Below are 250,103 nucleotides of genomic sequence, written 5' to 3' on the forward strand. Positions count from 1 at the left end.
ATTTATTATTAATCATATCATCTAAGTAGAGTTTGTCTGTGCAAACACACTTGTTCAGATCCTTGCTTATTTCAGTATGCGTTAAGTTTATTTTATTCTGCTTGGACATGCTATTCACAGATCATATAATTACTTACCTTCAGAGCTGCCACCTCTATCATGTATATTATATTGTGTGGCAGGGCTGTTTAGTGGAGTGAATACCTTGGATATGAACTTAAACTAACCCAAAAACAACAAAACCCAGGGCTTTGACTTGTTGATTAAACTTGATCCTGTAAATTAGACCCACTTACTATGATTGTCAGTTTGATTCTAACCAGAATCAGCCTATTGATAAGGAACCAACCATTTTAGTTCAGAAGATATGATAGATGCAAAAGATCATTAGGTGCAGGTCTTGGCGCAAGTGAAACTTTTTCTTCTTTCTTCTCTGATCGATATCTCCACCAGAGTCCCAGATCCAATTAAACCAGACTCAGTGCAGTCCAAAAAGTTAGATAATAATAAAAGCCGGCTTGATCTAAGCTGGTTCAAATTTCATTGTGTTTGGAAAAAAAATCTAGATATTCTTTCCATATGAGTGAGTTAAGGATCATGCTTGATGCCCTCCTGTGCCAACCTGCTTTCAACCCTCCTCATTAGCCATGCAGAAATGGGTTCATACCGTAGATCTTTCCACAAATAGGCACTTTTATGAAAATGGATGGTGCTGAACACTGTTCAATGAACAGTTTGATCTCTTAGTTTCCAACAATCCATTCCATCATCCTCAGTTATACGATAACTGGTTTTCAATTATACTGGACAGCAAGACAGCCTTAGGAGGGTTCTGCAGTCCCTGTAAAATACCTTGTGTATGGATCTCCCATCTCTAGGATTAGTTAGGTGCTTACTTTAGACCATCTTTTTGATTATACCATACATGAACCACCCACACAGGTAACATTACCGTCCATAAATCGGATCACTTTGTACAGCCTGCAAAATTAAAGCTAAATCCAAGAAATGTTCATCAATCAAATAACTACATAGATCCAATCAGTGCAACTGGATGGAGTTCAGGACCAGGGTAGGGTACCATCAGGGGACCATGAACCCTGACTACAAACAATTTTGGAGTGGTCTAGACCTGTACTCTAATTAGAATGATTCGTAGTTATGGAATCATATCATGATCTACTGAACAAAAATTATGCATTTAAAAAACCATCAAGTTAATTTTTAAACGAAAATTGTGTATAAAGAACTCAACAAATTGATGGCTAAACAATAACAGCCTGTAGTCTCTAATTGTAGACAAAAACTAATGATATGTCACGGGATCATGATTCCTGACCAGATTTCCGTATCAGACTCATCATCAATTATCTGATAATTAGAATCGTCAGTATTGGACACCATGCACCTAATATATAGAAGCCAATCTGCTAGAAAACCGCTATGCTGAAATTTAGGCCTTGGTTTCATCTACAGGGAATCCAATTTGCATAAAATGAACCTGCAATAAAATATATTTGTGTATTAGATAAATAACTGTTGTACTGATCTATTCCCTCTAATAGAATACCCATTGATAACTCTTTGCGAGGTACATACTATTATTATTTGATTATGCAGTGAGAATGCATGCTTAAGTTGGACTTCCATTTGATGACTGTTCAGAAAAACATCTCCTCTCTTCCTATGCTTGTTAATTTGTGCTACTAATGAGAAAAATAGATGGATAATATCAAACTGCAAAAGGGTCCATGTTGGGTAATAAAGACAGCTTCCTTTTTTAAAGAGTAGCTAATATGCAATATGCAACCTACAAAGCTACACATCAAGAATGGGAAAGGTCTTAAAATTGTTAAAAGTTTATATGAAGAAATTAGTATTCTGATGGATAAATGAGGCCTTTGGTTGAAGGCAGGGAACTGAAATATTTGACTTGCTTGGTAACAACTGAATGACGCCAAAATGGTAAATATCTTGTAAGGAATGAACAATGACAGATAGCTAGAGGTTTAAACCGAATAGAATGTTAAATACCATAAATTAGAATATAGTTTTAAATCACCCAATGGAAGGCTATATTAATTGGGAGAAGTGACATTCACATAAATTGAATGAATGTGTCTCTGCTTAGTTAATTTTGATGATTGGTATACATTGTTGTGGGCATGTTGATCTGTTGTAGGTCCACCTCCTATCTACATGATAATTTGATAGCAAGCATAAGGATTTAATGAGGACTTTTTCGTTTACTGAAAATAGTTCCTGTGATTGTGAATAGATGTTTGCCAGGTTTGATTGACAAAGTTATATTACCGCTGATCAAACACCCTCAACTATTTATGACGTAGTTATTCCAAAATAATATTTCTAAGGAAAGAAAACAATAAAAACTACGACCTTTTGAAATTGAGGACGTTAGCATGTAAGTTATTAATTTGAGACGTGCTATTTGGTAGATGTTAGTCTTGATCAAACTTCTATGTGCCAAAGTGAAGAACAAGTTAAACATGGAGGAACTATTTGAACTTAATTGTGTTTATTGTTTTTAAATGTCAAGTGGAATTTGCTTAATTAATTAATCATTCTAATAGACTTGCGCTAACCCCTTTTAGGGAATAAGGTCATTGCTAGTGGCAGTTGGGCCTATAAAGAGACAGTAGTTGCTGGCCCAATAATTACAATATTCAGTAGCTTACAGACATTATATAGCATATAAGTATTCCTAGGCATAACATCAACTGCTATATCAATTAGAGAAACAATTGATTGATACATACTGAAGATAAAGAATTCCTCTGGAGTTAGGCATAATGGTTAGGAAAACCCAGCACCAAGGGAAGTTGTTTATTGAGAAATGTACTCAGCTTTGTATGCTACTGGCTTTTATCTTGTTTTTTTTAAAAATGTTTTTATCATAGCAGGAGGTTGGATACTCCAATCCAAGAATTTCACTACAAAATACTTAAACCCCTTTATTATGCCATTAAGGTAGAATATGAGATATTGTGGAATGGCTTATGTTCATATTCGGCAAGTTTTTTTTTCATATCTAGTTTATTTATTCAGTTGTGGGGTTCATGCTTGTCAATTCTGTGTTATTCTACTTTAAGGATTGATGTTTGTCTTTTCTTTTTTGATGTTGTTATATGCCCTCTCAAAAATAATTAGGAAACATGAATTTGCAGAACAAGAGGTTAGATGAGGAGTTGAAACGCTACTATTCTTCAATTTAGCTGAACAAGATAATTAGATAACTTTCCATTACTGTGATGATCTAATTCTTAATTTCTTATTCCCATCTTTTCTATTGTTATGATTGTAATTATTTCACTATGATTCTCTTTCCACATATTTTTCCTATTAATTGCCATTAATGACATCAGGATGGATTAGTAACTAGGATCCAACCCATGACATGGACAGTGCCAGACTCAGGTCATAACCACTAGGCTGTGATGGTTCAACCCCTCAAGAAAGACTGCACTAACATCTTAGCCTGTTGTTTTCGTTGAAATGGTAAAGATATGATGAAATTAGCATTAGATTTGCAAGGCCCCACATTTAATATAATACTGATTAACAGTTGTAGGACTTAATAGTCTAGAAAGGGCTAGTTGGTTTCAAATAATGACTCAAATACGACTCACGTGCACGGATGCTATACACTTTTGCAGGTATTGATTCCCTTCCTTAAATACTGGTCTCTGTGTTTTATATCCAAAATTTCAACTTTGCGCTAGTTTAAATATGCTAATCCATTACAACCTTATGCAAAAGACAAAACCTTCCACTTATCTAAGATTTTAACTGATTATTTTAAGCATTTCATTTTGGAATATGATGTCTTACTCAAGTGTACTCTCTTGTTATTTTATGAAGAGTATGCAAGAAAGAAATTGTAGATACAGGGAAACATCTTATTGGTTAGCCTTTTTCATACTCTTTTTTTTTTTTTTGATTTGGTACACAGCAGTTTATCACGAATTCTTACTGGTTGTAGCATGAGATGCAATTTAATTGACCAGTTACTGTTTATGTTTGGAAATGGAGAGACATGGTTAGAAACCAAGTCTACAAGGAAATCAATTGTTTAGTTCAGCCTTTATAAATAATTTTTCTATCATTAGATGGGTGACATAAGAGATCTACAATGAACGATCTACACCCTCATTTATATAACATTTCCTCGTGCGAGGGTGGTCCATCCGACAAGGAACCTTAATCGAGGAAGCAACCTTCCAAAATATCAAATACCCTAGCTTTGGTGGAGTGAGTGATTAGGTTTTCCTCCAATATTGGGTTTAGCTTATTGCTTAGCTTGTCGCCGACACCAAATGATGCAAGTGTAAGAGCAAAAAATATATGCATGCAAAAGAAAGCAAAGAGGAAAAATGAAAAGTAGAAAACCCTTTTCCTTTTGCTGTCCTCATGCATTGACTCTTAGTGGCAAGGGATGCCACCATCCTCTTAGGCTCTGTTTATAAGTTGGCGTTTAAAGTTTTTCTGTTGAAACAAACTGTAGTGTTGAGTAATTTTGAAGAAAACCATTGTCATCCAGATGAGACTTGGAACTTTGAGGATATATTTAGAATACTTGTCTACCTTCAAGCAACCAATTGATAAAACAACCAACTTCCAAGTCTTCCCCACTGTTGTAGGACTGTGGAGGAAATGCAGAGGAAGAAGAGAGATCAAAAGCAAGGCAGGTCTCTACAAGAAAGGATTGCCACAGTTTCTGGATACAATTCAACCCAGAATAAATATTGTGGCGAATATTTTTTGAAAGTGCTGATGGTTGTTTGAGCTTGTGGATAGGGATAAAGTGCATCAGCAATGAAGAATGTCCTAATTGAGGGGATTGATCAAGGTGGTGGAGGAGATTTTGGTTGTTGGCTGCACCAACTCCGTTGCTAACCCTGCCACATTGTCAAAAAGGGTGTCACCATCTGCTTGTTTCAATCTCATGAACATTATTGCAATTACTGCTGATGGTATGCATTTGATTCGAGATGACTAAACTGATTCTGCAGCCTAAGCTGTATATAGCTCATCAAAGACTATTCCTATTTTTGAGGATTAATTATTCTTTTGGTTCGTTGGTGACAATTTGACTCTAGTCACACATCATCATCACATTGTTGTCACTATTACCTGATTCAGATCTTAAGATTTGTTGGCAATAGCATGAAGTTCTGAAATAGATTCCAACCCCAATCAGTTCATGATTGTAGCAGAGAGTCCAAAAACACTTACGCTTTTAAAAAGGGATTTGGTTCAGCACTTGTTTTTTTTCTTACATATTTGTTACTGTATCATATCATTCCCTTCTTTTCTCATTTACCCGTGTGAAACCAGTCGTTCTCATATCCAACTACTCTCATCTATGTGTGTCTATGATGTCTAACCCCCCTAGCCCCGTTATAAACTTATATTTCTCACATCCTCTTGTTACCAAGTGCCCTTGGGAACTTTCCATCCTTCCCATTTCTTTGAACAAAGTGATCTCATATAACTGTAGCTGTTGTCCCTGCTAACAAAAACTCCTTGTACTCCTTATTTCGAGGGAAGGAGACATTATTACCAAAAGGAAAAATTAGGGAATATGGCATTTGGGAATGACAAATTATGGAGAGGATATCATTAAGATTTGAGGAATATTAGCATATCCCCCATCAAAACCTTTGGAGGCCAACTGGCTGTGAATTAGGAACTACCATTGTAAACTCCTGTTCAGCCCAAAGAAAACAAGTTGCTCAAAATTATACGTATAATTTCGAGCCTATGAGAGGAGTGGTTGGTTGGAGTGGGAAAACTGTCACGTCCCTGTGGAACAATGACCGCCGCCGGGACCCATCCTCCTAAGAAGTGGATAAGCTGCTGGAGAGCAACAGCAAATTCAGAACAATGGGCAGCCAATGAGTCAGTATCACCCATGAGTTCTTTTCAGATCTCTCTGGGTCCCATTTCAGTTTGATGTTAAATGTACATGTGTGAGCTGCTGATTAGTGGTGCATGGTGCTGTCTGTTGAACATAACAGTGCTCGATTTTGCTGTAACAATTTCCTTGCAAGCTGCATTTTGTTTGGGCAATGTGGGGTCATCAAAGCAGTTCTCGTTCTTTTAAATTTAGATGTCTGTAAGCCCAAAGTGGTGCAGCCCCTACCATTTTGGCTCCTTTGAAATCAGTTCTTTGCCTGCTCTTTGTAATCCTAAGAGTGCTGGGAGGGTCTATATACAAACATTATTATATGGTCGATGACGGTATTCATTCACCTAATTGTTCGATACTCTATACATGGCTTCTGAGATGATAATATCAAGGAGCTAGCACATGAAACTTCTTGCCAACCAATCTGTTTATCCCCATGATCATAATACCTAGTAAGAAAATATATAACCTAATACGATTCTTGACAAATTTTTTTGACATGTCAAGCCTAGAAATGAGCTCTTAATAGTGGACCTAAGTTTATCCATTTATTGTATAATTGAGCATATAAAGTTGCTACATTGTTAGGCATGACATGGAAATCTCAAATTTTGATCTATTTTTGTTGTTTGCAGCTCCAAAGTCAATCATCACGGCCTGACCATTTATTATATACTCAGATATACTTATATGATTAGTAAAGATTGATGGTGTAATAAGATGACTGTCTGAGATCTATTCTCACAGTAGTATGAATGGTGGATCGGTCTGCAACGGTGCACTGTCTCTCCTATGATATCTTGTGTTGTAACATATCCCTGAGTACATGGAGGGTAGTTTAGAAATCCCTAGAAAAGATGATTCAATAGTCTCAATTTCAAAGCTTTATAGTGGGTTGTTTTCTACGTACCTATCTTCTTGGTCTGTGTCTTAGAGTCAATACATGTTTCTATCAAACAATGTACGGTCGTTTCTACCTAGAAAACTAAGGTTCGATTAATCTTAATATAGTGCTTGACATCGATCATAAGAAAGAGTTGCCAGCCGTCAGATTATAGTTGGAAGACCATCTTTGATTTCCCAAGTGGATTTTTACGTGGGCTTTGGGTTGAGACAAGGAAAGCGTGTCTACGTGAGAAGTTATGTACGCATGCAAAGCAGAATAAGTCTAACGTGTGGACGTCGTGCGGCTTTGAAACTTGATAGAGAAGGTTTTGTGTATTAATAGGGGGATGGTTGGGGGTGGTGACGAGGGTTATTTGCTTTTCTTATGTTGCGTGCATGGGGAGGGTTTCTGATCTCACGTCCCAAGACACGTGGACTTCTCCCATTTACGTTCGCTGTCTCCGAATGGAGCTGATGACGGCCTAGGAGTGTTCGTGATAGGACATTGCAATCGGCGATGCTTTTCCTTGGAAATTCCAGTTGTCTCCCTTTAATGTGCTAACCCTTGTAGCCTTTGATGAGGCTGCATCTTATGTGCTCTCTTATAACCTTTTTGGCTACAAATTATAGGTAACAAACTTACAATTATATTTGAGAAAGAAAGTAGGCATGAACCTTGTTAGTTGTAATGCATGAAAGCAGAATTAATTTTCTACAATTCTAAGTGTATTTCTTATTTAATACACTAGACAGGTCTTAGTCCGGCATCCGTGAAGAGCTGTTGAAGTTCCGTCGATTAAATGATTGGTTGCAAATATTGTTCATGTTGGTTTATAAATGATGCATATATATGTGCTGCTAGAACCAGATTGCAGATGATTATTGTGATTCATGTTATGTAATTGAGAGCATGCCGAGAAATGCTAGTTTGGATTTTAATTTTTGAATGTTTCTTTTGACTACTTTTTATTTTTCAAGTTATAACCATTTTCTTTTGTAAATTTTGTTCATTTCTCATGGTCGGTATTCTAGTTTCTGAAATTTGCTCTAGGAGGTACGTACCTTGCTTGAGTTAACAAGTGGTCAAACAACTTATGCAGTTCTAACTCAATTTTTTTGATCTAAACCCCTTCCTCTTCTCCGTATTTGGAGATTTCGTTTTTTCTTTTAATTTACATATAATATGCTCGTAAAGGACTCACATTTAGGAATATAATCTTAAAAGAAAAAACCTCTAAAGGGTGAGAACTATATATGCATAAGATATCTCAGAAAAATACGTAGCATGAAATGCTCCTTGCGTCCAGATGCATGATATTAGCCATGCATTGAAATATATAACACTTTACTACCTCTTTTGAATTATTACATAATTAGCAGGATCACAGCTGTCCGTAATGTGCCCGTCCTCGCACTGCACGTGTGCAGGGCACGTGCGGATGTACAAGCAATGTTCCACTCAGAACTTAAAACAGAAAGCGTTAAATGTTAATAATTAAGAGGGCTAATTAGTCTTTTTCCATAAGCTATAATAACCAAGGAAACAAAGCCCAAGAAGTGTATAAATGAAGAAGCATAGTTCTGGTGGGTGGCGAGGTAAGGGTAACGCAGAGAAGGCTGTCATATATAAGCCTCCACCAATACCCAAACCCCACCACTCCCAGAAGGATACCTATGGGAAGATCCCCCAGCTCTGTTGAGAATGGCCTCAAGAAGGGCCCCTGGACCCCTGAAGAAGACCAGAAACTAGTCCAATACATCCAGGAGAATGGCCATGGCAGCTGGAGAGCTCTCCCCAAGCATGCTGGTCTCTCTCTCTCTCTCTCTCTCTCTCTCTCTCGCTCGCTCGCTCGCTCTCTTGCAGCTATCTAAATATTGGTTATCTTTCCTCTTGAAGGACTCAATAGATGTGGCAAGAGCTGCAGGCTAAGATGGACCAACTACTTGAGGCCAGACATCAAGAGAGGCAAATTCTCCCAAGAAGAAGAGCAAACTATCCTCCATCTCCACTCTATTCTCGGCAACAAGTATGTTTCCACATTCCCTGCATGCGACTATGCTCACTCTATAATCTCCAATGAGCCATCTTTGATCTTAATGGAAGCCAAACTTTTTGGTTCGTGTAGGTGGTCGGCGATTGCGACGAACCTCCCGGGCCGAACCGACAATGAGATCAAGAACTTCTGGAACACTCACCTCAAGAAGAAGCTGATCCAGATGGGGTTTGATCCGATGACCCACCGCCCGAGGACCGACTTCTTCGCCACCCTCCCCCAGCTTATTGCCCTTGCCAACCTCCGTGAGCTCGTCGATGGCCACCCCTGGGATGATCATGCCGCCGCGCGCCTTCAGGCTGAGGCTGTCCGGGCTGCAAGGCTTCAATACTTCCAGTACCTCCTCCAGTCAGCTGCAGCCATGGCTAGTAACTCCAACACCAATAGCCTTAGCACCATCACCACCAGTGACATGGATCCTACCGGCCTTTTGAGCCCCCTACAGGTGCTTTCCTTTGCTTCAGACGTCCCTACCACAAGTCCTATTGAAAGTATTGGTGGCCAGAGCCAAATCAGCCAATTGCCAGATCTCCACATCCCATGCTCTTCTTTTGACGTCCAACCTATTATGAGCAGTGACACCATCCAAGGATCCAACTTCGGTTTTTTAAGCCAGGGAGATCCGAGTGGCACCCCAAGAACACCATTAATATCACCTCATTCGTCTCTTCCTCCACTCACCGATTTGTCGGCCGGCAACCCAGGGGACGCTTGCAGCACCTCTAGCTGCGGCGGGACTGGGAGTCCTCTTTCCTTCTGGCCAGAGCTCTTGCTTGATGATCCATTTATGACCGAGTTTGCTTGATTATTTTTATCTTTTTCAATACGTCCATATCATTATATCGTTTATCCATTTCTTTTCTTTTCTTTCATATTTCTGGGGAGTTTGAGATCAGTGTTAATAGTGCTTGCATGCATTGTTGATCGACATTAATGCAGTGCATATCTTATGCAGATACTATCACACTTGTATGTGTACACACGCAAATGCTTATATATACTTGGCTTGGGTTTTGGTGCTGCTATTCTTCCTCTCTCTTACTTTTTCCATGGGTTTTTTTCATTTGCTTCTTTTCAATTCTAGATTCTAGCCTAATTTTATCCATTCTAGATCCTCTATCTATGCGCCTTTGTTGATAAAAATAACAGCGTCATATGACAACATATATATAACCATAATGATCATGGTAATTGATATATAATAACAATAGCAATGTCTGTTAGGAATTTTAAATTCATGTCCATGTACGGATGGCAATATTTTTCTACATTAGATATGTGTAATGCATAATTATTTGCTAAAGAAAACACAAAGAATCATAGCTAAGTCATCTTGCATGCAAGTTGTCTAAACATTATGTAGAATTCTTTTTGATATGGTAGTGTTAATTAAAAGATTATTATTTTTCTCATGGTCAAGTAGGATTCCTTTAGTTTTTTTATTTTTTGATTCAGCCGCAATGTTACCTCCATCTGATTTCTTGCAACATATGCCTTCAATTAGTTATGCAGAGATCATTTTCAATGGATTGCCTACCAAAACCATGGTGCTTGGTACCACCACCTTTCCAATAATATATACCCTGGAGGAGAATGAGAAATGGAAATATTTTTGCTAAAAGATTTCGGTTTAAATTATACATTTTTCAGAAATTTTTTTTTGGAGAAGGTGGAAAAATATGGTTTCTAAAAGCTGATGTATTGGCCATATCAGTTATGACTGACACTGAGATGAACTGAGATTAGTTTATACTGGCCAAGGTGGAAGATTGGAGAATCTGAAGGGGCCAAGATATTGCAATATCAACCAATATAGTAAAACCTAGTTCAGTTGTCTTTCTAGACCTTGATTTTATATTTACAAATCAAAAATTCATTTGAGATAACAATAACAAGATTAAATATTCCGAACCAATATGTTGATTGAACTTGCTAATATCTTGAAAATTATTGGTTTAATTTTATCGGATAATAAAAGATGCAATTTTAAATGTCACATTAATGGGTGCCCAATTCATATACGAACCAATATCTCAACCAGCATGAACACCTTAGCAAAGTTTTCTTTCCCTTGGTTCTTTTCTATCAAGGAAATAAAGAAGGGTACTCTAAGAGGAGTTCTATACAGAGAAGATAAGGATGATAGGGGAGTAGAGAAGAAGCAAAGGAGATTCAACTTGAGAAGACATATGTTCATATCACAAAGAAGACATAGGATAAAGGTCCATCTATCATCCCTGAGCTGAGAAATCCAACTTGAGAAAAGGAACCATAAGAAACATCGAAGTTCCCCAAAAGATACCTGCTCATAAAATTTCTCTCATTTCTTTCCCTGAACTTGTACCTTCTCCATTTTCAGAAGAAAGATATGTCTGCAAACCAAGATTATTTCTTCTCAGGTATATTAAGGAGGCTTGGAATTAACCCATACTTCTAGATAACTTTAACAACTATGATAGAGAAAAAGTAGAGAGGAAAACATGCCTTCTCAGGCAGTTAGAGAGTTGACAGAGGGTGTCATGTCCAGAAAAGAGACAGAGAACAAAAAGTATAGCAATGATGGGAAGGACCCAAAATAGTTGAAGGCTTGCCATTTCCCAATAACAATGATATCAATCACAATCCCACTCGAGCAACATGAGGGCAAGTTTTATAAACATATGTCACAGTCTCTTTGTTAAGAGTAGACCTCTTAGTAATCATACTCTTGCTTTCAAAGAACCATGTCCCATTTTCTTAGTGAGCAGGTGGAGTAGATGCCTTTTCCTACAAGGGATTGACTGCTAAGACCAAAATTAACAGGCCCCATTGAGCCCCACCCCATTGGTAAAGTTGAATTGCATGTCACCATGTATCGCACACACCTTTGTTTTCTTTTGGTGATTCAATGTTTTGGGTAAAGCCTTCACCTGTGTTCTTGTGTAGAAAGGTCGATTAAAAGTGGGGGTTGGTCTTGGTTACCAAGTAAGTGTGGAAGCATTTAACAATGAAAGGGAAACTCCATTACCTAATCCTCTACCCCATTAATTTGGTTGCATACTAGATGAAGTTTCCTACGTCATTGATAATGTTCAACATTAAAGGATGCCCTGTGATTTGGTGCCCAAATTTACAACGTTGGTGACTGAGGGATGGAAATGATGGCTCTGAGTAGCAACACCAGAAAGGGACCTTCTCTGTCTCTATAATAGATTAATCCATCACCAGTTGGCAGTAGGATGGCCGAACGACTTTAGTGATTCTATACTAGTGTATCTGAATAGAATCTGTGTGTATTCCTTATTTGTATTCTATACTAGTGATTCTATACCTGTATGTTGTTGCTACTGAAGTGTTGCTCCTTACCATTAACCTCCATCATATTGTATTTCATTATTATATGTTAAGTGATTTTTGAATAGTTTTACAGTCATTAACTTATGAAAAGCTCCAAAATGAAGTGAATGGGGATATATGATATTTATTGATATTTTAATATCCTCCCACTTACTCTTCCCTTACAAATATATCATTCGAGTCCCCAAAATGATTGAGAATAAAACTTCTTATACGTAGGTCTCTTTCAAAACAAATATATAGCATATTTACCATACTTCATTAGTTTGCTATCATAACACGAACCCATAAAACCATTGCCATCCATGAGGTATTCTTTCTGCACCCGCTCGAGTGCGTCGCATGCTGTACTCATCACTGCGATATTGTGAAACGTGTATAGATTTTCTTAGGGATTTGATCCGGTAAAAGTAGAAGATGGAAGAGAAAAATGATGACAACCAGTTACCACTGTGAAAAAGAGAGAGGTTATTTTCTATTATCGCTCTCTTTGTTTCTTGTTGGCCAGTTTCCTTCTCAGTTTTCTCTTCCATTTCTCTTCGCTTCAATTCCTGAGCTTTGATAGGCTTCACCACCCATCACCGGAATCATCTTCTACCATCAACCAGCTTTGGAAAAGGTTGCTTCTTGCTTGTAAAAAGCTTTATGGCTTTTTAGATGGTATTGGAATCTCTGCAGCTGCCATAGAATAAGGATTCCTGTAAATCTTTGCTTGGTCCTGAAAAATTCAATCAAGATGCATTTTTGAGATAAATGATGGAGATAGTTAAGCAGGAAAAAAAAATCATATAGAGAAAATTTGCTCAAATACAAAAAAGTATAAAGTGCTATATGATGACTTATAAACTTTGGGACACGATCTTCAGCTATTATTTAAATTCTATATTTTTGTTTATCCAAAAGAACAAGTTTTTAAAGAGGCCTTCCATCTTTTCTGGCGATGACTTTTTTTTTTTTTTTTTTTGGAAGATCAGGAAATCCATATCTTTTGATGCTCATATTTTTAATTATCCAGTTGATGCGCTTGAATATAGGTTGGGAATAACAGACATGGCCTTCTCATTGGTAATTTAACACTTGTATTTTCATTTCTCCAATCCTCCTACAAGAGCATGATTTAGGAAAACCGAAGCTATACATCAGGAAAAAAAAAGTTTTTATCTTGTAATCACCTTGTACCCTTGTGTTCTAATGGTTATCCTGTATATACAAGCCGGTGATGAATAGTGATGGGAGGCTGGGGAAGATGAACTCTGGTGATGAGAGTAAGAGATCAATGTCTAAGAAGAAGGTAATTTAATGAAGAGATATGTGATGCCAACATTTGGATGATAGTCGGAGGTAGCTACTGCAATGACGGTGGACATTGGAGAGTCTTCTAAGTTTGGTGGGAAGAATGCAGAAGATGAGGGAGGAATTAGAAAGGCAAAGAAGAGAAGATAAGAGTCCTAGCAGAACAGAAATAATAATATAAAAAAACAATAATTTAACATACGGTCCCTCCATGGACCCATGTGTAAGGAAAGGCCTTGTTGAGTGGTACTTTAATTTCCAGCCCCTCTCCCATCTGTCGCCAAACCATGGCCTCTGTGCTTCAGAGGGACTGGCTATTAAAAAAACTTTTCTAGGTGGACCTGATGTTAGTCAAGAAGACCTTTTTGTTAGAATCTGGTCCATATAAGGATCCGTCATTAAGTTCCTCCAAAAAAACAATATTTTGTTAATATACTTTAGTTATCGATTGCTATTTATCTCTCTCTTGACTTAATCTTGACCAAGTGCAAAGCAGTATGTTTTGCCTCCACATAAAAAGTACATTATCATTATTCGTATTATATTTTATTTTAATAATTTTATTTTTTTCATGGGTTGGTATAATTTTTTATTTTATTTACTTTTGAATGTGGATTTATGTGTTATATTTGCTTGTGCTAGTCTTATTATCAAATATTTTAATACAATGAGTTTATTATAACATATATATACTCATACATGTATATGGATATATATACACCTACCTTCGTACATTATAAAGGTATGGACTATACTTCTCTTTAAAAGATAAGGAATCTACTCAAATTTAGCCATCAATAATGGGACATTTAAGATGAAGATCTACATATTAGTCTTTATTACCCTACAAAAAATCTCTCAAAACCAAAATCATACATTTTGGTAGCCTTTGAACTATGCATCATGTGGACAAAAATATGAACAATTTTACTATGTTAATATCCTATACTATATGATAAGGCATTTAAATTTAGAATTGTCTTTCCAGACAACTTTCTTTCAATTAAATAGCTAATCCATATACTCATGAAACTTAGGTCAACTTTGTTAGGGTCAAACTGGTTAGTCAATAAGGCTTAACTATAACAAACCAGCCTAGATTTGACTCAAACTTTGATTAGTTCTCCTTCTACATATTTATTCCAAGTGTTCATAATTTTCACTTGATCAGCATCCTAACCCTCTTTTTTCAAAGTTCAAAAGTAGAATAGATTCAAAAACTTTAGTCAATTTTTTACTTAATTTAAGGATAAATAAAAATAATCGACTTAAGCCTTAAGCCACTTATCTCTTTAAGCTAAAATTAGCTTTTAGGTTTCTCTCTTTCACATAGATTAATCCTAGTCTTTCACAACTCAAATTTATGCAAGTATCCTAATGTCAATCATAGCTTCACTCTTGGACTAATCGTAGTGATCGCAATAGGAAACATACACAACAGGATTGATCGTAACCTTTTACAATCATCCAATGTCAATTATAGATACCCTTCTCTCTAGCTAGCTAGGGGAGGATTTTTTTAGACAAGAACACCCCTTGGAGCTTGAAAAGCTCTCTTTCTAACATTACCCTTTTCAAAACCTTAGTATGCAGTCAAGAATTTTTCAATTCATCAAGATCTAATTAAGCAAGAAAACAAGAAAAAAGCCCAAGGGAAGTCTTTAGCAACAAGACCCATAGGATGCACCCAAGATAGGAGCACTTTGGCACCCATCTATCAATCAAGATTTTATCTACTAGTTTGATTGCATTCACCCCCGTCGGGTGTGGGCCGCCCTTGTACCAAAAAAAAAAAAAGGTTTTATCTACTTTCTCATCCTTCATGCACTACTTTACATCTTGCAAAGTACTACTTTATCCATGTTAACCATCACTCCATGCTTATAAACAACTTTGTTTTAGAATTGCATTGCTTCTTAGTGTGGTTATTCACTTCTTTTATTTCTTTACTTTTTTTGCATCTTTTTTTATTTTTTCTTGAATTTTTTGAAATTTCTTTTTCTAATCAAGATTGATTTACTTTTACCTTCTGAAAAATCCTACCACCTTTGAACCTTAAATAACAAGCTGAAGGTTTTGACCTAAAGTCATGGAATAAAGTCTGAATGCATGCATAATACACATCCATCCTTAGGATCTGCTCCTTCCAGTAGTGAGTTTCGTTAAAGGATCATAAGATTGTTTCGATGGTTCGCTGAGGGTACCCTTGGTCCTATACAATCTTTAATCAATTCCATAAGACTTATCTTTATCTATTCATCTTAGATTTTTCTAGTTTTACTTATGCAATAATTAAGTAATAGCTTCATAACCTGTAACCCCTCATTTGCCCCAATCCTCACGTAAAGGGTGAGGGTACTATAGTAAAATATTTAAATTGATAATTTACCTTATTGATCATGATCTATATATATTTAAACAAGTATAAATTATAGGAGAGCTTTTTCCACCATTTCTATAAAAAAGAACATGTATAAATTAAAAACTATAGATATTTGTTGATTAGGTCATAGAAAAACATAGTATTCTAGTATTTTAACTGTTCATCTTTGCAACCACATAATGCATAGTTTAGAGACAAATATAATATGTTATTTTTTATTTCTAGGTATTTTTAGTAGTATAGATAATAATCAATAGTATGAACCTTCAATTTGGATGCCCTAATATTAATTTTGGAGTCGAGAAAAGTAAATGTCCTCTCTTCCCATGAGAAATATAGTCCATCTAGTCTCTCTCAGTATATGTATGCATGGATGCATGCATGTGTATATATGTATATATATATATAGTATATATGTATATATGTATATATATGTGTGTGTGTGTATATGTATGTATATATATATATGCGCGCGCGCGTATGTTTACCTATAGATCTATAATATGTTACTATTTATATTATGTGCCTTACTTCACCAAATCATATACTTAATTTTGTACCTTGATCCTTTAAACTTTTTGTAATAGTTTTATTATATTAATTATTTATAAAATATATATAGTATATATATTATATTAAATAATATATATTATAATATTATATAAAATATATATAATATATATCTTAACAAGCATTATTCCACATTATTGTATTTTATTAATTTAATATAATTAAATTAATAATATTATATTATATAATTCTATTATTATATAAAAAATACTTTTATTATAAAATTATTGAAAGGAATTGTTAGGATAAAAATAGTCATAAAATTAAATATTATAAATAATAATAATTTTTTAATATATGTAATTAAATATCCTATTGCGTTTTTTTTATAATCATGGCATCGTCATAAGAATTTCATTCATGATATGATTTAATGTTGTCTTGACTTGAATTTTTGGACATATATTTTACTTTTATGAGTGAAAGAAATAGAATTCAAGAATAATAATAAGTTAATAAATAAGCTATCAAATAAATTAATAACCAAAAAAGGTCTCTCATACTATCATACTAAGTTATTTTATATTCATAAAAGAACTATGTTAGTAGTAAAAAATTCAAAACATTTGATAATAATATCTTTAGAATATTATATTACATTTTGTATCTATGTACAAGATACTACTCTTCATTTTAAATATTTATTATTTTATTTCATTATTATAATTATTATATATTATTAGGATATCTAAAAAATGTTAATAAATATAGTATTTTTAATTCATAAATAATGTTATTTTTACTTAAAATCTACTCCAAAATAATAGCCTCCAACAATTATTGTGTGCCATAATATTATAAAAGACATATTTAAGAATATATAAATATAATAAATACTATAAATTTAGAAAAAGTGTAAATAAAGAACTATTAAAAAAGAACTTCAATACTTGATTGTATAGTACTATTGAAAGAATTAGAAATGAATGAAAAGAATACAAAAGGTTTGATAATGGATAGAGTGAAAGAGGGTTCTATTTATATCTTAAATAAAATTTTATAAATTTGTATAAATATTATAAATTAGAGATAATTATTAATTAAAAATATTAGAGAAGACCTTCTTCACTTATTCTCTTTGATAATATTGAATAATCCGAACTAATAAGATGGAATATCTAAAAGGGTGGTGGATATTTAATATGGATACAATGAAAAGAGTAGTTTATTATAGAAAATTGGTATCTTGGTCAAACATTTCATACATTTTAATTTGCTTGAAATATTACAAAACTATTGTAGGATAAAATTTCTTTAAAATACCTACTCCAACCTAGACCCTAGGTCAAACTCTAGATCAGAAGCCCATCTTAATATTATCTTTAACCTAGATTATTCCATCTAAAACAAGTATCTTTCAAAATGGATAAGTAACCAACCAATCCTCATGAGAAGTTATCTTATTAGGTTAGCTTTATGAAAAAATATTTGGCCAAACTAGTTTCGATTTAGATTGGAGTTGACTAGTCATTCTCGTACATATCTATTCTGAGCCTACAAAATTTTGACTCAATTCTAGAATCCTAACCTACTTTTTTGGGTTAGGATTTTAATTATTAACCAATTTCTGCACCTAATTTTGGGATCATCAAAAATAACTCAAGCAAGTCTTAAACAGCCTTGCCATTTTAATCTAAGATTGGTCTTTTAGATTAGCTTATGTCATAGAAGGACTGATCCTAGCTTTTCATGACTTTAGTCCATGTGAGTAGCCTGGAGCTAATTTTTGCATGAGACTCAGACAATTCTAAAGATATAATAGAAACTTGCATGGTAGGACTAATTCTAGCTCCTCACCAACACCTATCTTCAACTATAAATAAAGGGAGGATATTTGTAATATACAAAACACCTCTTCTGAAATTTTCTCTCAAATTCTAGCAACCCTAGTTTTCCCCATTTTAAGATTCAACTCTATAATCAAAAAACTAAAATCAACAAGATTTATTCAAGCAAGCTTAAAAGAAGGAGTTTAATAGAAATCGTTGGCAAAATAGGGCCCCTCTATGGGATCCTCCTAAGAGAGGAGCACTCCGATATCTTTAAAGAATCAAAAAGTATTTTCTTCCCTTTCTTCAATTTACTTTCACATGTTCTTACATTCTTGCATGACGATCTATGATAAGATAATGCAAACTCCTTTTTCAACAAGCAATTATATTTTAATTGCAATCATTCTTAGTGTAGCCTTGTTTGCCTTATTTTTTCTTGCTTTACTTTCTTACACCGTCCCTTTAATTTCCTTGAAATTTAGTTTAGCTTTCTAGTTTGATCACTTTGTAGCTTAGATTCTCGAATCTTTTCATCCCAATACTTAGAATACCTCCCAAGCCGTAGGACAAGGTCTAGACACTTATTAGGTTGTAGTTCACCCTCGAGATCTTATTATAGATAGCATGTATGGGCTTTACAAAAAGATCCAGGGTTGTTCCAAGGGTGGTCTCCTTCATTAGCAATACCCTTGGCAATGTCCAAGCTCCACTTAATTTAACTAGCCTGAGGTTTTCTTAGTTTTTACTAAAAGTAGATTAGATAGCAGTTCCAAAACTTCCAACCTCTCTCATGCCCAATTTTACTCTTATAATATTTTGGATGTCAGTGACTCTTTTAAGTCAAGCTAATTGTAGGAAGACATTTATAGGAAAAACAAGACATGTATGTCACAGTGGTCAACATTTAAGCTCTACCATGAAGTTCTGTCTACCATGTATTCTTCTTTTTTTTTTTTTGAAGGTGTATGTATTCAAACTTTATGAATGGGCTGTAGGTTACCTAGCCCACTTGGGGCATCAAGTGAAAAGAACAACTTGACTTTAAAAAGGCTCAATGTATTTCATTAACTTGGGCAACTGCTAAAACTAGCCCTATTGGGCCAAGGGATCCGAACCCCAGCAAGTCCACTGCAGGATGAGCTTGGGCTTAGTTCTTTTCTTGGGACCTTGTTTGTGCAAAGATGAATGCTGTCCTCATTAGTTTGAGAAAAGGAAGCTTGCTGCTGCTATAAATTTTGACAAGAGTGAATATGGATCTAACATCTTATTAACTGAATCTTACGAAGCTCTTTCGATATGGAAGGTGGTGAAATTTCCGACATGCCTGGTCTAGGTACTTGGCAGTCACAACGATCTACTCGATGGAAACACTTTAATTTGATTACGGCATAGTTAACTAGTCTATGTTCATAATTTCTGTTGAATATTGTTATAAGATTGCATAATTTTTTGACTACACTACAGGAAAAAGTAGCTATCCCGGCGCTTTGTTGGACCTTTAGCGACGCTTTTTAGCGTCGGCTAAAGTACCACCGACGCAATGCCCCTCGTCGCCAAAGCGTCGGACATACCAGAGTGGAAATAGTTTTTGCCGACGCAGGGAGAAAGTGTCGGCAAAAACTAGGATTTACCGACGCGTATTAGCGTCGGTGATAGCCCGTCGAAAAAGTTCCCTACGGGTTAGCCCCTGGTTTTTCCCGACGCTTTATAGCGTCGCCGGTTTGCAACGCTTTAAAGCGTCGGCATTTGCCGACGCTAACATAATTGTTTGAAGCGTCGGCATAAGCTTGCGGGTGCGGGCGCTGTGTCCTTTGCCGACGCTTAAAAGCGTCGGGAATTGCTTTTTTTGAAAAAAAACAAAAAACCAATTCATATTATAAAACACAAATTACAAAACATACATTATAACAATATGAACCTGTATTACATTGATACATACATTATAACAATATGAACCTGTAATGCATTGATACATTAATACAAACACTCAGATCATTCGAATTGTGAATATTGTAATATCTGATTAAAAATTTGCTTAATAAGTTTCAAATTACAATGTACTCTGAAAAATAAGAAACATATACATATCAAACTCATAAAAGATAATCTAGAATGCATCAGGGACAGGATTCAGCTCCACCATCATCTCTACAAGCGTTTGAAGTATCAGGAATCTACAAAAAAAAAAAACCCGTAGAAGTTAGGAATAATGTGATACATTAACTCATATATCATAATTGATAATATGTAAAGTATTCAAATATATATAGTTATTTACCTGAGAAGGGATAAATCGTTGTAACATGGATGAAATATTCGTAAGCTGAGACTGCAAATTTGCTTGGTTTTGCTTCAGCTCTTCAATAGTTGCTTGAAGATGACGAACTTCTGCAGTATTACTAGATTCTCTGGCATTTCTTGTATATGTGCCCACTGAAGATAACTGAGTGGGGGTAACTCCAACGCCGTAACCCCTCACTCGACCATAACGCTCTGGGCCCATCAATTCAGCGAGCACTTGAGCTTCAATATTATGGGTCGCGTCGGATGATGATGACCCCCCGACGCGCTCCGAAATAAGATTTGTTGCCCTATCCTATATCTCTCAAAAAAAAAATTCAAATTAATGTATGCCAATAATAAAACCAAAAAATATACAGCACAAGCCAAAGATGAATACATACAACTATATCTCTTGACTCCTCCCGGACAAAGCTGCCATCTCGGTGGGTGTGAGTCATCTTATAAAACTCCACCCTACCAGGCTCCCTCCCATTATCATCCATCTACAACAAAAAGTATATTTCAAGAGTATACATGCTATAAGATAGAATAATTTAAGATAAATTTAAATTATTTCAAGAAAGCTTACGAATTCAGCTCTACGCCTCGCATAACTCATGGAGCCTGAAGTGTGAGGAACAGTCTGTGATGCTCGAGCAGCTCTACCAATATTGGAATATGTCTTCTCCGAAAAACAATAAACAATGTATTAATAAAATGTATAAATTTCTAATCTATAATAATAGTAAATATAATCTAAGGTATTTAAAAAATATACACAACCTGAGCTCTCTCGGAAAACCAGTAGTGGACAAGCTCCCTCCACTGATGAGAGATTACATCTGGAGGGCAAACATGGGCCACCTCCTCTTCAGTCATGCCCTCGTGCTTCCAATCCGCCTTTAGCTTCGCTTTATATTCTTTCTATTTGCGGTTGACGGACTTCAGCACCCAATCATGGCTATTTGCAGGAAGGACAAACTTTGTCTACATCAAAGTCAAAAATGTTATATCAATGTTAAATCAAAAAATAATTGAAGATAGTAAGCAAATTCAATTCTTTACCTCAACAACTCTAAGAAGCTCAACCTTATACGAAGGAAGCATTTCGTTCCATTTCGTATAGTTGAGCGGACACAATTGTCCCTTCCGCGCAACCGATCCTAAAAAAGTGGATAAAATGCTTGCTGCATTCTTGATGGGCTGCCCCAGTTCGTTGTAATGGACGACAATCTTCTCATCCTCAGATAGGGTCCATACGTCTCATGCTCGAGTGGGCCCTCGTGTTCTCCTCACTCTCCCTAGTCCATCTATAAAATAAGAAGTCCATTAGGATTGAGATTGTGATTGATAAGGATTTCCCCAAGAAACACAGACTCAGAAGAAACATTTGCAACAACTTCAAACAACACAATAACCAACTTTAGACAGCTCAGAGGGGCAAACAAAAAAAACCTTCATCAACTAACATTGACCATGGAACTGTACTAAAGATCTCCAGGTGATCTGAAATTTTGACTGCAAACATTTAAGACTGGAAACAGTTTTAACTAAAATGACCTGCACTGTAAGTTCTCACAGACACATGGAAACTTCATCTGCTGATGAAAATTAGTGGCGTTAACCAAGGAACAGGACAAGGAATTACTCATTCAGGTTAAAGCAATTCATATCAACTATATGATGCGAAATATTTGAAATTCAAGACAAAATGACATCTTGAAAGTAGAAACAGCACTCTTCTGAGTACTAACAGTTAGGCTGCTAGGAAACGCTCCTATCATTAACAATATCATCCACCCCTCTTCCTCCCTTAAGCTTGTGTGCATTCATAAACGCACACATCTGCCCCTCCTCCTCGGTGGCCACTCACCAAAGATTCTTACAAAGAATCTTCATAATTATAGAATTTTTAATTTATTCAAAACCTATTTTAGTGTGACATGATATGTTTACTGTTATGCAACAATGGTAATTAATCTTAAAAGAAACATGTTGAATACTTCAAATGAACTGATGCAACAAGAGGTTCAACCATATAATGACTAATGAATCCAAAATCGAGTATAAGCAACTAATCAAGTATTAGTGAATTTGGTTGGCTGTAGCTAAGAAAGATAGAGTACCATAAAAAACATATCTAACCCACTCAACTAACAGGCCTAATATATTGACAACTCCATGATATTGTGTATACTAGTTCCCCTTGCCATCGAGGTTCTTGCAAGGGGGTCGGTCAACATATAAGATCTGCCAAAGTGTTTTGGTACTGAGTGGAAGGCCAGGTGACCACCTAAGGTCGGGTTGCTGCCTCCACAGCCTAGGTGGCTACTTTTCAAAATAATGAAAGGAAAAGTGATCAAGTACTGGACTATCTATGATTACATTGAAGCAGATGCCCATGAAGAAATATATGAAGTCCTGATCATTTTCCTCCCAGTTTGAAATCCGTGTTTTGATTTAGAAATACATAACTGATATCAAAAGTACCATCATCAATATCTATGATTACCTTTTTCCCATCAAATAAGGTCGGCACCAGAGATAACATTGAGAAGGCTCCATTAAAGAACTAAACAAAGTTTTATGACTGGTATCATATCAAAAGGATATAAAACACTGACATGTATCAGACTACGGTCTTAGATATTTAGCAACAGAAATTAGAAATACCCAGGACATCCACGTCATCCGTGTCTGGACAATCTGCAGGTGGCGCGTGCGCAAACTGGGACCCGGACTGAGTATGAGGCTCATCGGGCTGCTGGGAACGATCAGAAGTAGATCCCACGGATGTGTGCTGAAACTCAATATCTCTAAAACGTTTTCCTCGCGGCATGTTGTAATCTAGTATGCATAAAAAAGAATCAATATTAGTTAATTAAAAGTATAGAAATAATTTATAAAAGTAATTTAATGCAAAGTAATTTATAAAAGTATCAATATTCCGATCGTAGAATGTGATTAGTATTGCAGACTTTGACTCAAGTATCTTTTCCTTCTGGAGGCTGTCAAGCAAATGTGCCTAATGAATACACAACCATAACATAATCTCATGTCTAAACATAATTCTGAAAATTTATATTGCATTAGCATATGTCAGATATCCTACAACAATTTAAGAAGTAACAACTAAACAGGACAATAAATGTTAGAAGAGAGAGAAGCTCTATAATGAGAATTCAAATCCAACATACAAGTTGTGTGCATCTGTCCGGTCAAATAAATGAAAAGAAGCAGCATCCATAAATTTCTGATGGCACGTATATGCTAAGCAAGTTGAGAAAAGGTTACTTTGAGAATTAAACGAGTATCAGCATACAAAGATTCCACATAATACGTTTATGAGCATGGAGCAACCATTCCAGTTCTACTGCTATAAATCAATTGCCATAACTTTTTGCAACAACTTCCCCTCGCTTCTCCATCTCAAGTTCAATTCTTCTTTTTTCTGCCCATGCTGCTCCCACACATTTAGGATTCAATTTTCGTGACTTCCCTAACTTCTTATCCATGTGTAACCCTTTGTATGTGAGACTTTTTTCATGTTCTCCACTTGTTTCAAACCAGGGAGGTGGAGCACCAGTTTGCACATTTGCTTGACAGCCTCTAGAAGGAAAAGATACTTGAGTCAAAGTCTGCAGTACTAATTACAGGAAAAAATATTCTTAACACCATTGTTAATACATGCCTATAGTTACAAAAATTTCATCTACTTTACCTTTTGGGGGGCGTTTGGAATTCTTGACAATAAGTGTTATTCTCCATCATTATCCCAAGTTTCAAAAATCTGCCACCACTGCTAGAATTGGAAGGCATGTAGAGGCACATGCAATGATGCATTCCAAGATCCACAACCATTACACCAACTCCTTCTTAATCATTAAAAATCCAGCACCATCAATTATCCCCTGGTCCTCTCAATCCCTCCTATCAGGGGCGGCCCAATACATTTGGGGGCCTAAGGCAAATCCAATGAATGAGGCCTCTTTTTTTTAATAATAATTTTTTTTAATAAATATAAAATATTTAAAAAAATGATATAGAAATAGATAGCTATCAAGTATACTATTTCAATAAAGATATATAAATTTAATAAAAATAGGTAAAAAAATTTTTTAATTTAATATAATTTTTAAATAAAAGTAAATAAAAGTAATTGCTCGAAAAGAAGGGCCATGAAACTGATTAATTAACTAAGATAATGCTTGACAATAGTGTTTACGATGTCAAGCAAAAGCCGAATAGGAAATGGCTATCTCATGCCACTTCATTGTCAAGGTAATAAAAAAATTGCACCTCTCTATAAGAGAAAGTAGGGGCATTATGGGAAATTCACTCCATCCAATAAATAAAAGTCCCATCCCACCGTCTCCCCTTCAAGTGAGTACCCAAGCAGCAACTGCAACATCACAGCACAGCAGCCATTCAACTCCCTCTAGCTCCTTTTCTCTCTCTACCACCCAAGAGGGGAGAAGAAACCGAGAGGAGAAAATTAAAAGAATCTCCACCCTCCAAGAAGTCCATCTCCGATCCCCCTATCTTTCTTCCCGATGGCCCAGCTGGATCAGGAGTAATGTGAGGGAAGGAAAACCAAGACCAAAACCAAAAAAGAGAAGGGATGAAAGATAAGAGTGGAAGACGAAGGGGGAAGACGAGAATGGAAGGAATGAGTGTTTGTATAGCTGCAGCATCTTCTGGTGGGGGCCTTCCCTGGGCCGGGGGCCTTAGGCGACCGCCTCAGTCGCCTAAGGCTCGAGCCGGCACTGCCTCCTATAGAAATCCATGCAATGGAGCTTTTTCAGCTATACACACAGTCATAGGCCCCTTCAAACCAGTTCTCACACACAAAAAAAAGAGACAATTTCAGGAACTAGTTGGAGATCAATACTTCCACCTCCTAACTTTTAAAGACAGAGCTACACCATTGGTATATTATTAACTTCAAATATTTTCTAAAGCCCAGCAGTGCTCCGAAGACAGACAGCACGCAACGAAAAAGAAACTATGCATAAAAAGAAAAGAAGCAAAGGAAAAGAAGAAGAAGAAGATAGACATGACCTAATCTTAAGATCTAGACAAATTCTTTAAAACCAAAAATTAGACAGAGTCTGCCATCAGATTTGTGGCATGTCAAATGGACTCATGAACAAGAAGAAGAATCATCTTGCACATGACATAAAAAAGCAACCCTTAAAAGGAAAAGAAGAAACAACCAGAAATTTAAATAAGAAGAAACCGGATCTTTCTTGTTCATACCAATACGAAATTAGGCTATCATAAAGTTGTGAGACGTATAAAAATGAATTAGAAATGAAATAATGCAGGAAAGCTTTGCGGAGGCCTGTTACTGGCTGCAGACACCAAATGTACAAAAATGAATGGGTTATTGCAGGTTGGTAATTTCTAATTTGTTGAAAGAAAATGTTGTCGAGTGTCATTAATTTTTGAAGGAAAAGGATCACTTACCTCAGACGACGGCGAGGTCGACGGCGGCGGAGTAGCTAGGTCTCGGGATGGAGGTCAAATGTTGGCACGCAGCTAGGGCATCGACCGAGAGAGGATGAGGAGAGGGGGCCGGGCGAGCGTTAAAAACAAGAAGAAAACAAAGAGGAGGAGGAGGAGGAGGAGGAGAAAGAGAAGGAGAAGGGGAGGCTTACCTCAGACGGCGGCAAGGTCGACGGCGGCGGAGAAGCGAATCTTCGATCGATCGCCGATCGGGGCTAGGGATGGGGCTCAACCGAGAGAGTATGAGGAGAGGGGGCCGAGCGAGCGTTAAAAACAAAGAGGAGGAGGAGGAGGAGGTCGACGGTGCGTAGCTAGGGCATCGACTGATAGAAAATGAGGAGAGGGGGCCTGGCGACGGTTGGGGTTTTATGTTTTATAACGACGCTTAAAAGCGTCGTTGTTTCTCAAAGTTGTAACGACGCTCTAAAGCGTCGTTGTTGTTGCAGATTTACCGACGCTAGATCAAAGCTTCGGCAAAGGTTGGCGCTGAGCCAAACTTTTCCGACGCTTTCTCCTAGCGTCGGAAAAACATAGTCGGCAAAACTCACATTTCCTGTAGTGCTAATTATTTTAGGAATGGACTTCAGCATTGAGCCAACATTTTAAGCGTGTTGTTTAGAAATCGATTAAAAAATAGAGTTTAGGCATGAAGCACGGCCTGGCCGCGATCAGCTCTAGTTTAGATCCGCCACGATTTTTATCAGAAAAAGGTGCAATGTACAAGAAGCTTCAAAATTTGTGTTTAGCATGCGATTATTTTTCCATTTGGAAGAATTCTTCGTTGATAATTCACTCTCATTTGGCTGTCATTTGGACTATCTCTTCTTCGGGCCAACTTTGTAGAGTATTTATTTGAACACCTTTTTAGTTGTTTTGGGGCTTTCGATTTATTGCACGCACAAAAAAAGAAAAAATAAAGAATGCACAATATTGAAATGGATTGATATCCCAGATAAAATGAAGATTATAACATGGATAGGATAGATTTCTCTTTAATATTTATAGTTTTGAAAAAGAAATAGAGGTTTTGAGAGTAATCCCTATTGCCATTATTATTATCATCTTGTTATATAGGCTCATAAAGTAAGATCGATAAAATAACAGAAGAAAATATAATGATCATTATAGCGAGATATATATATATATATATATATATATATATATTTTTAGCTTGTTGCTGCTCCTATTATTATTATTTTAATATAGATTCAGAGAATGTGGTTGTGAAGTAATTGAAGAAGAGATAATGATACATTATTATAACACATTATTTGGTATTATAATTGCCGTATTATAATGATCCATCTGATGTGAATAATGGGCATTTTTTTCATCTTAATCTTTCTCTATATAAAATACTATTTTTCAAAATTCAATTTTTCTTATCAAATTTAACTTAAAAAATGATAGTACGTCCCAAAAAGTAATGTTAGGTTCTTCCAAGGTTTAAACCATGAGTACAAGTACAGGCAAAATCTCAGCACAGAAGGACCACACGCCAGGCAGAAGCTGATTGAATACAAACCACTGACATCATATTCTTGTCAGAATTACATCATGAAAAGGACATACGAGATCTACGGAAAATGTTCTGTGGAGCAACATCGGAGACCCAAGCAACCATTAATATACAGTGAAATAAAAATTAATATATGGGTCGTATAACGCCTGTGTGGAATATTTGAATTAGGTCATACTCAAATTAGCTTCAAACGTTAAATAGGATGTCGTGCACCGTGACCATAATATAGCAGGAAGTCTTTAACCATCCATTTCTAGAAAATGTCAGTTGATTATTATAAAAATGTGCTATTTTCAAAAAAAATTTAAACTTGCTATGTACTTGTTCCTCCATCGCTGTGAAGTATTTTGGCTCTTGACTCTATAAATAATGCTCACACGAGATTAGAAAAAAACCATAGTCACGTACTTAGGTGCTGTGCCTGGATCCCATATTGGCTAGCTTTGTCATTTTAATGCAAGCATAAGCTATGGTTGTAGGTCATTCCAAGAGAAAAATGTTGCAAGCCCAACCTTGGTTTCGAATTTTGTCTGGTGTTGAGGCAAAGTACATGGTGATTTGTATGGCAACTCCACGACGGTCCCACGTAATGCATCCAATTAATTCTCCCGTGCTACGTGATATGATGACATGTCAAGAGACTTATTAAGTACCGTGGTTGGCCCGCCAGAGTTACTTCATCATAAATGTGCTAAAGACTTTATGTTCCTAGGTTGCTCCTTTGAAAGTGGTGCCCCAAGAGGGAAGTAAGGAGCATTGATACCGCGGTCCAATGAATTTTCCTTTGGGCTCCTAGGCCTCTCTTTCTCAAGCACCCCTTACATTTTCCCTTCTATTTTACCTCTTCTTCTCCAAGGGCCGTTTATTGTCTTTACTTGTTAAAGTTTCTTATAAAATTAATGTTTGATTATCAAGAAGTGAATGATACTCATGGTCTAAGAAGCAATTGCGATGCTGCAGTTATCTTGGTAACAGTTCTAAATTCTCGACAATTTTTTTTTTACTTGAAAAAAAGTAAGAAGAGTTCAAAGTGTACATAATTAGATAAACAATGTTTTTTATTTAGCTAAAATTTTATTATGGTCGATTCTAACTTGCTTGGATTTGCACAAGTAGATTGAGTTAATACAGAGTTAAATATTTTAAACATAATAATGTAATTGATATGGAAATATATAAAATAGAAACATAGTATCAAATAAATATAAAATAATTCATAAAAATATACATAAAAAGCTTTGATGATTTTGTATTATATGTAGTATAGAAGTAAAGCATTTTATGGCCAATTCTCAAAATTAGTTGAGTTGGATCTCCTTTTTTTTTTTTCTTTTTCTTTTTGGAGATAGCATAAAGTAGTTTCTGGTCTGAATCTAAGTTTTTGAGATAATAAATTTAAAAGTATTGAAATGTCTAAATTCTAACAACTTTGCCAACTTTGCTGGATCACCAAGTTAAATTCACTTAGAATAAAGTGTTCTAGCAACCACTGTTATTAGAAATCAATTTTCCAATCTGATTTTTGAGTTGGCTAATTTCGATTAAGGTCCTATAGTGCTTTTCAAAGTTGTTTATCATTTTCTAGAAATCACTTAGAGTAGAGTATATTATTTTTATCGATATCATTAATAATGGTCATCATTTTTATTGTAATTGTAAATAGGGATTTTTGAAAGGGTTTTGTTGATGCAGCTCTAACTTTACTGAAGTTAATTTTTTTACATTCCTTATTTTCCTCAAATAAATTACAATCCTTCTCTCCTCTTTGTCATCTTGGCATGCCCTTGAGATAACCATCACGTTCACATCAAGAGAGAGTAGGGCCGCCTCGAGCCCTAGGCGACCGAGGCGGTCGCCTAAGGCCCCGAGCCAACGAAAGGCCCCCGGGAGGCTGACCAAAAGGAAGCAAAGGCCCCATGTAAAACGGGAACAGAAGCTGGCTACGAGTCTTCCCCCTTAATGGAAGGGAGGTGGAGAGTTTCCTGGCCTGTAGAGGGGCAATTTGGGAAGTTGGGGATAGTAGTTTTGTTTTGGGTGGAGAGAAAGAGAGAGGAGGGATTTGGTTGGCTTCATACACGTCAGAAGCCACTCTTATCTTTCATCCCTTCTCTTTTTTGGTTTTGGCCTTGGTCTTGGTTTTCCTTCCCTCACATTACTCCTGATCCAGCTGGGCCATCAGCAAGAAAGATAGGGGGATTGGAGATGGACTTCTTGGAGGGTAGAGAAAGAAAAGGAGGGAGGGGGGGTTGAATGGCTGCTGTGCCGTGATGTTGCAGTGGCTGCTTGGGTACTCACTTGAAGGGGAGATGGTGGGATGGGACTTTTATTAATTAGATAGAGTGAATTTCCCATAATGCCCCTACTTTCTTCTATAGAGAGGTTCCATTTTGGACAAATTCTTTCCTTCACCTTGACCATGAAGTGCCATGGGATAACCTTTTCCTACTCTGCTCTTGCTTGACATGGTAAACAGTACCATCAAGCATTATCTCAGTTATTTAATAAATTTTATGGGCTCTTCCTTAAGCATAATTACTTTTCTATGCTTCCATTCAAAAATTATATTAAGTTAAAATAATTTATAAATCTATTTTTGTTGCATACATGCATTTTTGTTGGAATGAGTACTTGATGGCTATCTATTTTCATACCTTTTTTTAATATTTTATACTTATTAAATTTTTATTATTTAAAAAAAAGGCTTCATTCACTGAATCCGTCTTAGGCCTCCAAATATATTGGGCCGCCCTGAGAGAGAGTGTGTGTGGCTTTCATGGGGCTGTTCAGAATGTAAGCGTGCTCCCGAATGCACAAAGTTTCAGATCATCTCCTTGTCAAATGGCAACATCATGCAAGAATATTAGTTTTTGGTCAGTCAAAATATTTAAGACATCAAACTTCGACTATTTTTTTGGGCCAATAAGGTATCATTGCGTCTAAGAAAACGAAGGTGCCAAACCCGAACTTGCTTCTTTGCCTCCAAAAGGCACCTAAACATAGTAATTTTACATGACATAGCACTTTATAAAGTAGGCTTTTGCCCAACTTTAATTAGGTGGTTAAGCGTTGACCAACCCACTTTGAGATTCACATCAAAAGCACTGAATCCAAAGATGCGTGTGATCTCAAAGCAGCTTGCTCGACTTCCAGTGCCAGTAAAAATTATATATGACTGTCTTTTGTTAATGTTCAGCAGTTCAAGACAGGGTGTTTTAGGAACCAATCAGATCACTATTTCATCTTTGTAATAAATCAGCATGTCATAAGTTATCTCTTGGTGGCTTGGAAACTGGACAACCTAACAAGATGTGTTGGAATAGAGCATATGATCATTATTTATACCACACCCCAAAAAAAGGACAGTATTGAGATCTTTTGAGTCTGTCAAATTTCTGGATGGAATGTTGTTTGATTTCCAAAAAGAACGCTGGATAACAGGACATCATTAGCATGGGTAATTTTGCAAAATAGAAATTTGACATATCTTCTCTCTTGCATTCAAATCCATATTTGATAAAAGTTTTTTAACAACCCAAATTTTTACTTATCTCTATCTTAACAAACCTCAGTCTAACAAACTTATTTTACTGCTCTCTTCGTCTCTTTGTAACAACCTTATTGCCTTAACCTTTATTTCTCATTTAATCCCAATCTTTAATATCTAATCATCCTCTCCAATTTCTGTTTTAGAAACTTTGAAAGTTCGAGGCCTACTCCTCTCCATGCTGTGTGTATTATTTATTAAAATCTGAGTACAACGAAGCTAGTTCAATGCCTAGTCCCCTATGGCTCTTTTAGATTAGTATATTTAATACTAAATAAGGTTCAAGTCCAAGTGACGCCTTATCTATTGTACAATATAAGTTGCCCATAAGAGATGATATTTACCAATCTTATAGCTTTTAATGCTCAAACTTTTATGGACTTTTATACTCACGAGCCCATCCATCTGCTACCTTAAGCTTTTGGATTAGACTTTAATATGGTACTAGAGCCTACAATCTCTTATGCTCACCAATTCTCCAATACTCGATCTCATGTTCGATCCACATGCTGCAGTTCTTTACGTTATGTCTCTCGAACCCTACACAGGAGAAGGGGTGAGTGATGACAATCCCAAATCGGATAGGGAAGGAACCATGTTGTGGTTTATATACTCATGGAGCCAACTACCTACTAGCTTATGATTTTGGTTTGGACTTTGATAAAATATAGTTGGATTCTTTACATATTCCATCTTTCTTATATTATAATGGTCTAGACATGATAATGAGCTGTAGAACATGTATGATTTCTATTTTTGTGATCTTACACACGATTAGCAATGTTCGTGATAAAGAAACAATACACATGGCACAGTTTTGCATGACCCTGGAATCATATGTTGAACAAAAATCATATGGGGTGGGCACTAGAGAAAAAAATATGGCTTAAACGTTCTATTTTACCACTTTTTTTGCAGTGCATATCTTAAAGAAGAAATCCAAAACTTATAGATTTCTTCTATTAATGGAGTCGTTAGTTCGATGATTAAAAAAAATAAAAAAATTTGCAATACATACTACATGGCCAACTAATACATGCCAAACAAATTAGTTATTTAGCAAGTCAATCAACAAATTTAGGTAAATTAATACCCAATTTCTAGAATATGGTGATCACCAGTACACAATACGGGTCAGATAATATACACTTAACAAATTAGTTATCTAGCAACTTAATACACACTTTTAAGTAAATTAATATACAATTTTCAGAATATCATAGTCACCCATACACACTCCATGGCTGGTGATATACACTCATTGATTTTCTGATATAGACTGCAAGCTTAACTGATATACATCTAATAGTGATCCAATACATATTTTCAAGTAAACCGATATACAATTTTCAGAACATACTTTTTATCAGTACACATTATATGACCAGCTGATATACACGAAGCAATGAATCATCTCGCATTTATCTTTTAAAGTTATGAGATTGATGAACTCCGTTAGTAGTAGGAGCCTTATTCTCATTTGACTTTTGAGTTTTTTCTTCAAGTTGAGTGCTAGAAAAAATGTAGCAAAATAGGAGTCCCGCCCTATAAGATATTCTATAGTGCCTGTCCCATATGATTTTTGTTCCACTATGCTGGCATCTCACCGAGGTAAGTATGTCAAATCTCATAATTTATTGATTTTTTTTTTTCGTTCAACCGACACTAAACGAATGCAATCAATTTAGAGTTATAAGACTAATAGCTTCAACTAAATTGAAAGGTCTGAAATTGCACTTCTAAACTACATATGAGGATATCATACAGATAAAGCACTTTGGCATGCAAGGATCTTCTCAATATGTATATCGCATCTATACATGTATGTGGTACGAAATATCAAAGATGGCTTTAGCGGCAACAGTGCTAAGCAAGTCATGATTTTTGGAACGTGATACCATGGTTTGATAGCATAATATTCCTGCACTTGTTGGGTTATCCAAACATCAAAGGATACCTTGAGCAGCTATCCAGTAGATAGGATGGCGATGTAATTAAAGCACAAGATTTTGCCAAGAATCCAGGACCGAGAGAGATGTGCACTTGTCTCTTTCTTGTTATCTTTTGAATCCATTTGTTGAAGCTTTATAGGAGTAATGGTCCCCAATGTCATGCCCCCGACTTGAAAACAAGAGTTGAAAATCGCTGCATACTTGTTGATAACTCTTTCCACAGGTATGTAAAGTATTTCAACATGACATCAAATATATGGCAGCAGAGATAATTAAAATAACTAAAATCTAATATTTAATTAATTAACAAATCTAACAGATAAATAAAAATTAAAAGGCTTACATCAATTAAACCTTAATTAATAATCCTATAAAACGATAATAATAAATCTAAATCTAAACTATGTTGGTATTGTCTCACTCCTAAGGCTGTACCGCATTGGCAACTAAGAAACTAAATCTAGAAAGAAAGAAGAGATAATGAGCTTAACAGCTTAGTAAATAACGAATATCTTAATTAGATAATTCATATAATAGCATAATATACAATAGTCACATATAAATTACCCCGAAGTAGTGTAAAGACCTAATCATTTTTTTTTTCAAAATACAAATTTAGTAAAACCAGTATCTTTCGGATATTCATATATATAATTATAAATTTAATTTGGAATAAATCACATTTAGCTCAATAGTCTTTAACTATGACCACACTTATGGCTAGGCCAAAAACAGAAACTAAACCACATTTATACCTAACGAAGTGGACTGGATGACAAACTTGTACTCTATAGTGTAGGCTAGAATGCTATATTTAGATCTTGTGGCAAGGCCAAAAACAGAAACAATGAGCTCAATAATAATCAGTGTACTAATGTATAACCTCTAATTGGCAAGGTCTATAACATAGTGATGCTAAAATTTTAAATCTGATACATATCAAAGCTCTTTTTATGAAATAATATATATACCATAATCTAATCAAAGTATGCATATTCCATATTAAATGAATAAATAATAATACCCTAAAAATCTCAAAATTGTAAGTTTACTTTTCGCCTGACCAACCGGTCCCCAGTACAGTAAGAGACTTCTTAGGCGACCCCCTCCTCGGGGTTACCACGCTTCCGTCAGCTCGCTCGCCATTTTTGAGTTGGGAGGGCTAAATCAAAAATGTTGAATTGTGTTCTCAAACAGTGAAGCCTTGTGTTCTCAAACGGCGAAGCCTTACACCGGTCGTGCTGGGGCAAGCAAGTCAAGGGCGACATTCTATTCTTAAAAGTAGCCAAAAAGATGGAGTTGGCAAATCCACACCTGCAGCCAACTGTATGTTTGCCTCTTGGTATTTATATAAAAAAATGTATAAAATGTTTTAGAAACACAATTTTACAAAACTCATAAATCACATATAAATCAATAACTAATTTATCTAATTTTAAAAAATAAAATTATTTAAACGAAATATCTAGAAAGATGGACCATTGATTATCTTGCACGAACAACAAGCAAAGAAATCTTTCAGAACCTAATATTCAACGTTATATTTCTATCAAAGTTAACCATGGAAAATTTTGAAATAAAAACCCCAAGTCCTAGCCCCTTTATAGAAGATCAAGCTCAATAATTAGAGAATATTATAGTAAAAATCAAAGCAAGGATAGAAGATGGATAAGGTTGGCTAAGCGGTAGTGTCGATGTCTTGAATTGGTTTGACTAAAGTAATCTTTTTTGATCAAGGTTAGATTAGGATATAGATGGCTCAATAGAGATTAAGGATGACAAAACTTAACGATGTTCAACAAGAAATAGGGTGGTGACCAATATACTCCCCAACAGCTAAGGGTCAGGATCTCTTATGTGATCAACCTATGCTTGATGGGATCCACTGCAGGTCCACAAGTCAAAAGGATTAAAAAAAGAGAGAAAAAGAAAGAAAAGAGAGAGAATATATATTTTCTTCGCTATATTATATATATATAATATTAGCTTTAGATTTTTGGGCCAATTTGGGTCAAGTTTTTTAGGCTGGTCACTACAAGAGGCCGGGCATTACACCGACAATTGAGCAAGTAGAGTAAATTGGATGGGTTTCATTGATGCAAGATCTTGTTTCTTTGTACTCTGTCCTGTTTAAGATAAGATGTAATATGCGGTGATGTACTATGCCTTCTATATTCTTGCCACGTAGGACACCGCAATCTTAAGCTTTGAAACATACGGCAGCCTTTTCTAGAAATTCATAAGCATCACAGATCTTTAGTAGCTTGTAGTAGAAATCTATAACAGTTTTGACTAAATCTAGGCCACGGCAGACATTTACCTGAAAGGAGTGTTCATAACATGACATGGATCTACTAATTAAAATTTAAATAATTACTTTTCTAGAAAAAGTTTAAATAAAAGTTCTGTTTAAAAAATTAAATAAAATTTTATATAATGTGTCCGAACTTATTTATAATTTTATTTAAATATTAAGAGTGCAAAAATAACATACAACCATCGCAAACCATCCTGAATTGGAAAAAAAAAAAAGTTCCTAAGCCTGCAAATCCTCATTTCTCTTGGTTTCTTTGTAAAGATTATTTGTTTTTCATTATTATTCTTTTTATTTATTATTGCTTATTTAAGATTTTATGTTTATTTACTTATTGCTTAGCATTTAATTTTGTACAGACTAGTCATGTTCCTATGATATTTAGGTGCTTGTAGCCCTCCAAGTTGAGAGTGTACTGCATTATGATTTTCTACAGCCATTATAACTGAATCACATTTTAATTCAGGACATTATTTTATAGATTAAATGTCTTATTTTAACATTGAGATGGTTTCCTGGCTAAAAAAATAGTTCAAATTATATTAATTTACACTAGACCCCATGAAGATTAGCTCCAAGGGTTAAGTCTAACACCTTAGTCTTGGACTCCACGGCTCCAAGGGTTAATTTGTCTCCCAAAGTGACACTTAAAGCCAAGTCAGGATGGACGCAGGCCCTCCTAGACTTGCTTGCCTCCGTAGCCAAAATGCATGAAGAATTTTGTAAGGGCATAGTTATCCGCTGAATGAACCAAGAGAATGCGTGCGCCCTCTACCAAGAGTACTCTCTAAATTTTTCTAATATAAATAAAATTAAAAGTTCTGATACAATTTTCAAAGAAAGATAGCTGTCTTTTTTTTATACAAAGAAAAAGAAATTCTAGATTAATGCTGAAACCATATTCCCTGACTCTTATTGAATTTAGGTTAATACTTGGACTCCACAGTGCAACAACTAGGGTAAAGCAATATATATGGGATGCATCTAGAATCCTACATGCACGGCCATGCTGGTGCACGTCGCCAATCGCTAAAACATGCTAGAATGAGTTTCATTCATCCCGTCTATGTTTGAGTAATTGGCCCGTAGCAATACACTATGGTGATTGGTGGCATGTGCTAGCATGGTGGTGGACACAATGCAGGCAATAATTTTTCCTCTCATGCACATATGCAAATTATGTTAGCCCATAAATTGATTTGGCAACTTCATGATCATTTGGTCACCTGTATAGTAACAAATATTCGAGCTACACCACTAGCCTCTTGCCACATATGAAGAGAATTTTTGTGTGTACATATGCAGCATTATTCATTTTTAACTAGATGATGGTTCAAAGCTCTAACATTTCTTTCTTTTTCTTTTGCAATTTTTGAGCGTATCCAAGGTAACGTTCTAGCATTTAGAGAGGAAAAAAGGTCAAAGAGGTGCAATATTAACCATTTGTTGGATAATTAGATCCTAGAGACATCTAAATGCTAATCTTTTAGGTGATCAAAGGGACTTCACTAGAAAAAAAGAGTCACCCTAGAAAAATACAACACAAAAATATCACAATATGCTTCCATCAACCTCCAAATTAATCCCTAGCAATCAAACTAATAAGAAAATACCACCCTCACCTTTGTGTGTATATGTTTGAGAGAGATAGTGAAAGCATGTTGCGTAACACACACACACACACACACACACACACACACACACACACACACACAGAGAGAGAGAGAGAGAGAGAGAGAGAGAGAGAGAGAGAGAGAGAGAGAGAGAGAGAGAACCAGACTAACAACTTCTACGGGTGTATTTGTTTTCAAGAAATAAGTGTGTTTTTATGACAAAACTGATAAAGGTGTTGACAATTTGTTGTGTAGAATCCACTAAGGAAAAAAGGAGTACCAAATGAGTGGTAGGAGGAGAATTCCCATTAGATTGTGGTCCTCACAGTACTCCGAGAGCCAAGGGCATATGGAAAGAAGAATAATCGGGAATGGGGGACAGAAGAGGGAACATAACAACCAAACCCCATGCTAGAATTTGTTCTCTTCTCTGCCTCCCTAACATGTTAATCTTATGCATCACTTGTTAAATGTAAAGGAGAGCAACAGATTGTGTTTGCTTGGAGAATTTAATTTGCTTCTGCTAAACTATTTGTTCTATTCTTTTTTGGTGTTTCTTTTCATATTGGCGAGTTCCAATCGCACGTAATGCATGTGTGAACAGACATGGATGGCTGTAATTTTATAACTGGCTATGCATGCAGGAAACTAGAAGTCTGAGGGGACTCACCAATACGTATAGATTGGACTTCAATCGAGAGTCTCGTGCTTTAGGATAGACTATAGTCTCTTTTTCTCAGATCACATGAGATACCATTCAACAAACAATAGACATCTTGAAAGCTTGCTTAACCTAAAGTTGGCAGTCATCACCCATGCTTGAAAGCTGGATCAATATTGGAGGTTATTTTAATGCAATATATTATTCATAATCTAGAGGCTCGCATGCAGAGTTCTCATCATGAATTGGTCCATGCCCATGCCCCCATCAATTGTAGGCAAAATAAAAAATAAAAGATCTGTTTAGTTTTTCAACAATCTCTTGACGTCTGTGAGATCTTGTTAGAAAATAAAAATCAAAGGAGCTCGAATAGTATATTTATATTACAGTCATATATATACTACTAAAGTAAACCCCTATAGGGTTGCATCTTTTTGTGCAAGGTTACTATGATATAATGCTAAAGATAATTCTAACCTTGATTTTTTTTTTTTTTTTGCATCTATGATCTTTCTAATTTCTCTTTTGAGAATAAAATCACAAAATAACATTCACTAAATTGCTTGTAAAGCTTTTTGCCTGGGTTGACCATGAAAATGATGGTGCATGGAGGAACACCACTATTGTCCCTTTCTTGGTGGTATCATGCCCGGGAGGGTGTTATCAACAACGGCCATGGACATTATGTCTAGCTTTTAAGGTAAGCTCAATTATCATGGACAAACAAAAGAAAAAGATATTTAAACATGCATATATAAATAAACGAAAAATGTTTCAGGGGATCTGTTATTTGTGCACAAAATTTTTAAGGCACGCATATGCTGATTTGGCAATTTCATAATTGCCTAATCCTCCATGTGTGGCACCATAACTCAACTAAAATTCTTATGTTATGACAAGAGAACTACCATACGAGGAACGCTGATAACATTGCTCATAAATAAAAAATATTGAATCTCGAGGTTTATTTGTTGCACCCATTTCTCCAGAAGATCATTTCTACTTTAGTGAACCATCAAATCATGAATAATATGTTTATAGGCTTCACAGAAAAAAGAGAGAGTCATGAATTAAACTTAGAACAGTTCATACTCAATTATCCACGGGAATACAAGAAAAGGAGAAAACAAAGAGAAGACTAAATTTCCATCTCAACCATTTAATCACCTAAAAGGAATGGGTAAAATCTAGTAAAAATTTATGCATCAAAAAGACAATAATTAGAACACAAAATAAGCAAATAAACAATTCAATAGGTAAATTGTAGATGAAGAGCTTGCAGAAGATCTTATTATTCATCACATCTCATTATCCAGAAAAAAAAAATCATGAAGGAGAGAAAAAGATAATTGTTTGTTATCTTACAATTTATTTACATAGCTAGAGTTGCAAGAGTAGGCCAGGTGGTAACATGTCCAAGATTTGTTCCAATTGACTGCTATAAAATATTTATGCGTTGTTTGAATTCAAGTTGACAAATAAAACATATATAGCCTTATTATGACACTTCTAAATTATTCCTGTGCCATTGGATGGGCATGGATAAGACTGGAATTATTTCTAGAAGCATCACAATGCTGCCCACTGTATTCCGCAGAACTCCAAGCGAGAGTGTGTGGATTACGTTATCCTCACGTGCAGAGGTTGAGAATAATATCACCACCTCCCAACTTTAAGGGGGATTTCTGTAAAATTTGATAGACAGGGGGGACAAAATCTTTGAGCATGGTAAGAAGAGATATACTAAAAAAAAGATAATTGGCAAGAAAGCAACCTGATGATGGAAGCAAAACCACTCATACAATCCAACCATTACCAAAAATCGGGAAAAAAAAAAAGTAGAAAAGAAAAATCAAAACCAATCATCCCAGTCCTCACATCCGTTTGGCTCAAGCCCTGTCCCCCACCAAAAAAAGAAAGGGAATAAAAAGAAGGGAAAAAAATGGAGAAAAGCTCTGATAGCCTTGCAGCCATTGGCTGCCTGCGGCCCCCCAGCATGGAGAAAGTTGCAGCATGAATACATGATCTGATCTTCTCCTATCCCCATTTTCCTGGGAGGAGGAAGAAAGAAGGAATACAGAGACACCATAGAGTGATGACTGGTGGTGTCAGCAGCAGCAACAGTAGTACTAGGAGCATAGTATGGTTCCAGAGGGATCTGAGGGTGGAGGACAACCCAGCACTAGCAGCTGGGGTGAGGTCAGGGGAGGTGGTGGCTGTGTTCATCTGGTCCCCTGAGGAGGATGGGCCCTTCTACCCTGGGAGGGTCTCCAGGTGGTGGCTCAGCCAGAGCCTCCTCCACCTGGACTCCTCCCTCAGGAGCCTTGGCACATCCCTCATCACCAAGAGGTCCTTTGACACTGCCTCCACCCTCCTGGAAATTGTTCACTCTACTGGTGCCACCAATCTCTTCTTCAATCACCTCTATGGTCAGTCTCTCTCTCTCTCTGCCCTATCTCTTTTTCTTTGGTCATGGTATGGATAAGGCTGTCTACTTGATTATTTATTTGGTATTGATTTTTGGATGAACTGGTGGTGTTCTTGTGTTTGGTTTGTGTGGGCTTAATTATTTCTTTGTAAAAAAATATATGTTTTTTTTATCTTTTTTATTTTTTTTCTCTCTTTCTTTTTTGCAAATACTTTATTCTTGTGTTTTGATTGGCCTTTATTCTTTATTCAATTAATTTAGGGTGATCTGAAGTCATTTTATTCTCTTTTTCAATGGGTCCTCGGGTTTCTAGCATGTTATTTGTCACTTGGTTCCATATGATGTTTCTGATAGATTTGATATCTGGAGGTTTTAATATAAGATTTGTTCTTATACCTGTTCATTTGGGTACCTCTTATGCTATTTTTTGGGTAGAAACCTGTTCTTATTTGAGTTATTAAACGCTGCCTTTCTAATCTCAATAAGAAAATTGCACATCTTGCTTATGATTCTCTTCTCTTCTTTATTCTTAATCCAGGATTTCCTTGTTTGGGCCTTTTCTTCTTTATCATCCATCTTTGAACCTAATGAAAGTTGGAACAGGTTTTCTCCTTGGTGTATTATCATCTTGCTGTTTTGAGTTCGAGTCGAAAGCATATTAGATTCAAAAAATAGGAGCTGGTTATTTGGCACATGGTTCCTTTCCCCAAGCAGTTTCAGGATTTGATTTACTTTTCCCTTTGTTAATTTTCCTCTTCTTCTTATCAGCACAGAACATTTGGGGCAATTATTCTTTCTTGTCTGTTGTTCTTGTGAGTTTCGAATTGACCGTAGTATTTCAAGATGAAAACCATTGCTTATCTTCTGATTGGTTGGGCACCATTTTGGTTATATTTATTATATGTCTTGGCTTGTACAAGAGGATATTGATGATCAGGCAGTTCGAACGAAGCATTCTTATAAATTATAGGCATATAATTTGCTACTCATCTCTGGGTGCATCTGAATTGTGTTGTTCACTACTAAATGATAAAAAATGGACTGGCTTCAGGTAAAGAGATGTTGATTGTGTAATTGTGGGATCTGACTATCCTTTTTTAATTTTCTCCAGATCCTCTGTCTCTTGTTAGGGGCCATCGTTTGAAAGAACTTCTGACTGCTCAAGGCATAACAGTCCGCTCGTTCAACGCGGATTTGCTCTATGAACCGTGGGAAGTTAACGATGAAAATGGCAGCCCATTTACAACTTTTGCGCCTTTCTGGAATAAATGCCTTAGCATGCCGTATGATCCAGCAGCACCATTGCTTCCACCCAAAAGAATAACATCAGGTATGACCTGCTTTTATGAGATTGCACCTTTTGCTCTTCCATTGTTGATTGATCTACTGTGACCTAGGTCAGCCTTAAATTCAATATGGAACATTTTATAGTGTTAATTGCTGTTGCTACGTTGGCAATGTTCTGTATATGATACCATAGTGCAAAATTGGAACATTTTGCTAATCGAATTACTTTTTATAATTTCTCAGCTTTTCAAGCATTAATTACTCTTTTATAAAGAAACACGCAGAGATGTGATGCTAACTTTGGCCTTTCAGGCTTGAAAACTTTCTTGATCAGAATTATGAGCTTAATTATGATTGCAGTTTGTCTGATATGATCAGGTTTGCATTGAGTATAAGGGTATTTTTGAAGTAACAATTACATGCATAATAATGAACATGCTGATTATTTATCATGAACTTGTATGAACTTCTTTTAATTTCACCTTGTTACTCATCCTACTAGTTGTAAGCTGAAATATAACCTGCAACTTTGAGGGCCTTGGTACTCCTTATCCAATATGTTGCATATGTATGCTTTTAGCTATTTCTTTGAATTGTCATTCTAGATTATTTATTGTTTTGACATTAAACTTAGAAAATGTCAAGGAGATATTTATTTTTTTTTCATTAAAAGCACCCTTTCTCAAGTGCTCTCGCTCTATTCTGTCAGGTGATGTATCAATGTGCCCCTCGGATACTCTGGTCTTTGAGGATGAGTCTGAGAAAGGAAGCAATGCACTTCTTGCTCGAGCATGGTCACCAGGATGGCGCAATGCTGATAAGTCTCTGACTGCCTTTATTAATGGACCACTGATTGAGTATTCAGTAAATCGTAAAAAAGCAGATGGTGCAACTACATCTCTTCTTTCCCCTCATCTACACTTTGGGGAGCTTAGTGTCCGCAAAGTCTTTCACCTTGTTCGAATGAAACAACTTGTGTGGATTAATGAAGGAAACAAAGCAGGTGAAGAGAGTTGCAACTTGTTTCTGAGATCTATTGGTCTTCGGGAGTACTCTAGATACTTGAGTTTCAACCATCCCTGCAGTCATGAGAGGCCTCTTTTAGCGCACCTTAGGTTCTTTTCTTGGGTGACCAATGAGGGTTATTTTAAAGCTTGGAGACAAGGTAGAACTGGATATCCTCTCGTAGATGCTGGTATGAGAGAGCTTTGGGCAACTGGCTGGCTACATGACAGGATACGTGTGGTTGTTTCCAGTTTCTTTGTGAAGGTCCTGCAACTTCCTTGGAGGTGGGGGATGAAGTACTTCTGGGATACTCTATTAGATGCTGATCTTGAAAGTGATGCCCTTGGCTGGCAGTATATATCTGGGACTCTTCCTGATGGTCGTGAATTGGATCGCATTGATAACCCTGAGGTATGATTTATGTGCAGTAGCTCTTGCCAAGCCTAGCCACCTCCCTCTCTCTCTCTCTCTCTCTCTCTCTCTCTCTCTCTCTCGTGCACGCATGCACGCGCACACCCATTCATACTCTGGAGTAACAAATTCTATTAATGTGATATTTAATGTGGTTATTTTATAAGTTCTATGTCACGTAATCAATTATCATGTTATATACATTTTTCCTGTAAAGACCTTGCACATGTCAATCCCCTAAAAGTTTTCCTTCATTTCGTTTCCACTGTTTGAAACTGCAGTTTGAAGGGTACAAATTTGACCCAAATGGAGAATATGTACGTCGTTGGCTTCCTGAGCTGGCCAGGTTGCCCACTGAATGGATACACCACCCATGGGATGCACCTGAATCTGTACTACAAGCCGCAGGAATTGAACTAGGTTCCAACTACCCTCTTCCCATTGTAGAAATAGATGCAGCTAAAGCCAGACTGCAAGAAGCTCTTGCAGCAATGTGGCAACTTGAAGCTGCAACAAGAGCTGCTATAGAAAATGGAACAGAAGAAGGCCTTGGTGACTCTTCGGAGCTACCACCAATTGATTTTCCTGAAGAAGTACATATGGAAGTGGACCATGAACCATTCAGAAATAATACTAATTCACCAGCTGTAGACAGGAGACATGAGGATCAGATGGTTCCTAGCATGACTCATTCAATAGTTAGAGCTGATGAAGAGGAGGTTTCTGCAGATTTGGGGAACACTGCTGGAGATAGCAGAGCAGAAGTACCATCAAACATTAATTTTGATGCAGAAGTTCGTGGAGAAGAAATTGACAGAGGCAGCGTTCAAACAGTGAGGAATAATGTTGTTCCACATTTCGGTCCAGCCAGGCTGCAAAGTCCTGCAGAGCCCACAGTTGACTCATCAAGCAGCCGGACAGAAAGAGATGGTGGCGTGGTTCCAGTTTGGTCCCCTTCCGCAAGCTCTAGCCGTTCAGAGCATTTTGTGGCTGATGACACTGGCATTGCAAGCAGTGGCTATTTACAGAGGCATCCCCAGTCTCGCCAACTAATAAATTGGAGGCAGCTTTCACAGACAGTGTGAGTGTAATATATTTTTTTTGGTGTAAAATAAGTGTAATAATTTTGTAGCATATCACTGTACAACTTATATTATTGCAGAAAGATCTTCACAAATTTCTTTTTCATGATTGAAAAGGGCTAAAAGTCTTGTTCTTTCAACACTTAATTTTCTGGCTTTAATGTAACAAACGTAAAATGGCTCAGGTAGCCTAAATTGGCAGAACTTTTCACATGATGCTCGCTGTATGGTCATCATTGACTTCATCTCTGATATGAAGATTCTTGTTTTTTCTTGTTAAGGAAAAATGTGTTTTTCTTTTCTATCTTTGAGTTACACTTCATCAGATTCCTCTAGATCCCTAAATGTTAGTTATTTTTCTTTGCTCTTAATTTCTTCTGACAATGAAAAAATTTGCATGACAGGACAAGAAGTTGGGAGGTGGAGAATGCGGTGCAGCCGAATGCTTTTGGGTAAACTCCAAAATAGAAGATAACTTATGTAAATAATTTAGCCTTCTTTTTTGTAGCCTGATCTGCATATAAGCTTCCCACTTTCTGAATGATAAATTGAGCAGACAATCATACTCTGCATCTGCTGTATTGTTCATCAGATTGTTTGAATTTTCTAATAAATGCATGTGCACATCTCTCTTATTCCTGAATTACACTCCATTACGTTGAGTGTATTTCTCTGTTATCTAAGAATTTGATGTTGTTCTCAAGCATGGTGGATTCATTTTTGACATCGATCATAACGTGAAGATGCCATGACATCCAATTTATAGGATAGTGTAGTATATGACGGAATTTGAGAATGTTGATGTTCTCATTTGTAATATTATATGTTACATTTATAAATATGTCTAGGTAATGAGAATTCTCACGCAATGTTTGAACTTTTGCTTGGTTCGATAGCATAAAGGTAACCATCAAGCCTTTTTCCAGGTATTCATGTTCAGCATTATTTTTTTACTACCAAAAGCCATGGCTTTTATCACTGCCACCGAAATCCATATTCAGTCTCCAACAGTGTCACCTTGTGTTTCTTTCCTTTTTCTTTTCCCTTTAAGACAAATTAGCTACTCTCTGGACAAGGGACCCACTATGTTATCGGATGCAAAAGTTCTTGTGTTTGTAGCCCAATTTATTTTCAACAATCTCCACTTTGATGTTCGCACATCTGCTAGATAAGTATGGCTTTGATCCAATTTATAATCCATTTTTTTATGAATTTAACATCTCAGACCTTATTTTTGGTTCATATAGTTTCCTGCATAAGTCTCAAGAGCATGCAACAGTTGAACATAATCTAAAGAACACCTCTCTACTTGATCCACCCTACTGAAATTCTATTAAATATGCCTCTCTCTCTCTCTCTCATTTACTTTAGTATCCTATAATAATTGACTGGCTTTCTTTTGTATAATTTTATGTTTGTTGGGACCAATAATTCTTTTTTTTTTTTTGTTTCAACCATTATTGAAAATATATACTATGTTTTTAGTTGTAGTATGTTTAAAATAATCCTCTAAAGCTTAGTTCCCGAATTCAATTTTGCATTTACTTTCTTTTCTCATTAATCATAAGTATTCTGCATATTGCCTACACCGCCCTTCACAAACATCAGCTGTAAGTACATTTGTAACAAGTATAAAGAGATACAGGTTGAAGCCAACTCTTGGTGTATGTCCATCATGACAGGGAATCTATAGTGTCATGCCACAACTACTTCTAAAGCCTGTGTTTGATTCGCATGCATTTATTGACAGTTTTAAAATATCCTTTATGTAGTATCATCTCTACTAATGTCTAGCAAAATACTGCTCATAAAACCACCTGATATGCTATCTACCTGTCAGCAAACTATGTAATGTGTATTCTCTCTTAGAATTTTTCCATTAATCCCTAAGCAAGGTAATAGATGTTATAAAGCTGGATGGTGATATAAGCAAAATGACTAGTCAATATTGATTGAGCTTCTAGATATTAATACAAAATGGTCATCAGAGATTGTTCTCATTTTTTTCATAATCTTCAATCCATTATCCTCTCAAATAACTAAAGCTTGTTGTAAAAAATCCATTCTGTCAAAATTAGTGCAATCCTGTATGCTGTCTTCATCTAATTAATTGGTTCCCAATCATTTCAATTTCCTTATTTTGAAGATCTTACATATAATGTAGCTAACCTATCGACCAATTTCTTCATCATTATCAAAGTACAGTTAATATTTCAGCTGTCCTTTATTTTCCTATCCTTTTGCTTTATATGCAAAGTTTTCAATGTCAATTATCTGAGTTGGTCAACTGTAACCATGCATTCTTTTTAACTATGCCTCGTTTATTTGTTTTCTTGTATTAGTTTGCTCACTCAAAAACTTTTCCTCCATCTTTTACCAACCCAATTTAACATTTAGGTCCTAGAAGCAAAATCCTTGCATACTAGATCTTTTTTGTCTTTTTTTCCTAATTAACTTTCTGTATAAACACCATTTTTCATATAAATGCCTTTTTTAATATAAATGTCTTTTTAATGTAAATTCATTTCATAGCCTTCAAAGTCTTGTATGTCCTTTTCTTTCTTTTTTTTCTACCATTTCATAAAATATTGCCTTTGAGACCTCAACATTCTGTGAGGAGACCCTTTTCGAAGTATATTTGGCTTGCATTTAGAGGTTTTAAGAAAATCTCTGGTCATTCAGCTAATATATTTGGCCCGTTTCAACCATTTGCTGCAGTTTTCCACCAATTGTTTTGTACGGAGGTTTGGTTCAGTTTTTCCCTTTCAGGGTTCCACCACCTAATTTTTGGTACGCCATGGTTTCATCTTTTTCATTATTCCTTATTTTACTTTTTTTTCCAAGCTTCCAGAACCATGAATATTGGGCTCATGCTCTGTTATCCGACTAATATCTCCTTGTATCATCATATATTGTTGATTTTCTTCTCGTATTGGAAGGTTATACAAGTTGAAGTAAATACCGTGAATCAACTACATATCATCGACATACCTTAGAAAACAAAGTTAAGTTTTTTACCCTTCCCTCTCTTTTGAACTCTGTTGTTTCCAAGGATCTGAGTGTTAAAGATTCTTGCTCATAATCTGATATAGCAGGATCTAACCACTCTATGAGTTAGTTATTCTGTTGGTCTCTTGAAATAAGGATCTGGAATATATTGCAGAAGTTTGAAAAATTGCAGGATGATGAATTTCTTTCAGAATATTGCAGTAATAGATAACTAATTTTGTGAAATTAAGGATTCTTTGAGTTGGCTGAACCTTAGGACTGGCTGCAATGGACCTGAACATTCAATTTGGCATTTTAATTTCTGCAACCTATGAAACACCTCTGATTCATTCAAAGTTGCTGTCAGTAGTGTATTTTATGTTTCATAATCCTTCATTGTCTTCTAACTTGCTCTAGCACAATTTTTTTCTTCGTTTCTTTGAGAGGAAACGAGATGAGGCCCAAAGGGTTCATTAAGAGAATGAAAGTACATCCCCTCAAAAGAGAGAAACAAAGGAAAAAGAGAAAATAAAAGAAGAGGGGAAGGAACACAAAAGGAGTAAGAAGAAAAACAAAGTCAAACTAGCTCCAGTTTATAGAAAATAGGAAATAGTGGGTCTCTCATCTACTGTGACACCTGCATGATCCATTCTTTCATAAGGTAGAACTTTGGGCACCAACAAGTCTTGATCTTCCTCCTTATCTGAGAAACTTGTTGAGTTGCTCTCTGGCCACAGCACTATTTAAGCACCATAACAAGTACAACCCACCCTTGCATTGGGTTCTCGGCAAGATGACTAATTTGGTAGAAGACACCTAATTTAGATGCAAACACCTGCCACAGGCAAGAAACAAAAGAACATCTAATAAAAATATGATCTTGAGATTAGATTCGTCGTCTCGGTACCGAATTCTATACAAGTGCCACATTAGTATTGTGTTGGTATGGTACGGTACAGAATTTTTTTTGACATACCTAAGTGTTGGTATGCCATTCGAACTGAATATCTGTACCGAACCGTACAATACGGTATGCTCCATGCCGTCCGGTTCGAGCCAGTACGGCATATCATGTAGCAAATAGTAGGGCCAATCCATCTTTTTCTTTTGAGATTCTTGCCTGTAAGAATCTTATAGTGGATCGCCAACCAAGCAAAGATCAAAGTCTGGGAGGTAATTGGGCATTTCCAAAGGGACTCGAGCAAAGATCCCACAACCCCATAATTAAGAATGGGATGGATGCGTTTTAGTAGTATACTCTCACTTCAAAGTTCATTTCCATCTAACAGAATCTTGTTCTGTTCCCAGAGAGCTGTTGCAAAAGGTTATCAAGTTGCTATTACGATGCAATTTAAAATATTCTTGCTGCAAAGCAACAAACAGCTACCTTAGTACTCCAAACACTTTCATCTGATATTCTTGCATTCAACTTTCGTCCATTTCCATCTAACAGAATCTTGTTCTGTTCCCAGAGAGCTGTCGCAAAAGGTTATCAAGTTGCTATTACAATGCAATTTAAAATATTCTTGCTGCAAAGCAACAAACAGCTACCTTAGTACTCCAAATACTTTCATCTGAAATTCTCGCATTGAACTTTCCCTTTCGCATGAAGCTCATGATATTTCTCATTCATACTTGTTAGTCAGGTTGTTTCTAGCAGGTGTATATAATAAAATGCATTTTATCATGCCTGGAAATATTTTGCCTGCTACTGGCTAGTATTAATCTATCACAATATTAAAAGTCTTCGCACCTCAAAGGATCAGAAACTCAAATGTTCAAATTAAGAAAAATTAGCACCTTAAGTCTATGATTTGCTCATGTTTTGCAGGAGATTCGAGTTCAGGTGTCACAAGGATTTTTGGAAATGTGACAGACAAGAAAATTTGTTTGCATAATTCCTTTATTTCACAAGTTTAATAATCAGGAACCTTGCTGCCCATGGAATAATTCAGATTCTTGAGTAGTCCTTGCAAACAGAAAACATTTCAACCGAGAAAGATGTTCGATATTGAAGTAATTCTACGGTAAGGAATTAAAGATAACCATAGAATAGGCAGTAAGAACAAGCAGCTAGAAACTGCAGCATCATCTTCTCTATATAATGGGAAAGTCACACAGAGTTTGTTAGACTCCAAGGCTTATGCTTTCCCTGTACTCATCATGATGGGAGTTCCAGCCCGAAAGTTAAATTTCCAGGCCAAACCTCAGCATGTAGAGCTAAAACCTGAGGTAATCTGATCTTTTCTGGGTCGGGAATTCAGCTTATTCAGGCCTGCCGGCCTGGCACATTGAGAGTCCTAATTGGGGCTTGTGGGTCTCTCTCCCTCTCTCTCTCACACACACAAAAAAAATACAGTTCCAGAAAGATTGTTAGAAAAATAGAAAATATTCTGATAGATGGAAAAAGATGTGGGCTATTGATATAGTTTTGTAAGGAATCAAAGATAACCATAGAAGAGGCAACAACAGCAAGCACCTGAAAGCTGCAAATATCATTACACTTTCACTCAAAAGAAGCTGCGAATAACCCCTGAACTCTTTGCATCCTTGAAGTAAATGCAATTACTCAACCAGCAAAAAAAGTTGCAGTTTGGGAGGCTTCTTTGATAATTCAAAGAAAATAATGTCTTTAGCATTGCCAGGTTGAGAGACGCAACCACCTCATTCTCTATTGCAGAATTAGTTGCCGCTAATGTATGAGAGACTGCTAAAAGCAAGTATTCACTTGCTCTGCTTTAACTCATACTTTCTTCTCTTCTATATCTTCAGCAAAAAGCATCTTTGTGAATAGAGATGATACTGTGCAATGTGAATCAGATGGAAAATGCCAAGCAGCGATGCTCTGAATTCATGGAAGCTCCATAGATTTTCCTGTCAAAACATGGCATATTAGTTATGAGACAGAAGAGAGGATTAGCATCTAAGAGTGAAAGCAGTGAAGCAATGTTGTATTAAATGAATTTAATCATTTAACCGCGGAGCTGAAAGAAGTTGTGGGACAAGGCAGAATACATCATGGCTTTAAGGTTCACGTGTTATTACAAACCTGAGTATGTGGGCTCGAACTGGCTGTCGATCTTGTCAAAATTACTTGTGACGATCTTTATCGTAGGGTTTTCAGGCAAGCGTAGGAGATTGTACACAGTAGATCCTGCAACTGCCCCAATCACTGGTGCTACTATGTATAGCAAGAGCTTGTGAAAGTTTTTTGTTGCAAAGGCTGGTCCTAAGCTCCTTGCAGGGTTCATGGAAGCCCCAGTTACTTTCCTGCCAAATATGAAGGGTCATTTTATATGATGGAAAAGAGAATCAATTGATGATAATAACAATAGAAAAGGAGCTATATTGTGAGGCCCAATAGTTTCACATCGGAAAGAGTCGTTCCAGAGTCTGGGCATATGAGGCGGGTGTCTCCAAATTCTGTAGACGTGTTTTAGAAAGAAAATAAAATCGGAAAGGAGTGAAGGACGCTTGCGTGAAGCTCCGGAACTGGACAATATCTGGCAGGAGAGCCCCGTATTCCCCCCTCATGTGGCCCCTATGTGGGCGCTGGGTGCCTCACGTGCCTCGTGCAAGCGGGGGCGTGACATATATGGTTGCACATTTATCGTAAAACCAGCCATCACAACTCTAAACAATGGATTGTATGAATAAAGTTACTGGGAGTCATGGCTTAGATACCCATGCAGGTAGTTTGAGCTAGTTGCTCCAGATGTTGGTTGACATGAAAAAAAAAAAAGTTAATCTAATTGAGTAGATGTTAGTTTAGATCATTCCTCAGATTGGGGGGAAGAAGTAGAAGAATCTGGTAGCTATTTTTACAGAATTAGATGAAATCAACCAGCCAACAAGACCAAACTAGTTGAAGAGTTCCTTGGGTGGTCGTTAGATTCCTATTAAATGGAGATGATGATAAGATTAGTCACCTTACCCAGCTATGAGGACGTTAAAGAAGATGGTCACACCTATTGCAACTCCAGAGAGCTCCTTTATCTGTCATTTATCATTAGAACAGAGTAGTTAGTTTAAATATATTTACAAATGCTAATCGGGTTGATGTACAAGCATCATGACCCCTGAGAGTGCAGACTGTTGATACTAGTTACAATTTCTGCAATGACCCAAGACCTCACCCCAAAAGGCTAGCCAAGCAAAGGTTCGTTAGATATCTTGGCCCTATATATAAAGTTCTACTCAGTGCATGGCTGATGTGGGACTAAACGCATGCCCGTAAGAGTCCTCATCTTCTTGGCTAGCCTTTTTGAGTAAGATTCTACGTCATTGCAATTTCTGAATAGAAGATCAAATCAAATTAATTATTCTTTAGGGAGCTCCTCTTGTAAGTTTTGATGGTGCTTCAACTATGATCATCTAAGCTAACACAAGCATGGTTTTAAAACCAAGATTTGCCGTCTCGGTACCGGACCTTGTGCCAGTACCATACTAGCACAATGTCAGTATGGTACAGTATGGATTTTTTGGACGTACCAACATCCGTACCGGATACCGGTACCGAACTGCATACCTTGCTTAAAAAATAGCAGGTCATCTGATTCAGAAGAGAAAAAAGCTGCAAGTTTCTTAAAAACTAAGAAAAGGAATAAAAACTGGTAATTGTGGTCCATGGCCATCCCTATGCGCTGATGATCAGGACACCTAAAGTAGTCCCCAATCCTTGAAACCTAAAGTGTATAAAAAGGGAGGATTAGATCTCGAGTGTCCATTAAGGACCAAAGGACTGCAAGCAAGCTAGCTGTGTATCATCTTGGCAGGATTGATGTTATTATGGCTGCTTGATATAAGTTCAAGATCACAAAATAATTGCTGAAAAAGAGAAATGAGGGGAGAATGGTATCATCAAACCTTAGAATTAAGAAATTAGCATACAATATGTTTTCACTCTTGCCCAGCTGCTTCTCTTGGAGAACAGATTAAAGTCAGGGTGGTGCCCTATATTGGCTCTACAAAAGCAGAGGAAACACCTAGGTAGGTGTACATACTGATCTTGCATAAACATAGAGAGATATGGAAGGAATTGATTGCTATACCCCTCTGTCATCAGTGGCAGCACCAGATATAACAAACATCAAGATGAACGTGATGATAATCTCCCATGCAACAACGTTGAGATCATTCGTCGACTTATCAGGAAGTGTTAGCATCACAACTGCAGGATTGCCGTCGAACAGCCATCTTAGAGTGATGCTTGCAAGGATAGAACCCAGCATTTGAGCTACCACATACAGAGGGACCTGAAAGAAATAAAATGCCTGAGATCAGAAAAAATATATATATTTGATGAGGCTCACCAATTTGAATCATTTGATAACCACTACCTGTTTCCAAGGGAATCGGCCGGCTGTGGCGAAGGCAATGGTGACTGCTGGATTGACATGGGCTCCTGATATGTGCCCAAGTGTGTATACTAGAGCCATTACTGCGAAACACCATGCTAATGCTACACCAACCAGTGTAATATTGTATTTTTGGTCTATAAATGACGATCCACAGCCAATGAATATAAGTATGTATGTCCCAACTACCTCAGCAGCTACCTGCGCATTAACAAGCAGAATACTTAGAGATACCTTCTTATTACTTGCCTTCTTGTATATGAATTACATTTTTGTTACAATGGACTAAGCTGGCACTGAAAAAATTGCTTATTTGGTTGCCATTTGTTAGATTAGCTTTTAGAAATTGGAGGGTGCACAAAGGAAGGAGTGGGAGATTTTGGAAAGGATAAGAATCAAAGCAAGTTGAGACACAACCAATTTTAATGATTTTTTTTTTCCTCACAGGAAAGAAGAGTTATGAGCATAATGTTCGAGAAAAAGGAGAAGCAACTCATTGTAAGTGTAGCAGAGTGATCTGAGAAGGTGAACAACAGTCAGAACCTCCTCCATATAAAGGAGGTCCTGGGTTTGAAACTCGGAAGGTGTTTCCTTGTAGTTATGGGACCTGCATAATTTTAGCAAATGGAAAGAATGATTCGAGAGCATGTATATTAATTTTGACATTATGGTATTCGACCAATCTTTGATATCAGAAATGAGAGAAGAGTCTTGCCTTGTGCATGTTGCTTGGGGTGATCTCAGGTTCCTCTTGGTAAGAGTCCTTGATTTTTTCTACATTAGAGTACTTCACTTCCTCTACATTGGATGGCTGAGATGCTGAGGGAGGTCTTGTAGAGATCTCAGGAGAGTGAGGAATTATCTCTGTCATTCTCTAACACTTGACAAAAACCATGCATACCATGGCAAGGACCCGACCATCTTTATACTCACACAAGTGTTCGATAGCATATAAAATGATATGGAATTTCTGCCCAAGCTCAACTCATTTTATAATCCAGAACTCTTGGTGCACCATTTCCAAAGCCAACCAGTTGATTGATAGCTGATTCAACAAAGCAATCCATAAGCATTTACATTTCATGGTTAACCAATCAATTCAGTGATATAATCCAGGAAGAGTTTCAGTTCGATAATTTTGTAGTCCTCAGAACATACTATATATTTCCTCGATAATTTTCTAGAGATAAACTTAGGTATCCACGAGAACTGTTCCAGTTTTGAGTTCATGCAGGAGAAACGGACAAACGCAGACGTTTTCCGATAGTAATATACCAATTCTGATCCTGTGGATGCTTTGTATTTTTTGCTTGATAACCAAATGATCTTGGTTGTGGTCCTTGGTTGTCCTCATAGGTCAATTAAAAAGAATAAGCTATATGTAATCATTTCCTTAGTCTAAGAAATCCAAATGGAATTAATTGATTGAGTGAAGGATAAGAAAACTGCAAAACTAGGAGCCTTTTTACATATAATCTTCACATCGGTATTGTCTTATGCCAATAGGACGGCGGAATCTTTAGAGCTGCTTAAGTTTCTTGGCGTTAGCCTATCTAAGAAGGCCAGCCTTTCTTTGGGCTGCAAGTCTGGAAGACACTGGAAACTCTTAGACTCCCTTGTTGTCACCACCACTTTGAAGTTCTGATTGTATTGGATGCTCCCTGTCCTCGTCAAGAACACACAAAGGGGGAAAACATGAGGATGTAGAAAGCACGAACTAAATTTTTTTAGATTCACGAGTCTGAATGCTTGAGCATGTCAAAGTCCTTAGCTTGAACTTAATGTCTTTCCTGTTTGGCAGAATTTTTGGTGGCCAGAAAGCACTTTCTGACCCTCCAAAAATATTTTTGGATGGAATAGAAATATTTAGTAAAAGAATTGAGAACTTTTCCAAAAAAAGTACTTTTAGCATATGTCGGAAAGCTGTTTTGATTTATATTTTTTTTGGACAAAAATAACTATAATAAAATATTATAATTACAGAAAATGTTCATTTATATTACAGAAATCTGCGAAAGTTCCAACAAAGAAAACAAAAAATCCTAAATGTCCTTTAATATATAATAATAATAATATTTCTAATATTTTATATCTTTATTATTATATTATACTAGAAATATAATATTATATTATATTATATCATAATATATTGATATGTTATGTACATAATATCAAATTATGTTATATTATTATATTATAGTATATAATATTATATTATAACAATACGATATTACATTACAATAATATTATACTATATTATATATTTATGTTTTAATACATATTATATTTTATTATGCTCTCTTGTATAATACTATGCAATATTCTTTATGATCATTTTGTCATACTCATAGTAATTTCTCAGTTTGTTTACCAAATATATATTAAAATTCCACAACACTTTAAAAATGTAGTTGTCAAACAGCAAATAGCTTTTTATAAAAGCTCTACTTCAAAAGACTTTATTTCAAAAAGCTCTACTTTCGAAAGCTCTACTGCCAACAGTTCTGCCAAATAAGTAGTTATGGTGGAAGAAGCGAGCCTACAATATATCTACTATATGTACGTATTTATGTGTGCGAACACATATACATATATACATACATATATAGAGATTCAAAGCTCTTCTATTAACCATGAACTACTGTCGTTTCCAAAAAAAATAAAAAAATTGAACAATTAATGCGAGATGCTTTAGTGAGATGAGAAAGAGAGTAATTCATGCGGTTAACAAATAAAAGTATATTATATTCTATATTCAGTAAAAATTATTAATAATGCGATGTTTAGACGTCGCATGATCTAAAAGTAAATTTGATTGATGCAATCTATCAGCATATTTCTTTTTTAATTTAATACTATAAGAATAATATAGGATCAAAAGCTGACAAATCCCCTTGCACAAGGGATATGGTCACAAATAATTCATTTCCAATGCATTGCACAACAAACTATATCAAGGAAGGTCCTTGTTCATCATTCTCGTCATATATGAGACCAGCACTTCGGTAACCAGGAAATTCCTACAAAGTGGCCCACGAGAAAACAGTAGCCTAAATCGCGTTAGACTCATAATTAATTGTGGTCCGTGCCTGCCAGAAAAAAATTAGATAAGAAATCCTTATGTCGTAATGATATCTGTGTTCCAAAATTACAACTCCAAGAGAGATTGGTCTATGCCCACCTATAAAATCCCATGCCCATCTAGCTTTTATTCGGCTTCGTTGTTTAGAGGAAGCCCATCTATATATATAGCTTTTTATTTCCATCTTAAAGACTTTTATCATGGCCTTCCTCAATCTGCGTCAAGTGATTACAAGCATGGAATCTTCTTTTTTCATCTCAAATTGCTGCTGCTCGGCTTTGCCACCCTAGTTGAGTTCAAGAGTGCTTGTGCTATCACTGGCCAGCCTGATCTTTTTATAAGAGAAGTATTCTTCCAGTGGGATTAGTGAGAACGAGGTACTCGAAGCCATCCGCCGGGCCTGTGTCCTCGTGGTAGGCGAAGGCTTCCACCATGCCTCAAGCCCCTTTGAGAGTTCTTTAGTTGCTTCTTTGAGGCTAGGTTCTTCTGATTTCCTTTTTGTGTCCTTCCCGATCCATGTAATTGTTAGTTTTTCCAGGCGTTTTGGCTTTGAGTTAATATGTCTATGGGTGGTTATGACTGCCTGAGAGAATTTGCTCTTCTGCTTTCTTTCTTCCTCTTGTAGTTGTCTCTACAATAATAGTTTTCACCCTCCTCTATGATCAGAGAGGAAAAGCAAAAAAAAAAAAAAAAAAGCCAACAAAGAAACTATGGGTAGTTAAATACCTTTTTTTGCTATGTTGTGATAATTGAAGATTTATTACAATAATAGTTCTTCATCATTGGTTTCTTTTAATTAATTGCTTAGAAGTTGTTAAATGGCTAATATTTTCATCCTTAGCTTTTTGAAATAACTCCATGCAAGAATATACAGATGTGTGTGCGTAAATATATGTATGTAAACACACACACACACACACACACAGAGACATGCACGCAGATATACATGTATGTATGTATGTATGTATATGTATATGTATATACATATATATGTAGGCACGCGCGCGCATAAATTACTTAGGGCAGAAGAAATAGACTGCCAGAAGATGAGAAAGCAAGATGATACAAAGCCTGTACACTTTGCAGAAAAGAATAGCACTGTTAACATTGTTAACTTAACAAAGCAATGATCAAGATAACTAATTGCATGAAAATGCTTTCCATTAATTGGCTCCAGAATGAATCTAGTGTTAAGATTTTTCTTATAGATGAAAATTGCTCCGGTGAATGCATTAGAACCTGCCATATAAGGACAATATCCACAAATGCTATGAAGCAAAGAACAAAGGTTCAGGTCTTCATCACAAACAATAATAAGCAAAAGTACATTGGTAAAAGCAGTCGTTTACCCTTAAACAACTTTGAACTGGAAAGCAATACACTTTTCCTAAAGAAAAATGGAATCGGGATACTTTTTCCACATAATATAGATTTGCAATTAAGGGATTACATATAAAGAAAAAAGAGCCTATCCTAATACAATCTTACAGAAAAGACTAAGGAACCAGCAAGTTTATAATTTTTTTTCTAATTTTTAACACGTACAACAAAGAAAACTTGCAGAGAGCAAGAAAAATGAGCATATAATCATACATGAAATTGATTTATGTTGACTTCTCTGCCTCTGCTGCTTTCTGCTCCTCCTGCTTCTTCCTCAGAGATGGAGGTGGTCTGACAACAATGCTTTTCTTCCATTTCTTATCAAGTTTCCTTGACAGTCTCTTGTTGATCCCCTCTTCGATCTCCCTCTCTCTTTTAACAGTCAGCATGCGAGCAATCTGAATGTAGATTAAAAGTGAAACAGGAATTAGGATATAATTCTAAATGAACAATAACTTTTCCAATTAACTCCGATTCTCTAGTCTGGCTGGAAAGGAGTTAATAAGGATCAGTCGAGTTGTACTTGAATGAGCCTTTTCTTTTTCCATTCTTCATTGTTTTCTTTTCTAAGAGAAGGTAGAGGATCCATAGATGCATCACAACTTTTGATAGAACTGGACCTACTGTTACCGCTAATACAATATTGACAAACAATAAGCATAACTATCGTTCAGGGTTCTCTTAAAGTCCGTTCATTCAGTTGGATGTAGATCTTGATTAGTTATAACAATTAATGAAATCATGCTTACTCAAGAAAATGTATCTCAAGACTGTTCTGATATCCATAATGTGCATCCACAATTTTTTTTCGCTACTAGTTTTTCTTTAGACTATTGCATGCTAGAAAATAAATCTCTGCTAGTAGTTCTCAGGGCATAAGTGGGGGAACATATAGGCATTTGATTAAGTGGTACACAAGGTTCAGTTTTGGGGTGCATCATTCACATGTTCTGGCCAAACACATTTGCAAGGAAATAAGACGAAATTGTTATCATTTTGCAGATAACTCTGTATGTAATATCAATATTGTCCCAACTTACCTAAGTTTCAGTTGTGATATGTGATGTATATGTGCCAAATGGAGAGGCATACAGGGGAGAAAAATTTTGGGAATATTAAGAATAGTTTAGTTAGGAGATCAAAGGAAGGATTTTTTTTTAAGATTCGGATAAATAGCACTTTAGATTGAATCATATTCTCTTGTAAAATAGATTTCACAAATCACATTATATCAAATTGTTCCCTCAATTAATGTGTGAGAAAATCAAATGATCGACATAGCCCTTATCTAACAGATAATGAGAAACATCCAAATTGTTGTGGTATTATTTTATTTGCTACCTGGGACAAGCCCAAATTGCCACCGGGCTTGCTTGTGAAGGCAATGCCCTTCTCCTTATTTGGAACAAAAAAGAGGGGATGGATTTTCTGTTTTCCAAGACCACACCGAGACCCCCTCCACCACCTCATCCTCTTCTCCATTCATTTGTCTTGCCGGACCATGCCCGCCAGCCTTCACCACCGGCCGTACCTCACCCAAGCCCCCTGCCACTCTTTCACCTATCACACACCTTTGACTGCCATTCTTTCACCTATCACAACCTTTGACACCCACCACCTCCCATTATTCCAATCCAGAATGCAATTCAGAGCTTATTTTATCTTATATAATTTTCTATGAATCTCGCTAATATCTCAACAACACTAACGTATTTATAGTCTACCTGTAAGGATAATTATTGATCTATGTCTCTTATCAACATGCTAATCCTGATATATGGAACATAATTTTCCTAAAGATATATTGAAATATTTATTGTACTCCATACTGAAGATGAGAATAGTTTGGATTCGAGGACTGCAAATTAAAGCAATAGGCATGTTAGAAGAAGGGCATCAATCGATAGGTTTATCGGTCAGAACATTCATCAGATAGTAGGGATGACATAACAATTAGGTTGAAAACCACTGTTTTCCAAATTCACTTGAGTGGGCTTTGTAATGCAACATACAAGTTAGCAAGAAGGAATCTTGTTGATGAATATGCATAAGAATATCATAGGTTGAATGTGTAATTATGTGTACGAGGTGAGGCAGAAGTTGCATGGTTAATCATGATTTTACAAAGAAAATTAACCTTCGGTATGCAATTGGGATAGGGCAAAGCAGCCTGATGTCATGGTAGAGCAATACAGAAATCCTTGAGGTCCATCCTGCATGCTAGAGTAATTTACTCTAGCATACAGAAATCTAGGTTAATTTACTCCTACTCCTCTTTGCTTCAGAATAAATTACTCCATCCTGCATGCTAGAGTAATTTATTTCTAGGTTAAATGGGATTATGGGATAAATGGGTTGGGAAGGAAAAAAGTCAGGTACCAATTTTTTAAAAATACCCATTTTGCCCTTCTGAAAAATTGATTTGATTCAAATGCTCCAATGAGTGTTTGGCTGAAAAAGGGTGGAAAAGTGGGTTAAATGACTATTATTTCTTATTCCTCTCCCAAATACAACCTTAGTGACAAATGAATATTCTATGGTGCGAGAGTAAAAATGAAAAAAAAAAGAAGCAAACGCCACGATATTTCTTATCCTTAATCCATTTATATCCTTGAAAAGTTTTACAATTGTTAACTAACCTATGCTTCTTTTTTTTACCTTAATTTGGTCATTTTCAATTCTTATTTCTTTCATTCTGCTTTGTAAATGAATGCTTGCTACTAGCATCTCCTCAACAACACTAACTATGATGCAGAAAGTATCAAACTCCCAACGTCATCCAACAACATTTTTAACATCAGCTCCATCTAGCACATCATATAAGATCATTTTTCAATCGATTCGTAAATCCGTTATACTGATTAACAACTCGCAACAAGATTAAATAAACGGCATTTCAAGTTTCATTCCCTTGAAAATAAATTATCCAAATTGCAAACCTATTTATGATTCATGAATCAACATCAACTTATACTTCTTTGCTTATACGATGGCATTACCTATCTTCAGATACCCATCCAAAGACCCTAACTTCCAGGCAGCTCTTTCCTCCATTCTATTAACTATTGCACCACTACCCACTAGTTCACGACTAACACTATTTATCAATCGTTTATCACATGGCAAAGAACTAAAACCAGACGGGGCCAAAAATCACTATTTTCGTGATGTTTTTGATCAGAAATTCAAATCAATAACCCTACAAAAGATTAAAAAATCACATTTTGAACAGCAGAAAAGCAAGAATTCAGATTAAAGAGATTGTGATTTTTCCACCTTTCAAGAAAAAAAAAATCGGGATAAAAGTATACCCTTTTGCGCATGCGGTGGAATTCGCTTGATTTGAACTCATTCCGGGCGGACTTCTGAAGGCGGAGCATGAAGAGCTCCCCCTTGAGGTCGATGACCTCCTCGTTGAGCTCCTCCGTCGTCTTCTCCCTAATCTCCTTCATCTCCTCCCTCCTCTTCGCCATCCTCACCACCATCCGTCCGCCGCCGCCGCCGCAGCCGCCGCGCGACGGCAACGGCGTCAGAGCTCGGACGTCGTTCCCAATCCGGATTCCACGGAAGGATGACTTCAGAGAAGGAAAGGGAGACAAAATTCTAAGCGAAGAAGATGGAGGAGAGGCAAAGGAAGCGAGCCCAAATGACGAGGAGGAGGAGGGTGGTGACGAGACCCCGAGAGCTATCATCTTCTATCTTGGCTCTGTTTTCGCTTCGTATTCTCTCTTCGGTGATGGAGATAACGCTGCTCTGCCTCTTCATCGTTTTCCCCTTCGATGGATTTTGAGTTTCAGAAACCCCCGGTACGTGTACCTCCAAGGTTGAAAAGCCCTGTTATCCTGTTATAACAGAATCCTTGACTCCAGTCACTCCACTGTTTATGTTGTAACGGAAGTAATGGACGTTAGGTTCCACGTTAAACATGGGACTAAATTTTATTAGGATAACAGAAGAGCAATAATGCTTCGGTCGCTCAAATAAGTCACCAAAAAAGGCTCACTCCGCTGGTGAGGTGAATTGTTATTTGAATTGGCATCTTGAAGTATGCCATTGAGTATATTGGTCATTGGTGCAAGGCACCTGAGATACTTTTCCGAGTTACCATGGCATTGCTCACAACAAAATAATGGGTGATAAATGTTTTGCGAATGTCTTTGATCACATCTAATAGAATGATTGCCTAATATATGCAAGTTATTACTAGTTGTAACGATTCTTTTTCATATAGGAGTGCGTAAAAATTAACTAGTTGTAAAGGTCGATTACAATAGTGTTCCATGTAGAAATTTTTATAAATTAAAACATACACGCATACACACATGAAGCAAATGTCACTCTTCTCATCTTTCAAAACTCTTATATTGATATAGACCTTTTTACTAGCCATAGACATAAAATAATTTAGTATTGGCATCACCATCCGAGATCCATAAGGCTCTCAAACTCTACCTAGCTTGGATTTCTTCACATTTGGCTAGGTAAGCATGACTGATTTTCAAAATTTTCTCTTAGCCCACAAGATTACTGTTTGCCGAGGATCTTGAATCTTCACCAATTTCTCTCTGCTCTCTCTTATTTATCCTTGATGTTTCCAAATTTCTTGTACATATAGTGTTACATAGCAAAAGAGGGACTACACGCATGCACATATGTCCAAGTTTTAATCGCCTGTATCGAAGCGGTTTAGAGATAGTTAATCACCGATATAGGATTACCATCGTCCAATCATGATCTGATTAGATTTGAGTAGAGATACACTCGAGAATATCCTAGTCTCTCCCGATCGTTTGATCGATATTATATGCATAGATACATACATACGTATACACACATATACTATATATATTTATGTGGAAGAAGGACGAGGTTGGGTTGCGGGTTGCAAGTCCTTAAAAAATCTGAAATAGTTCTCAAGCGAAACGTGACATATAAACCAGTGCCATCTTTCTGGCTCCAAGCATGCAAACTAGATATGGTCCTCATAGTCACGAGAAGGGCAACAAATGGATCTTTTCAAGCCATGACCTGGTCCAAATGGAAACAGACACATTTACAGGCTATGCTTGAATTGGCTTGGGCCCAACCAACTGCAAGCCTGGGCATAACGTCTCTTCCTTCAATGCGGTAGCGGAAGTTGATAGCGCGGGCACTCCGCACGGTAATCTCACATTGTCATCTAATGTTTCAAGCCCCAGAGAAGTCGACCGGGTAAAGTAAAAATACATTGATTTACTACATTCATATATGAGATTAGGAATTAAGATTTACCATCCATAATAAAAAAAATTGTCATCCGGGACAGGAATCAACTGCATCATCATTTCCATGCTAGTAGCTTTTAGGGTATTTTAGGTATGAGATCTTAATGTACATGACATTCTGCCAATTTTGTGGTACATTATCCTACATATCTGTCGGCCAGCAGTTGAATTCTGATCAATGATACCATCAAAGTCAGTGTCTGAGCCAGTTTTTCGAACATAGTTACAAACTTTTTACTCCATACAGCAGTCTTCCCATTACAGATAGGAAGTAGAAGAATTCACAAAAACTACAGGAGCATGCAACAAATTGGTTCTGGTAAACAATGGAAGGACCTCGGTTGTCCTGGCAATCTTAAGGCCTAAGCAGCTCACAGCTTCTTGTGGAATGAGATATCTGTGATCCTACCATAGCTGTACCGTCTTTTTTTCTTTTTCCTTTTTTTCTTCCTCTGCTTGTACATATCTTTCTAAATAAAATTCGCAGGCTTTACCTTCCACTTCTACTCAGAAAAAAAAAAAAAAAAAATATGTATATATATATATATATGCAGAATTTTTAGATTTGATTTTTATTGACACTTCTGAATAACCAAGCATTTTATAAAAGATATTAGGGAAGTATCAAGTCAAATAAGTGGAATTCTGAAGTAATATACCTTTGAATAAATCCTTACTAAATGGAGAATAATTCTCATCTAGTTCTCTCATAGTTTGGGACAATGTCAAGCATAAACGTCATCTGTAAAATTAGAATCCTGTATTGACTACAATACTGTTACATACAAGAGCTTCAAATCAGGGTTTTAGAAACAATGTGAGAATTGGTTAGTAGAAAATAAACCATGTCAGGGCATACAGACCCACAAGAATGTCTTGATGGTTAGTCTTCCTTCTTCTTATAAGGATATTTCTGGTATATGAAAATGCTGCTGATAACGAGAGGCAGCGCTGCAAGGCAGTAGAGAGATGGTGGTTTTCCATCAAATATGAACTGCAGCATGGCAGTAACCAGTAGCGCAGAGACTATGACAAAACCCTGCATAAACACAAGCAGCTGATACTAAATGCAAAAGGGGGAAAAAATTGTAACACATTTCTTTCACTGTCTAGGTATAAAAGATCGACTTGCCTTTCTAACACCACCAGCATGAGCTGTTACAAGCCCAACAAGGATTCCACCAACAGCATTGGATATGGTCGGTAACTGAGACAAAGCATAAGATTGTGACTGAGCGGGAGAGAGCATAGCTATATAGCACTTACGCTATCTCCAAATGATAGAAAAATTCACTATATCAAGGAGGCTAAGTTCATCCATTTTATCAAGTAAACAATCATATGCTCATGACGAAGTAAATGACCCATAGCAGTTGCTTTGAAGTTCCCTCAACTTTCTCTTGTTCAATTCTAATATTCTGATGTAGTGTGAGATTTATCAACCACAACAAAAGGGATAGGTTTGAAATTGTGCATGGTATAAGGCGATTCAGGAATAGAAGACTTGGGTCCAGTAAGAAGATTTAGCTACAAGATGGACAAACAGAAAGCGTGAATGCTGAAGAAATTAGTTCTTCTAATCACATATGCCATCAAGATTTTAAAATGCTTGAACATATAGAAGCATTTGAAGCTATCAAGTTCTATACATCATGTTCTTAAGACATGTCTGTGACGTTTGTCATTAACACAGCTATCCCAGACACTGTGCCAAAAAGATTCCCATTTGTTGTGTATGTAACACATGGAATGATGTTCAACTAAACTCTTATGAAACTAGTGTAGAAAACATCAAGTTTCCAATTAGTCATATTTGTTCAGACATCACTTAATATGTTGAAATATCAGTTGTTCCCTACCAAAGTAGGGAATTCCCAAAAAACGAGAAGATGAAAGGTTTATAACAACAATTAAGGGCATGTTTGGAAAATCCAGCAGGATTGGGCTGGATTTCCCATAGGATCATAGATTACACAATCTATTTAAATAAGGCCCATATGAACCCAATTCCTCTCCAACCCAAATCTTATGGAAGAAAAGAAAAGATCTCCATAGGTCTTTTTTTATCCCACAGTCCAACAGGCCCATAGATGAGATTTAAGCTTAAACTAGGACGGGCCTTTAAAAGAAAACAGGCTGAGTAGGCTAACATGCCCGATTCCTATAGGAAATCCAGACCAATCTTGTTGGATTTTCCAAACAGGCCCTTAGAGGTTGCAGTGAATAAATACCTAGAAGATATTGGTACAATGCAGTATATGCATCAAAAAAAATTATAATATAGCATCCATAAATTGTTTCCAAGCAGCATGAATAGAAGATGATATAAGACATTCAACTGTTTCAAAATGTATCATACATACATAGATACATACTACCCTCTGGCCAGCATGATTATATAAACTTCGCTAAATTGGTACAAAGTAAATATATAGCTCTCTCTAAATAAGTTCCTACTCCGAACAAGACTACAAGCTCAACAGACAGAAGGATTGCTCTAATCAAGGTTCGTCGTCCCGGTACCGGACCTATATCGGTGCCACACTAGCATTGTGTCAGTACAGTATGGTACAGAGTCTTTTCGACATACCGAGTGTCGGTACACCACCTGTACCAGATACCCGTGTCGAACCGGTACGGACCAGCCTGTACCAGCCTGATACGGCGAACCATGGCTCCAATACTTGCAAACTCATGAGCACTTAGAAGTTATATTGCAACTTATAAAGGGACTCTGACTCTCACCAGACTTAAAACTAATCCGAGAAAAGATCCTGATGTTATTAACAATAAGATAAGAATACCTAATCTATCATAAACTCCTAAGAACATACATTCTGAAATTAATGACAATAAAATATTCCATCAAGTGGATGGACAAAGCCTCACAATAGCAATTTTGTAGTTCACCAATCAATAAACAATTCCTATGATCAAGTGAATAATATCATAAGCACCCATATTAAATGAATATGTTAGACATCCCTATTTATGTGCATCCAGCATACTAAGTGGCCCATTGTTTCCTATATTCATTCCAATGCCTGTTTACTATGATTCCCTGATCCCTTTTTTGTAATCCTGCAAAACCACTAATTAGTTGTCTGTGAGTTTTTTTAAAATAGATGACTGTAAAACATGGTTTCTGGAAAATGCATTTTATGAAAAATAGGGAAGGACCTGTATTTCATAACTCGTTTTTCAGGTTTATGACTTGCCAGATTTGGCAAAATGAGTTTTTTTGAAAACAATCAAACAATCATTTTTGGAGAATACCTTCATTTGAGTTTCTTATAAACTTGTTTCGGTAAAACCTATCAACCAAAGAGCCCATAAAGATAGCTGTCAATTCAAGTTCACACTATGTCAAACTTCCTGATTCATTTAAGTTAAAAAAAAACCCTCACTTATTTAATATAACACAATTCTCTCCCGAAATGGAGAAAACCAGCTAAAGACATGGACAATACATGCAGACATAGAGGTATTCAACAAAATTGATGTCATCCAGCTCCATCAGTGCATAAATTTGGTTACAGAGCTAAATTGATTCTATCAAGTCTACTAATCCTTCAGCAAACAAATAATTGTACTGATATATTTTAACAGCTTCTTATATAGGCAATATTGAATGCAAATAAGCATGTTGGCGGAAAAATGTCTTCATTTTGATATGGAAATGTTAACATGTAGTTTCAAATCCTAAGATAATATATAAACCTAATTAATGATTCCAAGTCTGTAACAGATTTCATGAAACTACTGAGAAACAACAAGAAAATGAAACTAGTAGATCTTAATTCTATCAAAACCTAGAACTGAAATATGCTCTTGAACAAAGACCTGCAAGTTTACAGGTCTAGAATTAAAGGTTTCCAAACTACAAGGTTGCAAAACTATTCATCTATTTAGGTGGGATAACTTACATTACACATAATGAGGAATACATGTAACACAATAAGATAAAATAAAAATAAGAGAGCAGGAATTGATAATGCAATTCTCAAATTACAGTTGAAGAAAGAGATGATAATGAAAGGGCAACAATGAGGACGATTACCAGAGTCCAAGCAGTCCAACCATGAAAGAATCCATATTTTCTGATAGCCTCTCCATCTGGGGACTTGTAGGTACTCGCCAATAAACATAAACTTCCAACTACAGACATTTCTATGGTCATTAAGTATGAAGTGTGTTTCTTAACCTGCAAAATAAGCAAATCAGTAGTGGTAGTGTAAAAACAATGACTGTTGAGAAACAGTTTTGTTCAGAACTAGAATGCTATAAAATTAACCTGAGAAGCCCACTGACACAATGAAGAAGCAAAACCAGAGAGCACAGAAGCAACCATTACAGGAATAATTCCATGAAATAAAACTTGATCTGTTCCAGTGCCACTGGAACCTCTGCCAGAGCTCTCCCCAACACTTAAAAGAACAGCAGCAATGATCAACATTGCCAGAGCTCCTACTTGTTTGACTGATTGCTTATGCCTGGAAAAATGTACCAGAAAGGTTTCAGCTTAATAAGTGTAGAAGTTTAATGATTTTTTCAGTATACCTGCATCAGCGTGTAATCATAGTCAGTACTATAAATAAAATACAGGTGATTGCTTTATCTGTGAAAGAAAAATAATAATATAACTCAAAAACAAAACAAAGTGTATTTTGATCCATATCGAGCTAAAAGTGGCGGACGCAAAGATAACATATGGAGGCAGTAAGTTGGCCTGCGACCACAATATTAAAATGTATAATGGCTGAAAGATATATGTGCACCATGAAATGTTACATAGGAGAAACTATATGCAATATCAACACTAATATAGTAAAAATTACTTTCATGTTTCCGTGGTTCAGTGCAATTACTTTCTTCAAAACCTAGACCTAATGATGGGACATAAATCCAGTGCCTCCAAACCAAAATAATTTATATGAACCATTTAATATAATGTATAATGTTTTTGGATCAAGTGTTTAAACTGAACAGTGCGTTCACTTGCCAATTATGTTATTCGCAAATGTTATGGTGCTCGTTGACGAAAAAGGAACTAGATCAAATACTAAAATGGACATATGGAGCAAATCTTTAAAGGATAAGGGCTTAAAATTAGTAGAATAAAGATAGAGTATGTGGAATATAAATTTAGTGAGAGCAGAATGAAGATGTGATACCAAGATTTATGATGAAGAGATACCACAAAGCAACCAGTTTCGTTACTTAGCATCTATTGTACAAAATAATGAGAAGGTAGATGAAGATTTATATAATAGAATTTGAGGTGGATGGATGAAGTGGAGAGGTGCATCTGGAATATTGTGTGATAGCCACATAGCTTGGAGACTAGAGGGAAAATTGTATAAAATAACTATAAGGCCTACCACATTGTATGGCTTACAGTGTGTTAAGCAATAAAGATGGTACATGAAAACAAGTTAAATGCAGTAGAAATAAGAATATTAAGATCGATGTGCGGTAAACTAGAAAAAATAAAATGAGAAATGAATATATTAGAGGAGCTAAAGGAGGTGGACAAATAAAAGACAAAATGATGCAAAATTGATTGAGATGGTATCGATCTATACAACAAGGATTTAAGGTGGCTCTAACGAGGAAGACACTTTGGTTTGTGATGTGATAAAGATAATAAGAAAAGGAGGGGAAGACCTAAGATACATGGACGGAGGTTGTGAGGACAGATGTGGTGAAACATGGAATAACATCAGAGATAGCCCTACATAAAAATACCTAACGAATGTGGATCCACAAAATGACCCAAATAGTTGGAAAAGGCTACAATTATGATTCTATAACCATAGATGCTAAAGGTTTACCAGTAAAGATCCCCTGGCATTTTGTTATGCCTCAACCTGTTATTGAAGAGTAGCCAATATAGAGATGAATAGATCTAGGTATAGCTTACAAATCCAAAGAATATCTATATACCATTTCAGCATTTGCCTGGATGCATATCTAATGCCTACAAAGCTAGCATAACATGACAAAATGTATAGGTTATGCACTTAGAAACCAATAGATCAGATATGTCATATGTGAGGTTAGATGTTAACACTCAATAAATTCGATAGAACAAACGGTGATCTAGATTGAGAAAATGATGGCCCAAGTTGCAGGAAGGTATCAAACTGATCTACTCGTGATTTGATTGGGAACAAATAGATAGTTTTTGTTTTTCCTGATCAAGTGAAACATGTGTTTCTGCCCACTAATCCCAGCATAAGAAATCCTTGCAAGTTGAAACAAAAACAAAATACTGCTAAGGTTAATATCTCAGTAAGATGTCATGCAGCTTAATTTCGTAAGTTTGAGTTATGTAATAGTTTTTTAGTTCGTGCTAGTACAAGAATCCCAATACGACAATGGTCTACGATATTCAAAGGATCCTAGTTTGGTCTTGGACTACAACAGGAAAATATCAACAAAATCGGATTTATGTTCACACTTGCTATCAAAGTGATATAAAATATGGTGAGGAGTTTTTAAGTTTGTGAAGGTTTAGGAGTCAGATTATCGCTACAAACTATCTTAGTGGATTCAAGGATGAGTTTGTAATATCTTAGGAAAATTTTATTCAATTGAGACTGTACTAATTCCTCTTTCAAGGTCTTTACTGATACACTAATTGGGAATCAAATACTTATTTGATTTAATTATTTTTTCTTGCTCCCATGGAACGATTGCATGTGAATGGTGAAGAATCCTTCAGATTTGATGTAACAATTTGTGGCATCATGGTGACGATAAATCTACCAAATTTCTCCTTTATATTTTACTTTACATTTGTTAGAACTATTTTTATTCTTCAGAATCTTTTTATAAGAACATATACCACCAACTTATAAGATCTGACATCTAGATTCATTCTCCCATCTATTTCTCATTGATGTTCAACTGCCCGATTTTTTTCTCAAGCCAGCAAGTTAATTTTAAAATCCAAACTACACCTATTTATTACAACATAAACGAGTTTGAAGTTAGAGTCAATTAGAAACCATCTAAAAGAATTTTAGTAGTCTAAAGTAAATTGCTAGAACTAATTCAATGAGAAATGTGTTCAAATTTTTTTTAAAATTCTTTATATAAAGTGGGAATGGTGAAATAAAAGTGGAGCAGTGAAGGTGGTTTCTCCATTTCACATGTTATAATTCCATGATGAATGTGAAGACTCATCCAAAACTTGAGTAACAATTCTTAGGCATCTACAATGTTACAGCTCTCGCTAATCTGTTCTTGTATTTTTTTTTTCTAGATAGTTTGCACTTGCACATTTTTCCTGTTGCTGGAATTCATGTATTTTATAAATTAAAAAATAGCCTATTGGCGCCTAGTCTCCAAATAAATATTATTAACACTATTCTTTTTTTCTTATCACTTATTCCCGAATTTCTTCTCTAACCACCACAGCGTAGTTTCCTGGACCTCAAATTCCTGTTCATAACTTCATTATACATCATGCCTCCATCCTAGCCTATTTTTCAAACCTCAGATACTACCCATCAACAAGTGCTATTCTTGATTTACTAGAACTTAATCTGCAGGCAAATCTATCAGAGAGATTTCAGAAAAGTACTTCTATTTTTAATTGCACCTTTTTTTGAGAAATACACAACGGTTCAAATAATGGATCTCTCCAGGTGGAGAGGAATGCCAACCACCTATGCTAAGGCTGATTGCTGTTAATTGCCCAAATGCAAGCATGCATAACCAAGCCCAGATTCTACAAGAACACACCCACAAGTTCCATTGGTACATTAAAACAAAGTATTTCTTCATGAATTTCACATGTCCTGAGCAGCAGTGGTTTTCACAAGATTAAACAACAATAAGAAATGATTACACGACACATATTAATACAACATAGGCAGTAAGCACGTACCCCAAAATAAGATATGTAAAAACAGCTGTGAAAAATAATTTTGTCTGGTTAAGAATTGAAAAAGTGAGGGAATCTAGGTTCTTGTAGGATATCTGCAACAAGCTATTCTGCAAGGCATAGATGGCTGCAGGAAGGCCTGATGCGGTCAATGAGCCAACCAAAGTCCACTGATTGTACAGGCTCTTCAATCTACCTTCTTTTGCTAAAAGAATCAGCGCACAGATGACCTATAATAAGAATGTCTGTCATATATCTGAATTCTGAAGTATATAGGTCAAGAACATAATATGTATTTATATGGAAATAATTATAATATATGAGGTGAAAGGAGGAAACCTTCACCCACAACCAAATTCAATTAGTGGAGTCACAAGTGAAAAATTGCTGTATGTGACCTAGAAGGTCTAAAATGCCTAAAAAAACAAAATCCTATGTTTTGGAGGCCTCTTGCCCTGCATCAACTCACCTAAATATCCACACACTTTGTCATGCCACTAAAACCATAAATTTCAGACAAGTTGATACATAGAAAAGAGGCCTTCAAGTCTTCAAAGTTCAAACCATATGAAAGTTTGTTTGTAGTAAGGAAAATTAGCATCTAATGGTCTAGATTTCCGCTTTGCATATAGCAATGGGTAAAGAGACCTCCCTTTACACCCAATTGTATGTTATAGCTATTTCATATACTGGGAAAAGGAAAAATCTAACTTAGTATTAACTGCCACAGATATGGTTTTGATTCACCTTTGCTACCTCACATGATAGAACCAATGTGGTCACAATAACATCCTGCCTGCATAGGAGACGAAAAAAGAAAAGTTAATGTTTGACATTGAAAGATACGCTTATAAGATTAGCATTTTAGCATTTGTAAGATATATGTTAACAATGAAAAGGTACAGTTTCTCCCGTCAGAAAATCATCATGTTGCAATGTATCAATATAGCAGAAACAAAAAACTGATACAGTCACTGTAAGCAATAGAACAACTTCTACGTGTTTCTCACAGACTCCAAAAGTAAGCGATTGCTTCCAAAGAACAACTCATGCAGATTTTCACAACATATTTGTGATATAACCCTTTTATCTTCTACTTAAGCACACCTAAGAGCAACAAGTAACTACATGCCTCCATCAGAGGTAATAGAGTTCCTAGGAGATGTCATGTTCAGTCGTAAAACTCGTGCTGTCCAACTTTCCTGAGGTTCATCAAGTAAACCAAGTGTTATATATGTCAAACAATAATGAAGTAGTTTGACTAAGTAAAAGAGAGGCGGTGATGGCCATATCTGGTCTCTCAATTTCAGAGCATCTAGCAAAGCATAAGCAAGCAGAAGGTCACTTTGCTTAATTTATGGCTTAATTGAAAGAAACAGAGAACTCTAAAGGTCAATGCTATTGCAACTGAAATGGAAACGTAGTTAATGATGCTCTCATGTTGTATATGTCTAAGACTGAGAGTGCAATATTAAGATATAAATGAGATGGTCGTAGAAGCATATGACCTTTTTGGCATTTAAGCTTCTAGCAAAGCATAAGCAAAACCAGAATCTATCTCTCACATTAGTAACAAAAATTACTTGCTTAACTTATTGCTTGGGAAAAGGAAAGTTAATTGTAGGGGATTGCTTCTACTGTAGCTGAAAAAGATATATAGCTAAATTACAGGGTGCAACATTTGTTGCAAATATAACATCAGTCAGTAACTAGAAAGATAATAAAAAAACAACTTGCTAGAGAGGGTATCTAGAGGAATTGCTTGCACATTCTCATTTCTGACATGATAAGCAATAGGTCTTTCTTTGACTTTCCTGAGTTTGATCATTGTGATGCAATGATGCCCAACCTGACAGTTGCACAAAAACACATAAAAGGATCAAAACTGTTTAGTTTGAAGTCAGGAAAAATTGTATATCATGGATATTTTCTTTTAGTTCTTAACTACCATTATTCACTCCCCATCTCTTAGATTCCAAATACTTCTCACAATTTCTTGTAAATTGTGGATGGATGAAGTAAGAGACCATGTGATCCTCGTTGAATTTTGTTATTGCAAATCTTTCTAGATATTCATATTCTACCAATCATCTTTCCATCCAAAAGGATAACAAAAAAAGAAATAATAAATTATATGGCATTCTAAAGCTTCCTCTGCCTCGTCATGTTTTCTGAACAGCATTCTTTAATATGCTTCTAGTCACGACATTTATTTTTCCTTCGCATGGTACCTTAAGATTCTGCAGCTTTAGCTTCACAAAATATCCAAGTACCAAACACCCATATGGCCCTCCCTCTCTTTTATTTCCTTTCATTACAACACATCGAAATGAAACAAAACAACCATATGATCCTTAAAACTCAAAAAAAAAAAAAAAAAAACAGCCATAAATTCATCAAACTATACCGGTAAATCATGGAACCTTAGCCAAACGCAAAAAAAAAAAGTGATCAAACCCTAAATTTGAAATGATTCTCAGGTGCTGCCTGCCAGCCGAGGGAGGAGGGGGAAAAAGGGAAGGATCGAATCTTCTTCCAATTCGACTAGATCGAGACAATATGTAATCAGAATTGGAGTTGAGAATATTGAGAATACTAAAAAAATCTAAAAATTTGGAGAAATGGTGATTCCAAAAGAATAGGAGGGATTGAAGCGAGACCCGACGAAACGCTTGGAGAGAAGCGGCTGAGCGCCGTACTGGAGCGTGAGGAGCGCGAGATAGAGCCACACCCTCGCCCCCGGGGCGTTCGTCTTGGACGGTACCTTATTACGCCGCGCCGCAGGAGTCGCGGAAGGCATCGGTAGGGGCGAGGGGGGACGACGCTTTCGGCCGTGGAATTGTTTGCTTGGCGGCCGGGGTTGGCGTGGTCTAATTCCAAGAGTAGAATGGAGAGTTGTCCTTGTCCGCGAGAAAAGATCCGCTCACCCCTTGTTGGGCGCACTTTCCTTCATGAAGATTTATCAGTTTAATAAGCTAACACCTTAAACCCTAATAATATCATCCCTTAGGGCTCGTCAGGGGGAAAAAGAGGGAGAAAAAAAATGTGGTCAACAGAAAAAGTAATGAGATATCTCTTATTTGATTAGAGTTTTCAAAAGAGAGAGATGAAAAATTTGTATTCCCATGAGTACATGGAAAAGTAACTTTTCCATGAGGCGGAAATCACTCCATTTTTATTTTTTCCCAAAAAAACCCTTCAGCATTAAATAAGTATTAAAGAGGTATTAAAATCTAATTTTTTTTAAGGGCATAATAGAAATTATACATAACTTTTTCAGGAAAGTGGATGGCCAACCAAACATAAGCACTTTGAAAATTTGTCACTTTCTCATGGTCAACCAAACATGCTAAAAGTACTTTCCTAGACATCCTCTTCCTACAAATTTATTTCCCAGGAATCATATTTCTAGGAGGAAAAATACTTCTCGCGAACCAAACGAGCCTAAGGGTCAAGTAAATTGGACATGAAGCAACCCAAAATACACACACACACATATATATATACATAAACACATAAAATTAATTTTTAATAATATATTAAATATGTATTATTCAATGCATGAATAATTTTATAATCTTTTATTTCATGATTTTGGTTAACTATTGTTTTCTTGAATAGAGTATTAGTTCATTAGTTATAATTTGCAATATGTTATATTCTAGATCTGTAAATATTTTGAATTTTGTTGTTGTAAGATGCCTTTGAATCCATATTATGTTATATTTTGTGGATCATCTTCTATTGTTAATTTATTTTTAAAATAAGTCAATTGTTCATTTGTTGACTTTATTTAACTTTTGGTAATCCAAGAACCAACTTGAACTCTAGCAAAAAAAAAAAAAAGAACTAACTTGAACAAATGTAATCTTAATTTGGTCAAGTTGAATTGGTTCAACATTAATCGACTCAGTTCAAGTTCTAAATGTTAGAAAGCAATTGGAACCGAATGGGTTCTGGGTTAGCCTCTAATTCGATCATACGCACATCTAGAAAAGGCATCCTTTTTTAAGACCAAAGGAGACTATTCCCCATCTATGGTACTACCATATATCCACCCCATCCCTTCTAGAGTTCTAGACCGGAACCTAAGCCTGTTGGGAGACCAAGCTGTTGCTTGCAAACCAGAAAAACTAATTAATCAGGGGTCCAAAGAAAGGCCGAAGCATTCCAAATTAGACCCCCTGACCTCTTGTTTAGAGAGAAAGAGGCGATATCATCTGAACTAAGGTTAGCTGGTCTAGGTAACATGTTCTAAGTTTGCAATTTTACACAAACATTAGATAGATTATTCAGGCATTTGTATTATACACAGTATAAATGCTTTGATATATATAACATGGCCTATATGAAAGTTAAAAGTGCATCTTATTTTATGAACTAAGGCTTTCTCATAGTGGTCATACCCTTTATTTAGCATTCAAACATTTTGTGTTTGATTGTTAGGTCAATTCTTAAGTGATAAATCCTCAAAATCTAGTTTGATTCCTAGATGGTGCATCCTAAAAATGTGCAACTCAACTCAACTAAGCCTTAATCCCAAACTATATGGGATCGACTACATAAATAATGTCCATCCATTCAGCTCCATTTAAGATCATGCTTTTCCTTTTTCCTTTCTACATATGTCAAATTACTCCATATTATGCATCCCTCAATCTATGTTGTACATATTCAAACTATCTAAGTGTCTTTCTGGTGTAGGGGAAGTGGGTCGAGGCGAGCATGTCGCCTTCGATGAAGGATAGAAGAGGAAGAGCAAGCACGTTGCTCTCTTGTGATCACACCAAAAAAGAATTTGTGGAACAATTTTATTACTCAAAACTTCAATGAATCCAATACAATGGAGTGGAGCCTTTATATAATAAGGGCGATCCACACATAAGTAGAAAGAAAAGCAAAATAAATCAAAATTTTAAGGCAATAATTCTAAAAATGCTGAAAAGATTCAATGGGTTGGCTGAAACAAAATTTTAGAGCAATAATTCTAAAAATGCTGAAAAGATTCAATGAGTTGGTTGGTCTTTCTTTCTTTTGGCTAGATTTTCTAAACTAGGTGTGGTTGGTTGGCCTTTTCTTCTTTTGGCTGAATTTTCTAAACTAGGTGTGATTGAGATCGTAGGTCGGAGATTTGGAGGGGATGGCTGCGTCGGGGCCTCCCTCCTGTGAAGAACTCGAACCCAAGTTCAATTGAGAGATGTTTAATTTGGTACTCGTATAAATCTTTCACATTAAATGTTCGAAAGATTTGCAAATCATCAGGAAAGTCCACTATGTAGGCGTTGTCATTGATTTTGTAGAGAATTTTGCAGGGTCCAATCTTCTTTGGCTTCATCTTATTCTAGGTGCCCACTGAGAAGAGTTCTTTTCGTAGGTGTGCCATGACGAGATCACCTTCATTAAAAGCTTTGATTCGTCGATGCTGATCTGCATCATGCTTGTATTTGGCGTTTGCCTCCTCGATCCTTTTCTTCACCTCGGAGTGCATGGCTGAGAGCTTTTCAATCATGCGGTCAGCGGAGACGTTCCTCCCTCGGAGCTTTAGGAGGGGAACCAAATCAAGGGTATGACTCAGCGCACGACCGTACACGATCTCAAAAGGAGTCTTTTTGGTCGATCTATTGAGCATGTTGTTGTATGCAAACTCTACTTGGGCTAGTGCTAGGTCCCACTACTTTGGCCTTTCTCCTACAATACAATGGAGAATGTTGTCCAGAGTTCGGTTGGTTACCTCCGTTTGACCATCCGTCTACGGTGGCATATGTACTGGAGGGTGGTGTCGAGTCGTCGCCACAGTGTCCTCCAGAAATGGCTAAAGAACTTGCTATCTCGATCAGACGTGATTGCCTTTGGAATCCCATGCAGACGAACAACTTCACGAAAGAAAAGGTTGGCGATGTTAACTACGTCTGCCGTCTTCTTGCATGGGATGAAATGACCCATCTTGGAGAATCTGTCGATGACGAAGAAGATGGAGTCCATGCCTCTTTGGGTTCTTGGTAGCCCTAGGACAAAGTCCATGGATATGTCTTCTCACGAGGCATTCGAGATGGGAAGCGGAGTGTAGAGCCTTGTATTTTGTGACTGACCCTTTGATGTTTGGCAGATATAGCAACGGTGTACAAAATTGCCGACGTCTTTTCTAAGCTGGGGTCAATAGTACTTTTCTTCCATGAGGATGATGGATTTGTCTTAGTGACCACCAAGACCTCCGCAATGTAGCTTCCATATAAGATGCTCTTGAAGTGAACTCTGGGGAATACAGAGTTTGTTGCCTTTGAAGAGGTAGCCCTCTTGGATGTAGAAGCCGCTTTCCCCCATTTGTTTTGATGTGCACTTTTTCCAAACCTCCTGGAAGTCTTCATCCTCGGCTTAGAGGTCTTTGAGGAAGTCAAAGTCTACAGCCTCAGTTCGCATGGTGACCAGCAAGTCAGGAGCGTCAGCGACTTTGTTCAGGTGTCCGGCCTTATGTTTGATAACATAAGTGAACTTCTGGAGTGTGGCAATCCATCGGGCATGCATCTGATTGGTGTTCTTCGAGCTATCGAGGAACTTGAGGGCTTGGTGGTCGGTATGTAGCAGGAACTTTCTCTGAAAGAGGTAGTGCTCCCAATGCTTCAAGGCTCGAACCACCGCGTATAGCTCGAGTTCGTACGTGGACCACTTTTTTCTTGCTTCACTAAGCTTTTCACTATAGAAGGCCACGGGTCTCAATTCTTGGGAAAGGATTGCGCCAATGCCTACTCCAGAGGCATTGCAATCCACTACGAAGAGTTTCTCAAAGCTGGGCAGGGCTAACACCACAACAGTTATCAATTTTTCTTTGATGGAGTTGAAGCTTTGTTCGGCCTCATCAGTCCACTGGAATCTTCTTTTCTTTATGCAGTGTGTTAGTGGGGCAGCAATGCTACTAAAGTTGCGCACGAATCACCAGTAGAAGGTTGCTAAGCCTTGGAAGCTTTGCACCTCCATTGCATTCTTTGGGGTAGGCCATTCTCGGATGGCTCTCACCTTCTCATCATCGACGCGGATGCCATTGTTGCTCACGACATAGCCTAGGAACACCAGGCTAGATGCCATGAAGCTGCATTTTTTGAGGTTGAGGAAAAGTTGGGCTTCTTGGAGTACAGTGAAGACTTGCCATAGATGCTCGAGATGGTCCTCCTTCATCTAGTTATACACAAGAATGTCGTCGACGTAAACAACCAGAAACTTGCAAGAGAAAGGTTTGAGTGCCTGGTTCATCAGGCGCATAAAAGTACTCGGAGCATTCGAGAGTCCAAATGGCATCACGAGCCACTCGTAGAGGCCTTCATTTTGAAAGTTGTCTTCTATTCATCTCCAGAATGGATTCATATCTGGTGGTAGCCATCCTTAAGGTCGACCTTGGAGAAGATCATGGCACCTTCTAGCATATCGAGCATGTCGTCCAGGCGGGGGATGGAAAAGCGGTATTTGATGGTGACTTTATTGATGGTGTGGCTGTCGATGCACATCCTCCAGCTTCTGTCCTTCTTGGGGTCAGCAGTGCTGGTACCGCGCAAGGGCTCATGCTTTCACGAACTACTCTCTTATGGATCAAATCCTCCACCTGGTTCTGCAGGATCTCGTGCTCCTTGGGGCTCATCTAGTGGCGCCGAAGGTTTAGGAGGCTAGCATCAGGTATGAGATCGATTCGGTGTTGAATGTCTCGCATGGGAGGAAAGCCGTCAGGTAACTTCTCAGGCATGATGTCCTTGAAGTCTTGGAGCAGGGGGTGCACATCTTTTGGAAACTCCACCGGTTTGGCCTCCTCTCCTTTGATTATACGGGCATAGATTTTTTCAGTGTCTTTCAGATCACTTTCAAAATTATTAATAACTAGGAAGGATCGTCCCTCCACTCGGAAAGGCTTGGGACGAGTTCCTTCCCGCATATATCCAAGGACAATCTTGTGCCCATTTTTGGTGAAGGCATAAGTGTTGTCTCGACCCCTATGGATGGTGATCACATCGAACTGCCAAGGTCTACCTAGTAGAATATGGCAGGCATTCATATCCACTATATCACATAATATCTCATCTTCATAATATTTCTCAATAGAAAGGAGAACTCTACAGCACAAAGTTACCTTGATTTCACCAATGTCTTTAAGCCATCCGATTTTGTAGGGTGTCGAGTGCGTCTCTGTAGGGAGTTGGAGCTTATCCACTATGGACTTGGAAGCAATATTTTTACTACTTCCACCATCAATGATGAGGTCGCATACCTTTTGGTTGACGGTGCACCTAGTTCAGAAGATGCAATGCCGCTGGAAGTCAAGTTCTTGGCGTGGTGCATACATCAATAGTTACAACACGAGGGAGAGAGCTTCCCCTTCATCCTCGTAGGTGATGGCCTCATCGTCATAGCCTTCCTCATCTAATGTATCATCGTGTCCCTTGTCAATGTCGTCGGCTTCGGCGAGATTGGTCATCGCTCGTTTTGGGCATTGGTTGGATAGGTGCCCCAGTTGATTGCACCAGTAGCATTTGGTTCCTCGCAATGGAGCATACGGGTTGGTTGAAGGAACTCGTATTGCGTTGTTTCCTCCAATCGACTTTGATTGGTGATTATCAGCCTCTTTGTTCACAATGGTTCAGGCCTCTCGAAGAGGAGCCTTTTCTTTGTTTGGGGTGAGCTCGCTTATTGAAGTAGTTGGGGCGCCTCGTCCGTAGGCGGGGCCCTTTTGAGTAGCCTGCTCCAACTGCTTTTCAGCCCTTATAGCTAGTTGGACCGCATCGTGGAGACTGTAGACCAGTTGGAGGCAGACCCTATCCTAGATAAGGAGTCGGAGTCCACCGACGAACCGAGCAACTTGTTGTGCTTCTGTTTGCGAGCAGAGAGCCTGTAGAACTCAGCGGTGTAGTCATTGACGGACCGTGATTCTTATCGGCAATTTTGATATTGCTGGAAAAGAACTTGGTCATAGTCAAGGGAAGGAATCGGGCTCACAACATCTTCTCCATTCGTGGCCAGAAACGTATGAGTCCTTTGCCTTGTCGCATGCGGGAGATTTGTAGTTGCTCCCACCATGTCGAATCACCTCCTTTAAGTTTGTAAGCTACAAGCTTGACCTTTTTTTCGTCCGGGGTCTCCATGTAGTCGAAGAAGCGTTCGACCTCCGTGAGCCAATTGAGGAAGTCCTCGATGTGTAGATGGCCATTGAAGGGTGGAAGATCTACCTTCATGCAGTAGTCCCTCTCATTGCAGCCTCCGTAGCAGTTACCACCCCCGTAAAGGTTGCCGCCACTATAGCATTACCATCACCACAGCGGTTGCCTCCACCCCCGAAGCGATTTTCACCATTGTAGGGATTGTGTAGGAGTTTTCACCATAGCTAGAGGAGTCGTCGTAGGGTGTGTGCGGAAGAGGATGAGCCACAGGCCTAGGACGAAGTAGGCCAAGAGGAGGAAGGGGAGAATCGTCTCGTTCTCTGCATCCAACATTAGGAGTTGGATTCTCGTGATAAACTTGCCTTCCAGCGTTAGGAGCAAGTGCTGGAGTAGAGCCATCGTCATGGGTTTGGGCAAGTCCAAGGGCTTGGGTTATCATCACCAAAGCTTTCTGGATATTCTCCAAATCTTGTTGTATCTTCCGTTAAGTCGCACTAAGGGCTTCAATGGTTAGCACTCTCGGAGTACCATTCGCAGAGTTGGAGCCCCCCGATACGTTGGTGGCATTGGTCATTAGAGAGAAAGTGCCTTGCTCTGATACCACTTGGCGTGGGGGAAGTGGGTCGAGGCGAGCACGTCGCATTTGATGAAAGATGGAAGAGGAAGAGCAAACACACTGCTCTCTTATGATCACACCAAAAGAAAATTTGTGGAACAATTTTATTACTTAAAACTTTAACGAATCCAATACAAGGGAGTGGGGCCTTTATATAATAAGGGCGATCCACACATAAGTAGAAAGACAAAAAAAAATAAAGCAAAATTTTAGGGCAATAATTCTAAAAATACTGAAAAAATTTAATGAGTTGGCTGAAGCAAAATTTTAGAGTAATAACTTTAAAAATGCTGAAAAGATTTAATGGGTTGGTTGGCCTTTCTTTTTTTTTTGGCTGGATTTTCCAAACTATGTGTGGTTGGTTGGCCTTTCCTTCTTTTGGCTGGATTTTTCAAATTAGGTGCAGCTGAGATCGCAGATTCGAGATTTGAAGTAGACGCCTGCGTCACTTTCTCTAAGTTTGTCCTAAATTGGTACGACCTATATATTTTTGATTTCATTTCTTATTCTATTTTTTCTGTATTACCATAAATTCATCTCAACATTTTCACTTCAATCTTAGTCATCTTGTACATATATTATTTTTTAACTGCCTAACATTCTATATCGTGAAGCATAGATAATCATGCAACTATCTTATAAAAAAAAAATTTTTTCAACTTGGCAAGTATTCTATAATCACAAAATATCCTAGTTGTACTTCATTATTTTATCTAATCTATTTTAATTATATGGATAACAACCTCTTCAATCTTCCACCAAATATGATCATTCTTAAAAACTTCATGATCCTCAATTTTCACTCCATTTTTCACCTTTATTTTTCTCACTGAAACGATATTCGATGTATTTCATCTTCATTCTACTTAACCTAAAATTCTTAGATTCTAATGCAATCTCTATAATTCTAACTTACGATTAATTATAATCTTAGTTTCATCTATTAAAAATATATTATATGTACATAGCATGCACCAAGAAATATCAGCTTAAATATGCCTAGTAAACTCATCCATAACTAGTGTATGGCCCTGTTTGGGGGAGCTGTTGGCAATGGAGCTTTTGAAAGTAGAGCTATTGGAGTAGAGCTTTATAAAGTAGAGCTTTATAAAAAGTTGTTTGTTGTTTGATAACTATATTTTTAAAATGCTATGGTACTTTAATATGTGTTTGGTAAACAAACTAAAAAAGTACTTTTGATACGACAAAATGACCATAAAGAATATTGCATAGTATTATACAACAAAGCATAATAAAATATAATATATATTAATACATAAATATATGATATAGTATAATATTAATATAATGTAATATAATATTATTATGATATAGTACTATAACATTGTATACTATAGAATAATAATTTAATATAATATTAAATTATTTAACATAACATATCAATGTATTATGATATAATGTAATATAATAAAGGTATAAAATATTATAATTATTAGCATAAATTAACTTCTCTAATATAACATAATATTAAATTATTTAACATAACATATTAATGTATTATGATATAATGTAATATAATATTATATTTATAGTATAATACAATAATAAAGATATAAAATATTATAATTATTAGCGTAAATTAATTTTTCATAATATAACATAATATTAAATTATTTAACATAACATATTAATGTATTATAATATAATGTAATATAATATTATTTATAGTATAATACAATAATAAAGGCATAAAATATTATAATTATTAGTATAAATTAATTTTTTATCCTTTGGAAGACCATTTATCTATCTAACAAATTTTCTAGCTAGGTGATAAAATTGATTTAATAATTACTAAATTTTTAGATGAGAATCATATAGATGAAAAACTGTTTAGCATGTTCTATGTACACAGTTTATTAAGGCTTGGATTACACTTCATATAGCCCGGCACATAGTTTAGTCTTCCTAGCACACAGTTAAGTAAGCTTGGTGCACAGTTAAATAAGGATTGAACACAGTTAATTTAGCCTGTTACAATATATCTTGGCACATAGTTAATTAAGGCTTGCACACAATTAATATCCTACCTAAACTTTACCTTGTTCCTACTTTTTTATATTATTGATGTAGTAGCAACAAAACTACAAGAAGCAACATTCATATTTGCTCAAATATAAAATAAAACAATCAGCTCCTCAACAATTTCATAGGGAAAAGAAGTCAGCAAGCTATAAGTTGAGAAGCAATATGATCACGCAGAATATCCATCTCACGGTTACCCAATATTTAGCTTTGCTCTACACTCAGTTCTTCCTGTGGTCATTAATCTCTAAGCAATCAGAAGGGAGTAGATCCTCATTAAATTTTTTAATTATATTGGCCCACCCTACCCTATTGAAATATGTTTCTAGGCGGTTACCCGCTTCAACTTCACCAATACATATATCGATAAACTCCTCCATCAATTTGTCATTTTAAATGGCCTTCCTCTTCTTCTCATCTTCAGTTGATGGACCAACAAGGGTATGTTGGCTCTTCTTAGACATTTGTTCTTCTTACAATGCAACAACAAAGATATGAAATATTTTGTCAATCATAAGTCAAGATTTCATCCATAATCATAAAGCATCTTGTAAATCATATCTAAATATGTACAATTTGCATACATATAGATTACATACATATATAACTTACTTTTTCGTTTTCGTTTGAACTCTTTTTTAACATATGGAACCCTAGAATCCTATATATTTATATATTAGTCATATTACTCCTTATGGGTGAACCAAGAATCTACACTTATAAATAAGATGCTATTGTTTAATTCACAAAACACACGTCACATGTCAATAGCTGTATGACTACGGTCAATAACCAAGCTCCATTTTTTTCTTAATCAAGTATGATAATAAACAAAATCTAGCAATGCAATCCACGCAGAAACAAATAATATCTTGATTCGACATGTATATTGATTGTTTCCTAATAACTGAATAGCTTTACCAGTAAATACTATAGATCCTACAAAGTAGGGCATGGCCATATCCTCTCTCTATCTCTCTGTTACAGAGAAAGAACTCTCTCTATTTCTCTGTTACAAAGTGATGGAGAGAGTCTCTCTCTCTTTGTAACAGAGAGAGATTCTCTCTCTGTAACACAATTGATCTCCAGTCCACCGTGGACCGCGAGATCAATCGGGGAGGGAGTTGGTGGACCGCGATGTTGCTGTCCATGCTTGAGCCTGGACCGCGATGCCGTGGTCCATATTTTATAATACATGGACTGCGATGTCGCGGTCTCTGCTGGAGCCTGGACCACAATGTTGCGGTCCATATGCTCTTCTCTGCATGGACCGCAATGCCGCGGTCCATATGCTCTTCTCTGCATGGACCGCAATGTCGCGGTCCATAACCTCTTGATGCATCACGGTCCACGCTCAGAGGAGGACTCAGCGTGGACCGCGAAGTAGATGAAAAAAAAAATCGATGGATTTTAGAAGGAATAGAGAAGAAATTATAAATTTTTTTCTCCAAAACATGATTCAAAAGAATGCATACAAAAATAGAAAAGAACAATACATTTTCTGCACGGAAGGAAATCTGATCCATGGCTAGGGTTTCTTATTAGGACTCCAGCAGATTTTCAGGATTATAAAGGGACAATGTGTCTAATTATTATATTTTATTATGGATTTTTTGGTCAAAAAATAGCTTTCCCATAGGGCCCAAAAATGCTTTGTCGAAAAGCTCCAAAATGGATCTTCTTCCAAAAGTTGTTTTTAGTTTTCTGAAAAAGCTAAAACAGTTTTTCAAAATTTTTATCAAACATTGTTTTTTTTATCTAAACGTACTTTTGGAGGGCTAGAAAGTGCTTTTTGGCCCTCCAAAAGCTCCCCCAAACGAGGCCTAAAAAGATAAAAAGTTAGATAGATCCTTGGTGTAAGCTTATTATGCAGAAACTCAATAATATTACCACCGATCGTACTCGCACTAGCAACCGCCCTATCACACACTTTCTTAACACATCAATGTATCTAACATAAACTCTCTCTTTTTTAACACCCACCGTAAGACTTCTCTAGAAATTTCATCACATATTCTATCTAAATCAACAAACACCATATAAAGATATTGTCTCTCTATATATTTCTATTAACATCCGAAGGAGAAAATTAGCTAATTAGTTAATTGAAAGGATTCTAAAAATGCAGACCACATAATTATAATTTAGATGGATTTTCCAACATCTAAAAAAAAGAAAAAGAGAAACAACTTACTCTTTAAGGTGATCAGTTATATTTTTTCTACAAAAAGGTAAGCAAAATGCTAATGTTATGTAACAAAAATTTACATTTATGTTTTTGACATAAAACCATTTTAATGAAATGATATTTCGCAACATTATTTGTAATTATGGATGCAACTAGATAAATAGTATCAACTATTTCCTTTTCCAACACCATTCAAATTTGGATCTAATACTTGATCCAACACAATCCACTTATTGGGTTGGGATGGATTGGATTTCATTTCAATTTCTAAATCCAATGAAAAAATGGGTATATGTATTAACCTAGATGATCTTGGCATTTGGATTTCGATAATTAGGGTTTGGATTTACATGCTAATATTATATCACAATGTCAGAATTAGTTTTAAAAATGGACATGAAAATGAAGGGGACAAAAAGACAAAAAGAACAAAAAAATATGGCTTTGATATCATGACAAAAGAGGTCATGATAGATATAAGTATTGCAAGCAAGGTCTAGCATGTCAACCTGGATGATGATGGCAACTGGAGTACGACTCAAACAATATATGGTGGCTAGCAATAAAGACATGAAGGTGAAATCCACATGCACTTGTCCCCTACAGGTAGAAAAATTTAAAGACGTTTTTGGTTGGAGAGGGTTAGACTCTGAAATAAAAATGGAAATAAGTGACTCCCACTCCACATATTTGATTGGGGGGAGTCCTATTCCATTCCATTCTTATTCCCTCCTAGAATAGGAATGCCCTAATCCCTCAAAATCCAATCCTCTCTCTCCCCCCGATATTCAAATTTCGTTCCCCCAGGTTTACTTAAAAATTGATTTTCTAAAAATACCTCTCTATTTAATTGATTTTCTAAGAATGTTCCAATCAACCATTTTGATTCTAGTTTTGATTCTGATTCCAGTCGCAAACCAAACACATTGGAGAATATGACTATTCTGATTCGCATTCTAATCCATTCCAATTGCAATTCCAATTCTGATCGCGAACCAAGCACCTTAAAGCTGGCGAGCAGATGTGTCTCACTATGTGTTTATGTGTGTGAGAGAGGGGAGAGGATAAAGGTCCATGTTGCCACAAATTTGTTACTTTTGTGGTGTGACTGATGCAGTTTCTGTTTTTCTAAAAATAATTTTCAAGAAGTAACATTTATGTTCTAATCATACAGTATCTTATGATGTATTTGATATTTAGCAATAATATTTGTTCAATAACTTCATTTTATGAATGTGCTTAATATATTCAAAAAAAATAAAGCAATCCTCTAGAAGATGTTAGAAACTTATGTTTTTGCTTATTTTAAAACACCTTTTTTTTTAAATTATTGTTTCCATAGAAGCACTTCTCAAATGATATTAGCAAACAATTATTTTTTAAGAAACCTGTTTCTTTGCTCCGAACTTGTTCTGAAACAACGCAAATTTCTCTTCTAGATAACCGAAATCAATATATTCAATCCTGCAGTTATATTAATTCCATGAACTGCTTGATTAGGCAGAGAAAAAGAGATCAATACTTTTATTTTGTCTTAAATTTGATAAATATGCCACCAGAGTTGCGATAGAAGGTTGCAATAGTACTTTCCCAATTAACCTGTTTTACAAAGCTTGTTTTAAGCCTCATCCAATGGAGCACTCAAATAAAGGTGCAAATAAGCCTAGCATCTCACAAGCTGCTCAGACTCAACTCGAGTCCAAGCTCGACTCAACTATTACTAAACTCGAGTCGAGCCCGAGTAACTCAAATAATTTTTTGAGTCGAGCTCGTAAATATATACTTTTAATAATATTAATTATAGTTACAATATATATTATTAATTTAATAATTAAAGATATAATAGATTATTTTTTGTTTTAATTATATTTTTAAATTATGATCAAGGCTCAAATTTGAGCTCGAGTATAAATTGGTTAATATTCAAATCGAGTCAATCTCGAGTATTGCTTTGAATCAAGTTTAAATTTGAAAATTAAGGCTCGGCCGATCTCAAGCTAAGTTTCGAGCCTGAGTAGTTTGAATCAAGTTGAGCTCGAACCTTAAGCTACTCGACTCGACTCGATTGCAACCGTACACTTAAGTGATCTTCTGGGTCTCAAAGGAAACATTGGCCGTAAAAAAGTAAACCAAACGTATTGCAACTTCCAATCAATGCAGCCCATGGTTAAGTTGTCAAGTTCAAGACAAAACTCTCGATTCTATGTTTGAGAAGAAAATAGATTCCATATAATTAGATGTGCAAATAGGTCGGATCGGACCGGATTTTGAGTCACCCTGATCCGATCCCATTTTTTGTTCTATATATAATCAAAATTCAGCCTAAAAAGTTTGGGTCAGAGTTATTTTTATTTATTTATTTTTACAGCCGAGAGATAATGCGTATCAGGCTGCCGGAGACGCCACGTCGTGCTGCGGGTGGGTGGCTCGTCACGCGCGTGGGGGCAATATTGTTGCGTCCGACGGACGTGACAAAGGCGATGCAATTATTATATTAGGTGTAATAAACGGTAACCATAAATAGTAGCATTTAGTACATGACATCTTGCAACTAATACAGATTGAACAGTAATAATTTATAGTAATATTTTAATATTTTATATACCGGTCGCAGCTTGCTTTGCACTCCAGTCCGGATCCGTCACCCTCGATCCATGGATTCCGTCTCCGGCGAAGCGGAGTCCGCGCGCCCACTCCGCGTCTTCTTTATCCCCTTCTTCGCGACGGGCCACATGATCCCCCTCGTCGACATCGCCCGACTATTCGCCGCCCGCGGCGTCCATTCCACCGTCCTCCTCACCCCGGCCAACGCCGCCCTCGTCCAGCCCACCGTCGACCGCGCCGCCGCCGCCGGCCTCCCCCTCCGCACCCTCCTCTACACCTTCCCATCCTCCGCCGCCGGCCTCCCCCCCGGCGTCGAGAACATCAGCGCCCTCCCCCCCTCCGACTCCCATAAAATCAACTTCGCCGCTCTTCTCACCCGCCCCGACCACGACCGCCTCCTCCGCCTCCACCGCCCCGATGCCGTCGTCGCCGACATCCACTTCCACTGGACCACCGCCATCGCGCGCGACCTCGGCGTCCCCCGCCTCTCCTTCCACGCCCTCGGCCTCTTCCCCGTCTTCGTCATGAACGCCCTCTTCCGCCACCTCCCCCACCTCGCTGTCTCCAGCGATGACGACCCCTTTCTTGTCCCAGACCTCCCCCACCCCGTGCATATGGTCCGGCGCGAGCTGCCCGACTTCCTCCGTGGCGACAGCCCCATCAGCGCCACCATGGACGGCGTCAGTGAGGGCGAGTCCGGAAGCCTCGGCGTCGTCGTCAACAGTTTCGCCGAGATCGAGTCGGCCTACGCCGACCTCTACTTCAAAATCGACCGCATGCGGTCCTGGTTCGTGGGGCCCGTCGCGCTCGCCTCAGCCGACTCCGGTGACCTCGCCGCCCGCGGGGGCAACGACCCAGCTGCCGCCGCCAACCGCGAGCGCTGCCTCTCCTGGCTGGGCACCAAGAAACCAAACTCGGTGGTGTATGTTTGCTTCGGGAGCTGGAGCCACTTCTCCGGCGAGCAACTGAAGGAGATGGCATTGGGGTTGGAGTTGGCCGGGCACCCGTTTGTTTGGGTGGTGAGGGAGGCCGCCGGTGAGGGGTGGATGCCGGAGGGGTTCGAGAGGCGGCTAGAGGGGAGGGGTCTGGTGATAAGGGGGTGGGCCCCTCAGGTGGCGGTTCTGGGGCACGGGGCGGTGGGGGGGTTCATGACGCACTGCGGGTGGAACTCGGTGCTGGAGGGGCTGAGCGCGGGGCTGCCCATGGCGACGTGGCCGCTATCGACGGAGCAGTTCATGAACGAGAAGCTGGTGGTGGAGGTGCTGAGGACGGGAGTGAGGGCGGCGGAGGGGGCGCGGCGGGGCACGGCCGCGGAGGAGCAGGGGTTGGTGGGGGCGGCGGAGATAGGGGCGGCGGTGGGGAGGATAATCGGGGGAGGGGTGGACGCGGGAGGGATGCGCCGGAGGGCGAGGGAGTACGGGAAGATGGCGCGGGAGGCGGTCAAGGAAGGGGGGTCGTCGTACAAGGGGCTCACTGATTTGATCGAGGAGATTCGTGCCTGGCCGAAGAGGGGCTCCGGAGAGGTCGCGTGATTCGAACCCCAAGGTGATTGGATAATAATATTGCATCGGATGGATGGTTGCTACCCAATTTGATATTCGTTGATACAAATAGCGTTTTATCTCTCTCTGCCGGACGCATTGTGGTCCCCTCGAATTCATTAAAGGGCTATAAATGAATCGAGTTTTTATTTTTTTTTTGGCTTGCTTGGTTGAGAAAGGAGCAAATCAACTCTATAGATGAGCCAGTCCAAACTTTGTAAGCTTGCACGACAAAGGTTTAAGAAAGTTAGTCAAGGTTGAATCTCTTGTTAATGAAGGTTGTGTTGCGTTATTCCTCCTATATTGGAGAAAACTTAGCCCAACAAATGTGGGCTAAGTTAATTATTTTTAGCTCATTTTGGTTAGATTATTTTTGGCCCAAAATGAGAGATTCATTAGGGCAACGTCTCATGTTGAGAAGGCAGGGTATGTGAACTGTCTTTCATGAGTTAAAAATAGAGGGAGGCAACGGAGAAGATGCAGAATTGATATTCAGCACGCAGTCTTGATCAAACGACGATCGAAAGGCGATCCATAATCCGATCGAGTTGAAATTTGGATAGCAGGCTCATAACACGTGATTTTTCAATCTGTACGGTGTGATCGCCATTTACAGTCTTTTAGCATAGTCAGATTTTTGCAGAAACGTAGTTGTTGTTCATGTGAGATCTTCTCAATATTTCTCTCTTATTACTAATGTTTGCTAAGAATATTTTTCTTGAGATTATGTGGTGATATATACCTCTAGTTTTGGCAAGAGAGAATAGATTGTAATACCCATTATTAGTTGACAATGGAAGTTTTTGAATGGACTACGGTCCCGTAGTTTTTACTCTCCACATTGGAGAGGTTTTCCATGTAAAATTTTGGTGTTCCTTCTGTATTTTTTTGATAATTTGATCAGCTAGGTATTTCTGAATGCCTTAATATATATATAAGGTGGATTGGCTCTAGTTGTTTGTTTCTTAACAGGTTTACACAAGATAGGAGAGTTGTTGATTCCGTTGTACTTTAATTGTCCTGTTTGTTGTTACCTCCCAATTCCAACAGATTGCTTAGAAAGATGAAGTACTGCTTTAGCCAAACCAAGCTCTAGCTGCTCAAAACTCAGCTAGGTTCATTTGTGACAGTAATATGCCATCTCATTACGTTTAGTTGCACCTAGAGTACATATGCTGTGATCGAGCATGTCACAATTGAGCATAATTGTTGACTTGATCCGTTCTTGCTAGTAGCCTATGGCCACTTGAGCATGTGACCATTGGTTGTAATTTAGTAAGCAAGCTAGGTTTGAACAGAGTGGTGGCTACAATATGTCTATCCAACTACAAAATTGGAGTATGATTGAATTGATTTTGATTTTCACAAAAATGCCAAGAATTATTGAGAATAAAATGAAAAGAAAATGGTAAAATACGTATTTTTGACTCTCCCTTTTAACATTTTCCCACTAGCAGTCTATTTTGCTGTTCATTTTCTCCTTCCGAAGATTTAGTATTTGGGTAGCCTCATTTATGATTTAACCATATAACGGGACACCCAAATTGACGATCCTCGTAGTTTATTGTGTTTTAAAATATTCAATCGCAGATGCTGGCAAACAAATTTTAATATGTTATCGAGATCTATTACCTACCCACCACTAAATGAATAATTTACAAAATCAAACATAAGTTTTCTTATGAGACCCCTAAAAGGGACCTACAGCCATATAGATTTTGTTATGTATGTATTCTAGTGTAGAACATAATAATGGGCATCTACTTGGATTAATAAAAGTATATCCTACGAGGACTCGTACGGGCGTGTGCTTAGTCCCACATCGATTATTTGTTGAATAAATCTTAGATACCTCTACAAGATCAATAATCTAAATTAGACCTTTCAGCTAGCCATTTTGGGTGAGATTCTGGATTATTACAAATAGTCTCGGAAGCGAAACTGGCCTATGACCTATGTGGACTGGAGGACATGACCTTATTGTGATGTTTGTTATTAAATTTAAATAGATTTGGATCCTTAGTCCAACGAAAATGTCGGAGCTTAAACGGAGGAAGTATGTAAAGATCCATGCGGAAGTGTGTTTAGTCGTACATCGATTATTCGTCGGACAGATCTTAGATACTTATATAGGATCAATGAACCAAAATAATGCCTTCCGGCTAGTGTGAGATCCTAGATTGTTACATATCCGTACTTAAATAGCCATATAGATTGTTGTTGGCTTATGATTTGTTGAGGTCGCTATGTTGTTGATGAGTTGAGATATGTTAGGTTAAGTTGTGTTAGTACTCAAGAACTAGCCTTTGAATACGCCGCACAAGCACTGCTCGGCCGAATTGGTTTAATATAAGCTCGCAAGCTGTTAGCCCTGGCCAGCCAACTTATTCCCCGTGGGATTGTTGTTGCCTACACATAAGACCATCATGTATCTCACATTAGTTTTCGTCCTCATGCAATCAGACTCCTTCCTTTAAATTCTAAGGTTTTGAGGCCATTTATTTGTTTTTTTTGGCCTCCAAGATGGAGTTAATTTGTTGGTTCGGATGGATAAAGCTTCGATCATACGTTATGCTGCACTGGTGCTGGTGTTGCTTTGGATCTTGGCATCTATGGGTTGGAGCCATCCAATTGTTTTCTTTGTAGCTTTTTTTGCATCTTTGTAAGGTAAGGCTAGTTTTCCATGCTTTGCTCTTGATTTCAAAGTCTTCTTGAGTTTAATTCTACTTTGTTATGTTTGGAGAACGAACAGGTTTGGCTTCCAATCTAGAAGAAGACAGAGACGGAGAGAGTTATTCTGCTCGTTGATGGTGTTGACATTTGTATCCATTTGACCATAACGGATCCTAATAATATAATGGCCAATTTAGGGTGCTTGATTGGATTTAGATGCCTGGGCGACAGGACTTGAGCGTATCTGACTGCTGAATTGACAACCCGACCAATCAAACCTTCCGGATAGTAGCTTTGCCTAGAACAACATTGACAAGCCTTTATTCAATATCCACCAAACCAAGAAATTGCAACCCATAGGATACACACAAAATTTGCCCAATCCATCTCCAAACCCATTTAAAATCCTACCATAAAATCCATCATATACCCAAACCTAAAATTATAAAAAATAAAAATAATAATATCAAGTAAAAATAAATATTGATAATTTAACCATCTGAATATGGATGAGTTATGAGTCTTGTAATTTAAACACGAAGATAGGGATTATAAATCTTTGAAGTCAAACCCCTCACAATATACATAAATTTATGAAAAATTATAAAAGATATATAAATTATAAATAATCAAATTTGGATGGCAGACACTTAAGGAGGAAATCCCAACCACATCCCAAACCTGAAAAGATTTATATTTTAAATTCTAAACCCATCCCAAACTTTATAAAATTTTGCTCAAGCGCGCATGCTATTGGAGTTCAAAACGGATCACCTACCCCGAAAAACTGGCCAACACGGACTTCATTCTCCTTTACGGACCAACATTTATGCCATCTCGTAACATAGATGAGTAGAAAACAGAAGCAGCCTCCAAAAGGTTTTCAAGTTGGCTCAAGAATATACATTAAATAAAGGTTGAGTCATTTTGAGGAGCTTATTATATAAACTAAGGGCTAATAATTTAGACCCTCTTTGGGAAGTTTTTGAAGTGCCAAAAAGTACTTTTTAACCCTTCCAAAAGCACTTTTGAATAAAAATGAGTATTTAATAAAAATTTTGAAAAAGCTATTTTAATTTTTCTAAAAAGCTAAAAATATCTTTTTGAAAGAAGCACCATTTTGAAGCTTTTCAAAAAAGTTGTTTTAAGTTTTATCGAAAAATTATTTTTTTTAACCAAAATACCTATAATAAAATATAACAATTATATACTTTATCCTTTTATAAACCTAAAAATCTAATAAAACCCTAACAAAGATTCCTACCCATGGATCACTCTTCAGTGCAAAAAAAAAAAAAAATCTTATTTTCTATTACTATTTTATGTCTTTATTATTGTATTATACTATAAATATAATATTATATTACATTATATCATAATAAATTAATATATTATATTAAATAATTTAATATTATATTATATTATAAAAAATTAATTTATACTAATAATTATAATATTTTATACTTTTATTATTATATTATACTATACATATAATATTATATTACATTATATCATAAACGTTAATATGTACCGTTAATATGTACCTTTATTATTGTATCATAATACGTTAATATATAACTTTAATATTATATTATATTATAAAAATTAATTTATATTAATAATAATAATATTTTGTACCTTTATTATTGTATCATACTATAAATATAATATTGTATTACATTATAACATAATACATTAAATATTATGTTAAATAATTTAATATTATATTAAATTATTATTCTATAATATACAATGTTATATAACTATTTTATAATAAAATTATATTACATTACTATAATATACTATATTATATATTTCTATATTAATATAAATTATATTTTATTATGCTCTTTTTTATATAATACTATGCAATATAGTATACTTTTAAAACACATGTTAAAATACCACATCCCTTTAAAAATATACTTAACAAACAACAAACAATTTTTTTATAAAAATTTTACTTCAAAAGGCTCTATTTCTAAAAATTCTACCGCCAACGGCCTCCTCAAACAGAACTTTAGCCCCCATTCAAAAAGCAACAAGGTGCATCGAGCATATCCTCGAGCTGTTGTCCCAGTGCATGGCGAATGGATCTACATTACCCCAGTTAAGCTCAGACATCCAAGCAGGCTAGGTATGAGATCATCCCCATTCATCACTTGAAATCCAAACATACCGGCAAAGTTCTTAACATTGTGCTAGTAGAGATATCAGAAATTTGCTGATGCAACGGTCAAAGAATCCAAGAATTAAACACAAACTTGTCCACAAGGTCAATTTATTACAGATGTCAATAACGAATTCAATTTTCAACTCTTGAGCTAAATAATTTTCAGAACGTATTGAAGCATGAGAGCACAAACTCCGATCTGTTTCTTGCTTCCAAGGCAACGATATTGGCCACCAGCGGACATGGTTTTAATACACATGCATCCTACTTTGACAAATCCTGTAGCTGTAAAAGAAACTACTGCGACGAGATAAAAAGATGGTCTGGCTTCAGCAACCAGCACACGAGATGTGCACAGCCATACGAGGAAAATAAAAAAGAGACGAAACAACGACAAGCAGAACATCTAACAGATCTGAAACCATTAGACACAGAACACCTATTAACTATTAAAAAAACAAATACATCGGTTAGCAGGCAGAACTGGAATATTAGACAAAACCAAGCAACAAGCGGAAGCAGCAAAGCAAGAAGTCCCAAAAATAGCTGAATCCAAATGCAGCAAAACCGTTCTCCCAAGAGGAAGAAAACGTAAATGCAATCAAATCCCCCAGCAGTTTCCACCAAAGCGTTCAAAAAATTTCATCCCCAAATATAGCAGAAGTATGAAATCGTTCATCAATCAAAACCAGATTATTAAATACAAAAATAACCTCAAACCCAAAAACCTTTTATTACATTGCCAGTGATCAGGGCATACAAAGATAGCAATAAAAAAGACAGCCTAAAAGCATTGTAGGAAGTTCAACCAGACCATCGCAAGTTAGAACACTACAAAATTTCAAGATGCAAAATCTGACCAAAAATCATGCAGCAATGTTGCCAAATTTTTGCATGGGGCATAGCTAAGCTTCATACGTTGTCTATCTCATGGAATAGGAGACTTTAGATATTCAATAAAATAATTCTGACATACATTCCAAATCTTCCTAGAAATTTCATAAAATAAAGCATAAACAAGATCGCGCTTGTTAAAAGAAGTGGCAAGAATTTGACTCTTCCACTAAAAAACATATTTCTAGAAAACAAGATATTTTATTCCAACATATTTCTAATGAAGGAGATCCTTAGACAACCGTATAGAACAGAATTTACCATTCTTTCAAGGATGATATACAAGATGATTTTGTTAGAGAAATCAAAACATTCCATGCAAATTTTTAGAATTTCTCCTATCAAGTTTTCATTAATCATTCAAATCGGTCATCAACTCAGGTATTGTTAACCGATGTCAATATCATTTCAAACATCTGTAAACAGAACTTGATCATTTCTGAAACCTTGATAAATTAACCGTGCTGTAAATTCAATTAACAAGATCACAAAGAACTCCATGCACCAAAGAGGCCATGCATCTCTATGCATTTAACAAAATTGACAAAAGAAAGAGAAACAACTAGTTTCATAACATCAGGAACTCCCAACACTAAAAACACCAGATAAATGATTGCTTTAAAGAAATTTTAACCCAGCTCCACCAAAAAAAGGCCTTACGGAACAGATGCTTTATACTCACAAGCAAACCTATGAAAAAGGAAAGGAAGTCTTTTTTAACAGAAAATAAAAAAAACAATTAGAAAATCGAATAAGGAAACTGGACGCACCTCCTTTTCCTAGTGATTTTGAAATATGAGTTTCATTAAAATGCTTTGTTATTTTCATAAAACCTATTCTGGAAAACTGATTGCTCTAAAACCCTACCAAATAGTAATACAAAACCAAATTTTCCCCTGTTTTCATTAAACCACTTCCACAAAGCGAAACTTCATGAGTACTCCTAATAAGACCAAGAGACAATCAGACAACCCTAAAGCAAAACCAAAACCCGCAACCGGTACAGGCTTTGGTCAGGCACAAGCATTACCAGATCTGATACAATCAGTCCTCGCCCAACTTGATAAGACAAGGATTCACGATCAAAGGGTCAGTTTTACTGTCTCACGAGGGAAGCTTCGATCTGAACAACCTCCTGTCCATAAACAAAACAGTCATACCATTTCTCAAGAAAGAATGTACTTGGTATGGAGGACAGGCATTGACACCAACAGGTTCACAAATATGCCTTGGTCTTAAACTAAACTCAGACCAGATCATTTGATGTAATGACTCAAATGAGACAAAATACGTTATGCACAAAATGAAAGCATCCATGACGGCCACAACCATCTAACATGTTGCACGTTGCTATCAGCACCTGAATTTGGGTCAATAATACATCATCCACAAAATTGACAACCATTAAAAGTTCCAGAACTCCCATTTCACAGAGAAAAATAATAAGACCAACATAGCTTAGTTTAAATTGAAAGTAGATAACGGTACTCAAGGTTCACATCTTGACAACAAATGAATTGAAGTTGTAACCCTACTAGTAGCCATAATACTACTAGTAGTGCGACCAACTAATCAGAGGTAGTACAGCAACACTTGTGCACAACTATATAGAAGTTACTCAACCCATCCACTACAGACTTATAATTCCACCAAGGATTTTCTGCCTGGATTCTAAATGTACCATATAACCATTATCTGTGTGAGAACCAAATCGAGACACCTGAGAGAATGCATGGTCGCACGAATACACATCAGATGATGAACTAAAATTAGAGAGACATCACTACTCGATGATACAAGCTCAAATTGCACCTGGCACACTTGCCACCTGTTAAATCTTGCAAAATGCTAGTACATTTTAACATATGAATGGTATGCCAAGAAAAGCATTAACCAACACCTCATACACTGCAGAGCAAGTTTCCTCCATCATACAAAGGAAAAAATGACAAGATTTGATGTTAGCAATGATGATCAGCATTTCAAGATCATTCCAACTGAATAGACTGGTGCTATTGATATTGAAAAAGTTTAGCCAATTTACTTGCATAGAAAAAAACCAGTTCAGTGAAAGTTAACCTAAGCAAATTGCAGCCATTGGTGCTCATTCGTATGCTCAAATATAATGGAGCAGCCAAAGTTAACCTGAGACTACAGCAGTCGATGATGCAGAATCATGTGGTGGATTAGAAATAAACTCTACAAAATAAGCACAAAAATAAATTACCATACCAATGGATGAAGATCCATTGGAGATGATAGCGATCCACCAAAATCAGCAGCAAAAAAATGAGCTCATAGTCAACTTCTGCAGCTACAAGGGCCAGCAACAGTCTACAACCAACAGGAGCTCTCTGCTAGACCTAGTCAACATGACATCTGCAGCTACCAGGGCAGCAACAGTCTCACACAATCAACATGTAATCTCCACCAGACCTTCCAACCTCTCAGTTCACAGCTACAGCCACGGGCCGCATCATCACATGTTGGAAACATGGTGAAATTTGAATTAAATTCCTAGAATTCCATTTATCACTATGGGGACCATAATAAGGAAATGCCTAACCAATAACTCTATTTAGCTTTTCCCAGCCACATGGCTCTAGGGAACAGATTTGCATTTCTTCCAACCATGTCTGAGTATATCCAAAAAGCTGGTTATCAATATACCAAATCTACCGTTCATGTTAACAAATATCATTGCAATATTAACTTGATTTAGAAGGTCGACATTAGATTTATTATTCAACCTAGCATCAGGCCAATTTGTCACAAATATGAAAAATATTGAACAGCAGATCCAGCATATGAAAAACCAACTCTGAGAATACACTTTATGCATGGTTGGAAGAAGCATGAATCAATTCTGATACTATTGTTAAGGAAAAATTTGTTGCCTGTGCACAACATGTGGATGTCGAAAGAACAGTAAAAAGCTAGTTGCACCCTATGGCCATTGGTACATCACCTTTTCAAAGTCCACATGCAGGAGAAATTAAATACTGATATAAACAGCAACATGTGCCGGTGCTACAGCAACTGACATGGTCATCACAGCTAGCACTACTCCTTTCAGTTCCCACATAGGAAATGAAAAGAACAAGATCAGAATATAATCCAAAAACCGACGGACATGACTCTGCAACAAGGATTAAACATAACTCTTACCAGTCATGAGACCATCAAAGTACATTAGAAAACTGGCCTCAGTGCAGGTCTTGTTTTTAGAATGTTGGTCAGCAAAAAATCATTGTCAGCATCACTATTAACATCACCATCATCATGAAGTACAAACAACATCACCATCATCAGCATCATCACCAATATCATCATCAAGGAAGAACAAAGAACATCAGCTACAACATCATCAGCAAGGACATATGCATTTGAAACCATCTTGCCAGCAATCGACAACAACCCTTTCACGAACAGTTAACTAGAAAAATGCACAGCAGGTTGTATCATAAGTAAAGTTGCACTAAATTATCATAGAACAAGTTTATAAGGAGAAAGGAGGACATAACGAAGACATAGGAAGTACTAAAAGTTCATATAGAACATAAGTAGACTTCTAACAAATGCTACCAGCATACCAACTACTTGAGCACCACAAGCAGGACGTATTATAGAAACCACAATAAACCCAGCAAAGTACAAATTTGCAACCTTAAAAAGGAGTCCAGGATAACCAAAACTATCATTGAAATTCATAAAGATCCTTGTTTATAGCATGTGTCAATGGCCGAGCCTCAAGGGTATGTCTAACCAATCAAACTGAAAGATCCATCAATCCTGCCAAACAAACCAGGTGAAAATTAATAAGAAAAACACCAAACACGGCAAGATATAGTAACTTTGTTACAAGTACAACGTTAACTACCTGGTCAGAACTGCGTGGAGATGGACTCCGGGAATCTGCAAGTCGGCCACGGGGTGAAACACTTCGTGATGGTGGCGAACGTTTGCCATGGCTACCTTTGTCTGGGCTTTCATCACAAGAAGGTGGGGTCCTACGAGGCATTGGACTCCTTCGAGGACTATAGCTACGCCGATCAGGTGAGGCACTATCCAAGATAACATATCAGACAATGGCAGCAGGATGCAATAAAGATCTAAAGAATGTATTAGAGAATGCTACCTATCATAAGAGAGGCTCCTGCTTCTCCTTCGATAATCATCTGACCTCCTACCACGGCCTCTATAATAATCAGGGCTTTGGCTGCGGCTTCTGCTCCTATGGCGATAATCCCTTTCCCTGTAACGGTTCCTGTCATAACGCCCCTTGCTTCGACTACGGCTTCGCCTCCTATAATCTCTGTCCCGATAATCATCTCTGTACCTGATCAATGCATTAAAAAAACTATAAGCTAATAGATGTATTAAGAACAAAGAAGTATCTATGGGGTTGCAAAAATTACCACTTTAAGCACTTGTTTGCATAAGCAAACTAAATCATATACTAACAAAATCATACATTATCATGAATTTAGCTAACATTCCACCCAAACTTCTTCAGATGGATCTTGCAGGAGGATGTATCATTTAATAAGAAATCTATACAGCAAGAAAGAGTGATTAAAGACAAGATAGATATTTACATAGAGCAGACAAGGCACATATCCTAGACTCCTAGTGCTGTCAGCATGTTTGCTACATCTTACGAGCATGAAGCTAGAACTCATAAAAAGCATCAACTAAATCCTGCTATGACAGCATAGAGAATTATTAATATAACTAGTAAACAGGGAAGATAACCCTCCAAAACCATAAGCTAGTTAGCATACAAGCTACTCAATCAAGACAGGAGATGCATTTAGTAAAACCGATTTTGATAAAAACAATTAGTAATGGATTGGATTGTACTCAATCCAAACTTGACCACATCAACCAACTCAACTGAGCTGGGCTAGGCCAAAGTTTTATGAACTCAGGCTAGTATTGGGTGCCAAAAAAAATCCCAACCTAACCACAAGTTGGGCTGGTTACAGTTGAGCTTATCCCAACAAGACCATAACCATAGCCCAATCCAAACCTGCCTCAAACAGACCCACCCTATATACATCAAAATACCAGCCTAACAAAATGTTCAAGACCTTTGCCCAATCTTAAATTATGTATACAACCCAAACTAACCTGTCTCATGCAATCTAACCCAGATGAACCCAACCAAACACAAGTTTAACTTAAGATTGAGTTGTGTCAGTAGATACAGAGATAGGGTTGGTCTATGATTGGCCCTCAACCCAACACAACCTATCCATGTTGCAACACTAATCAGAAAAACAAGGCAAATACAACAATACTGATATCGATAATAAAACTCATTTAGTACCTTCAATGCATATCAAAAAGAGATGGTACTCCACACGCACGTGCGCACACATACACACACCCAAAAAAAAAACTTACCTTGGCCTAGGGCTACGGCTCCTTGACCTGCCACTTGTCTTTGGGAGCACCTCTACAATTCTTCCTTTACGACTGCAAACATAGTTGAATAAGGACCATAAGCAGGTCCAAATCAAATAAACAATTAAACAAACCAGAACATTGAAATAATAAGCATATACAAATGTAGAATGCATAAAAAATAATAAGGACAGTTTCAAGCTTAGTGACACAAAAAATTCAAAAAAGAAAGAAAGAGAGAATTACGGTGAAAAATGATTGCATAAACAGGAGCCAAACATAACTTGAAAATGGTGCGAACAAACTCAAACTTGGATGGATGCTACCATTTAAATTAATTTCAACTTTATAGTAACTAAATCGCAGCCAGTAGCAAGACAATCCTAATATATTGATATGCACAAGATAAAGAGAGCCCGAGAATTCAAGAATTTGATCCCTTCAGTAACTACTCCAATCCCCTTCCCTTAAGGGTATCCAATAGACAGTCTATGTTCTACCAACCGGTGCCTACTACATCTGATAGCAAACCATGTTCTACAGGGCTAACAGCTAGTGACAACCAAAAATGGGGTGGTCGTGCCACAAAGCCAACAGGAATTAACTAGACCCAGCATTGGAAGTTTAAAAACCATTCCGGGGATATATCTGAGAGTTAAAATCTACTTGCACGCTCCAGCAGACGTTGAAAAGCATGAGTTGAAAACTTTTGACACTTATTGCTATAAAAAAAAAAGCGAATAATCAGAATATCCAGCATCATCTTCTTAAGAAATGCTGGAATAAGGTTGCAATTCTCATTATCCATGAGTGAGCTCCTATTTCAAGTTCTAAAAATGCTCTGTCGAGCCTATAATCCTCTAAAACAAAAGTAAAAAAGGTAAAAACGTCAAAAAAAAAAAAAACTCCGAGTCGCCAAGATTTCATTGAGAAAACCGATATACGACAGAAATTTGAGGTAGTCGTTACTACCACATTCTTTTTAGAAGCGAGAAATCAAACCTTAAAAAATAATCAAGTTCATAAAAAGGAGTGAGAAAACATGGCATGATTTGAGCATGCGTGATAATGCAAAACCTTTTTTGATATCCCAGGGAGCCTCCAGAATCCATGTTAACATTTTTAACTTACATAGGTTCAGCATTCGGCCCATATTTTGCAAATTGAACCATAATGTTTCGACCATCCACGTTTCGCCCTGTAAGCACAAAAAACTTGGCAACGATCAGAAAATTTTCTGACGGATTTATTAATTTATACCTCACAACAACAGATCAAGAGAAATTAAAGAAAGAAGAGAACCAACAAAAAAAAAAAAACTTACCATCGAGCCTCTCCACGGCCTTTTGGGCCTCATCAGCATACTTGTACCTCACGAACGCAAATCCCCGCGAATCTCCGCTCCTTCATGCCCACGAAATTCACCAACATAAGCGGTAATACAATCCGAAAACCTAACAATCTCGAATCCTAGAAGAAGAATCAATCTTTAACGCACCTACGGTCCCTTGGGATGAAGACGTCCACCACCTTGCCATATCGATCGAAGAGAGGATAGAGATCATCTGCTGTGGTACCTATGAACCCAAAAAAGAAAAAAAAAAAAAAAACGATCAGAACGACGAAAGCAGAGAAAAGGGAGGAGAAGAGAGGGAGTTACTCACGGAAGCTGATGTTGAGGACGAGAAGGGAGTAGGTGTCTCTGATGTCCGGCGGCCCAGATCGCCCGAAGTGCGACATGGCCGAGGAGAGGGAGAGAGGATTCGATGGAGCTAGGGTTAGGGTTTCGGAGACAGGCGCGGGAAGTTTCTCGAAGGGAGAGGGCTCATCGCCGGTGTGGCTATAAAGAATTAAAGATAGTAAGCTGAGGGTACATATAGGAATAAGATGGTCGATGAAAGGCCGCCCTTGGACTTCGTCTTTATTACTTTGCTGCCCTCTCATGGATGCCAAGTGTGGTGAGGTTCATCGTTTGTAGATCCTTCTAGGTGGGGTAATCTAAACCTTGGTATGTTGTCCGAGTCGGATTGGGCCTAATTGTGTATCAATTTGTTCAGATTGAAGTCTTGGGCAACTGAACCTGATGTACGTAGTAGAGCTTTAGACCCAGAAATTGATCTTGTGATATGAATGGCTCGTAATCAAACTCTTGATTAGACCCAATTGACTCTAACTTGACTTGATCTAGGTTGTGTTTGTGTGAAAGTTTTGGATTATAGTTGGGTCTTAACAAGTTATCAAACATATTTGTTGGTTAAATGGGATTTGGCTCTTGTGTTTTATTGGTTACATTGCAGTTGCATCGACTCCTATCTGCTATATTTCTTAGCATCACTGTGTCTCCTTATATCAAATATCCTCAAGCTTTTGAAATCTTTAGTTGAAGGCAAATGTGTAACTTTGATCAGTGAATTGCAAGCATTATTTGATGAAAATTAGTTGAAACGAGAATTAGATTCACGCAGGAGCCAACTCTCAAAAGGATGGGGTAGGTATAAGGAAGAAGGTGGGGTTTAGCCTATTCTAATCTTAAAAAAATAAAAAATAAAACTCATAATTTTGTTGGGGCTGAGTTGGCCGAGTTAGTATGGTTAACCATATCTCTCACAATACTGAAGTTTTGTTTCCATCTCATGTTTTTAGTGTTGCTTCTGTTGCTTAAAAATATTGTTTGGTTGTCAACTATATCAAAACTACTTTTAGTATGTCATAGTTTTATAAAAATTTGTTTTGTTAAAACATGATTTACTAGATCTATAGTTAGCAAGATTAACTGATATTATATAGGAGTTGGGACAACCAATCCAAATCCTGATTACTAAGACTTGGAAGAGCTTGTTTTGAGAAAAAAGTCTTTCATAAACTCTATTTTTCCTATTTTACAAGATATTTAAATTTGCTATAACCATCATGAAATCTTTCCCAAACAACTAGTTTCATAAGATTTTAAAGATCTTGTATTAGAAATAACAATTTACTAGCATCATCCAACTAAACAGCTCCAAAAGGTTGTTTCTAAAAGTAAATCTATTTAAATTTTTGGATAAAAAGTATTTTTTGATATATTTTAGATTTAGCAATTATACATACTAAATGTATAATAGTTCCCAAATGCTCTGGATGGTGCTTTCCTCTTTGCTTTCCATGCATGTAACCATTCTACCGACCACATTTTTATTCATTTCCTTCTGTAATTAGTTCTTATAAACTCAAATGCTTTTCGATCAAAACTGATCTTATGTAATTAGAATATTGATGAGTAAAAATAACATTGTAAACCGAAAGTATTCTCTTGGATATATTTTTCTAAAAAGTATCACAGCTTGTACACTAGTTCCTGATGAATGGGTTTGCCACGTTCAGAAGATACGGGGCAACCTCAAGAAGCTAGAAGTTAGTCTTTTAGCTTTTCCTGAGAGCACTTTTTTGACTTTTATTTTTTTAGAAGCACTTCTCAAATGATGTTACCAAATACTTAACTTTTCAGAAAGTAATTTCTTTACTTTAAGGATTACAAAGGAAAATTTTAGAATCAAGTTCGGTATGAAAAGCTAAGGATAGAATCAAGTTGACATTTTCTAGTTCTACTTGTCCAGGATAGTTACCTGCCATTCAAAATTGATCCTAATTGCAACCAAAGACTAAGACATTGAACTGCAATCCCTGATTGAGATGCAATAAGAGCAAACTAAGACTTAATTTTCTTTTATTTATCTCGACAACATCATAAAAGTGGTTTAATTTTTCAGCTTCCATAATAACACTATCAAATTTCTTTCTTAATTTGTATCCATCATGTCTAGACTTCAATGAAGAAAAGGATTCTAGCATTGAAATCACCTAAGAAATGATCTCCTTAAGCCGGGATTCCCAATATTTTTTTGCGAAGTGTCGCATGTCTTCCAAAAACAAATGAAAGCCATGTTGGTCATAGCAATACTTGGCTTTATTTACATTGATATGATATAAAAAGTCTTAAACAATTTTATGAGCAATGTACATTAGTGTCTAATCCTTCCTTTTTTGAAAATCAATCCTGGATGCAAAATCTTTAGCTGCGGTCACATACATTTCATGTAGGCATGTGCATAATAACTAGTTTTGGGAAAAGGAAGGGATAGTCTCCAAGAAACTTTTTTTGGTATTAGTCCCTGGATTCTTTCGTATTTCCATATCCATTCATTAATTCAATTCATTAATTCTTTAAATTTACCTTTTAATAGGCGAGAATGCCAGCTGAAGAGAATTCACCTGATCATAGTGCAAGCTGGGCTGGGAATGTTAGACGCATGGTCAGGTGATGATGGGTTGTGTTAGGATCAATATTAATGACCTAGCAACTTAAGATCATATTTGACACAATTAACTCATAATGACCTAGTTAACATACAAACCAATATTAATCTATTTATTTGTCATCTATCAACCATTTTATGGACTAACATGCAAAACTTCAAAAACAAACAACCACACAGCTTCAATGCAAGGATCCGGCATCTATCATGGTCAAATTGCTGCCATAACAAATTACTCTACATGCAGTTACAAGCATGCCAACTCAGCATGTATACTCAATTAAAGATACTGACTCTGGGGATCATTCTGCAAGTTAGTATAATTCAAAATCAAACCGATCTAATGGCAGTTTTTATTGATAATCATCTCCAACAGATGGTAGAAACAAAGAAATGTTCTGAACAATTGTTAAAAATGGTTGCTAGACATAAGACAAAGGGAATGGTGAACCCATATTGTTAGGTTTGCAAGTAATGATGGCCAATTAGACAAGAAGCATAGCCCCCCAAAAAATGAACTTCAGATGTGACCAGAGCAAGGCATAATGCCGATCATCTCAAGAATGAAACAGCTTCACCGATAGGTTCGGGATCCCTTCTGCATGTTTGGGCTACAACACAGCTACCGCTGCCAACCAATTTCGCATGATATAGGCCTTCAGGTAGCTCATGCTTCATCTTATGTGCAGAGCGGCATAAATGTAGGATCAGGTATTTCTCCATTTAGCAGGGTAAGTTTTCTTTGGACCACCATTTGTATCCACAAGAACATCAGATAGAGAACGGAGCATGGTTTCCTGCTGCAATTTGTTGGTTTCTTTCTGCTTCGGTTCCAACCTGAGCCTCAAAAGCAGTGAGTTCGTCATCACTGCCACCGAACTTAAGCCCATTAAAGCTCCAGCAATTGATGGTGTCAGCATGGTACCAGTTACAGGTAACAAAATCCCAGCAGCAATTGGAAGTCCAACCTGTTAAAAGAGAAGCAAGCCCTTCATAATTTGAGTGCAGATACAGTAAAACATAATTAGGAAAAGCAGGATGGCCTTGTCGGTTGGGGTGCGTGGAGGGAATCTAGTTCTCTTGGTATGGATAACTGTTGTCTTCTTCAGGTTTCATGGACTGCTTTTGCCAAAGTTAAGGCCATTTCTGTTAACATTTACATGCTATGAACCAACTAATTGACATTCTCGAAAGACACACTTCACCCGACCCAACAATGCTTTTGAAAAGAAATATTTAACGCATCTAGGTTTCCACTGAAGCTTGTTTATGAAATGAATTTGACCACACTGATCAAGCATGTTCATTCAATATCTGCAGCCATAACATGTTATATAGTTTTAAGCAGATGAAAGAGATTATAGTTAGAAGGGAAAGCCAACTTACGATGTTATACGCAAATGCCCACCATAGATTTTGCTTCACAGTCCTCATTGTCTGTTTGCTCAACTCCAAAGCATCAATCAACTGAAATAGCAGTGATATCAGTGAGGCTGAAGTTGCTTTACTAAGCATATTGAAGTAACATGACAAGAACAAGATAAGCTCCAGCAAAACAGGGGAAATACTTTTTTACAGTTTTACAATATGGAGACCTTGTTATGCACTACTCAAAGTATCTAAATTTTCTTGGTCTCTCTTTCTTCTATTTATTTCTGCATATATCATTCTTCGAATACAGATAATGTATAATGAGAAAACAACCGAAGGCAAGACCTGATGGATGTTGAGTAAAAAGTTTGTGATAAAATCTGAAAGTTCGGAGAATTAAAGAAATACACAAAGAAAGAAAAGAGGTTAGTTACAATCAGTGGTAAATTTTGAACTTTATTGCAACCAAAAGTCGATGGGAAAAAATAAAATGGCAATATGTCAGCAACATCGTATGGCCTGAAAAGTTGACCAACAAAGAGGATCAAAGAAAACCATAGGCTGAAGCAAATATGAGAATGTTGAGATCGATGCAGTGGCAAAATTGGAAGGACAGAGGATTAAGTATATCAGCGGACCTATCTGAGTTGCGCCAATTTAGAAGATAACTGATTGAGATGGTGTAAGGATGTACAACAAAGATCCAAGGGTGCTCTGACAAGAAGGTGAGATAAAACTAAATAAGAATGATGTAGCAAGAGGAGTGCAAAGGTAAATGGACAAAAATTGTGAAAAAATGATATGGAAAAGTCAAAACAAGCATCAAAGATAACACTAAATAGTAATGCCTGACAAATGAATAATGCCGAACCAAACAGTAAGGATAAGGCTTGACGGTTATAACTAAGATGTGGCCTTGACTAGCCTTAAAAAGTTACCATTTTAAACTTGCTATTGGATGCTTACTGTGCTGGGTTTCTGAACGTTTCATAAGCATAACATTACTTCATTTGCTGATGTTGATGTGGCAAATTTTGGCGAACTCCTATAGATACTATTAAAGCAAAATTTTAAAGCATATGTTGAGATACTATAAATTATTGACAATAAAAAAACGTTAGCAACTTATGTAAAGTGAAAAAAATACAAATACAACCTAAAAGTCTCTAGACAACTCAAGATTGGTGAAGCTTGGAGGGGGAAACATGGCAATAAGTCTTAAGAAGTATGCTAGATATAAACATGAGCAATTGTTACCATGTTTTACTTGTCATGAATGAACTAATTATTAACATCTTAGAGGAGGCTCCAAGGTTCGCCGTACCGGTACCGAGCCCCGTATCGGTGCCGCACAGGCGTACCGAGTGTCGATACGGTATGGTACGCGGTACGCCAGGCGTACCGATACCAGTATCCATCGGTACGGGTACGGTACGTTCGGTACCGACCGTGCCGACCGGTACAGCATACCATGGGAGGCTCCAGATGTACATTTCCTGTTGATGATGCGATGTTGGTCAATGAGACTAAGCTTGTGCTGGGCATTAGATTGTAATTATGGAAGGAAATCCAGATGAAAAAGGATCTAAGAATTGATAGAAATGGAAGAAGTCAAGGATGGAGTCAAAATCAGGTCACAAGAGAACCTAAAAAGAAACCTATCTTTCACTACTTTGGATCCATTTAATAGGATAGCAAGATCTTATACGCCAAGAGCAAGATTTTTCAAGGAGCTGAAGACTGGAAGAAAGCAAAGGACAACTTCATGGTTCGTAGTGATGTAGGGGTGGTAATAAGAGCATGGATCCACATGGATTTGGCACCATATTTTGGTGAACTGTTTTACATAATATATATGTATGTTTATATATATGAACATGTATATACATACATGTACATACATGCATATATGTATGTATATGTATGTATATATGTATGTGTATATGTATGTATGTGCGTGTGTGTGTGCGTGCAAGTGTGCAGACGCACACACGCACACGCACACGCGCACGCGCGCGCACACACACACACACACATATATATATATATATATATAGAGAGAGAGAGAGAGAGAGAGAGAGAGCTACAGGATGATTTATGATGGTACAAGTTGAGGATTAAGCAAGGAGAAGTCATTTGAGATGGTTCAGGCATGCATGTGTTTATGAAGGTTGGGAGTAGTCCTAAAGTGATGCCAGATGTGTGTTCTAAAGAATCAAAAGAAGATGAATGTAAGATAAAGAAATTAGGATAAAAGTGGAGAGAAATGATTTACAGAGGCTTCTCATTTCATAGTTGGCCTGCAAAATGAACCAAAAATGTCACAGACCCACACGTTTAATTCTAAAAAATAATGGGAATCAGCTCGTTGTTTATATTTGTGCTGGATATTGTGACAAAAAGACTCACTCTGAGATGACGTAAGACCTATAACACTTCACAGTGACAAATTATGACATTATCTTCTCATGAAAACAACTTGTAGTTATAGCAAAAGTGTTCATATATATTACATAATGATTCTTGTTCATTACATAGGTGTCAAATATTAAAGTAATCTACCATATCTTAAGCCAAAAGGATCAGCTCCAATCATTTTCAAACCCCGCATCCCCTATCTGATATCTAAAAATGTTAACTGGATCCATATAAATTCACTGTTGAAGTCACATGGCTAAATATATTGCTTAATTGGAAGGATTTAAATATCGTGAGTTCTGTAAGGTACCACCAACACCATACCATTCCAATAGAAAAATGGTACCGTGCAGGACACCATTTCTCTCTTGAACTGGTCCACACTGACCATACTGATAGCATAAGGACAGTCCATATCAACCATACAAGTTGCTTTTTATTCTTATTGATAGTATCTCGGTTTGTCCTAACCATACTGCAACCATACTGTTCCAAGACAACCCGTTCAGGCTCGGCATCAGTATTTAAACCTTGCTTAATTATCTAACAGAACATTAAGCATTTAGAGATTTAGTTGATCAAAGAAAGGAAAGTGGGAATTGTTGTGACAGCATAAACAATATTATCTCAGTAGGTTCTCCAAGACTTGGCCCTTAAGTAGCGCAACTCCTATGTCTCAAATATACTTACTTCCCACATTATCCTGCTATACCTTACCATGTACTCACTGGATTCTGATCTCCACCACACTCATCTTCTATGCTAAAAGCCTTCTTCAATGCCCTAGATTTTCAATTACAGAACATTGCTGGCCTTATTGTCTTATAATTTTTTTTTGTAGGGCACGAGAGAAACCTATTAATGACATAAAAAATTAAGCAACTCTTTATATTATTCAGCAAGCTATAATTCTATTTATTTTTTCGGTGTCTCTAGATTCTTATATAAATGTATTGCTATGAAAATGATGACATTGTTTTTTTAACTTGGCATTCAATTTTAATTGCATTTCATATTCCTTTCTTGTTTAGAATTTAATCCAGATTTCGTTGCATCCATCAACTCTCTTTTGCAAATAATTATATGTACCTCTAGATAAGATTTAATGATAAGTTCATTGACGGTGAGTGTAAGAAAATACTAGCTCACTGAAGGACCTTTGCTGTGGAGCACTATTAACAGAACATCTCTTGACAATGATTATATTAACTACCCTATTGGTACTCATATTATCTTGAATGCCCAAAAGATAACCTCTCCAGGTACTCCACAATATGATTTCTCCGAGATAATAGGGACCATGTGTAAATATTCAATATTCTCCAAATCTTCCAACAGTTGCCTAGTTCAAAACTAGGTTTCATGTTGATCATTCTGATTTGATGCCTATAGTTGATCTCTTTTCTCTTAATCTTTGTTCCATCACCCATTCCTACAATTTCATAGTTTGGTACATGAATTTAATTCTGCAGTATCTGATGCATTTCTATACAACACCTTATTCAAAATTTAATTCTAAATGCATCAGCTGTATTTTCAAAATCTCATTCTGTAAACTACATTACCAGTTTAACACAGTATCTCGTTGATTTTTCAAAACTTCAGTTAGTACTTTGTTAAGTCATAAAGCCTTAACATTTTGCATCATCTCATGCACTTTGCAATTTCAGTTTTTTTTTTTTTTTTTTTTTTTGTAACTTCAGTTATTCAAATAAATACACAAATGCCAACTCCCATATTTTGTTTTCTCAGAGGCAGGTATCTTTTAGAATCCCCATTCAATAGTATCAGGAGATAATCATGCTAATATTCTTTAATGGACCCATGTTTCGGTGTCTTAACATTACATTCTTTTCTTGCATGCCTAACTTGCTAAGTTCTCCTTTCCCAAATCCAAACCTACTTATAGGCCTAGCTCTTGCCATATCCGGAGCTCAGTATACTTGCGCTCCATTGTACTTCTTGCACAATTGCACCATTTTACCAAAATGTATATATAGAAAACATTAGAATTATCAAGTCAGGAATATGGGAGCCATATTCTGCTATAATTATTGTAAGAAAATTTTAATAAATATAAGGAAATACCAATAAATAATTGCAAATCATAATGGCATCTGTTGTTTATCATCACTTATAAGGAGTAAAGTTTATAAACAAATCTAAACTAAAGTCAATGTGAACAAATTATTTAAGGGGTAAAGAAAAACTATAGCAATCATTTGAGTATTAACTGAAAAATATGTTTCAAATGGTCAAATTTATAATACATACTACCTGTGATAATCTGTTACCCATAAGCACAATGGAAGATACATCACTGGCCGCACCAACACCTTCACCCATTGCAATTCCAACGTCTGATGAAGCCAAAGCAGCAGCATCATTGATGCCATCACCAACCATTGCAACCACCTTTTTCTGATCGTTTTGAAGGTCAGCAATGAACTTCTTCTTCTCATCTGGTTTGACTCCAGAAAGCACCTGTTATATTTGGTCAGTTTTCTTCATGACAAAGAGAGGAACAATGAATCTTAATTTCAGTTAACAGAAAATGCATTTGTGGTTAAAAATAAAATAAAAATTTAAAATGTCAATGATATATTCAGATTAAAATAAAAATGATATCTTTCAGAACATCTAGAATCAAGGTATGCCAAACTAACCCAAGCTGGTGTGGTATTGGGTGGAAAAGGCAGATTGAGTTGGTAAGGGGCCCAAACTGAGCAGAACTGCTCAGTTCAAAGCGGTTCGGGGTGCTTCATCCCCTTACGGACCCTCCTAATAAAGGAGAAAAAAATCCCATGGACTTATCCTCTCTTTTCTTCAAAAAAGGAGTCGATTTTGTGGGAAAAATTTAGGGACAAAATAAGATTTGCCAATTTTGAGCCTAAATCCAAATCAAATCAGACATAATCCTCCCTCCCTTCCCCCGGTCTCTTTATTCTTCTCACTTTTTTCCTCATTTCTATGCCTAAAGTAGGATTAAAATTAGTAAATTAGGGGAAATCATGGCAAACTTTTGTAATACTCCAAGCAGGGTTCTATCTTAATCCGAAATAAAATTAATTTTCTAGATATTTTTAACTTGGAGTGCATTTATAGGACATGACCCCTAATTTGGGTATTAATCCCAGTACCAAATCATACTAGAAATTGGATCCAATAATAAAAAAATATGCAATAATTATTCAGCTACAAATACAGAAACCCAGCTAAAATTTGATACCGTCTCCAATGTAAAATTATAGAAAAATCCAACAAAAATAAAATCAAATATTTATTTGTCGAATTGGACAGCAACAATTAGGGAGGGACAGTGAGGTGCAACCATAAGCCTAGGAACACAATAACAAGACCTTTGGATGTCATGTCCACCTATACATCGAGATAATGTAGCCTCTGTAAATCTATAAAATGGAAGCAAAAACAGTAAAGTTAAAAGTAAGAGGTGGATGACAAAAGTCAAAGAGTTCAACAAGAAGATAATGATTGAAATAAAGTTGTGGATGATGAAAACTAGGACATACCACGCTAAACATTCATGTACCGAGTTATAAATCTTTTTTTTAATTATTACAATTGCATCCATTAAGCAATTATATGGTCTCTCGAGATCAATATGAAATAAAATAACATTTAAACACCCTTAAAATCATAATTTCAAGATTCATAAATCTTAAAAATAATCTTCAAAATCAAAAAATTAAAAAATAAAAAGAAAAAAAATACTAAACTGGTACTGAACCGGTACGCATATACATATTGGGTGTCAGTATGGCTCGGTTCAGCAATGATACCAAGATTTCGGACCCTATCTAGAATAATAGAGAAAGAAAAACATGTTAGTTTGGATTACAAGCCTTATTCGTTTTAGGGGGCATTTGTTCCTTAAGGGGCTATTTGGATGCTAAAACTCATTGTGCATCGATAAACAATGCCTAGCGAGAGAAGAAGAAGAAGACGTCATCGAACTTTCAATCCCGATATTGGAGGATAAGATAATCAAACTCAAAAGTGGTTTTCTTATCCCAAAAAAATCAGGATTAGAGGTTCCAAGACTCCCCAATTCCTTAGACTTCCTCTTTTCTCATTCTTTTCAATCTGAATTTTCCACCAAAAAAAAATTATCCATGGATAAAATGTTTGGGGCATCCAAACAGCCCCTAAAAGTCCAAATATTTTGCATGACCTGCTATAGCATATTTACGGCAGCAGTAATCATGAGACCACCGTATAAACATGTGTTACTTAAGCTTTTCTTCCAAAGCTAAGGAAGACAATAAGTTAAAATAAGATATGGATCTCCACTTACATGGAAATTTTGAAGTACATGGTTCATACCTTGTCTTTGTGGATACCAACCATGGATGCCACATGCTCAGCAGTATTCCTTTTGTCTCCAGATAGAATGTATGTGCTAATTCCTTGCTTAGACAAAATTTCAACAACTTCATGGGCATCTTCCCTTATCTTATCCTCAATGCAAATAACTCCAGCTAAGACACCATCTACTCCTACGTATACAACCGACTGATCTATAAATTCTGCATCTGGAAATGGGTTATGAACAACTCCATGCCTGCAAAACAATCAATTCAATTAGATCACAAGGCAGAGATGGCACATCCCTTGGAAAGAACTCTGCATTTTTGTTGAGGTAGACACATTTCTGACATGTTTAACCTCCATCCGTAATTCAGCAATATGACGGAATGTGTTAAGCAAACAGAAATCATATCCCTTGATGGAATAAGAAAGAGATGAAAAAAGATCAGTTTGAAGACTTTTTCACATATAAATCTAGCAGAGGAGAGTTCCAACAAGTGGTGATACCAAGAATCTAGCATTTGTAGCGATACCTTCTGAGCCAGCTCAATGTCCCAACAGTAACCTGCTTCTTCTCAACAGTGGCTACTGCACCAGACCCAGGTTCCTCCCTGAATGTTCCATCTGTTGCCTGTGTTTAGATGCTCACAAGAATGATCAAAGATCACAAAATTGAATGAAGCACGAACCATACATATTGTGTGTGTAGCAATGCTGAAGATGCAGATGTTTGTTGCCCAAAGAATCATGTGTGTGTTTTTGTTGTGCCTTCGGATCGTTATCTCTTACATAGTCAACAAGAGTTTAGATAATATACTATTTTCAGATGGTCGATAAAAGTTAGCAAAGCTGCAAAACAGTCATTTTTCAAAAAAAAATTAACTTGTTCGATCTTCATGATATGCATGAGTCAGACCATGATCCAAGAAGAGCTAGTCGGTTGAAGAGTTTAGAACTTTAGATTGCCAAACAAGTGTTATTTCTAACATGATTTGAACTTTTGAACATTGCTCTGATAATGTAGTATTGTGATTAACACATGAACTACTCGCTATAGATCATCATTAGTCAGTGTTTTAATCTGTTTTTTTTTTCTTTAATGAAGGCAATTTCATTCATTTGGTCAAAATGAAAGCAGTTTAGTTTGCCTTTAGAATAAAACTCTTATGCTCCAACTTGTCATGCTGCACCATGGCATATGAGAGGGTATCTTATCAGAAGCTCAGATACAAATAGTCTTTTACCTATCAAAACCCATCTCCTTTGCCTCCAGTGGTACATAGATGCCCTAGAAACACAGACAATTGGAGAGACAAAACACAAACATAGAAAACTCTAGATTGCAATAGTGGACAAACTGAGAGACAAAACATGGACACCCTAGAAACAGCTGGAAATTAATATTGATAGATGAACAAATCCTGCCCATATATCATGCAAGTTATCTGTGCAGGGGACAACTTCCGGTAAGACCTTAAGAGGATGCCACATGAGAGAATTGGATAAGAACACTCCTCTTTTTCCAATATGTGTAGTATATTTTTGCACTCCTCTTCTTATATCATGTCCAGACGAAGAGACACAACAAGAGTCCATCAAACAAAAATTGACTATGGTGAATGTGCTAGCTTGAGATCTACAACATGCAAAATGCTCAAACAAATTATTCTAGGATGGCCATGAGCAAAACCATAGGCACATATTTATTTTCAGCAATAGGTTTGGTACCAAATGTTAGAATTCTTGCTTCTGAGTGCTGGTCCATATATGCTGTGGATACATTAAATATCCAATCTCCTTCAAAAGTCAAGAACTTGTATGCAATGTATCGGACATTGACATTTTAATACTAGCTGGATAAGGTTGTATTCTCCTGATCATGTTTTCATATTTAGGGAATCTAAGAAGTTTCAAAAGCACTAAGGCAAGTGTTATATTACAATTTCAGTGGAACCATCAATAACAAAGTAGGGTAGTAAAGAGAAATCTAATTTTATATATGAACCACAATATTACTTTAGCAGTTTTCATAACAAATGTAGTTATTTTTTCCAATTATTTCATCTCTAAATATGACAAGAAAATAAAGATATCTGGTATTTTAAGATTCGTAGGTCAGGTGAAAATTTGATGCTTTGTTTCTTTCTTATACCGCAATTTCGTATATTATCCGGATTCAGCAAGTCAGGTAAACAAGCATATCTTGATATAACAAAGGATGAAAGTGCCAGCAGACCAAGCTGGCAAAGTCTCTGGAGGTTGTACCAAGAGACCTGTGTTCTTCAGATACAAACTACAATGTGGTTAGGGGATTAGGGATCCGATGTATAGCTCATTAGTAGAGGCTTCTTCTACACAACAAAAGAAGATAAGATATTACATAAGATTGGTAACAGCATTAGATCTAGGCTACACAAATAAAGGTCATTCACCAAGTTAGCCTAAGGTGCAGGCTATAGGAAATTACTGCAACCTACCACCCATGAGAGGTTGACAGGGGTTTTTATCCCTTGGACAGGAGAGAAACAATGGGACTGGAGATTTTTTTTATATAGATAACAAAAGGAAGGAAGACCCTGTCTCGGCAGGCTTGTTGGAGGTATTTAATTGATTAATAAGCTATTATTTATTCACAATGATGTGTTTGTGCACAACATACACATGTTAGTGTCACAGTGCGTGCATGCATGTGTCCGAATTGATAAATATACCCCTTTCTTTGGTGATTTACTTGAAAACATCATCCATAAGGAGATGATCAAGAGTGGTCTATTTACTCAAAAATGTAGTTTTAGATGTAAGCCTCATAGTTATATGCAATCCTATTTGTTATGTATGATGAAGTATAAGAGGTCTTAAGCCCCAGTTTGGAGCAGAAAACAAGAAATTGCACATTAAATACTGTAAAATATTATCTCAATGCACCTCAAGTCATTCTGACATATCCTTGCATAATTTTCTTACTATTTACTTCCAAGCTGGTCCCAAATTGTTCGGATAAGACTTGATCACTATGGTTAAGACCTTCTAATATTTATTTTCCTCACTCATGATCCACTATTAATTAAGCTAGATGTAGGAGCATACATCAAACAAGTGGCTTATAATAGCCACACCAGAAAAAGATCTACTCGCTATGTCTTGAGCATGTTATATGTGAAACAAAAATACAGCTTTCTGCATAAGCCATGTCAATGTCACCAATTTTCTCATTGTCACATGTTTTTTGTCACTCTGCCATTTTAGGTCCATGTTCTTTGTATTTAAAACAATAACTTTGTAAGATCTATTTTCAATCATCATAGTGGCATGTCAACTTTCAGGGGATGTCTTTGGATTAGCATAAGCAAATTTGGTCACTTCAACACGTGATGCTCATGATTTTGTCTATACTTACTATCAGCATTTTCCATCTGTAACAATAACCATCAACATTGCCCTTATGAAAAATTGCTGCCACTAAAGCTAATTCTGGTGCTATTCCAATTTGATCACCAATTGCATTCTGAAAGCAAAGATAGAATGAAATAACCTAACCCTTGTGATAAATGAAAAATGTGAGACGATTATTCATCATAACTATAGGGTTTTACAGAATGCTCAGAACTATCATCTATATAACTATAACCATAACTACTAAACATTGTCCCTGCTATCTGGGGTCAGCTTAACTACCAACCACATAACCAAGAGAAGAAAAGAAAAGGGAAAAAAGAAAAAGAAACAAGGAAAACAGTAAAAAGTGGGAAAACAGAGGTCCGATAGTTGTCTTATCCTAAAGAGATGATATCTTCATGGCCTCAGACAAAGTACGCAAAAACAGAGAAAACGGAAAAATATGTATTTCAGGCTAGAGCACAATCACCTTCACATTAAGGCAACTAGCAGCAGAAGCAGCTTCGACAATAGATTTACCAACTGGATGGTTTGTGTTTGATTCGACTCCAGCAGCTAACCTCAAAATATCAACTTCTGTCCATTTATAATCTAAACTATTCCTACACATAAAGATGAAGATTTATCACTAAAAGCTCTAAATACAAACTAGTAAAAAAGCTTTTTCAAGGTCAGTTATGTAAATTCAAAAAAATGAAGGTTTAGGATATTAACTTGTAGCTATATAATTTGAAAAGATTTATTGTTCTATCTGATGCATAGAAGTCTGCTTACAACCTACAAATATTTAAGCCCCAAGACAAAGAGCAGTAGACATTAGGTTAACAGTTAACCAATAAATATAACTTGGATTTTTTTAGTTTAAATTAATACACAATTCATTTCTGGTCCACAGTAGGCAAGGTTTAAAATATCATGTCTTAAAAGTGATGTGGTCCTCCACAAGATGGAACAAGATAAAAGAAATAGATCCTACAAAAATGATTTTCTATGGAGTGCTAGACACATGCAGCAATAATGAGACTGTACTCGCATAAACTTAAGTCTCAGTATTAGACACGATGAAGTATATCTGATTCTTCAAACCCCAAATACAAGACTCAGCAAACATTGTGAATCTGTGATTCTGGATGCACATGAATGCATTTAGGTGTCTAGCATTGAGTTCATATAACTATTCAAAGAAAACTTAAGGCCTGCTGTTTTTCTTACAAATAAGATATAGTCTAGACCAAGAGACAAATTGCATAATTTTTTAAATATTTTTATGAATTATGACAAAAAGATGATTGTAAACACACAAAAGAAAACATATATCATAGACATGATTCCATAAATACATAAATTCAACAAGCCAGTAGCTACACTTCACATTTTTTCTTATCCTTAGAGTAATAATGTTCTAGCCGCCGCCGCCACTACCTGCAGCAGCAGCAGCAGCAAGATCTTTGGAGATTTAATTTGTAAATCTTTTAGGGTCATAATTAGCAAATTAGGATTTTCTATTTTGAAGAATCCAAGAAAAATTGGTTCCATATTTTGTAGTACGTAGAAGGGTCAGAATGTATCTAACACCCATAACTTTACTAGGACTAAGAATTATGTTAAGTAGGTAGTCATAAGGACAGGACAGGACACAATGCACCCTGCTTTCTACCTTCAACAATGAATGCATAAACTGTTATTTGTTCCTTATAAAAATGGAGCCATTTATGTTTTATGTCTAAGAATTACTAGCAGTACTAGTTCAACATATTTAATACACAGAGTATCTGCACTGTGATTAAACAGTATTTTTCGCAGAACAATAGGGCTATGTGATAGAATTGGTACAATGGAAGTAGACTTCTCTAGCAATGGAGATAACACTGGTAGATGCTTCGAGACAAAAGATGTTTTGAGACATAAGCAAGTGCATCATGGGTTTTATACAGTATAGCATTTCTTACTTTAGTTTTAATAGTTCTATCAATAAACAGGTAATTATCATTTTTCTTTATGTAGAACTATGTCACTGGAATACTTATGCCAGAACAGAAATAGTTCTCATCATGACAACCATTAAGTACAGTGCACATGATACTTTCTTGTTAATGAAAGAAAATGGCCTGCTGATGCCAGTGGTTGATAGTGTTATGATGCTTAAATGAAGTTATAATCTGTTCTGGAGAAGAACTATAAAATAGGAATTCTGTTTCGTGGAAGATCTAAAACATGCGTACAAAATAGTACATCATTCCAAAGATTTGACAATAGTAATTCCTTTGTAACTTACTTTGAATCCCAATCTCCGTCATGTTGAGAGGCTAAAATTTTGGTCACCACAGGCTTTCCAGTTGTTAAAGTCCCTGTTTTGTCAAATACCACTGTATCAACTTCTGCAAATTTTTCTAAGACATTTCCACCACGTAAAAGCAGCCCTCTGGTTGCTCCTAATGAGGTTCCAACCTGAATAACAGATTAGGTCAACAGAACTTGAAGATCAATTAGAGTTATGGGAGGAAAGGTTCATAGAGAAAAGAAAATGAATATGATCTTTAGCTGTACCAGCACAGCAGTAGGAGTGGCCAGCCCAAGTGCGCATGGACATGCAACAACCTGCACCATTCTGAGCATATTAGACTAGTGATAACAACAGGAAGAGAATATCCTAAGCAAGACATTAATATTTGCGACAGAATCATGTTTGACACTCATGCAAACATAAATAAAACCTTCGTAAATGTGTATGTTCCATACATCGCTGAACAGGGTGGTTCAAGGTGTACCAAACTGGACCGGTGGCCAACCACCACAGATCAGCCATTCGATTACACATATGTTCATGTGGAAGTTCAGCTAGGAGAAAGAATATGGAGAGCTCAGCCCTCAACCTATGCCATCTCATTTTATTCTAAAAAATAAAGAAATATTCTATTAGAAGTATTTAAGCCTCTTTATTTTGCTGAACAGAAGTAGAATTCTGTTATTGTTTCCTCCATTTCTATCATATTTAATTTAAATAACTAGCACCAATTACTACTACCCACTTAACAGAGGAGGAAAGTGAAATAGTAATAGCAAACAGAATTTTTTGAAAAAAATCTAAGCCTTTCCTAATAAAGAATATTTTACCTATCTTGCCCTTCTAAACTTTTCTAATACCCTTTTCATACAACATATTCTTTATTCTTTTTCTTTTTTATGTCTATGTTGGTGGGGGGATCTGTTGAAAAAACCATCGTGCAGCTTTTTCACATGTTGTGTATGCTACAAAACCTAATGAAAGACTTGCATTTTCTCATAGTATGCATGTCTACTGATCAAGTCCAAGCAGAATACATGAGAAATGTGACTGAGCAGTTTCTCAAGAACTTAGAAATACCCATAAGGTAATTATCAGGGGAATAAGTAACTAACATGAGGAGGCCTTGATGAATTGTTTATAAATCTGCTAAAGATTATAGATGTAGAGGAATCATACCAGAACACTACAGGAAAGATGCAAAGCCAGAGAAAGTGGACTTCCTTGATGAATAGCTGCTGGCACCAGTTGTGAACCAAACAAATTCCAGAACATAAACGTAGCAGCAGAGAATGCCATGACTCCATATGTAAAATGCCCAGCTACCTGTTGTCACAACCCACAACTTATTTATGTGCTGCAGTAGAGCATAGAGTCTATCTGATGCAACTATCAGAGCAACAAACGGGAGAGGCCAGCTTTTGGAGTTTAGTAAGACAATGAGCATGGGAAAAGAAAATGTAACATTACATAATGCTAAATCATTAGAAAATTCTGTTTTTATACTTTAGAAGGGAAAGAAAGAAACATTGGACAAGTGAGATATAAGTACATATCGATCATGAAAAAAAGTCTCAAGTTCCATGAAGAATACAACATAAAAAAATCATAAGTTAACAAGATTAAATTGCATGAATTTTGTTAATATAATCTCATAAGAGTTTAACTAAAATATCATTATTAGTAGCTAGCTAGATATTAGCTAATTCCATAAGATGCATGGCTTGCGACTTCAATTTAGAGATACTCTCCAACAATAGAAAAGCTTACCAGATACTAGTCAATTATCCAACATCAAATATTGATAAATCAAGCCATTTTGACCCATGTCTGATGATTGTCGTTGAAGGATCCAATAACATTGTCTGAAGTAAGCATAAATGCATGTAGCACCTCCACAACCGTCTCCAAAAAATCAAGGGTAGGGTATATCTAGGTCCAGACCATTACATGTAGAACTTTAGAAGTTGAATAATATATAGCAGTGGATTTCTGGGTTCAGCTTTTCCACTGGTTGCCAGGTGCTCTTGTATATTTATTTACTAGTTATCGGAGGATAATTATTGCTTAATACATTGTATAGATATATGAAGCATCATCTAACCACCTAACTGAATGTCTAGGTTAGAGCTTATATTATTGTCAGGACTGGTAATTTGAGATATTAATTATTTTCAACTTACTTTTAATACCATGTCAATTGTCAAAAGAGGAGTTTTCTGCTCATTGGAAATTCACATGTTTGTACATATTTTCTAGTGTGATCGTAATTGTAAGTAATGCACAGGTGGAAATGAAGAATTGACACCCTTGGCAATTTTCTAAATGGTGACAGCCTTCCTAAAACAGGATAAAGAATAATTGGTACAGATACGAGATAAATTTGAAATCTTAAAATTAAAATGAAACCTGAAATAGTTCAGCTGAGCAGAAAATCTCCACAGGGAACAAAATTATGATCCAAAGAATTTTTATCTCTGAAAAAGAAGAAGAAGAAAAATTGCATAAATTTTGAACAAAACTCTATTGCCATCCAAATTTTGGAGTCAACAAAAGTTACAGTTACACCCTCATATTTTTCCTCATTTCATCACAAATAAGTTAATCGATTCTACAGACAAGGATTGGCCAAATCGACCCGAACTGGGCATTTCGGGCAATATCAAACCTAACCGGTCAAGAACTAGAGCGATTCGGGCAATTAGATCAGTTCGGTACGTTTAAAGGATCCGAAACGCAACCCCCCCCCCCCCGGCACGATGCCCTCCGAGGACCTCTCGCTCCCTCCCCCTTCCCAATTCCACCATTAATCGATTCTTTCAAAGCTCTATCGCTCATGTCACTTGTCAGATCATTCGTCCCACCCGCCGGATCGTTCGTCCCGCTCTTTCGATTGAATGTCCCCTTCGATTCACTACCCACTTCATTCGCTCCGCCCCCTTCAAAACCCTAATCCCCTCTATCATTGTCCCTAGCTGGCCAGTTAAGTCCCCGTCTCCCTCCCTTCCTCTCTCCCTCTCCCTCTCCCTCCCTCTCCTCCACCCCCCCCCCCAACATCAAGGACGGCTATTCAAGCCCTCTCCCTCCCTTCTCCGCCCTCTCACTCACACTTTTCCTCTCTCTCCTCCCTCTCCCCCTTCTCTTCGGCTCTTCCTGTTTTCATATGCCCCAAACGGCATGATACAAACTCCGAACCATGCCGAACGATCACCAACCAGTACATCCTCCAGTACCAATCCGACAAATCTTGCTACAGACCATCTAAAACACATCCAAGCACGGTATGTCGTACCAGCCCGAATCGGACGGTATGGGGCGTACTGTACCGGTACCCCATACGGATGGCATACCGACACTCCGTACGCCAAAAAAATGCATATCGTACCATACAGACCAAGGTATGCCGTACCGGTACCCGTAGGCGTACTGGTTGCCTACCGGACCAGTACGGTACTGGTTTGGGCTGGTTTGGATCAGTATCGAACCGGTCTGTTGCCTACAGTCGCGCGGGCGTGCTTTTGCATGCTACCCAGCGTGCGTACTGCGTGTACCAGTGGGATCGGTCCGGTTCGCATCGGTACACCTCTGTACCGATCGGTTCCGGCCCCAGAGGGGCTAGAACTATTTTTCACCACCGTACCATACCGGTCAGGGGCCGGACCAGTACATGCTGAACCGGCCGGTTCAATATACCATGGTACAGACACTGTGCTAGTGTGGCACCAGTACAGAGTCCGGTACCGAGACGGCGAACCTTGCATTCAAGCCTTTCAAACCGTAACCAAAGACTTGAAAAAAATAGAAAAATTTAGACTCTAATGAAACCCTAACTAGAAAGATATAGGTTACGCAATCTAATTCTAAGAGATAGGTATAAGAGTTCTCTAAGAAAGGTACGCGGTACCGACTGTACCGACGTACCGGTGGGCATCGGTACCGGTAAACCAAACCGAGCCGAACCGGTACTGTACCGATGGGGCTAAAAGCCAAAAATAAATTTGGAGCCGGGTCGGTACGGTTCGGTACCGAAATATGTAGCTGTACCGTACCGGTAGGGTCCGGTACCGGTATGTACCGGCCGGTACCGACCCGTACCGACCGGTACGGCAAACCATGTCTAAGATTCAATAAGATAGCAAACAATGGTTGCATTGGTTGCCAAATAAATTTTCACGGAATAAGAAAAAGTTATTCAGATAGGTTGGGAGGAATAGAAGACTATTCTATCGAATAAGAGTCTTGTGCATCTTGTTCGACGGATAAGTATGTGGAAATAAGTTAAGGGGATAAGTGATATTTTTTATTTGGACAAAGTTGTCATCCACCATTTGCAAAAAATGGATAAATATGATGAGGTAATTATTAATATTATTTTAATATTATTATTTAAATATATTATTGAATATTATTTTACTGTCATTATTTAAATATAAAAATAATATTGTTCTAATAACATCTTTTTACTCGATCATAATTAAAAATATCAATAATTTAATATTGCTAGTAATTATTAATACTAATAGAAATTAATAATGCTGATATTATCTATTCGTAACAATAACCTAAGGTTACGTGGTTCGGGTTCCCTAACCCTTGGAAGGGGAGGGGGTTCGGGGGAGGGGAAACCCTCCCCTGATCCTTCCCCAACAGGATTCATAATTCCTAAATTCTCTTCGGGAGAAGAGATTGTTTTCCACACATTTGATGTATCCGTATGGAGCCAGTATCGGTCGATCGCGTTGGGACACCACCCCGTTGGGTCATCGATTTGGTGGGAGATGTCAAGCCTACACCTTTGTCTATTACACCGAGAAGAATTAGTAGAATGAAGATGAGGAGTAAGAGCTACCCCACAGCATATTACTAGCTTCTTGGCATATAGATCACGGCTGAACGCGGTTAATTTAATATATATATAATAATAAATATATTAATTTATAATATATATATATTACTGGGCTCCCTCACTCCGGCCTATCCGACGAAGTTTCTCCCGTAGAAGACAGCTTCATTTCCAGTAGAAGATCTTGCTTTATTATTTATTATTTATATTATTAGTAATATTATTATTTATTATTTAAATATTAAAAAATTAATAAGGCAAGTGGGATCAAAGGAGATAAAGGGGCAAAATGGTTATTAGGAGGGATGAGGATGGTGGAGAACAATTCGACACCCTCCCAACAAATTGATCATGCCAGCGGACAAAGTATAAGCAATTCCATACCCCATTTGTTGGTGTTTGGATGGAATTAGACAAACTAACTAGCTTATCCATCTTTATTTTATCATCCAAACATAGCCTAAATAAAAATAAAATCCAAAAATCAGGAGGGAAACACCCAAAACTTTAAACCTCTGTTTATATAAAATGCCTCCGGAAAACTACCTTGATCTGTGAGATCACAAAGACAATGCCTAAATCCTAGCATTAGATCCCTATTATGTAACATATGAGTAATTCCAATCGCAATTGAACTATCAGATGGTTGCAATTTCCCTAGCATATTTTGATCACTAGACATGTAGCTTCTAATTGATCAGCTCAATTTCCAAGCAAGAGTTTAGATCAAGCTGAGACTCAGAAAAGTCAGTGCTAGAACCTTCGCAATGCAGCCATCAAAATCCAAGAGGAAAGTACCGAGACCTATTTCAATCTTTGAAGGACTTGAAACACAAGCATCGAAGAAGCTGGGGCTACCCATAAAAAAGAGTAGTGAAACCGACACTTTCTGAAATCTACAATTGCACGGCCATCTATAGAAAAGGTTTAGGGAAGTCAGGAGGTAGATCAACATTAGGTTTTTAGCAACTGTCGAGGAAAACATGAATAAAATCATTGGCTTATATGAAGTGATCATGGTATGCTGAACCAGCCCGTACCGGACCGGTCAGGGATCAGATAGGTCCGGTACAGCGGTGAAAAACGGTTCCGACCCTAGCAATACGGAGAGCGTACCGTTGCAAACCGGACCGATTCGCACCGATACAAGGCCGAATCGGACCGGTTCCGTCCGGTTCGACCAGGATTCAATGCGAACCGGCACCGAGTCCGGTCTACAGTGGCATTAAATGTTACTGTAACAATTACAGTGCAGCTACAGTATCATTATAGTAAAGCTACAGTATCATTACAGTGCAACTGCAGTGCAGCTACAGTGTTGCTATAGTATTATTACAGTAGCATTTAGTGCCACTGTAGCACACTATGGCATTTTCGCGCGCGCGCGCTGTAGCTGGTTCGGTACCAGTTCGAACCAGTCTGAATTGGTCCGAAGGCCACCGGTACCGGTTCGATGGACACTAAAAGTGATTATATTTATTAATCCATTATTTTTATAATCATAATTCAAGATACAATGTCAAGCTTTAGATTTATTAGAAAGTGGATCTTCAATTGTGACCTCCTCAAATGGTGGTTTTTTTCAGATAAGATCTACAGGCGATAGATCTTTAGATTTTGACTCTATTCGCCAGATATCTCTATCAAATTGAACATTATACCTTTTGCCAGAAATAGGTTTTTAAATGTTAGATTTCTAAGTGACTTTTCCAGGTGCTTCAAGATGGAAATAAACTCAATCCTTGATTCATGCCGCCTTATCAAATATTCTTTAAGCCTATGGCCGATTGGAAGAAGCCATTTAATCTCCCTTATCCTAGCTATTAGATTTAGGGAAATCACTTCTGGCATTCAGTCCTAGACATAGAGTCCCTCATCGTCCGCTATAATTACCACTTCTCATCTCCCAAAATTCATATGAAAAATCCCTTGAAAATTACAAAAATTAGAAAAATCCTTAGGGAACCTCTACCATTTGAATCCACTAAACCGTAGCCCTTTCCTCTTCTATCACCCTCTTCTACATCCATGAACCTTAAACCTAGCCTTCCACAAGCAACTCACCAAGAAGAAGGAGCATCAAGAAGTATTGGCCCCCTATATTTCCTTTCTTCCTCCCTCCCTCTTTCTCCCCCCTTTTCTCTTTTCTTTTTGCTTACTAGCATGCAAAACTCTCTTCCCTTGAAGACCTCCTCATAGAAGCGGCGATCCAGGTACGTCCATAAGCCTTGTTCCTAGCTACCTCAAGATAGGTAGTAGCGACTCTGAAAACCCCAAGGAAGGGAAGCCCACAGAAGGATTTTCATATAGTTCACATAAGCCATATCTATTAACTTCTAAGTTATTTGCTGTATCTAAATTTCTTGAGTACCATAATACCATAATAGCATGTCTAGAATAGACTGCCTGACTACCTTATGATCCTCACAAGGTTTTGTCAGCTTCATCTGGTTCTAATTCCTAACAAACGGCACTTGTTCCCTCAATGGATTGTCATGCCACTGACAATTAGAGAGTTGACTACCTTTTAAGTGCATGGCTATTTTAATTTTGGTTAATTGACTGCCTACTTCAAGTGGCAGTAAAATGGATGCCGTTGTTAGAAGTGCCACGTATCAAAAAGGAGGGTTATGTCAATATATATCAAAAAATATAGAGTTTTATGGCAAAAGATAGCGAAACTTGCAAGCATATAAAGGCTATTAACATCTCCAATTTTGATGTACAGGAGACACATATCCTGCATTAATAATCCATTGTTTAGTTAATGGAATATTTATTACTTTATCCAGAAAGTTAACGATCTTTAAACACATTCTCATGTAAAAGTTAAAACAACGAATAAACAGTACTAGTGTTTCCTAGATATGATTTGGTATTTCTGGAAAGCAGTTGCATATGATATTCTTGGCTTAGATGGAAAGTGATATAAAAACCAGAAGTTATACAAACCTTGTCAGCCAGACGTTGCACAGGGGCTTCCCTCGTCTGCGCTTCTTCTACCAAGCGAACTATGTCTCCCATAACTGTTTCACCACCTGGTCTTCTAACTTCAACAGTAAGTGTACCATTCAAGTTAATGCTTCCTGCTGTCACTTCAGCCTGGGATAGAAAAATCCTGCATCAGTTGAAACTTGAAAGCTAGTGCCACAATAAAAAAGGAATAGAAAATGATGGTGCAAGATTAAGCACATCAAAAAAAAAAGTAAGAATTAAACAATGCACCTACATAAACTATATGCCATAGTAATTAATCAAATGAGAGAAGAAAAAAGGTATACCCCAGGTAGCTTCGTCACTGGCAAGGGCTCCCCAGTGAAACTCGATTCATCAACCGTGCTCCTTCCAGCTTTCACAATTCCATCTGCTGGAACACGGTCCTAAATGGTTCAAAAGTGACTAAGAATGAATAGATAATGTAAATGTAGTTTGAATCAGATTGAGATAAGCAATGACTTAGTTAATAAAATGACAGACAGATACAGAAATAGTACTGCAAAGAAGTCCAGAATTAGAAAAGAAGGAAAAAAAGATCATAGTTGGTGAACTGAAGAGACATGGACAGATAATGTTGAACATCTGATTCAATATAACTAAGTCTTATTCTGCCTGGATTGTTTTAGTTATTCTAATTCACCTTCAACTCATGTCTGGCCACTATTGTATGAAGAATTGCATAATCTCATTCTACTTTCATCCAAAATTTCACATCTCAAAATATGTATCTTGCAAAAACATATATAATGAGCAAGGAAATGAAAAACTCATTTACTTACCCCCGGAAGAACAACAATACGGTCTCCAATGGTAAGGTTTCTACAAGGAACCTCAACAACTGAAGACAGCTGTTCAGCATCACTGTCAACCATGAGGCGAGCCTTTGTTGGGAGAATATTCAGAAGTCCACTCATGTCACTGGTAGCTTTTAGCTTCGCTCTCTGTTCAAGATTCTTCCCTAAAAGGACAAATGCTATTAGCATTATTGGTTCCTCAAAAAATGTCTTCCATCCCTGCATAAATGTCATATGGTGTTGGCAAAAGATATCAGTTGTAATTCACAAGCCAATCGCAATATTAGTTTGCACAAGCAGAAAACCAATTAAGATGAAGGGGGTGTGTCAAATCATCCATTCACAGACATTTAAGAAAACCACTATATCAAGAAAATAAGTAGATTGACTTTAGCAGGTGTGGTTGCATGATAATATAGAAAGTGTGATACAAAGTAGAAACACATGCTTGTACCTAATTAAATAACTGAAAATTTTTAGATATGATATTTAGCTTATGAAGCTCATGCTTTATCTAGTTAAATATATGTGTTTGGCATGTACAATGGACATGAGAGAGAAGCATCAAAAGCTGCAATGTCACACAATTACAGATTTTTCTTCTATTTATGCGACTTGATAAGCACACAAACATTTCCTCTAGACTGGTGCATGTATTTATCTCACCCTAGAAGGGAATAAAAGGTGAAGCAAGGGGGTTTATTTGTCATAAATAGGAGTGTCCGCAAAAATGTGCAAGACATGCACAGTCCATGAACCTAGGTGTTTTATTTCTTGTGGAACACTCCACATCTGCCCATGCTCTGGCCAGACATGAATCCTTTCGCATTATATAGTAGCAAGATGAGGATCGTATGTTGGGCACAGAAAAAATAATATGGAACAGGAGTCTAGGTGATTTTCGTATTCTGTCAGAAGGAATGACTTTGAATATCTTTCCATGATTTGTTCTAGTCTTTATTAGCAGTAAATCCAAAGGAGAACCTTCCATATCTAGATTGATGGTTTTCTATCCTCTACCAATAGGTACACTATGTGTTTATTAACATTAGAGGTTTACTTAGGCAACCATTTTCTATTGTGCTGGATTTTTCTCAAGGGAGCTGAAGCACAAACCTGATTTGTTCTGAGACCATCCAAAGATGAGGGATAGATCTGTAGAGAGCTGGATGTCAATCAAGAGAAAAACTACTATTTTAAATATTATCTTGAGATTGTGGAAGGAGGCATTTCAATAGTTCAGCCTAAACTTCTATTGGAATATCGAGGATACAAAGCTTATTGAGCTTTAATATGATGAAGCAAAGATCTTCTTGGGAAGGTAGAACAAGATAAGATACTTTATTTAGTGGCAGCAAAGAGTGGCTCAAGCATGAGAAAAATTGGAACAAAGACAAAGGCCTTGGGTAATCTTACCTAACATAGGAAGATAAGAAGATCAAGTTTTTCCCTGGCGTGGTTAATGTTCCAAAATGGAGTTATAATTGAGAGTAACATGGACATAGAAAGATGAACAAAACAAGGTTTTCTAAGAAAATTGAAATTTGGTTATAATCTTTGTGCTGCTAAAGGAAATAAAAGTGAAGCTTATAATCTGCATTAATCAGCATTTTAGGTGACAAATGGGTTAGGAAGAGAGAAGATGGAGATGCTCCATTTAGTTAAAGAGGTAGCATTCAAGGTGAAAGATAAAAAAGCTGAGTTCTCCAAGTGCATCCTTTCTTTTTGCTGTTAGAATTAGGACATTTTGTGGAGGATATAAGGGAAATAAAAAGTGCCTTCTCAAAAATGAGTTCTCACAGAGGTGACGGGAATAGAAATAGGCTTTTCATAATGAGGTCTCATAAGAGAGAATCAACTCTACTTACTTCCACTATGTTTCCTCTAAGGAAACAATCAATTAAGGACTATAGATCAACCAACCGGTTAAATAACAATTACCAAATTTATTCATGAACTATTAGCAAGGTGGTTGAAAAGGAAAACAGTAAGATGTTGGGAAACTAGAGTGCTTTAAATGGGATATATTTGACATATTAGCTCACATATGATGTCAATATTGAAGTATCATGTATCATTCTCATTTTGGTCAGGATATGGCATGATGGTTTGTCTCCACCTATATGTTAAATGTTTTAACACTTCTCTAATGTGGGATCATGGTAAAGTTTCTTGTGTATGCTTTGTGAATGACAGCATGATAAGCAACTTCTTTACAGCCTATGTATCACAGTGTGATCAATTAGCTTGCTTATTGATTAGTATGATTAACTAATATATGTTCCTTTTCATAGCACAATTACCAACTGCATAAAGAGCAAAATAAGATAAGATTGATAATACGGCATATGTTCTATCCTGAGCAAAGTTGTGCGGCATCATGAACTAAAACACTTCAAGGTAATTGTTACTTACCAGCTTGGGCATGAAAGCTGCTATGGAACTGACCAAAAATGATGATAAAGCACCTAAACCAACTAAAGTATTCATGTTTGGAGATCCCTTGAGCAAACTCTTCAATCCATCAAAAATAAGTTTGCGGCCTGGGCCAACAAATGTCATTAATGAGAGCGACAGATGAAATCCAGTCGAATGGAATGTATGCAACCACGAGGAGGCATTAGCTCCAAAAAAATGAGCAATGTGTCCCAAAAGGCATACAGCACATAATGCCCACGAGACAACAAGCTCTTGACCTGAGAAGAACAAGAAAATATAGATGCACTTATAGTTAGTCAAAAGAGGAATCAGTTTTGCATTGAAATAAATTTCACTTTAAAGTAGAAAAGCTTTAGAGTTTGGAATGATCTGACAATTATAATATCAATCAATGACAACATACTAAGAGCAAAATTTGGTGCTCTGGTTGACTGCTTTTGGAAGCAAGTTCAAAATAATAATAATAAAAAAAAGCATACCACTTTCTTTCAAACGTTGAAGCTTTTCATCCATCTTCTTTTCAAACACTCTATACAAGTCCTCTTTTGAAGTATCTGTTAGAAACCAAGATTCATAAAGAACCACAATATAATGAACTGAACATTAGCACTTTGAAAATGATATTTAATATCTTGTATAACATATTACCTGGTCACTGGACTAGACTGTGGTCACAACACATATGTGTAAGTATAAAGTGATTCGGAGTATATGGTACATTTCAACTTTCGAGACAGAAGAAGTGTCCAAATTTCAAGTTCCATATGACAAGCACCATGCTTGTTTCACCAATTATGACTACATACAGGTTGAAAAAACCACAGCACATCCTAGCAAGCTTGGTTTAGCAAATTACTTGGTAAACTAAGGTAGATTTATTGCTTTTTTGCCTTGTCAAATTGGCGCCTTATAGTTCGTCAATCAAGCTATTTGAGGAGTAAACTGACCAGTCTTATAACTAGTTATCCTGCTAACACAAGACTTGAAATTATTACCTTATAAATTTACTTTTGACAGGATAATTATGCTTCAAAATCTTTTTCTTCCATGAGCAATTATCAAGACATTTCACTTTGCATCTTGAACCAACATGCTTCGTGTACACATATAAAGTTGGTGGTCACAAAGCATATCCATGAAACCACTCTCCCACAGCTAGTCCGCTACCAGAGGACATAAAAGATTACCATATTTCATAAAAAGGATTACCTCGAAGGTTGGACTTAAATCCAGAAGTTGTCAAGTGACCTGCAAGTTTTTCTCCCAATTGCTGTTTCCAGTTCTCTGTAGCCTTAACTTCAGGTACAGCCCAAACAATTGCGGTCTCGGTAGCAAGGTTGACACTTGCTGCGGACACCTGAGGCTGCAGTCAGACATGGGGTCAAGTATTAATAAACAGGAGTTGCCAATCACAGAAACGAGTGATATATCACTGAGGGAATAAACTTTGTGGCATGATTCGGAATGATTGGAGAATTCATTATTGCATCATTGCGATAAGGTATACGTGATGGCTTTAAGAGAAATCACATAAATATATATCCGGTCTAGAGATTTACAGCTTATTATTTAACAATGCCATAGTTTTATACTGGATTTGAAAATTAAAGTGAGAAAAGATCTTACTTGGCTTTCCAAAATGCGTTTCACGCTCGCAGCACATCCACCACAGGACATTCCCTGAAGAAATTATCAAACCGGCACTTAAAATTGTGAACTTTTCATAAAAATCAGAATTTGAAACAGAAAAATGGAAAATTGCTTACTCCAACATCAAGAATTATGGCATCCGATCCAGAAGACGTGACCTCACCGGATTCCCCGGCAAGAACTTTCAATCCTCTTTCCTCGCCGCTTGATCCTCCGCCGCCGCGGCCGCCGGTACCACCTCCCCCGAGCCCATCGCCGCCTCCACTGGCACCAGACAAGGCCGCAGAGCTCGACAGGGATGCCAATCCACGAGATACCGTCGCCAGGGGAGGATAATTCCGCAGAAAAGATCCAGCAAATGACATCAAAAAGAGCTCCCTGGACCTCTGGGGATCGAGGTTTCCGAAGCATCTGACCTTCCCGGCGGAAAAGCTCCGCCGGTTAAGGGGAGAAGGCGGCGGGAGGGGGCGGCGGAGGCAGGGTTTGGAGGAGAATTTGAGAGTCTTGGAGAAGGCGAGGAGGGGGATTGTGGGAAGACTGGCGGCGGACTCCATTATTCTCTCCGTTCTTCTTCTCCCAGCTTTTCCTTGCCGACACGCCTCTAGCCGTGGTTGTAGCCTCCAGTTCTGGGTAGGTAGGTAGCACTGCGGTGCCACGTTTTGTAACTGGGTTTGAAAGCAGGAGGGAAGAGAGAGTGGAAGTTATTTAATTTATAATTATTTTTCTAGTTAAACACTTTTGTATTTGAATTAAATTACTTTTTCCAAAAAAAATAATAGATTTCTTTTTATACATAATTTTTGTTTTAAATTTATTTATCCCATTTAACTTGAAAATATATTTTTCAATATTATATATATAATAATTTATTCTAAACTAAAAAAGGGTAGAAGTAAATTGCTCGTACCTTATTTTGCTTCTACATGCAGTCTACGTGTTTTGTTGACCAATTTATGGCCAATATTTCAGCCATGTCAGTCTTAAATGCCCATTCAGCAATCAACATTTGTAATATGATACACAAAAAAAAAAAAAAAAATCAACATTTGTAATAGCCAAGTCCAAACTTAGGGAAATAGGACTAAGCCTTCATAAGGTCAGGTTTGGGATTAAATTCGGTGAGCTATGTGCATGCTTATTTATGTGATGTCCATATATATTTGTTTGTTCTTTTGTTTGATATATAAACTAATATAGTGTAATAGTGTATCTATAGGATCTTCTTTCATGTATACTAGCAAGGGAGCCATGCTACACAGCATAGAAAATAAAAAAAAAGATAATATCGGTGCAATAGATACATTGATGATTGGATTTTGTTTCTCTCATTGTCGGAGCTTACCATTGATCCATTCGTTGGGTTTCAAAACTCCACTAGTTGTGCTAAATGGGAAAAAATTAACATTTTGACTCATAGGAAATAGATTATGATGATAGGGACTTCGTAAAAGTTATATTACCTTTTACGTGGTTTTTGGCAATAGGTGCTGCATCTGAGTCCGCATTTGGGTCTCTCAAGGGTCAACAAAACTGTGCTTGCAGCTACTATAAAAATTAGAGTTTAAATGTTATGCTTCGTTGTAGAAGTGCAAACAATGAAAATATATTACCTTAGTGCATGTAACAATGATTTTCAATGAGTCTCCTCTAGAAAAATCTCGACACGGATGCATAAAGTATAGCTATACATTAAGAGAATCAAAAGCAATAGCTAATAACCAAAAAGTATGCATTTGTTAAAGGCATAGCGATGCACATGAGCCCCTACAAGGATCCTGTATTTGATTCATAATTCATTACTTAGACAATCTTTTAGATAGTCCCTCAAATCTTAAATCACAAAAAAACGGAGGTGATCATACCCAATTTTATCAAAGTAACGATATCGCACTGAATACTTGTATTTACAATTAACAGAACTAAAAAAATTAAACTCATACATTGTCAAGTATAGAGATCAGCTATTCCTTTTTTTTTAACCCTTTCCAACAAATTTTCATATACAAGAGAATGGTACCCTGATGGCTTCACCTTTTGTTTGAAGAATCATTTGTTGATATTGCATTTTGAGTACATTAAGAATTCGGTCCAATTGTCAAGAGAAGAGCTATGCTCCAGTTTGCATTACTTTTTTTCGAGCATTTGCCTCCTGTCTCTCTAAAGTTTCTAAGCAGCTGTATGTGGAGCAATCAGCATGTTCAGCTTATATGGAATAAGCTACTTTCTAAAAGAAAGAACTCAAGCACTCTGACTCCGTTGCAGAGACCAGCTCAGAAGCGCGGGCCTCACAGCTTCCACTACCAATGAAATCAGACTATAACTGGCAAGTGCTCCCGGTGCCTTCCTTAAAAATCGATTGCAAGTACTGCTCTTGCACATCCATATGGAATTTTCAAGTGTCTCCATGCCTGAGGGACCAATCAACTTCCTCTATTAGAGAAACTTTATTTTAAAGAGATGACTCAAGTATCACATGACCTCGTCTCAATTTTTTCCTATAAGTTCTGCAACTCAATTGGCATGTGCACATGGTCCTGAAAAAAGAGATTTCTTTTTTTATAAGCAGCACTAATACTGCGAGCAAATATTAAGTTACACATTTTGTGATCTTATTCATCATAATTATTGAACTGAGGTTATGTTTTTTCCTCCTCAATGTGGGGAGGCTTCATTCTCTACATTCACATTATTAGCTGCCTCAGCAGTCTGCTGCAGAGGAACATTTGTCTGTGAAAGAAAATTTGGAAACATTTAAAGCACCTCACCTTTATTTCTTGTCATTACGCATGCTTGTATCTCGGTCATTCGCAGGCCTATATTTCTGCAACATAAGAGAAAATATAGTACTTATATTTCAGAAAATTTTCCTATTGAGATGTGATTCTAAAGGTAGAAAAGAGAGAGAGAAGATGACTCTTCAAAAGGTACAGAGCAAGGCTGGGAACTCCCATTACTCACATTGATCCTTGCAGTAAAGGATCAAAAACCTCAGAAATAAGGAGCAAATTAACAATTTCAGTGCACCAAGAAATTGATCATAACTTGCTCTAGGCTCCACAAAGCTGAGAGACAGCACCAACAAGATGCTCGTGAAGCTGTCATGTCCATTTAAGTCTAGGCTTTAGCATCAACTGATAGGACCAGTCCCTGGCTGTTGCCTTGGATAGACTTTTCCTGTGAACCCGTCAAGAATTAAAGGCATAAACACTTGAATGATAGCATCAGAAGGTATTTAACACCTAGAGTCGGGTTCAGAACCAGGGCCTCACCTCTCTTCCTCGATACCTACTTTGCGGGAAATGCTTTCTTGCTGTCTATGTCCTTCACTCAGCCTTCTCATATATGCATACCTGAGTTGGTCTTGTGGATGGAAGAATATATGCATGAATTGTGGTTCATCTTTTCTCCAACAACATTTTTCTTTCAAATTTCCTCTTTATCTTTTCCCTTCTTTGACCTGAAAGGTAAAGAGTATTTAGTGCAGTAAACAGAGGAAAGCAAAACACTTCAAATATCGATCTCAAAATAGTGGCAAAAATGTATCAAAAAAAGTGGAGCTATGTATTATTATTTTTTCGTTTCCTGCATCTCTCTTTATCTTTGCTGACTTCTCTCCTTCATTACAGGGTCAAGTGCACTGAATAATGATGTTGCAAATTTCATCCCTATACAGCTGTAAATGGTAAATATAATTGACTGCTCTTTATGATGTTTTCCTCTCTTAGACACCATAGTGAAAGTAGCCCAATAGCCCAAAACAAAGGCAACAATATACTTTTTGATAGAAGTGGAAATTTGCATTTGGCTTTCTTGCTGATAAGAGAATCAAAGAATATATTCTGGATCTAAGACAAGAAAAATTTACCTAAATATATCTTGCCCACTAATCCTTGCATAAAAGAAAAATCAACCAGAATACAATACTCCAAAGCACTAATAGCGGTAATAAGATTACTAAAAAAGCAACATTCTTATCAGTCTAAGGTCCGCCGTACCGGTACCGGTCAGTGTACCGGTAGCGGCCCCGGACCGGTATGAACTGGTCCCGTACCGGTCCGAACCGGTTCTCCTACAATAAACTATCGGTACCGGATTCCACGCTAATCCGGTACCGGTCCCAGGCCGGACCGATACAGCAGACCATGCTTATCACAATTAGTTGTTTTAAGCTAGAGCTGTTTGGAAAAGCAATTATGACTCACTGTTTGGATGTTAACATAAAATGGGTTGGCCTAGGTCTTTCTTGCTAGACACAATATAAGATAAATTTCGCTTGGGAGTCATGAAGCATTAGATTAGACCATGACAAAATGAATTATGTTGTTTGAAAGTTCAAGGCTCTGTCTGGCATTGCTAGGTAGTAGAGCATTTGTCCATAGAGCTTTGGTAGCAAATTTTCGCTAGTAGAGTTTTTAATAAAAAGTTGTTTGATATTTTGTAACTACATTTCGGAAGTACTCTTGAACTTTAACATTTGTTTAATAACCAAACTGAAAAGTTACTTTTAGTATTAGAATATGACAATAAAGGATCTTGCAAAGTAATTTTAATTATCTAACTCTTTGTAGCATAAAAATTGCTAATATAAAGTATTCTTAAATTATAAATTACTTATTTATGATATTTTAATCCACATTATATAATTAAAAAATAAGTTTATATTTATAACAAAATATAATAATAATTTTTATAATACTATTATATTATAATAATATCATTATACTATAATAATATGATATTATTATTTAATAAAATGTTATAATAGTATAATATTGTTGTAATATGATAATGTTATATTATTATAATTTAATCAGTATATTACAATAATAATCATTATAATGTAATATAATACAATACAATACAATTATTATGTTATGTTATGTTATGCTATCAAAACTTTTATTACGAATTATTGGTTATTTTTAAAGTATTTTTTACATTTTAATCTTAATAATACAATAAATAAATTCAAAATTCTTAATTGTATGACTATGACAAAAACACCAACTTAAATAATTATGGAAATAAAAAATATTTTAAATTAATTATTAAAAAATTCATTGCTAGGACCCAAAGCTATGTCACTCAGGTAAGCACCCAAAAAAAAAGCTTCCCAACGCGTGTAGAGCTTTTACCTAAAATGTCCAAATTAGATCTTTTCCTAGTAGACCTTTTTCAGCTTTTGGAGAAGCTAAAAAGCTATTTTAAAATTTTTATCAAACACCTTAAAATCATCCAAAGGCGCTTCCAACCTTCTAATAAGTGGCTTTTAATCCTCCAAAAACAATGACAAATGGGGCTTATGCAGGTTTAGTTTGAACATGATGAGTTAGCCATGGCTGTATTAAGACTCTATGATTCAACTTGATGGCATGTTCGATATTAGTGGTACTTTCTACTATAATCTAAGCTAAATCAGTCTGATTTGACTAATTGTCATCATTAATTGATCAGGACCTAATTAAATATAAAATAATAAAAAATGCAAATAAATATCATTCATGGGTTTATGTTGCAGTCGCTTCAACCAAATTCACACAAAATGGAAAAATCGAAATGAAAGTGCAGATGCAAATCATGAAAGTTTAACATGTTTATGCCAAGTAATGCTCTATGAAATTGCTAACTGATAATGAAATTAACAACTATTCAATTATCCATATTCGTACACGATCTATACAAAATAGATATTGATTTTCCATTGAAGACTAACCTGTACCTAAGTTGATCTCAGTCCAATTGCAGATTTTTGGTTTTCATCATTTATTCTATCATGCACTGCAACTTATTCCATCCCATGCATGAGTCTTTTGCTTGTGAATCCCCTAACCAAGCTCCACTGCACTCCAACCAGCTCTCTTTCTTACTCCCTTATTGTTCATTGTACCCCTCAGTTTCTCCACCTCTTCCCATCTTCCAGCACAGCTGTACATATTGGACAGCAGAATGTAGTATCCATCATTCGTAGGGTCCGACTCCAAAGCTCTCCTTGCAATACGCTCTCCCATCTCCATGTTATTGTGCATTCTACAAGCGCCTAGCAGCACTCCCCAAATTCCACTATCAGGCTCCATTGGCATATTAAGAACCATAGCTTCAGCCTCACATAAATTCCCTGATCGGCCCAGGAGATCCACGATGCAAGCAAAATGCTTCAGTGTTGGTATAACAGAATACTTTCCCATTTCATCAAACAATTCTTTTCCCTCTTTCACTAATCCTGCATAACTGCATGTAGATAGGACTGCAAGAAATGTAACCCCATTAGGCCTCAAACTCGTCTTTTCCATTTCCCTGAAGACATCTAATGCTTCCTTGGCATATCCATGGATGCCATACCCTGAGATCATCACATTCCAAGAAACAACATCTCTTTCGGGCATAGAATCAAATACTGCTCTTGAAATTTCAAGCTGCCCGCATTTAGCATACATGTCCACCAGTGCTGTGCAAATAGAGACATCAGACTCTAACCCCATTTCTTTGATGTAGTTGTGTATCCATTTTCCACGGTGGAGAGCAGCCATATGTGAACAAGCTGACAGAATACTCACTAAAGTTGCAGAATTGGGTTTCACATCTTCCAAAAGCATCTGATCAAACAGTGGTAAGGCATCACTAGAATGTCCTAGATGAGCATAAGCTGCAATCAAAGCATTCCATGTAACAACATCTCTACTTGTGTGATCAAATATTGTCCTTGCAAGGTTAAGTTTTCCACATCTCGCATACATGCCAATGAGTGCATTAGCAACTGATACATCTCCATCAACTGCATACTTTATCATGCAGCAATGTGTGGATTGGCCTAAACGCAATGCCCCTAACCGGGAACAGGAAGAAATCACAGAAACTAAGCAATTGAGATCAGAATTATAGCCTAATCTGAGAAATTGCATCGCTCTATAAAGATCCAAGCATTTAACATCCAATCCCATCTTCCCATATCCAAAGACCATCAAATTCCATGACTCTGCATCACGTTCAACTACCAAATCAAAAGCCTTTTTGGCGTACTCCAATAACTCAAGTTTGTAGTACATTGATAGTAGACTATTACCAACCAAAGTATTCAATACAAAATTTCTCCTCAACATAACTCCATGAAATGCCTTTCCCCCACTAATGTTACCAGAATTAGCAAAACCTGTAAGCATGCAGCTAATAAAAACTCCATCAGGTTCTACCCCTAAATCCTGCATCATCTGAAACAACTCCAGACACCCAAATATGAAACCTTTCCTGGCATAAACTCCAACAATTGCAGTCCAAGAGACAATGTCTCTGTCTGATAACTCTTGAAACACAATAGTAGCTTCTTCCAAGCTTTCACACTTGGAATACATGGAAAGAAGTGATGAATTGACTGAAGGGCAGAACCCCATTCCAGCTTTAAACAAAAACCCGTGCAGACACTTACCTTCCGGCAAGGCCCCTAAGTTCCCACAAGCTTGCAAACCACCTTCCATGGTCCGAGAATTAGGCCTCCCCCCTCCATCTCCACCAACCCGATGCATCTTCTTAAGGCACACCAATCCCTCCTCAAACTCGCCATTCCTCACGCACCCAATTATAAGCGCAGTCCATGCCACCACATCCCTCGCTGGTATTTCATCGAACATCCTATACGCATCTCCAATCACCCCGCACTTCGAGTACATATACACTAAAGATGAGCCCACAGCAGCGGAGTTCCCATTAAAAAGACCGAACTTCGTGGCATTGCCATGGACGGAAGAGCCGAGACCAAGGTCAAGGAGCTCAGCGGAGGCGGAGGCCACCATGGGGATGGTAAACTCGTTCGGGGAAGCGCCGGAGGAAAGCATCTGACTGTACGCGCGGAAGGCGAGCGGGAAGTCGGCATTGGAGAAGTGGGCTTTTATGATGGAGTTCCAGAGGAAGGTGTCGCCGGAGTTGGAAGGGATGGCGGCCGAGAAGACACGAGCAGAAAGGTCGGGGCGGCAGAGTGCCGCGTAGAGGGAGATGAGCTTGGCGGCGAGGAAGGGGTTGGCAGAGTGGCCAGAGGCGACGATGACGGCGTGGCGGCGGAGGAGGGAGCGAAGGTCGGGGGTTGGGGAGGAGAGGAGGAGGCGGAGGGCGAAGAGAGAGAGAGCCGGAAAGGCGAGAGACGAAAAGCCAGTGAGAGCTGGGAGGTTTCGGGGCGAAAATCTGAGCCTCCAAAAGGGCACCATGTAAATGTATTCAAGGGTGCCCGAGTTACCCGCTTGTTTAGTACCTGTACCTTCTAAGCTCCATCAAGACTTTGCGTTGAGAGTTGTGTGGTTTCCTTTGGGGCTCGTTTGGTTCGCGGGAAGTATTTTCCCTCCTAGAAATATGATTCCTGGGAATCAGATTCCTATGAAGAGGATACATAGGAAAGTACTTTTGGCATGTTTGGTTAACCATGGAAAAGTGACAAATTTCCAAAGTACTTATGTTTGGTTGACCATCCACTTTCCTAGGAAAGTTATGTATAATTTCTATTATGCCCTTAATAAAAATTAGGTCTTTAATGCTTCTTTAATGCTGAAGGGTCTTTTTGGGAAAAAATAAAAAAAGAGTGATTTCCACCTCATGGGAAAGTAACTTTCCCATGTTTCTCATGGGAAAGACTTTCCCATGAAATGTGGGAATCATATTCCCATGGGAATACAACTTTCCCATCTATCTCCTTTGAAAACTCCAACCAAACAAGAGGCATTTCATTACTTTTCCGTTGACCACACTTTTCCCCCTCTTTTTCCTGCGAACCAAACGAGCCCTTAATGCGAACTAGGGTTGGAAATGATTCGGGCCCGGTAAAGCGGAGCCCAAGTTTGAATTATTTTAAAATAGGTTTGGCCATCCTAAGATTGGGCACAGCTTTAATAATTTCAGCATAGTTTGGGCCTTGAGCCCAAATTGGCTCAAGCCCAAGTTAGCTTAATCATATCCGATTTTCTGATTACTAAGAATGACCAAGAGGTGAAAAATTGGATTGTAATGATGGAGATGTTGAGGATAAAGGGGACAATATTGAAGGCAATGTAAGTGGTTAGTGGTGGGTAAGGGAGGAAAAAGGTTTGGGGCCTTTGGTGGAGGAGATGTGATAGAGAAAGCATGCAAGTTTTGATGGGCCAAGGCAAGAGTTTTTGGTTATTCAGTCAAGCAAAGAAACATCTCAAGGTTCAACTTTGTTGCAAGGCAGACCTGCTTAAGTAAAACCCTGGCAAAAATTATATTATGGTCAAAATATTACACACACACACACACACATATATATATATATATACACAGAAAATCCATCACTTTGGTCCACTATAGACGCATGATTTACCAGCAAATAAATGGAACCCAGAAATAAAACTTTGTTAAAGGCACGACTCACTCTCTTTAATGAAGTATTGATAATAAAAAAAATTTAATGGGATAGCTTACACTACCATAAAAATTAGGTCTCTCAACAAAATTATGAAGTCGACAAGAAAGAATGAAAAATGTCGCATTATATATCTATTTTGTTGAATATTGCAAAATTTAAATATACTCAAGGATCCAAAATATGCATAGCTAAAAAGATTTAGTTACAAAAGGGGTGGGATAGAATGGAATGCATCAATTGTTTTCTTTCACGTAAGGTATATATTTAATAGTTGACAGGGCTGAAAATGGATCAGACACTGGTATATCCATATTTATATTGATATTTTTTCAGTGGCTTCGAGTATAGATACGAATATTAATAAATACCAAAATGAGTATCCATATTTGTTCTAAACAGATAAGTATATGAATAGAATATTAATGATATCTATTTTTGTTTGAAATGGATATAAATACAAGTTGGATATTAGTTATATCCTATTTTCTCTATCTGTTATACTCGTTGCTTAAAGTCAGCAAGGACAACAATCAGGCCCTCAATGAGAATAGTAGAGTTAAACATACTTGTAATGAAAAAGCTACTGCAAATGCTTTGTTTCCGTCTGGGTTTTGCTATGGTGCTTCTATATTATTTTTTTAATTGAAATGAAGATGGAACTAGTTGGTCATTACTAAAAGGTATTCTAGGAAACAAGGTGGCAACCTATTGCAGTAATGCCTGCTTTCCCCCCTCTCATAAGCTCAGCTAGGGCAAGTTTGGCCCCAATAGTACACCGATGGTGGGGCGGCAGTGAGTTAGAAAGATGTCGAAGGTGGGAGGGTGACTGAAGGGGGAGTAGGGGCATTGACAACCAAGGACCATTGAAGGACTCCACAGTGCTGCTTACGATGAGGAAGTTGGTTTTGGCCTTGGGGCTATAGAGGGTGCAAGCAACGGCACCAAAGATGCGGGTAGTATCCTTGGCGGAGTCGAATGTGCCGAGGTAGGCATGGGTCTTCTTCCAAAGGTGTAACAACCCATAGTCCACATAGGTTATGGGCTGGGTCTACTCTGATACAATTTGTCACAACTCAGGATCTCACCCAAAATGGCTAGTCGGAAGGTATTATTTAGGTTCCTTAATCCTGTATAAGTACTTAAGATCTACCTAGCGAATAACCGATGTGGGACTAAACACACACCCTCACGGTCCTCACAAGAGGGCCCAGATCTCCATTGCATATTTTTCCTGTGGTCACTTCCTCATGCCCAAGAGGTCTTAGCGGCTGGGGCTCAAAGCAGAGTTCGTAATCACTAGGTGACCTAGCATGTGACACTTGAGGAGGAAGCAAGGCTTCCTGCCGTGATTCCCTCAAAATATTGAGCTAATGCACAAAAGCTTGAGAGGCTTTTTTTTGAGAGGCTTTAGCAACTATGGCATTTGAGTCTTATCATCCAGCTTTTTGGAAGCAACTTTTGCTACAATCCATGAACTAAAACTCTAATGGAAGCTTAAGGAATAATTTTTATATGCTTGAAGTAGAGCTGATCATGGGCTGGGCCTCGAGCCTAAACTCCATTCATTTTTAATAGAGTTTTGGGCCAAGCTTATGTAAAATCTAACATTTTTTTTATGACCAAGACTAACCTATGATCAGCTTTAGCTTAAAGGCCTTGAGGTTTGATGATGTGTACACCCTTATATTTCCCACCGAAGTTGTGGGCAAAGGGGCTATGGACAATGGCAAGTAAAGTCCTAGCATTGGAAGCTTGGAGACCCAACTGGCCCATTTTGGTTCCAAAGGCAAATGGAATCAAAATGGTGGTTGTGTGGACACGGATGGCATTAATCCTATGGGAGTGTTGGGATAGGGCATCAACCCTGAACATAGCTACGGTGATGGAAGATTGTGAGGCAAGGCTAGAATATGATGTTGGTGGTGGAAGGAGAATCCAACGATGCAAATAAAGACATAAGTTGCTATAGTCATTACTGCCCTCCCACCCCTTTCTAATTGTCGATTGAGATTCTAAGAACATAAGCCAATCAACATTAATGGGGCAAGGAGGATGATGGGGAGGGAGGGGGGAGCAGAGAAGATAGATTTTGCTTTAATTTTTCAATTATGGCAACTTGTACTACCAATTATTCGATCATTCATTTTAGACCCTTCATTCTTGAATCCATGGATAAAATTATGTACCTTTGTTATCTCTCTATAAAGTTAGCAGGAGACCAGAAGAGTGCATTTGTGTGCCTAGGAAAAAAGAATGTATCGATGAGATTAACATATTATGGTTAGATATTTTATTTCCTTTTTTGAGAAATAATTGAATGCATCATGCAATGTGTTTAATTTAATCCTTCATGCATTAAAACCAAGGTAACATGTATACAGAAGCCCTCAGGTGATTCATTATTCTTCGGAGCCATTACTTTGTTATTTCCTCAACATCAACTTTGACAACAATATTCAGAACAAAGATACTTATAGCGTTTTGCATTTTGTTATCATGAGCCCCACAAGCTTATTTATTGTTGTATGCGGAGTTCTGGTCTTTGATACTATGATCCGGATGGTAAAACTGTGAGAAGCATGAAAAGATTTGATATATACTATAAAACTTTTGAGAGCTTTGTATTACTTTAGAGGGGGATTCTTAGATGGTTGTTGGCTTCATCACCTTTAGAAGCTGGCTCTAAGGAGATTGCTAGTAAATGGTAGTTATCCTTCATTCTTTTGAGGAGATGTATGTTTATAGGGAAGAAAATAGCGGCGGAGCACGTCTCATTGCACGTGCTAAATCAGGGTTGAAATTTAACGGGTCTAAACCCAAAAGCGATTCTAGCTTGCGTTCTTTCTTGCGCGGTCCAGACTCGAGAATTCCGTAAACCCTAGCTCCTCTACTTGCCTTCCGTTTCAAATTTCCGGGGGAAGGCAACAACAAAGGCGAAAGGAGGAAAGGACGAACGAGAGATGGGGAAGCGGATGAGGCGGGGCAACCGCTCCCCCTCCTCCTCCGCCGTTCTCAGCAACTCTGTCCTCCTCCGCCGCATCGCCTCCTCCAAGCTCCCCTCCGACCCCTACTCCCTCGACGTCGACTCCGTCGTTCACCACCTCCGCTCCCACTACCCCGATTACGCTCGCGTCAAGCTCCAACCCTTCACCCTCCGCGTCCAGCGCACCCTCGACTCCCTCCGCCGCCGCCCCGCCGCCGCCGCCGGATCCTCCTCCTCCTCCTCATCCGACGACGACGATGACGACGGCGGCGGCGATGCACCCTCCTCCCGCAAGAGGCCCAGCCGCTCCGACCTCTCCGAGCAGCGGCTGCTCCGTGCGGAGTCGGACCACCTCCGCCGCCGCCAGTTCCAGCGGCGGGACCCTTCCGAATCCTCCAACGACTCGACCTCCACCTCCGACGACTCCGTCTTCGAGGCCAAGATGGATCCGGAGTTCGACATAACGAAGTCGCTGCTCCGCGACAGCTATGGCAAGCGGGCGAAGCTGAAGGGCGCGGAGGAGGACAATATGGAGATCGAGGCGGCCGTGGAGAAGCCGATTAATGTGGAATTGGTTGATGTGTGTGGTGGAGGTAGTGGGATTGAGACCCCGGTGGTTGAGAAGGGGAGGAGTGGAGGAGGTGAGGTAGAGATTGGGGAGGAAGGGAGGCCAGGGCCAAGGTTCCGGGATCTTGGTGGGATGAAGGCGGTGCTGGAGGAACTGATGATGGAGGTGATCGTGCCGCTGTGCCATCCGCATCTGCCGAAGTGGCTTGGGGTAAGGCCGATGGCCGGGATTCTGTTGCATGGCCCACCTGGTTGTGGGAAGACGAAGCTCGCCCATGCCATTGCCAATGAGACTGGTGTTCCCTTCTATAAGATATCTGCCACCGAAGTGGTCTCTGGTGTCTCTGGTAAGATCCAGTTGCAATTTGTGCATCCGTCCTATTCTTTCTGTCATTTTAGTAGCATAAGTTGACAATATTCTTTTCCTATCATTTTAGTCATAAGTTAACAAATAGTCTACTTGTTCTATGTCCAAGATGAAGGATCTACTCAAGATATAAACACGTGGAGAATGATACTTACTAGAATTTCATGCAAGTAATATGAACTTTGGTAGGATCTTATGTAATAAGGGCTTAATGAGAGCCAATGCTATCGCGAATATTGTTACCACTTTCAATATTGTAAGCTCATTAACTCTCATGAGTCACACAAGTGCTTGGTTTGCTGCTTGAGGACAAGCCGAGCATCCATGACAGATGGGTATGGAGTGTGCATGAATGACATTAGGAGGCTGTATCCTTGCCTTTTGCCATGTTCTGCTTGCATAGGTAATGTGCATGGAAATTATCATCTGTTTGAAGGGTGTTCTGTTGCCTATTTAAATGGCATCCAAAATTCATCTGCAGAATGAATGTGAAATAATAGTATGTAAAAATATTTTAAAAATTTAAAATATTCCTTTAGCAAGTATAATTAAATTTTTTTCTTGGAAGCCTTAATAAAACATGCGAGATTTTTGTAGAAGAGGGAATTCTAAAATTGCTAGACTTTGAGAATAAGAAAAAGAGGAGTAGAGTCATTCCTAACCAATAGGTGAAAATTCGATTTAGCGAGAAAGTAAGACTTAAAAAATTTCTAGAATATTTAGAGTCTAAAATTTTTTTAAAGGAGGAGAAGAAACATACTTTTAACCAAGAAACAAAGGCGAAATTTAATGCATTAGAAAAGATGTTAATCATGAGTTAATTTTTTTTTCAGATATTGTAGTTAAATACCTCAAATCTAAAAAGTCTTTGAAATTACGTGCACCTGCGCATGCATTGTAGCTAGTTATAAGAACAGACCATGATATTGTCGAGGCACCAATTTCACTACTTAAAGATCAGAAATTGGTGCCGAGTCTTCAACTCATAAGTTGACGACGGATGATTCATAATAATCCTTTTTTTGCTGCTAAAAATAAATAGTTTTGCAAAAAATAAAATTTAAAAAGATCATAGTCATATCCAAATATATGATTTAGCCTTAAAGAAGTAATGAGGCATAAAACTTAGCCACTATCTGAATTCTGAAGATTGTAGGTCATTTCTACCTTTCTATCCGAATACTTATTGAATCTAGAATGGAATGCTGTGCTGTTTGATATGATCCATGGTGCATAAAGTGAACTTGTTTTGTTACTTAACTTTCATGTTCCCCCCCCATGGATGAATGATTCTCTATTTAGAAAAATCAGTTAGTCAAGAGCTATTCAATCATTCATGGATTTTATGATGTACTCACCAATTCCTAAATCTCAATGACCTCCTTGAGAAAAGAACTTCCAGATTACAAATTGATAATGGTATATATATAACCAAACCAACTTTCTGTTGTTAAGTGTTTGTTTTGGCATTTTTTTTGCTATATGTTTCAATTTATCTTTCTTATTAGTGCATTATTGTCTTCGTCATTCCATTCAAAGTACTTTTGTCAGCAAGCTTAAGTTCCGAATGTTTGTTTACACATGATTATTTCAGGTGCTTCAGAAGAAAATATACGGGACCTTTTCAAGAAGGCATACAGAACTGCCCCTTCGATTGTTTTCATTGATGAGATAGATGCCATTGCTTCCAAGAGGGAGAACCTGCAGAAGGAGATGGAGCGCCGGATAGTTACACAGTTAATGACTTGCATGGATGAGTCCCACCAAACACTTAGATCAAGTAATTCTAATTTCGAGTCAGAAGCGTCCGAGAAAAAACCTGGCTATGTTCTGGTAATTGGAGCCACAAATAGACCTGATGCTGTGGACCAAGCATTAAGAAGGCCTGGGCGGTTTGACCGAGAGATCATTTTGGGTGTCCCTGATGAAAATGCACGGGTTGAGATTTTGTCGGTGCTTACTCGTAACATTAGGCTTGAGGGCCAATTTAACCTTTTCAAACTAGCAAGGTCCACACCAGGTTTTGTTGGAGCTGATCTGGCGGCATTAGTGAATAAAGCAGGAAACCTGGCAATGAAGAGAATAATAGATAGAAGAAAGTCTCAACTTTCTTCTGAGCTTGAAAACAAGAACACTGAGGACTGGTGGAGACAACCTTGGGCCCCTGAAGAAATGGAGAGTCTTAGTATTACCATGGCTGATTTCGAGGTAATCTACTGAAAGTAGCCTATCTTTCTCTATTCAAGTGTGCGTTCATGTGTGCATGTGTGTTACGCGTTCACTTGCATGTGGATGTCTATATGACTATACCCGTGCATATGTGTGTTTGTGGGATATGGGTTTTTTTTACTTGTATTTGATAAATTAGAATTCCTTTTATAGTATCATCAATAGCCTCCTATATAGTCATGTTCTATACTTATGGAAGCAACAATATCTTGTTCTCAAGGTTCGTAATATCGGTTTTGTCACCCATAACGGTACCATATTGGTATAGTATGGGTCAGTTTAGTATACTGACACTCGGTATGCCCCTATACTTAGTATTGATTTAGTAGAGGTAAGGTATGGTATGCCCGATAAGGGGTGATATGCACTTGTATGGTGAATGTTGCTTGTTCCTTTTTTCTTACTTCTTTTTGTTCTTTTTGTCTTTATATTAATTACATGTATTGAAATTTTTCCTTGTAATATTCAGCTTTTTGGGGAAGTGTACCTTATTGCCTTTCTTGATACGTTGTAACCCATTTCAGTATGGCTTTTTCCCTGCTATCGGCAGATTCATGGCATAGTTGTCTCTTTCTAGTATTTTTTTCCGCTATAGTTCTTTCCTCCACATCACATCAAAAAAAAAACCTAGTCTATGAATAGGATGGCATTCCTATTTTCTATAGGCTGTCATTATATTACCTTAGTGGCCTGGAAAGAGTTACACATGCAACTAGGCATTTCTTGGAAGACCCATTTAGGAAAACAGATTGATTTGGTTTCTGACAAATATGGAAGCTGCTCAGAAATAACTAGGGAAATGTTGGTAAAAATCAAGAAGAAATGGCTGTCTTAAAATGTCAGATATATGAGAAACAACAGATCAATTGCTAGTAACTATATGATTGCTTTTGTATCCACATTCTTTTCCCTCATGTTTCAAAACTCTTTCCCATTTTCTACATTGGGAAATGGGGATGTTGCACTGCATGTACCTGTTCTACCCATTAATGACACCCTCTACTTTCCAACGCATCAACTATTTATGACTGCAGCTATAACATTTATAGTGATTGTGTCGTTAAAGAAATAGAGAACATATCCTTTTCTATATCTCACCCGATTGACATAATCCAGAGAGAACACATGATTGGGAGAGTTACATTGTAATCTGCAGTATGAAATCAAAAGAGTTGAATAGGAAACAAAAGAAAACTTTGCCATGCAATTGAGAATCCCATTGAAACTTAACTTCAAGTTTTCAGTCAGTGTCTTCTGGGGAATGTGCCATAGGAATGGAAGACCTGCAAGATGTTGCATGGGCTGGTTGCTTTGCTTTTTCAGACCAATTGCTTTCAAGAAGTTATGGCTAAAGCTGGTAGAGGATGAGATGACTCAATCAGGTCATTGCGGAAGGTGCTTTGGTGAATGCTACTCCTTTTATGATATACACGATAACTACAATAATTATCAGTCGATTAATAGATTTCTTATTTTGTAATATAAACAATCTGCAGATCTGCCTCCGAAGTGGGGATACAGTGAAGATCTTTGTATATTCATACAAGTCTGTTTTTGTGACTTGAATATCCATTGCTAGATTAATACCTCCATAACGAAGCAAATGCTTTGAGATGATTATAGACTGGTTATGTGATGGGTCTTTTTTCCCCTTTTCTTTATATGAACCATTACACTATCTTCCAACTGTACTTCTGTTTTTCATTTTGCTTAGATGCCTTTACCTATTCCTCTTGAATGTTTTGCATGCAAGGTTTACATGCTGAGTTTGTTTGCCTTACAAAATGGTGTATTACATGAAATCCTTCATTGTTATAACTGTCTGCTTGCCACTACAGCTTCTATCTGATGCGCATAAATTAAACTGTAAAGGAAGTACTCAGTTTCCCGTCAACCAGTGTCATATTTTCTGCTTATTTCTTCTTAATTTACGTTTAAAATTTAAGATGCATAATTTCTACTTTTCCTTTTCTTTTGCAGGAAGCTGCTGAACTGGTTCAACCATCTTCCAGAAGAGAAGGATTTTCCTCGATACCTAATGTTAAGTGGGAGGACGTTGGTGGTCTTAATTTGTTGAGGAAAGAGTTTGATCGTTATATTGTTCAACGAATAAAACATCCTGAGGAATATGAGGTAAATTTTTATCTTTGGAATTTTATTGCTTGTAAAAAGCATTTGGAAAGTTAAAGAGATGTAAGGGTTTCCTGTTTTACATTGCAGTTTCTTTCATTAGCATTTTACATATTGCCCTTCTTTAACAATTGTGGTTGTTTTAATTGAATGAAGTGTGTGTTTTTTACCTGTATGCATATGAAGACATTGATGGTGACCCAAAAGTAATATCATATTTTTTTCTCGCATGCTGTCACTAGTTACTAGGTGAAGGTATTGATAGCCAACTATTCGGTCTATTCTATGAGGTTTTCTACATATGCAACTATCTCATCAAGTCTAATACTCAATTTCAGTTGCTTTCCATTGGAATTGAAATGCTAACCAATAAAATATGATAGTAGTTTTCTCAAAGCATATCTTTTGTTATTGTTGTCATCAATGATTAATATCATCATCATCATCATCATCATCATCTGCAAAACAAGTAAAATGTTCTCTTAATGGTCTAATTCTAGATCTGATGACAGTGATGCATGATAGACATGGAAATAATCATATTGATCCGGGTCTGACTTCCTGTTTGCTTACTTAGTGAATGACAATAATGTAGATTTTCGTATCTAAATAGTCATTCACTAGCACTCCAGTTATTATTAATGACAAATACCGAAATGGACTTCGATTGGTGGTACCTCTTTGATCTTTATATATTTGTATTCTTCAGGAATTTGGAGTGAACTTGGAGGCTGGGTTTTTGCTTTATGGGCCTCCTGGTTGTGGTAAAACGTTGATTGCCAAGGCTGTAGCAAATGAGGCAGGGGCCAGTTTTATACATATCAAGGTTTTTTTTGCCCTTTTTATCATTTACTTATGTTCAACTGCACTAATAATTCTTCATATTGGATGCTTGCTTTTGATAGTTTAAGATATTATATGAAAGTGTTTTTTTCTTTAAATAGTTTTCCATTGTAAGATGACTTATTTTTATTGCTGAAATTTTAGGGTCCTGAACTTTTGAACAAGTATGTTGGGGAGAGCGAGCTGGCAGTTAGAACAATATTCAGCCGTGCCCGAACATGCTCTCCATGTATACTGTTCTTTGATGAGGTATTTTTAATTATTATTATCACATTTAACATTTTATGTCCTTTGGTAAATGATGTAATCAGTAACAGCTCATATCACATTTTTTGTTATCCTAGAGTACTACATGATTATATTTATAATGAATATAAATCATAACCTATTCAACTTCTGAATAAATGTGAAGTTTAGCTATTCACCTCCGTAACATCATTTATGTTGACTGCAATACATGATCGAAGCTGCCAGGTTTTTTTCTTATTACAACTACCAACCTGCACAAAGTGTTGGTCCTTTAAACCAAAAAGCTTCACAGGGTATAATTAACTATCTGCTTTTTAAGATGGAAAAGTGCACCCACCATGCATCGGTTGCTAGCTTGTTCCCTCATCCGTGATGCCACAAGTCCTGTTAACAACCACCTACCAACTCTTCAGAGGTTGTTGCACCCCACAGCCCACTGCTAGTCTAATTTCAAAAACTTCAACCTGCAGATGGTCCCATAATTTGAAATTATGCTAGAATTACATTGGTTCAATTACTAGGAGGCCTTGCCCTAAATTTCACATAAATTGGGTTGCCTATCAAACGTGGTGTGTTCACCTCCTTTGGGTGCTGATTCACTTAAATGGGTTACATTCACCTAGGTCAAGGTGATGGTATTCTGACCTACTCCTTTGTACCTCAGTAGGTGTTTAATTGTAGATTTTGACAGTCAAAAGAAAGCATCTTTGTAACTTATAAATGTTTATGTTTTGCTTTGGGTGCTAGATTGATAAGATATTAGGTATATATGGATTGATGAGTCTTAGAGTTGATAAAAATTAGTTCTAAAATGTTCTAGTTACCCTCTTTTTGTGGAGTAATATAGTAATCAAAATTTATTATTCATGAGGTTTGGGCATCGATAATGCAGTGATTTTATATCTTTTGTAAAGTTCTGCTAGGACTAAAATAGGTTAGTAAAGGGACAACTGGGTCACCTATAGAATGCGATTATTGCTGACTTATCTACGAGACTCTTTGGATTGTTTAAAAGTTCGCTTTGAGTGCAGAAAAAATCCAGAAGCTAATGTGGTTCTTTGGTGCAGGATCAAGGGGATCGCCTGTAGGTGGACCTAGGGAAGATATTTAAGTAGGTTTGATTCAAGAAACCAGTCTGGCTTCGTGCCACAGAAAATAGGGCAGGTCTTTTTATGTCCTGGATATTGTGAAAATTTCAAGGGTCAAAAATTTCAGTTTCAGATTTTTTTTGAGAGGTTTTAATCCTGTGGAGATGAATCTAGGGTTAAGTAGGAGATTGGTTAGCAATCGCTGATGGCCAGTAAAGTATTTCTGTTTTCTAAGATAAAAATATGCAGTAACTTGATGTGTGTTATGCAGAAAAAAAAAAGGAGATTAAGAGAATGGTACAACATAACATAATTTTAGGATAGGAACAATAAGATAGCAACAAAGGAGTAATATAAATCAGAAACTGAAAAGAATTAGAGATAGAGATATATATATGTTAGTAGGCACTAGCCTATCGTACCTATATTCATGCAACATGACACAACTATGGCACATGATCCTAGTGCTTTGCATCATGGTACCCATGAACATGGCACTTTGAAGAATTTGGCTATGGAGAGAGACTGGGAAATTGAATGCAGGAGGTTGAATTTTTCCCCCTCTTTTTTTTGGTGGGTGGGTGAGTGGGTTTTGGGGGGGGGGGGGGGGGGGGGGGGTATGCCAAGTAGATGGCCCAGCCATGTGCAAAAGAGGTTGGTGGATGGAGGAGGCTTGAGATCTGTGGAGATTGGAGGTGTAGAGGGTTGGTTTTGATAATGAGAGGCAGTAGGTGGGGCATCATGAGAGGACAAAAGTAGAAAGGAAATTCAAGGTTGGGCTTTAAGTGTTTGACACATGCAATCAATGTGGTTGGTTCTAAAAGAAATAGTGTGGCTTTAAAGCCACTACCTTGCCACTTGGTTACTTGGCTAACACTGCAATGTGATGAAATGGGGAAGTGAGGGATGCTTCATACTGTTGGAGCATTTGATGGATGGCTATGTTCCTTCATTAGAGTGAAAATGGAGTCTATTTGCCAACCCAAGCCTGGTCTAACTAGAGCAAAATATTCCTAAGCCCACTTGAAAAACTTGGATTAAGGCTTTTCTTCTGCAGCCCTAGATGGGAATATATGTCCATATACCTCCACTCAACTTTGGAATCATTTACGGCGAAGTCCTTGTGTCCTAAGTTTTGGGTGTAAGATGGATCAACATACCTGCATCATAGCCAAACCCATGTAACATTGCTTTTCTCTATGCATGAAACTGAAATAGAAGTGATAGAACTTGACAGATCCAACAAGCCCTCTAACTGGAGATTCATCCTTATCTCTTATTACTTGTCATAATCATGTAAATTTTTGTGTCAGTTACAGGGTGGAAAAGCTGTATGGTAGGATTAAAAATTTCACAATTCTCTGTCAACATTGTCTCAATATTTATTGATGCCAAATTCCTAGATGAGACAAAATTGGGCAATTGGACAAGAGAAGGGGCCTTTAATGATACCAAGGCTAGTTGGCAGGTATAGAGGTCAACCTTATTGGTCACAGTTTAAGCTCATGAAACCAAAGAGAAGCTTTCCAGAATTTGCTTAGGCTTGGAGGGAGTTAAGATGAGGGGGTTTGTGTCAACATTGGACCCTCTGCAGATGCCATAATTCTTGTGGATTTATCTTCCTCGAACTAATTTTGTCAAGGTGGTTTAGATGCCTTGGCAGCATCTCCACTTAAAACACCTGTCGGATTATTTATTGTAACTATGTGATAAATGCACATGTTATTTAGTTTCAGAAATCAGAAGGATTGTGATTTATGACTTCCAAGCTACGCAGCCTGTCTAAGATATTCTCTAGATATTTGAAAATAGAAGTCATGGACAATTTACTTAAGCAGAAGTTACATAAACAAATACACAAAACACTTGGAAAAATGGGGAACTGTACCTTTATTTTGTTATGGATGTATAACATAATATGTTAATATGTCCAGAACTTGAAGCTAGAACATTAAAGCATGTTTTCTGGTTTTGAGGGCTCTTGCCGAGATTGCCAATAATTGCATAGCCTTTTCGAATACTTACCAGCATATTTTAAAGAACAATGCAATTTGCATAACTATGTTCAAGCATACATTACAATAGTTGATGTAATACCTCCAATGGTGAATTTTCTATAAGTTATGGATTGTGATATTTGCCTCTGTTCCCTTTTGATTGTGGCAGGTTGATGCTTTGACAACTAAACGAGGAAAAGATGGAGGATGGGTTGTTGAACGTCTCCTAAACCAGGTTGGACTGTCAAATAGTTTCCTTTCTTGTAGTTGCAGTCTTCTTTCTTTCTGTATTTTCGTTAAGGAAATTGATCTGTATAATACTAAACATCTTATCCCCATGTCTAAACCTAAATCAATTTTTTATGTATGCAGCTACTCATTGAGCTAGATGGTGCTGATCAGCGACAGGGTGTTTATGTCCTTGGAGCTACGAACAGGTCTGATAGATCTATTCCTCTTTTATTTCTGTATGTAATTGCTCGGTTTCATTTAAGCTTAGGGCTAAAATATTGGTATTTTATGCAGACTTGAGGTCATTGACCCTGCTGTACTTAGGCCAGGCAGATTTGGGAAGGTTCTTTATGTTCCACTACCTAGTGCTGATGAACGTGGTTTAATTCTGAAGGCACTTGCACGGAAGAAACCTATTTCTGCTGATGTAGACCTAGATGCTCTAGCCCATAGAGAGGCATGCAAGAGTCTCACTGGGGCCGATCTTGCTGCTTTGGTATGACCTATGGCCTAGTTCTCTTTTCTACATTTATTTTGTTAGTTCTTAGTAGGTTTCATTATATCTGGACTAACCAGGGCTTAGCTTTAAGCAGATTTTCCAGGCATGTTATTTGTATCTTATTAAGTAGGAATTTCTTATTATTTTCTTGGGTCTGTGCTTGTGATTTTGTTCAATTGATCATTGCGGCAATTACTTAGTTGCCTTTGTTTTTCAATTTTCATCAGATGAATGAAGCTGCCATGGCTGCTTTGGAAGAGAAACAGAATTCTGTAGATCAAGGAACTGCAAGTAGTGATCCATGGAATATCAAGATATCACATTTTGAGCAAGCTTTGCAGAAAATAACACCATCTGTGTCAGAGAAGGTATGGAAAATTTATTGAGATATAACTAGAAAGTTTTGGTTCTGGCTCGGTATGAAGTACAATATCAGTATGACATGCTTTTTATGTTGATATGTTTTGACGCAATCTATGAAGCATGGACCCATGATACAGATGGAACATGACACAGGTTTAGCTGATGCAGCAGATCTTTATAATGTAGGTTAGAACCTGGCGGGGACATGGCATGGCTTATCATTTCCTTGCAATAACATCAACACCAGAAAATTCTGAAATTAATTATCCATCATGTCCATCATGAAACGGTAAACATGGACCCCCTCGTAGAGAAAGAAAAGAAAAAGAAATCTTCATTCCGATCGTGTCCAGGAAAAATCCTGCACATATAGTTTAATGTGAAAGCCTTTTATTAAATTTTGAAAAACAATACATGTGGAAATAAGAGGTCAAGTCAGAGAACAACAGTATCTAAGAATGGTCATGCATAGCGAGGCATGAAACCTGTTGTTTGTTTGCCCATTCAATCACTGTTTTGCTCTGAATACTCACATGGGGCCCAACAATGGCATGACTGAAGGGATGGTAGATGGCAGGTCATTACATGTGCTCCATTGCAACTGTAAATAGAGAATAATTTTCTGATGTATATCCCAGCCATATTCGATGCATCTCGGAATCAAATATTTTGAAGACTTGCGATTCAAAGTTTTAGTCTGTCCTAAGGACCTCTTAATATGTGTGATCAATTGACGGCAAAGCTAGTGCTTTTGCTCGGACCTTTGGATCACATCCATGCCCACATTTGTTCTGGGCAGCATATTTCAGAATTGATCCCAAGTTGCGAACATAGCTCTTAGTTTCTTTCAATAACGAAATTACTTTAAGCTTCTATCACATTTGAACTGAGTATATATTTTTGCAAATCTATATTTATTGAAGACGTAATGACCATATTGTCTGTTTTTCTTCTTGACGAAATGGTTCCCAATAGTTACTGGTTTTTCTCAAATTAGTAAATGAAAGTTCTGCTGTTATTTTAAAAGAGAACGGAAACAAGAGTAAACTGGGCTATTCTAACACCACCACTAGTGGAGACATCAGTTGTCTTCTTTACCCTTGATCTCACTTTATTCCATCTGAGTACATTTTTTTCCATCATTTTCTTTGTACTAGAAGTTGACTTGTTAGAATGACAAAGCATTTGCATGTTACTCTCTTTGTCAATATAAATACATTCTATTGCTAGCAAAAAGACTTGAGACTCTTCTAGATTTCAAAGAATATTCCTAGTTGCCTCATTGGATGCCATGGAAACTAATCAAATGCTTTTCTTTGTTTGGGGAAGCAGGATAGGATCTACCATGAGGCCTTATCGCAAACCTTCAGAGCAGCTTGAAAATATTCGTAATTCTCTCATATGTGGGTGCAATATAGATACCGACCTGCAGTCTCAGAACCACACAAAGCTATCTTGCAGCATAGAACGATGATCTGAGGGTCTATGGCAGTGTATTTGCTTGTGTCATGGTTTCGCCAACCATTACACTCGGCTATTTAATTCTGTAGAAAGCTGGCAGAGAAGCTGTTTAGCATGTTAGTAGAAGTTTGTTTATTTACAGCCATTCTCGAGTATGGTCCCAGGGCCCAAATGAAGGTTATGGTCTACCTATCTACAGAAGGTGGATAGCTTCCACTCAGGAATGAGACAGCCTATTGCGGGGCACACAATTTTGCCTGTTTTCAGAGTTTTCATTCACATGTAAAATTCTACGGTGGTTTCCTTTTGGATACATTTTAAAAAGAGGGTTTATATTACTAATGCAATTCATCTCTGGCAATATTAATAGAATAAATGCTTTGTGTGCGAAGCTTGAGTATCAATGTTTGATTAACATCCTTTGATTTAAGAAGGAATGTGATTTTAACCTAGGTCCCATGGTTAAACAGCAGTCCTTTTTATTTTTTTATTTTTTACCTTTTTTATAGAAGATGCCTGAATCTAGATCTTTCATGCAACTTACAGGAGGCCAAGATTCCCAATATTGGTGCAATATTGCCTCATATCAGGCATACTGACATCAAATTGATATTTGGTATGAGGGTGTATCAAGTATTGGTATGTTGAACCTACTCGAATATTGGGTTTACTGATAATGTACAGGATTTGGTACTAAGATTACATGCTTTGTAGGGAAACCTTTAAACTCGGACATTGATTATTAACAAAGACACTAGTCATGTGAATTAAGAACCAATCACCAATTTCTCGCTAACATTTATATACCCAATTAATGGATCTCTTCCAAAGTGGGGAAAAAGAAACTGTTATAGCCTATTTTAGCTTAGATTGGTTTAATTGGGAATAAAATAATATTTAATTATTATATATATAATAATATACAATAATTATATATATATAATAACATACAGTAATGGAAAATAAAAATATTATTTGATCAAGTCATATTGTCAGAATGTACTGTTTCCCAGCTAAAATTTGTACTTAAAAATAGAGATATTTGTATACACACCTATACAAATTAGTTTATTATATATTTAATCTTCCAAATTAGCCATTTGCATAAGTATGTTTCAAATCATTCTATTTTTGCAAAAGTACCCTTATGATTTTTAACTAACAATATCTCTAATTAGCTGTCTTAAGTCTAAGAAAATACTATTATCCTTTTTCACCAATACCATTAAAAAATTTAATATGCAGCTTATATATTTTGCATAATTTTTTCATGGTACTAATGTAAGAATAATAAATTTATTTTGTCGTACAATCAATTATTCATTACCCCACACACGGTGCACGGTGCGTGCTCGCATGTTCGTACAATCAATTATTCATTACCCCACACGCAGGTGCATGGATGCACGCTCCCATGTTCGTCAGTGTGAATTTTGATTTTTGAAAGAAATATGCAATAAACTATATTTGCTAAGGTATATATGGAAAAAGTTTTAAAAACAAACATGTGTGGGGGAAAGGTATGTATGGAAAAAAATTAAAAATGTTATTTCATTCAAATAAATGCTAAAAATAGTTATGTTATTGTATAATTATTGTTACGAAGATATAATGGCTAAAAAATGCCCATTATCTCAAGCAGTTAACTTTCTTTAACATGCACTACCTAGTATACAAAAATCTATTAAAATTAATTAATTATTATTTAAATCTTGTTGGGGTGCTCATATAATATATGGAAATCGAATAAAATTGATTGATCATTATTTATAGCTTATTGGGACCGTGACATATTGAGGCTGAGAAAAAGCTAGGTAAGCAATTTAGAAGATATTGGCTTAAAAATCTTCCAAAACTTAATTTTTTTCATATATATATATATATATTTATAAAATTTACTCCGAACAAGATGTTGATTTTCTTTAAAAAAAGAACTAAAGTAAGTGGCACTAAACAATGAAGATGCCCGCTAGTTTTACACTTTTACTCCAATCCGAAACATACTCAGTTGATAGTGAATAAAAGTCAAATAAGGCAGGCATAAGAGAAGAAAATATAGGATGAATTTTCTATTTTGCCATTTCCTTCTAGTACCTATCTTAAAGAAGAAACCTAACAGTCAGAGACTTCTCCTATTAATGGAGTCTTTATTTTGATGGAAAAACAAAAAAAATGAAATCACGTGTGGCGTCCTTTTTCTTTCTCGTTAAGCCTTTCCATCCATTATTTTTCTCATTAAGTTGTGTCTCCCATCCGCGAGGTCTTTCTTTTCTTTTGTCGAATCCCTTTCTCCTTCTCTAAATATCTTTCTTTTTCCAGATCTTTGTACCTAAGAGTTTATGAAATCTAAAGAATAATATGTATATAATTTTTTATATTAGATAAATCTAGAAAACTATGCACTGTGTACTAGTACTAATGAATATCATATCCTGAAAATCGTATATCAATTTATCTAGAGGTTTGTATTGGCATGCGAGATAATTAATTTGTTTGGTATATATCATCTAGTAATATAGTATGTATTGGTAAAAATTATGTTTTAGAAACTGTGTCAGTTTATTTAGAGGTGTGAATTGAATCGCTGCTGAATATGTATCAAACAAGTTTGTAGTATGTATTAGAAAATCGATGAGCATTTATCATCTGGTTATGTAGTATATACTGGTGGATATAATATTCTATAAACTATGTATTAATTTACTTGAAGGTGTGTATTGGATTGCTAGATGACTAATTTGTTAAGTGTGTATTGTTTGACCATGTATTGTGTACTGATGAACACCATATTTTGAAAACTATATGTCGATTTATCGATAAAAAATATATTTTGAAAATAAAAAAGAAAGAGGATGCTATGCAACATTTTTTTTATTTTTTTAAATTATGGAATTGACGGCTCGTTAGTAGGAGGAGTTTATGATTTTTGAGCTTCTTCCTCAAAATGAGCATTAAAAAAATATAATAAGATAGGAAGCTTGTCAGTTTTTTTTTTTTTTCCTTGCCCCATGTGATTCTTGCTCGCGGCATCACAAGCATATACGAATATGCCCTCTTCGCTTAAATAAATCGTGCATTAGCGTGCTCTTGCTCCCAACCTTGTCTCAAACACGAATCCAAACTGCCCACGTATTGCACTCGTCACATGACACGCAAAGCTTCGTCCCAAGACGCACAAAAGCTGTAAAAAGTGGGATTGGATCCGGTGGGCGAAAGTCCCAAATAAGTGAATAACACAAGGCAAAAATGTCTAAAAATAAAGCAATGAATTAAAGCGAGAGGAAGAGGCAAAAGGACGTATAGTCGGCGCATTAGTCCTGCCGACCAATCATGACGGCTTGTCACCGCAATTAAAAGCCCAAACCCAACCCTTTCCCTAATTGTATCCTTATTCCTACCCCTATTCCTATTCTCCCTCTCCAAAACCTTTATCCCTTTCTTCTCCGCTCTTCCTTCTTCTTCGCCCCTTCCGATAATTATTTTTTCTCGTTATCGGAAGGAGGAATACCCAGATCTAGGGTTTTCACTTTCGTTCTCTTTATTCTCTGTTTCCTTCCCTTTATTCCCTTTTTTTGTTCTCTTCTCTTGGGGGAGAGGAATCCATCTTAGCCATGAGGGGAACAGCGGAGCAGGCGGCGGTGGCGACTGCATCGGCGGAGGAGGTCGATAAGGACAAGAAGAGGCGCCGCCGCCAGAATCGGCGATCCAAGCAAACCCTCGCCGGGATGCCAGGTTCCGTTTGGACCGCAGGGATTGGTTAAATTTACGATCTTTTGATTAAAGATTAAATTTTGCCGAGTTTTTCGTTTTCGTTTTTTTTTTTTTTTCCGGATAGGGGGAGTGTGTGTCTCGATGGACTCGGTGTGCGGGCAGCCGCCTGAGTGGCCGGAGAATTGGAAAGGAGGCGGTGGCGGCGGTGGTGGGAAGGTTAGGCTCCAGAAAGCGTCTGGTGTTGGCTTCAGCTCCCTCCCTGCGATGCATATTAATGGTGAGGGTGATGCTGGCGGGATGACGGCTGGGTTTCTTGCAGGAGGGGAGATCTGCCGATCGTGCCCCTTGCCGACCTCTACTTCCACGGAGGCTCCAGTGGATGGAACGGCTCCCAGGAATACAGCAAAGATGTATTTTTCTCCTCACTGGTCGGATCGGGCAGTGGAACAGGCCATAGAGGTAACTTGAGTTTTAATTGGTCTTTCAGAGTATGATAGAATTCGAGAAGAAGAAGAAGAAGAAGCCGAGATGCCGATGATGAATTTATGTATGTTTTTGTGGTTGTTTGCAGAAAGGGAATGCCTTTAAAGCTACATTTCGTGTGAACGCACATAATCGTCTTGAGGTGGGGACTTGAAGTTTTGTTCGGTTTTTGATCAATTAAGTGCTTTTCTTTTATATTCTTGTTGTTTCTTCTTGTTTCAAGGAAGTGGGCCTGAATGAGTACCGGTTTTCGTATCTTGCAGGCTTACTGTACTATAGATGGTGTACCTGTGGATGTTCTTATTAATGGAGTTGCTGCTCAGAATAGAGCGGTGAGTGATTTCTTTAGGAGTTGAGAACTGCCTTATGCGCCTTTCACTTTGGGTATATGTCAATATCGGTTCTTGGGAAATAGGGAAATAAAGATTTCGGGTTTGTTGATAGGATGTATGGATCACAATACACAAACACATATCTGCTTTTGGGTGACCTAAACTAGCAGAAATATGGCCATATAATGAAACAAATTTTCACAATTCACTTAAAGATGGATATGAATATATCCCTGACACCAGTAGAATGAAGTTTGTTCCAGCCTTTGATATTAAATTAGTAATTCTATTTAGCCTACTCTCAGCTTAATTGCTCATATACTTCCACGGTTTGATGGGAAGATAAATGTGAGCGGTGGAGCATCAACAATCCCTTGTTGTTAGAATCAATTATATGTGAGTGTTTGTTATTGGGATAGTTAAGCTGTATGTATGTGGATATTCAGTTACATATTGAGACTTTATTTGCACTTGGACATGGATTACAGTAAAAAAAAACTTTGTTTATTCATAGTTGTATCGAAACAACTCCAGCATCTATTTTGGATATATATTTTGCATATTTATTTAACTGTATGTTGTGGACATAGAAGCAGGTCAATGATATCGAACCTTGCATGTTTGTATATAGCACATAAATTATGAATTTCTTGCGTAGAAAGAACTTTATGCCTTTCATCATGGTTGATATTGTGACTTCATTGCTGAGAAGTTTTGAAAACTGTGAAATAGCATTACTTTTTGTTTCAATAGTATGTGTAGGTTGTCATTATTATCCCTTTTTTTATCTGTTCTTTCTCTGGTGGATGACATGCTACTTAGAACTACCGTCAATTGCTAGTTTTACTAGAACATCAGACAGGCAAATTATTGATTGTTCATTTGTTCAATTAGGAAGAGCAATTACCAAATTTTATTGGAATTATGTCCAGTCCTTAAAACTGTCGGTGGAAGGACTTCTAATTATTTAATTAAATGGTCCTTGTGGTTATCCCACTTATGTTTTATACTCACTCTGGATCTTTATTTTCACCAGGGCCTTGTAATACTGAAATTTTCCGTATTGGGTTGCTAGCATTTATCATTTAAGATATTATCATTATTATTGGCAGGGAGTTAGTCTTTTGGAGTCATTTTGATTAGATATTTCATTATTATAATTTATTATCTGAAGTGGCATTTGCTCCTTTTATTTGTTTGGGATAATGCTGGTATCACATATGATTGCATATTGAATTGGCACTGCAGTATGCATAAGTATGCGGGTTCAATACAACAACAGATTAAGGATTACATTCTCCTGATGTTTTATGGATATAGTTTTATTCGACCAAACCCGCTTGGTTTTGTAGATTGAAGGTGATATTGTTGCTATCATGTTGGATCCTGTAACATCCTGGACCCGGTTGAAAGGAGCAAATATGCCCAGCAATCCTGTTCTGGCAGATGATTCTAATATTCTGTCTGAAGCCCGAGAAGTGGTTGGCAATAAATGTGCGGGGAAAGAACAGGTGGATGCCAACTGTGGTTGCCACACTTACTATAATGGCTTGTCCAGGTGCCAGTTCAATGAGAATGTAGGTATTAGCGAAGTAGCTCAGAGTACTGCTGGAAATGGACATTGGTCCTCCGATAGAAAGTGTATTAATGCCCCAGAAAGTTCAAATGCACAGACTGTTGAGCAGGGAGAAGCTGCAAGAGCTTTAGAGAGGATATGTGCTATGATAAACTCTTACCCATCAAAACGGCCTACTGGGAGAGTCTTATCTATCATCAGAATGTCTCCTCGCCGTGGAACAGTAATTGGCTTTCTTGCGTCTAAGAAGTGGCTTCCTGAAGGGGAAGGATATGGAAACCTGGTTAATGGTCAAGTTTCAAAGAAAAACAAGCACCCTGCATCCTTATTCGATGAGGATTACATACAACTGACACCTACTGATCCCAAATTCCCAAAGATGATAGTTGCTGTCATCAGTCTACCGGACTCTGTAAAGGAAAGGCTGAAAAATAGTGACAGAACAGTTGACAAAGAATTAGTTGCTGCACAAATAGATGAGTGGAATGAGGAAAGTCTTTGCCCTCAAGCTCATGTTGTACATATTCTGGGACGAGGCGGTGAAATTGAACCACAAATTGGTGCCATTTTGTTTGAAAATGCAATTTGTGTGGCAAATTTTTCGCCTGAATCACTTGCTTGCCTTCCAGATATACCATGGAAAGTTCCTGTAAAAGAGTTCGAAACTAGACACGATCTGAGAAATATTTGCACTTTCACAATCGATCCATCTTCTGCAATTGATCTGGATGATGCTTTATCTGTAGAACAAGTATCTGATGAAATATTTCGTGTTGGTGTTCACGTTGCAGATGTCTCGTACTTTGTTCTTCCAGACACAGCATTAGATACTGAAGCTCAAATTCGATCTACCAGTGTTTATATTTTACAGCACAAACTGCCAATGCTGCCTCCAAAACTTTCTGAAGAAGTGGGTTCGCTTATTCCAGGGGCAGATAGACTTGCCTTCTCAATTATTTGGGATATCGACTGCTTTGGAAACATCAGGGATCGTTGGATTGGACGATCCATTATCCAATCATGCTGCAAGCTGTCGTATGATCTTGTTCAAGATATTATTGATGGATCATTTGATGAGGATCGAGTGAGTCTATTAGGAAGTTTGGGTCCTCAATTGCATGATAAATTTAAATGGAAGGACGTATTTGAATCCCTTAGAAGCCTGCATGAGATCTCTAAGAAGCTGAGAGACATTAGATTTAAAGGTGGAGCCCTTTGGCTTGAAACTGCTAAGCTTGTTTTCTTGTTTGATGAGTGTGGAACTCCTTATGATAGCTTTCTTAATGAGAGAAAGGAGTCATGTTCTCTTGTTGAGGAATTTATGCTTTTGGCAAATAGGTCTGTTGCCGAAGTCATATCCAGGGCTTTTCCTGATTGTGCCTTGCTGCGCAGGCATCCTGAACCAAATTTACGAAAGCTTAAAGAGTTTGAAGCATTTTGTAGCAAACATGGTTTCGAGTTGGACACTTCATCCTCTGGTCAACTTCACCTTTCACTGTCCAAAATACGGGAGAAGCTAAAGAATGATCCTTTGTTGTTCGATATTCTTATTTCGTATGCTTCAAGGCCGATGCAGTCAGCAACATACTTCTGCACTGGGAATCTGAAAGGCAGGGAAAATGATTGGGCTCATTATGCACTGTCATTTCCCTTGTACACACATTTCACTTCACCACTGCGAAGGTATCCTGATATAATTGTGCACCGGACATTGTCTGCTATACTCGATGCTGAAGATAGTTATTTAAAGAAAAAACAGAATTTGCTTGGAGCATATAATGGTGAAGGATCAGGCAGTGAAATTGCAACTAGGCTTTTTACTGGCCTTTATTTTGATAAAGGTGCTGCTGAATCTGAAGAAGGTAGCCAAATATTATCAGCTGCTGCTTTGAAATTTAAAGTTCCTGGAACCGAAGTACTTGCAGAAGTTGCTGCATATTGTAATGAAAGAAAACTAGCTAGCAGGCATGCTGAGGACGCTGGAGAGAAAGTCTATCTCTGGGCCCTGTTAAAGAAGAAAGAGGTATTTAGTCTGTTACGACTCTTATGTCATATCCATCATCTGTTTCTTGTTCCATTGTATCTTAATACTTGATGAAAAGAATGTGTCAGCAGTAGTTATTGCTGTTATGCTACATCCAAGCTGCTATTATCTCATAAACTTCTGCTCTTTTTTCTGGTAGTGCATCCAACTACTTATCATAGCACTTTAAGTGGCAAGAAGTCTAGGAATCCTGTTCTGCTGTTTTCTGTCTTATGTCTTTCACCCTACAATTCTTTAGTTTCTTTTGTATGCTGCAATTGCTATTATTGTAGATAATCAAGTCAATTGAAAACATGCCAGCAAAGTGTGATGGTCCATAATATTAAGTTCTGGAGTTCTGGAGATTTAATTTTCTATGAGTATGACTTCCTGTTGTGAGATGAGTTTAGTTCGTAGAAAAGAGCTTTGTTTGAATTATTTATTTTGCTACATGGGGTGATTCTTCTTTATTTCTTCCTTTTTGGTCTCATTCAAATTTCCCCTTCTAATCATTGCTCACTTGGCAGTAATTGCATGTTCATCTCTTGGGAAAAAAGGGATTTTGCCTTGCCTTCTCTTTTTCCTCTCTCTCTCTCTCTCTCTCTCTCTCTCTCTGCCCTTACTGCGTAAAAGCTGGGATCTTTTGGTTGATAATTGGTTCAAATTCAGTGTTAATCTGATTACTGATCAGACTTGGATTTGAGTTTGAATATTATAGTTGTTGCAAGGGTTGGATATAGATTTTTCATTTATTCATACTGAAGCTGACTAGTAACAGCCTTCAGGGTGATTTAGGTATTTTCTTTTTTTTTTTTGATTTTTCAGCTTGTGATCATAATTTTTGAAACACTATCCTATCTGGGAAACTTAACAAATTCGTTGAGTGCATAGGTTTGAAAGCATTGGTTTTTAACTCAAGGGGTTGAGTTCTGTAGGAGCACTTGAGCTGGCATGCCTTTTCTTGTTTCATCTGTTGAGTATGTTGGATGCTAACCTTGTATCAGATCTTACCTGCTTTAGAGCTCCTGTCCAGTGTGTTGGATGTTAAAATATGGTTAAAGAGCTTCTGTCCAGTGTGATGGATACCTTAGAGCTATCATTCATGTGATGTCTTTATCAATGGATGATATTTTTTTAACCCCTCATGTTTCTGAATCAAGCTACGGACATCTATTTTGGTCGTCACATCTGCTTCTATCTGTCATGTCTTCTAGTTCAAGGATCAAGTGATTTTGTTGCACAATTTTCTGACTCTTAGCTCAGTGGGAGCGATTTTGGACTGGTGGGTTTCTTTTGACTGAAGTGATTGTACATGATTGCTGCGTATCTTGAGATCTCATAATAGCAGAACACCCTTGGTCTTCTATGTTGTTGGAAGATTTTGGTCCATGTCAGTGGGAATCATTGTAGGTAGAGTAGAATTGGATACCATGGTTAGTCTTTTTCTGGCTTTCGTTTTCTGCAAAGGGATTGGGTAAATAGCACCCAATTTGGATATTACAATGGGATGGCAAGATTCTTCTTGATTAGTTTATTGGATTTTAACACAAGACGTCACCATTAAGCCTTTAAAATCATGATATTTCTTTATAACCTGCTCAAGTATGGATAATGCTGGATTTGTTCTTGTGACGATCTAATTGGAAAGTTCACCTTTCCGCTATTGATTTTGATGGTCGGGACACCCAATTGTAGCCGCTATCCTAATGCTAGGGAAATTTGTTTTTAGTTCATGTGATTGAGGTGTTAATATTTGGACAAATTTCTTAGAAATTGGTAATTCATCAAGGGAAGATTTAAAAATAAGCTAGAAAATATTGGTTGCTATTTTATATATTTAAGAGTTCTAAAAGTCGAAATTTTCAAATATAGAATGAATTTCTTAGAAATTGGTAATTCATAGAGGCTGGAAGATTTAAAATGAGCTAGAAAACACTAATTTCGATTTTATATATTTAAGGGTTCTGAATGTCAAAATTTCAAATCCTGAAGAAAACCCTGTTAGGAAGAATGAGACCTTTTTCTGGGTCAGATAATGTACTTTTGTGTTTTCATAATGAAATATTGATGATTGATTACAACTTGATGCTTATTAGTAAAAATTGGTCTTATTGATGGAATCAAATAAGGGTAATAAGTTGGTTTGACTTGAGCTGAGATGCATGGAATTTTCCTAAGTTGGCTAGTTGAAGTTGGGTAAGGATGATTGAGTTTTTGTAGAAAAAGTATCTGGAGGGTAGATAGATGGGTTGCATTTGTCATGGAAGTGGGCGCTTTTGGTCGAAAATGATTTTTTTCAGTCACATTTTTTGTTTTTTTTTTTTTAATTTTTTATTAAGGTTGATTCAATGCAAACTTCTTAAGTAGTATATTTAAGCTTTTCTTCATTGTTTCAAGTGCAGTCCTTATTATCTTGACTTTTGAGGATCCTATTGATGGAGTGAGGGATTCTCTGTTTGTTAGTATTTTTAACAAGTTTTCCTTATTGGGCCGCCCTATTATTTTGTTGATGATTGGTATGAGGGATTTTGTCTAGTAGTATATTAAATAAGATTTCTGTGAGTACCCTTCCATTTTGTTGATAGTAAGAGAAGTGGTTACCTCCCCTCAAGCCTCAAGGTGGTTTATATATATTCACTTTTTTTTTTTTTGGGGGGGGGGGGGGGGGGTGGGGTGTTTATTTATTTCAAACAACAAGTTTCAGTGTGTGGAAACCTATGATTTCTTGTGGATTTGAGCTTCCTTGACTCTATCTTTTAGAATACTGAGGTATGCAGTTTATCGTTTCATAGTTATGAATTTCCCCAAGGGTCAAAGATTATATGAAACTAATCATAATATTTTTTTAAAGAAATGCTTGTGTGTGTGTGTGTTTAATGCAGATTACTCCAATAGCTAGACATGTTTTGAAGGTAGAGATATGCAATACTATAACAATTATGTCCTGTTGTCTGATGTATATTCCAAGTTGCACTTTTGAATAGTCATTTACTAGTAGAATTTTTCTTGTGAAAATTATTTAAGTTCCTTTAGGGAGCTGGTTATTGTGCATGGATGCTAGAGAGGTATACAGAGCTCTGGAACTGAAAGAATAGTGGCTGCGGAGGAGGATGAGGAAGAAAGGGAACAAAATGGAATTTTGAAGTGTGTTTAAAACCAAGCTCATTCATATGTGCTTCTTGGTGATTATCTCATACAATATTCTTCTTATTTTTCTTTTAGTCATTCTTGGTAGATCTCATTTGTAGTTTCTTTTTTCTTTTTCTTTTACAATATCATTGTGACTAAGGAAAATAGTAATGTTTCATATGGTGCAATAGGGCATTTTAAAGGCTGCTAGTCATATCTATATGTGTGGATGAGATTCTTGATACCTACTTTCCTAGGTTGAAACATCTGATATGACTCATCTTGCTCAACTGAACCAAACCTGCTATGACCCACTCTCTAATAATGTTTTGTTAGACTTTCCTTGGAATTGACACCAAGCTCTTTGACACCTTGATTGTAATAGCATTTTAACATCTATTTTAGAATCTTGAGCACTCTTTTACAAAGAAAATAAGCTAGAGCTTTGCTTGCCAGCTTCAGCTGATAGTCATGATTTTACGAATTCCTTCATTGCAATTCCTTCAAAATCTTGGATTTTGGTAGAAGAGGATGAGTACATAATGGGTAGGTATGTCTAATAAAGTCAAATATCATTGTCCACGATGCTTTGATTACATATTGCGAGTCCAATATGACATGGTTGACATGCTTTGGTCAATCTGAGAGACTGACCTTTCCCTTCTCTTATCAACTTGTACCTTTTTCACCGAGTAGCATGCAACTAATATCTTTGCACTTTTGTGGATTGTGGACATTTTTTAATCAGCCCAAATCATCTACTGGATAATTTCTTCTTTTGCATCTAGATAGTCTTATGGCTTTTTAACCTGCAAACCTACATAGGTTATCATGTTTTTCAACTCCAGCTTAATTGCTTCAGCTTCATCTATTTTCTCCTAAAAATTGAGAATAAGATAGCATGAAAAAGAGCAGTTACTCTGTCATTTCGGTGTACATTGCTAAACATTTTTCCCCCCTGTTTGTAATTCTTGCTTGATCATAATGTTTCATCATTAAAAGGTATTCCTTCAACAGTATACCTAAGAGATATAGTTGATGCTGTGGTTTAGCTGTAGTTATCATGTTTCGCTGAAAAAAGGTATAGTTAGTTGCAGCCTTATATCTGTTTTCTGAGAAGCGAACTAAGTAATAATTTGAACTTTTATGGTCTGTTGGCATGACTTAATCATTGTCATATTATATTGGAGATGACTGCTCTATGGAGTTAATCTGCAGCTGAATTTATTTCACTTCTTATGACGGTTAATTCTTGATCTTCTGCAACTCTTTTTGCTTTTGTTGGTTATTTGCAGGTCCTACTTTCTGAAGCCAGAGTTTTGGGATTGGGACCAAGGTTCTTGTCAGTTTACATCCACAAACTAGCTGTAAGGACATCAACATCTTCCAAATTTTTATTTCTGGTGTTCCTTTTATCAATCTGATTGCCATCTTCTGTTCCTCGTATAGATTGAGCGGCGCATATATTATGATGAAGTTGAAGGCTTGACTGTTGAGTGGTTCGAGACTACTTGCACATTGGTGCTAGATATACTTAGGAATAAACCCTTTCAGAGAAGGGGTAGCCCTGGGAAATTCCGTGCGATTCAAGATGTAGCATTGGTCCTGAATCCATCAGAGCTAGTCGTGCCTGAGGCAGAGAAGAAAGCAACGGGAGCACGATGTGATACCGCAAGTTTAACATCCTCAGGCCTTGCAGGTGATGGCGAAATCTATCCAACCGTTTTTCCTCTGGTACTGCAGCACTTATCTGCTGTCCCTGTAGCTCTCCATGCAATTGGAGGTGATGATGGTCGGTTAGACATTGGGGTGAGGTTGTACACATGCTCATACTTCTGGTGAGTTGGTCAGGATTCGATAGGGTTGCTGCAGGCAGGTGGGATATGAGCAACTGAGATGGTATCACTTCCTTGATCAAATGATTCGAGTAAAAGCAAGGAAAATGGGACTCCAAGTGCTGCAGGATTCCACGAATAAAATGGGTTTGCTCCATATAGATGTCATAATCGTGTATAAGTTACAGGGCTGTTGAAAGTGAAGGAAGACCTCTCCTTTAACTGGCTATCTGTGAATATGACTTCAGAAGAAAGCCTCTCTTTTTGGAAGGAGGTTTGAGGTGTGGTTTTGGTTGGTTATGGGTTTGGGTGGGCCTTGGGGCTTAAGTAGCTTTGCCTTTTATTACCGAGCTGCTTACTGGGGAATTGGATTTGCCTGGGTATTTTTTTTGGCTCAGCAGGCATATTTCAACCTGGATGCCCCTGGCCTCCAGCCACTTCTGTATCAAGAGTACGAAGGATGTCAGAGCCTGTCTGTGTTTTTTAATGGTGGGCTTTATCTCTTTTAGAATTTCCGATTATTGCATGTTCTTTTGAATACTTGTTGATTGAGCTTTGCTTTCTGTTTTCCTTTTTTTTGTTTGTTTTTTTAATGCAATTATATAGCTTGGCAAAGGGGACCCTTTGACCCCTAAAATTATGCAAGTTTTTCCGGCTTGCTGCTATGTTACTTTTGCTGCGTGTTAGTCCGGTTGGTGCTTGCACAATTTAGTTTGAGTTGCTAGGGTTTAGATGGACACTCTGGTTAAAAAGGTTTTAGTAGACCTAATTGGATACAAAATTCCACTCAATTTGTAAGGGGGCATTTGGTAACCCCAACAGGATCACCACGGTGATTTAAGATTTCTGGTGATTCAAATGATGGGGTGATTTGATCTCCAGTGATCTAAGATCAATGTGTTTAGATCACTGTGTTTGTTAGGTGATTTTTTATATGTTTTTAATTTTCATGAATCAAAAATATAAGTCAATATGCGAATTTTTATAATAGTTCCATAATTTTGTCATATATTCTACTTTTATTAATTTTTATCATATATTTATTAATCATATAAAATATATTATAATAAAATATTAATATATTTATCAATATATTAATTATTAATATATTCTATAAAAATTTATTTATTACTTCTATAAATTATTAATCTTATAAAAATATATTATGTTTCATTATAGAATTAATATTTTTATTTTTACTTATAATAGATGGTTTAATACTAATAATTATTTTGATTAGAAAAGTAAGGTAAATAGGAGCAATATATTAAATATTTTTATTATATAATATAAAATATAATAATATATTTCTATTATAATTTAAAATTATTCTTCAATAATAATATGATTAGTAATATATTATAATATAATATATATCATTAATATAATATATAATATCAACATAATATTATATATATATATATATATATATATATATATATATATATATATATATATATATATATATATATATATATATATAACATTGACATAATATATTGATGATATATTGATATATCAATTTTTTTGCTAAATTGAGGAGTATTTTTGTCTTTAATTTTCAATACAGGATTACTGCTCTGGGATGATCTTTCGATCTCAAGAACGGATATTCCATAACCGAGTTGGGCGGTGATTTGAAAAGTAGAGGTGATTTAGGATCATCGCCATGTAGGATCATCGTGGTGTAATAAATACGGTGATCTCATCATTTTTATTCATATCATTCTTGATTCTGGGACGATCATTCCATACCAAACGCCTCTAAAAATGGTATTCGCGCTCGTAAGGGAGGCTAGGATACTGTAATTAATGGTGCATCCAAAAAGGGTGCGTGAGAAGCTTACAAAGTTTTCAACGTCTTATCTGCGACGGATATAAATTAGGAACAAAAAAAAAAGAACTTGGAGAACGTTTAAACCCGTTGACGACTCGAGTTATACAGTACGACCGATCTGGCTGACACGTAGTAACATCTCCACCATCGCATGTAAGGGGACCACGTCCTTCTTCTCCTCCCCTTATTTCAGGAACCGGCTCCAGTACCAGTGGTGCTCCCACACGGAGCGCATCAACTCGAGAGGGACCCCTCGGGTCTCGGGGAGGAAGGCGGCGATAAATGCCGTCATGACCACGTCCCAGGCAGCGAAGTAGGCGAAGGTGCCGTGCTTGAAGCGGCAGAGCATGGCGAGGAATGTCTGCGTCTGGACGAAGGTCAGGCCGAGGTTGATGGCCACGCTGATGCTCTGCCCCGCCGACCGGATCTCCACCGGAAAGATCTCGCTCGGAATGATCCAGCTCAGAGGCCCCCACGACCACCCAAACCCCGCCGAGAAGGCGCACATCAGCACCAGCACCGCCACCGCATAGCCCCTGGCCAAGGCGGCGTCGCCTTCCGGCCCGGTCTTGGCTCCAAGAATCCAGGACACCGCCACCTAATTAAACGAGGTCCCCGCAGGTTAAGATTTTTTCCTCGAGGTCGATCGGAGTGTAAGACGGACGGCACTGCGTAACGTACCTGACAGAGAATCATCTGGGCCCCGCCAATCATGAAGAGGAACTTGCGTCCAAACCGGTCCACCGTAAACGTCGACACCACGATGGACCCCAGGTTGACCGCCCCGAGGATGACCGCCCCCATGAGCGCCGCGTTGCTGCCAAACCCTACCGTCCGGAACAGCACCGGCGAGAAGAAGGCTATCACGATGATCCCCGTCAGCTGCTGAAACGTCGGTATCGCCACCGCCATCACCAGATATGGTCGGTACTCCCTCCTCAGGATCCTCCGGAAGGCCCCCTCCTCGCTCTTCATGGAGTCCTCGACCGCCTGGACAATGTCCTTGAGCTCGGCCTCGATGTCGGCCGCCGGGCCGCGGACGCGGCGGAGCGCGGCGCGGGCGCGGTCGAGCTTGCCGCGCTGGACGAGGCTGCTGGGGGTGTCCGGGATGAGGAGGGCGCCGAGGAGAATGGCGGAGGCCGGGGCGGCGGCGAGGCCGAGGGAGATGCGCCACCCCCAGCCGGGGATGCGGACAGTGCCGTAGTTGGTGAAGTTGGCGACCACCACACCGATGGCGATGAAGAACTGGAAGCCGGTGGTGAAGGCCCCCCGCCACCTTGGGGGGGCCACCTCCGCTAGGTACACCGGAGTGGCCTGACATGGATGGCAAAATAATTAAGGGACTGGGAATCAGTGACATTTCACCAAGAATTATTGATACACTGCCACATTTTGCAAAAAGAATCCATTTTTCTTTTCAGCAAAAAGCATTCGCAACAACGACAAAAAAAAAAAGAAGCAAAGGGCATGGGTGGAGAATGTTGTGGAGGGACCATGCTAGAGTGCTACCACACTTCTTTTTTTTTTTTTTTTTTTGATTTGATGGAAGGGGATTTATTGTTTGTATATATGTCAAACTGTGAAAAAGGTCATGTCCAAAGTGTGTACAAAAGTATTTAAGTAGATCGAAAGTTTTATGGAATGATATGGTGTAGTATTCTACCTTCCAGGAGTTTGAGGGCGAGGTTGGTCTCCAGGACAATCTTTGGTGATTTAGAGCTTAGCCTGATCCAGTTGTGTAATCGTTATTCTAGTCATGTTTAACTCTATGCCACATGGATATGAGTCCTTAATGGTTGTAATGTCTTACGCTGCAGAGTCACTATTAGAACAGAGAAGAAAATGGATCGAACTAGATACTTTGACAGTACATTTAGTACAAACAACAATACTTTAAAAGTTTTATTCTCGAAAAAAGAGAGCATTAATTAAGAAGTTTTCTTTTAGAATGGACCATAGTTTAAACCCAACAAGACATCCGAGTACCAGACAATTACCTCTAGGATTAACGGATCATGTAATTTGTAAACTCTTGAACTGATAGATTTTCTCTTAACAATTTGTTAGATGGAGACCCAAGAAAAAGCAAAATGCTGATATTTTTGGTTAGAAGATAGCAAAACAACAGAAGCCAAATAGTAAAAGCTTGTTTGGGTATTTCTATAGAATTGGGATGAACATCTTGTAGGAATTAGGTTTGTTAACCTATCCATCTTGCATTTTTTTATGAGCCCGTCCAGACCCAGCTCAAAACCTAACTTTTGAGATGTAGGAAGAAAAAAAGACGTGCTATTCATATGCAAGTTGAAGTTGTATGAGATCAAGGTTGTTTTTAGGACATGATAATAGCTTATATGCTAGATGCATGAAACAAATCAATGCATGGAATCGTCTTTCTGCTATATTTAGCCATTTAGGTGAACTGTATGCCATCCATATTGAATACCGATATCGAATTGGTATAGTATGATATGCTCTGTACAGCCAGTTTAGATTGGTACGCCATATCATGTTTCCACTCTCTCCAAAAAGTTTTATTTTATTTTATTTTATTTTTCTTTACTAACGGCGACAGTAGAGAGTCACATTAGTCAATCCGCATGATTGAAAGAGTCCAAAGTGTTCCCCAACGTGGGTGACCTACCCCCAGTGATATTTTGTTAAATAAAGGCAAATGACTTCAAGCGCAACCCATCTCCGAAAAAAAAAATAGAGTTAGTTGAACCGGTCACTGACCTGGTTGGTGAAGCCGATGCCAAACCCGAGCATGAGGCGGCCAAGGATGAGCATCGCGATGTTGACGGCCGCCGCGTTGATGGCCGCACCAAGCAAGAAGGTGAGCCCGCCGAGCAGCATGACGACCTGCCGTCCCACCGCCTTGGTGAGGCGGCCGGCCACCAGCGACGCAACCAACCCGGCGATGTATAAAGACGAAGTGAACGCGGTGAGAACTTGACTGTCATAGAGGCAGAACTCATTCTGCTTGGCCTCCGCCATCCTCCTCCAAACCTTTGGAAAGAACGGTTTAAGGAACGACTCCATCGTCGTCACGCCACCTTCAAGAGAACAGTGAATGAAAAATTATCAGCAAGTATGTCCATGCCAAAAATTTCTCCATCAAATATCTCGGTCCAGAGGAGCTTAATAAGAGAACATTAATTTCGTCAGAAGAACAAGCACACACTTCATGGTTGATAATGTTTTCTTCACGAGTGTTTTGTTCTTGCAGTAGTAAGAGCTAGCAAGCAACCAAAGATTTCAATTATTTTGGCCAATTGACAAGATATAAGCTCCCCAAAAAGCACGAGTGTTGAAGTGAAGGAGAAGAAGAAATACTGATCATCAAGGAAGCAAAGCCACCCACCTGAAATTCCGATGTCGTATCCGAAAATTAGACCGCCGGATGCTGCCATCATGCAAGTGATGATCACAGATGCCGTCAGCCTTCCGCCGTAATCCGTGGCAGGGCCATTCACAACAAATCCTCCTCCAGCCATGCTTTTCTCAGCGACTGCGAAGAATAAGCTCGGAAGCTCAAAACCGGAGACTACAAGCCTTAACCTGACCCCTTCATTTTCTTATATTTAAGATTGACTACAAGGTTTCTAGCCTTGTTTTTTGTTGGACAGGAAAACCACTAAAGCCTAGAGGTAATAAAATATTCGATTATGGCTGAGGGGTGCATAAAAAAAATTTGAAGACTGGTGGCTTTCATGGCAGCTGGCAAGTAGCTAGGTGTTGCTACCATTCTCTAACCCTCAGTCTACGGCTCTCTATATTGGGCCAATAATATGGGCAGCACTAGATACAAGCAACCTAAGTTACAAAACCCCTTTTTGAAGTTTAATTTTATTAAAGTTTAAGTTTATTATATTTATATTTAATAATTTATAAAATTTATACTTACATTCAGTTGAATTGATAAGTCAAAATTAGTTTTAGGTGGCAAAAATGATGCACATATGTTTCTTATATTCTTGAATGACGTTGATATTATTTTTTATTATTTTGATTATTTATAAATTTTTCTGCTGTGATATTTGACTAAAATTTTGTTAAATTATGAGTTAAAATATTAAATAAAAAAATAAAAATAATTTTTTTAACTAGTATATTTTTTTATAATTTATTAGAAGAAAGAGATAGGACTATATGGGTAGTTAGTGGTGGGGTTCCAAGGGGTATTGGTGAGCGAAATGTCCTTGTTATTTTACACTAGCAGCCCAACGAACACTAAAAGATGATGAGACACTCCCAGACTAAGAAACGGACAAAAAAAAAAAAGCGTTCTGGGATGGTGTGGATCGCACGGGAAGCCACTATGGAACCTTAAAAGAAATAAATTTTTCCTGCATGACTTTACCGTAACCAAATAATTGGTAGTTCTCCTGTTATTATCAAAAAAAAAGAAGAAAAATAAAAGTTGGAGAGTGATTGCTCTGCGGCTTCATTGCAATGGCTCATCATGTCCTTGTCCTAGCTTTCAACTGCTTCTTTTCCAAATCATTTTACTAGGTTTTGTGGCACAAAAATGTGTAGCTAAGTAAGCCTTTAAAAAGAAAACCATCAAGTAGGGAGATGAAAAAGAAAACATATTGTTTCCGTCTGTTCTTCCAATCTGCAGCATGTTAGTTGAGAGAGTTTGAAAAGAAGATAGGAATGGTTACTCAATAATTCAGCTAGCTTACTTTTGTTTCACTTGTAAAACTGTGGGAACGCTTGTCTATTCTCAGGGCACCGAGGGCAAGTATGCTGAGTACATCCGAAGACATACATTATAAGAAAAAAATGCTGACTTAGCAGCATATAAAGTGCACTAAATCTTGAGAGTAAAGCTAGTATCTTTGCACCATGCGACATAGACCTGATTGTATGCACAAACCAACAAGAACCCCGTAGGATTACTCCATCATAGGACTCGTTTAAGTTGCATGGTTCGGCATCAAGAGCATAATTAGTTAGAAAATCCATAGTTTGGAATCTTTGTGTCATTTTAAATAATAGTATTATAAACATTATAACAATGTTAATAATAATCGTAGACCTGATTGTATGCACAGACCGTTATAATATAAATAACTATCATTATTTTCACTTGTGTTTTCTTTTTGGATTAAATAATTTTCAAAATTTCGAACTTCTTCCTCTCAAAAAAATCCTCTCTAAAAGTGGTTGTATTGTGTGAAAATTTATTATTTTATCTAACACAAAACAAAGGAAAGAATAACATCATTATTTTCCTGCACTTTATTTTCCAATATACCAGTCATTAAAGGGCAGGAACAGTCTTGGTGGGGGTTTATTATAATTGGATAATGTGTTGTACATAACCTTAGATCCTTGTATCTCACTCATATATGATTTTTCAAGAAACATTGATCCAACACTAACATTTTTATTAGTAAGATATTTGTGACTTTTCTAGGATGATGAATGATGCTACTCTTTCGATCAGTATATGTAACTTTGTTCAAGATACTAGTTCAAGATTAGGTATTCAAAGAGATTTTATTTGTAAGAACATAAGTGGGGATTGATAAATAAATTCAATCTTTATAAAAAAGATGAGAATTAATATTAAAGCATGTAAATCAAGTAGGAAAAAATCAAAAGGAATTATAAGGCATGTTCAAAAGAACTCCAAGTTACAACATCCTCTAGCTCGATCTAGCCCCTTTGAGTGGTATGATTTCTGGTAGAAGGAAAAATGGCACAAATTCGTTTCCTAATAGAATAAAAACCATAAAATGGTTTATGTAAGTGTTGAAGAAAAGAGAGATAATGAGGAATAATGGAGTGAAAAACAAAAAGGAAAAGGAAACAAAAAGATATTGGTTGCTGGTTAGGAGAGTTCAGGAGTTAAGAATACCTCATAACTTCACCCAGATGTATTTGCAAATGGGGAAGTCGAACGGTAATTGTTTTACCCAAGAAAAAGGTTGGTATAATAGTTCAATCTAGTGAGACAATTACAATAAAGATATTTTTCTCTCTAATATTTGGGCAGAAATAAATGCCTGATATAGACTAGTTTTAACATAGAGCAGTATGCTACAAATTCTTGTGCAAAAAAGCTTATTGAAAATCTTGCGCAAAAGGTCTATTGCATCCACACTGAATTATGAAACACTACAGATTTTAGAAAAGGTTATAAATTCTATAGAAGCTTGTGACTACTTTAATTTATCATCATTTTTTTTATGCAATATGGTGAAAGAGACCATCATACATTTTATCAGAGATGAAATGAGTACAAAAACAGAGAACAAGAAAAAGAACCAGAGAATAAAGAGATTTAAAAAGGAAGGAGGAAGAAACAGAAGAGCTCAATAAGGGCAATTAGCACATTAATTTGACCATTAATGAATAACAGTTTTTTTACTTTCCAATACATTTCTCCTTTGGTTTCCAAATGGTTTGAGCAAAAATAATTCATCTAAGTCTTTGGAGTACATACTTCCTAAGTTTTGAACATGAAACCTTTTCTAAAAAGAAAAATTGATGCATAGCTGCAATATGAGCTCCATTTGTAAATCTGGATTAAACTTCATGGGGACAAAAGTTAAGAAGGATATCCACTAGCTCCCAAAATCTAAACATAATAATTGATAGCAGCACTGGAAATAAAAAAAAGAAGAAGAGGAAAATAGACAAACAAGACATTTTAAACGTGAATTATGACGGTTAGCTTTGAAATGGAAATATAAATGAAAAATCCAATCAAGTTCATGAAAGAAAACAATCATTATAGAGTTTTTTTAAAAAAAATATGGAAGGAATTATAGAGTTGCAAACATCTGTTGTTTTTTTTTTTTTTTTTTTTTTTTTTTTTTGCTAAAGCGGGCGGTTCATACATAGCAGGTACGAATACACCCTATATAGTCAGAATACAAAACACCTGTACAGTTGCACGGACAACCAAATAGATTTATTTGATAATCTTAGAAATTGGATCACAGCGAAGAGGATCCACGATGAAAAAATAAAAAGGAGGAGAGGAAGGAGCCAAACTCACAGATTCCAACTTTTCAGGAATACGTCGACACCTCCATTGGCTGGCTACCAGGTCGGTCGGCGAGGAGGAGAGCCCTCTGTTCTCTTCTCAGGTTCTTTCACCTGCTTGGTCCACAGATAACACTTCTTATCCTGGGCTATATAGAATGTTCTTAATCTCTTACATCTCCAAGGAAGGAAATAATGTTGCCAGCTCGTCGCAATAAAGCACGCGTCCTCCCTCTCATTGTATATTGTTATAAAAAAATGGATGCTTTCTCATGATACTAACTAGCTGAATCATTTTGGGTTGATACAGTTGGCCAAAATTCATCAATTCGATTCCTTAAAAACAAAAGAGAAAATAAATGAAATGAATTCTAATGTAATCTACTGAAATTCATCAATTTGATTCTTTCAAAACAAAAGAGAAAATAAATGAAATGAATTCTAATGTAATCTAATATACACACACACACACACACACACACACACACACACACTAAAATAAGGACTCTATTTATGCTGAGCTTTCCATTCACAGATACTAATATTGATGTTAGGATTTAAACTTTTTATTCTACATTCTTATTAATATGTTATTAGCTTAATTAATAGGATAAGAGAGCTGATACTAAAGACATAAAAATTCAATTGCAGCCAATAGAATAATAAAATTTAAGTTGAAATATAAATATTATAATAATTGTAAAAAATTCATATAACAATTTAAATAAATATATCTGACATTCATAATTTATTTAATAAAACATAAATATTATAAATAACATATATATATATAATATTTTTAATTTATTATTGAAATATATTTAATATTGTATATAATAGCTATATGTTTATAATTTAATTTTAACTCAAACTCAAGTCAATTGATATATCTATGGTCTTGAAATATAATATAATCTATATTCTATCGGGCATATATATAATTTAGTTCATGGCTTCAAGTAATAACTATTACAATAGCATAATCGCACCATGAAAGCTTTTGACAAACCTACATAATATTTTAAATATAGTTTATTAAAATGCTACATTATATTTCAAAAATAATTTGAAAATAGATAAATAATCATATCTATGCATTTGTGGGTTATATGCTAGCTATATATACTAAAATAATGGTTCTACTTACTAAAATAGTATATGTGTGTGTGTGTGTGTGTCATTAATAATGTTATTAATGGAACTTTTTTTAGTACTATTAAATTTAGTACAAAAATTAATGATTTCATTAATAATCATTTTTGTTTAATATATATTTTATTAATAAAATATACTTTTTATTCGTACTGTAACTCATCCACATCCCACACAGATATTGGATTATACTAGGGTTGCATTTGACATCATTTTCACTTTTCTTTTTTAAAAAGTTTGAGAATAGGAAACCTATTTTTATTTTTTTAAAATTTTTTGATAATAAAAATCGATTTGGTAGGCGCTGTTGTTTTTATCTTTTATTTGGACAATAGATAGAGGGAAGAGAGCTCTCCTACTAGGGTAATCTCGGGATCATCTTGCAGACTCTTTTCACAATCTTTGCCAAGCTCGGACATGGATGAGAGCATCGAGAAAGGAGGAGGTGGTAGAGGCATCGGGAGGAAGGGTGGATCGAGGTGGGGGAAGAGCCAGAGGAGGTAGCAGATGAATAGAAGGGAATAGGAGGAGGTAAGGGATAAAAGTACGAGGCAAATGCAGGCAGGGTGAAAGAGGTGGAAGGGAGGGAAGATAAAGAACCTTCTTGGTGAAGAATGTGAGGGTAGAGGCAACCACCATTTTCATTAAAAAAAAAGATTTGATTTCACAGCTTAAAATATTATTTTTGAAAATAGTGGAAGTAAAAAAAATTTCACAACCACTATTTTCATAAATTATGAAAGTTACTTTAATTATAAAAAAATAAAAAAAAGAAAATTAAAGTCTTGTTTGCCATTTTTTTATTTTTTTTAACAAATGAAATTCGATGGAAAAAATATATTTTATTACTCTGTTTCTGTTTTTTTAAACATTTTTATTATTTTTTTAAAAAAAAGTAGAAGTGAAAAATTTTTACTTTTATTTTTTTTTAGAAGTTGGTTTTTACTGCTCTCCTCCCAACCCTTTTTCTTCCACTCGACCTCTCCCTCATCTTTGGCCGTGCCGCCAACCAGCGCTGAGCTCCCTTTAAATAAGAAGATTGCAGAAAGATCTGCATTTTGATCGGAATCAACAGCCCAAGACCCTTCCTATGCACAAGACCAAGCAGTGCCTTTTCCCCAGAAACCAATGAATGAGGCCCAGACTTGCTTAAAAAGTTGCAGTCCTATTCATATGAGTCTTTTGAAAGAAGAAACCATTGGTGCGTTTGATTCCACAGGAAATGATCTCAGAAACCCAGGTAGATGACCAATAGCCATTAAAATAAACAAAAGAAAAATCCTAAACAAAGGATTGGAGCTCCCTTTAAATTCTGAAGCACCACCCACCATCGCATCTTAGACCATCACTGCCAACGCGAACAGAGAGTTTTTGTCTTCTTGAAGCATTTGGGAAGCTATCAAATAAGATCCATGGATTCCAAGAAGCCCAACAAGATCACAGAGATAGTTAGGCTTCGGCAGTTGGACCAAAGAGTAGCAGCAGGAGCATCAAGTTCCTGAAGAGGACCCTCTCCTCCGACACTTCATGGGCACCCTCCGGAGATGTCCTCAAGGGATATCTCGCTGTATGTGTTGGAGAGGAAATGCAGAGGTTTGTGATCCCTACCACCGAGCCTTTGCAGTTCTGCTCAGAGAAGCAGAAGAGGAGCTCAGGTTCCAGCAATTGTGTTATTGTTCCTCTGAGGCCCATTTCTCAGGCCCATCACTCACCGAAACCAATGCGGCAGATGAATAAGAAGACAGTTTGGCTTAGAATGAGTTTTCGCCAAACCAATATGCGGTCCGGGTTAGGTCGAGACAGGTCGTAGGATTGAAAATCCTAAATACTCGCAGACATACCACCAGCAATTGTGCAGCACACATGCATGACACATATGTGCACTTACCCACCCCTACACACTGAGGCAGCATGCACATAAGAATGCATGTTCATGAATAAGAACAGACCTGCACCGACCAATACTCATACACATGCCATTTGCATTCATGCAAACAATTGTCTGTATTAATTTCACCTGCAACTTCAGCTGCATAAGGATCAATTGAGGTAGTATCTTCTAAAGCCGCCAAACAGAGTTTGCACGTACAGTCTGATTTGAGCACATTCAACAACAATATGCAACTTTGTTTGACTGCAATTGTTCATATTATCTTTTTCAAGGATTAACTCAAAAATAAGCAATACTGACGCACCATCTTCAGAAAAAAATGATGTCATTATATCACATCAGGTTTGTCAGCTTGCTACATTGAGCATCTTTTTTATACATATCCACTTAAGAAATGATTTAAGACTCAAGAGAGAGACGAAATTATCCTAGAAGAGTCCTATTCTTCTACTGACTATTTCAACCAATTTTGAGCTTATCATATAGAGCAGACCCAATTCAGACACACATACAGAGAGAGAGAGAGAGAGAGAGAGAGAGAGAGAGAATTAAAATAATAATGCCAGTCAAATTCAATCCAGCCAACTAATTTGGTTTATGCAATACTTCATGCCAACATACCGACATCCTAAAGGGAAAAATTACATTGATTACCATTAATAAACAAAAAGACATCAACACAGAAAATAATACTAACCACAACTGAAGGTATTAAAAACTGCCAGCTCAATAGGTTAAAGAAAAGTATGATACCACAAGCCAGAGTTGCCGACCACTGCCGCAATGGTTTATGCATATTGATAATGATGCAACTTGTACAACAGAACCTTTCCACCAGCATTTCCCATGGCCATGAAACCTCCATGAGGACTGAAATCCAAAGCACGTGGGTAATGCAAACTAAATCTGGGAGGGGGGCAGTTTGAGAAGGCGGTAAAAGATGGAACATGTATCAATTTTAGACCATTCTTCTTCATTCTTGAGCTAATAGCCAAAATCTGTCCATCATGATTAAACTTCATGAAATCAACCATTGTGGTTAGATTTTCAATGGTCTTCAATGGCTTCCTCTTTCCCCCAAGAAACTCTCCCCTTTTGTAGACATTCACAATTCCACTGCTTGAACCTGCTGCAAACAAAGAGTTGTCTGGTGAAACACAGAGGGCTGAACCCACTATACACCCTTCATCGACAGCCTTGTGGATGCACCTCCTTGTCCTAAGATCCCAGTGATAAACTTGCCCATCACCACCACTGCTCAATAGCTGCTGCCCACCATCAGCAAAAGCCAAAGAACGTGCGCTTCCATTCATCTTGACAGTTCCAATCAGTTCCTTTGTTCTTGACGACATCAAAAGAATATAACCTTCATTACCGATGAATGCAATGGTGCTCGAATCAGGGGAAACCTCAAAAACTTCCAGACTTTTCTCCTCCCTCCCCGTCAAAGGACCTATCTTACTTACGGCCGCTTTCACCAAATCAAAGCTGTAAAAAAACTTCCTTCTGCCAGAAATTATGACCTCAGACCCATCAGGCAAAAATGAAGCCTTATATATCGGGCAGTCCTCAATGAATATGCTCTGTATCTTAGTGTTGTGCTTTCCATCAACCTGGAAAAACCTCAACCCTCTGTCCAGTCCAGCAGTCAGCAGCAATTGGCCATTCCTATGAAACTGAACTGAATTGATAGGACCATTGGAAGGCTCCTCTGAATTGGCATTCATTAGCCTTGAGTACTCCAACAGCCCTGGCAACAGCTTATCCCTACCTTTAACAACAAGCTTATCATTGCTCCGGAGAATATCACCACCTTCCATATCCTCATATCCATGGGCAACCGTGACACCGCTTTCATCATCGGATTCATCATCGGAAGCACCAACATGGGCAGATTTCTGGTCAATACGTGCCCATTCTGTTCCAGGATTCAGCTTAGCATGCTGGGCGCGTAGTCTAGCCACATAATCTGCACCTGATATCACACGCTCATCAGCCTCCTTCCTAAGCTTCCTCAACCTATTGACCTTCACTATGTCCACCTCCGTCCTTTCCTCCTCGTCATCAACCCATGCTGGCTTCTTCTCTTCCTTACGCCGTTCTTCAATTCGAGAATGCAAGTCCTCTTCATAGACTACCATTTCATCGCCGGTGGACTTATCCACGAAGAACAAAGGCACATCCTGAGCCACCTCCTCCTCTTCTCCACCAGCTTCCTTGCCAAATTCCACAGGGGAGTGAAGGGTACCAAACAAGAAGCTCTCCAGCTTCTTCATCTCCTTCTCCTGCTCTCTATTTCCCTCCAACAAGTCATAATCTCTGCCTCTATTCTTCCTCTTCGAGTTCTTCAGTTTATGTTCATCAACCAACCCATCAGCTGCTTCTCCATCAATCTTCTCTCTTCGTTTCTTGGGGAGCATATTTTGAGAAATCAAACTCATTTTCTTCGCAAAAGAACTGCAATTCAAAGACGAAAATCACACAAAAATAATAAGTTCTAAGCAATACTATAATCCAAAAATGAAAGAAGAAAAGAGTGTTAAAACTCAATTTTTCTACTCAAAAATAATTTTTTTCCAAAACAAGTGGGTGATTTCATACTAATATTATCGAAAAACACCAACTTTCAATGGCGGGAGACATCTCCAGAGGAAAACACAAGGGTACTTAATCAAAATACTGAGGAAAAAAAAGGGATGTAGGGATTTGAAGGTTTTCGCGAACTTATAGATGTAAGTGATTCGCCGACGAGGGTGTGTGCAGTTTGGGTGGGACCAGTTTAGAGTCATTCTTGAAACTGAACCAATTTAAATCTATTTTCTAAAACCAAAACTGAACCAACCATCTGCAAAAATTGGTTCAAACTAACCCAAGAAATTCAGTTCAATTCAATTCGGTTTATCAGGTTGAATAGGGCTAAGCTAAATGGGCTTCGCTCAAATGGGCTGGGCTAAGTGGGCTGGGCTAAATGGGCTTCTGTCCATTTTAGTTTGAAGCTATCATTTGGAATGTGCTTACAATTTATTAGGTGTCAAATGAAAGTATAATTGCTAGATTTTGGGATTTGATTGCAAATGGTAAAAGTAAAACAAACATACATGAAAAGGATAGCTTCAAATTCAAAACTGCGAGGGAAAATAACAGAGGCATGGATATAAAAACAGCACATAAAGTATAATTGATGACATTTTAAGTACAATCTGAAAAGCCAAAAAATGGCACATTGCTAATAACATAATTATTGTTGTGCATAAAAAGACAACACAAAAGGGAATAGTATGTTCTGTAAATCAACAAAACAATTTTTTGATCATCTGTATGTTGACATTTGGATGATGGAATTCCTCCAACAACCATATCAGCTGGTGCCCCCTTTCATGGAGCTGGGATAATATCATTAGTTTTGGTGTTTACAAGTCCTAGTTGAGATATTACTGGTGAATTCACAGCCAGACTGAGCATATGGTCCTTTTCCACCAACATGCTCTTTATCATTTGTAGCTTTCTTCTAATAGAAATTGACAGATCAGTTAGTCCTTGTGCATATGATCACATTAAATATATAGATTAGACATACTATGCAAGAGAATGTAGAATAACCTTTAGCAGACTTGAAGGTATGTAAGAAATATTGAAAGATTTGGAGTTGAGTCAGGTTTGGAGTTTGACTTTGCTCATGCTAATTAGAGTACAGGATTTATTTGTTATGAAAGCAGACAGGAGAAACCAGACCAGACCAGACCAATATGCTGCCATTAAACAAACCTAAGGGATGGCCAATATCATTCCAAAGTAACCCATCCAAACTGATTATTTCGATACGGTTTGAGTCGGATATTTGTTCAATCCAGTATCAGTTCAAAAAGAAAAGGTCAGCTTGTTTTCGGTTTAAAGTTTTAAATAAAATCAACTGAACCGACTGGTGTATAAGTATATATACTGTGCCCAGTTCAGCCCTAGCACCCCAATTGTGCTCTTCTAAATTTCTCCGCCACTGGGAATCACTAGAGCTGCCCACTCTCCCTCGCATCCCTCCTCCTCAACCCAAGTAATTCGGGTCTGGGTCAGGTCCAGGTTGAGTTTTTAAGTGGCATTCCAGGAATTTTAACTAAACCAATCACCAATTTCTAGTAAACTAAGCGATCAGCTTTGGACTGGTAAAGTGAGTAAACTGTGTGATGATCTGATAGGTGATGAATACCATAAAATGTATAAAGTGGAACACAAAATCCATGTACTTTTTGGGATTGTTGACCCCGCCCTATCATCATACTCTTATATCTGCTGCTTTTTAAGTTCCTGCTGTAGCCTGTGGGTAAGATTTTATTCACAACAACCTAGATGTGCTGCCACTATGAGATGAGCCTTAGAGAGCGGTGTTGTTGCTGAGGAGAATCCTTTTAATCCCAAGTGGTCTCAGGTGTGGTTTGTTTTTGGAGTACTTTGTCTGATCTCTGCATTAAGTAGCCCTGTTTTTTATGCGTTTTCGTTGCTTATTTTGTACACAATTATCTTCTAAATAATTTTGAATCATTAATAAAAGCCAGGTGTTTTTTAAACCTCCCTTATCATCAAAGAAAAAAAAAAGAATGGTTATATTAATTCTGTTTCTTCTTACTGTAAAATAAATGCTGCCTCAGAGAGCAACTTGAAAAGTTCTGGGCTAAAGATTACAACAAGAGAAGTCCTAGGAACCCTACTCTGGAGCCTGAACTTATCGATCCAGTCATTTCAAAAAGTCGTAGCCGAAAAACAGAAGGAATAGTTCTGGGAAAACTATTCTAATAGTCATAAAGTGATCATGGTAATGGTATTGCATTATCTAGAGGAGGAAGAAGGGAGGATGGAGAAGACGTAGGGCAAGATGCAGTTCTAGTGTTTCGGAGGAGGGGCATACCTCGAGAGTGGGAACGAAAACGCCGAAGTCGCCGGACGGCGCCGAAGAGACCGATTCGCTGCACGAACTAAGGTGGAGATCGATCGCGATGGGCGATGCTCACGAACGGCCGACGGCCGATGGTCTAGACGGGTTGAGGAATAGTCACGGTCGCGATGGGAGAGAGAACCCTAACGGGAGAGAGAGAGATGGCCGATGGGAATGAATGAGAGATTTCGGTCGTAGGCATTAGTGATTTGGGAATTGGGGGATAGTGAGGTCTGAGAGCGAGCGGGTTACGGTTCACGGACGGGTCGCGGGCCTCGCGGCACGCGGACGGGTCATGGTCAATGATTTTTCCGATTCGGGTTAGATCTGTCCGGTCGTAGGATTAGAAATTCAATTTTTTAAAAAAAAAATTAAGTAAATTGAGTCAGATTGGATTTCGTTTTGAATTTAGTAAATTTAAATCTGATCCAAAAATAATAATAATCTAATCTTAGAACTCGATCCTGCCCTATGGATCTTTTAACATGGGATAGTTCGGGTTTAAGGAGGTAGGGTCGGATCAGGTCAACCCGGCTTATTTGCAGTTTTAGCGAATAAAGTGCAAGTTTTACTTATTTCAAAGGTTCATTTGAGCAAGGTGCAAGATTACTTCTTTCAAAGGTTTAATGCTGCGGACCCTAGTTGCATAGCCATTTCTGGTAAAACATGTTGGTCTATTAATAATGGAATTATGACAAGCAGGTAGCAGTGGCTGTGCTAGTGGTCGGAGAACAACCTAGGAAGGAGATAATGGGGGAAGAAGGATGGTGGAGCGGTGGATTCTATGGATCCATGAATATATTAAGAAGAATAAAAGAAAAGGAGAGGAGAAGGGATACTACCTGAGTCGCTGAGCGGTGGACTTGAGAAGTAGGGATGCGAGGTATAGTAGGCAGCTCTAGTGATTCCCAGTGGCGGAGAAATTTAGAAGAGCACAATTAGGGTGCTAGGGCTGAACTAGGCACATCTCTGTTTGCAGCAGGTTCAAGCAGTGGAATTGTGAACGCCTCCAAAAAGGAAGAGTTTCTTGGGGGGGAAGAGGAAGCCATTGAAGACCTTTGAAAATCTAACCACAATGGTTGATTTCATGAAGTTTGTTGTTCTCACCCTGTCAGCCACTGACGAAGGAAAAATGTGTTGCCCTAGTAATGCAGCACTGAGGGCAATAGAGCTAGTACATACATATCACGATATGTACGCCAATTTTTGAGTATTAATGAGGTTAGAGAATAAAGCATCAAAAATTTGGTGGAATTGCCCGTCAATTACAAATATTCTAGCTATTAATTTCTATTGTCTATTACAATTTTTTGAACGAATAAAAAATTTTAAAGTGTTTTGAGATCAGGACATAATATCATGAAAGAAGACAGATCATTCTTTCATGCGAAAGATCCCTTCATTCGTAGGAGAGTCAGTGAGAGATGGATTTGACTTAGAGGTGATCAAAATCCGGGCCGGGCCGGGCTCTACAGCAGAAATTAGGCCCGATGGCTATGCCCAGACCCGGCCCGGCCCGACTGTCGGGCTTAAATTTTTGTCCAGGCCCGACCCAACCTTATAAATCTGGTCCCAGGCCCGACCCGACCGGCCCGACCCGACAGACCCGATTTTTTTTTGTTTGTTTGTTTGGAATCTAGAAATGGGCAAAAATAACAATCCTCATGCTCATTATCCGCCACAAGAATAGGTGAACTTTCGCTTGCCATTGACATAAGCCTATCAAAAAATTATACAACTAATTATACAAAAAATTCAGTTCATAAGAATTATCATAATACAAATAAAGCACCATCCAACCGGAAAAAAAAAATCAGGGGAGAAGAAACTGAGAGGAGAAAATTCAGAGAATCTCCACCCTCCAAGAAGTCCATCTCCAATCCCCCGATCTTTCTTCCTGATGGCCCAGCTGGAACTGGGTTACTGGAGCAATGTGAGGGAAGGAAAACCAAGACCAAAACCAAAAAAGAGAAGGGATGAAAGATCCCTCCTCTCTTTCTCTGTCTCCCGTCTCCACCCAAAACAAAACCACTGTCCCCACTCCCCACTCTCCCACTGTTCCGAGCTCTCTCGCTGCCCCACCACCTCTCTCTCTCTCTCTTTCTCTCTCCGGGCTTGGGCAAAATCTACCGGGATCGAGCTCGAAAAGGAGGAGGAGGAGGAGAAAACTCTTACCGGTGACTGTGAGTCGGTGACCGGAGCCGCGGAGGTTGCCGTCCGGGGGAGAAGGACGCGAAGAGCCGCCGGCCGGTCGTTGAAGAGGCGACGACACCGAGAGGAGGCGGCTATCAGGCTCTCAGCGAGGGAAAAGGGGGGGCGGGGGCGGCGGCGGCGGCGGCTCTCAGCGAGGGAGGGGGGCCGGCGGCGGCGGCTCTCAGCGAGGGAGGGGGGGCGGCGGCGGCTCTCAGCGAGGGAGGGCGGGCGAGGGAGTGGGGGGGGGGGGGGGGGGGGTGCGGCGGCGGCTCTCAGCGAGGGAGGGGAAGGGAAGGGAAGGGAAAGGCCCGGTTAGGGTTTTTGTTAAAATTTTTAATATATTATAATTTATAACAGGATTTATAGCCGGGCCGGGCCGAACCGGGCCATTTTTAACGTTTCTAGGCCCGGCCCGATTTTTTTGGTCGGGCCGCTTTTCCTGTCCAGACCCGACCAATGGGCTCTTTTTCAATGCCCAAGCCCGAAAAATTTCGGATCGGGCCGGGCGGGCCAGAAGGCATGTGATCACCTCTAATTTGGCTTGATAGTTCTCCAGGCCAAAATAGTTCAATGATTTCAGGAGCCGGAGTTTCCAAGTTATAGGTACGGTAGTGGACAAACGCATGGCAGGACGTACTCGCTTCTTACTGGTACTTGAGGTGGGTCCTCAAATTACAAAGGAAAATAGCATGCTAATGAATGTTAGCAAGGGAGGCGATTGATTACAACATAAGCAAACTGATCATCAAGGCCATCAATCTGATTTCCATTTTTCGTGAGAAGAGTACTGTTTTAAAGGCAAAATTTTGACGGTTGCCCTTCAAAAGAAGCTTCTAGCGAAAAGTGCCACTCCGCCTTAATGTGCGGGCATATGCCCTTTTACGTGGCCATACATTACAGCACCATGTGCGGGCATACATCCTTTTACGTGGCCGTACATTACAGCACCACCATGCCATGCTTCGATAACTGGCTCTCTATAGTTAAAGAACGGCACCATGACTACTCCGGCCATACCCTGCTGTGACTGTCAACACTTTACCGTTCTCAAGAACGGACAGCACCACATGCTGCCTACCAGCCTAAGTTGCGCGCCATTCGGCTCAGAGCGCCGCCCCCTCATGATGAGGGCGAACAGTGCCTCTGCCACCTAGGCCTTTCCACCGGGACTATAAATAGCCCGGTCAGGTAACTTCTAAGTAGAGCTGATCAAAACCGGGCCGGGCCGGGCTCGGACCGGGCTCTACAGCAGAAATTAGGCCCGATGGCTATGCCCAGACCCGGCCCGGCCCGACTGTCGGGCTTAAATTTTTGTCCAGGCCCAACCCAACCTTATAAATCTGGTCCCAGGCCCGACCCGAGAGGCCCGACCCGACGGGCCCGACCCGAGAGGCCTAGGGCTGTTAATGAGCCGAGCTGCTCGGGCTCGGCTCAGTAAAAGCCCGGCTCGGGCTCGGCTCGTTAGTCAAACGAGCCCGAGCCCGAGCCCAATATGAGGCTCGTTTACATCCGAGCCCGAGCTCGAGCCCGAGCAGCTCACGAGCCCAAACAAGCTTGGACCTTTCGCTATTTGCTGAATGCTAATTGCTAAACAAGTAAACAACTCTCATTCTCTCATGACCCACGGCCCACGGGCCCACCCAGCCAGCCCCCTTTCGAGTCGTGACTCCCGAGCCCGCCCCCGATGCCGTCGCTTACCCAAATCCCAGCCCCCTTTCGATCACAGAAACTTGATTCAAAGAACCCAGTCGCTTACCCAAATCCCATTTTCCCCAGCCCCCACCGTCGACCTAAATGCTCATGCCCTAATCTTCCGGCCTTCCCCGACTTCCTGAAGCCCCAGCTCCGCCGCGCTCCGCCTTCCTTCGCCCGCACGCCGCGCCGCCGGCCGTGAAGCCCGGCTCCACAGACAGCAGTCACAGCACCACCGAAACCTCCCCTCCAAACCCTTCAAGGCTTCAAACCCCCCTTCACCCCTGCCTCCCTCCAAACCCCTCTCACCCTCCAAACCCCTCCAACTCCAAACCCCTCTCACCCTCCAAACCCCTCTCGGTTTCTTCTCCGTTCTCCTCGCCGGCTCGCCCCCAAGCCCGAAGCCGATGCCCCCTCCCCTCCGACGACGATGACAACGCCGTACACCTGATCCCAATTCCCAGCTCTCCGAGAAGCTTCATCGCAACCTCCTCTCCCTTCTCCGCCCCCGATGCCGTCGCCCCCGGCGAGGAAGGCAACAAGCGTGAAGCGCCGCCGCCCCATCCGGCGTTCCTACGTCGAGGTCCCCCCTACCCCCTTCCTTTCATAGTGAAAGTTTCACTCCCTCCTCCGCGGCCGAGCCTCCGGCGCCCGCAGCGCCTGCGGTCGACCCGCGGCCGAGCCTCCGGCGCCCGCAGCGCCTGCGGTCGACCCGCGGCCGACGTCCGTGCCGGTGGTACTCGCGGCCGCCCCCTTCTTTCTTTTTTTCTTTATTTCCTTCGTTCTTCTCTCCTCCCGTCCTCCGACGAATGATAGGGATGGGGCGCCGGCCGCCGGGGCAGGCTCGGGCTCGGGCAAACGAGCCTCACGAGCTCGAGCCCGAGCCGGAGCTGTGCCAGGCGAGCCGAGCCCGAGCCCAGTACAGGGCTCGGTACCGAGCCCGAGCCCGAGCCCGAGCCTAGACTTTTATGGAACGAGCCGAGCCGAGCCTGCTGTGGCTCGGGCTCGGCTCGGCTCGTTGACAGCCCTAGAGAGGCCCGACCCGACACCCGACCCGATAGGCCCGACCCGACAGGCCCAATTTTTTTTTTTTTTTGTTTGGAATCTAGAAATGGGCAAAAATGGCCCAACAGCTTAATGGGCTCTCTAAAACTAGATGTATTTTTCTATCTTTATTTTGTTTCTCCAATGATTAATTAGTTAATGTTAAGGATATAACTAGCCTATTTCAAATAGATAGTGTTGGTGGTGGTTTCAAACTTTGAAATTTGGATATATCTACAAACATTAAAAAAAAATTTGCATTTTCAAGCCAATAGAAAAAAATAAATTGTATGAAAGACTATTGTCCAGCTGAAAATTACAACCCAACAATAAAAACTACAAACTTAGACAATTACATATTTAGATAAAATACAAATTACATTGTCCCATTAACATTATAACAAACATGCATCTTTGTGCATTCAAAAGTAAATGTAATCATAATTCTTGAAGCCACTTTCATAATAGAAAACTGTAGAAGAACATCCTTGCATCTTCTAACTCTCAAAACCTACAAACACAAAATTGAAACATTAGCTATTGTTAATGATTGAACATGAATAATTAAAAAAAATAAAGCCCTATCCAACTAAAAAAAAAAAAGGATCAGGAGTCCATCTCAGGGAGAAGAAACCGAGAGGAGAAAATTAAAAGAATCTCCACCCTCCAAGAAATTCATCTCCAATCCCCCGATCTTTCTTCCTGATGGCCCAGCTGGAACTGGAGCAATGTGAGGGAAGGAAAACCAAGACCAAAACCAAAAAAGAGAAGGAGCTGGAGCTAGAACTCGTAGCCACCTCCCTCCCCCCCCCCCCCCCCCACCTCTCTCTCTCTCTCTCTCTCTCTCTCTCTCTTCCATCCTGGAACTCGTAGCCGGGATCGAGCTCGAAGAGGAGGAGGACTGCCGGCTCGCACCCGGCCGTCACGGCGGCGATGGTCTCGCGGAGGCAGTCCACGCAGTCGACGAAGTCGAGAAGACGGGGTAAGGAGGAGGTCCTGGATGAGAGGCGGAGGAGGCGGCGCTGGAGGGACTCCACGAGAGCGAAGCTGCGGAGGAGGGAGAGGGCCAGGGGGACGGCGCGGTTGATGCGGGCGTGGAGGGCCTTGGTGGCCATGGCCTGCGACTGTAGCGGTGCCACCGCCTCGGTGACCGCGTCCAGGGAGTCGAGGCCGAGGGAGAGGCGGGCGTCCACGGCGGCGAGGCCTTTGTCCATGCGGGCGGAGGCACGGAGAATGGAGACGATGTTGGAGTGGGAGGCGCGGAGCGCGGCGATCACCGCCTCGTCGTTGTCGTCGACCGCCATCGTCGCTCGCTGCTCCTCCTGGTGCGGCGGCTCTCAGCGAGGGAGGGGGAGGGGTGCGGCGGCTCTCAGCGAGGGGGGGGGGGTTGGTTTAGGACTTTAGTCTTTAGTCTTTAGGGTTTCTCAAAAAAATTTTAATATATTATATCAATGTTTTATGGTCGGGCCGGGCCGAATCGGGCCATTTTTAAAAGTTTCCAGGCCCGGCCCGATTTTTTTGGTCGGGCCGCTTTTCCTGCCCAGGCCCGACCCATGGGCGCTTTTTCAATGCCCAAGCCCGAAAATTTTCGGGCCGGGCCGGGCGGGCTGGGCGGGCCAGAAGGCCCGTGATCACCTCTACTTCTAAGGGACTTTTGGCTGGACCAAATTTACCCTACTCTAACTTGATCGTCGGAGGACCCTCACCGGAAATACTGATGAGGTTTTGTGCAGGTCCGCCGCCGTCGCGCAGGAGATGGCCCCCGTCTTCTTCTTCCAACAACCAGCGGCTCCCTCGACTCCTCCGGCGTGGTCACCCCCGGGCCAAATTTGAACCACAACAATTGGTAACCAGGCAGCACTCCTCAACAGTTTCACTCGAGAGGGAAATCCATTCTGCAAAGCCGCAGCACAGAAAGAAAAACATCCAGAAGATAACCGAGGGTCAACCCCACCAACTTGCAACACCCAAAACCCAGGAAGATTTAATACACCTTTCAATGTTGTCACTGGTTATTTGCCACCAAAAGGAACCACAATGATATAGTGACCAAGAGTTTTATTCAGAAATGTAGGAAAACTTCATCCAAGGTTAATACTTCGAACCGTGAATATATGGTTACTGAGCAGCAACAATCCAGAAAGAACCTCCATAAACTGCTGCATCAGTAAGCCACGAATGAAAAGATAACATCATACTTCCTGCTTGAATGTAGTAAAATCTGAAAGGAAGAGATAGTTATAGGCATAACTATGACCAAAAATCCACCTTGGTAGACAGCTGTGATGGACCTAATCCACCTTGGTACACAAGCGAAGACAGATATGCTTCAGATTAAAAAGTTTGGTTACGGAATCAGTTTAACATTCCTAATACACGCACCTGCCTGCCAAAGCTTGGAATGTTGATTACACTGAAGATGACCGCATAATCTAAAAGAGCAAAACATTAACATTGTAAATTGAGCTAACAGGTTGTCCATAGGATGCGGGAACAGCAGCATAATTGGTATAAACTGCACTGACAGGAATGGCTTACCCTGCGTGCAATCTCTGCTTCATAAGGCTTCACTATGAAGTCAAACAGTCTTCAGTTAAGAACTGCAAAATCAAGATTTAGTACAGTTACCAACACAGTAGACTCAGTAGAATGATCGATGAATCACATGAAGCAAATGTTATTAGCTCTAGACTGATGAATGACGTTCCTGTTAAGAAAACACAAAAATAATTGCTGTTGGTATAAATAAAAGTTGAAGCACTTTTTCTTTTTTCTTTTTTAGGTGAAAAAGTTGAAGCACATTAAGATGCCTCCATAAGTTTCATCACTGTTTCTCTTTGTGATAGCAGTGTAATGTGCCATTTTTCAGAATATCTTCCTTGATGAAATTGCATAACATTTCGAACCATTATGCAAGGCTCAAATGGATGCCTGACTGTATATCCAAGTGATATATCCCACATGAGCAGGGAAGGAGTGAAAGCATGTGGTGAAGGAATGGAGTAGTGAGAGGCATCTGGAAGGCCACCAACCTTGCAATCCATTATTTCTTAATAATTGTCTTAAAAGTGATCTCCAATATCCCAAAATTCTGGGATTGCGAGATAAACAACCATCCTGATTATTTTACCCGCCACCTTGACCCAAATCCTTCTCGTTCTTTTAAGAGATATATATGGATATGGTAATTGAGCATCCACATAACCTCATAACTAAATTGTCTAATATATAGCTAGCCCCAATGTGTACTACAAATTTCAAACTGATAAATTCGTAATAAAAGAAAAAAAAGGAAAGTAAGCAAAACAATTTGCATATTAGATCTCAATGGTTAACAAAAAATCAGATTAAGTAGTTCCTACCAAGCATGGTACTCACAAATAGTACTGACGATTAAGGATGAGAACAAGGAATGTTGTACTGCCCGATTTGGCGGTGTACCGAGCCGTAGTAGGGGCGGATCGGCATGGTTCCACCCCTCGGTTCGAGATATCGGCAAGGGAGGGGGAGGGGGAGGGGGAGAGGGAGAAAGAGAGGAAGAGAGAGAGAGAGAGAGAGAGAGAGAGAGAGAGGAAGGGAGGGAGAGGAAGGGAGAGGGGAAGAGGCCAAGAGAAGGAGAGAGAGAGAAGGCTTTCAAGCCTCCATCTCCTCCAATGGAGCCCTTCTTTTCATGCATTGGAGCAGATGGGGGCTCGAAAGCCCCCTCTCTCTCTCCTTCTCTTGGTCTCTCTCTCTTCCCCTCCCTCACCCTCTCTCCCTCCCTCCCTCCCTCTTTTCCTCTCTTTCCTTCTCCATCTCCCCCTCCCTCCGCCTCTCTCCCCTTCCCCCTCCCTCTCTCTCCCCCCTTCCTCTCCCTCTTCCTCCTTCCCTCTCTCTTTTCCTCTCTTTCCATCTCCCTCTCCCCCTTCTCGTTGGTTCTGCTGTATCGGTACGAGCCTGGAATGGAATGGCATGGTTGCATATTATACCATACCACCAGGCAATCGGTACGAATTCCGGTACCAGCATAGCAAACCTTGGATGAGAACTTATTTCCCTTTCAAGTAAGAGATAGCTTCTCAATTCATCATATGGCCAGAGGTGCAATCAAGCATCACCCAGGTTTATATCAATCCAAATATCTACTAGAAACCTAATGCTAGGCACACTATAGTTTACATGCAAATTATCTTCTGTTGACAATATCCATGAGAATTTAGGCATTAATAGGGCATGAAAGTAATTGCAAAAAATTCAACCCTCCTTTAGTTTGACGGAGTTACACTTAGATCCCCTCTGCATCAAATGTTTCAAACCAGCCCAAGTTATATTTTTTTTCTAAATTGGCCTTCCATCCATCTCTATAAACTAGGTGTCAATCGGCTTCAGTAAAAAGCTTACATAACCATCATGTGTCTAAGATCTCCAAAATCTCTAAAATGCCCCTTTGAAATCCCTAACATCTCTAGAATTCCCAAATCTTCACCTAGTTTGGCCCTCTCGGTCTCTTATTTTGTCCAGTGTGAAGAAATACACAGCCTTTATTATCACCATCTCCATCATTACCATCATTGTCCGATCATCACCGTTATCGGCACCACCTACCTTTCTACAAGATCAAGAATGTTGAAGTGATCGAACCCTAGGAGCTAATAGTTGGTTCGCACATCTCCTACAACTAAAGCTTGCCACCAAAAGTTTTTGAGATTGATAGCTCCTCAAATTTGGTGACATTGACAAGGTTTACAAGGGAAATCTCCCAAAATCTTGAGCCAAGGTCATGATGAAGCGAGTCTCCCATGACTTGAGGCAAGAAATTTGTGGCAAAGTTTGCAGGATCAAGCGACTCCATCACCGAAATTTTCTAACTCCATAATGGAGTGCAAAGAGCAGTTCCTCTCGCCCAAATCCTCAACCGCCACCCCCACATAGCATGCCTCGAAACCCTAGGAACCTTCCATTATCACTAGGACGTCATTGCCATCTATGCCTCATCCCCTCACCATCCTTAACTGCATCGCCCACAAGACCCTTATTCGAATCCTAATCCTTTCGAAAGTGGTTTGGAGGATGGAATACCTACAGTCATGGATCCAATGGTGATTTAGGGTGAGCACCCCAACAACTACAGTAACACCCGCAAGATGCACAACCACCAAATCATCTTCAACGCGTACCATCCTGGATACTTCGGAAATGTTAGCGTATGCTACTTCCACCACCTCTGCAACAAGTTCCATCGCCCCACCGTCAATGTCGACCGCCTCCAGTCCCTTGTCCTTGATGATGTTAAGGAAGCCACCACCACTGCCACTGCCATAATGATGGATATCACTAAGCTCAAGTATTCCAAGGTGCTCGACAAGGAGATGGTGCCCCCATCTGCCCATTACTGTGAAGTCTAAGATTGTGTCCAAGATCACCGAAAAGAAGATCAAGGTCATAGTAGGCATCGCCCTTCTTATCCTTGCTCCCATGGCGAGGATGATATACTGGGCTAAAAGATCACAATCCCCATCTCCATAACTACTTCCTACCAAGATTAATGGTCCCTTAAAACCCTTTTTTGGAAATATTCTCTACTTCTCTACTCCAAAGTCTATTTTCCCCTTTTCTTGTATCTTATGTTTTTGCTGCTGCACTCTCTCTTTCCCCACCTTTTTGTTTGGTTTGTTGATTTTTAGATATATTGTGATGGTCGTGTTGATGTTGTTATTGTTGTTGGTGGTGATGATGATGATGGACGATGCTTGTGGTGATGATAAATGTGGTGGTAGTGGTGGTGGTGGTGGTGGTGACGATGGGAGTGAGTGGTGGTCATGATAGTGCTGCTGGTGGTGGCAATTGTCATGCATGAGTTCTGAAGAGGTTCTACTCTAAAGAGTGTGAATTGAAGGCTGGATGAGGAGGTAGGCATCTATACTTGTAAGAAGGTGAAGACGTGGGGGTTGTGGCGAATTGAGGTGATAGTTGCAGAGGGGCAACGGAAGGAGAAGGGTGAAATTGGGCCTCAAAACTCACAAAGGAAATGAAAGAGAGAAGGAGCATAGAGTTGAAGCTTTGTTAAAAAATAATAAGGGCATTTTGGTCATTAGAATGTTTTCCAATGCCATCATAGAAGGTCCAGTTCGGGATAGAAATGTTACTTCATGGCCAGTTAGAGACATTGTTAAAGTTGAGGGAGGCAAATTGTATTTTCCCAAGGAAATTTTGGTTTCAGCATTATGACTGAATAATCATGTTCACAAAACAGATGCTAAGTGCAAGTTTAGGGAACCTTAATATGCCTACCAAAGCAATAAATGGTTTTGGTTAAGGATTTCTAAAGATGGATTGAAAAAATATTGGAACATTGAAAGATTAAGAGGGGAAAAAAAGAAGATAAATATGCATAAATTATGTAAGTACCTAGATGCTTGATCTGAAGCTCAGAAGTAGAGCTATGTATAAATCATTTCTTGAATCAATGTTAATTACCTTTTAATCAAATGCATAAGGATCATCATTGTAAGGATTCAAAGAACCCTCTGAGAACAAATCACCTATATTTGCCGGATTTGGATGGGGTCCTCCAACCACCTGTATATATAAACAGATCATATAAACAAAATGCCAGAGATGAATCATGTCGCATGCATGCACATGTATACACCCACAGAAGCACAAGCACAAGTACATGCATGTGAGCCTTAGTCACAGGAATCTTCCATTTAGGATGGCGGACCTGCTTCTGAAACTTCTTGGAAACTCATCCCCACACCTGCTTCTTAAGTGCTTTTTTTACTGCCACACCCACACCCACACCCTACCTGCTTCTAGTAACTGAGATGTGAATGCATACCCTCCCGGAAGAAAAAATCCAACCCACACAAAATAGAGAGAGGCACGTGAGTATGTGCTACCCATGGACAAACCTCCAGCAATTGTGCAGCATACATGCATAACACATATGTGCAGCCACCCAACCCTACACACAGACACAGCATGCACATATGAATGCATGTTCACATATGAGAACAAGCCTGCACCGACCAATTCTCACACACATGCCATTTGCATTCATGAAAACAATTAACTGTATAAATTCTACCACCAGCAATTGTGCAGCACACATGCATAACACATATGTGCACTTGCCCACCCCTACACACTGACACAGCATGCACATATGAATGCATGTTCATGAATGAGAACAGACCTGCACCGACCAATACTCATACACTTGCTATTTGCATTCATGCAATAATTGACTGTATTAATTTCACCTGCAACTTCAGTTGCATAAGGATACATCAGGGTAGTATCTTCTAAAGCAACCCAACAGAGTTTGTACATACAGTCTGATTTGTGCACATTCAACAACAATATGCAACTTTGTTTGAATGCAATTGTTAAGATCATCTTTTTCAAGGCTTAACTCAAAAAGAAGCAATACTGACCCACCAACTTCAGAAAAAATGATGCCCTTATGTCACATCAGGGTTGTCAGCTTGCTAAATTCAGCATCCTTTTTATACATATCCACTTGAGAAATGACTTAAAGACTGAAAAGAAAGACGAAATTGTCCTAGAAGAGTCCTATTTTTCTACTGACTATTTCAATCAATTTTGAGCTTTATCATATAGAACAGAGCCAATTCAGACAGACATACACACACACAGAGAGAGAGAGAGAGAGAGAGAGAGAGAGAGAGAGAGAGAGAGAGATAAGTAAAATAATAATGCCAGTCAAATTCAATCCAGCCAAATAATTTGGTTTAAGTAATACTTCATGACAACATATTGACACCCTAAAGTGAAAAATTATATTGATTACCATTTTTTTTTTGCTAAAAATTGATTACCATTTATAAAGAAAAAGACATCAACACAGAAAATTATATTGACCACAACTGAAGGAGAAAATTTATTTTCCTAAAAGCCAAATTAAACCAAACCTGAAATATTCACCCCTCAACCCCCCATGCCAGAAAGAGAAAAGAAGAAAAGGCAAAAAAACAAAAACTTGTTAATGCCTCATGACCCTGCTACTCTATTACAAAAAGTTGGGGAGTACTGAGGGAAGAATAACAAAATATCAAACAAAAGTAGTAGAGAATGAACCACTATAGATTTTAAACTAAGAGACCAATGAGCATATCTATCCTTAAAGATTTAGACCACTTGACATAGTTCTTTTGATTGACTCATAATTCTGCCAATAACTTGAATCACTAGGAAACTAAGTTTTATAATGCTAGAACTTCCAGCATCATCAATACCTACTTAGCAGCATTTTAAAATCAGCTTCACACACACTAAAATGTTATGTTCTGCATTCTGGGACAATTCACTCGAAATGCAACAAACAAGAATTCAATTTGAGATACTCACAAGATCTTGGCTAAATTTAAGCTTCTCCCATTTTTATGTTCTTTGTACCCAATTAAGTAATTACTATTATGATCTTTGCACTTTATACAGACGATGAAAAGATGATTAATAGGAGCATAAACATCCCAAGGATCAGAAATCATCTATTAGTTCTTGGATTTTGCAAAGGCCTCCCTAAGATTTCTGCACCAGTGTCCCCATGATTCAAAGACCAAAGTGGATATACTCTTGGCACCCAAAAATGCTAGAAAAGTCTGCCATTGCTCCTTGTGGATGTTGGCACCAGCCTTTAATTGCAAGTCTGTATGCCAACAAAAATAAATTTGGACCCCACCTAAATTTAAATATCTTTTCTTGGAGCTAGGATCCCTTAATCCGCTTTTCAACTTAAAATTAAAGTCGATAAAGCGGTTCTCAGTTGCACTTGTGTTTAAGATATGCTGTTAAAAATAGATAATTGGTGTACCTAAGAATACAATCTGATTATATCCCAAAAATATGCTATTATGTATGTATCCATTCCCCAAAGTCCAAACGGTTGCTTCTGACTCTGCATTATGGTTTGATGCTCTACAACCTAGCAGGGAAGAGAAGAAGCATTGGAGTGCTTAACTAGAGCTTTTATTTATATTTTCTATTATTAGCACCTCGTCCATATACAAACCTTCCATTCATTCTCATCTGCAAAATGCCTAACTTGTCTTTCTCATCTGTGCTTTTCTTCCACTCCTCTCTGACATAAAAATGATAATTCTTTTTCTTGCTCCTCATTCTTTTCACCCTCACATGCTAGTTTATACACAATGTGTCTGTAACTGCAGACAAATTAACACATCTTAATAGATATATTTCTGGATGGTGATTGTCTCCCAAAGGTTAGTGTTGCAGAATTGGAATTCTATCTAATGTTAATAAAAGCTTTTCAAAAGTTCCTTTTCTTACAAAAAAAAAATGCTATGGGTCTGTTGTCATATGAATGTTTCTTTTCCATTTAGTGATTTAAATGGATTTTGCACTTTTGCTAATTTCGTTACAAGATGCTTCCTTCTTAATCTTGCAATTTTATAATATCCATATTTGGTACCTTTTGTTTGGCCTAGAACTTTTTCCTTGCTATCATAGAAGATATTGTTGAAAGTAGAATTTGTGTGGAATCATGCTTCAATGAAGTAATAGCACATGCCCTTCCCCCTCGTCCCACCCCCCTAAACCCCCCACCCAAAACAAAAAATAAAAAAAAGGAAAAGATAAAGGAAAAAAGAGAAAAAAAATAATGCACATGAAAAATATACAATCCTGCATGTATAAGTTGGGACATTGTTTTCTTTGGCCCCTTTCAAAGAATGACTTCTAGAACCACTACTGATGATAAATGCTATATAGAATTATCAAGATGAATTTCAGTACACATACCGACAATAAGATAATTCTGTTGCCTACTATTACTAATTTAAAGTTAAAATATAAGTGCCCTATGTGATCCAGGACAACTCTGTAAGAGATGTTAAACAGCACCTATGCAACTTAATATACACTAAGCCAGTTGTACAATGTCATCATCTATGTTACCCGGACCCTTCATTTTAGACTAAAGTACCTGCAAACACAGATTTTGGCATGAGTTGGACACGGTTTCTTAAGACAAAATTCTTAGATATTGAAAGGATCTGACGCTTAGACATGCACCTAGACCTGACACATGAACCAGAGTCCATGTAACATAGGTCATCATCATATTCATCAGACAAAAGCTTGAGAAGAAACTTCCAAGAACTAATATGAATACTTTTAAATTAAATAAAAAGCATAAATTAGGTACTTCAAGTTGTCTCCATATACCTTCCTGATTTTCATGATATCCTTGCTAGCATTTGGGGTCTTTGAATGCACCGCCTTCTGAGAGTTTGGTTCCTGAAAGTACAATATAGAAGGCAGTCTTAGTTATATACATGCAAGTGACTGTAGTATATGCATTTCCAAACCAAAAATGATGCTATCATGTGGGCATGTATGTACCCCAAACATCACGGTGCTCTTTGTCTTTCGGCGCTTCGTTATAGTTCTCCCATTCGAAGTCTCAACTTCATATTCATGGCGCGTTACCTTTAAGAATTGGAAATAAGGACTATTGAAAGATATACTTCACTCAAAAATTAAAATACTGCCAAGACATTTAAATTCATGATTCAAATAACACAATGCATTTGGTATTAAAATAATATGAACAGAATTATGCAGAAGTTAAATAAGATTATTTAGAGATGGAACAGGTGCATGCAGGGATATTGATATTAGAAAAGGCCAATTTGGGGAGCCATAAAGTCACCTTTTTGCTGTGCTTGGGAATATTTCCCGGGCCCCCCTTCTCTACTTTCTTTAGTATGTTTGCTATAGGTGTCCGCATAATTCCTAACAAGTTTACATCCTAGAAGACATCCAAAAGAAATGTTGCAATCAATTCAGCATCACGAAAATATTCATTGACAGATCCAGTTGGCAAGGTCTAATGGTTCAGTATCACCTTTCTTCTGCTCTCAGGACTAGTCAAAGCGAGATGGTGTTCTTTTCTGCCATATGAATCCCTCATTTTTATTGATGAAACAGAGTATTCCTGCAACAGTATAAATCCTCAAATATTATTTTATTGACATTACATTGAAATGGTGAACTTATAAAGAGTTTAAACCAAGTAGTACAAGACATGCTTGAAATACAATGCTTATGTGGGCAGACCAAAAACATGCGATTGATCTAGAATATGACCAGAAGGTGCCAAAAGAAATGAAGCAAAAGTCAATGAAAACTGATTTTGTAAGCCATCTTATTTGCCTGTGTAACAGAATTAATATTATTATTCTTTTCATCATTAGTGTAGATTATCTGCTTGAGGTATAGTATTTAAAGTTACGGACAGAAACCACTCACCGATGGCACCCAGTGCAAAACAACATGTTGAAGAAACAGAAAATCCTGGGTCCACATTCTTTGTATTTAAAAATCTAGACAAGCACACTAGCAATATTCTCTATAGTCAATACTGTTGGAAAATACTTAAGACTATTAACTTTTTTATTGTCCCAATCATTCTTAAAATTATTATTCAGTTATCAAGAGCTAAGCAAATTCCAGATGCTTGTGATCTAATAACTAATTCATGAATTATTCATGGATACTTTAATGAGAATTCATGGATTAAACTTTTATGATACTATCAATTGTTTTGGTGGTGGTGTTGTTTTTATCTATTATTCTTGCCTCTCTGGTGCTTACTTTATAAAGATATATAAACAGCTCATTTTTTTAACTTTTCTAATTTCTTTTTTAATAGTCTGGATGCCTGATGAAATCTTGACAGGTTCTCCATGCTTTTACTTAACTTTGAAGCTCTGCCTCCTAGCTGAGTCAAATGCAAAATTATGAACATAGCTACAAGCAGGATTTGAGCACGAAATGCCTTTTCCCATTGGCAGCTTAGTTAACTCAATCAACTGTTTTAACTTCTATATCTGTAAGTGCAGTTTCTGGGACAGTCATGAGATAAAGCTAATGAAATGTTCTGTAAAAGTCACTGGTTTTCTTTATAAGATCCAATGGTTTAATAAACATGGGAATCATAACATTACGAGTCATACCAAAACATGCCAGGGGAAAAAAAGCAAGCAACCAATTTAGACAAATTTTCTTGTATTTTTATTATAACTCCAGATTGGATGTCAGGAAAACAGTAATTGTTAAAAAAAAAAAGCACTCATTTTAAAAAAAGAAGATGGAAATGGAGCAAAAACTAAGAAACAGAAATTCCGCAGTCGCCCCCCTTTTCCACAAAAAGACTAAAAAAAATAAGCACTTGAGAAAATTTTTAAACTCCAGTTTGTCTAACCACTTTAACTAGCCCAAAGATTAAACAACAAAAGAATTATTAATATTTCAATGGTCATTAATAAGGGCAGGGATTGAAGTATCTCATGCCGCTAGCATGCAAACTGGCACCAACTCAGCATGCACTGTCAGATAGCTAGTGCCACATGCCACGAAGACCCCGGTACATCACATATTGTACCTTGCATGTGAACTAGTTCTCAAATCCATAGACGAGGACGTATTGGAATTCACTAAATTACAGTGCTATCCACTAACCCACACCCTGAACCCCAGACTCCCTCTTCATCTCCTTTCACTATGATTTCTTCAGCCAAAAATTTTAAAATGTTTCAGCCAAAACATATGCAAACCTTAGTTTACCTAGGACAAATTGAACAAACAAAATAGCCAACTAATCGAAATTCTTAGTGCATCACTGATCATTGCTAAGTAAATTATGAGCAAACATTTTTGTATCTAAGCACATTTTGCATGTAATTTGGTACACCAATTAACATCAAATGAACAATTTGGAGCTTCAATATGGGCCTCAACCATTCAATCTCAGTTGAACATGAAGATTTCATATACAACCCTGCAAATGTTTTCCCTTAATATATCATGACTTGTATAAGAGGTGACATACTTCTGACTTTGATTGAATGGTTAAGATTGGAAAGAAGCATAAGCAATAAAATGCATGCATGTAATCACTTTAATAGAGTTCAGGTACGGACACTATTGGAATCATTGACGAACTTTATTACTGAAAGCTTAGGAGCCTTGCTGCTTATATTGTGAGTCACTAGAATAATGGATGCTGTGGAGTGATTGATTAAAACCCCATTTGATTTTGATGAGCTCAAAGCATTTGAGTATAATTCTTGTTTACTAATGAATTCAATTAAGTGTTTCAGTGAAAATCCTGTCTACGTGTCTCTAGACTTGGTTCATAGTATTTTGGATAAGTTAAGAAGTCAACCTGAACCAAAGTCTGAGACTCGAGTCGACTCCTGAGTATCACGAGTCGACTCCAAGCGTATCAAGTTCACTGGCACGGGCTCGAGTCGACTCCAGATCAGTACGAGTCGACTCCGACTGAGAACAGACAGAAGAACAGAAAGCTTCAACTCAGAACCTGTCAACGAGTCGACTCCCAAAGTACGCGAGTCGACTCCGATGTTCACCGAGTCGACTCCAGGATAGTAAGAGTCGACTCTCAGAGGAACACAAGAAAAAGTCAGAGAGCAATTTTCGGACTCTGAGATTCGAGTCGACTCCCGCAATATGCGAGTCGACTCCAAGACTCCGCGACCATCAACAGACAGAAGACCAAGTTACTGCCTCTGAGATTCGAGTCGACTCCCAGACAGCTCGAGTCGACTCCAAGACAGCTTCACATCAAAAAGGCAGAAGACCAAGTTTCGGAAACTGAGAGCCGAGTCGACTCCGAGGAAGTTCGAGTCGACTCCAAGACTGGACGAGCCAAAAGACAGAGAATCGGGAGTTCGGGCTCTGAGATTCGAGTCGACTCCCAGGACAGTCGAGTCGACTCGGGTGGATCAAATTCAAAATTGGATCCACGGACTTCAGTGGATGAGCCGACTCCGAAATTGCCAAGTCAGCTCCAGAAGTTGGCGAGTCGACTCCAGGTCAAGACGAGTCGACTCCCAGTCGTGAAGGCAACTTTAATTCAAATTTGGAACAGTTGCCGAGTCGACTCCGAAAAAGCTTGAGTCGACTCCCGCTACAGCCGAGTCGACTCCTGATCGCGCGAGTCGACTCTAACCCACCAACGGACACATTGTCAGGCTGCGCAGAGTGTGCAGAACGGGCAGAAAAAGCTCTCTAACGGCTAGTTTCCGTGGGGGTTGGTTTAAATAGCTACAGAAGACTGTAGCAAGGTAGAAAAAGAACCATTCCACTCCAACTAATCAAGCATTCAAGCTCTGCAACGTGTTCTTCAACGAAAAAGAGGAAGATCTGCATTTACTGCATCCACCTACATCTTTCCAGCAATTAAAGCCTTCTCCTCCTGCATTCAAGTCGACTACTCACTCAAGAGGAGACCAGAAGTTTAAGAAGCCATTCCTCTTCTCCAACCTAAAAGCGTTTGAGGCTTCTTAACTTCATTTATTGTTCATATTGTCTTTTATCTGCTTTTGAGAAGCTGTATTTTTCTGTTTCTTCTTTTTATTTACACATTATATTTGCTTGGTTCAATCGGGGGATTGAATCAAGGGGATTGAGGTTGGTTGGTGAGCCGAGTGTAAAACCAACGTGTGTAAGGGTTCGATTGTGATCCCGAGAAAACAATCGGGGTGGTTCTAGTCGGTGAGCCTGGGAAAACCGACCGAGTTCGTTGTGAGCTCGTAAAACAACAAGTTTGGTTGTGAGCTTGAAAAACAACCGGCTGTAATCCAAGGGGGTTATAGTGAATTCCCAAGTGAGACTTGGGGAGTGGACGTAGGAGCAAGGGTTAGCTCCGAACCACTATAAAACTTGGTGTTTGTGATTGCGTGTCTCTATTCTTCTTCCTTTCATATCACTCACAGCACATAGTAATTAATTAAATAACTTATACTAGTTTTAATTACTTATCCACATCGTTTTAAATACCCAAATTATTTTAAAACCCAATTCACCCCCCCTCTTGGGTTGTCTATCTGGGCAACAAGTGGTATCAGAGCCTAAACTCTTCCACCCAAGAGTTAAAAGATCAAAATGACAGCCCCATTTGGATCTTCCCACATTGAGGGTCAGTCCACCCAAAGACCCCCTTTCTTTAATGGATCCGACTACTCATACTGGAAGGCTAGGATGAGAATATTCGTCCAAGCCCAAGACTATGAGATGTGGACCATTGTAGTAAATGGCCCATACATCCCATCCACATATGTAGAGGGTATCACGGTACCCAAATTAGAAAAGGATTGGGATGAACATGACATGAGAAAGGCACAACTAAATTCTAAAGCTATGAATGTGTTTTACTGTGCCTTAGACAGAAATGAATTCAATAGGGTCTCTACTTGCAACTCTGCAAAAGAGATCTGGGATAGACTTGAAGTGACCCATGAGGGCACAAATCAAGTTAAAGAATCCAAAATTAATATATTAGTTCATAAGTATGAACTATTTAAAATGGATTCTAATGAGACAATCACTAGCATGTTCACTAGGTTTACTGACATTGTCAATGGCCTAAAAAGCCTTGGCAAGAACTATACTAACAGTGAGCTTGTCAGAAAAATTCTTCGGTGTCTACCAAGGTCGTGGGAAGCTAAAGTGACGGCAATCCAAGAAGCCAAGGACTTGAACAAATTACCACTTGAGGAGCTTCTTGGATCCTTAATGACGCACGAGCTAACCATGAAGCAACACAACGAGGAAGAGTCCTCCCACAAGAAAAAGGTAATAGCTCTAAAATCTACTTCATCTAACAAGGAATTATCTTGCAGTAGCAGCAGTGAAGGAGAAGAACATGAGGAAGATGATGGTGAGGCACTTCTTGTGCGCAAGTTCAAAAAATTCATCAACCACAAGAAGGCTTATCATCAAAGGAGAGGCCCCTCAAATTCCTACCGCAAGGACAAAGGTAAGGAAAGGGAAAATGAGGGGATTGGGTGCTATGAGTGCAAAAAGCCGGGACACATCAGAGCTGAGTGTCCCTTACTAAAGAAGGGCAGCAAGTACAAGAAAAAGAAAGCCCTTGTCACCACCCTATCGGACTCCGACACATCATCTTCATCATCGGATGAAGAACAAGAAGAGAAGGCCAATTTCTGCTTCATGGCCAATGAAAATGAGGTAACTTCCGAAACACAGCTTGATTTTACATTTGATGAACTTTATGATGCTTTTAATGAATTAATGATAGAATATAAGGCAATAAATCTTAAGAATAAAGAACTAAAAATAACTAATCAATCATACCTACATAAATACGATAAATTAGTTAAGGATAAGGATTTAATCACCAAAGAAAATATAGAACTTAAGACAAGCAACCAACTTTTAACTCAAAAGACTAATACCTTAACTAAAGATAATGAAAAACTAACTAAGGAATTTTCAGAATTTAAAAACCATAAACAAATCTTAAACAAGGATCTAACAAACAAACTAAATGATCTAAAAACAGAAAATCAAACACTAACTAAAGAACTTAACAAATACAAACCCTTAGTTAAAAAATTTACATATAGTTCTGAAAAGTTAAATATGATACTCAATAGTCAACGAGCAGTATTTAATAAAGCGGGTTTAGGATATAAACCAAGAAATAAACAAAAACTTCTTAGTAACTTCTTTGTTAAAGCTGGGAAAAACTAAAACTAAGAAAATAACCTGCTTTTGTTGTGGAACTATAGGTCATAAAGCAAATGTGTGTAATTTTAGGAAAGGTAAATCAAGAAGGAAAATTAAAAGGGTATGGGTTCCAAAAGGAACCAACTTGACTAACCATGAAGGACCCAAGAAAACTTGGGTACCTAAGTTGACATGATTTGCTTGTGTAGGAGTGTCTTGCAGCCAAGGTCAACAAAAACTGCTGGTATTTGGATAGTAGCTGCTCAAGGCACATGACGGGTGATAAGGATCAATTTTTCACCCTTGAAGCTAAGAAGGGAGGTGCTGTGACTTTTGGAGACAACAACCAAGGTCACATCATTGGTATTGGTAAAGTTCAAATCACCCCTTCAACTTTTATAGATAATGTTAGATATGTTGATGGTCTTAAGCATAACTTGTTAAGCATTAGTCAATTATGTGATAAAGGATATGATGTTATGTTTAAACCATCACTATGCATTATAACAAACCCTAATGACAATAGTTTAGTTTTTAAAGGGATTAGACGTGGAAATGTATATGTTGTTGACCTAGAAGATCTTGCAAAACATAACCAATGTTTAGTTGTTAATGAAACTAAAGATAATGATGCTAGTTGGTTATGGCACCGTAAGTTAGGTCATGCAAGCATGGACACAATAACTAAACTAGTTAAAAGAGATTCCGTGATAGGTTTGCCAAAATTAAAATTTGAAAAGAACAAAATATGTGAAGCATGTCAATTTGGCAAACAATCTAGGAACTCATTTAAATCCATAAAATGTGTCTCTACCTCTAGGCCTCTAGAATTATTACACATGGACCTATTCGGACCAACTAGAACAACAAGCCTAGGTGGAAATAAATATGGTCTAGTTATTGTAGATGATTACTCTAGGTACACATGGGTCATGTTCCTAGCACATAAGGATCAAGCATTTTCTGTTTTTAAGAAGTTCCATAAGGAAGTAACAAATGCTAGAGAGTCTTCAGTCATAGCCATTAGAAGTGACCATGGAACTGAATTCGAAAATCAGTCATTTGAGAAATTTTGTAGTAAAAAGGGGATAACCCATAATTTTTCTGCACCTAGGACACCACAACAAAATGGAGTTGTGGAAAGAAAAAATAGGACTCTAGAGGAAATGGCTAGAACTATGTTATGTGAAAGTAACCTCCCTAAGTACTTTTGGGGAGAAGCCATTAATACTTCTTGCCATATATTAAATAGAGTTTTATTAAACCTTATGAACTGTGGAAAAACAGAAAACCAAAAGTTAATTACTTTCATGTTTTTGGATGTAGGTGTTTTGTTCATAATAATGGGAAAGATAATCTAGGTAAATTTGACTCTAAATCGGATGAAGGAATATTCTTAGGTTACTCTACAACTAGTAAAGCCTATAGAGTCTTTAATAAAAGAACCTTAGTTATAGAAGAATCTATACATGTTGTATTTGATGACTCTAGTGACATCTCCTCTAGTAAGAAAGTTAATTTTGATGATGATGTTGAAATTCTTGAAGAAAAGATAGATGAGATGGCATTACAAGATGATAATCAAAAGTTGAGTGAAGGAGCACCATCAAGCCAAGAGGCTATTGTGGATCATGGGCTAACTAAAGCTTGGAGGTATGCTCACGGGCATCCTAAGGAACTAATTCTAGATGATCCATCTCAACCGGTTAGGACTAGAGCATCCCTTAGAAATTTAAATAACCATCTAGCTTTTGTCTCACACTTTGAGCCCAAACACATAGAAGAGGCCGAAAATGATGTAAATTGGATAAATGCAATGCAAGAAGAATTAAACCAATTTACTAGAAACAAGGTATGGAATCTAATAGAGAGACCTTCTGAATATCCTATTATAGGCACGAAATGGATTTATAAAAATAAACTTGATGAAAATGAAATTGTTATAAGGAATAAGGCTAGACTAGTAGCAAAGGGTTATAATCAAGAAGAAGGTATAGATTTTGATGAAACCTTTGCTCCTGTAGCTAGACTTGAGGCTATTAGACTATTATTAGCATATGCATGCTCTAAGGACTTCAAACTTTTTCAAATGGATGTAAAAAGTGCATTTTTAAATGGGTATATTAATGAGGAGGTATATGTAGAACAACCTCCTGGTTTTGAAAATCATCAATACCCTAATCATGTATATAAACTGAACAAAGCACTTTATGGTTTAAAACAAGCACCTAGAGCATGGTATGAGAGACTTAGCAAATTCCTATTAGAACATGAATTCTCTAGGGGAAATGTAGATACAACCCTATTTCTGAAAAAGCAAAACAAAGATATGTTATTAGTACAGATTTATGTTGATGATATCATTTTCGGTGCTACTAACAATCGCCTCTGCGAAGAATTTGCTGATTTGATGCAGAGTGAGTTTGAGATGAGCATGATGGGAGAGCTGAACTACTTTCTCGGGCTTCAAATCAAACAGTCTGAAGGAGGCATCTTCATCAATCAAGCCAAGTATATCAAGGAGATGCTCAAGAAGTTTGATATAGAGGGAAACAAGTCAATCAGCACCCCCATGAGCTCATCATGCAAATTAGATCAAGATGAATCAGGTAAATCTGTAGATCAAAAACTTTATAGAGGTATGATAGGATCCTTATTGTATCTTACTGCAAGTAGACCTGATATTATATTTAGTGTTTGCATGTGTGCTAGATATCAGGCTAATCCTAAAGAATCACATCTAGCTGCAGTTAAGAGAATTTTTAAATACTTAATAGGAACTAAGAACATAGGGCTATGGTACTCTAAAGAATCTAGCCTAAACTTAATAGGATACACAGATTCAGACTTCGCTGGATGTAAGCTTGATAGAAAAAGTACCAGTGGGTCGTGTCAATTTCTAGGAGAAAATCTTATCTCATGGTTTAGCAAGAAACAAAACTCGGTTGCATTATCTACTGCTGAAGCTGAATATGTTGCAGCCGGAAGTTGTTGTGCTCAAATCTTGTGGATTAAACAACAATTAGAAGATTATGGCATTAAACAAGATAAAATTCTCATTAATTGTGATAATACAAGTGCCATTAATCTAACTAAAAATCCAATTCAACATTCAAGAACTAAACACATTGAGATAAGACATCACTTCATAAGAGATCATGTATTGAATGGTGATGTGACACTCCAATTTGTTTGTACTGATAATCAATTAGCAGACATTTTTACAAAACCCCTAAGTGAAGAGAGGTTTAGTGTGCTTAGGAGGGGATTAGGAGTGATTGATCCATCCTAGTGGTGGTTTCCACTAGATCCATTGATTTTGATGACTAGATTGTGGTTAAAATAGAGTTTCTTTTCAATAATCATCAAATCAGATCATACTTTAGTGTTTTTCCCTCATTTGGCACGATTATAGCCTGATTTTTAGGTGCGTGCCAAGGTTAGAGACGACTCGAGTAAGTTTCAGAGTCGGCTCCTAAGGAGGAGTCGACTCGCGCATTTGCGGAAGTCGACTCGCAAAGATGGCAGCAGAGGGGGAGTCGACTCGCATATAGTCGGGAGTCGACTCGAAGTCTACAGGCGCATAAGGAGAGTCGACTCGCGCATATTCTGGAGTCGACTCGAGGTCGAGTCGACTCGCGACTCAGTGGAGTCGACTCGCAGTCGGGATCCGACTTTTTAACCCTAGATTTGTCGTTTCGAAAATACTTTTCTCTCAAGCCGCCACTGTTCAAAAGCCCTAGAGCCGACTCCTAGGTCGTCCCCGATCGTCTCCAACCCCTTTTCCGTCGATCTTTCACCGGTTCTTCAGTTTTTCATCCCTTCCTAGGTCGCCCCCGGTCGGTCCCAAGCCTCCTCCGTCGACCTTTCTCCGTCCTTTAGGTTTTTCATTCCGTCTAGGTCATAATGCCGCGTAAGACCGTTGTCCGGAAGAGGTCCCGACTCGAGGCCGGTCCCGAGCGGCGCTCCAAGGCGCGGCACGATCCCGCGAGGCAACCACCTCCGGCTCGTTCCCCGCCTAGGGCGGTTCCCGCGAGGCCATTGGCCGGGAAGGCCGTCACCACCGGGAGATATGTCGACTTCGACTATCTCTCCCGGGAAGGGTTCACCATAGGTGATAGGCTTAGGACACAGGGATTAGAGTACTTCCTCACTTTAGATCTCCCCACTTACCCTGGCCTTGTTAGAGAGTTCTATGGTACCGTCCATCGGGGAGATGGGGGTATCGAGGGCACAGTAGCCGGTGTCCCTCTGTTTGTTACGGAGGATCTTATTGCCCACATCCTCCACCTTCCATTAGTAGGGGTGGCTCCCACACACCCTGAGGACAGGGTTGAGGCCCTTACGGCCGTTCTAGGGCATCCACCCCAGTCACCTCTAGACGAGGTTTCTGCTAGCTCACTTCCGATTGAGGTGAGAATCCTTTTGAGTATACTGTCTAGGTCCATCTTCCCTAAGACAGGGAGATTTGATTTTGTAAATGAGAGAGACCTAGCTCTTATGTTTTATATTCTTCAGGACACCCCGATCAACTTCCCCAAACTCATCTATAGGTATATGTGTGAGCCCCTAGATAGACCTAGGCTCACCCTCCCATACGGCATGATATTCACCCTTCTGTTTAGGGAGTACGAGATTCCCATTCCTGAGGGGGAACCCTTTCGCGCATTGCGATGGACAGATCGCATGCGAGCGGGGACCCTACACAGGATGGGGTTTCGGAAGAGAGAGGGCATCTGGGTTAGAAAATCGTCCCTCACTACACAGACCACCAGACCTTCCCCCAGTCCTGAGCCCGATTCTGACTACCCCGACTTACCAGATCTTCCATCCACTCCTGCTCCTACCACCTCAGCCGGACCCTCCTCCTCAGCTCCTCAGCCCATGGAGGTCCGGATCGCTCCTGAGCAGCTCCGGGAGTTGCGCCAGGAGATAGTTAGAGACCTGCGGGATGATCTACTTCGGGAGCTCCGGGGTTCAGTGCCTGCTCCCACTCCTGCACCTTCGTCAGCGTTGGTCCCTTCCTTGACAGCCGTAACTGACATGACGGCCCATGTGCGGGAAGAGATCGACAATGTACGGTTCCTGGTCCAAGCCCAGTTCCATAGCATGAGCGAAGTCTCGAGCACCACTCGGAAGATGCGCGATAACATCCGACAGGACATGAGCACCACCACCCAGGGGGCCGAGCGCTTGTCAAATGTGCTCATCGACAAGCTGGATACACTTCAGACGTCGGTGACTGAGCTCTCCATTACACACAGCAGGGCCACCTCATCCATCATCACTCAGCTCGGGCATCTTACAGATGCGGTCACCCTCCTCATGGAGGAGAACAGATTGAGAGGAGGAGCCACATCCTCGAGAGGAGGAGCCACATCCTCGAGAGGAGGAGATACATCCTCGAGAGGAGGAGCTACATCCTCGAGGAGACCGTAGCTACTTTTTGTATTTTGCTTTGACATGTATTGCTTTACGTTACTTATTGTATTCTGAAATGTACTTACATACAAATTAATACAATGAGTAGCCGCATTTTTCTTCAATACTGTGCCTTTTGATTTGTGTTTGATTGTGTGTTTTGATTACCTCCTTTTTGATATGATGACAAAAAGGGGGAGAAATATGTATAAAATATGTAAAAGGGGGAGAAATATGCATAAAATATGTAAAAGGAATCAATGGAAATCAATAAAAAGATAAACTCTTAAAACACACAAATTTGTTCTTAGTGGATTCGGTACCTCGAGGCTCATTATCTCTCTTTTGGGGCTCCTAATGGAGTAATCTCCAGAATCTATTCAAGGGATATTCGGAGATTAGCTCAATCCTACTCAAGAACAAATTGACAGATTTTCCCTCTAAAAACTAAAAATTTCAGTTCATAAACTTCAAAGCATTAAAAGGAAATTCAGAGAATCAAAACATAGTAGAATGCATATGTTGAGGGGGAGAATCTGAATTTTAAGCAAGCTAAATTATTAAATATATATAAGCCAAACAATTGATTGCATGATATGAAGGCTTATATAATTCCAAATGAAAGGGGGAGCTTTAACTCCGAAATTTATTGTTTCACTCCTTTCAAGCTTGGATAAATTGAATTACCAGACATTTGAATTCATTTATGGATTTTATTTCATTGTTTATTGTGCAATTCACTTTACATATACTCAATGTTTTGTCATCATCAAAAAGGGGGAGATTGTGGAGTGATTGATTAAAACCCCATTTGATTTTGATGAGCTCAAAGCATTTGAGTATAATTCTTGTTTACTAATGAATTCAATTAAGTGTTTCAGTGAAAATCCTGTCTACGTGTCTCTAGACTTGGTTCATAGTATTTTGGATAAGTTAAGAAGTCAACCTGAACCAAAGTCTGAGACTCGAGTCGACTCCTGAGTATCACGAGTCGACTCCAAGCGTATCAAGTTCACTGGCACGGGCTCGAGTCGACTCCAGATCAGTACGAGTCGACTCCGACTGAGAACAGACAGAAGAACAGAAAGCTTCAACTCAGAACCTGTCAACGAGTCGACTCCCAAAGTACGCGAGTCGACTCCGATGTTCACCGAGTCGACTCCAGGATAGTAAGAGTCGACTCTCAGAGGAACACAAGAAAAAGTCAGAGAGCAATTTTCGGACTCTGAGATTCGAGTCGACTCCCGCAATATGCGAGTCGACTCCAAGACTCCGCGACCATCAACAGACAGAAGACCAAGTTACTGCCTCTGAGATTCGAGTCGACTCCCAGACAGCTCGAGTCGACTCCAAGACAGCTTCACATCAAAAAGGCAGAAGACCAAGTTTCGGAAACTGAGAGCCGAGTCGACTCCGAGGAAGTTCGAGTCGACTCCAAGACTGGACGAGCCAAAAGACAGAGAATCGGGAGTTCGGGCTCTGAGATTCGAGTCGACTCCCAGGACAGTCGAGTCGACTCGGGTGGATCAAATTCAAAATTGGATCCACGGACTTCAGTGGATGAGCCGACTCCGAAATTGCCAAGTCAGCTCCAGAAGTTGGCGAGTCGACTCCAGGTCAAGACGAGTCGACTCCCAGTCGTGAAGGCAACTTTAATTCAAATTTGGAACAGTTGCCGAGTCGACTCCGGAAAAGCTTGAGTCGACTCCCGCTACAGCCGAGTCGACTCCTGATCGCGCGAGTCGACTCTAACCCACCAACGGACACATTGTCAGGCTGCGCAGAGTGTGCAGAACGGGCAGAAAAAGCTCTCTAACGGCTAGTTTCCGTGGGGGTTGGTTTAAATAGCTACAGAAGACTGTAGCAAGGTAGAAAAAGAACCATTCCACTCCAACTAATCAAGCATTCAAGCTCTGCAACGTGTTCTTCAACGAAAAAGAGGAAGATCTGCATTTACTGCATCCACCTACATCTTTCCAGCAATTAAAGCCTTCTCCTCCTGCATTCAAGTCGACTACTCACTCAAGAGGAGACCAGAAGTTTAAGAAGCCATTCCTCTTCTCCAACCTAAAAGCGTTTGAGGCTTCTTAACTTCATTTATTGTTCATATTGTCTTTTATCTGCTTTTGAGAAGCTGTATTTTTCTGTTTCTTCTTTTTATTTACACATTATATTTGCTTGGTTCAATCGGGGGATTGAATCAAGGGGATTGAGGTTGGTTGGTGAGCCGAGTGTAAAACCAACGTGTGTAAGGGTTCGATTGTGATCCCGAGAAAACAATCGGGGTGGTTCTAGTCGGTGAGCCTGGGAAAACCGACCGAGTTCGTTGTGAGCTCGTAAAACAACAAGTTTGGTTGTGAGCTTGGAAAACAACCGGCTGTAATCCAAGGGGGTTATAGTGAATTCCCAAGTGAGACTTGGGGAGTGGACGTAGGAGCAAGGGTTAGCTCCGAACCACTATAAAACTTGGTGTTTGTGATTGCGTGTCTCTATTCTTCTTCCTTTCATATCACTCACAGCACATAGTAATTAATTAAATAACTTACACTAGTTTTAATTACTTATCCACATCGTTTTAAATACCCAAATTATTTTAAAACCCAATTCACCCCCCCTCTTGGGTTGTCTATCTGGGCAACAGATGCTCTATCCATTTGACTTATTTACGTAAAAAATCTTAAAAGTAATGAGTGTAAAAGTCATTTTAAAATCCAATTGTCCAAAATTTTGACTTGTAATCAAGAAAAGTGTAAGGGAAACGATAAGAAGACTCGCCATTGATAATCTGTTTGGCAAGTGTCTTTTTTCTATACCATATTCAAAAGTCAGATAACAATTGCTACCAATTAAATGGTTGGGATTCAACCAATATATATAGTAGGAAGTCATTTAGAGATTGATTGGACATCACACCCATCATTCATAGTGGGTTAAATCCATAAATTAATGTGCCACATTTGAATGATCAATTGATCAACCACCATAAGAGTATGGGTGACAATCGGGTCGGGTTGGACTAGATATGGGTTGGGTCGGATATAAGATAGATCAAAAATCTATCAACCCAAACCTGACCTATTTATTAAACATGTCAAAAATCTATACCCAAACCTGACCATTTTATTAAATAGGTAACCTAAACCCGACCTACAAGGGGATGAATCAAGTTAAACGATTAAGCATTGTCACCCCTATAACAGAGTAAGGATGAACCTCTCCACCTAATTATTCATATATTAAAAATCTTAACAAGAATGAAATTATTTCTAGATTTTTCCTTTAAGCTATGCTATTATGTAAATTTCTAGTTCTGCACCAGATGGCATGTTAGAAAAGCCTAATCAAAATGATTTCTTACTAACCTAGTTACGTTCCATATTGTGGGCAGAAAGGAGGCCTCTAGAAGAAGCCAAGGAATCCAAGTAACCAACTTAATTTTAAACTTCTATAAGAAATAATAAAAAAGTAAATGGGCTAGATCTATCCTCTATTGTTCATCTTGTAGCATTTATCTACTTGATTTCTTAAAAAGCTCTTTTGAATTAAAAATATATTTCACGTTGCCAATTATTCAAACATCTACTGTACCAAACAATTCGAGGCTGATACTAGATTTTGAAGGTCAAGGCATATCCATTCATTCACAATTTCAGAATCAAAGGACGATAACCCACAAGGTTCGTCGAACCGGTACCGAGAGTCATATCGACCAACGACTAGTATGGTACGGTACTTGTATGTTCCATACTAAATCACAGCATACTGGAACCAGGGGAGAGGAAGAAGGAGAGGGAGGGAGAGAGAGGAAAAAAGCGAGAGGTCAAAGCCTCCGAACTCACTTGTGAGAGATAGAGACCAGACATGGAGAGAGAGAGAGGTGTCTAATGATGGCTTCGTGAGGAGGAGGCGGGGGGAGGGGGGTGGGAAGCGAGAGCTTCGCAAGGACTCAAAAAACAACTTCGAGCCATCCAAATACAGTGATGGGGATGGAGAGAGAGAGGGGGGAGGGGATGCTTACCTTGAGCGGTTGTTCAATGGAGAGAGGAAGCGGAGGCTCCGAAGTCTGATGAAGAAAGCCCACGAATGCTCTTGAAGCTCGATGGTTCAAGCTAAGGGGGAAGGGTGAGGGATTTTATAACCCGAACCGACCTGTACGGCTGAACCGTCATGGATCAGTGTCGATTCGACATTCCTTGGTAAGCCACCTTAATAACATACCTATCATTAATATCTTGACTTCCTTTACAATAGGATGGGAATGTCAAGAAATTGTAAGCTCTTAAATACGTTGACATCTTTGATACGTTAACAATTACTCGGCCACTTATCTGTAAGCAATTTCTCTATAACATCCTTCTAGGAAAATTAGAAAAAGTCTTATAGAAACAACCTTCAACCTAGAAAAGTTTATTTTTCAAAAAATAAAACTCCCAATAATCTCCATTGATACCTTTTTCCATTGTGAAATGCCACAAGGTTGATCACATCCCAACTTTCTACAAAATTTCTTCAACAGTAGGACGTGCTATATTAATCTTGGTCGCCTATTATAGAATATAATTCTTTACCACTCCTCTCTAGATCTATCTCCTGCCTCTTCACTAGGTTTTCAACATCTAAAGTTATTTGTTAATGATGCAATCAAGTATAGGGCCAGAAGAAGGTCTTCAATCTGGTTGCTGCCTGCAGATATCAGCAAATAAGGATACTTTCACCAATTTCTTGGAGAGTCTTGGAGATTTTATTGAGACATTGACAGCTGAATATATTAACTTTATTTTCTTTCCTGTTTAACTTCCCATTAGAAAAGATGCTAGACATAGAGATGAGACATAATACATTTCTATCTAAATTTGTATATTCACGAGAGGAATGAACTATAAAGCTTGGGGATCAATATATCTATGCAAAGGCCAGCCAGATATGGAGCTTGGATCGTGACAGGTATTTTTGTTGAAAGAAACGTGCGGGCCTCCTCTTTTTCCACCTTATTTCTCTTTGCTATCCATTTAACTGCATTTTTCTCTTTCGGTCCCTTTTCACTTAATTATTCTTCTCCTCCATCCAACCCCTCTTTTACTAATTTAGTTGCCACTATTGGCAGCTGTAATCAGTGTAGTAGTTATTGAAATCTCAAGTATGCACTTGATCTGCAAAGTTATCTGTTAATCAGAATCCTATACATATCTATTTTGCTTGGCTACATCAATATGAAGGCTCTCTATTGCTGCTATTCATCAGAATACTAGTTCAAAACCAAAAATAATCGCAGTTAAGCATGTGATTTTCTCTTGTTCTTCAAAAAGTAGCAACCATAAACCCCAGGTTGCATTAGTTAAGCAATATTTATTTCAATAGGGCACCTAACGAATTGCAGAACTTCCCTCCTAACCCTACAAACTCTCTCCTACATCTCAAAGTGTTAGCTATAATTGCCCTCAAGCCTGCCATCTTTCCACCATCTAGGTGTTTAGTATAATTACAAATAGAGATGATTTCAAATGTTTCTTTGTTCTTTTCTTCCTTTGTAAGAAAGTGAAGCAGACCAACTGATGATTCTGAATGTTTCATCAGTGGAACCTCTCTTTGGTCCCAATCATTCTTTGATAGAAGAATTTTCATGAGATCATGTATATAGAATCCCCAAATTCCTATCTTTAGTAAAATGGCTAGTGATTTGATAGGTCTATTAAGTACACTAACTGGTAACTATGACGACTAATCATGTTAACACCTATCATGGTATAGACACACATAAATACAAAGAAAGTTCTTGCATAGAAATATACATACAAAGTAACAAAGTCTCCCTGCTAACAATTCCTTAATTGATACCAGCATCAAATATCAAAAGTAGGTGCACTTGTTCAAATAATATATATGTGAATGATAGAGAAAATTCTCTTTCTAAGGGTCTATTGGATATTCCTATAGGATAGGGCTGAAAATCTTTTAGGATTCGTGGATTAGGTCATTCATTTACATACGGCCCTGTATCAACCAAATACCACTCAGCCCAAATCCTGTGGGAAGAAAAAAATGACCTCCATAGATCCTTTTTTCTTCCTGCAGCCCAAAGGTTAGAATCTGGATGAAGTTTGGACAGGCTCTTAGAAATGCAAGATGGATAGGCCAACAAGCCCAATTCTTATAGGATTTACAGCCCAGTTCTATAGGAATATCCAAACAGATCCTAAGAATTGTGTCATGTACAAGAGAAGGAAGCATCTGGATCAAGGTTCGCAATCTTGTTACCAAACCCCATATTGGTCTATGCCAGTACAACATCTGTACACCTAATAGGGGGTCAGTGCAGCATGCCAAACTCAATAAGCCCCCAATATCGAGTCTCGATTCTATACCAGTATGATGGACGAGCCATACGCACTAGTACGATGAACATTGGTCTGGATAATTTTTAAGAGATGATAATAATTCTGATCATTTAGCCAAGATCAAGCTACAAATTGTTATATTAGAGCACCAAAGTTATTTGGCTGACTTCCATCTTAGTGATCTAGCAAGTTGTATTCCTTTACTTAACTAGATCTTGTTCAAGCATGATTAGCTTTAAGAATTTGATTAGAATTCATATCAAATGCAGCAAATTGATAAATCTATTCTTGGAATCAAGGTATGCAGTACCGACCAAACCGACGTACCAGTGGCGACCGGTATCGGTTCGGTACCCGTTGGGTACCGAACTGGTTCCCAAAAAAAAAAAAGCGTTATGCCATAGAGTGGCATTAAATGCCACTCTGTCGCATTAAAAGCTCACACGGGCTGCCCTACGCCTCGCCGCGCGTGGAACGCGTGCGTGCGCAAGTCGAGGATGCGTTTTCCCATGACCGTGCCCCCAAAGCCTCTCTCTCTCTTTTTTTCCTTTTTTTTTCCTTCTCCTCTTCTTCCCGAGCCGTTCTTCCCCTCTCTCCTCCTCTCTTCTTCTCTATTCCCCCTTCTCCCACGAGCAAGGGAGGTCTTCTTCTCCGCGAGGTGCTCGGGAGGAAGAAAGAGGCTCGCAAGGTAGTCTTTTTCTCTCCTCTTTCTCTTTTTCTTCCTCTTCTTCCTCTTCTTTCTTCCTCCTTTTTTCTTCTTCCTCTTCTTCTTCCCCGCAAGTACCGGTGTAAACCGGTGCGGTTCGCACCGAAAACGGACTTGTACCGGTGCGAACCACACCGGTTTGCACCGGTACCAGGTTGTACCGGTGCGAACCGCATTGGTTCGCACCGGTACGGGCAAGGAATCCTTCGGTTCTAACCCCTTTGGAGTCGGAACCGAATTCTATGGCTGTACTGTACCGATGCTGGCCGGCATCGGTATGGTACAGGCTGAACCGGTCGGTTCCAACCGGTTCGGCAAACCTTGCTTAGAATATAATTCACTTGTAAATTGCTCTAAGTCCAGTTATATTTGTCAGTTTCTTTTTTTGATATTGAGATGGGGAGAGATCAATTTTTGAAGAAATACAAAATGATCGAGAGGATATGCCAGTAGTTTTATGGTTGACAAGCTGAATTCTGTTTAAAACCAAATTATATTATAAAAAACATACAAAAATTTGATTTCTTTTGAATCATCAAATCTATAATGTTTTATAAATTATATTACAAAATGCAAAGAGTGCATTCAAATAATATTCTTTATCAAATCACAGTACAAGACATTCTGCCTATACCCACTTTTATAAAATTGTAAAGGTGGAGTCTTTTCTTAGGAAAAGTACAGAAAAATTATTGGCCTACTTATTAAGACCATGCGTCCATACTATTTAATATTAACAATTACCTTTTGTACCCAAGGGTATGGTTTTAAATCCTGGAGGGATGGGAGGGCATCTAGCCATCCCATCACATTCATGTGAGAATAAGGGAACTAGGATGGGGGTGGGACCCTAAAACCCATCCACATGGGGCGAAATCATGCTTAGGCCGGAAGAAAGAAAGAGAGAATAGAAAGAAAGAAAGAAAGAAAGAAAGCAACAAAGAAAGAAAGGAAAGAAAGAACAAGAAGAAAAGAAAGAAAGGAAGGAAAAAGAAGAAAAAGGAAAGAAAGGAAGGAAGGAAAGAAGAATAAAAGAAAAGGAAGAATGGAAGAAAGATGAGGAACAAAGAAAAATTAAAGAAAAAAAGAAAGAAGGAAGAAGAAAAAGAAAGAGAGAAAGAAAGGAAGTAAAAAAAGAAAGAAAGAAGAAATAGAAAGAGAAAAAAAAGAAAGAAAGAAAGAAAGAAAGGGATACCAATGAAGGTCCCTATCGGACGCTCAACCAGGTCAGCCGCTGAGATGAGGCGACATCATGTTTTGTGGAGAACCAGGATGCCTCATCCCATGGGATTAAAAGCTTGTCCAAGGGTAAGAGAATATGAAGTATCTTAGGCATAGCCATATAATAACCCGGGCCATGTTTGACATGATACATTTTAAGGTAACACATGGTGTTCAGATTGTGGAAGAAAAAAAAAAGCCATGAAGAGTGACTGAAAATTATTCTTGGTGCAACATCTTGACAGGAAAGTAAAAACAAAAGCCTCCATCATATCTGTCTCACTGAATATGTTATACTATCACAACAATTAAATCTAGTAATAGCATAGCCTAAGCTAAGCAATTTTAGAAATATAAAGCAGTATAAATTCAATATTCTGATCGGATGGCTGGCAGTTCAGATTTAAAAAACCTTCTTAGAGTTCGCTTCTTGATCAACTTGCTGATTTTCACCCATCACCTTCCACTGTAATTGTAACAGTGCTCTCTGCTTTTCCTCCTGCATTGTACGATCTCAACAACTAAATTACAGCGCCAATTTGTGGATACCCAACCAGTTAATAATTATAAATACCTTTGACTTCTGGAGCTCCAACTCTTCCTGTAGCTTTCGATAGTCATCTTTGTGCTGCAACTTCAAAGCTTTTATTTGAATTTCATGTTCTTTCCTCAGTAATGATATTTTCTAAATCAATTCAGATATCAAACAGTTAGATTCCAGACAAGGCTCTTCGATATTAATAAGGCAAAGGCGCAACGCCTCATATGGTAGTACCTCCCTCATTTCATTTTCAGCCTGAAGTTGGATTTCTTGTAGCTCTTCCTTCTGATGAGCCCGAAGATTCGATTCCTTCTCATCATAATCCTGTTTGATTCTACTAATCTACAAAATGCAAAAGAAGCCTGAAAACATTGTTCAATAACATAGGATGTATTTCGTCTTCCTCTTTTTCCCCCTTAAGAATAAGGACAGGAGGAAGCCTGGCCAAAACCAGGTATTGGTTGAAGGCAGGTTATGAAACTAGGTTACTGGCAATCCAGCATCCAGTGGCCTTACTAACTGAAGCAATTGGCGCCCTCTAGGATTTATCTAAACTTGATCGGCAGGCAGAAAATTTCCAGTTAAGTTACAAATAATGGCCATAGTGATAAAATACTTCAAAAAATAATGTACTTGGACATGCATCACAAGGAACAAGGATAAGGCATCTGAATGCAGTACATGATACCAACTATGAATAGCTGATATGAAGTGACAGTAATACCTCTCATTTTCCAGCATAGAATTGTATTAGCATATGCCACATCAGTCATCTCCTCAATTCAGATACAAAAATTTTCAATAAAAGTGGCAAAGAAACATATATCCCATGAATTTCTTTCAAAAATGAAGGGAGAGAGTAACCATAAGAATGCAATCTCCAAATGCAAATTAAATTTTTAAAACACTGTGACAGCAAAAAAGAAATTGACAAGCCAATGGTTTCCCTACCAATGAAAGAGAACTGCCCACCCCAACTTGTGAACATGGGGTATGCTTTTTTAAGAAAAAAATGTTAGAACCTTGAAGATAAGAAAGTCATACGTTTAAATATTCTGCCAAAATCCATACACACAAAAAAAAAAGATTTCTGTTTGGTAACACTCAATTTTAGACATAATAATGGCTAGCAGAGCAATTTCTCTGGCATAAAAACCTGACTTGATCGTATAAATTGCAAGCATAGCAACTGCATTACATTTTGAGAGCAAGTTTTTAACATGGTTGGGGTGCAATGCTTTTCATGTAAGATTAAACTCCATTAGGGTAGCTTGGTGTCAAAGAAAAAGAAATACTGCAGGTAAGCATTATAGAACAATGGGTTCAGCTTACTATCTTGTACTAGTTACAAAATGAAGATAGTCTCTTAAAACCATCATGAATTGTTCAAAACTTCAAATCGCTATCTACAGTCATGCAAAGATCAATAATTTCCCTTGTATATCAAACATACTAATCCTTATACATACCATTGCACCATGTTCCTCCTTAACACGCATCAAGTATTGCTGGGCTTCTTCTTTGTTCTCTGAGATTTTTTCATCACATTTTCTTTCCATTTCTTTTATGAGTTTCTCTGCCTGGAGCTTTTAACAGTCAGAAATGTGAATGGCTTGCAAAACGCATGCAGAGTAGAGGTGACATTCAAAAAGAGAAAAAGAAAATGAAGTAAAAGGAGCACGCCTTCTCTTTTTCAGCATTAGCAATTTCTATCTTCTCCACCTCATACTTCCTGCGGATGTCATTGATAGCCTAAAAAAAATTTCATTGGCTTATTAACTAGCCCAAAGAACAAAAGGCTTATGTAACACCATAATGAAAAACCAATACCTGATCATTTCTCTGCGACAGTTCCTTCAAATGTTTTGATAGCTCCAACTGTTTACCTTCAAGCATCAAATCATACTGTTTTCTTGCTTCTGCAAGTTTACATTCAGTTGCAGCTTGCAATGCTTGAATCTGAAAACAGATATAACTGTCTTTAAGTCTTCCTCAAAGAATCCTAATTTCACAATAGCAAAAATTTTAGCTGTATAACCTCGGATTTTTGCTCTTCCAATTGTTTTTCTCTTTCCAGAGAACTTATATGAAGCTGTTCCTTCTCATCTAAAACACAACGAAGATGGTTGATCTGATTCTCCAGTGAATCAACATGCTGATCACGCTTAACAATCTCATTCTGCAGAGCTTCTGTGTCCTTTGATCTTTCCTGTATCACCGACTGCACCTTGTCCTGAAGGTCCTGCTTCTCCAATTCTAACTCTGAAATTTTCTTCAACAAATCTTGCTGCAAAGTTCAATGACAAAGGTAAGGAGAAGGGATATAACAGCCTACCTCCTTAATAATGGGAATGGCAAGATTGACAAACCATTTGAGTTTCAGTTAGGCTACAAGCTTTTGATAAATCTTTAACTTTCTCCCCTAGTTTAGAAGCCAACTCGTCTGATTCCTTCTTATTTGTAACAAGAACCTCAGCTTCAGTCTCCAATATTCGAATTTTATCTTCTGCTAAACGACATTCCTCTGCCTGTTGCACCATAGCAAATTCTTGAGCTTTCTGCAGCTCCATAATTTTATTCTTTAGCTCTTCAATTTCCATTTTGAAGGCATCATTTTCTGATCTGGTATGCATAAATTGTCCATGGAGTTGCTCATATTTTCCCTGAGCAGACTTTATAGCTAAACATTTCTCCTGCTGAAGCAACTCGTCGTAAGCTCCAAATGACAAGAATAGCCTAGAAACCTGATCTGATATGGTTGCACTGTCTTTGTTCGATTCAACTAGTTGGATCACTAAGTGATTAAGCAGCATTTCAAGTTCCTTAAACTCTTGGCATGATTTGTCTATTTTCTGCGCAAAATTCTGATTGCTAAGTTGCAGAGCATTTCTTTCATCTTCCAGGTTGCTTAGGGTGGCTCTCAAGCATTTGGAGGAATCTTCTTTTAAACTGAATTCATGTTGCATTTCTTGCATATGGGATTCCAGAGTCTCCAAATGTGCCTTTTTCTCTTCAACAATCTCTTCTAACTGTTTCATAGCCGCATCTACATGCAATGATGTGAAAAGAATTCTTCATTTCTACTACTTTTATATATAGATAAAAAAAAAAGCATAAACATAGCAGGTGAACTAACAAGCTCCCTGCACCGACATCCCTAAATTAAAGCTTCTAGGCCAGATGATTCACCTAAAAATATAGGTACTCTTTTTCTAAAAATAATATGAAATATAGGTACTCTTTTCTAAAAATAATATTTTCTAAATGCCAGTTTTGATATTTAATATACCAATCCTAGAAAAGAAAAAAAAAATCCACTGAGATATTACTGACACTAACATGGAGACATTGTTCCTCTGACAGAAAAAGTTAACAGCTACCTTTTTCCTTTATGACATTATCAGTTGCAGAGCGCTCATCCCTGAAATATTTCTCCATTTCTTCTTTCTCCCTCCTGAGTTCCAATATCTCTTGTTTCCCTGTTCAAAAGCAAAAAATAATATATCATATATCACAAAAACAAATCATAAGCTTGAACTTGTCAAGAAATAGGTTCACCAAACATATACTTAATTTCTTCCAGTGCATCCAGGATTATGTTAAGTCTACATCAGTGAGTGCTGCAGAAATATGAAATGGGGTTTCCACAAATTTCGTTTATATATTTTCAATTTGATCGCATAGGGTTTACCAGCATTTATTGTGTTGCCTGCACACTCTAACTTCACAGACAAATCATTTTGAAGACAGTTCAAATCATCAAAAGCTTTTGAACTGTGTGCAAGCTTTTCTTCAAAGAAGTTCTTATTTTCCTCAGCTGCAAAATTATTAAAAAAAAAAAAAAAACTTGAGCATGATGGATGAAAGTTCTGAGGCTTCAGTAAAGAGAACATGAGCAACTTAATCATACCTGCATGAGTCTGACAAGTTAAGTGCTGCAATGTTTCAGTTAACTGATCACACAGCATCTTGGTTGAAGAAAATTTTGAATCTAATCCCTTCCAGAGCTTTGTATCTTCTGTTTGCTTTACTTTAAGCTTTGCATTTTCATTGACTGCTTGCTGTAGTTTGGCCTCTAGCACATGTATCTGCTCTGTTGCTCTTTTTAGCCTTGTGTGCTTTAATATTCATTACATAACATCATCATTATAAGCTTAAAAATCAAGTCACAAAGAACCTAATAATTATTTTATAAGCCATAACCCATTTTTGAATGACAAGCATAAGTATAATAGCAGGCATTATTTCATCCAAATCAAAAGCTAGCAGCTTCCAGTATTATTTTAATAAAATGCTACACTTTAAACATAAACGACTTAGGCTAGCATTGCAATGTGATGACAGTTCCATTTGATTGGATTTTTCATGTAAGACTGTTAAACTTGTATGTTTAAAGAAAGCATTTATTTGCAGTCGGAGCAATTTTTATATGCCTGACAGCAAATTTGGAAGCATATCCCAGAGGAAGGAACTTTCACGCGTAACAGAGATAACCCTGAGCAATTTGCCAAACAGCCAATTTGGAAGCATATCAGAGGGAAAGCTCTTTCATGTGTAACAGAGCTAACCCTCATTAAGCATGAGAACCAAAGTTGGACCATCATGTCCTTGTACCAAAAGAAGAAACAGGAATGGGAACAGGAGATTATCAAAAAGAAAGGATGTTATTGCACAGAATTATTAGGACCTAAAAGAGCAAGGTATAGAGGTAAAGTTTTCCAAAACTAAATAGAAAGTAAAATGAAACTGCTGAACCATAACCAATTAACCAACTAACAAAAAATAAAATAGCTGGGATTAAAAGAAGGTGCGCATCATTAGAAGATTATTGAGTAAGGGAAGTCTGAGCAACTATCCAAGAAAAACTTAGTTTATATATATACAAGGAAGCAAATCATAACATATAACAGGGAAAAACAAAACATTAACATTAATAGTAGCTATAATCAGAAGTCTGATATATGTCACTAGTCCAATAAAAAAGACAAGAACCATCTTAAAAATGCAGAAATTAAATATATTAGGAAGCGGGTCTCAGATATAGATTTTATTAGATCTGAAGAAAGCTTAAGAAGCTTAAAGATAATACTCATGAAAAAAAGAAGCAGCTCGAATATTAGATGACGAGTACAGGAAGGCAAAAAAGTAACCACACAGAAAGAAAACATCAGATCCAACAAGATAAGGAATTTCAAGGTAAGCATACCAAAAATAACAAAAACGGAAGAAAAGAAAAACGTGCGAATCACAGATAGGAAGACTGCACCTGTCAATATAAGCACACATGACGAATGCAGTGTGTGTGTGTGTGTGTGTGTGAGAGAGAGAGAGAGAGATCCATTTAGGGATGAAAATAGACAGTAAAAACGTAGAAAACGAGAGATCAGGCTTCAAAAAAGCAAAAAATCTCCGAATTTGGAAGAAATAAATCCAAAAACTGAAGATTACAACACCGAATCTACAAACATTTATGGGGTTTAACTAAGCCAATGCAAGGAAATATCTTGAAGGCTCAAAAATCCAATAAAGGTTCAGAAATCCAATAATAGATAAGAAAGTCTTAGCGGAATGATTTTTACCGCCATTTCAAGATCGGTTTTCACCGAAGCTTGTTCTTTAACCAACCTCTCTGAAATCAAACACATCAAGAACCGAAATCGTCTTAGAGAACCGATCTTTCATATCAAAGTACAAGCGGAATTAGTTTTCTTCATGAAAGAAGCACAACCTGCGGTGAGCTTTAGATTGGCAAAGCTCCCATGCGAGATGGAATCCGAGGACAGCCGGGAATTTGAGATCTGAGAGGTTTTCGCAGCTCCAGCAAGAGATCCATGGACGGATCTGAGATGATCCAAGCTCTTCATGCCAGAAAATCCGAGCTTCTGCATCTCGAGTCCTCAAGAGAGGATCGCCCTCTTTGAAACCCTAAGAACGAGATATTGGTCGCCTATACAAGCCCGCCTGGTCGAATCGACAGCAGAAATCCGAACTCAAGGCTCAAGAGGAGATCGAATCGATTGCGTCCGCCTGAGGTGATCCGATCTCTTCCTCCTCTGAAACCCTACGTTCGCCGGGACGAATTCGAAAGGAAGAGGACGAGAAGTCTGTCAAGTTTGTTCCTCGGCGGAGCAGTGTCAATCTCCAGTTGAGGACGGAGTGACGGTGGACGGTTTGAATGGGATAGGGCGCCATCAAACGCCTATTTGTAGTGCCGCCTCGCCTTCCCGCCAGGAACGGTTCGCTGCCGTTCCCGGGGATGACCTCGGATTTCTGAAAAATTACGAAAGTTCACCCAAAACGAAACAAAAACTGTCTTGCAAAGGCTTTGATGCATTGGACGCCCGCTCCGGCCGAGGTGGTCAGGCTGATTCTTGAGGACTATTGCACTGCATCCGGACGCCCGAGGTTCCATGAGGAATGCGGTGATTATTGCGTGCATCTGGCTAAATTTATCTGGTGTGCTTCAGCCCGTAGATCAAGGGTGAGGCATTTCATCAAGGTATACCTTGGTATTCGAGAGCAGAAAGACTTTGGAGTTATCTAGGTGTCTAATAGAAACTCTCAAAAATTGCACAGCCATGGCACTCAGCCTGGCGAGGTCCAAGCAATACTCAAGTACTAGATCGGGCAACTGATGAGCCTACAGACTGACCAAGCCTTAGGCGGCCAAAAAGGGCAAAGATAAACGGGCACATGCACAGGCCAAGACCAGCCCGACCAGATGAGCGCGCTAGTCAAACGAAGCAACAGCCCGTAGGACTAGCCCGCGCGCCAGAATTTGCCCCATCAGCACAATGGGCGCCAACCGAGTAAGGCAAGGATCGAGCGCGCTACGCATCAGTGTCTGCGCACTCGACCAGACGAGGGCGCTAGTCAAATGAAGCAACAGCCGTGCGCGCTACGCACAAGTGCTTGCATGTCGGGCTAGCCGCGCGTGCCAACTAAATGAGGCAACGGCCGAGCACGCAACTCACAAGTTTCTGCGCACTCGACCAGCTGTGTGCGCCCTTGCGCATGCTCTTGCCCAAGCGCACAATCCATAAGCTTAGGCGCGCCCATCCAGCCGCACGCACCCTTGCGCGCGCTCTTATCTGACCCCAGCGGGCAATTCCTTCCCTATTACCCTAACAGGGCATCCGGCCAAAGCTCACCCCAAAGGTTCCAAAGTACTGAGGGGCATTGCAAATAGGTCTGGCCCGACCCAGATCGTTCCGTAGCCTTGGCCGTGCGTGGGCGCCCATGGCCATGGCCTTGCGCGGGTGCACCGTAGCAGCAGCCTCCTACTAATCCAGCAGGGCATCCGTCCAAAGCCCACCCCGAGGGTTCCAAAGTCTGAGGAGCATTGCAAATGGATTTGGCCGAGCCGTGACCTTGGCCGTGCGCGGGCATCCGTTGCCGTAGCCATGCGCAAGTGCGCCGCAACGGCGGCCCCAAACTATACTAGCAAGGCATCCACCCAAATTCCACCCCAAGGGTCCAAAAGACTGAAGAGCACTGCAAAGAACCTCACTTGGGTGCGCGCCAAGCTTTCTAAGATGCATGGCCTAGTCAGCCGGATCCCACGAGCCAGCGGTAGCCAACCGCAGCCCATCCACCAACTGCAACCAACCACAGTCAAGGGCAACTGCAACCCAACAACTGTATCCAACCTTGCAGTCTATAAATACTCTTGAAAGAAAGAAATGCAGGGCATCCATCCAGATTGTGAAAAAATCTGTGGAGAGTCCACTTGTATAATTCGGTCTTAGGGCTTGGGCTAGGGAGAACCACATCAAGTTCTCCCTAAACTAGGCTAGCCAGAGGAATGTCTTCCTCTGCTAGATTGGGCTATTAGGGATTTCTTCCGAGTCTTTAGTAGATTGGGCTAGTGTGGAAACCTTGTATACCTCACTAGATTTATTTGTTGCACTTGTACTTTGTATTCTTCATTCTAGTTCAAATGAATAGCCACTAGCAATCAATTTCCATCCATTCAAGTAGTGTTCCAACTAACTTAGGCATAGAGATTTGCTGCCAATTCCAATTCCTACGGGCAAAATCTTGGCGCTTACCTTCCAATTGGTCCACGGCAACATTGCAACCCGGCTAGAAGCCAAGAGGCAAGGAAATGTAATGATGTGGGGCTTGGGGACCGAGAGTGCCCCCCATTAGTGTCCCTATCACTAGGCGGCGATTGCGGAGGATCGAATGCATCCCCCTGTGTAGGTATCCAAGAGTGGTTGGCGGTCCTCGTCCGTATTCATGATGGGCAGGTTGACCCTTATGAGAATGGTGCTGAGCTCTATGCCAGTCTACCTTATGTCCAACATCATCCTGGTGAGGATCTTGATATTGTGGATTGAGTAGATGTTTCGACCCTTCTTGTGGGGATTCTATTGGGGAGGACATGAAGTTTATTTTTTCGTCTGGAGCACGATTTGCCGACCTGTCTGGGATGGAGGTCTGGATATCCAATCACTGGTGGCAAGAAGAGATGCACTGATTGTGAGGCATGCAACTAGATTTTTGCTTGAGCTAGACTACTTGTGGAGCATGCTGATGCAAGCCAAGTATGGTGTTTGGGCCTTGGGCAGGGACACTCCTATATGTGGAGGGAGATCTATGCGCATGCCTTCATGGTGTTAGCGAATACAAGATGGCTACTAAGGGATGGGCAGAGTATGGATGTCCTGAGGGATCTGTGGTTGGACGACCTTTCCCTGGGAATATGGCCAACCATGGTCGCACTAAGGTGGGGGACTGTTTGAGGGTCTTCGATCTTCTCCGACCTAGGGTGAGGAGTTGGGACATCAGTCGAGTTGGTAGCCCATTTGGGGAGCACTTGGCTGTGAGGGTATAGGCTATCGTGGTACCAGAGTGTAGTGCTCTAGATCTACTAGTTTGGAGATCCATCTGTAGCCCGAGAGTTCGACCAAGGGATCTCTAAGGATTCTTCAGAGGTGATCAAACTCAGCGTCGCAATTGTGCCTGGATTTGGAGGCAGGAGACCCATCCGAGGGTGGCTGTATTCCTTTAGAAGGTAGTTTGGGAGCTCCTAGCCGTCTTGAGCAAACGACGACTGCGAATCCCACCGATGTACCCCATCGTGAGATAGATGAGTCTATTGATCACGCCCTCTTCTAGTGCATGAGAGCGTGGCGCATGTGGAGGATGACTGTTTTCCCTCGGGAGATACTCCACTCAGCGATCCCATCGGACTCTTTTCTCCAGTTCTTGAGAAGTTCATTGTGCAGGCCTCATCTTAGGTCGGAGGGTGTTCTAGCGGATTATGTCACTTACCATATTTAGCTGTCCAAGAACACCTTGATTTTTAAAGAGAGCAACCAACCACCGAGGAATGTTCTAGAGAGGGCTCGGTTGTAGGCTGCCAAGATCATCCACCTTGGCCCTCTAGGAGAACCCTTGATAGTTCGGGCTACTTGAGATTCTATCTCTACTCGTGTAGCATCTCGTATGATGTTTATCACTTTGGAGCCCCTACCTCCGAGCTTCCTCAAGATGAACTTCGGTTGTGTGTTGGATGATGGTAGGAGGGGAGGAGAGGGTTTTGTTATCCAAGGCCCGGACTCCAGATTTGTTGCTATGGGCGGGTGCCCGATCTTCGCTAGTTCTATGCCTGGAGCAGAGCTGAGGGTCGCTTGGGTCGGACTTAGCCATGCATGGCATACACTCAGGGCCGGCTCGAGCCTTAGGCGACTGAGGCGGTCGCCTAAGGCCCTCGACCCAAAGAAGGCCCCCACCGCGTCGCTGCTTAGTGCCCATCCCACCATTGCCCTGCAGTTTTCACATTTGAAGCTAGCAGGCAGTAGCTACCGCTTGGCGCCCATGGGCTATGACAACGGACAGACGACAAGATGAGGCATGGCTACGCCGCTATAGTGCCTTCCCTTCCCGACAGGCTACGGGCTACGAGTGAGGTAGCAGGCTACGACAATTGACAAACAATGGACAAGTCCTCCCCCTTCTCTACCAGTGCTTTTTTTTTTTCTGAACCCTTCTCGGCTTCTTCTCTCCCCCAGTCCCCAGACCCACTTCAGCCCTTCCCTTCTTGGCTCGACGTCTTCTCAGCCTTCTCTCCGAGTGGCGGCGATTGAATCCACGACATCCTGCAGTGAGACCACCCTTTGCCCCTTCAGAGAGAAGCCGATTGATCAACAAATCATTTGATCAAGTCCTTAATCCTCCTCTCCTCGGCTCCTCCGCGGCTCCGCTCTAATCCTCCTCTCGATCTCGTCGGCGGTCCACGGTCCACCATCCTCCAAGAAGGCAAGAACCCGCCCGTGGAACGGCGGAAGATGGGAAGGGTGAAGACCTTCTATCCTTCTGATTCTGTCGTTTTGGACCTTGATGGCAGCCACCTCCATCTCGACTGGACCACCCAACCACTAAGACGGTAAGCCCTAAGGCCCCCTTCTCCCCGCCGTTCCCGGAAGAGTGAAGACTTTCTTCCCCAGTGGTTGGATGTTAAAGTTTTTTAAGATGGGTTTGTATAGGATGTTTCAATTAGGTCCAAACTGTTCTTGGAGTTATATTCTGCTTCACATGTTGAAACTATGTTATTATATAATACGTATACGAGACAGAGGCAAGTCAGGGTATAGGGCTTTTAAATTTTTTTATGATGTAGGACTCCTACTTTCTATATTACTGTGGGAGGACCATGAAATAAGCCATTTGCTCATAAGCCTTTGATTGTCTCAATTAGAAAGCTCCTGAAGTCTTACAGGGACGGAGTTGTAGACTCTAGGGATGAGATGGGAGAGTGAATATATAATATCATGAGGTATATGCATAATAATTCTTTTATAAGTGACAGTTCCAAAGGGAATCACAAAAATTACAGAAGTTAAAAGATTTTATTCAATGAGTCACTGACCCACTTGGCACCCTGAGAGAATACTAATTAAGTTTGCTAGCACCGTCAAGAAGGGATAATCTTGAAGAAAGAAGAACTGAAGAAGCATAAAGAAAAAGAAAGAAAATGAAACAAGGAAGAAAGAACAAAAACATAAAAATGAGGAAAGAACCCTCGAGATTTTTCAATTTCTTTTTTTTGTTTTAATAGTGATTTCTTGATTTTCAATTTCTTATTTGCGGTCAACTATGTCACAAGAAAGATTAAATGGATTAGCTATATTATTTATTGAAAATAGTATTTTAATAAATCTCGAGTACAAAAATTTAATTAGCAATTTTGCATCTAGATGGATTATTTTTAAATAAATTTTTAAAACATTTTACACTTATTAAAAAATATTATTATTATTTTAAAAAAGGCCTCTCTTAGTGAGTTCGCCTTAGGCCCCCAAATGTATTGGGCCGCCCCTGCATACACTGAGAACTGAAGCTATCTTGATGGAGGGTGATTCGGCGATAGTGATCGGTTGGTTCTAGTGACGAGCAAGGGGGAGGGTGGGAGGGTGCAGGCCCACATCCCTTCATTCAGGACATCTAGAGAGTGGAGAGGGGAATTACCTCCTTTGGGGCGGGCCATGTTTATAGGGAGGTCAATGGGGCTGCAGATTGGATGGCTGCCTTCGACATGGCATAGGAGACCCCCTTTAAAAAAGTCGCTATAACAAACATAGGAGCCTGTCGCTATACCTAGTTTGCCAACCTGCAGTGCAAAATAACATTAGCTATAGACTCCTCTATATTAGGACATAAGTCATAATAATGTAGGATATGAAAACCATGACTATGTAAATTGTTGTGAAATAAAAACCGGTACCATACTAACTTCCACAAAAATAGAGCCCTAATCCTCCATATCCAACCAATACCTCTAGATGATGGAGCTTTAGTCTTACAAAAATTATATAAGTTTGATGTTCTAACTGACAACCTATGTAAAGGTCCCCATCTCAATTTATCCTCAATATCTTCACCTGGTATAGAAATAGAACAAATTCTATCAACCAGTTCTTCTAGAAAGTATTGATAAATCACAAAAAAATCCGAACTATACTCACCTACCACCATGAGATTTTTAACTTTGAGATTCTACAAAGAGCTGGTATTCACTAGTACGGGCCAATATGCAATAGAAATATCTGAAATTCATTAATCTTAAATCATATTAATAGACGTCTCATTACCCACAATCCATCTAAATTAGATAAAATAAATGGTGCAAAAGAACACAAGTTCCTTTAAATAGGTGAACTGGTGTGTGGTCACATTGGAGAGATGTGAACGACTAAACTCTATATTTTGCTCACATAAGAGAAACCTATAACTCTCTAGGTCACTATAAACCACACAACATGTTTGGCCATTAGATCATCACTTCAAGCAATTAGAGAAGTAATATCCAATCCCTCTGTCCTGATCGGCTGGCAAATACAATTCCAAGATACTAGATGTACTCTTATAGATGAATTTGAGAAACCCTGTAGAAAATTTCCTATTATATCTTCCAACTTTAAAAGCACACTCTTAGGAATAATGCAGTGAGACATCGAATAGATAGGAAGAGCAGGGAGTGCATACTTAATTAATGTATTCCTACCCATCATAGAAAGAGCGTTCCATTGCCACCCTTCTAACCTCCTCAAAAATTATTGTTCCAGACCACTGCAGTCCACCAAGCTCAATCTTTTGCTAGACATCGTAACCACCAAATAATTCTACATTTCATCAAATTTCTGAATATGCAAATAATTCTTAATTTGATTCCTTAATAAGGTATTAACTTTTGGAATGAATCTGACAACTGATTTTTCTAAGTTAATTTTTTGTCTTATGTCATGCAATACTCTAATAAAATATTACATAGCACCATAGCATTAGTCAATGTAACTCGAGCAAATAGAACACAGTCATTCTCAAAAAAAAAGTTAGAGATATTTATTATTGTACCTTATGGTTGATGGACTATAAGCGAGTTTCTCAACATAGTATCTCTAAGCTTTCTAGACAAAGCATCTGAGCAAATATGATGATAAAGAACATCCTTACCTAAAACCTATCATAGAATAGAAACTTTCTGAAGGAGATCCATTTATTAAAATAGAAAAAGATGGAGAAAGTAGACATCCACAAATCCAGTCAATCCAAGTATTATGAAATCCCACTCACTAGATGGAAGAAAAAAAGAATATCCCATCTTACTCAATCATATGCCCATTCCATATCCCATTTAATAGATATATAACCTCTCTAATTTTCGACTTGGAGTCTTATGTCTCTTAACTCAATTCTCCAGCATCCAAAATACAACTATTTTGGAGAAACCATCTCGTGAAGTCTGCTTGAATTTTGAATTTAGAATTTTTATATATCTTTTACTTCATATTTTGATAAAATAAAAGGATGGTTAATAAATTGAATGCTTTGAGATATATTTTTTGACACAAATTATTGTGCATATACATATATATGTATTTATACATAATGTAAATATAAATACATTATATGCATATATATTTACATACATATGCATGCATGCATTTACATGTGCACATTATATATACATACATTTATTTATATATTTATTTGTATTTATATTTACACACAAATATATGTATATATTTGTATGCGTATTTGTATGCATGTATATATATGTACATAGAACTCATGCTTCAATGGTTGAAATGTTTTAAGGGCATTGTTCTTTGGATCATATAAAAATGCAAATCATTTGGATAATATGAAAATAATTATTATGCCATCCATTTATGCAGTCTGCATGAGTAATTAAGTGATGTTGTTTCGAAGTTTTTTTTTCTTTGTTGTAGCTCCAATTCTGCTTATCTTTTTTTTTTTTGATAAGTTAGTTAGATATACATATTTTGAATGCTTCTAATAAGTATACATTATAGATGGTAGTTTTCTCATTCTAATACTTATATTTTAGGATCTCCCTATTATTAGTGGGTATAAATTTGCGAAATTTGTAAGCCTTTTACAATTTTAGAAATATCCCTTTATAGATTAGAACCTCTCTCACTAAATAACATGGTTATATTATTGCTTGGAGATAAGCTCTATGAACATGTCAACTACATAGATTTTTGCAAATATCCAAATTAAAAATCTGCACCATTTATTATGATCTATACTATTAAAAATATCTAGAAAACCAAATATGATATATTTTGATAGTTTTTAAGTTATGCCTCAAGTGGATACAAAAAATTACTAGTCAAATATTTAGATTTCACAAAATATTAACTTTACTTATTTTTATAAAATGTATAGAGTTAAGAGGACTTATGCACATATTATATGGTTTACACACATTTAGATTTAACTCATGTACACATTCTGACTAAGCATTATTAAATGGTTGCATGCATTTAAATATCTATAATATATAGATAAAAAGGTAGGCCTTATATAATATATGCATTTAAAATATCTCAATGCAATATAAATATAGTTTATATTTATTTAAACTATCTACTTTACATAGATAGAACGGTAGGCGATATATAACATATACATTCAGACATCTCCCTGCAAGACGAAATATTTTGCGAACTTTAAAAATTTAAGGGGAATGTATGCAAATTATCTTTTGTTTTTTTTTTATGTAATGCAAATTCTCTTTTGGAGAACGTCAAAAAAATCGGATAAGTTTCCGATTCACCCCACCGAATCGAATCGGCACCCACACCTATAAACACCTGAACCACCCCACCGATTCCCACCTCGTCCGGCCACTGACTCGGCTTCCTCTCCTCGAAGACGACTCCAAGGTTCTCTCGACGCCGCGCCCTCGATCGGAGGTAAAGCCCTCTCCTTCTCCTCTCCCTCCTTCTTTAAAAGGATTTCTCCAAGCCTTCTCCATTTTCCCTCGCCCTCTTCTTCTTCATCCGCCAAAAACCCTAAGACCCGATTTCCTCCGGAATTCGTTGATTCTTTTGGTTTAATTGAATCGGATTTCTCGGAAGGGACACATACGTTTCTTGTTTTGGGGAATCGTGTCGAATTGATCCTGCTGCATCTCTTTTGCTAGGGTTTTTCGCTTATAAACCTTTTGAGGAGTTGCAGTAGAGGTAGAGGATGACTGTTGCCGCTCCCGGGCAACTGAATCTTGAGGAGCCCCGTCGTGGGGGTCTCGGAGCGTCGACTGCTTCGAGAAATTGGAGCAGATTGGTGAAGGCACATATGGGTGAGTGCGATAACCGGTCAAAGTTCTCTCTTTTATTACTCGGTTGCATAGACTGATATCGTTTGTGTTCCTGGACGTCTTGATATATGTTTCCATAAAATATGCTCCTTTTCTTTGAGTTAGTACTGAATTCTGGTTGAAGGGTTGCATCTTTTACTTTCCTGTTGATAGTATATGCCAACTAATATATTGATATATACAATCATGACAAGCTCTAAGCCTGAATTGGTGTAGAAATCATAAAACTCTCGGGAATCATGTGCATATAGATTCTTCTTAATGTAAATTTGGTTTGGTTGTTGTTAAGCTGGAGGTTTTGTAAAGTGTCGGTGAATTACACTGCATCTCATAATCCTTTTTTAAAGAAAATTTGTCCCAAAATTGATGAAACTGCGAATAAATTCTTCTATTTTTGCCTTTCATTACTTAGAATAGCACGCAATGTAGTGTCACATGGTTTGTAAGGCATCACACTTCATTATGGATATTTTGGTGGTGGATTTGTTTTTTTAATGTCTTCATCAGTGTGCAATACAGATACACATGTCAATATCCTCTTATTTATATAAGTGCTTGAGGTTTTGGTGGAATTTGTTCGAGTTAGTTTTTATTGTCTTAGGCCTTCTAAATTGCATCTAGAGGCCTTTGTATCGTTTGTGTGTCATCAGCAGCATGCAATGGTGGATACAACATATTAGTATGTATCTACTAACATCCATGACTTATTTTTGACATATTTATTGGTTTGATCACTGAAGAGTATCTTTTTTTCTTGCACTGTTACAATGATTGCAGGCAGGTCTATATGGCAAGAGAAATAAAAACAGGGGAAATAGTGGCCCTGAAGAAAATTAGAATGGACAATGAAAGAGAAGGAGTTACGCGTTTGTGTTCTACCTATATGCTTATTGGAAATTCTTCAAGTTGAATGGATAAAATATTCATCCTTTACCTTGGCTAAAATTTTATTAGTCTTGCAGTTTCCTATAACAGCCATACGCGAAATCAAAATTCTGAAGAAGCTGCATCATGAAAATGTTATCCAATTGAAGGAGATTGTGACCTCTCCAGGTTTTTTCATGTCGCACATGAGCTCCTCTTCATACATGTCAAGTTTGTTGTATCATTAATTTATTTATTTTTCGGTTAAACATAACCAGGTCCTGAAAAGGATGAACAAGGAAAGCCAGGTGGGTTCTGTTCAGTAACTTAGCTACCTAGTTTCACTTTGAATGTCTCGGTTAAAAATCATATATTTGACCAATTACGAATTCAGTTTTTTTTTTTTTTCTCCTGCCTAGCCATCCCTTCTCAAGGGGAACTCTGATGTTCAAATTGTTGAATGCTGCAGATGCTAACAAGTATAAAGGAAACATCTACATGGTTTTTGAGTACATGGATCATGATTTGACTGGCCTAGCAGACCGTCCTGGGATGAGATTCACTGTACCCCAAATTAAGGTATTAAATAAGGCCTCCATAATTTTGTGTTCACTATTCATTTTACCGCCTACTGATTGTCTACTTCTGCTGTTTGGTCATGCCCAATCAGTGCTACATGAGGCAGCTGCTAACAGGTCTTCATTATTGTCATGTCAATCAAGTGCTCCATCGCGACATTAAAGGTAGTTTAAAGTATTGCATATGCAATGAGTCAAAAATTTTGTTTTCAACCTTGATTTTGCTGCTGATTTGATGAATTATGGTTATTGGTGTAGGTTCTAATCTTCTAATTGATAATGAGGGGAATCTAAAACTTGCTGATTTTGGCCTTGCACGGTCATTCTCCAGTGATCACAATGGAAACCTAACAAATCGTGTGATCACATTGTGGTACAGGTAAATACTGTCTTCATCAACCTTTGAATACAATGCTGATTTCCATACTTGTAAATTTTTTTCCTGGTTCAACACAATGCACCACTCTCTGCATCTAACTGGTTAAGTTTCATGGCATTTTTGGTAACAGGCCTCCAGAGTTGCTGCTTGGAACTACAAAGTATGGTCCAGCTGTTGACATGTGGTCTGTCGGTTGTATCTTTGCAGAACTTCTGCATGGGAAACCAATCTTGCCGGGAAAAAATGAGGTATTTTGCTTATGCGTGAATCTTTACATTTCCTTTCTTTTATAGTGGTCTTATTCCTTCTAGTTCATATTGGTCTTCATGTTCATTCATGACCTAGGGTTCGTACGTACATGTACAAGCAAATGTAATATTATGTTCTGTGACTGTGGCAGTTTCTTAGGACACATAGTTTTGGTACGGCTTGTATTATTTATTTTCGCTCTGAATCTTTTCAAAGGTGAATAATATTCTCAACAAAATTGAGCATATAATGTCTAGAGAAGTCTTATGCTATTGCAGATGGCTTTCAGAATTTTTTGTTGAGACACAAGAACAATAAGTAGAGGAAAAATTTGTCTACATGCTATTATCAATAGATAGACACATAGTGTAATGACTAAATGAAATGCAATTTAAGAGCATGTGAATTAAAATAAAGACAAGTAAGGTGATGGTGAAGGATCAGGGGAAGGAGTTTTTAATATGATTAATTACTGAAGGAAATGAATCTTGATTTGGGAAAAGTGCAGGCTTTTTGAGAAAAAGGCTTCATAATTTTCATCTACGTCTAAAGAAGCTGACCAAGAAGAGCAGGAGAGAGGATTTTTGGGTTATGATTTTATAATACTATAATGTTGCTTTGTAGGTGTGAAAAATGATTCTATCTTGCAAGAAAGTGTGCCACCATCAAACCGCACCCTCTCCCACCCCAACCAAAAAGAAAAAGATGAGAGGTATTTGATTAGGGTTTTAGTTAGTCTAGGTCAAGCAAATGGTTGTACCAATTTGCTTGATGCAACTGACAATTTTCTTTATAGAACATACAAATTTCAGATAAATCTGTTTTGACTTGTTATTCAAGTCCTTTTTCTGTTTGATGCAATCTGACTATTTTCTTTATAGTATGTACAGAATTTGTAGAATTTATCAAGGGAAGTAAGGGAAATGCTTAAGAGTTCTAATAAGCAACAATTGTTAAAGAAAAAAATGTTTGAAGGTGTTTTGTGAAGAAAGGGAGTCTAAAGCCTTTGAGTTCCAAGGGTTAGGGTTTCATCCATTTTATAGGGGTATAAAGGAGGAAAATGCGGGTATCCAGAGGCTGCCTCACATCAAAGCAGCACAAAGCCTGAATCGTGGCACAACTTTTAGTTAGTTCAAGATGGCCTAGAGCTTTCTTACCAATTGATGCTTTTTCATCGCTTCATAAAGGAAAATAAGTAAAGGTTTAAGCAATAGGTAGGTGTTTCCATTGATACAAACAACAAACCTGATCTTCGCATCTCTATCCATTGGATCACTGATAAGTAACAACGGCAATTACGATTACAATAATATTAACAGTAACAAATAACAAGAGGCAATAATAATAAGATAGGGTGACACCTTATACTTTAAATGGTTACTGGTAACTTGGGGGGAAAGAGGGCATAGTGTTGCTTCTTACATATGTCAAGAAGAATATTCACCACCAGATCTCATGAATGCACTTGTAAATGAAAGAGTATATTTAGTGATGAGCTTTAGTTATGTTCATGAAAGAAGTGATCACTATTTTATCCATGTCAAACCTAACATTGGGAATTCTTGATTTTGTTGCTCAATATCTTCAGAGTGCTGTTTTTTTAATAGTTTCTTTCTACATGCAATTGTATATAAAGAGCTTACTACGATGGTCTTCATGGATACAAATGCTTAAAAATGGACTGCATTTTTCAGTTGGTAAAGAAAGCAAAAGAGATCATAGTTTTCATATTGTAGGGAGGCTTATCATATACCGATTACTTAGTTCCACACATCGTTTAGTAAGATTGTTTTCTATAAATATTTTTGGTGTATGAGAATCATATCATAGAACCATCCCTGAAATTTAACTTCCCCAAGATTGTCATTGTGAAATAAGTTGTGTAGTTTATGCAAAATAAGATGCCTAAAATATGCAATTGATTGTTTAATACTATCTTGGTGTCTAGTATGTTACACTGCCATACCAACACATTGTAAAAGTGGCTATGTTGGGACAGCACCTATACCATGTGGTGGTACAGTACTGTATGGAGCCCCTGTACCATATGGTAGGGTACCATACTGGTTTCCTACAGGGGATGGTATGGTATGCCACGTATGGACTCATACAGTCAACTATGCAAAACGTTGTTTAAAAGTTGACCCTTTTATCTTTGCCGACTATAGTTCACCCTTTTCTTTAGCTGACTTTAAAATTTTGCTTTAATTTTAAAGGTAATGCTAAAATGGAATTGTGGAATTAGTTTTTAGTTTGAAGTAAGATGTGGTTTTATCATTACGGCACTGTTCGTAATCAGCCAAGCAAATGGTTGCACCAGTTTGTTTGATGCAAATGACTATTTTCTTTATAGGACCTACAAATCTCAGATAAATCTGTTTTGACTTGTTATTTGAGTCCTTTTTTTGTTTGATGCAGTCGGATTATTTTCTTTATAGTACAATACAGAATTCATATAAGTCTGTTTTTTCTTGCTATTTTAAATCCTTTCCTTATTTAAAGCTCTCAAAGATGAATATGATATCTTGCTACTGACTTTCCTGCAGCCGGAGCAACTAACTAAGATATTTGAACTCTGTGGGACTCCGGATGAGGTCAACTGGCCTGGTGTTTCTAAAATTCCCTGGTATAACAATTTTAAGCCTTCACGGCCAATGAAGAGACGGCTCAGGGAGGTTTTCAAGCAGTAAGTAACTTGGTATCTTTTGCTCTTTTTTCATCCATGTTGTCAAGTCTGGCATGATACTTTTTTTTTTTGATAAGCAGTATTTCGATGAGCGGGTACGAAGATTTGAAATTCTGGATATTTTTTGGTTCATGTCCTTCGCACTTCTGTTAAAATGTTATTTGTGATTTGGCAGTTTTGACCGTCATGCTTTGGACTTGCTAGAGAGAATGTTAACACTGGATCCATCCCAGGTAATTTCATCAATATATTACCTCTTATATATTTAGAAAAACTTAATCACAATGACCTAATGAATACGACCTGAATTATTTTTGCATCATCAAAATTGACTTCATACAAAGGGTTAGTCTAATATCATAAGTTAATTTTATGCTTGATTTTATTTGTGTAGATTCATTCTTAAGTGTCAATTTTTTCAGGCTGGTGTTGTATGTGCTTGTATTTTATTATTTTAAACTAGCAGAACTGGATCAAAATTATCCTTTTCTTGTGCCTATAATATATGAGGAGAAAATTTGATGCCAATATATCAGATGTTGAAACACATTGGTTCGTTAAAGTAGCATTATAGTTTGAGTATGAAGTGGAAACAGAATATGCTATTGACATGGAAACAAAGTTTACATGAATGAAGTAACAACATATAAATAATCTTCTTGAAATTTAGGATATAATATGGAGGTTATATTGAGTGGTGCATGAGCTTTTGCTTGAATATGGCATGGTACGAGACATCATATTGGCAGCAAGCAGACAATGGAACCATGAGACTGGTTCTCTAAATTCCTCATGTACATGTGTGGATAATTTGAATCAGGCATGGGAAATGATGAGGTTTTATGGTTAACAACATCTAGTTTTTTTTACTCCTTTTGTATTCATAAAAAAGAGGGCACTTGTCGGTTAATGCTAACTTAATATGTATTTTGAATGCCATATAGGCAAATTTTGTTAGTCAAGACCAGAAGATGGGATTTGCTGACAGTTGAGGTCCTTGTGTAGTGCTCTATTAGTGTGTACAGATTACTGTGATTATATTGGATAAAGCTGGGTGTGGTTTCCTAGTCGGACTAGTAGATTAAACGAGAGGCAGTAAACTAGAGTATGTCGGAGTTTTCCTTTTGGGAAGAGTTGCAAATGACAATCATGGTTCAGTATTGTGTTATGGCGACAAGTCATGCAAAGATTGCACTCTTGCACAGCAATATCACAATGTAAATCATGACATTGTTATCAAGGCATAAACCCAATGTGCATCATAAACATCATATGTGATGATGGACTTTCATCAAAACACACACACACACACACACAGAGGATTGTTCTAATTGCGTGAGAATTCTTTGCAGTCAGACTCATGCAGAACTGTACTGCTTTCTTTTCCCTTCCTGTAAATTGGAGATAATTAGACTGTTAATAGATGTTTGCTTAGTGCTGCTTCACTTCCTCTATCCTGTCATTAGCATCTCTTTCTTTATTTTCATGTGCTGGCTTTCCTTGCTTGGACAGGGATGAAACTTTAGGAGTGTAGAAAGCTTTGGTTGGCTGGAAAATCTGATGTCCACTTCCAATTGGGGCTCATCAAAACATTATTGGCATTTTTTTATCAAATAATAATAAGTATTATAATTTGTGTCCGCAACTTTCTCAGTTTTTGTGATGCTTAAGTATTAAGTTGTCGTATTCTACTCTGCTGCTCAATTTCTATTTATATAGCGGCTTTATAAATTTCTATACTGAATGTTTCCTTTTTGCATCAAACTCAAATATTTTTAGCCTCACAGCTACGTAACGTCAACTTTTCAATTATTATTGCAAATTATGTAGAAGATTTATCGGTTGGGCATGTGCTGGTATCAGTCCATACTCCATTTAGGCAACGTTGTTAAAAGGAAATCAGACATGTTAGATAGAAGAAAATTCTAATTGGGTGATTTGGAACCTCTAGCTGGTTGTCATCTGCTAGTGAATTCCCCATTTAGGCCATGGATTCCAATCAGGATGAGCCTTGGAGGGAATATTTTTAATGGCTATAATTCTTTTGATTGAGATTTTGTGTATGTTCCATATGAACATCAATTTGGATGATGGAAAGTTCTTATGTCTTGCTCAAGTGAGTTTGTTTTTTGTTTCTCTATGTCCTTCCCTGTAAAATTTTTGAGCTGATGCTGTGTCTGTACATCATTTCACGTTGATACAAGTTTGATATTTTCTTTCTTTGTTTATTACGGCATTTGGTTCCAATGTTTCAGAGGATTTCTGCAAAAGATGCACTGGATGGCGGAGTACTTTTGGAATGATCCTCTACCTTGTGATCCTAAAAGGTATGTGTTTTTCTCCCTAACTTTAGAAACCAAATATGTCTCTTTTCTTGCACTTATTTGCTCCTTGATCTTGGGCTAGCCATCTCGCTTGATCCAATCTATCATTATGTTGCCCTTCATGCAAATTACTCGCCCTTTTTTAAGAACAAATTACTCACCTTCAATTCATTGTCCTGTGTCTATTTCTTGGCGATACAGCTTACCAAAGTATGAGTCCTCACATGAGTTCCAGACAAAGAAGAAGCGTCAACAGCAACGACAACAGCAAGAGGAAGCAGCAAAGCGACAGAAAATACAGCATCCACCACCGCATGCCCGTCTGCCACCCATTCAGCAAACTGGGCAACCACACCCTCAGATCAGACCTGGTCCCAGCCAGCCTATGCACAATGCTCCTCCTCCCATGGCTGCTGGCCCAAGCCATCACTATGGCAAGCCACGAGGCCCTTCTGGAGGGCCAAGCAGATACCCACAAGGTGGAAATCCAAGTGGTGGATATAACCCAAATCGTGGTGGTCAAGGTGGTGGTTATGGCGGCGGTCCATATCCCCAGCAAGGACGTGGACCTCCTCCTTATGGTGGGAGTGGTATGCCTGGTACCGGTGGTCCTAGAGGTGGTAGCGGCAGTGGTTATGGAGTAGGTGCCCCAAATTACCCCCAGGGGGGTCCATATGGTGCTTCAGGTGCAGGCCGGGGCCCCAACATGATGGGTGGGAATCGCAACCAGCAGCACCAACAACAGTACGGTGGCTGGCAGTAGTAAAGTTACATACCTATTCATGTTTAGATTTTTCGGTTTTGTTGAGTGTTTACTTGGAAGTAACTTGTTGTCATGGGTAAGTTGTGTCGGTGCGGAAGCTGAATTATATCTGAGCTTGCAATTAGGGACCTGAAAGCTGTGTTTTGTTTAAGGTAGTGTTCTATATCATTTAAAGTATCATCCTGTTAAATTTGTTTGTTTTTCTGTGGTTAGTATGCAGAATGATGCCCATCTCTTGTCGGCTCGGTTATGGGTGGGCATCATTAGAACACGCTGCTGGAATGAGGGTCCTCCAATTCTGTTGTTGGAGCTATCTCTACCTTTCAGCACCTTTGTATTATTGTCTTGGAGTCCTTTCTAATTGTAAAGATGGGCACAAGTGACATTAACCAGCAGATCCATTGAAATTGCCAGACTCAGTTCGTGTAATATGGATTGTTTGCTATGTTAATTTCCTGATCAAGGCTTGGTTATCTTTTTCTGTCAGGGACTGGGGAGTTGTGGAGGTGGGCTTCAAATGTTAGTAGGTGATTCCTGCTGGAAATGCTGTTTCAGTGCAGTATCATTGGCGACCAGGTTTACTCTGGAGAAAAAAAGAGAATTCTTGTTTTTCTTGTAAGTTTATGTTTGCTCAACCTGGAGGCCAGAAAAGTTGATTGTGTTGTCAAATTTCTGCTCGAGCTTGGCTTTGAAGTTGGGTTGGCATTTTCTAACACAACTCAATCTTCGAGTGTAAGGGGAGGGGGAACAAATCTTTACCCAGTTTATTTAAAGAAAGCATGTACAAGAGAAAGAAGAGCGTGGGGGAAGGGGGAGAGAAAGGAAGCGAAATATCACAAAGTAAGAATCGTCGAGAGTGAATTTCATAATCTATGGTGTGCTATGTGTGCTTTCTCATTACCCAGGTTGCTGCAGTCCTTGAAGAGTTCTAATGAGAGTCTCTGTGGAGCTGCTTTTATGCAGAAATATTCTACTATTTCTTTCTGTCCCAGATTGATCAGTCAGGGCTAACACCAATTTATCCCATGCCGTTCTTAAATTGCTCTTGATTCTTTTATGTCTTGATTTTGTCTGCATTAAGAATGGATGGAGGAAATCTGCAGAATTTAATTGCATCTTTTATCCTATTCCAAATTTCTTTAGCAACAGTTCAAAAGAAGGTGGTTTAGAGTCTGGAGTACTGCAGAAATTACATCCAGAGCTAATCTACCATGTCATTCTTGCAAGCACTTCACCTGTGTGTAACCCGTTTATTTGATGACTAACCACAGGAATGCTCTTATCTTTGTTGGAGTTGCTGCTGACCAAAGAGAATGAGAAGTTGGACTCTTGATAGCACCCACGCTAAGTCAAATTGTATTTTGTAGTAGCCTAATGTAACATTGGAAACAATCTGCTAAGGGCTAAATTATCCAGCTAGCAATCTTTCCAAAGTTTGATATTTTTCCTTGCCCTAAAGTAAATGCTAGCTGACACCAAAAAAGCTGCGAGACTTTGGAAAGGCCTTTCGATAAAGAAGGCAGCTGATTCCGGACTTTTATACTTGAATGCCAGAAATTCTATGCTCTTTGTTAATATGCCCTTTTAGATAATTGTTTGTCTAGACATTATGTACATTCTAGTGATTAAAACATCCCCCTTATTGCTAACGATGCATTATTAAAATCTTGTAAGTTCTTAATTCTCAATTCACCTTCAGATTTTTCTTTGGCAACCATTCCCCATTCACTAATCTTGTGATCCTCCTTCCTAGAGGAATGCTTTTCTAATTCTGCCACTGCGCCTGATTACCCAGGATGGAAGCTTAAGAGGGACATATAAAGGAAGCTAGTCAGAGTTTGCTATTAAATCCTTTTATCATCTTTTCCAATGCTCCTTCTAAGCCTCCTATCGTCCAGAGGCAGACCCAAATATTTAATACGCATTTTTTTAACATGCAGTTGGCTGTTGGAGATAACACTTGGCCATTTCATCACTCTCGTGAGCTCTTATGGAAAGTGATATGCAAGCTGAAAATTAGAAAGAATTACCTTGAGTATTATAACTTATCCCCTTCTGCTCACATAAGAAAAGGGTATCGTCTGCATGAAGAAGGCTACTTAATCCTGGCATGATTTCGAAGGAGCTATCCTGTTGATTAGGCCCGGATTGCTGGATTTGTTTGGTAGGACTATTAGGATATCCAGCAGAGTATATAAAAAAATGGGAATAGAGGATCACCCTGCCAAACACCTGTTTCACAATTGATCCAATTCCCAACATTCCATTAACTAGAACAACAACCTGTTAGTGGATATTATTAGTCTTCTCTTGTCAATCCTTTGCCTCAGAAATCCCCTCTTCTCTATTACTTGAATATGAAGTGCGAATTCAACTTGTTGGAAGCCTTCTCGAAATCCAACTCAACCAAGAACTCTTCAATTCATTTCGTTTGCAATGATGAAGATTTCATTTGTGCACAGAAGTTTCTACTAAAGATCAACCTTTAATGAACTTAATTATGCTATATCAATTAGACTATCCAGGTGTAGTCCCAGCTCTGGTTGCGAGTACTTTAGGTGTAACTTTACGGACTGCATCAAACTGATGGCTTGAAATTGGAGGGTTCGGAGTTATCTCCAGTTAGATGCAAGGGCTCGATAAACAATATTGAATCTGCCCAGATCTAAAGGAATCATTATAGAAGCTGGTTAAAAGACTATTGTTTACAAAACCATCTTTGTTACAAAGCATCTTTAGAAAGAACATTATTGGGAAATCCATCTAGCCACTTTGGTGATTTGTCAGTTCAAGCAGAGAAAATAGCAAGTTTATTCCTTGACTCCTTGTAACTTAAAGGAACTGCCAATGCACTGAGATCTATCTTAGAGGTTCCCATCTGAGACCAGTTATGTTGAATAGCTAAGAAAGTCTTTTTAAAGAAGTCAATGAGCACCTCTCGGTCGATGGAAAAGAGCTCTATCGATGGGTATTGAGTGAGTTGGTTTTAAGAGTCAACTATAATAGGGCCTTACAATCAATCTAGATCAAGACTAGACAAGCACGAATCCCACATGATCAAGTATTCAATATAGGTCATGATTTTAAATCTGAATTCGATCCTACCGGACCAATGACCAATCAAGTCGAGTCTAGTTAGGCTCGATAGAAAATTTTCAACCCATCAAGTCACTACGGCCAAACAAGGTCAAGCAAGATCCTAGCCATTGCTGCCAGGTGCAGGCTAGAATTGGTTTATATTCAAGTCCAATGCAAGACATACATTATTCATGACGTATTTGAAGGAAAACTTAATAATGATAATGGATGACAAGTAGATTGAACATATCATGCCCTCCTTCGTCTCTATAAAAAGGCTGATCCATAATTCTGTATTTAGATTTGAAAGTGGTGGGGAAGTCTTGATGAAATGGTACTGGCAAGCTGGAAAAAGATTGAACCTGATGCAGATATAGCTGCGAAATGATTGCTAATTTCAGAAATTTAAGGAGCAAGCTAAAAAGCTAGTCCAAGAATATAAGAAGACTGCAGTATGAAGAAAAGAAAATAATTCTGAAAAAATTGAAATGATTGATGTGCTTGAGGATAATGGTAATATCACAATTCAGTTGCAATGTCCCAGAAGGGATCTCAAATATCAAATAGACCAAAGTTATGCTAAAGAAAAAGATATTCTAGCAATAAAGATCTTGAGCTACATGGTTGATTGAAGGAGACAGAGGCACATCATTTTTTTCACCAAATGGCAAGCTATCATAAATGAAAAAAATTGCATAATATCAGTACACCTGAATGGTAGGGAATATAAGGAGCAGAAAGAGATAAGCTAAGAAATTATGACCCACCAAGTTGTCAAGTTACAACATTACACAACATTATCTTATTATAATTTTATTTTAATTGTATGATGCTGGAAAATACATTATTTTTGCATAGCAAAAAAGAGATATGTTATTCTTTTAATTTATCATGCTCACTACCCCTTAATGAGTTCTATTACATGGGGTTAGGCCAGGCTGCAGATGGTTTTGGGATTGGCCCTAGTTATTGGATGGCCTGTACTCAACCTAACATTAATGCAAGCAAGTTGCAGTTAAACTCGAGCTAGTCCATGTTAAGTTAGATTCGCTGGGCTTCTCGGGCTGCACAGGCCAATCTAGACTTTTTGAAAATTTATAAAGTAGAATGCAAGAAATTTAAGATTCTACTTTAGTAACAAATCAAAATTTAAAATGAAGATCATTCTCATTTCTTCTATTGAAGTATATTTATATTTTCAAATATGAGTCGATAATTTATGTGCAAAATTTAATCAAAAACACAACTTGAAAAAACTAATAGCCTCTAATTATATGTAGAGAGTTTACTTGGAAAATTATATAATGTGCATTCTGTATAAACTTTTGGCCGGGTTGAGTTTGAAAATTGAGCTCATAGATCATCGCCTCAAGATTGGCTTGATCTTAAATCGGGTTAAAAATTCTAATTTTGGTCTACACGGTTTAACCATTTTGCCACTCAGAGGTTTGATTTTACTTTTAAAAAATAAGAACCAATTAAAATCTTTCAATTCCAAGTTGATGCTTGTTAATTAACCACCTGATACCAAAAGTTTGGAGGTGCATACTAACACTGCTGCCAAGTTGCTCAAAATTAATCAGGACCGTCCGGAAGAATCCATCAAGATTACGTCGCTAAGAGACCGACCAATAGACGGCTCTGATCTTACAATCCCCTATACCTCGAGATCAAGCCTCTTCCGGACCCCCTCTCCGTACAGTTACTGTAACGGCTTCGTACGTCTCCACTAAATCAAATCCCTCCATTGTACCCAACGGCCGCCATCTCTCTCTCTCTCTCTCTCTCTCTCTCTCTTCTCAGTGTCTATAAATAATTCGAACTCCGATTCCAATCGCTCTTCGTTACTCACATTCCCCCTTCCAAGAAAGCCGAGAAGCTCTCCAAATTCTAGAGAGAGAAAGAGAAAGCTAGAGGAGAAATAGGATGGTGGGATACAGCGAGCCGTGCCCGTGCTGCGGCAACAAGCGGCGGCGGCCAGCCTTGGAGCGCTGGGATTCGTCCCCCGCCTCTTGCTCCGCCGCCGCCCGATCCCACCGCCAGTGAAATTCGCGCGCTCCGCCTCCGCCCCGTCTCCCTCCGCCGTCGCCTTGGCCACCGCCATCCGCGCCACCAGTCCCACTGCGGCGCCACCAGCTCCGCTCGCTCCGGCCTCGACCTCTTCCGACCTCCCAGCCCCAGCCCCGTCCGAGAACGTCCCCGGCGGGCCGCCACTGCCGCTGCCCCTGAGACTCTCCCCGATCCGACGCCTCCGACCACCTCGATCCCGCGCCGGCGGTGGCGAAACAAGAAGTCACGGAGAAGAAGGTTTCCTCGAGTCTTTTCCATTCTTTTCACTTCCTTTTCCTTTCTTTCATCTTTCTTCTTTGTAATCCGTCAATCTCTTTCAAGCGGGGAGAAGGGGAGATGGAGGGGGGGGGGGGATTGAAGGGCAAATCAACGTGATTATATGGAAATTAATCTGATTCTTTGGTTATTTTTCTAAATTTGTTGTGGCAGGATGAAGAAGGGGCGAAGGAACTGAAAGAGGGAGAGAAGGAGAGGAAAGAGATGGCAATGGTTTCGGGAGAAGTGGAAGTCAGGATCAACTTCAAGTGCTGCAAGTGTGGTAACTCCAAGGCAGTCGTTTTTCCTTCAACCGACTCTCACTAGAGTCACTTCAACACACACCACACACACACAGAGAGAGAGAGAGAGAGAGAGAGAGAGAGAGAGAGAGAGAGAGAGAGAGAGAGAGATGTTAAGTTTATCAGTCTTGTTATTGTGTTATGTGATGAATCTAATACAATTGTAGACATGATAGAGTTGAACTGATTGATTATTTTTTAAGATTCATAACAGATTCAACTCTTACGGAGAAACCATCACTCGCTATAGTGTATCTTGTGAAGTTTTCTTGATTCTTGAATGTGGAATTTTGTATATCTTTCACTAATTGTCTTAGTATGATAAAAGATTGATGGACGAATTGAATGCCATCAGATGTGTTTTGCAGCAGTCAATTGCTGTGATCAATTGGGTTAGGTAGTTGGAGCTGCAGGTTCAATGCTCCATGAAGGTCACAGGTTCCTCAGCCTCAAGAACTCCGGAAACACATGTTACTGTAACAACATCGATCTTGCGGGTTTGGCATCTTTCTTTTTATTTTGTTTTTTTTAAGCAGTCTGTTCTTGGTATTGATTGATTCTTGTAGATTTTATCTCTGTTTGTCAGAGTTCTTGTTAGAAATGTAAGATTTTACTCCCACAGCAAAATAATAGGTTGGCTGAAAATTGATGCTTGGAGTGGATATGTTGTTTCATAGCAAAGTTACAAATGTTGGGCATTTTGAATTCATAGCAAAGTTACAAATGATGGGCATTTCGAATTCATAGCAAAGTTACAAATGATGGGCATTTTGAATTCATAGAAAAGTATTGAAATCAGCATCCATATGATCGTTGTTGTTAGATGATTTCGGTTTCTGAATTTTAGCCTTTTAGGATTGCATCATGAAGATTCCATGGTTTTTAAGTAAGTTTGTTCATCTCCAATTTGATTTGCATGTTGTTCAGATCATATATATGTGGATAATCTTTGCAAAAATCCAGTGGGAACTCTAGTGTGCAGAATAATTTTTATTTGGTGAAAATGCACGTGTCATAGCTTTTAGGTGGGAAGAAACCGTCTATCTGGATAATTAATCCCCTTGAATTTTTTTTCCTTTTTTTTTTTTCAATTTTCTGAAGTTTGGCACTATTTTGCGTTTTATAATTCAATCACTTTTTTTTTATATTTGAGATTAAAACCGAAACTCTCCAAGGTTGAAATGCCCTTCTCAACCATCCAAAGTACAGTCATAATTCTTACAGCTAGTAAGATTTATGTGTTTCTAACTCTTAGCTAATGATTTGTATTTTGTTAATTTAGTGAACAAACATTTATTTGTTAAGTTGAACAGCTCGATGATTCAATTTATCCAGTCAATACAAAGTTATGCATTGTCACTTATGCTTGCTTTTACCGGTTGGCGACAATCATTTCATCTATTCTTATGGATGTTAATGTCAGAAGTATGTTTAGTGACATAATGAGTTGATCAAGTTGACTAGTAGAATGTAAACAAAGCAGGCATTGAGAAATGGGTGACACCCATCTATCTCCGAGATAGGCGGCATATTGCACATATATGCATGCACAATCATGTGTGGTACAAAATATGCACATCCAAACTCT

General features: G+C 38.2%; 17 protein-coding genes and 2 long non-coding RNA genes across 33 annotated transcripts; 7 read left to right on the top strand and 12 right to left on the bottom strand.

The window, feature by feature from the left end:
• Positions 1-8,410: 8,410 nt before the first annotated feature.
• Positions 8,411-9,893, top strand: LOC103716128 (transcription factor MYB93). Its single transcript, XM_039127781.1, has 3 exons — positions 8,411-8,621; positions 8,712-8,841; positions 8,941-9,893. Exons 1-3 carry the CDS (start codon positions 8,489-8,491, stop codon positions 9,671-9,673), a joined length of 996 nt encoding a protein of 331 aa, XP_038983709.1. The 5' UTR covers positions 8,411-8,488; the 3' UTR covers positions 9,674-9,893.
• Positions 9,894-20,217: 10,324 nt separating this feature from the next.
• Positions 20,218-20,967, bottom strand: LOC120111221. 2 transcript variants are annotated; one of them, XM_039127783.1, is made up of 4 exons: positions 20,907-20,967; positions 20,695-20,818; positions 20,501-20,610; positions 20,218-20,396 (listed from the first exon to the last, which is right to left on the bottom strand). In XM_039127783.1, the coding sequence occupies exons 1-4, from the start codon at positions 20,961-20,963 to the stop codon at positions 20,340-20,342; spliced, it is 348 nt and encodes a 115-aa protein (XP_038983711.1). In that variant the 5' UTR covers positions 20,964-20,967; the 3' UTR covers positions 20,218-20,339. The 2 variants fall into 2 exon arrangements, with proteins under 2 accessions (XP_038983711.1, XP_038983710.1); XM_039127782.1 differs by having other exon boundaries at positions 20,501-20,818.
• Positions 20,968-21,136: 169 nt separating this feature from the next.
• LOC120111222 lies at positions 21,137-21,613 on the bottom strand. Its single transcript, XR_005512303.1, has 3 exons — positions 21,571-21,613; positions 21,289-21,492; positions 21,137-21,187 (listed from the first exon to the last, which is right to left on the bottom strand). It is a non-coding gene; the product is annotated as an uncharacterized LOC120111222 (long non-coding RNA).
• Positions 21,614-39,542: 17,929 nt separating this feature from the next.
• Positions 39,543-44,475, top strand: LOC103716108 (cryptochrome-1-like). Its single transcript, XM_017844960.3, has 5 exons — positions 39,543-40,048; positions 41,159-41,377; positions 42,044-42,750; positions 43,032-43,831; positions 44,237-44,475. The coding sequence occupies exons 1-5, from the start codon at positions 39,715-39,717 to the stop codon at positions 44,286-44,288; spliced, it is 2,112 nt and encodes a 703-aa protein (XP_017700449.2). The 5' UTR covers positions 39,543-39,714; the 3' UTR covers positions 44,289-44,475.
• Positions 44,476-47,559: 3,084 nt separating this feature from the next.
• LOC103716122 (probable aquaporin NIP-type) lies at positions 47,560-53,048 on the bottom strand. The gene is made up of 7 exons (XM_008803997.3): positions 52,893-53,048; positions 52,160-52,378; positions 51,872-52,075; positions 50,755-50,816; positions 49,870-50,090; positions 48,208-48,296; positions 47,560-47,655 (listed from the first exon to the last, which is right to left on the bottom strand). Exons 1-7 carry the CDS (start codon positions 53,046-53,048, stop codon positions 47,560-47,562), a joined length of 1,047 nt encoding a protein of 348 aa, XP_008802219.3.
• Positions 53,049-56,583: 3,535 nt separating this feature from the next.
• LOC103716109 (50S ribosomal protein L29, chloroplastic-like) lies at positions 56,584-60,393 on the bottom strand. Its single transcript, XM_008803982.3, has 2 exons — positions 59,951-60,393; positions 56,584-57,037 (listed from the first exon to the last, which is right to left on the bottom strand). Exons 1-2 carry the CDS (start codon positions 60,329-60,331, stop codon positions 56,864-56,866), a joined length of 555 nt encoding a protein of 184 aa, XP_008802204.2. The 5' UTR covers positions 60,332-60,393; the 3' UTR covers positions 56,584-56,863.
• Positions 60,394-62,554: 2,161 nt separating this feature from the next.
• On the bottom strand, positions 62,555-72,753 carry LOC103716110 (UDP-N-acetylglucosamine transporter ROCK1). Its single transcript, XM_017844959.2, has 7 exons — positions 72,458-72,753; positions 70,545-70,593; positions 69,801-70,027; positions 66,198-66,396; positions 65,964-66,107; positions 63,036-63,110; positions 62,555-62,942 (listed from the first exon to the last, which is right to left on the bottom strand). The coding sequence occupies exons 1-7, from the start codon at positions 72,595-72,597 to the stop codon at positions 62,787-62,789; spliced, it is 990 nt and encodes a 329-aa protein (XP_017700448.2). The 5' UTR covers positions 72,598-72,753; the 3' UTR covers positions 62,555-62,786.
• A 13,484-nt stretch (positions 72,754-86,237) lies between these two features.
• Positions 86,238-88,218, top strand: LOC108511604 (scopoletin glucosyltransferase-like). The gene has a single exon (XM_039127341.1). The coding sequence runs from the start codon at positions 86,436-86,438 to the stop codon at positions 87,915-87,917; it is 1,482 nt and encodes a 493-aa protein (XP_038983269.1). The 5' UTR covers positions 86,238-86,435; the 3' UTR covers positions 87,918-88,218.
• A 7,439-nt stretch (positions 88,219-95,657) lies between these two features.
• Positions 95,658-100,932, bottom strand: LOC103716111 (serine/arginine-rich splicing factor SC35). Its single transcript, XM_026808102.2, has 9 exons — positions 100,740-100,932; positions 100,574-100,652; positions 100,400-100,479; positions 100,207-100,273; positions 99,076-99,147; positions 97,805-98,005; positions 97,547-97,730; positions 96,835-97,458; positions 95,658-96,735 (listed from the first exon to the last, which is right to left on the bottom strand). The coding sequence occupies exons 1-8, from the start codon at positions 100,813-100,815 to the stop codon at positions 97,453-97,455; spliced, it is 765 nt and encodes a 254-aa protein (XP_026663903.1). The 5' UTR covers positions 100,816-100,932; the 3' UTR covers positions 95,658-96,735; positions 96,835-97,452.
• Positions 100,933-103,690: 2,758 nt separating this feature from the next.
• Positions 103,691-130,556, bottom strand: LOC103716112 (copper-transporting ATPase PAA1, chloroplastic). Its single transcript, XM_039127342.1, has 17 exons — positions 130,008-130,556; positions 129,868-129,921; positions 129,451-129,604; positions 128,721-128,795; positions 128,218-128,498; positions 125,788-126,021; positions 125,293-125,391; positions 124,964-125,113; positions 118,348-118,494; positions 117,432-117,482; positions 117,160-117,332; positions 115,354-115,486; positions 112,022-112,119; positions 111,504-111,741; positions 109,437-109,643; positions 104,757-104,837; positions 103,691-104,338 (listed from the first exon to the last, which is right to left on the bottom strand). Exons 1-17 carry the CDS (start codon positions 130,443-130,445, stop codon positions 104,078-104,080), a joined length of 2,874 nt encoding a protein of 957 aa, XP_038983270.1. The 5' UTR covers positions 130,446-130,556; the 3' UTR covers positions 103,691-104,077.
• A 1,201-nt stretch (positions 130,557-131,757) lies between these two features.
• Positions 131,758-138,126, bottom strand: LOC103716129 (pentatricopeptide repeat-containing protein At4g39952, mitochondrial). 2 transcript variants are annotated; one of them, XM_026808104.2, is made up of 5 exons: positions 135,611-138,126; positions 133,161-133,348; positions 132,850-133,065; positions 132,657-132,712; positions 131,758-132,425 (listed from the first exon to the last, which is right to left on the bottom strand). In XM_026808104.2, the coding sequence occupies exon 1, from the start codon at positions 138,081-138,083 to the stop codon at positions 135,717-135,719; it is 2,367 nt and encodes a 788-aa protein (XP_026663905.2). In that variant the 5' UTR covers positions 138,084-138,126; the 3' UTR covers positions 131,758-132,425; positions 132,657-132,712; positions 132,850-133,065; positions 133,161-133,348; positions 135,611-135,716. The 2 variants fall into 2 exon arrangements, with proteins under 2 accessions (XP_026663905.2, XP_026663904.2); XM_026808103.2 differs by having other exon boundaries at positions 135,605-138,125.
• Positions 138,127-141,941: 3,815 nt separating this feature from the next.
• LOC103716113 (cell division control protein 48 homolog C-like) lies at positions 141,942-154,650 on the top strand. The gene is made up of 10 exons (XM_008803986.4): positions 141,942-143,149; positions 144,764-145,377; positions 147,379-147,531; positions 148,238-148,354; positions 148,516-148,620; positions 151,875-151,940; positions 152,078-152,142; positions 152,231-152,432; positions 152,663-152,803; positions 154,131-154,650. Exons 1-10 carry the CDS (start codon positions 142,213-142,215, stop codon positions 154,176-154,178), a joined length of 2,448 nt encoding a protein of 815 aa, XP_008802208.2. The 5' UTR covers positions 141,942-142,212; the 3' UTR covers positions 154,179-154,650.
• Positions 154,651-157,551: 2,901 nt separating this feature from the next.
• Positions 157,552-167,988, top strand: LOC103716115 (DIS3-like exonuclease 2). 3 transcript variants are annotated; one of them, XM_008803987.4, is made up of 7 exons: positions 157,552-157,991; positions 158,095-158,429; positions 158,542-158,595; positions 158,717-158,785; positions 160,138-162,384; positions 166,809-166,880; positions 166,963-167,988. In XM_008803987.4, exons 1-7 carry the CDS (start codon positions 157,871-157,873, stop codon positions 167,353-167,355), a joined length of 3,291 nt encoding a protein of 1,096 aa, XP_008802209.2. In that variant the 5' UTR covers positions 157,552-157,870; the 3' UTR covers positions 167,356-167,988. The 3 variants fall into 3 exon arrangements, with proteins under 3 accessions (XP_008802209.2, XP_026663909.2, XP_038983272.1); XM_026808108.2 differs by lacking the exon at positions 157,552-157,991 and having other exon boundaries at positions 158,284-158,429; positions 159,822-162,384; XM_039127344.1 differs by lacking the exons at positions 157,552-157,991; positions 158,095-158,429 and having other exon boundaries at positions 160,034-162,384.
• A 1,129-nt stretch (positions 167,989-169,117) lies between these two features.
• Positions 169,118-172,860, bottom strand: LOC103716116 (sugar transport protein MST1). Its single transcript, XM_008803988.4, has 4 exons — positions 172,550-172,860; positions 171,922-172,241; positions 169,867-170,499; positions 169,118-169,783 (listed from the first exon to the last, which is right to left on the bottom strand). Exons 1-4 carry the CDS (start codon positions 172,680-172,682, stop codon positions 169,370-169,372), a joined length of 1,500 nt encoding a protein of 499 aa, XP_008802210.2. The 5' UTR covers positions 172,683-172,860; the 3' UTR covers positions 169,118-169,369.
• A 6,908-nt stretch (positions 172,861-179,768) lies between these two features.
• LOC103716117 (U3 small nucleolar RNA-associated protein 18 homolog) lies at positions 179,769-186,521 on the bottom strand. 2 transcript variants are annotated; one of them, XM_039127345.1, is made up of 2 exons: positions 186,330-186,521; positions 179,769-181,687 (listed from the first exon to the last, which is right to left on the bottom strand). In XM_039127345.1, the coding sequence occupies exon 2, from the start codon at positions 181,669-181,671 to the stop codon at positions 180,019-180,021; it is 1,653 nt and encodes a 550-aa protein (XP_038983273.1). In that variant the 5' UTR covers positions 181,672-181,687; positions 186,330-186,521; the 3' UTR covers positions 179,769-180,018. The 2 variants fall into 2 exon arrangements, with proteins under 2 accessions (XP_038983273.1, XP_008802211.2); XM_008803989.4 differs by lacking the exon at positions 186,330-186,521 and adding an exon at positions 184,128-185,269.
• Positions 186,522-186,874: 353 nt separating this feature from the next.
• LOC120111036 lies at positions 186,875-191,222 on the top strand. The gene is made up of 2 exons (XR_005512170.1): positions 186,875-187,535; positions 190,817-191,222. It is a non-coding gene; the product is annotated as an uncharacterized LOC120111036 (long non-coding RNA).
• On the bottom strand, positions 189,356-190,454 carry LOC120111035 (exocyst complex component EXO70I-like). Its single transcript, XM_039127350.1, has 2 exons — positions 189,999-190,454; positions 189,356-189,594 (listed from the first exon to the last, which is right to left on the bottom strand). The coding sequence occupies exons 1-2, from the start codon at positions 190,385-190,387 to the stop codon at positions 189,588-189,590; spliced, it is 396 nt and encodes a 131-aa protein (XP_038983278.1). The 5' UTR covers positions 190,388-190,454; the 3' UTR covers positions 189,356-189,587.
• Positions 190,719-225,995, bottom strand: LOC103716118 (synaptonemal complex protein ZEP1-like). 10 transcript variants are annotated; one of them, XM_026808113.2, is made up of 21 exons: positions 225,560-225,993; positions 225,411-225,460; positions 223,742-223,949; positions 223,523-223,648; positions 223,212-223,310; positions 222,201-222,877; positions 221,870-222,118; positions 221,662-221,790; positions 221,515-221,583; positions 221,301-221,411; positions 220,066-220,173; positions 219,865-219,975; positions 219,703-219,789; positions 199,957-200,046; positions 199,762-199,860; positions 199,452-199,538; positions 199,275-199,346; positions 195,540-195,641; positions 191,622-191,683; positions 191,466-191,515; positions 190,720-191,239 (listed from the first exon to the last, which is right to left on the bottom strand). In XM_026808113.2, the coding sequence occupies exons 1-18, from the start codon at positions 225,717-225,719 to the stop codon at positions 195,543-195,545; spliced, it is 2,631 nt and encodes an 876-aa protein (XP_026663914.2). In that variant the 5' UTR covers positions 225,720-225,993; the 3' UTR covers positions 190,720-191,239; positions 191,466-191,515; positions 191,622-191,683; positions 195,540-195,542. The 10 variants fall into 10 exon arrangements, with proteins under 10 accessions (XP_038983277.1, XP_038983276.1, XP_038983275.1 ...); XM_026808111.2 differs by having other exon boundaries at positions 190,720-191,304; XM_026808110.2 differs by having other exon boundaries at positions 190,720-191,383.
• Positions 225,996-234,437: 8,442 nt separating this feature from the next.
• On the top strand, positions 234,438-242,810 carry LOC120103653 (cyclin-dependent kinase C-2-like). Its single transcript, XM_039127351.1, is given in 15 exon segments — positions 234,438-234,563; positions 234,794-234,877; positions 234,880-234,949; positions 235,745-235,826; positions 235,930-236,020; positions 236,110-236,139; positions 236,301-236,410; positions 236,502-236,574; positions 236,668-236,788; positions 236,919-237,036; positions 239,584-239,723; positions 239,899-239,956; positions 241,979-242,005; positions 242,007-242,050; positions 242,249-242,810. Coding segments are annotated over 14 exon segments (1,563 nt in total). The 5' UTR covers positions 234,438-234,563; positions 234,794-234,840.
• Positions 242,811-250,103: the final 7,293 nt, after the last annotated feature.

The sequence above is a fragment of the Phoenix dactylifera genome, chromosome 6, assembly GCF_009389715.1.
Source record: "Phoenix dactylifera cultivar Barhee BC4 chromosome 6, palm_55x_up_171113_PBpolish2nd_filt_p, whole genome shotgun sequence".
Lineage (NCBI taxonomy): Eukaryota > Viridiplantae > Streptophyta > Magnoliopsida > Arecales > Arecaceae > Phoenix > Phoenix dactylifera.

Coding starts and splice junctions, on each gene's coding strand:
- LOC103716128 (XM_039127781.1), top strand. CDS start 8,489: ATGGGAAGATCCCCCAGCTCTGTTGAGAATGGCCTCAAGAAGGGCCCC. Junction 8,622..8,711: donor AGCTCTCCCCAAGCATGCTG/GTCTCTCTCTCT, acceptor TTCCTCTTGAAG/GACTCAATAGATGTGGCAAG. Junction 8,842..8,940: donor CACTCTATTCTCGGCAACAA/GTATGTTTCCAC, acceptor TGGTTCGTGTAG/GTGGTCGGCGATTGCGACGA.
- LOC120111221 (XM_039127782.1), bottom strand. CDS start 20,963: ATGACTCACACCCACCGAGATGGCAGCTTTGTCCGGGAGGAGTCAAGA. Junction 20,819..20,906: donor AGGAGTCAAGAGATATAGTT/GTATGTATTCAT, acceptor TGAGAGATATAG/GATAGGGCAACAAATCTTAT. Junction 20,397..20,500: donor AACGATTTATCCCTTCTCAG/GTAAATAACTAT, acceptor TTTTTTTTGTAG/ATTCCTGATACTTCAAACGC.
- LOC103716108 (XM_017844960.3), top strand. CDS start 39,715: ATGACTGGTGGTGTCAGCAGCAGCAACAGTAGTACTAGGAGCATAGTA. Junction 41,378..42,043: donor ACCCAAAAGAATAACATCAG/GTATGACCTGCT, acceptor CTATTCTGTCAG/GTGATGTATCAATGTGCCCC. Junction 43,832..44,236: donor AGGCAGCTTTCACAGACAGT/GTGAGTGTAATA, acceptor TTTGCATGACAG/GACAAGAAGTTGGGAGGTGG.
- LOC103716122 (XM_008803997.3), bottom strand. CDS start 53,048: ATGACAGAGATAATTCCTCACTCTCCTGAGATCTCTACAAGACCTCCC. Junction 52,379..52,892: donor CCCCAAGCAACATGCACAAG/GCAAGACTCTTC, acceptor GTTAATGCGCAG/GTAGCTGCTGAGGTAGTTGG. Junction 50,817..51,871: donor CTGCCACTGATGACAGAGGG/GTATAGCAATCA, acceptor GATAAATGACAG/ATAAAGGAGCTCTCTGGAGT.
- LOC103716109 (XM_008803982.3), bottom strand. CDS start 60,331: ATGATAGCTCTCGGGGTCTCGTCACCACCCTCCTCCTCCTCGTCATTT. Junction 57,038..59,950: donor TCCACCGCATGCGCAAAAGG/GTATACTTTTAT, acceptor ATCTACATTCAG/ATTGCTCGCATGCTGACTGT.
- LOC103716110 (XM_017844959.2), bottom strand. CDS start 72,597: ATGCCTTCCGCGACTCCTGCGGCGCGGCGTAATAAGGTACCGTCCAAG. Junction 66,397..69,800: donor TTTACATATCTTATTTTGGG/GTACGTGCTTAC, acceptor ACATTTTTCCAG/GCATAAGCAATCAGTCAAAC. Junction 62,943..63,035: donor ATGCTGGTGGTGTTAGAAAG/GCAAGTCGATCT, acceptor GTGTTTATGCAG/GGTTTTGTCATAGTCTCTGC.
- LOC108511604 (XM_039127341.1), top strand. CDS start 86,436: ATGGATTCCGTCTCCGGCGAAGCGGAGTCCGCGCGCCCACTCCGCGTC.
- LOC103716111 (XM_026808102.2), bottom strand. CDS start 100,815: ATGTCGCACTTCGGGCGATCTGGGCCGCCGGACATCAGAGACACCTAC. Junction 99,148..100,206: donor GGGCCGAATGCTGAACCTAT/GTAAGTTAAAAA, acceptor CTATGTTTGCAG/TCGTAAAGGAAGAATTGTAG. Junction 97,731..97,804: donor AGGAGCCTCTCTTATGATAG/GTAGCATTCTCT, acceptor TATCTTGGATAG/TGCCTCACCTGATCGGCGTA.
- LOC103716112 (XM_039127342.1), bottom strand. CDS start 130,445: ATGGAGTCCGCCGCCAGTCTTCCCACAATCCCCCTCCTCGCCTTCTCC. Junction 129,605..129,867: donor AACGCATTTTGGAAAGCCAA/GTAAGATCTTTT, acceptor GTCTGACTGCAG/CCTCAGGTGTCCGCAGCAAG. Junction 126,022..128,217: donor CAGCTTTCATGCCCAAGCTG/GTAAGTAACAAT, acceptor ACATTTATGCAG/GGATGGAAGACATTTTTTGA.
- LOC103716129 (XM_026808104.2), bottom strand. CDS start 138,083: ATGGTGCCCTTTTGGAGGCTCAGATTTTCGCCCCGAAACCTCCCAGCT.
- LOC103716113 (XM_008803986.4), top strand. CDS start 142,213: ATGGGGAAGCGGATGAGGCGGGGCAACCGCTCCCCCTCCTCCTCCGCC. Junction 148,621..151,874: donor GTATACTGTTCTTTGATGAG/GTATTTTTAATT, acceptor TGATTGTGGCAG/GTTGATGCTTTGACAACTAA. Junction 152,804..154,130: donor CACCATCTGTGTCAGAGAAG/GTATGGAAAATT, acceptor TTGGGGAAGCAG/GATAGGATCTACCATGAGGC.
- LOC103716115 (XM_008803987.4), top strand. CDS start 157,871: ATGAGGGGAACAGCGGAGCAGGCGGCGGTGGCGACTGCATCGGCGGAG. Junction 158,786..160,137: donor TTGCTGCTCAGAATAGAGCG/GTGAGTGATTTC, acceptor TTGGTTTTGTAG/ATTGAAGGTGATATTGTTGC. Junction 162,385..166,808: donor CCCTGTTAAAGAAGAAAGAG/GTATTTAGTCTG, acceptor GGTTATTTGCAG/GTCCTACTTTCTGAAGCCAG.
- LOC103716116 (XM_008803988.4), bottom strand. CDS start 172,682: ATGGCTGGAGGAGGATTTGTTGTGAATGGCCCTGCCACGGATTACGGC. Junction 172,242..172,549: donor ATACGACATCGGAATTTCAG/GTGGGTGGCTTT, acceptor GTTCTCTTGAAG/GTGGCGTGACGACGATGGAG. Junction 169,784..169,866: donor CCCAGATGATTCTCTGTCAG/GTACGTTACGCA, acceptor TCGTTTAATTAG/GTGGCGGTGTCCTGGATTCT.
- LOC103716117 (XM_039127345.1), bottom strand. CDS start 181,671: ATGAGTTTGATTTCTCAAAATATGCTCCCCAAGAAACGAAGAGAGAAG.
- LOC120111035 (XM_039127350.1), bottom strand. CDS start 190,387: ATGGCGGTCGACGACAACGACGAGGCGGTGATCGCCGCGCTCCGCGCC.
- LOC103716118 (XM_026808113.2), bottom strand. CDS start 225,719: ATGCAGAAGCTCGGATTTTCTGGCATGAAGAGCTTGGATCATCTCAGA. Junction 223,649..223,741: donor AACTTGTCAGACTCATGCAG/GTATGATTAAGT, acceptor ATAATTTTGCAG/CTGAGGAAAATAAGAACTTC. Junction 199,347..199,451: donor AGAGCACCGTGATGTTTGGG/GTACATACATGC, acceptor TTGTACTTTCAG/GAACCAAACTCTCAGAAGGC.